Here is a 234,514-nt window from a genome sequence, read left to right as displayed (position 1 = left end):
TCCTTTCTAGCACGAGGAGCCCCAGCAACGTTTCAGAACCGAAGGGGTCACACGGTGTTCCTGTGTCTGAAGTCCTTCCTGCTGCTATACCTCCAAGCTACAACTAAGGAGTTAACGTAATTTCACGGGCTCTCTAGCTTCCCAGGTTTGTTTAGAAACTGCTTTTAATTGAACTCCGCTAGAAATAATGTAAATACATTTAAAAAAATTTTTTTTAGTTCAAAAGAAGATAAGCCTTTCCGTTTACTCTGATACTGCACTTCAGAGATGGTCATTTATGCCACGGTGGTATGGTGAAGAACAAAATCGTTCTTTACCCACAAACGTTTAAAGTAGGTTCTGAGAATCTCAGCTTGGCACTTGTCGAACAGGGACACCTTGTTGCTTAACATGAGGTAGGCTATAACTAACTAACAAAAACATGGGGTGGGGAGGGGCAGGGGAGAATACTTTGTGTTCTCTCTTTTCAGTATACTCCCTGACTGCTTCTTCCCAAAACTGCAAAGAGCCTGAACCTTCCTAAGTCTAGTTCAAACCTCTAGTGGTCCCTGGCCCAAATCATCAAAAGGGAACTGTGTTAGCCAGTCCAGATAATACGGTTTGTTTACCAGGTCACCTCTCCCTCCTGTCTCTGAAATCAGTGTCAGATAAAGGAGCTCTGTCTGTGCCAAAAGAAAGCCTTCATATTTCTAGAGGGGGTAGTGGGAAGAGGAGGGTGAAAACAGCAACAGTATATAAAGTGACATATTTCATTTCTGAAAACAAAGGAAACAAAAAGGTTTGCCCCCCAACTACAGAATAAACTTGAGGAGCCACAGCTCAGAGACTGTAAACTGTGTCAGATGAACAAGAGGCAACTAGATGGCTGCTGAACTCCTAAGGATTTGGAGGTCAGTTGACGGCCGTGGAGCCTAGCATCTCAAAGGAGCGGATTTTCATTTTATTGGCTGTAGAGCCTAGCATCTCAAAGGAGCAGATTTTCATTTTATACCTGAGCAGCTGGCCTGGAAAAATGAATCATCCACACATTTAAAAGACTCTATACTAATCACAAAGTAGTCAAATACATGTTATTTACGCTTAGCAAGCAAGCACAGGAAGAAACCAAAGCACAACACGATCAAATGATTTGCCTAAAGGTAGAGCAAATTCAATAGCAGACCTTTTCATAGAACTTGGTATCCCAGCTCGTGATCCTTCGATCCATCTAAGAAGCTTTGCTGTCTCTCTCTTCTCAGAGAGCCTCCTGAATTACAAATGAGGAGGAAGGAAAACAGCAAGAGTAAATATACTAAGCAGAAGTTCAGATTGCCCTCAGGGACTGCCCCCTTCCTTCATCTTCTAGAATGTCACTACTGTATATTAAAACCTCAATTAAAAACCTCAGTTATCCATAATGGAGAGGGGAAGAGGCACAGATAACATGAGAAGCCAAAAACCAGCCAATATCCTTTCTAACGTGGCTTTCAAATGCAGTCAGTGATATCCCAAAGATACATAAACGACACCGTCTGTACTGACCTGCTCACTGCCTTCCTGACCAGGAGGAGTTCAGGTGTCTCTCTTATGTCATAGCTCTGTGCACAGGCCCAAAATCTTGACTGAATCACTTTCCTCTCTAGAACTCTAAGCAAAGGTACCTTTTTTTGTAATTGTTCTTATCAGCTACAGATTACAACATTTCATGTTCTCTTTTCAATGACAAAATATAATGTGAAAGGAACCCATAGAAAGAGGGACTGGATCTGTAGAGGACACAAAATGTGTTCATCGCTGTTGGTCACTGTCATCTCCGTGAAGAAATCATAGTCTAAAAAGAATTCATAAATCACATGTTTTCATCGACTTCATTTTATGGATTTGTTTTTTTTTTTTAATACTTCTTCGTGTTTTGTGGTGTCAGAGAATGATGCAAGTATTCCCCAGTATATTCAGTAGATGTGCCCTGTGGTAATTAAGCACTAAGGACCTCTTAAAAAATCAAATTAGTAAATATTCAGCAGTTATTTTAATTAGTAAATATAGGGGATTTTTATCTGAACTTGGTTGATATAATTTCTGTCATAGGCAATGATCACTATGGTCTCTGATTGATAAATTCTAAGCTCAGGTGAAACTGCAAACAGGTTGCAAAAAAATTGGCAACATAAAGTAGCAGAATTAAACTGGGAGTCAGACCTATAGAAGCAAGTATAATTAACACAGTGTACTCTTGGAGATCTCCCAGTGTACTCATTAGCATAGTAGTTTGAGACAGACTACCTGAGTTTAAAGCCTGACTATGCTTCTGGTAATGCAATTTGAAGCAAATAATTTGATCTCTAGGTTTCAGTCTCCTCATCTGTAACATGGGAATAAAATAGTCTTGTGGGGATGTGGTAATGATTAAAGTATATAGTCTAAATATAAAGGGCTTAATGTAAGGCCTCAACACATAGTAAACTCTCCAAAAAAATGTTAATTTGCTCTTGTTTTCACTATAACCCAGATAATTCAACCTCTTCTTATCCCCCCCCCTTTCCTCATTTATAAACGAAGGCCCATGATTCTGAGCTGCCTACTTCACAATACATCTGTGAGAATGAGGTGATCTAGAAGTCTCAACCAACATTATCATAAGGATGTTCAGTCCTAATGTGACTGGTCTCTGCAGAGCTATTCGCCATAAAACATTCCCTTAGACCTCTTGATGAGAGCTCCTCCTGTGTCTATTCCTTTCAACTTCAAACTAAGGGAGGAAGGATGGCGGCAGGAAATAAAACATAAACTAGAAAACATTCAAACCTAAAAATCAGAATCAGGCAGCAAACTGAAGTCATCTACTTGTCAAGAATGTTGGTCTTCTGAGTAGGAAAGCCTTTCTCCCTCTGATATATAGAACTCCATGCCAACAGTGGCATTTCATCTGTTTAGAACCTTCTGAACCGGGATGCCTGGGTGGCTCAGTGGTTGAGCATCTGCCTTCGGCTCACGGTGTGATCCCACGGTCTCGGGATCAAGTCCCACATCAGGCTCCCTGCATGGAGCCTGCTTCTCCCTCTGCCTATGTCTCTGCTGTGTCTCCCATGAATAAATAAAATATTTTAAAAAAAAGAAGCTTCTGAACCCTGCGGCTTCCTCCCCCTGCCCCTCAGTCTTCACACCATGGTAATCTCATACCTGTCTCTGTTTATGTCAGGAATAACATCAGAAAGACAAATACCACTTTCACATAGTCAGTAAATATGTATTAAATACATGCCATTTACTGTATTATGTGGAACAGAAAACAAACATAGTGCCTCACTGTCAGACAACCTGCAGTCTGTCTAGTAGGAGGCAGACCTGTCCAAGGAATCAAAAAATGAATATATAATTACAAACTGCTGAGTACTAGAAAAGAATTGGATATTGTTAGAACTTCTAACGTACATACATACATACATACATACACACACATACATACATACATACATAAATAAGGGACACTTGAGTGGCTCAGTGGTTGAGCGTCTGCCTTTGGCTCAGGGTGTGATCCTTGGATCCAGGGATCGAGTCCCGCATCAGGCTCCCTGCAAGGAGCCTGCTTCTCCCTCTGCCTATGTCTCTGCCTCTCTCTCTGTGTTTCTCATAAATTAAAACAACAACAACAAAAATTAATAGAGGGATCTGACTTGACTGGGGTATAGGGAGTAGTGTGCAGAGAGCTGCCCAGAGGAAGTGTGGCATTGCAGCCCTCATTTTGACATCTCTCTAAGTTTGAGAGCTTCCGAAGTTGCCCAAGTTCCTCTGGATTATAGGTGCACCCAGTAATTGTAAGAAAAGAAATAGGAGTGCCCTTGCATCCCACTCGAGGCATGTGAAGACTCCTGGTGGACCACATATGTAATTTTTATGTATACATGATTGCTTTTAGGATCCTTAAAAAAAATTGCATGTAATAGTGTAACTCACTGAAAGGAATATATGTATTATTTTAAAATACATGCTTCAACTTTGCAGTCTCCTAATAGGAGGTCTGAGTCAGAGCTCTGAAAAAAGAGAGAAGGCTGTTGTTTTTCACTCACTTTCTGGGGCATTTTCAAAGGTCCAGAGATGTTCTTTGATCTTGTTTTAAGTGTATTTTCAAAACATCCCTATCCTTGGCCTCTTAATTGCTGTCTCCTGCATGTATGTGGGTTTGGTCTTATGAATGGCTACTTCCTCTCCACCCCCTGTGCCATGTCACTTCATGCCACTGTGTTTTCATATACTTATTTTAAAACTATAAAGCCTTTTTGTTTTGTTAACTACAAAACATTCAAACTTATGGTTTATTTGAAATACATGAAAAAATTGCACGGTACAATGAGAAAGCTTTAAAAACTTAAAATCTAAATATTTCATAGTAGACAAAATATGTATGTACATACATAAACATAAGTGATCATAAAGAGTTAGTGTAACAGCACAGAACCACATCTCTGCTGGCATGAAAGAAGACCATTTTATTTTTGCACAACCACGTACTAGTATGAGAATGAGGAAGAGTACATTTATGAAAGAGGATACTTGAGCAATCAAGCAACCTGAAAATCAGAAAAAAAACTATCTCCCTTCTCTGGTGAAGACAGTGATTGATCTTTTTGTTTGTTTGTTTTGTTTTGTTTTTTGTATATATATAGCCACAACTAATGTGAGTTGCTTTACAACTCAGCCTAGAATCTTCCGTAAAGGTATCGTGTGCACAAACCATTAAACCCAGAGGAAAGGCATTTGGCTCTTAAATAACCAAAACCTCAGCATTGTGAGACCATCACAGCTGTTTTCCTGTGGTTCATGGTTTTCCCTTACCAAGCATCCTTTGTTACAGACAATTTCCTAAAATCGACAGTCAATCCCGAAAACAGCTAGTAGGCTGCTCTACGATAGAAAGTTTATTTCAAATTCATTAGCTTTCCATGCTCAAGTCTTTTGAGAAAAGTTTTAGAAAGGACAGGGGCAGGTATTGGAAGCTTTGCCTTCCACCAATAGCACTCAGATTCTATCTTCTTCCTCCAGCCTCCCACACCAGCTCTGGGAGGTGAGAGTGGGAGAAGCCAGCTTTGCTCAGGGACCTCACAAAAGTATAGTTTATCTGGGGATATAGAACAGGCTGTTCTGCCTCCAGGAAAAGTCCAATTTATAACTAAAACTAAAGTGACATTGGAGCCAGAGTTGCTGTTTGTTTTTTTTTTTTTAAGATTTTATTCATGAGAGAGAGGCAGAGACCTAGGCAGAGGGAGAAGCAAGCTCTTCACAGGGAGCCCAATTCAGGACTCGATCCCAGAACCCCGGAATCACGCCCTAAGCCAAAGAGAGACGCTCAACCGCTGAGCCACTCAGGCGTCCCAAATTTGCTGCTTTCTAAACATAATTTTAAGCAAATTCCCTTAGGTTAGTTACATGCACTTTTTACATTTTTTTTTTTTAAGATTCTATTTATTTACTCCTGAGAGGCACAGAGAGAGAGAGGCAGAGACACAGGCGAGGGAGAAGCAGGCTCCATGCAGGGAACCTGATGTGGGACTCGATCGCGGGTCTCCAGGATCAGGCCCTGGGCTGAAGGCGGCGCTAAACCGCTGAGCCACCCAGGCTGCCAACTTTTTACATTTTCTAAGGAGACATATTTACAGATAATTTTCACCACATCTACAGTACTCATCATAATCAATGGGTAAGTCTTTTTTTTTTTTAAGATTTTTTATGTATTTATTCATGAGAGACAGAGAGAGAGAGGCAGAGACAGGCAGAGGGAGAAGCAGGCTCCACCCAGGGACCCTGACGTGGGACTCTATCCTGGGTCTCCAGGATCAGGCCCTGGGCTGAAGGCGGCGCTAAACCGCTGTGCCACCCAGGCTGCCCGGGATAAGTCTTCATGGGGGAAAATTAAGTTAATCCATGTAGTTATTTCATTGTACAATGAATTAATTTTTAGAGTCTCTGTTTGATACATGGACTGGAATTTCCCCATTGTCCTATACATGGGCAGATTTTCATCTTGATACATGGTAAATCCTATCATATCTGAGAACATTTAATATTTGTTAGCTCTTTTATCCCTTTTAGAATTTATATGTGTTTAGACACAAGTGTCAGGAATACATTACATTTTTAACATATGTTTAAAGATGTTTGAGGAAAAAAAATTAAGTCAGGTCTTTTTTTTTAATTTTTATTTATTTATGATAGTCACACACACAGAGAGAGAGAGAGGCAGAGACATAGGCAGAGGGAGAAGCAGGCTCCATGCACTGGGAGCCTGACATGGGATTCGATCCCGGGTCTCCAGGATCACACCCTGGGCCAAAGGCAGGCGCTAAACTGCTGCACCACCCAAGGATCCCAAGTCAGATCTTTTTAACATGGTAGACAGTACATACAATTGATCATCAAAACCGCCCTGTTAAAAATGCCCTGAAAAAAATTCTGGAAATAAACAATCGCTATATAAGAATCACACTTGGGATCCCTGGGTGGCTCAGCGGTTTGGCGCCTGCCTTTGGCCCAGGACGCGATCCTGGAGACCAGGGATCGAGTCCCACGACGGGCTCCTGGCGTGAAGCCTGCTTCTCCCTCTGCCTGTGTCTCTGCCTCTCTCTCTCTCTCTATCATAAATAAATCTTTTTTTTAAATATTTTTTTCTTTATTTATGATAGTCACACAGAGAGAGAGAGAGGCAAGGCAGAGACACAGGCAGAGGGAGAAGCAGGCTCCATGCACTGGGAGCCCGACGTGGGATTCAATCCCAGGTCTCCAGGATCGCGCCCTGGGCCAAAGGCGGGCGCCAAACTGCTGCGCCGCCCAGGGATCCCCATAAATAAATAAATCTTAAAAAAAAAAAAAAAAGAATCACACTTTGTAAAAGCAGCTCTATGATGGACTAGAGCAAAAAGATACAAAGTCGCCTTTTAGAAAGGCAGGTCCCCAAGCCAAGACTTGACTGCAGATTGACTGCAGGAAGGTCATAACATACCTACAGAAAAAAAAACATCTCATTGCATGTGGAGGGTGGGGAGGAGTGTCAGCCTTAGAAAATGGAAAGGCAGGCTGATTTGGTAGTGGATCTCCATCATCAACCCAGGAGGCAGTACCCCTCCGCTTGACTCAAGGCAGCAGATGTCTCTCTGTGGATGGAGGTAGGAGCATCCATTTTATCCAGGCTCCATGACATCATCTATTAGCATCATTCTAAATGGCCACATTCCTCACCACATGGTGGGCATGTGCTGATGGGGAACACAAGGATCTGTCTCATTTCTCAGTGTAAATTGGTAAATAGGTTTGGGGGGTTAATTTTTTTTTTTGCATTGGGCTGTGAGTTTGGCCTATGCTAATGTGCCTGTGGGAAATGATTCCATTCTCCGTGTAACCACATCAAGTTTCAACACCAGCAAAACCTTAAACAATGGTGATTTACCCACATCGTGCTCTTTATGGGGACTGAAGATGGCCAGCCAGCCTTCCTTCACCCAACAAATATCAGACCTCATTTGTCTGAGAAGTGAAATAAATAGAAATGAGAACGTTCTTAAATTCTTCAGACATGCCTCTGGTTCTCTTTCAGGGTCTTTTTTTTTTTTTTCTTACCACCATACACTCCTAGTCCCTGAACCCCGTGTCGTTTATCCAGCTCTCATCTTTGTCATCAAAAACAGGGTGAGCATTCATACCAGGAAGCAGAAAACTCATTCTGGATATGTCCCTGACATTTTCCATGTGACCTTGGAAAATCACATAATCTTAATTATTTTGTCTCTAAAAAATGATAATTAATAAAGACAACCTGTACATGTGCACCCGAATTAGAGACTACCAGTCACAGGATCTGTTTCTTCGCCTGCTTACTTCCTTATATGAATTACGAATTATATGGATTTTTCCCCCAAATGCTAACATAAACATATCTTACATAGTACACGAGAAGTGGTTTAACTTTGTTTTTCCACACACTTTAACAACAAATCTAACAAATTCAGATTTCCATAGAACTCCACAAAATAGGAAATAATTTACATAATACATACCTGTGACAGAGTTTATAAGCAGAGACATCTTTTGTTTTGACAGTTGTATGCTTGACAAATTGTGAGCTTCTTATGACCTAAAGCCCAAATCCTTGCATTTCTTCCTCCCCATATCCATCTCCCTCCCCCTTAGTGTGAGGCATGCCCAGTCCCCTGGGAGGTGCTTGGGAGGAAAAACTTTAGAAATGAAAATGGGTATATTTCTACTACACGGAATTCTGGATCTGGGCCACAGCTTCACTCTTCATAGAAAGATGATATAAACAACAACAGCTGACACATCATGCTAAGTGTCTTACGTGTGTCCTCTCTTTTAATCCTCGTTATAATCTAATAAGGTCCAAGACACAAAGCTTCCACTGCACAGCCAGTGTGAGGTTGAGGCAGGATTTTAAAATAGGCGGTCTGATTTTAGAACCAACATTCTTCACACAATGCTCTACTGCCTCCTAGTGTTTGTTAGCTGTCCTCAGCCCACGAGCATCAGAATCCCCAGTGGTATTAGTTACAGTGTAAGTTCCTGGGCCATCCCGGGTGTACTGATTCAGAATCTTGTTGTAAATAGGGAGTTTGTAACATTGCTCACAGGGAGAAAGCAGGGAAGAGGGTCTTAGCAGGAGCAATATGTGCTTTAATAAAAAGTGTGACTGGGCAGCCTGGGTGGTTCAGCGGTTTAGCGCCGCCTTCCGCCCAGGGCGTGATCCTGGAGACCCAGGATTGAGTCCTACGTGGGGCTCCCGGGATCCCTGGGTGGCGCAGCAGTTTGGCGCCTGCCTTTGGCCCAGGGCGCGATCCTGGAGACCCGAGATCGAATCCCACGTCGGGCTCCCGGTGCATGGAGCCTGCTTCTCCCTCCGCCTGTGTCTCTGCTTCTCTCTCTGTGTGACTATCATAAGTAAATAAAATTTAAAAAAAAAAAAAAAAACTTTCCTACGTGGGGCTCCCTGCATGGAGCCTGCTTCTCCCTCTGCCTGTGTCTCTGCCTCTCTCTCTCTCTCTCTCTCTCTCTCTCTCTCTCTCTCTCTCATAAATAAAATCTTTAAAAAAATAAAGTGTTACTTAAAAAAGTATTCAATAGGGGATCCCTGGGTGGCGCAGCGGTTTGGCGCCTGCCTTTGGCCCAGGGCGCGATCCTGGAGACCCGGGATCGAGTCCCACGTCGGGCTCCCGGTGCATGGAGCCTGCTTCTCCCTCTGCCTGTGTCTCTGCCTCTCTCTCTCTCTCTGTATGACTATCATAAATAAAATTTAAAAAAAAAGTATTCAATAGTCATGAAATTTTTTAACAAGGTAATAATTTTTAAAAATTTTATTTATTTATTAGAGATAGCAAGAGCAAAGTCAGGTGCAGAGAGAGAGAGAGAGAGAGAGAGAGAGAAACAGACTCTCTCCACTGAGCAGGGAGCCCAATGTGGGACTCCATCCCAGGACCCTAAGATCATGAACTGAGCTGAAGGCTGATGCTTAATTGACTGAGCCACCCAGGTGCCCTGAGGTAATGATTTTTTTTTAAGTGTTGAGATAACCTAAAAGAAGAAAAGGATATTTCCTTTTTAAAAAAGATTATTTATTTGAGAGAGAGAGAGTATGTGGCATGGGGGAGAGGGAGGGGAAGAGTAGAGGATAGAGATAGAGGGGGTAGGAGGAGGAGAGGATCCCAAGCAGACTCCATGCCTGGCCAGGAGCCAGACACGGGGCTCAGTCCTCTGACCCTGAGATCATGACCTGAGCCCAAATCAGAAGTTGGATGTTTAACTGACTGAGCCACCAAGGGGCCCCCAAAATGACCTTTTTTAAAAAAGGTTTTATTTATTCATGAGAGAGACACAGAAGCAGAGACATAGGCAGAGGAAGAAGCAGGCTCCTCAGCAGGGAGCCTGATGCAGGACTCAATCTCAGACCCCAGGATCATGCCCTGAACCAAAGGCAGACACTGCTGAGCCACCCAGGCATCCCAAAAATGACATTTCTAAACAGCAAGTCAAATGGCACTTGTGTAATCACTTCAGGACAATCTTCCAAAAATAAAATGAAAACTATTTCTGTGGTCTGTAAATATTTTTTAAGTCAAGCAATTCACCCTATGTACAGTTTCTGAGTTTTGACAAATGCATACAACTGTGTAAACCAACACCACAATCAAAATACAGAATGTTTCCATTACCTTAAAAAGTTCCCTGGATCTCTTGTCAACCTCTCTCCCCACCTTAGATCCTGGTAGCCACTAATTTGTTTGCTGCCCCAATGGTTTTACCCTTTCCAGAATATTATTTAAATGGAATTATACAGTAGATAATCTTTTGAGTCTGGCTTCTTTCATTCAACATTTTGTGGTTGGCATTCATTCACACTGATGTATCAGTAAATCTATCCCCTGTCATTCCATGATGTAGATGTACCACAATTTGTTCACTAATTACCTGGTGGACATTTGAATTGTTTCCAGTTTTTTATGTGTGTGATTGTGAATAAAGCTGCCATAAACAATTGTGTACATATGTGAATATTGTTTTTTGTTCTTTAGAGCAAATAGCTAGCAATGGGATTTCTGGATTCTATGTCAGATTCTATATCTATTTAACCTTCTAATAAGCTGTCGAACTGTTTCCCAAAGCAGCCATGCCATTTTAATTCTCCCAGGACTGTATGAGTTCTAGGTGCTCCACAACCTTGTCAGCACTTGGTATTGTCAGTTTTTATTTTAGCCATTCCAATAGTTATGTAGTAGTATTTCCCTGGTTTTGATTTGCCTTTTCCCAAAAGTCAATAATGTTAATTTTTTTTCATGTACTTATTTTCTATCTGTATATCTTTTTTGGTAGAATGTTCAAATATTTGCCCATTTTATTTTGTTGCATTCTTTTAACTGGTTGTGAAAGTTTTTTTTAAAGATTTATTTGAGAGAGAGAGAGTGCACGTGTGGGGAGGGGCAGGGCAGAGGGAAGAGAGAAACTCAAGTAGCCTCTGCAATCAGCATCAGCATGGTACCCAGTAGGAGCTCTATCTTATGACCTTGAGATCATGACCTGAGTCAAAACCAAGAGTCTAATGCTCAATCCACTGAGCTGCCAGGCGCCCCTGGTTGTAAGAGGTTTTTTTTTTTTTTTTAAATACTCTACATGCAAGTCTTTTATCAAATAGGGATTTTGCAAATATTTTCTCCCAGTCTGTGGCTTATCTTTTCATTTTCTTAACGATGTCTCTCAAAGATTAGGAGTTTTTCCATTTTTTTCCAGACTTACTGAGGTATGATTGACAAAAAGAGTATATATGGGGGTGCCTGTGTGGTTCAATTGGTTGAGCATCAGACTCTTGGTGTCAGCTGAGGTTGTGATCTCAGGATCATGGGATGGGGCCCCTTGTCAGGCTTTGTGCTCAGTGCAGAGTGTTTGTCCCTCTCTCTCTGCTCCTTCCCCCACTCACGCACTTTCTCTTTCAAATGGATAAATAAATCTCCCCCAAAAAACTGTATAGATTTTGCAATGTGATTTTTTAAAGGTGTACAATGGGATGATTCAACATATACATTGTGAAATAATTATTATAATCAAGTTAATTAACATATTCATCACCTCACATAGTTAGGGTTGTGTGTGTGCACATGCACATGTAGTGAGAATACTTAAGAGCTACTCTCTTAGCAAATTTCAAGTATATAACATAGTATTTTTTTAAAGATTGTATTTACTTATAACAGAAAGAGCATGAGCAGGGGGAGGGACAGAAGGAGAGGGAGAAGCAGACACTCTGCTGAGTACAGAGTTGGTCATGGGGCTAGATCCCAAGACCCCGAGATCACAACCAGAGCCAAAGTCCCATGCTTAACAAACTGAGCCACTCAGGTGCCCTATAGTATTAACTACAGTCATCATTCTTAAAAAAAAAAGATTTATTTATTTGAGACAGAGAGAGCACATAAGTGGAGATAATTGTGGATTCACATGCTGTAGTACGAACAAGTACAGAGTTATCCCATGTAATCTTTACCCAGTTTACCCTAATGGTAATGTCTTACAAACTATAGCACATTATCACAACCAGGATTTTGAAACTGATAATCCACTAATCTTATTCAGTTTTCCAGAGTTTTACTTAAATGTATGTGTGTTAGTTCCATACAGTTTTATCATATGTAGGTTCATGTGTCCACCACCACAGTCAAGATATAGAACAATTCCATTGCCACAATGATTGTTTGTGTTGTCCTGTTATAACCACACTCATCTCTAACCCTTCCCACTCCCATCTTAAACCTTTGGTCACCACTAATCTGTCTTCCATTTCTAAATTCTTTTCATTTCAAAAAATGTACAAAAGGAATTATATGGCATATAAACCTGTGATTGGATTTTTCATTCAGTATAATTCCCTGGAGAATCACCCAAATTGATGTGTGTATCAATACTTTGTTAATTTTTATTGCTGCATAGTATTCCATGGTTTATATGTATCACAGTTTGTTTAACCATTAATCTGTTCAAGGACATCTCAGCTGTTCTAGTTCTTAGCTGTTATGAATCAAGTTGTTATGAATATTCATTTATAGGTTATTGTGTAAATGTGAGTTTTCCTTTCTCTGGGATAAGTGCCCCAAAGTATAGTTGCTATGTTGCATGGTAATTGCATGTTTCGATTTATAAGAAGCTGCCAAAATGTATTCCAGAGTGGTGGTACCATTTTAAATTTCCACAGCAATGTACAAATGATCCTGAATCACCTTTTAAAGTGTTTAAAAATAAGAAAAAAAATAAGTCTTTTATATTTACCTTCATTTTAACCATTTCTATAGATCCTTATTCCATGATGTAGACCCAAGTTTCTTTCTGGTAACTTCCCTGAACACTTGATGTAATGCAAGTCTGCTGGTAATGAATTCTTCCAGCCTTTTGTTTGTCTGAAAGTCTTGATTTCACCCTAATTTTAAAATATATTTGCATTGTGTATAAAATTTTAAGTTGACAAGGGTTTTTATTCTTTCAACATTTTGAAGATGTCATTACATTGTCTTCTGTCTTGCATTGTTTCTGATGAAAAGTGTGATGCTAATCCAATTGTTGTTCTTCTCTACGTAATGTATGTTATTTCTCTGGCTACCATCAGTAATTTATCTTTATCTTTGTTTTTCATTAGTATGAATATGATGTGTGTAGGTGTTTTTTGTTTTTTTTTTGTGTGTGTGTGTGTTTTTGTTTTTAATGTTTGGTGGGGTTTTTAATATTTATCCTGGTATTTTCCTGGTTCTCTGAGCTACTTGGATCTTGAGCTTCTGGGTTTTATGTCTTTCATTTTTTTTAAAAATTCTTGGCTATTGAGGATCCCCAGGTGGCTCAGCAGTTTAGCATCTGCCTTTGGTCCAGGGTGTGACCCTGGAGTCCCGGGATCGGGTCCCACGTCAGGCTCCCTGCATGGAGTCTGCTTCTCCCTCTGCCTGTGTCTCTGCCTCTCTATCTCTCTCTCTCTCTCTCATGAATAAATTAAAAAATCTTTAAAAAAATAAATAAATTCTTGGCTATTGTCCCTTCAAATATTTCTTCTAACCTATTCCATTTTTTAAAAAAGATTTTATTTATTTATTCATGAAATACACAGAAAGAGAGGCAGAGACACAGGCAGAGGGAGAAGCAGGCTCCATGCAAGGAGCCCGATGTGGGACTCAAACCTGGGAATCCAGGATCATGCCCTGAGCCAAAAGCAGACACTCAGCCACTGAGCCACTCAGGAATCTCTAATCTGTTCCACTTTGGGGGGTGGGGGGTGGGAGGAATTCTATTAAAAAGTATGTTTGACTATTTAATATTGTCCCAAGTCTCTGGGGTGCCCTATCCCTTTTTTCTTACTCTATTTGTGTTTGAGCTTGAGTGATTTCTACTGACATATCTTCAAGTTCACTAATTCTTTCCTCGTGGAGCATATTAAAGTTTACACAAGTCCAAACTTCTTCACCATCTTTAACTCCCCTTTCAGGACTAAGTGTGGACTAATGATTAGTAGATCTCCCTGGAAAATAATATAGTCACCATCCCTTTTCGTAGTTTTCTCTATCTCCAGGTCCTAAAATAACTTTTCTGATTTTAGGGAAACCAAAATGAAAACAAATTCAGGAAATATACCATTTTGTATTATTTTACTGCAACATGCTGGCTTGGATCAGAGAACTCAGCATATGGATCAGGTCTACTGTACTTATACTCCTTCCACTTCTTACTGAACATACCTACCCACAGACCAAGTAGTAGCAACCCAGTGGTATGCTGGAGCCTGTTCATCCTGGCTGGTGAGAGCTATTGTTAATTTTTCAGGAATTTCTCAAGCTAATTTTTAAACATAGCAATTGCTTAAAAATTAATATATGTAAGTTTAAGTACATGATATTAAAAACAAAATGATAAGCATTCAAAACATTACTTTCTCATTACTACATTTTACTATTATTTATGCTTGTAGTGTTATCAATGTCTGCTGTATCTGTATGGTGATGCAACATGCACATCTGGTGTTATAAGATTTTAGCTTTTTAATTTTATAGTGGTATGTTACTGAGTATACTTTCCCCTAAATCCGCTTTCAGTAATATCATATTTATAGCCTGAAATTAGCCATAGTGGATGTATTTATACCATGGAAATCAATATATATTATTGTTTTGTTGATTGTCTAGACCAGGTGTTGGCAAACTTTTTCTATAAAGAGCCAGACATTTTCAGCTTGTGAGTTACATAGAGTTCCTGTCACTCAGTAATTATTTGTTTTAACAAGCCTCTAAAAAAATAATAATAACAAGCCTCCAAAAATGTAAAACTTGTTCTTTGATCCCAGACTGTACAGAAAGAGACCATAGGTTGGATTTGGCCCACAGGCTATAATTTGCCAATCTCTAGTCTAGACTTAAAGTAGTAAAGAAAATGTTAATAATGCAGGCAAAATTCAAAATGGTCATGTGTATAGCTGTTACACTGTGAAAAGCACAGGAAATTGAGGACATATTCTTTCTAATGTTCTTTTTTTAAAAAAAGATTTATTTATTTACTCATGAGAGACACAGACTGAGAGAGAGAGGCAGAGACACAGGCAGAGGGAGAAGCAGGCTCCTCACAGGGAGCCCAGTGTGGGACTTGATCCCGGATCCCAGGATCACAACCTGAGCCGAAGGCAGGCGCCCAACCACTGAGCCACCCAGGCATCCCTCTTTCTAGTATTCAAAACCTATCATTCAAAAAATCAGAGAAGTTGCTCACATCACTAATGACTGAGTAAAGTTCAGAAATATGTCTTTATTATTTCAGTTTTATCTTACTAGTTAACATAAGAATATAAAACAACATTTAGGTTGTAACTACCCTTGATCTAACATAACTGACTTCTTTGTTGAACTGAATAGTAATCAAGCTTATTCATAGTCTTGATTTCATGACTATTGTTGTGAATTATAAAGACTAACAGTGGAATTTTTCAGAAATAACAAAAAGAAATAACAAGCCATGCTGAAATTATAGGTGTATGAAATTTACAATGAAGAGTAGGTATACTGTATTATTTGCAACTCATATGCTACACATCCTTTTTATCAGTAAAATGTATAACAAAGATATATGTATATATGCAAACATTTTTTTTCAGAGAGCCAGCTGTCAAGCATCTTCAGCACACCAATATAAACAGTGTGTCATGCTGAGCAGTGACCATTCTTGGGTAGAGAATCTTTTTTTTTTTTTTTTTTTTTTGGTAGAGAATCTAACCGACAGGGGTGCCTGGCTAGCTCAGTTGGAAGAGCATGCAACTCTTGATCTTGGGCTTGTGAGTTTGAGCCCCGTGTTGGGTATAGAGATTACTTAAAAATAAACAAAACTGAGAAAGAGAGAGAGAATCCAACAGGCACACAGAGTCTGAATCAGTTAGATGAAAGTGAGCAACTGACCTGAAAGCTCTGGCGCTCAGTTGAGAGTGTGTGTGTGAGAGAAAGTGTGAGGGAACAATGAAATAAAAATGTCAGAGGCAGAGAAAGCTACCTCAGACCTTGCCTTTCCCACTCCAGTCCTTGTATCCTTCAATTCTATTTTATTTCCTATCCCCCAATATTTATGAATTTGCCTATTATATCCTTACAAGAAACTTTCCATTAAGATAGCTGAAGTTGAATTCCTTAATAACCAAAAGCTCCATGACTAAGACAGTGAGCCATATAAATCTGGGTTACATGGGTTCTCTTACACTAGTTCCTGAATCCCCCAGATCTGACCACTATCAGTCATAAGGGAATCTATAGATGATAGTGATGTAGTATTACTTAATGAAAAGGGGGGGGAGTCTTCACGGGCAACCCCATTGACTCAGCGGTTTAGCCCGCCTTCAGTCCAGGGTGTGATCCTGAAGACCCAAGATCGAGTCCCACTCAGGCTCCCTGCATGGAGCCTGCTCTTCCCTCTGCCTGTGTCTCTGCCTTTCTCTCTCTCTCTCTCTCTCTCTCTCTCTCTCTCTCTCTCTCTCTCTCATGAATAAATAAATAAAATCTTTTTTAAAAAAAGTCTTCACTAATACAATCAGCTGAAGAAACAGTATGAGGCTTAAAATAAAAGGAAGTGACACGCACAGTCAGGTGGACTCTGGGAAACCAGAACAACTCATGGAGTGATTCAAGGGTGAAGAGTAACAGGTTGTGACCAGGCACAAGACCACTTGGAAATTGCCAACAGAGAGGCCTTAAACCATATTTAATTTTCTTATTCAGTTTATTATTGTAGTCAAGAAGCCCTAAAATGTTGGATTTTTTTGTTTTATCTGTTTTGTTTTCTAAACAAATTAGAGCTTATAAAGAACATTTTGCCTTCTGGTATAATGTAAACTCTATTAGAACAGATAAACAACTGAAGTTTTGTTTGAATCCCATGATATCCAGGATTGGCCTTAAAGAGCCCCTGTGTAGTCTGTCTTGTTCCTGATTGAGAATGGGCTCCAAACCAAAATCTGAATTAGTACAATGCCCAGGGGGACCAGGCAAATCAAATTAAACATAGCATCATGAAGATCTAAAATTGTACTAGGGAAAGAAAAAAAGATTTAAGACACAATTAGTTTCCCTAATGGTTTCTTATTAATTCAAAGCTATATAACAAAAAGTTTCAGAACAATTTTGCTTTTAAAAAGTAACAGCAATTTTATCAATAATCTGGATTTTTTCAAACTACCTTCCAGTTGCCCATACCAGAGGAGGCTGACATATAAACCTGTGATCATGCCTGAAGGACCACACGCAACAGTACATGAGAGGATGGAGGGTGGAGGTGAGGCAGAGTGCATAGGTACATACATCTACATGCTCATAATACTTTCACTTTTGTAATTACAAAAAAATAAAAATTTTTACAAATTACAAAAAATTTGCTCATAATACTTTCAGTTTTGTAATTACCAGCCAAAATGTTTTAAAGATTTTTTATTTAATTAATTAATTAATTAATTAATTTATTTATTTATTTATTTATTGAGAGAGAGAGCATGTGTAAGCATGCATAAGTGGGAGGAGGGGCAGAGGGAGAGACTTTCCAAGCAGACTCCCAGCTGAGCGAGGAGCCTCACACAGGGCTCAATCCCATGTCCCATGAGATCATGACCCGAACCCAAACCAAGAATTGGACACTTAGCCACCCAGCAGCCATTTCCAACATGTTTTAAACAAAATGGTGGGAACTTGGCATTCATTTTTATTACTAAACTTATTATTATTCAACACAATTAGAGGTTATAAAAAGAAAGTATCGTTAACAGTAATATTCAGGAATAGCATGTCCTGGTTTTCTGCCAAGAACTTCCACTAAGCCCCAGATTTCCTGTGGTTATATGTTCCTGATCTTTCTTTTTTCCATTTAAATCATATACAGTAAAAGAGGGCTCCTGATTATTTGGGGGCTGACTATCCAGTCCACTGCTTCTTTTTGGTCACCTACACTACCTAAAATATCACCTCATTTATTCAGCCAAGTGAGGAAATATGAGAAAAGATCAAACTATATGACAGTTTAGGAAGAAGAAGCAGTTTGTTATATTTTTATACTAAAATCATCTATTACCAGAAACTAGGTGTCATTCATATATCTTTTTAAAAAGGCAATATGTGATTATTAATATGCTGGCACTGGGCTAAGTACTGGGTATTCAATGGTAGGCAAAACTGATAAGAATTCCCACCCTCAAGGAGCTCACCTAGTGCAGGAGCTAGATACAAATCAAGTAATCACAGATAAGAATGATTTACATGTGGCAACATAAGATCACTGCATTAAATGCTATGATGGAAAAGCACAAGGTATTAGATGGGAGCACTTAGCCAGAGGGTCTGGCCTACTCTTGGCGAGTGGAGTCCAGAAAAGGCTCCCCTGGAGAAGCAGTATTTGACCTGAGTTCTGAAGAATAAATAGGCATTAACTAGAAGGTTTCTGCCTAGAATCATGTGCAAAACCTCCAACCATCACTACCTCCTCCTCCTCTAAAATCCATAGCTGGGAATGTTCGTCCTTGGTGCTCTGGACTGGGCTGCATTTGTTAGGAATGGCCACCCCTTCCAACCAGTGGTCCAGAAGACCATGCTTCATCTCAAGTCCTACTCGGTCCAAGAAGTGATTATGACCTACTGATCCATTGTTTTTGTGCTGCTACTTTCTGGGCTCTGAGACAAACACAGAGGCTTGGGTCACAGGTGGGGCCATCCAATACACACCAACTGTAGCCTCTGGAAGTAACAGAGGCACCAAAGTTACCATTGAAATATGGTGTCACTTCGGCTCCACCCGAGCTATCTATGGAAAACCTCATTTCTGGGGCATGTAATGTTTTGTCTTCCCTGCATTCCTTCCTTGAAGAAAACTCCTCTCCCTTCTTTCCTGTCCAATGGACTGCCCAACTCCCACCCTCATGGTCAGACACATGCCCAGACCTAGTCAGAGAACTCCAGCCTCAGGCTACAACTACTGAGTCAGGGATGGGCTTGTGACTCACATATAGCTCTTCAGGGTCCATTGAAAGACTTTTGCTGTGCTACTGGGAGAAATGTATGTGTTTCCTTTAGGATCTTAGGCTATTGGGCCCATGTAAGCCTGGAGTTACCTTGCTGCTGTGTGGTAAAAAGCTCCACTCCATAGAGGGAAAGTCAGGGACAGATAAAACAGGTTCGCTATCATAATCCAAGTACCTACCCAGATCTACTTCTGCCTGACTTTTCAGTTTTAGGAGCTGGCAAGCTCCATTTTATTTAATTTAGCCTGTACTCATTGGGTGTCACAGCCAAACTGCCCTGAATAATGTACCTTTCCCATCGGCACTTATGTCCACATTACCATAAATTGGCAGCCTCTGACCATTACAGGGAAAGGATTCAGTGATTTCTAATTTGCCATTACTAACAAGGACACAGGAGGTTTGAAACAGCTGAGCACAGATTTTGATTGGAAGACAAGGTCATGGTTGTATTTTTGAATGTGATGTTGTAGGTGTGTACATGCCTGTCTCACCACCTTTGACTGTTAACTAACCAGGGCCACAAGACAGACTGGATGAGATAACTAGATTGACAACGGGTACAAGATGCCAACAAGGTAATGGAAACCCAAGTTCCAGTTTGAAGCGGCCTATATCACACATTTCTCAAACACAAAGAAGAAAGGAATTGGCCTAATCAAGACCTTTCAAGGGGAAGAGAACCACAGAGCCATGACCATAAACTGCTAGTCACAGAATTACTACAATATGTGCTCAGAAGTCCAGTGTTTTATGAAAAGACCTGTTTGTGCTTGGCTGAGGCACTTCTGTGCATTTTATCTGAGTGTTTGGTTAGCAGCAGGATCCCATTATCCTTTGGCATTTTCTAGTTATAACAGATCCCAGTTTCAAAAATATCAAGAAATTGGATTCCAGCTGCCCAGGGTTCCTTCTAGGAGATATTCGAACTCCAAGACAAAATCGTCTTTTGTCTTTTTTGCATGGTGAGAAGGCCCATGTGGAACACCTGTGGTAATCTGTGGAAGCAAAGCCTCCTGTGATCACACTAACAATACTGCAGAGAGAAAGCTTTATTAGGCTATAAGCTCAAGGAAAGGCAGAGGGATGAACATTTAAATGAGTAAGGCGATTTGATAACTATATGTGGTTTCAGACCTAGTGCTTTTCAGGGACACCTTATTACTGAAACCATTTTAATGTTTCATGCACTCCAAAGTAAAGGTCATTTCCTCACTACTTTGTTGAATCATTTGATGCTCTTCAAAAATCTCCCTGGTCTTTCTGCTTTTTTCTTAAGATTCACTCTTTCTTTTAAAATGTAATTCTACAAAAAGCAAAAATAAAAATAAAAAATAAAATGTAATTCTAATCTCGGAAGGATGCCCAGGATTTAAAGAATTTCTTTTCCTCTCTCATATTATGTTCACTCTACCTGGATATGGTTGAAACTGTTGACCAGTAGGGCTTTTATGCTTTCCAAACTTCACATTTTTTGAGTGAATATCTGGTAGAAGAATAATTCCTAAGCCCCGCTTATAATTTTGCTTGCTCAATAAATATTTACTGCACACTTAATGTTTTAGGTGCTTGCAGTATAAACAACAATGATCCTTACCATCAACAAAGTGTACATTGTAGTGGAGGCAGAGACAATCAACAAATATCTTTAATGTTATAATAATAATAGCAATTGCACCTCTTGCTTATGGAAAAAAATTTTGCACCCAATTTTCTCTTATAATGTTCTGCTTTCAAAAGAAAAAAACACCTACCTAACAGGTCATAACATTCTAAAATATTGCTGTTTGGGGTCTTTTTCTTCATTTTCTTGTTTTAGCTTATACTTGCTAAACCAGAATATTGTTTTGTGGCAATACAGATGCTTTTGAATTAGAATTGGGAAAATTTGAGTCCACATAATTTGTTGCTACCTAAAGAATAGAAAGGGAACTTCTCCTTTTTAGGGTCAGCCAGATAAAGACCCTTGTAAGAATAATAATGGTTGGGGCACCTGGGTGGCTCAGTTGGTTAAGCATCTGCCTTCAGCTCAGGTCTTAATACCAGGGCTCTGGGATGGAGCCCTATATGAGGCTCCCTATTCAGCGAGGAGTCTGCTTCTTCCTCTCCCTCTGCCTCCCTCCTCCCCACCCCACTCATGCTCTCTCACTTTCTCTCTCAAAATAAATAAATAAAATCTTATTTTTTAAAAAAAGGAATAATGATGGTGTCACATAGATTATAGGCTTACTATGTGCCTGGCCCTGTTTAACACTTTTCTGTCATTGCTACAAATTTTCACAATAACCCTAAAGAAGACACTAAGGTTTAACTAGGTTAATTAAATTGCTCAAAGTTCCACACCTAGTGAGTTTGGAGCTGAGTTTCTTATCTAGATCTGAACTAAAAATCTCTCCAAGAGAAAGTAGTATTTATAATATGAATTTATCAGAAGAGAAAAAAGCATTTTTTATTATTTATGTATTTACTGAGAGAGAGCGCATGTACAGGGGGAGGGGAAAAAGGAGAAGGAGAGAGAGAGAATCTCAAGCAGAACATGGAGCACATCACAGGACTCAATCTTACCACCTTGAGATTATGACCTGAGCCAAAATCAAGAGTTGGGTGTTTAACTGACTGAGTCACTCAGACACTCCAGAAAAAAAAACATTTTTTTTAAAGAAGAGTCATATGCTTTCTGTGAAAATTAATTCAGAAGGTATCAATGAAAATAAGTGACCTATAACAAATACCAAGAACTCTAACAGCTTGATATGATCACATTGCTGATGTGGAAATGTAAGGATCTAACTCCCTATTCACCTGTTTTTCTTTGCCAGAGGTTGGGGATATTGTTAACGTTTCCACATTAGTCTTCTAAAGACTAATTGGAAAAAAACAGCAGTATAATATTTCTCAAAAACAAAAACAATCCCCCCCCAAAAAAAAACCCTGAGGTTGATTATCTCCTTCTTTAGCCATAATCTTTTCTTTAGGTGGTCCTTTTGCAATGGAAGATTATCACCCTTACATAAAAGGAAAAGAAGTGAACAATGGGGAAGAGATCACCATCATTGGTAATTCCACGGTAAAACAAAGGATATATATTATTGCGGTCCTATGAACTTGTGGAAAGAGTTTCCTCTACATAAGCTTACATCATAATCCCATTTCTGACACACCATTAGTAAATTGATTTAGCCTCAATCATAATCTTTTGGGCCAAATGTTCTTAATTTAGAATATTACAAAGGCTCCTGCTTGGATACGTAGCAAATGGACTTAGTATAGAACATTGTTAAAGACTGATTATCCCAATATTTATTTTAGCAACCCCAACAAATGTATATGCTTATATGTACACACTTCTTTGCAGCTGTAATATTTTATATGTGTTTTTAATCCTATATTCTCAAATAAACAGTGATGGGGAGGAGGAAGTCAAATCTTAAAATTTGAGGCTCTGAATACGTGGAGTGGCCTACCTACTGACTATTTCCTGCTCTTCTAGTGATCCTATAGTACACTGCATGAGCTCTTCAGAGAAGGGGTTTTTCGTTTGTTTTCCCTATTCAAGACTCTATGCTTCAGTGGCTACATAGGTCAAGAATATGTAAAAATATTAACCAAGGAATTTACAGTAAGTATTTCAGAACTACAGCAGAATTAACAGCATGATATTGAATTGATAGCTTTTGAAATCCACCAGCACCAAGTATAATATGTAGGACTAGCTCATTTCTAGTCTAGGTAACCTAATCTTTTATACTGAATAAAACCACTGATTTAGTCATAACATGAAACAGAAATCATTAAACAAGCAAAAGAGAGTCCTTGCCTGAAGAATTTCCAGGCTGTTACTATAGTAAATCCCTATAGAAAGCACTTATTTTCAAAAAACAAGCTTTAAAATTGATTTTAATGATTAACTACATATAATTAAATATCAAGAATATGTTCATTACTTAAAAGACAAAGCATTGAGATCATTTGTTATTTGTCTGTTATACATCCGGAAGCAATTCATTTTTGATCTGCTTCCTTGCTGGAGTTTAAGACAGTATTATTTACTACATCATTAAGAGAAAAGTCATTTTCTAAATTTTTGTTGCTAGTGTAATTTTTGAAGTCTTGTGAGGCTTTTCAGACAAAAGAGAAACAAAGAGGAAGCTTCATTTACAACCCCTAAAAACACACTTGAATATATTGCAGACCTAGAAGACTATTTTTTAAGTAATGGATTTTGTTTGGGTTTCCTGCAGAGTATCCACAGATGACACTGTAATTCAACAAATAAACTGGCAGATTTTGACTACTGGGGAAATGCATCTTTCTATTCCAGAATGTCTTATCAAGCAGCAAGAATTTGGCCAGGACTAGAAGACAGTGCTACCACATGGAGTCAGTATGCATCCTGTAAGAAGCAGCCAAGTGCCCAGCATGTGTTCCTCTTACACTCTGCTTATCACAACCGTGGACCTAGCTTGTTGTACTGGACTTTCTGTTTCCCATCTGCCTCACCCACTAATACCATGTGAGTTCCAGAAAGGCAGAAAGGCATCATGCCTTACGACTCTTTTTATCTCAGCTCCCAGCTCAGTGCTAACACCTACTAGGTACTCCATAAATGTTTCCTGACAAAAGAATGCAAGCATGCTTAATTGGCCAAATAGAAGGAATAGCCTTTTTTCTATTATATACTAGAATTTGTCAGTTTTTGTGTGAAAAGTATGGACTTTGTTGCATTTTTAATCGAAACTACATGTATAAAATAATTAAGATAATCAATTTCCGGGATCCCTGGGTGGCGCAGCAGTTTAGCGCCTGCCTTTGGCCCAGGGCGCGATCCTGGAGACCCGGGATCGAATCCCACGTCAGGCTCCCGGTGCATGGAGCCTGCTTCTCCCTCTGCCTGTGTCTCTGCCTCTCTCTCTCTCTCTCTCTGTGACTACCATAAATAAATAAAAAAAATTAAAAAAAACTTTAAAAAAAAAGATAATCAATTTCCAATATTATGACATGAAGTACCTTGTTCTCTATAATTGGAAGAGATTATACATTGCTTTTCTTGCCCAAGTTACTCATTTATGAATCTCCATTAACAATAAACTAACTGCTACATTTATAGGCTATGAAGTAGTAGTATATCCTTGGGTCAATGAGAAAAAAATAGGTTTATTAAACTCAGTAAAATAATATGCCCCTTAGAACCAAATTTCTCTAGCTGTATCAATAAATCACCAATCATCTTTCAAAAATGGCAGGGACAAGAAGAATACCCCTGAACCATACAGTCTGCATATTGTAAGAGTAAAATATTAATCAGATATTAGAAAACTTCCTAACAAGCATGAAATTTATTTCAAATAGACATTTGCTAAATTCATCATACCGTGAATCTCAAATCACTCTCTGATCACCTATTTCCTGTTAAGTGTACAGTTGGCCTCTGGACTTCAGTCAGAGGTAATCTGGCACTTTCAGATTACCATGAGCTGTGTAAGGCCACCAGATGCCAAATGTTAAGTTATCACTCAAAGATAAATGATACTTGAGTGCCCTAAATAAGTTTATACCTCTAAAAATGCTTACTGGACCAGAAGACTAGTTTGCCAACGTGTCTGGTTGTCAACGTGTCCATGCCCAAGTCAATAAGAATTAATCTCTATAGCCTCTGTTTCCAAGGAAGTAAATCTCTAGGTTCTCCATGTTAACTGTACCATAGAATAAGCTAGCAAGGCCTGGACATCATGACTTTTTCAAGTTCCAAGTGTCTCTAATGTGCAATGAGAAACATAACTTCAGGGCCTCTATTCTTAAAATTTTAGGGGCACAGGTTAAATGCACCCCTTCTTCCTGAATCCTTTCTACCCCAGATTCTGTTCCTCTCCCCTTTCAGCCATCATGGCTTTCTTCCACAACACTGCTTGAGACTTCTGTTACCTAGATTTCAAGCAAGTTCCTCAGTGCAGGTGGAAAACATTCACATCATAGATATAGTAGCTGAGATTGAGAAAGAGTTCCTTCAAATTCTACAGATGGAATGCCATCCCAAACAGTCCACATTCACTTCCTGTGTATACTGAACTCATTTCTTAACACACGATTACCCAGTTGTGAGTCATGCCTCTATAACCAAGTATCACCGACTTCTATTGATTCTAACTCCTTAATCTCTCTCATGTGAATCTCTTCCTACCCTTCCATGTTACTTTGCTTTAGTCCAGGCCCACACCAGCGTTTCTCATAGAAAAGCAGTTCATTGGCCTTCAAACTGTTCTTTCATTATAATTCAGCTAACCTCCCTTCAAATCATTCTCCACGATGCAGAGTGCTGTTTTCAAGAGGAAATCTGATATTACTACTCCTTGGTTTAATAATAATAATATTGCATTTCTTTTAGAATCAAATCCACACTTCTCAAGCCCTTCTTATACCATTTGCTGTTCCCCTAAACATGTCACATGATCTTATGCCCCTCTGTACTTGCACAGACTCCTACTACATTTTCAAGATTCATCTGAGAGATAACTTCTTTGCTACCCAGTCTGAATTACATGCTTAGCTAGGTATACAGCATCCCATGCTTACATCTAACAATAATACCTAACACATAGCATTATGATTTTTACTATAATTGACGTTGAGCTTATTCAGAGTAGGGGCTGTATCTCTTGTCTTTTTGTGCTTTAGGGCTTACATAGGACCTGGTATACAGTAAGTGTTCAGTAAATGTTTGTTGAGTGCATATCCTGTTGTTTTACATGTCCATGCTTTGCCTGTACCATTACTCTTTCCTGGCTACCTCCGATCTCCGTTCACAGTATTAACACCTCCATTGAAACCCAGCTGAAGAATCTTTTCCTTTGTAAAGCCTGGACTTGGTTTCTGAGGAGATGTTGATCATACCCACCTTGTAGCCACCATTATATCTTGTATATACTTCTAAATATAGTAGCTACCACTCCATGCTGAAGTTATCTGTCCTCATATCTATCTCCCTTTACTAAAGTAGGCTCCTTAGTGGCAACAACCTATTTCATTTACTTTTGTAGCCAAAGCACTTGTTACATAACCAACCTTTAATTTTTGTCCCCCTTTAATCCTTGTTTAATGTGACTACCAGAATGTTCTAAAACAAAATTCAGGTTGTGTCTTTCCCCAGCTTAATAACTTCCAATGATTTCCTTTATTTACAGCAGTGTTTCCTAAAGAACAGTATCTGTGCTCCTGGTAGTACACACGATGATTTTCACATGTCACACATTTTTCTTTTTATTTTCATGGTTAAATGTTTTTGTTTTTTATGTTTTTTTTTAAGATTTTACTTATTTATTCATGAGAGGCACAGAGAGAGAGAGGCAGAGACATAGGCAGAGAGAGAAGTAGGCTCCATGCAGGGAGCCCAATGTGGGACTTAATCCCAGGACCCCAGGATCATGCCTTAGGCCGAAGGCAGTGCCTAACTCTGAGCCACCCAGGCATCCCTGGTTAAGTGTTTTGGGTTAGAAAAGAGTGAAACTTATTGTGAATATTTTTGTATAATTTTTCTTATGACATGTAAGATTTTTTAAGTTCATAATTAAAGAAAAATATTCACCAAGTAATAGTACAGAAACTAATCATACAACAAAAGTTTAAAAAGTCATCATATTTGGGAAACCAAAGATTAAGAACTAAATCTAGCATACAAATCCTTTACATCAGGTCCTTTTTACCTTTCCAGTCTCACTTCCCTCCAGCTGCCATCAGCATGAAATACCATATATTACTGAACACAGGTTTCTATACCTACTCCTCTCCCTCATCCAGTCTAGTTTCAACAAAGCAGCCAGAGGAATGCTATTAAAGGGTAAGTCAAATCAGATCATTACTCTGATAAAAACTCTCCAATCAGAATGATTTTATTTCCAGGAGATGTATGCTAAAGTATAAGATGTGTATAAATTTTAAGATGTATGAACTGCCACTATATCTGCAACGTAACCTTGAAATAGTTAAGAGAACAAAACACACACATACACGTACAGATACAGATAAAGCAAATATGACAAAATGTTAATAATTGTTGAATCTAAGGAGTGGGTATATGGTTTTTCTGTATTTTCCTTTCAATTTTTTTGTGTTTGAAATTTTTCATAATAAAAAGTGAGGAAAAACAAGATGGCTTGATGCATAAATAGAAAGATGGATACACTGATCAATATATGATAAAACCAATATAGTTAAGGATGCCTAGGTGACTCAGCAGTTAAGTGCCTGCCTTCAGCTCAGGGCATGATCCTGGAGTCCCAGAATCGAGTCCCGCATTGGGCTCCCTGCATGGAACCTGCTTCTCCTCTGCCTGTGTCTCTGCCTCTCTCTGTGTCTCTCATAAATAAATAAATAAAATATTTTTAAAATAATAATTAATAAATAAAAAATAAAAAGACAATATAGTTAGATACAAATAGTTGAATCTAGCTGGTGAATATAGAAGTCTTCCCTATACATCTTTTCAACTTTTTGTATATTTGAAAATGAAAATGTTTATAATAAAATGTCAGTAGAGGTGTAAGAGAACTTAAAAAAAAATCCTTGGCTATGTAGAAAATTCAGAAGAATCAACAACAAAAACCTCCTGGAACTAATAAACAATTATAGCAAGGTTGCAGGATACAAGTTAATATACAAAAGTCAGTTGCTTATATATATCCGTTGCATACATATATCAATGATAAACAAGTAGAACTTGAAATTAAAAACATAATGCCATTAACATTAGCATCGTAAAAATTAATGACTTTTAAGTATAAATATAATAAAATATGTATAAGATCTATATGAAGAAAACTACAAAGTTCTGATGAAAGAAATAAAAAAATGAACTAAATAAATGGAAAGATAGTCCATGTTCATGGATAAGAAGATTCAATATTGTCGATGTCAGTACTTCCTCACTTGATCTATAGATGTAATACAATCTCAATCAAAATCCCAGCAGGTTATTTTGTGTATATCAACAAATTTATTCCAAATTTTATATGGAAAGGCAAAAGATTAAAAACAGGCAACACAATACTGAAGAAGAACAAAGCCAGTGGACTGACATTACCTGACATCAAAACTTACTATAGGGGCACCTGGGTGGCTCACTTGGTGGCTCCATATGACTTCAGCTCAGGTCATGAACTCAGGATCTTGGGATCAAGTCCTGTATCTGGCTCCCCACTCAGTGGGGGTCTGCTTGTCCCTCCCCCTGCTTGTGCTCTCTTTGTCTCTCTCAAATAAATAAATAACATTTTTAAAAGAAAAGACTTACTATAAAGCAACAAAATCAAGATAGAATGATATTGGCAAAGAACAAATAGATCAGTAGAATGCAATGGAGAAGCCAGAAATAGATCCACATAAATGTAATTAGCTGATCTTTGATAAAGGCACAAAAGCAATACAATGGAGAAAAAAAGTCTTTTAACACACAGTACTGGAATAACTGGACATCTACATGCAACATCTAGACACAGACCTCACACTTTTGCAAAAATTAATTCACAATAGATCACAGATGTAAATGTAAAGTGCAAAACTATAAAACTCCTAAAAGGTAACACAGGAGAAAATCTGGGTGACTTGGGTATAGTGATGATTTTTCAGATACAACAGAAAAGGCACAGTCTATGAAAGAAATAACTGATAAACTGGACTTCATTAAAATTAAAAACTTCTGCTCTGCTAGAGACACTTTCAAAAGGATGAGAAGACAAGTCACAGATTGGGAGAAAATATTTTCAAAAGGCACATCTGATAAAGGATTATATTCCTAAATATGCAAAGAAATCTTAAAACTCAACAATAAAAAAATGAACAACTTGGGGGCACCTGGGTAGCTCAGTGGTTCAGCATTTGATCCTGGGATCTTGGGATCGAGTCCCACAGCAAGCTTCCCAGAGGGAGCCTGCTTCTCCCTCTGCTTATGTCTCTGCCTGTCTCTCCATGTCTCTCATTAATAAATAAATAAAATCTTTAAAAAAAAGAAAACTAATAACTTGATTTAAAAATGGGCAAAAGACCTGGACACCTCGCCAAAGACATACAAGTGGCAAATAAGCATATGAGAAGATGTTCCACAGCATAAAGCATTAGGAAACTGCAAATTAAAATGAGATATAGAACTATTAAAATGGCTGAAGTCCAAAACATTGACAAGAGTAAATACTGATGAGGACGTGTAACAATAAGAACTCTTTCTTTCTTTGCTGATGGGAATTCAAAATGGTACAGTTGCTTTTTAAGACAGTTTGGTAGTTTCTTACACCATTAAACATACATTTATCATACAATTCAGCAATTATGCTCCTTGGTATTTACCCAAAGGAACTGAAAACATATATCCACACAAAAACCTGTGTATGGATGTTTATAACAGCTTTGTTTGTAATTGCGAAAACTTGCAAGCAACCAAGATGTCTCAGTGGGTGAATAGAAAAATAAAGTATACATCCAGACAATGGAATACTAATCAATGCTAAAAAGAAATAAGTTACAAGCCATGAAAAGACATGGAGGAAACATAAATGCATATTACTAAGTGAAAGAAACCTATCTGGAAAGGCTACATACTATATGATTCCAATTATCTGACATTCTGAGAAAGGCAAATCATGGAGACAAAAATATTATTTGTTGTTGGGGTTAGATGGAGGATGGGATGAATAGTTAAAGCACAGAGGATTTTTAGGGCAATGAAACTATTCTCTAGGATACTTTGATGGTGGATAAATGTCATTATATATTTGTCAAAACCCACAGAATGTACAACACCAAGAATAAACCCAAATGCATACCATGGTCTTTGGGTGATAGTGATATATCAGTGCAGCTTCATTGATTGTAACCAATGTACCACTCTGGGAAGGTGGATATGTTTATATGGTGGTATCTCTATCTGGTGAAGGACAGAATATACAGGAACTTTACACTTCCTGCTCAGTTTTCTTGTAACTCTAAAACTGCTCTAAGAAATAAAGTAAATAGGGGCACCTGAGTGGCTCAGTTGGTTCAGCAACCAACTCTTGGTTTTGGTTCAGGTTATGATCTCAGGGTTGTGAGAGGGGCTCTGCACTCAACGCAAGTCTGCTTGAGATTCTTTCCCCTTCCCTTTTGCTCCTCCCCCACCCTGCCTTGCATGAGCTTTCTCTCTCAAGTAAATATTTTTAAAAATAACAATAAAACAAATAAATAAAAAATAAACAAATCTTCCACTGCCTCACTACCACCATTTATCTCATAGTGAAACCAAGTAATGAAGCAGAGCTGCAGGGACCTACAAGACCTGGCCTCCCTCTTGCTTACCCTGCTCCAACCATACTGGCTCCCTTGTGAGATCTAGAAAACCAAGTATCGTATCCCTCTGTTCTTTTGCACTTGCTGTGTTTTCTGCCAGGAACACTCTTCCCCCAGAGAGCCTCCATGATGCCCTCCTAACTCCCTGCATTTATTCAAATGTCACCTTCCTTACTCTAATTACAAATGGAGCTTTCTACAACTTTCTTATTCCACTTCATATTTTTACCAAAAAACTTATTGCCAGCTAACATATTATGTATTTTATTTGATTTTTGATCTTCTTGTCTACCATTAGAACTAAGTCCATGATGGCACAGATCTCTGTTTATTCACTGCAGTTCACTACCCCATCACAGAGCAGAAGACATGGTAGGCTCTCAGTGACATTTGTTGAGTGAATAAGTGAATAGCTTATTAAGAGTTCTCTCCAGCACCTGGGTCGCTCAGTTGGTTAGGCATCTGCCTTCAACTCAGGTTATGACCCTGGGGTCCCGGGTTGGAGTCCCATGTCAGGTTCCCTGCTCAGCAGGGAGTCTGCTTCTCCCTCTCCCTCTGTCCTTCCCCTCTGCTTTAAATAAATAAATAAATAAATAAATAAATAAATAAATAAATAAATAAATAAATAAATAAATAAATAAATAAAATAAAATAAAATAAAATAAAATAAAATCTTAAAAAAAAAAAAAGTTCTCTCATGCTTCCAGACATTTGCCATGCTGTTTTCTTTGCCTGGAATGATGTTCTTCAAGGTTCAGGAGGGGAAATCCAACTCAACCTCCAAAACTCAGCTCAGCTCAGGAACCCCCTCTTCTAAAAAAAAAAAAAAAAAGGGAACCTCCTCTTCTTTACTCCTTGCTCCAAGCAGACTAAAGTAGGAATCTCTTCTCTGTATTACCACAGTGCCCTATTTTATGCTTCTGGTAGAGCCCTTATCACAGTGTTTTATAATCTGTGGGGATCCTTGGAGGCTCCTTATTCTTCTTATATCCCCAGCACCTTTAAACCTGGCAGATAATAGCATGTCCTCAGAAACATTTGTGAATGAATGATTTAGTTAAAAAATGAAAGCAATCAATATGCAGTTTACTTTGAATTATATAAGCATTTGCAGTAATATTTAAAGAACACCCTTAAAGATATTCCTATGAAAATTTCTTTGACAGTACTCTGTTATAGCTTACTCAAGATCTGAGAATCAATGACAAATAATATCCAAAGTCCAAAACAATTGCCTAGTAATCAATGTAAAAGGCTGAATTTGCTTTCATATTTCCTTTACATTATTTCAAAGGCATTTTTACTCTACCTTTTATCTGGGTTTCCATATCCATACTGTTTTAGCTTAGAGAGTATCATCATGGGAGCTAAAGACTGAGCAGGTTTTGTAAACAAAGCATTGATGCCAAAAACCATTGAGGAAAGGGGTGACCTGAAACAGACAAAGATAGCATGGGTCTGCATCACACAGAAATTACGTGTGTGTGTGTGTGTGTGTGTGTGTGTGTATTATATGTATATATGTGTATATCAAGGACCTTTTCGTCAATAAGTCCTCCTTGATCCTAATCAGACAATAATAGAAATAGTAGTTATAGAATATTAACTTCTCAGTTGTAGTGGTCATAAAGATAGAAGAATCAAAGTTTTTCTTTTTCTTTTTTTTAAACGTATTTATTTATTTACTTGAGAGAGAGCGAGAAAGAGAGCATAATTAAGAGAGAGGGACAGAGGCAGATGGAGAGGAAGAAGCAGACTCCCCACGGAGCAGGGAGCTTAATGCAGGGCTCGATCCTGGGACCCAGAGATCATGGCTGGTGCCAAAGGTAGATACTTAACTGACTGAACCACTCAGGTACCCCAACCAAACTCTTTCAATGAAGAAACAGATCAAAGAGAGACACAGCTAGATTCTTGAATAGAATCAATAAGTGAGAGCTGTATGTACCCTATTCTATGTTAAGTCATTTAAACCCCACAACAGGAGTGCCTGGGGCTGGCTCAGCTGGTAGAGGATGTGACTCTTGAGCTTAGGACCCATGAGTTCAAGCCCCACATTGGGAGGGAGACTGCTTTAAAAAAAAAAAAAATGTAAACCTCACAACAGTCCTATGAGGAAGACATTTTCACTCCTATTTTAGAGATAGGAGAATAGATGAACTTGTCCACAATCACACACCTAGTAAGTAGTAAAGCTAGGATTCACACTTAAGTTTCCCAGTCCAGATTTCATTAAGGATTACTTAAGTGTGTTCTAAGTAAGAATCCTGCCATATCACTTTTGATAATTAAGTCATGTCATATTTTTAAAAAAAAACAGTAAATACAGTGTATTGACTTACTAAACTGAAATCTTGTCATGTTCCACTAATGATGGATGCCTTGAAACCAAAGAGGAGAAAGAGAAGAAAAAGCAAGAAAAAGGGAAGGAGAAAGAAAAAAGAAAGGGAAGAAAGATTAGCCAGAGAATTGCAGGAAGTCTGATTTGATGGGAAGAATTTAGGTTTCACTCCCAGTTCTTCAATCTGCTGGTTATATTACCTTGGGAAAGTTAATATACCCTCATGAGTATTAGTTTCTTGAAAATGAGGATAACTATGGTTGTATGATGATATAATATTATAATACAACTGCTGTCTGTCTCCCCCACTAGGCTGCCAGTGCCATAGAAGTCTACCTCTGTTTTGGCTCATTGTATTAAGTTCTTATCTGACATGATAAGGATGACAGTTGGCTAGAGCAAAACAATCCTTTTTAGAAAAAGGGAAGTTAACTATTTTAAGTGAAATGTACTCATTCATCAATCTTTTCTTTGGGTTTTTTCTTCAAGTACAGGCCCACAGGTGAAAGTGATGTGCCTCTTTCTTGCAAGGACAGTATCCATATTACGTGATCTACAATTTCTACTGCCAGTTATAGAGAGAATCTAAAGTTGTTTACAAGGCATTCTGAGTACACAATAGCTTTAGGTTTATTACTTTCCCCTAAAAACATTTATAGTTCTCATCACATCAGATCTGAGAGTATTTCTTTTAGTTTTACCTTTGTTAAACCTTTATAAAGCATTCAACTTAGTTTTCATAGAAATAACTTTCATATCACCCTTATAGTTTCTAAGTTATATAATGTCATTATAATAACAGTTGCAGCTGACCTTAACAGATTTGAAACAAAAAGTACTAACTTTTGGTAAGGATGCAGCTTAATGCCAGCAAAATATACAGTATCCTTAACAGAAGCCACTTGTCAAAAGCATATAGCATGCAATGTGTATAAGAGTATGTTTTAGGAGCCCCTGGCTGGCTCAGTTGGTAGAGCATGCAACTCTTGATCTCAGGGACATGAGTTTGAGCATTGGATGCAGAGATTACTTAAAAAATTAAAAATTAAAGAAGTGTCTGGGTGGCTCAGGTGATTGGGTGTCCAACTCTTGGTTTTGGCTCAGGTCATGATCTCAGGGTTGTTAAGATCAAGCCCTGGGTTGGACTCTGTCCTCAGCATGGAGTCTGCTTGGGATTCTTTCCCCTCTCCCTCTCTGTTCCCCTCTGCTCACCATCCCCTCACTTGCACATGCTCTCTCTCTCTCTCTCTCTCTCTAAAATAAATAAATAAAATCATTTTTAAAAAATTAAAAATAAAAAAAAGGAGAGAGTATGTTTTAGAGGAAATCTGTTACAAGGCCTCCTATATTGTATCTCCAGCATTTACCACAATGCCTCACACATTAGGAGGCAATCAATACATATTTATGGAGTAAATAATATCTACCACACAAAGCTGGTGTGAGACTTGAATGAACCATATAATGCATGTACAGATTGGCATGTGGTAAATGTTGGTGCCCTTTTCTTTCCAACTGTTTAAGACATTTTATTTACTTGTTTCCAGTCTCATTCAAAAAGAGTTTGAGAACTATAAGATGTTAACTGAGGTTTCTTCTTGTTAAATTACTCGTTTAAAAAAAGTGATTTGAGTCCGTCACTTTTCTAGACACTAGAAAGTGAGGACATGGTCCTGCAATGTAAGGAGCTCACCATCTTGCTTATCCAAACATAACTTAGCAACAAAACCCGGAAACAAGGAAAGGAATTATGTAAAGAGGAACTCAAGCAGCTGGATTGGCAAAGAGTTTCTCAATATAAATTTCATTAAAAAAAAAAAAAGAGGCCATTCAGTCTAAATGTTTCTACAGAGCATTCTTTATTAGCTCTGTAGAAAAATTTAGAATGTACCGGTGTTAAAATAACACATTCCTCTCTAATCTGTAAAATAGGGCACATATCAGAAAATATTTACCAATAATGTGAATTTTATAACTGATGTAAAAAGCTTATAACCATACAAAAAAAAAAAAAAAACCCTCACCAGCATCAGCTTATAGCTTTTCAAGTAAAAAAGGATAAGATGTAGGGCACCTGGGTGGCTCAGTCAGTTAAGTATTTGCCTTCTGCTCAGGCCATGATCCCAGGTCCTGGGATTGAGCTGTGTGGCAGGCTCTCTGCTCAGCAGGGAGTCTGCTTTTCCCTCTCCCCTGCCCCTGCTCTCTCTCTCTCTCTCTCTCTCTCCCTTTCTCTTTCTCTTGCGTGCACGCGTGTGCTCTCTCTCTCTAGTAAATAAAATCTCTAAAATAAAAAAAAAGATAAGATGATCTTTTTTTGCTTTTAATTTTAACTCTTGCAATGTCACAGAGCAAAGGCCATTTTGCTTTAACAACCAGTGTAATAAGGCATACTGCAATACATAGAACATAAAGCTGAGATTTCACTTTGGTTTCTGAGATCTAATCCTGTTGTAGCATTGGCTGTGTGAACCTGAGGAATAAAAAATTATGATGCCCTTTCAAAAGCAGGGAAAAGTTGCCCAGGGCAAACAATTATGAATATCCTATTATGTTCTGCTCTCTAATTCCCAATGATGCCTCTTATGATTGTCTCTTAGATACGTGATTTGTAGTGGCAATATAACAGGCAGACTCTGATAGGTCTTACCTTGATATTCTTGTAGCTAATACTTGAATAAATGTACTTACTGCCGATTGAATTTCAGTAAATCTGCATCGACCATATCAGCTAGCGGCAGGTTAAATAAGCAAAAAGAAGCTTGCACAATCACCCTAGAAGCAATTTTAAAATAAACATATAAAATATGCATATAATGAGGAGGCACAAATATCAAAATCAAAAAACAAATATCAAATGAAAGTTGAAGCTTTGTAAGAAAGAAAAATGAAATAACATACAGTTGACTCTTGAACAACATGGGGGTCGGAGGTGCTGACCCCTCAGGCAGTGGAAAATTCACATATACCTTTTGCCCCCTCAAAACTTAATCACTAATAGCCGACTGTTTACTGGAAGCCTTATCAATAGCATAAACATGTAACACATATTTTGTATGTCATATGTATTATATATTCTTACAAAAAAGTTAGCTGGGGAAAAGAGAGTGTTCATAAGAAAATTATCATGAAAAAAAAAGAAAATTATCATGAGGAAGGGAAATACACTTATAGTACTATACTATAGTTATCAAAAAAAAAGTCCTTGTATAAGTGGACCCATGCTATTCAAACTTGTGTTGTTTGAAGGCCAACTATACTATAAAAGTAAAGATATATTAGGCACACACTTCCATCCTGCCTCCAAATATTATATATCTATGAGTATATAATTCTTTTTAAAAAGTGAAATAACTACTTTTGCTTGGGGTTTTTAAAAAGACTTGTTTGTGGAGTTTTTTTATATTATTTTATTTCTATTTTTTTAAATATTTTATTTATTTATGATAGTTTTTATTTAAATTACAGTGAGTTGACATACAGTATATTAGTTTCAGGTGTACAGTTTACTGATTCTATGCTTTCATATGATATCTGGTGCTTATTGCAACAAGTGCATTCCTTAATCTCCATCAACTGTTTAAAGTACCTGCGCCCCAAAACCATCACTTTGTTCTCTATAATTGTGTCTCTTTTTCAAAAAATAGTTTTTATGCTTTTTCCTCATTCCCAAACGACTACCTTCTCATTTAATCTGATTAATTTATAGGCAGATTCTAAAGAACAAAACAGGTCAGGGAAATTAATCAGACATTTTTCTCTTGATATCAAAAATAGGATAAATTAAGAACTATAAAAGAACATATAACATTTTAATAATGATAGAAGAATAAAAATAGGGGAGAGTTTAAGTAAAAAAAGGCAAAAAAACTTTCATTCTAAAAATCACTATAAAGATGTCATTTTAGGGGGTGCCTGGATGGCTCAGTCAGTAGAGAATGCAACTCTTGTTCTCAGGGTTGTGACTTCAACCCCCACATTGAGTGTAGAGATTACTTTAAAAATAAAACCTTTTTTAAAATGTCATTTTAGGGCTGCCTGGGTGGCTCAGTCTTTGCATCAGATCTTAAGCATCTGCCACGATCCCAGAGTCCCATTATGGAGCCCCATGTCAAGCTCCCCAATTGGCAAGGAGTCTGCTTTCCCTCTGACTGCCCCCTCTTGTACTCTCTCTCTCTCTCTCTCTCTCTCTCTCTCTCTCTCTCTCTCACACACACACACACACACACACACACACACACAATCTCTCTCTCCCACAACCTCTCTCTCTCTCAAATAAATAAATAAAATATTTTTAAAAAGTCTTTTAAATATGATATAGGCAGGGCCACCATTACAGATTTATAAAATAGTTATCTATGTGAGGTACTAATGTTATGAAATTCTGCAGAGATTTAATCATTGGAGTTAGTTACTATACTCTCCACTACCAATTTGTTCAAAATGCAAATAAATCTTGAAAATTTTCTCAAATTATTCCAGCAAGGACCTAGGGATTATTAATTTATCCACCCCAAACACATTTTTTAATGATCAACTATTTGTAGGAACTGTAGTAGATAATGGGGCCACAGTGATAAGAGACTAGACTCTACTCACAATAAGCTCAGTCCATTGGCGGCCAAAGGCAGACACACACAGGGGGATAAATGCTACAGAACAGATAAGCAGAGGGTATGGAGTCATGTAGGAAGGATACCTAATCCAGATGAAGAAATCAAAGAAGGCTTTTCAGAGAAGCCCATCCCTGAGCTGCAGCCTTAAGAAACACTAGGAGAGAGCCAGGCAGGCAATGGTGAAAAGCTATCAGGGCACAGAATGCTGCATGTTGATATGATGTATTTGAACCTAGAACTACAAAGTATTCCTGTTTGATGTGGACGACAGTGAAACTGGAGGAGTAATAAAAAATGAGGATGAAATTAAGTAAACAGGTACTATGTAACAAAAGACTTCATGTGTCATCATTTGGATTATATCTTGAAAGCAATGAGAAGCCACTTAAGATCTTTAAACAGAGGAATGACATGTTATTCTAGGAGTAGTATGGACGACGGGGTTGGAGGGTCTGGAGACTCCAGCCAAGAGGACCATCTAGAAGGCCATATACTACTCCATGTGAGAGACAATGAGGATCTGATCTAAAGGAATGGCAATGGGAGCAGGGAAGAGATGGATTTGGGACATGTGAGGAAAATAAAACTACTAATAAATTGATAGCATATTGGATGTAGGAGACAAAGAAGAAAGAGAAGACAAATTTGCTGGCTTGGACACCTAGGCACACTGTAGACCCACTTCCCGAGATGTTGACAAAGGCAAAAAAATATGTTTTGGGGGCAAGATCCTTATTTGGCAGCAGCATTTACTAGGTAATGCACTTTAATAGGGTTAAAGAGAGAAACTTTACTACAAAATCTAATGTTTGAAATAACTTCACAAAAGAAGCTGTGAGGTGCGCCTGGGTGGCTTAGGCAGTTAAGTGTCTGACTCTTGATTTCAGCTCAGGTTATGATCTCAAGGTCAGGAGATGAAGCCCTGAGTCAGGTGCTGTGCTGGGCATGGAGCCTGCTAAGATTCTCTCCCCTCTGGAAAACAGTATGGAGGTTCCTCAAAAGCTGAAAATAGAGCTACCCTAGTGGGCAGCCCTGGTGGCGCAGCGGTTTGGCGCCGCTTGCAGCCTGGGGTGTGATCCTGGAGACCCGGGATCGAGTCCCACATCGGGCTCCCTGTGTGGAGCCTGCTTCTCCCTCTGCCTGTGTCTCTGCCTCTCTCTCTGTGTCTATGAATAAATAAATAAAATCTTTAAAAAAAAATAGAGCTACCCTAGGACCCAGCAATTGCACTAGTAGGTAGTTACCCCAAAGATACAAATGTAGTGATCCGAAGGGGCACCTGAACCCCAGTGTGTAGAGCAGCAATGTCCACAATAGCCAAACTATGGATAGAGCCCAGATATCCATCAACAGATGAGCGGATAAAAATGTGGTATATACATACGCAGTGGAATACTACTCAAAAACTGAAATCTTGCCATCTGCAATGACGTGGATGAAACTAGAAGATATTATGCTAAGCAAAATAAGTCAATCAGGGAAAGGGAATTATCATATGATTTCACTCATATGTGGAATTTAAGAAACAGAATAGAGGAACATAGGGGAAGAGAGGAAAAAATAAAACAAGATGAAATCAGAGAGGGAGACAAACCATAAGAGACTCTTAATTATGGGAAACAAACTGAGGGTTGCTAGAAGGGAGGGGATTGGATTGGGGGTTGGAGTATCTGGGTGATGGACATTAAGGAAGGCATGTGATGTAATGAGCACTGGGTATTATATAAAACTGGTGAATCACTGACATCTACCTCTGAAACCAATAATATATGCTAATTAATTGAATTTAAATTAAAAGGTAAATAAAACAAAATTTTCTGGAAAAAAAAAAGATTCTCTGCCTCTGCTACTGCCTCCCCTCTAAAAAAGAAAAAAAACAACAACTGTGAACATTCAGTTTAGCAGAAAGGTATAATGATTACCTAGAAATGAATATTCAACACAGTTCAGATCAAAAATGTTTCACTGCTTGAAAGGGTGAAAATGGCAAGACCTAGTGTAATTTGGGGAGTGGCACTGGCATTTACTTACATGATAATAGTGAGATAAAGGGCCAAAAAGTAATAGTATTGCTGTCCAAGAAGCAACATGACAATAGAGGCTGTTCCTTCTAGGTAGAAAGAAATTAAGATAATTTTATAGTAACCAAACTTCTTTAGCCAGGACTGACTGATAAGTACAAGGCACTGTAATGGAAACAGAGTGACATCGTGTTAAGATGAAACACCAAGAATTCTGCTTACTCTTGCTGATGACAAAATAAGTGTTCTCAGCAAAAAATCAATTTGCTTCTGAATTGCAATATCAGTTGAAACACACAAGTAATACGGTCTATTGTGACTAGAAATGCTAGTATCCATATAATCTGTAAAAATTGACTAAGGATAGTAATATTCCATAATAACAAAGAAACAGCTATTATTTCCTATTAAATGAACAACGGTTTCCTACACTTTCATTTTTACCCTAACAAGAAGAGATTTTACTAAAACCAACCACATGAAAGAATCCATTGCTTAAAAAAAAAAAAATCCATTGCTTAGAAGCAATCAACATGGGGCACCTGGGTGGCTCAGTCTGTTAAGTGTCTGGCTCTTGATTTTGGCTCAGGTCATGATCTGGCTCAGGTCATGATCTCTGGGTCTCAGAACGGAGCCCCATGATAGGCTCTGCACTCAGTGGGGAGTCTGCTTTCTCTCTTCTTCTCTCTCTACCCCTTCCCCTGCTCCCACACACATTCTCTAAAATAAATAAATCTTAAAAAAAAAAAGAAGCAATCAACATTGCTTTTTGGTGATATGAAAGGTCCAACTAAATCTAATATAAATCCAGATTTTAAGATTTGGGGTTAAAGCCAAGACTTCACCCAGGACACAGTAGGTAATACAAATATTTATTGAATAAGTGAATATATATTTCACTACTCTTCTTACTGTAACATATCTGAAATGTACTTTTTGTCCTAAAATCAAGCACCATAAACAATAATTTTATGATTCTACCCACATTTCTTTGAATTTTGTTTCTTGCCTAATCTTACATATTTTCATAATTCTAATAGGTTCATGTTGAGAGCTCAGACTTAACTTTGTTCTGCATTTCAAGCTATTATAGAAAAAGTTCATTGTTCTAGAGTGAAAAATTTGTGCTAAATATACATATGTACATTAACAAAGATTAGAAGATATTCTTTGTTTTCAATTAAAAAGTGCATTGTTTAGCCCTGAAAAGTTTTCATTAACAAAAAGTACATACATTACAAGAGAATTTTGAATTATGTAAGTAGAATACAAATGTACTATAATAAACAAAAGGGTTTTTCCCCCCTGACTAACTTTTGGCTTACTTATCTACTTTCAAGGAACAAGAGCTCATTTTCTGGATATGAAAGACAATGGCTCAGTGACTGATGTGATACAAGGCATTTCTTAGTAAGAGAAAATACATAGAACACCCCAGCAAGTCCCATTATAGTCCTCCATATAGGAATATTGTAAAATTAAATATTGCCACTTACTGAAATGAAGCCTCTTGTTCTCAGTCTCTAATACATGAATATATAAAACACAAGAAATATGTGGCATAGTGGAAAGTGAAAGATTTTGAAATCAGATGTCCCTTGGTTTGAATTCAGCTTTGCCACTTTATCAGCTGTGTGATCATAGACAAATTACTTTACCTAAGGACATTTTCTCCAATTAACACTGTGTGTCTCCACTTTTCACTACCTCTATCTCTCTCTCCCATTAGCACACACTCAGTATGTGAGGTACTCAATTGTTAGTTGTTATTATAATGTCCAATATATAAAAAGATAACAGCCAATGATAAAAATGAGAGAGACTGCTTTTTTATTTACTAAAATAAAGCCTTCTACAAACTGAGAATTTTGGCTCTCCATTCATGTTTATTGAGTAGGAGTTTGTGAATAGTGTGTCTCAGTATAAGTATTGGCAAACCTATGCCAAAGCAGCCTAAATCAAAACAGATAAAGTCAGTGTGTTCTTGCAGTGAAAATCGAATAAAATATTTGCTGCATTAGGTGTTAATAATAAAAGCTAACATTTCTAGAGTGTTAGTTTGGCCAGGAACCATTTTAAGTACTTTGTATATTTTGAGTCATTTAATCCTCATAATGATTCTATTTGTTAGGCACTATTTTTATTCTCATGTTACAGATGAGGAAACCAAGGCACAGAACTTACCCAGGGTCACACAGCCGTAAGAGGAGAGTGGGCCCCCCCTCCCTGGCAGACTCTATGTTCTTAACCCATTTACTATCCTGTCTCTCTAAGGGGAATGTGATGTGCAAGAGTCACAGACCTCTTATAACAGTTATCAGAGAGAAGGAGCACATGTTCCTTCTTTTCTCCTTTCACTTATTCCGCTCCTCAAAAAGAAAGCCCTTAGAAGACAGCCTGAGAAAATTAAAATATGCTGTTTATCCTTTATTACTATATCCAACAGTTAAAGTGACTTAGACAAATAAATAACAAATTCCAATCAGCTGTCATTTTTTCTTTTTACCCCAATAATTTATATGTGTCACTTCTCTAGAAATTATGAATATACTTAAAGCAACATTGGTTTTCCACTTTATAATGATTTTTTTATTGAGATCAACAGAAATTCATGTTAGTGTGAGGGTTTGAGAAAAAAATTGTTGAAATCTTTTGGCCATGCTTCTCTTAACATTTAATAGTTGAGATGAGTAAGTCAAAGGGATAAAAGGTGTGGCATAGAGAACACAGTCAATAGCATTGTAATAGCATTGTATGGTGACAGATGGTAGCCACACTTGTAGTGACCATAGCATAACATACAGACTTGTGGAATCACTACGTTATACACCTGAAACTAATGTAACATTGTATGTCAACTATACTTCAATAAAAAGTTTAAAAATTTATAGCCGACAGAGATGGGGAGAAAGTACTTGCTGAACATATATCCAACAAAGGACTTGTATCTAGAATATATAAAGAACTCTTACAATGCAGTAGAAGCTGATAACAATGACAAACAATTAAAAAATAGGAGGGGCACCTGGGTGGTTCACTAGATTAAGCATCTGCTTTCGGTTCAGGTCATGATCCCTGGGTCCTTGGATTGAGCCCTGTCTTCGGCTTCCTGCTCAGTGGGGAGTCTGCTTCAAACTCTCCCTCCGACCCTCCTTCTCCCCCGCCCCGCAAAGGCGCTCCTTCTTTCTCTATCTCAAATAAATAAATAAAATCTTTTTTAAAAATAGGCAAAATATCTGAACAATCCACCAAAAGGTTATATGGATGTCAAGTAAGTGCATGAAAAGATGCACTAACATTAGTAGTCATTAGGAAAATGTAAATCAAAACCACAATAAAATACTACTACACACCTACTAGTATGGCTAAAACTAAACAGGCTGATCATAAGCATTGTTGAAGACCTGGAACACTTTTATACTACTGGTATGAGTGTAAAATAATCTGGAAAATACTTTAGCAGTGTTTTTTAAAATTTAAACACACACCTACCATGCAACCCAGCCATTCCACTCCTACGTATTTACCCAAGAGAAAGAAAAGCATGCATCCATACAAAGACATAAATGTCCATAGCAGCTTTATCTGTTATTTGGGAAATAACCCAAATGCCAGTCAAAAAATGAAGGAAGATCTTTTTTTTTTTTAAAAAAAAAAAAAAAAAAAAAAGGACGCTGGGTAGCTCAGCGGTTGAGTATCTGTCTTCAGCTCACCGCCTGTCCCAGAATCGAGTCCCACATCAGGCTCCCTGCATGGAGCCTTATTCTCCCTCTGCCTGTGTCTCTGCCTCTCTGTCTCTCATGAATAAATATTTTTTTAAAAAAAGCTGTTAAGTATAATTTGTAACAGAAAACTACTGAAAATAGCCTGAAATCCATCAATACAGCTCAATTAAAGAGCACTGATGTAATTTACCCCAACATAGCTATTTTTACTTTTTTCCCCTAGATTTTATTTATTCATGAGTCACACACACACACACACACACACAGAGAGAGAGAGAGAGAGAGAGAGAGAGAGAGAGAAGAGACATAGGCAGAGGGAGAAGCAGACTTCATGCAGGAAGCTAGATGTGGTACTCCATCTGGGGACTCCAGGATCACGCCCCGGGCAGAAGGCAGGCGCTCAACTGCTGAGCCACCCAGGCGTCCCTGGTGGATGTTTCAATAGTGTCTGAATATTTACAGCAAACATGTATTACTTTTGTAATACAAAAACAAAGAAAAAGTTGTTATGATTTGCTCAGATGCACAGCAGGCCCTCCACTTTATCAGAATTCAACCATCTGGCAATCTCTACCCAGAACATGGCTATGAACTAACAGGAAACAAAAAACATCTATAGGAATCACTTGGTAAAACTCATGTATTTTGCTCTGAAAGAGTCCCTCAGGTCTTCACTAAAAATCTATCTAAATATTTAGAAACAAGTTTAACTGAAAAAAGGCAAAATGTATCCTCTGAAAACTGCAAAACATTGTTGAAGAAATTTTAAAAGATCGAAATAGATGGAAAACACTCTTATGTTTATGAGTCAGAAGATTGAATCCTGCTAAGATAGATCCAAACTGATCTACAGATTCAGAGCAATCCCTATCAGTATCCTGGCTGTCTTCTTTGTAGAAATTGACAGACTGAATCTAAAATTCACATGGATTTGCAAAGGACCCAGAATAACCAAAACAATCTTGTAAAAGGAGAACAAAATAAGCCTCACACTTTCCAATTTCATCAAAAAAGTGAAAAGAGGGATCCCTGGGTGGCGCAGCGGTTTGGCGCCTGCCTTTGGCCCAGGGCACGATCCTGGAGACCCGGGATCGAATCCCACATCGGGCTCCTGGTGCATGGAGCCTGCTTCTCCCTCTGCCTATGTCTCTGCCTCTCTCTCTTTCTCTCTCTGTGACTATCATAAATAAATAAAAATTTTTAAAAAATTTTTTAAAAAAAGTGAAAAGATAACCCAAAGAATAGGGGAAACATTTTGCAAATAATATTTGCAAATCTGATAACAGATTGTATCAAAAATATACAAAGAGCTATTATACCTCAGCAGTAAAAAGAAACTCAATTAAAAACTGTGCAGGTGAACTGAGAATAGATATTTCTCCAAAGGATATATAAAATGGACAGTAGCATATGAAAAAAATTCTCATCATCAGCCATCAGGGAAATACAAATCAATATATCAATAAGATGCTACTCACACACACTAGGATAACCAAAGAGACAGGAGGTAGCAAGTGCTGATGAAGATTTGGAGAATGTTAGTACACTATTGATGGGAATATAAAATGGTGCAGCCACTTTGGAAAATAGTTTGACAATATCTTAAAATGTTCTTATATAACACAGCTATTCCACTCCTAGCTATACACCCAAAACAAATTAAAATGTGTGTCCATGCAAATAGTTGTTTTAATGTTCATAGCAGCATTACTTAATAATAGTCAAAATGCGGAAATAATCCAAATGTTCATCAACTCATGAATGGATAAACAAAATGGTATTATCTATACAGTGGCATATAATTTGGCCATAAAAAGGAATAAAGTATTGATACAAGCTACATCCATATAGAAGTCCAGAATAAAGAAGGAAAGCAGTAAGGATTGCTTAGGGCTGGGGGAGTAGTTCAGGGAAATATAAGGGCAATAGCTAAAGGGTATGAGATTTTTTTTTTTGAGGTAATGAAGTGTTCAAAAATCTAGTGATGGTTACATATGTAAATATACTAAAAACCATTGAATTGCACCTTATTTTTTATTTTTTTTAAGATTATTTATTTATTCATGAGAGACACAGAGAGAGAGAGAGGCAGAGACACAGGCAGAGGGAGAAGCAGGCTCCATGCAGGGAGCCTGATGTGGGACTCGATTCTGGGACTCCAGGATCACACGCTGAGCTGAAGACAGTCACTAACTCATTAAGCCACCCAGGGATCCCCACATTCCATTTTTTAAAGATTTTATTTATTCAGAGAGAGAGAATGTGAGCAGGGGAAGGGACAGAGAGAGAGGAAGAGAGAGAGAATCCCAAGCAGATTCCACACTGAGCACAGAGCCCAAGGTGGAGCTCCACCTAACGACCCTGAAATCATGATCTGAGCTGAAACCAAGAGCCAGATGCTTAACTGACTGAGCCACCCAGGCACCTCGAATTGCACGTTTTAAATGAGTGAATTGTATAGTATGTAAATTACATCTCAATGAAGCTGTGAAAAAACTACTCTTTCTAGTTTTTATTATTATTATTATTGTAGTTTTAATTTTAAGTAGGCTCCACACCCAACATGTGGCTTGAACTCACAACACTAAGATCAAGAGTCACATGCTGTACCAACTGAGCTAGCCAGGTACCTCTACTCTTTTTTTTTTAATACTTTATTTATTCATGAGAGACACAGAGAGAGAAGCAGAGACACAGGCAGAGGGAGAAGCAGGCTCCCTGCAGGGAGCCCAGTGCAGTACTTGATCCCAGGACCCTGACATCACGACCTGAGCCGAAGGCAGACACTCAATCACTGAGCCACCTAGGTGCCCCTCTTTTTATTTTTAATCTAAGAGTTTTGCAAACTTTTTTTTTTTACTTAGAGGAGATACTATAGGCAAGTACCTGATTAAAAGTTGGAAGATATATATATATATATAGATAGATAGATAGATAGATATAGATATAATTAAATGTATTTACATTAAATATATTTTAATTATACTTATAAATTTATATTTATATAGAAATATATATATTTTTTAGAATCTGATAAAGCAAATAGGAACTCAAACAGTTCCCTATTCTGGGTCATTGAACATAGGAGCAAAACAGCTTGGCAAACCTCAAAGTGCCGTGAACGAATAGTATCATTTCAATATGTGTACACCCAGTACCTGGGACAGTGATAAGCCCACAGTGATACTCTGTTTGGTATACTCTGCCAAATACAGTACATTTTAAAGACAGAATCTAAAAGTGCACAGCTCTAAAGGCAGATGCCTCTGAACCTCTCTCCTCTCATCTATAAGGATAAGAAGAGTCTTTCCCTTAAAGGTGGTTGTGAGGATTAGGTGAGATTAATTTATATGATATGCTTGGCAAGGTTCATGGCACAGGGTAAGCACCCAATGTGACTTACTATTATTATGGTATATACGGTAACCAAACTATGATAAAGGCCTTGAACTAATCTTCAAAAAGACAAATCGTATCCTGTATACTTTGCATAAGAAAATGTGGCAACACTTAAAATATCTTAGAACTATTTCTATCTCACATAGTTTAAATGTTTTTGGAACCATGTAAATAGTAAAAACTCATCTGTCTAGAGTGACTTACTCTCTGAAGAGGATAATGAATTTTACTTGTCACTTAATTATGAAAATAGGAAATACCCATATCATAGGCTAGGTTAAGTCATATTTGGGGGTGATATATTTATAGGTGAAGAAAGCAATATGATTCATCAACACTCCAAGTGGTGTAAAAAACAACCCATCAGGCTGGTATACTTTTGGAAGGAGGATACACCCTTTCCAGTAACAGTCATGGGCATGGAATTTTAATAATGTTCTAGAATTCCAGGACTCATTCTTTAAACCAAATGTTTTGAAACCTGGCTTCAAGAATTCTTGATCAAGTAACCCTCATCCTTATAATGGTTACAGGAACATTAAATGCCTGGATAAAGCAAAATTGCCATTTATTTCCCTCATATATATATATATATATATATATATATATATCAGCTAAGGTTTAAGTGAGAATGCTCAGAAGAACAAAATTCAAAAGCTAAAATGTTTCAAATATCATCTTATCTACTCTCATTAGGTTCTCTTTTCTTTTTTCCTTTCATTTCTTTTTCCCATTATGTTTCTATTAAATATTATATAACACCTGGGGCTGTGAATCTTTGGATCTCTCTCTAAGTTATAGTAAGTACAGTTCACATACAACGTTATATTAGTGTCAGGTATACAATATAGTGATTCCACAAGTCTATATGTTATGCTATGCTCACTGCAAGTGTAGCTATCCTCTATCACCATACAACATTTTTGCAACATCGTTAACTCTACTGTCTTTGAGTCTCTTATGTGAGTCATTTTGTCAAAGTACTGATATAATCAGCTTTTTAATTTCCAAGCTAGGTAGGAGTTAAACCTTTCATTCCTGTGGGAAGATACAGGAAGAATCATCACATACCTGTGGGCAAATAAAGCCTGCCCCATACATGATGCTCCTTATGGAAGAAGAAAGAACATCCTTAGGAATGAGACTATCTGCAAAGATCATCATGAAGTTATTGAAGAAGGTTAAATGGAAGACTTGGAAGAAATTCATTACCAGGAAAAGGCAAAAGTTTTTCTGCGTCAAGACCTGTCTCATCAATGAGACCACAGAGGTCCAGGGGAGATCCTGTTCACTTTCTGAGAAAAGGTTTTCCTCAAGGCTTCTTTTAGGTTCAAAGCGATTCATGTGGTACATGCCAGTGTAAAGGCTGGCTGCAGCAAGAATGGCAATGACTACAGCAACAGCCTGAAAATTGAGTAAAATTTCCATGTTATCAGAGATAAGGCCACAGAAAAGGATACTGGTGGATCCTACCAGTGATGCCATTTGGTTAATTTTAATAAGCTGAAGCCGACTTTCGTGTCTGGTGAAAATCTCTGCAAACAGTGTACACTGAGCTTGCTGAACAAAGGTAAGCGTGCTATCAAAAGCACATAATGATACTACCAGGTGAAGTCCACTAAGCCAGTCACCTTCTTGATAGTATTTCCAAGGGAACCAAGGAAGCAGGAAGGCTATTGAATATAAAGGGGCACCGTACAAAACAGAACTACGACGGCTAGAACAGCAGTCAGCCTGAGAGTTGTTGTGAAAGTACCCAGTCAGGTCATTAAGAGCATTCCAGATCATTAAAATCATCTAGGAGGAAAAAAACCAACATATTATTATTTTAGAATGTTTGATGAACATTGATGAAAATGACTCCTAAATTTCTTAAGTGAAGTAACTAAAACTATGCGGTGGGGGGAGCTCACTGCTTTCAAAACCAGCATATATCCCATAATATTAATAATCATATCAGTTAACGCCACTCAAAAAGCCAATGTGCATTCACTTTGTGTTTAGGCATTGTACAAATACTTCAATTAATTCATTAAATCCCTAAACCAATCCTATGAACTGGGTACTACAATTATTCCTACTTTACAAATGAAGAAACCGAGGGCTGCAGAAAGTTATCAATTTGCCTAGCTAATAAACGACAGAGCCAGGGTCTGAGCCAAGGCAGATGACCCCAGCATCTGTGCTTTCAATCATATGTTAGATTGCTTCCCCATAAGGCACACAAGGCCAAGCCTGTATATATACCATGGCATACTTTTACATAATTCCATTAGGAAAGGTTAAAATATCAATGTTTGCCACTGCAAAATGTCAAAAAATACTGATTAAGTCAAGTGTGTTGTTGGTAATAAATCACATTATAAAATATAAGGGCTTTTAAGACCATTAACTCTATCCACCTTGACCACATTAATTGGTAATGAGTTACAATGCAATTTGTGATTACCACAGAACTTTTCTAGATATAGACTATCTTAATATTTCTAATTGTAAAAATAAAAAAAAATATTCCATATAAGTGAATTTTCCAGGTAACAAAAGCATTCCCTTTAAACTCTAAAGCTTTTATGTTTGAAGTGGCAATATTTAAAAAATTTCTTTGTCCTCAAACAGAGGATCTTGGACATAGAAAACCTTTTCTTGAAAAGTCAGCTGTTCGCGTGAAGAGTCAGCCCTTTGGAAAATCATAATACTGTACAACTGTGGGGAAAGAGAAACTCTGTCCTAGGTGATAAGATAATGAAGGTTCCATCTCACCTGGGCTTGGTAAAAGGCCACTTCTGAAATCTTGTACAAATGTAAAAACAGCTTCACATAGTAGAAACTGAAGACAGAATTTAGCATTTCAGTCCCTAATGTTATCATAGAATATCCCCAAGCAATCGGTTTGATACTTAAAAGTGTCATTTTCCACACTAAGGAATTCTTCTTCCTTTTTTTTTTTTAAAGAAAAAGGAAAGTAGTTAAAATTCATACAATAGCTGTTTGCATACAATAGCTGATGGGTGGCAAAATTCCACTGGACACTAATTTTAGGTAAGGAAAAGTCTAAAACCACTAGCTATGCATATGTCACCAGTTTCAACACTTAACTTTCTTATTCTCTTAACATTTTTTGAGAAGTTGCCAGGGACCCTAATTTGCATAGAATTTAACTCACTTGCACATATATATTTTAAAAAAATACACCTAACGGGGCTCAAACTCATGACCCCAAGATCAAGAATCACATGCTCCTCTAACTGAGCCAGGTGCCCCTACTTGAATATATTTTTAATAACTCTTTCAAGTTCTAAAAGTAAGATTTATTCATGAGTTTGGATATGCTTAACTAAGGACCAAGGAGATGTGTTTACTGTATTTTCCTCCCTACTGGGGAGGGTGCAACAGAAAAGGAACAAGGAGGTAACATCCTTTAGTTAAAGTCAGGCAGAAGAAATAGTATAAAGTTAACCACTCAGTAGTGACAAACTTGCATTGGAATATTTATTCTTGGTCTTCTCCTGACAGACTGTATAACTTTAGCCCAAAGGATGTATCAAAGATGGATATTAAAAATAACACATTTGGGGGGCACCTGGGTGGCTCAGTTGGTTGAGTGTCCAACTCTTTCATTGCAGTTGAGGTCAAGATCTCACAGTCCTGAGTTGTTGAGTTTCTCTCTGCCTTTCCCTCTACTCACATGCACTTGCTTGCTGTCTCTCAAAATAAAATATTTAAAAAAATAAATAATAATACATTTGCTCTGATCTAGATGTCCCTCTTAAGTCTGACCTATTGTCTTACCCATTCAATGACTTAATTCATGCAAATAAAAAATAGGAAAAGGTTAACTAAGCAAAAGGTAGGTACTGATTCATCTTCCTTTTAACCTTGACTATAAGATAATACCATGATTTTTCTGCTTTATCCCTAACTTCCTGGAATATTTAGCCAGCTTTCCACAATCATTCTGAATCACAAAGACACAAGTATTCAGATAACTCAAGAGATGTTACTTGCTTGAATAATCCTTGGGAATTAGGCAGGCACTGCAGTCTATACTGCCCAATTTCTTAGGGAAGGGGAGGGCAAGCTAGAAGCAGGGAGTGAGCAACTGGTTCAAGTGACCAAATTATCTAAGTCCCTGAGCTTCACTTTGCATTGGGTAGATCCAAAAATGGTGCCAAATCTATAGGAAATAGGGCCCTATAATTAAGAGGGGTTATTAAACCCACATGCAGACCAAACATAGTCTGTAGACTAAATAAAGAATATTTTACTCATATGTACATTAGTATTCTTAAAATATTTGTAGGTTCTGCTGTAATGATAAGATACCATCTGAATTTTTTTGTTATCATTACATGGTGCACAAACACCTGAAAAGCACAAGTGCCATTATGTGGAGGCCAGCCAACATTTTTGGCTTTAAAGGTATTCTCAGGTTTGAAAAAGCTGGGAACTACTGGTGAAGATCCCATTCTAGGGAGTTACTTTTGGCCTAAGGGAGAATGAAAAGACTGGGTTTTCATCCAAGAAGGCCAAAACAAAGGAGTCAGTTGAACCAAAAGCCATGATACAAATTTAGCTCACCAAAACGTAGGCACTCTCCTTTTTCTTAGTTTTATTTCAGGCATGCTGAAACAAGAAGCATGCCACATCTTCTGAGCTGATCTATCATTACATCAGGAAGTGGGTATTTATAAACTCAGAATTTTGCAGAGGTTCACTGAGTTAAATTTTTTTAAAAAGAATTTGAGTTAAGCACCTATCCTGTCTGAAACATGTGACTATAAGGTTTTAATAACATTCTGAAAAACTCTTGTAGCCTGAATTTCTCTTTGTTTATATATACTGAGAAGAGGAAGTAAAATTCCCTTTATCTTCATTTGCAACAGGAACTATCAATATTTTGGTTTATATTATTTTCATCATGGTAAGTACTTATTTCAGTAAGTATTAAACTGAAAATCACCACTTACAATTTTTTTAAAGCCACCACTACAATCTAAAAACTCTCCTTACCTGATTTTCCTATAGCAACAAAACACAAATTATATCTTTACGAGCAGGGATAAAAGATTTCTGAAACTGGTTCTTCTTTACCACAAAAGGTTTTATACAGTAGAATTTAAGTAGCAAAATGGTATAATGATTAGGCTGGACAGGTGTATTATGTACTCATGAATTATTCAATGAAAACCCAAAACCCTCCTTTTAGAATCAACTTGGTTTGTTATTCACTAACCTACTACTACACTAAATAATATTAATGTCACTGAGAAGGCTGTTCCTGACTGCTTCTAAGTTTCGACTAAGTAGACTGTAAAAGAATGATGGGGACTTCTCCAAAGCATGACTTTAAGCAGCGAAAGCTAACATCTGTTTTTCAATGTGATTTTTGTACAAACTTTCCAAGGGAAAATAGTTTCCCCAAAAGGTGTCCTTAAAACGAACCCACTAATACCAAAGACTAAACTATCAGTAACTTTAACTCTCTATATCTTTCTCTCTCTCTCTCTCTCTCTTTTTTTTTTTTTTTTGCTTTTGAAGGAGAATGTGAAAAAACGTTTCAATACACTGACCAATTTGATTTGGAATCTAAGTTATTTGCCATGGAGAAAAAAGCTAGCACTTTCAATCTTGTGGATCAGTGACTATGAAGATGAGTCTCTTGAAGGTCAAATGCCTGATTCTAGCCCTTCAGCTTCCACAAATCACCGTCAGCAAATCCTAAATCCAATCATCTCTCTTTCCAAAGAGCTCTATGTGTAGTGACTTACTTTTATTTTTTTTTAATTTTTTAATTTTTTTTTAGCGACTTACTTTTAAATTAAGATAGTTGGCTTTAAATTATTTTCTTTTGGCTCTGGACTGTATCTCTACCTGAATTTTGACAATTAGGGCTAAGTAAAGGCTGTAACATAACCCAGTTTTCTTCTTTTTTTTTAACCTAGCAATAAAAACTAATCAGTAACATTTTGCCTTTTAGTATAACCGAATTCAGAAGAAAAGGATTTGAGTTTACTGTTCCTCTTTTATTACTAATACTATTATTGCTTCTACGTTTATTGGTTGGCATTCTACTACTATAGGAGAGAGCACGGCTGTCTTCTATGAGCTGTATCTTGACCTTTCCGTCAAGGTCGAGAACATTTACCTTCCAATCACCCCATTTAGGAGTTTCTGAGTTTTGTCTGCGCGATGATGGTAAAAGCCGCTCCCTACGAGTAGCAATTAACTTTAACCCCATGGAAAGCGAAGTTCACTGCCCTGCTGGCCATCAAGTGCTGCATTCAGCTCCAGCTCCCTCCAGGTGCAACGTCACGACCCTGGGTACTACACCTGGCGGTCTATGAACCTTATAAAAATCGCGTACAAAAGTGCTTGCAATTTTTCCCCCTAAGGAAATACCTTTAACTGCACCCTATTCCCTCCCCCCCCCCACACTCGAATGGGGGCCCTTCATTTCAGGGGAAGTGAGTACAACTCTCAAGGGTTTGGAGGTGAGCGCTCAATCAAGGAGAAGACAGCTAACAGCCCTAAACTACCGACCGATCCGTAATTTCCCCAGCTCGAGGAGCGCACAGCCGGGGGTCCAAAGACCAGAAGGGGCCAGCCGGGCAGCGGACCTCGGGCTCCCGGCACCCTTCGCGCCTCCGCTCGCACGAAGGGCGCCCACGACAGCTGCCCACGGCTCGGACGCGGGCCCCCGCCCCTGCAGCCCATGTAGCCTGCCCACTGGCTAACTGGCTGGCCGGACACCCACCACTGGCGCCGCGGAGGCCGCCAGCTCCACCGCCAGCACCCCAATCGCTGGCCCAGGAGCGACCCAACGCAGAGGCGAGGGCGGGGCCCTCGGCCGCACCCCTTCGCCTTTCCCCCGCCTTCTTTGTTTCTTCCGGAGTCGCCATTGGCTGCTTGCCCGCGAGACCGGGCGACCCGCGGGCCTGCGGTGAGACGGGATTGGACGACGTCGCCGCCGCTCGACCGGCGGCCCGCTCGCGATTGGCCGAGGCGCCGCCGGGGGTTTGAATCGCGGCCCCGGCCGGGGAGGGTTCTGCCAAAGTGCCACGTTGGGCCCGGCTGCGGCGTGAGGAGCCGGTTCAGGGCGCGGGCCCGGCCGCTCGCGCCGGGGCTCCGGTCGTTGGGGCCGTTGGGCGGCTCGAGGCGGGCCGGGGAGCCGGTGCGCGGCGTGCGGGGCGGGCCGCCCCGCGGCGGCGGCGGCGGCGGCGGCGGCCGGGAGCGGCTCTGGTCAGGAGGCGCGGCGGAGCCTGGGCGGCGGCGCGTCCCGCCCGAGGGCGGCTCTGGCTGAGGGCGGAGGAGCCGGTGGAGCGCCCGGGGCAGCGGCTGAGGCGGGACGGCGGCGGCGGGGGCCGCTGCCCCCGGAAGAGCCGGCCGAGATGCTGGCGGAAAACCTAGTGGAGGAGTTTGAGATGAAGGAGGACGAGCCGTGGTACGACCACCAGGACCTCCAGCAAGGTGAGGGCGCGGTCACCCCCCCACACACACACACTCCTCGGGAGGGCGGCCTGGCCGGGGAGCCGCCCGGGCGCGAGACCGTTACGAAGTCGCTCCTGCCCGCGGCCGGGGGCCGCCAGGTGCGGGAAGGTCTGGCGCTCACCTGGCGTGGGGACCGGCCGCGCGCCCAGCCCGCCGGAGGCCGCTTCTGCGCAGTGATCCTCGCCACCCCTGCGTGTGGGCCGCGCTCGGTGGGGGGCGCTTCCCCGGGGGGACCCCGCGTAGCCCGCGTGGACCGGGAGCCGCCGCAGGTGGTCGGGGTCGCGGGTGGGGGGCGGGGTGTGTGGCAGGAACCGTGCCGGGCCCGCCCACGTCAGCCGCCCCATCCGTTCCCGGGAGAGGAGCTTCTCTTCTCCTGCTCCCATTTCCCAGATGAGGAAAGCGAAGTTAAAAGGGCCAAATGACTTCGCTCGAGTCAAGTATGGGGGCGAGCATTTTTTGAACTCACATCCTCAGAACGAGGAGTCATGGCCACTGCCCAGACCCTGTGTCTTCTTTATCACCGGTTTACAGCTTCTTCAGTTGGGTGTCAGAAAGTTGAAAAAAAAATTTTTTTTTTGTTGCTTATGCATAGTTCAGATGCCAAGTGAAAGTGACTTGAGGCACTTTGCAGTTTGCGCTCTAGCTTTTATTTTATTATTATTATTTTTTTAAGTTAAAAACAGGCATTGGGATCTTGGCCTGCCTTGGATTTCTTGCCAAAAGTGTCTCCAGAGAAATATTGGAGCAGCCTTCAGTTTGGAGCCAGTGCCCTCCCTTTTTTGTTTTTTTCTTTTGGTATTAATAGCGGGAATGTGCAACTGGGGACACTTTTTGAGTGTGTGGGTTCTTAACCCTGGTGTTCATTTGATCCTCTCATCAAGCTATATGAATCTACTAGATTCTATTATTGGGGGGTCTAGGGTTCCACTCCAAACTTCAGAGCAAACTTTCTTAGCCACTATACTGAACACTCCTTAGGAATTTTTTTCAGGCACCTTCGATGTCTGCAGTTCTGGGTAAATCAACTTTTTTAGCTTTAAACGTGCACTGAAAATTAACATCTAATTGAGGTGACTATTAAATGACCATGATGTTGGTTCATGCTAATCATTGAACATGGGGTGGCAGGGAAGGATGTAGGCTTGAATGACTTGTACTTAAAAACAAAACAACTCTTTTGGGGAAAGGTGGCTTTTGATATGTCGTGGACAGTCACTTAAACCAAAGTAGTTCACCATTTCACTTAAATAGCCCAAGCTGTTCAGTGGCTGCAGTGCAGTATTTCCCATCATGTTCTGAATGTCCGTAGGTAAATTTGCCTTACATTTTAACGAAGCTGTTTTCAAAACTGCCGCCCCCCCCCCATAAGGGGGATGCCTGGGTAGCTCAGCAGTTTAGTGCCTACCTTTGGCCTAGAACGTTATCCTGGAGACCCAGAATCAAGTTCTATGTCGGACTCCCTGCGTGGAGTCTGCTTCTTCCTCTGCCTGTGTCTCTGCCTCAGTCTCTCTGTGTCTCTCATGAATAAATTAATAAAAAAAATTTTTTAATTCCCTATAAGGATTGATGGCCTAGTTTGATACATTCTCCAGGTTTAATGAGGCAACCACTGCACAACTGGAGCATTTCCCTACAATAAATTATGTAGTTTGTATAATCACAGCTAAATATTTTTCTTTAGCAAGCATAGATCTGTGCAGGCCTTCTCCTCTTTTTAAAAATCTAGCATACTTAGCACATAATAGAGGCTCAGTTTTAATACTTATTGAACTGAGTCGCTCACATAGGATTAGTGTTTTCATGGCTCCCTTCCATCAGGTGCTTTAGTCCACACTGCCCTTCCACCCTGTGGGAAGTTTTAGGAACAACCAGTCATAAGATTTCAGTCTATGGGAAACAAATGCAACATGTTGGCACTACATGTGGAATTCTTTAACCTCTGATCAAAACAAAGCCATTGGATGTTCAAGTTTAACGAAACTTTAATGAGCACAGGTCTAAATCAACTTAATGTCACTTTGCATTTGGAATTTGTTCTCTACTTTTTGGAAGACTTTTACATCTGTTACCACAATTTGACTTTGACATAACCCTGTATGTCATAACCAAGTGTGTGGGTTAGGAATAGATGTGAAATTCCAACAATCATAACTTGTGGAATATAGCCTGTAGAAGAATGAAGTCTGCACTGTGAATAAAAGGATATCTTTGTCCCAGTTTTTAAAAATTATATGTTAAAAAATACCTAAACTTTTAATGAATTTTTAAGTGCATTAATTTCCCCCCCAAAAAATATTTTTGAGTCTGTGCCAGGTATTCATCTAGGCACTGAGGCTAAAGTGCCTATCCACAGATAGGATAGATAGGATCCTACTGCTGGAGTTGACAGTCTAAGAATCTGTTTACTAGTGAAACCTGGAGATATTGCCTCCTAGGACATGCCCAACTACAGTGCCTGGTACATGGTAGGCCCTCAGTAGATATTTGGTGCTGAATACAGTTTGGGAGCAAGTCTGTCCTTTTAACGAGATTGATAAACACATCTAATGGGATTTTATCAAGCGCAGACATCTGTTTTGTAAACATCCTCACTGTTTACTGAGCAAGGCTTGTTTGGAGAGAGCTGCTGAAACAACTTTTTAAGATCCTGTTCTTAAAGTCATTAAATTACAAACCTGTTTCCTTTAGCAACAGAAGAATGATTTAAGTAAATTGACCATATCAAAGTTTGCTGGGGAATTTTTTTTTTAATTTGCTGAAAAATTCTAACTTTGGAAGGCTCTGGTCCACCATATTTATACCTTGTTAGAAATACGTAAAGCTTATCCAGGCAGAAGGAGAAAACCCTTTGCTTTTACAGAACACTTTGATAAAGAGACTGTCTTTTGTCATTGAGCTGAGTTGGCTCAGTAAGAATACTGACAATGATCTCTGTGGGTAAGATCCTTTCTGGGACAGCAGGAGCCTTCTGTGCAGGTAATGATGGTGCTTGCTTTGAAATGTGCCCCTGAGAACAAGGTGGAAAGACTTCAGAGACTGAGTTTTCTTTTGGTCCAGCTGCTGTTATAATTGTCATTGGTGAGCTGTGCAAGCTTAGAATAAGGTTTCAAATTCCTACTCTATGGATCAGCAAATGAAGTCTTAGTTTAAAGGAATCTTCATATTTCTACTTCTTTTTGTGATGAGTACATTTTCCATGTGTACAACTAATTTGCTGAATCATTGTTGAAGGGTCATTAAAACTGGCACCATCATTTTTCTTGATGTTTATATTCAGGTTTTTTGCTTTCCCAATTATAGTAACGTTGGCAACAGGAGTTACACAGAAGCATCACCAAATGACGCATTTGATTTTGTAATAGGAAAAGCTTTCAGCTCTAATGTTGTTGAATTACTGCTGCAGACCACAGCTTAACATGGGAATTTGTTGTCCTCATAGTTTGTGAAAAACTGAAGTAAAATAAAAATATGATAGCAGTGGAATTTAAAGGTTTCAGAATTCTGGAAGAGAGATTCTTTGAAAAAATTACTCAGCTGCCAGAGCTAATCTTTTGCTTTGGCATAGCGCTGAATAGAGTGCCTGTTTAAAGCTTACAGTTTATGCTGTTAAAATAGATTATTATCACTTGCAAAGATTAATTAGTGAAAGTATTAAACATATGAGGGTATTAATAGGTTTTTAATTCTTAAGCCTGAAGTAAAAATACCACACAAGTGTATTTTTAGTGGCTACCTAGTTCAGTTCAAAAGGATGTAGAAAAGACAACCTCTTAATGAAAATTTTTATTGTAAAATGGAGATGATCAGGTACATAAGACTTCAAAACTATATTGTTTCCTTTCCTTTTGTGCCTTAATTAAAAATAAAAAGGACATTGAACATTCTCTCATTCCCCCCCACTAATTATTTAGAAACCCTTCTTGGGCTTACTGCCAGCTTTTGGCTCCTTTTGGTTATGGAAACCAGATGCTACACAACAGGAAATAAAAATTTTTTTAAGACCAAAAAAAGACCCTTGTCTTTAAACTAACAGATGAAGTAATATCCTATTATGCAGTGTGACTTCACAGACACTTACTTGTAGTTGAGACTTGTTTTGCCAGAATTCTATCCTGAACATCTATGAAATATTTAGGAGATCGAGACTTCAGGTTACTGAACCAGGTTGGGGCTTTGTTTCACTGGAAATAAGGATTGAGATAAGGACAAGTCTCAAATTTTTTTCTGCATGCTATTTACTAGAAGAGTACTGTGCTTGGCATCTCTTTCTGCAGCAGCGGGAGCAGGAAAGCTGCTCCTGGCTGTGTGTTAAGTAGTAGGCAGTTTCATAACTAAATGAAAGTAGTTGAAGATGGTCTCAAGTTAGTCTTGATTCTGGGAGAGGTTTTGCCTCAGGTTTTGATCACTGATTAAGAACACCTTTGGTGAGTCTCTGGCCCTTCCCAGTGAGGAATTACTACCTTAAAACAGACCAGGAGAGACTTAAGTAATGTCTAGGTAATGTTTATATGCTTTGCCTTAAATAAGCGTGGTGCCCCTTGTGTAGGGCTATATATACACATTACATGTCCTAGGAGTACAAAATAATTATTTTTGGAACATCTGCAAGCTGTACATAGCGCCTTTTGCATTTAGTGAAAACAAGATATTAACCTGCCTGGAATTGTGTGTGTTTTCACTGGCAGAGCAGGCAATAAAAGCCAAGTAGCTCAACTCTGATTTCTCACTGCCATCTATAAAAAACAAGTGATAAGATTAAGTATCTCAAAGAAGGAAATTGACTGTCTACCTGAAACAAAGAGGTGTGTGGGTCTCCCAGTGTAAAGACATGGGATATGAAGACTCTGCGATTGGAACCTGTTGACGGTAGTTTCTGTTTTGCTGTGACTCACCATGTAGATGTGGTCAGGTCAGTTAGCATCTTTGTGCTTCACATTGTCTCATTTGAAAATCCAGGCTAAATACCTTTGAAAGATAGATTAGTATCTCTCTCTCTCTCTCTCTCTCTCTCTCTCTCTCTCTCTTTTTAGATTAGTATCTCTTAAAAGCTTTGAGCTGTTTATAAAGGTTCTATGCCTCATGAATAGAAGATGTTATTTCATAGACTTGTTATCTGAATTCTTCTGCCCATTAATGGATATTGGTTTTTTTTTTTTTGGATATTGTTAATATTTAAATCATGAGAGAAGGTATTTTAACACCTATCTACCAACATATATACTGTTTTTAAAAAAAAAAAATTATTCATGAGAGACAGAGAGAGGCAGAGACATAGGCAGAGGAAGAAGCAGGCTCCCCGCAGGGAGCCTGATGCAGGCTCCATCCTGGAACTCCAGGAGCATGCCCTAGCTGAAGGCAGATGCTCAACCACTGAGCCACCCAGGCATCCCTATACTGGTTTTTTGTTTGTTTGTTTTTAATAAATAGGTGTAAAATGTTTTAAAATGAGCTGGAGTGGTGTGTGGTAGGTTTTGATTTTTTTCATAATGAGGGAAAACTAACCAAGTAGAATACTAATTATGTACTCTAATGGACAGTACCAGGTAACAAAAGTTGTGGCTTTTCTTTTACCACTTTCTCTAGGTTAAGTTTTAATGTCAGTAATAATGAATAAACCTAAAACTATTTGTCAACCTCTAAAACTTAATTTTAAAAAGCGTATGTAGTAAGATTCCCAGTTTTCATAATATTTTTACATAATAAATGCTTTTTTATGACATTTTATGACGTAAATACTTTTTATGACATTAAGTGAAATGACTTTCCATCATACTTAAAACGTAAACATTCTTTACCATGGACTATAAAATTTTGTGTACTCTGATTTCTGTCTGCCCTCCAGCTTCATCTCTTTACTCTCCCCCTCATGCTTCTATCACACTGGCTTTTTGTCAGGTCTTAGATTATACCAAGTTCTTTCCTGTTGCAGTGCCTCTGGCTTTTTTACATGGTGAGATCCTCACTCCTCAATCAAGCCTCAGCTAAAATGTCCCTTCCGACTTTCCTTGTGACCTCTCTCTCTAGAATAGATCCTTTATTCATTATCACTAAATCTATTTTTTTTTTCTTTTTCACACATCACATTCAATTGGTTGACAGATCTTTTAGCTCTACTTTAACTGTATCTGGATTCCTACCCCTTCTCTCCATCTCTTTAGGCCAGGATCTATAACACAAACCTTGCTTTGACACTTGCATTCACAGCAGCCAGATTTCATGGGAACTTTAGAGACTATTAAAGATCTACCTGTACTTTGGCTCAAAGGTCTCCTGGAAAAAAGTAGACGATAAAGATATGAATAAGTCCAGTCCATGAACAAATAATATGGTGTTAGGCATCACCATGATGAATGATCATTTCTGAACTTAAGAATACATCTCCATAAAGTAGATCACTATTCTTTAGTCTTACAAATATGGGTACATAAGAGCATGCATTACCTGGTAGAGGGACCCAGTTCAACTGAATTTTGAAAAGAACTCTCTGGTTTCTTTCTGTGCCATGCTACCTTCCATTGAAATTTGACTTAAATTTTATGTGTTGGGTTAAGTCTTGATTCATTCTTATTTTAAGGACAGGATTATATAAAATGAGTGAGATCATTTGCATTAGTTTAATATTCATTTGTTGTGCTAGATCTCCAACTTGCTGCTGAACTTGGGAAGACATTACTGGATCGGAACACAGAGTTAGAAGATTCTCTTCAGCAGATGTACACAACCAATCAGGAGCAGTTACAGGAAATTGAGGTAATTTATTGATTAAGAGAGTTACACTTTAAGTTGTGGCATGTTGCTGCTATTGACCAGTCATGTTCTGCTAAAATAGCACTTTCAAAGAACCATTGGAGAGACTTGGGAGGTTGATTTCTATTTTTTTGTGCTTTCCCAACATATGTCTGATGAAAGAAATTTCTCTCTTTACCTTGGTGAAGTGTACTAGAAGCAAATGGTCCAGTGTTTACCATTATGTGAAACACAATAAAATTGTGAATATTATGCTTTGTTTTTAACTTTTTTTAATAGATTTTATTTATTTATTTGAGAGAGAGTGTGAGCCAGAGAGAGAGAGAGAGAGAGAAAGTGAGCACAAGCAAGTAAGAGCAGGGGTGAGAGAGAGGGAGAAGCAGGCTCTCTACTGAGCAGGAAGCCCGACTCGGGGCTCAATCCCAGGACCCTGGCGTTGTGACCCGCTGAAGGCAGACACTTAACCGACTGAACCACCCAGGCACCCCTACTTTTTTCTTTTAAAAAATGAATTATGTAATATTTCAGATATGCCCAGAGGTGTAAGAGAATACAATGAATAGCTCTGTACCCACCACCCAGCTTAAGAAAAAACTACCCATACTGTTGAGGCTCCCTCTTTGGTTATACCCCCTTCCCCAACCACTGCCAAATACCATCCTAAGTTTGGGTTTAGATGGAAAAAATTTTAAATTGTAGTACTGATTTCATGATGTGTTTAAATTTCTTGTGCCATTCAAAGAATTAATCAGGACAACCCAGGTGGCTCAGCAGTTTAGCTCTGCCTTCAGCCCAGGGTGTGATCCTGGAGACCCAGGATCAAGTCCCTCTCGGGCTCCCTGCATGGAGCCTGCTTCTCCCTCTGCCTGTGTCTCTGCCTCTCTCTCTCTCTCTGTCTCTCTCATGAATAAATAAATAAAATCTTAAAAAAAAAAAAAAAGAATCAGGGATGCCTGGCAGGTCAGTGGGTAGTGTATGCAACTCTTGATCTTAAGTTCGAGCCCTATGTTGTGGGTAGTGTATACTTAAGAAAATCATAAAATGGATATTTCTTTCTCTTTGCTTGATATTAATTTATTTACATTTTTGGTAGATTTTTAAATTTTATTTATTTTTTTAAAGATTCTATTTTATTCATGAGAGACGCAGAGACAAAGGCAGAGGGAGAAGCAGGCTCCCCATGGGGAGGCCAATATGGGACTCGATCCTGGGACTTCTGGATCACGCCGTGAGCCAAAGGCAGACACTCAACCACTGAGCCACCCAGGCAACCCTTTAGTAGATATTTTTTAAATTAAAAGAGTACTTTTCCCCTAATTGTAACAAACTAAAATGAGAGTTACTAGATTAAGTTACTAGATTAAGGTTACTAGATTAAGAGTTACTAGATTAAGGTGCTGGGGTACCTGGGTGGCTCGGTTGTTGAGCGTTGGAACCTCAATTTCAGCTCAGGCCATGATATAAGGATTGTGAGATTGAGCCCCTAGTAGGCTCCTTGGTCAACATGGAGCCTACTTCAGATTCTCTCTTTCCCTCTTCCTCTACCCCTCCCCACCCCCACCTTACATATGTACATGCACACTTGTGTGTTCTCAATCTCTCTCTTTCAAATAAAAAAATAAAATCTTTTTAAATATTCAAAATGAAAAATAAAATGCAGGGTGCTATCTTGTAAATGGTCCCATTCAAGTAGTCCAGTTATGGGTTGGCCATGTGACTATAAAGATGATAATTTTGGGGGTGCCTCGCTGGTGCAATCAGTGGAGCTTCTAATTTTTGACTTGGGATTGTGGGTTTAAGCCCCTTGTTGGGTGTACAGATTACTTAAAAATAAAATCTGTAATAAAATATAAAGATGATAATTTTGAATATTAACCTGACAGTTGTCTCATTAGAATACTTTTCTCTATGTTCCACCTCCCCACATACCTCCCCTGCCCAAAAAAAAGCTTTGCACTTAAATGACAACTCCTTCATCTCAAATTGGTACATTAGAGACAGGATTCTTGTGTTTATGTGCACGAAAAATGTAAAAGACCTTTGAACAGTGATCAGAACTTACTGAGTGGGGTACTTGGGTGGCTCAGTTGTGACTCTTGATATTGGCTCAAGTTATGATCTCAGGGTTGTGAGATTGAATCATGCATTGGGCTCCACAGTGGGCATTGTGTGTACCTAAGAGTCTCTCTCTTCCTTGCCCTGTGCCCCTCCCTGGACCCCCCCCCACAAGAATACTAAAAAAGGCAAATTCATAATCTAAATATCCTTAATTTTACATAGTAGCCATAATTAACGTGTATACAGCAGATCCTTCCCTTCATTAGGATTTATGAATACAGCTAATCAGGTGACTAGCTCTGTGAGAAATACGCTTTTATAATCTAGAAGGGTATATCTTGTAATGATATTGAAGTTATTAGCTACCACTTTTAGCATGTTCTATATCAAAAGAGCATAGAACATGCCATACCCAGATTGAATATACAGTTTCCAAGAAACCTAAAAATGCAGAAAAACAAGCATTTTAAAAGCTGTTATTAGGGGAGCCTAGACAACTCAGTCCATTGGGCATCTGCCTTTGGCTCAGGTCATGATCCCAGGATGCTGGGATTGAGCCCTATGTCAGGCCCCTTGCTCAGTGGGGAGCCACCTTCTCTCTCTCCCTCTGCCTGCTGCTCCCCCTGCTTACTCTCTCTGTCAAATAAATATGTACAATCTTAAAAAAAAAAAATGTTAAAACTAGCCAAGTGTCATACACAAAGAATTCATACCTGCTTTGTGTCGTAGACTTTGCTTTACAACTCAGAAGATTTCATAGAGCAGTCCTAGGGCCATATCATATGCTGTGAGACACATCTATTTCTACTTGGGTAGAAACATAGTCTTAATACACTGTATTGATGTTTTCTTTCAAAGCACTTTATAAATCACTGTAACTGAATACTCTGATATTTTTTTAGAATATCTCCCAAGTATAGATGAAAAAAGGACAAATATTTGCATGTTTAAGAGAATGATACCTATTTGTTACCACAGGAGACTATGAACACAATTGCTTTATGATCTAAATGACTTATTTTCTTCTTTCTTCTGCCCTGTGGTATTGAGGATGATTAAACAATTAAGACAGATTGTTGGCATTATGAAAAAAAAATCCACAGATTTTTGAAATTCTCTCAATCTTCAAATAACACTATACCATCTATTGTCTTTTATAAGGTGTTGCAAAGTGTAATGGAAATGAAGTGTCCAGTTCAGATCTTAATGATTAAATAAATATAAATTTAAATACGTGTATAACCTATTCAAATAAATTTAGCCTAGAATATTCCGGAAACATTTTCATGACTCTTCTTTCCATAATAGAGCATGTAGTTCCCTGGTTCATAGATCCAAGCATTGTTGCATTCAACATTTTACTCTTTATCCAAAGCTGTGTTTTGGCTGAGAACAACACTTTCATAGATGTTTTTTCTCTACCATTGCAGTTGGCTGTCTTCTTTCTTTTTATAAATCACTTTATGAAAGCCAGTGGGGAGGGACAAAATGAGATGAAAGAAATGGCAGTTCTGGTTAAGCTCACTTAGTAGCCAGAGCACCCTCCCCGCAAAGTGGCCTTATTGCCTGATCAGGTCACATCTTTTTCTGTGCAGACTTACAAGTCACAATATTAACTCCCAATAGTCTAAAACAAGGAAAGCTTGATGCTTTTATAAAAGGAAGCAGGCAGCCAAAGATCCTAATTCCATACTAAAAGGTGACCGTTTTTTATATGCTTATCATTGCAACCTTCAGGAACCACCTAAGCTTTATGAAGGCCCTTTCCTTAATTCAAACCTTATATTCTTTTTGTCTTTTAAAAAGTAAACTTTTTATTGAAATACACATACAGAGGAACGCCTGGGTGGCTCAGCAGTTGAACGTCTGCCTTTGGCTCAGGTCATGGTCCCACAGTCCTGGGATCGGGTCCTGCGCGGGCTCCCTGCATGGAGCCTGCATCTCCCTCTGTCTCTGCATCTCTCTCTGTGTCTCTCATGAATAAATAAATAAAATCTTAAAGAAATATATATATATACAGAAAAAAGCACAAATCCTAAATATATAGTTCAATGAGTGTTCATTAACATACTCATGAAACCAACACCTAGGTAAGAAATGAGAACAGTATCAGCTCTGCTAGTCGTCACCCACACTAACCAGTATTCTAATACCTAGATTAATTTAGCCTGTTTGAACTTTACCACTTTTACAGGTTTTAAACTAACTTTTTAGAATGTTTATTGGGACTTTTCCTGACTAGAAAAGTAATATATGATCATTTTGAAAGACAGAAAAACATGTAGTTGAAAACCAGAAAGTTAGCCCTACCACCTGGAAGAATTTGAAATGAGACCATCCAGAAGAATGGTACTGAAACTTGGAAAATACTAGTATAAAATCTCCCAAACTGTGACACATTATAGACATTATAGAAAAAGACAAATAGGAAACTCTCAAGGGTGTTTTATAAGAACTACAAGTGTGCTTTCAAAGACTCACAGTGGATTTCAAATAATCCTCGTAAAAATTGATCAGTATTTTTTAGTGATCGTTTTAGGTTTCTTTTTGTTAAAGAAAAGAGTCCAAGCATGAGTAGGTCAAGGGGCAGAGAGAGAGAACCAGACTCCCCTCTGAGCAGAGAGCCCTACACAGGGTTCCACCTCAGGACCCTGAGATCATGACCTGAGTAAGCCAAAGGCAGACGCTTAACAGACTGAGCCACCAGGTGTCCCTCAGTGATTGTTTTTTATGTAAAAAAAAATTAAACTATTGAAAGTAAAGATTGGCTTCAGAGATACCTATAGTCTGTGTGACTTTTATTCAGTGTTGATTTGAACATATAATTTTTCAAGACTGCCAAGCAAGTTTTTCTCTCCTGGATGAGGGGGGAGGAGAGAAGCCATGGAGGGTAATGAGATCTGGCACCATCAGACATAATCGGATTCTCTTAAAGATTCCTATAATCATGTAAGCAAGTCTACAGCCTTATGTTTTTGTTGCATCTCCGCTTGGAAACTTGCATTATTCCCATAAGCCTTGTCACTACCACTCAAAGTAGTCTGGCCTTCAAGATATCCTTTCTTTCAAGAACTTATGTCTTCCTTGGAAATTTTAAGGCATTTTATGATTTCTCTGCTACATTTATCAATATTCTGTATATTTATGATTTGTTCTAGTCTACCACCCATTTCCCAGTGCAACATTGAAGGCTGTTGCTATGTTTATTCATGGTCTTTCACAGAGTGAACATGAATAAATACTTGTTGAAACCTATATCCTTTTTTTTTTTTTTTAAGTAGGCTCTGTGCCCAACATGGGGCTTGAACTCATGACCCTGAGATTGAGAGTCACATGCTCTACCAACTGAGCCAGCCAGGCACCCCTTGAAATCAGTATTTTAAGAAAGGGACAGATTAACAATTTGCAAAGCACTTCTGATTCCTAAACTGTGGGTTTCCACCTCGAGATTTTTTTAAGGCAATAGGAGGGGCACTGGCTTTAGCATTAGAAGATTCAGGTTTAAGCCCTCCATCCTATAGCAAATAGATGGAGACTTTAGGCATGTGAATTACCTCTCAGATCCTGTTTTCTCTGCTGTATAATGGTGATAAGAATGCTTGCACTACACTGGCACAGGGTTGTCCTGAAGGGATGAGGTTATGTAAGTGTATTTTGGACAGTATAAATTGTACAATTTATCCATGTTATAAGAATTTTGGTAATGAATCTTAATTCAGAAAAAAATCCTTTTCAATTACTGGAAAATTGATTTTAAAAACAAGCCAGGCTTTTAATAGTCAGATTATATTATAGGTGGTTTTTATTTTTATATTCATGCCTCTTCTCCCCCCCGCCCCTTTAAATTTCCTACAGGGGAAATAAAGTATTTTAATCAGGGAAAAGGTTTTTCAAAGGTAAAAGGAAATATTTCTTCAGAATTGTAGAAGTCATTTTGATACTAAATTCAGAGGATTTGGGCAATAATCCTTAATAGAAGGATAATCCCAACACTGCATAAAAGCCAAATTTCCATTGCATTCCTTATGTGTTTTTAGTTGGGGTTTTTTGTCTTTTTTCCTTTACTCCAGGTCACGGTTCTGCAATTGCAAATAGATAGTAATATAATCTTGCTGGCCTTTCTTTTTGAAAGATTTGCCTCAGTTGTTAAGTTGAACTATTTATAGCTTTTGCTTATAACCTGAACCTTGTACTCCTAGTCAAGGTGGCATTCTACGCAAATTCCAAGAAACATGTGTAATAACTCATAGAACTAAACTTTGATACTCTTGGCTATAAAATCGACATTTTTGCCTGTGTTTTTGCTACTGTCGTGTTTGCCTCCCCATGTTTTGCTTAAATGTCTCCCTTTCCGTTGATATGTTTAATATGACAGATGCTTTTGTACTTGAGTTTTGGCACTTGAATTTTGGATCTTGGCAGTCCTGTCGAATTCATTTGAGGTTGTGTGTCAAAGATTCTGAATGGAGAAAACCAGAACATTAGAAGCCTATCTTTGCCTTTAAATGAAGGGTAGAAAATGAGCTAACTCAGTCCCTTCTAGATTCAGAAAAAAATTGATAAATACTAATTTGAAACTTTGGAGGTCAAGTGTTAAAGCAATGTCTGACCACATACAGTTCTGATTCTCTGGTCTGATACCACTACTTGCTGGGAGATCTAATAATTTTTCTTTTAAGTTGCCGGCCAAGTTAGTCAGACTTCTTTGTTAGGTAACCTATTACAGATTCTTGTAGAAGTAAAGGGCTTTTCTGATTACTTTTGATTTAATAATAATAAGATTAAACTCCTACCACGTGAAAACAAGCTCCCTGACATTCTTTAGATTGCCATTAAAGCCAGGTCCTCTAAGACCAAAATATTACAAGCTCTTCATAAATGGTTTCATTGTGTTTTTATCACAAATTTATATATCAAATGAGAAGGACTTACTATAGTTTTTCTTGATACATAGGTCCTCACCACCCTCCCAGTCTGTGGTTGCACTTTTTGCGGTTTCAGTTACGTGGTCAGCCCCCATCTAGAAACAGACAATTCTCCTTCCGTTGTATGGTCAGAAGGTGCCTGGTAGCTTCACACTGTGTCACAATGCCTGCGTCACTCACCTGGCTTATCTCATCACGTGGGTGTTTTATCAGCTCATGTCATCAGAAGTGTAGGTACAGCAAAGGAGATATTTTGAGAGAGACCACATCCACATAACTTTTTTAACAGCATATTGCTATAACTCTATTATTCTCACTGTGTCAGATTTATAAATTAGACTTTATCATAGGTGTATGTATAGGGAAAAAACATAGTCATATATTTAGGGTACGGTGCTATCCACTTTTTCAGGCACCTACTGGGGAGTCTTGGAATGTATCCCCAGTGGAAAAGAGGGGGACTGCTATCGCCTCTTTGTACTTCATTTACATATTTGTTTCCCTTATATTTGAACTTTATATCTTTAAAAGAGGACAACAATTAGGGGCCCACATAATAGCTGGTAGGAATTATAATGTTTTTCAGATTACTGGGAATAAGTAATGTTTTTCAGATTGTGCCATGGGAATAAGTACAGAGAAGTCTATAAATGAGGCAAAAGGGAGGGAATTAGTGGCTATTAGGACTTTTTCCCAAAAGGGCTATAACCAAAGCCCTTCTCAGAATCTTTTAGTTAAGTCTCCACATTTCAGCAGTCTTAGTTGTGGTAAAGAGCACGATAAGCTGTTGTGAATAGAGGTCTAGAAATTGCCATTTTGGGGCGCCTAGCTGGCTCAGTTGGTAGAGCATGTGACTCTTGTTCTCAGGGTCATGATAGAAAGAAATTGCCATTTGGCGAATATTTTTTGAGTCCCTACTATGTATCAGGAATTGTACGAAATGGACTAGAAAGAGAAGAGGCTTCCCTTTTCAAGGAGGGTCAGAAAGACTGGACACTGGGATGCCAGGGTGGCTCAGCAGTTGAGCGCCTGCCTTTGGCCCAAGGCATGATCCTGGAGTCCTGGGATCGAGTCCCACATCGGGCTGCCTGCATGGAGCCTGCTTCTGTCTCTGCCTATATCTCTGCCTCTCTCTCTGTCATGAATAAATAAAAATCTTTAAAAAAAAAAAAAGACTGGACACTAACAAGTAAGCACTTGGTCATTTGTTATTATGCTAATTGTTTTAAAGGAAACTAATAAGATACCTTGGGAAAGGTGCTGCTTGAGGCAGGGTGGTCTGGAAAGGCTTCTGAAGAGATTATGTTTGAGCAGAGGCCTTAGGACAATCAGAGTTCTTAACCATTCTTGTGCCATAGATCCCTTTGGCTGTCTGGTGAGGTCTGTGATGATCCTCTTAAAATATATAGAATAAAAGGGAATCTGTTATATTGAAATGCCTTATCAAAATATTGAAAAAATAAATATGTGATATGGTAATGTTTGTCAACCTAAAAAGTATAATTTCAAATAGTGATGAGTGTAGTCAATAAATCAAGATTTCTGCAATCACTATCATGTGATATGAAAATATCTGTGATTTCTATTGGTGATGAAGTCCTAGCAACCCCATCATACTACTATGGCTTGATGGCTTGTTGCCTCCATTCAGAATCAAAGCAAGTGGTAAATATTGGAAGTTAGAGAAAATAAAGATATAACTTCTCCCTCATTCAAGTTCACAGATCCTGTCAGTTCTGTCTGTGGACCCCAGATTAAGAACTGCTGGGTTAGATGGAGCCAGTTAGGAAAAACACATCCCCTAACGGAAGGGGGAGCTTGCTTAGAGTAAGGCAACTCCATAGTTTTAAGGTAAAGATAATTTGGTTGTGAAATAAGGATGAACCAATAGCTCCCTGGTGAAACTGGAAGAGCCACTTAAGAGACAGTTGGGAAAATCTTAATTAAGACTGAAAAATAAATGATAGTAAGGGGATTATTGGGAGGTTTTAGGTGTGATTAAAATTGTAGTTAAAACAAAAAGTCTTTTAGAAATATATGAATATGGATATTTAAGATGTCTTGGATTTGCTTTAAAATGATTGGAGATGAGAATAGGAAAGTAGAAATGTCACAAGACTGATGATAATTGTTGAAACTGGATGATGGATAGATGGGGGCTTATTAAACCATTTTTTTCTCTTTTATATGTTTGACATTATCCATAATGTTTTAAAAACATAGTAGAGGGCACCCCGGGTGGCTCAGCTGTTTAGCGCTGCCTTCGGGCCGGGGCCTGATCCTGGGGACTGGGGATCGAGTCCCACGTTGGGCTCCCTGTGTGGAGCCTGCTTCTCCCTCTGCCTGTGTCTCTGTCTCTCTGTCTCTCTCTCTCTCTCTCTCTGTCTCTCCTGAATAAATAAATATTAAAAAAAAAATGAAATCTCTAAAAACATAGTAGAGGGGCAGCCCTGGTGGCTCGGCGGTTTAGCGCCGCCTTAAGCCCAGGGCCCAATCCTGGAGACGCGGGATCGAATCCCACGTCAGGCTCCCTGCATGGAGCCTGCTTCTCCCTCTGCCTGTGTCTGCCCCCCCCCCCCCGCATCTCTCATGAAGAAATAAATAAAATCTTAAATTAAAAAAAACACACAGATAAAATTAGCCATGTATAAAGAGTCTGTACTTGGGTGGATGAAAGAAGCAGCACACAAGGTCAGGACCACTAATGTATTATTTCGGGGGATGTGACTAAAAGAACATATTGAAGCATAACTGGTAAAGAACGCTGCTGGGGTGGTTAGAATTCCACTTCATCTTAATGAAGAGCTGCAAGTACTAGTCCTATGGAGGGAAATGGTAAACATGAAGCTTAAGAATCATTGTTTTTTTTTTTTTTAATTTTTATTTATTTATGATAGTCACAGAGAGAGAGAGGCAGAGACACAGGCAGAGGGAGAAGCAGGCTCCATGCACCAGAAGCCCGATGTGGGATTCGATCCCGGGTCTCCAGGATCGCGCCCTGGGCCAAAGGCAGGCGCCAAACCGCTGCGCCACCCAGGGATCCCTTAAGAATCATTGTTGATCCAAGTGAATGCTGATGCCTCCTGGACCTAAGAGAAAAAGACATTAGTTTGGGAGGAGGGGAGACTTCCAGGGTTTTCCATGTCCAAGATCAACATTTCTCTAATAAGTGTGATCCATGGACCTCTTGTACTAACCTCACCTTGAGTTTTTGCTGAAAATGCAGAATACTGATTCTACCCTAGTCTCACCGACTCAAAATTTTAGGAGAAAGGGGTATAGGTTCCTGTAGTTTGTTTAATAAAGCTCTCAGATAGATGAATCTTAGCACATGCAAAGTTTGCAAACTAACTGTAGCTGCCTCTTCCTGAGCAGTTTTACCATATGCTGACGCTGTGCTGAACCCTTCACACACTTAAACCTTACGGCAGCCTTTGTGAGATGGGTGATGAGGAAATATCGCCTGAGAATTAAGGTTACTTGCCAAAGGTCACCCGGTTAGAGGTGGTGAAGCAGAACTTCAGATTCTAACCTATGCTCTAAGATACTGCTGCCTCCCACCAGGCTCTTTTCTCTGATCCTATACCCACCAAAAGATTTCTGTGGGAATTGACCTCTCACTTGCCCTTTACAGAGGATGTTGGTATTCCAGTAACTGGGCAGAGACAATTCCTGTGGTAAATTAGTAATTAGTGTCTGGTCTATGTGTTAGCCTTTTTCAGTCGTTGTAAATCAGTGCCAAAGAATACTTGACACCTATACTTGATATAAAAGTAGCTTGTGAAGTTTCTGTACCCTTTGTATGTATACCTGTATCCTAAACTTTGTCCCTAAGAGATTGAACACATTCCCATCAGTCACAGGAACCTACTATGACATCGCTAGCCAGAGGGCAGGATTAGGGGCCTCCTCCCAGGAGAAGCTGGTAGGTACTGAGGCAGTGAAGGCTAAACATAGGCTTTGAGAGGGACCGTGATCAGTGTGTGCTCACCTACCTTATTTAATATTTTTAAATCCTACAAAATAGGTTAGTCATCAATTCATAACCCCTTATTTTCAATTCTGAACCCAAAGGCTCTATAAAACAAGATTTTTTTTCCTTTAAGTTTGCAGCAGATTCATTTGGCAGAAAACCCTGACCTGAACTGTTGTGAAGCTGTTTATAATCCTTATTCACACTTATCATTGCAGAAATATTAATGCTCAGGACACCTGAGCGGCTCAGCAGTTGAGCGTCTGCCTTTGGCCCAGGGCGTGATCCTGGCATCTCAGAATTGAGTCCTGCATCGGGCTCCCTGCATGGAGCCTGCTTCTCTCTCCGCCTAGGTCTCTCTGCCTCTCACTCTCTGTGTCTCATGAATAAATAAAATCTTAAAAAAAAAAAAAAAAGAAATGATCGATTACAGGATGCTGCTCATACCACACTGAGGATGTTTAAAGTTTTTAGTGTGTTTGCCACGTTGTATTTCTACAATTGAGAGAATTTACCAAAAACATTTTTGGCCCCTGGAGTTTCAGATGAGAAAGTTGAAGTTATGAGACTTAAGTGTTTTCTCAACATATTACCAAGTTATATCACTAGATTTTGAAAAAGATCATTTATTCTTTTTTTTTCAACTGTCACATTGTCATTTATAGTCCACTGAAAATCATTTAGCACATTCTTTGAAAGAAGTCTTTTAGCTTTGCAAATATAGTTGTACAGATTTACGGTTGTAAAGGTGACCTTTGACTCTTGACAACATGGATTTGAACTGTCTGGGTCCACTTACACAAGGATTTTTTTTTCTGAAAATACAGAACCGTAGTGTAAATATATTTTCTCTTCCTCATGATTTTCTTAACATTTTCTTTTCTTTAGCTTACTATATTGTGAGAATAAGTATGTAATTCATATAAACATACAAAATGTGTGAATCAACTGTTCATGTCATTAGTAAGGCTTCCAGTCAATAGTAGGCTATTAAAGTCTTAGAGGAATAAAAAGTTACAAGTGGATTTTTGACTATGCGGAAGTTTGTGCCCCTAACCCCATGTTGATCAAGGATCAACTGTATAGTTGTACAAAAAGCCCCAAGAAGTGTTGTGGGGTTTTGTTTTGTTTTTTTTTTTTAAGATTTTATTTATGAGAGGAGAGAGAGAGAGAGAGAGAGAGAGAGAGAGAGAGGCAGGCAGACAAGACACAGGCAGAGGGAGAAGCAGGCTCCATGCAGGGAGCCTGACATGGGACTTGATCCGGGTCTCCAGGATCAGGCCTTGGGCCGAAGGCAGCGCTAAACCGCTGAGCCACCTGGGCTGCCCGGTTTTGTTTTTTCTTTTTAAGATTTATTTATTTATTTGAGGGAGAGCAAGCAAGCAAGAGGAGCAGATAAGAGAGAATCCCAAGCCGACTCCACCCTCAGTGTGGAGCCCAGTGCAGAGCCTGATCTCATGTGCCTGAGATCACAACCTAAGCTGAAACCAAGAGACCAATGCTTAACTGACTGGGCCACCAGGCACCCAAGACATGACTTTAAAAACATTTTCCTTGGGGCGCCTAGGTGACTTAGTTAATAAGCATCTGCCTTTGGCTCCAGGTCATGATCCTGGGCTCCTGGAATCAAGCCCTGAATTGGGCACTCTGCTCAGTGGGGGGGCCTGCTTCTCCCTCTCCTGTTTCAGCTTGGCCAATTTATGCTTGTTTTTTCTGTGTCAAATAAGTAAATAAAATTTAAAAAAAATAAAAGAGCCACTAAAAAATAAGTAAATAAAAACACTATTCTTGGGGCTCCTGGGTGGCTCAGTCAGTTAAGCATCTGACTCTTGGTTTTGGTTCAGGTTGTGATCCCAGGGTCATGAGATTAGGCCCCACATCAGGTTTCATATTCAGCAGAGTCTGCTTAAGACCTTCTCTCTCTCTCTGCTCCTACTATGTGTACATGTGTGTTCTCTCTCTCAGAAAAATTTTTAAAAAGTCATGTCTTGGGCACCTGGATGGCTCAGTCAAGTGTCCAACTCTTGATTGCAGCTCAGATCTTAATCTCAGGGTTGTGAGTTCAGAGCCCACATTGGGCTCTGTGCTATAGGCTAGGTAGGCATGTAGAATTTAAAATAATGTCTTTGTTCTTTTACCATTTGATCATTGGTGATGCTTTGAACCTACCTTTTTTTCCTCTTTCTAGTTGTGCTCCAGAGAAATGTTAGGAATATTTCATTTGGAATATATACTGTGTTTCATTGTCTTCTGGTGGAGTTGCTGTAGGAGAGGCAGTCAGTGTAATTTAACACTGAGGCATGAAGACTGTGATTTGTGATTATTCCCCTTTATCCTTGGACATTTAGAAAGTGATTTTAGCATTTACCAGAATAAATAATCTGGCAAATTTCTCATGAATAAGGAGGATTATGGTGGGGCACCCAGGTGGCTCAGTGGTTGAGCATCTGCCTTTGGCTCAGGTTGTGATCCCAGGGTTCTGGGATCGAGTCCCGCATCAGGCTATCCGCAGGGAGCTCTCTGTCTCTGCCTCTCTCTGTCTCTCAGGAATAAATAAAATCTTTAAAAAGGATTATGGTGATAACATTCTCACAATATTAAAAATAACAAGAGTCTTTGAATTATAGTAAGCTAAATATCTCTTTCTGGATAAGTCAGTTATTTCCCCTGTATTTTTGTCCAGAGTAGCTCATTTGGAGAAAAAAATTTCATTTTTCTTCCAAGCAAAAAATCATCTAAAATTCTCTACTTCAGGCTTTCTTATTTCTGTAAAACATGGTATTTTTGCTTAAACATTGATCATGTATTCCATTGCTTTTACTCTTGTGGGATTGTCAGTTTCAGATATTCTTGTTGAATATTAATTTTATGCATGCATTATGCTTTAGAAGAGTAGACCAGCCTCATGATACATAGGATGTTGGTAAGCATTAAGGAAAGTAAACATATAAAGGATGGCCTGTATTTATTTCCTATTAGACAAGTACTTTAATTGGGATTTAAAGATTTTATTTATTTATTCATGAAAGACAGGCAGAGACATAGAGGGAGAAGCAGGCTCCTCACAGGGAGTCTGATGTAGGACGTGATCCCTGGACCCTGTATCACGCCCTGAAGTCAACCACTGAGCCACTTAGGTGTCCCTTAAAGTTTTTCTTTACATAAAATAGACCTGTGGTATTATGGTATAATAAAAACCATGTATTTGATCTTTCTATTTCGTGGCACAGAGCTTCTAAAACCATTGGAATCTCCTGAGGGATAGAATGGGAACTGGTTGCCAGAAGGAGCACAACCATAATATTAGAGAGTTAGAACCATTAGTCCAACCCCCAACCTCTGGGGAGGGAATGGGGGTTGGAGATGGAGTTCAGTCACCAATGGCCAATGATTTCATCAGTCGTGCCTATAGAATGAAGCTTCAATGAAACCCTGAAACAAGGAACACTTTGAGGTGCTAATAGGCTAGTGCATCTTGAGAGGGTGTAGAAGCCCTGCACTCCTCTTCACCCCCATACTTTGCTCTGTGCATGTCTTCCATGTGACTCTTCCTGAGTTGTCTTTTTTTTTTTTTTTTTTTTGAGTTGTTATCCTTTTTTATAAAGTCAGTATAGGGCAGCTCAGGTGGCTCAGTGGTTTAGCGCCACTGTCGGCCCAGGGCGTGATCCTGAAGACCTGGGATCAAGTCCCGCATCGGGCTCCCTGCGTTGGGCCTGCTTCTCCCTCTGCCTGTGCCTCTGCCTCTCTCTCTCTGTGTTTCTCATGAATAAATAAATAAAATCTTAAAAAAAAAAAAAGTCAGTATAAGTAAAGTGATCTCCTGAGCAGGTCTGTGAGTTACTGGAGTAAATTATTAAACCTGAGGGGAGGTTGTGGAAACCTTCCGATTTACAGCTGGTTGGTCAGAAGTACAGGTGGTCTCTGGATCTTTCAACTGGTGTCTGAAGTGGAGCAATTTTATAGGACCAAGCCCTTCTGACCTGGAGTCCCTACAGGTAGGCAGTGTCAGAATTGAATTGTAAGATACCCATTTGGTGTTGGAGAATCAAGAGTGGGTGTTCAAATGCTGCGGGTATTTTGTCTGTTTAATGTATAACGTGGTCACAATCATTTTCTCTTACAGTATCTGACCAAGCAGGTGGAGCTTCTACGGCAGATGAATGAACAGCATGCAAAGGTTTATGAGCAATTAGATGTCACAGCAAGGGAACTGGAAGAAACAAATCAAAAGCTAGTTGCTGACAGCAAGGCCTCACAGCAAAAGATTGTGAGGTAAATTTTCTAGACTCCATTGAGGAAGCCCTAGAGGGAAGTTACTTAGTGTAAACTAGAATAGAATGTGGCTTTAGTGGATTTGGGTCAATATGGGGTACAGTTTAATTTAATTCTTTATGGAGAATAGAGATTAAATTAGAAGTCCTTTCCAATTAAGAGTGCCCAGTTTGAGTGGCTGGCAACTAATCTCTCCTCACTGCTGATGCCCTTAATTTAATATGACAAGCAGCAAACGGCTTGCTTCTGTTCCTCACAGTCTGACTGAAACAATCGAATGTCTACAAACCAACATTGATCACCTCCAGAGCCAGGTGGAGGAGTTGAAGTCATCTGGCCAAAGAAGGAGGAGCCAGGGAAAATGTGACCAGGAGAAACCGGCACCCAGCTTCTCATGTCTGAAGGAACTGTATGATCTCCGCCAGTAAGAGCCTGCTGTTCTGTGGTATTAATGAGCGGGAAAGCATCTCCTGTCAGCGACACATTCCTGATTCAAGTAGATTAAAAGTACCCTTTTATGAATTGCTACTTGGTGATTAGACTACCAGTGGTTTGAGCAAAACCACTTAACTTAAATATACAACTGATCGAGTTCTTGGGCATTAGTAATTCTGCAAAAACTTATTTTTAGAAATCTTGAGAGTATTCATTTCAGTGCTTTGCATGTGTTAAGTCTTCGTTTAAATTAAGTTGTACTTCTGATAGACTACAGGTTTGGGGGTTGTATTTTGCATTAGAGTGGAAAAAATCGAAATTTCAAAAAAAGGTTTTTTGCCTCAGAAATGCCTTTATAGGGATTCCTGGGTGGCTCAGCGGTTGAGCATCTGCCTTTGGCTCAGGGTGTGATCCCAGGGTCTAGGATCGAGTCCCACATCATACTCCTCGCAGGAAGCCTGCTTCTCCCTCTGCCTGTTTCTGCCTCTCTCTGTGTGTCTCATGAATAAATAAATCTTTTAAGAAAAAGAAAAAGAAATGCCTTTATAATTTAGAGTTAAGAGACTGAATATTTAAGAACTACTTCTTGAGGGGATCCCTGGGTGGCGCAGCGGTTTGGCGCCTGCCTTTGGCCCAGGGCGCGATCCTGGGGACCCGGGATCGAGTCCCACGTCGGCTCCCAGTGCATGGAGCCTGCTTCTCCCTCTGCCTGTGTCTCTGCCTCTCTGCCTCTCTCTCTCTCTCTCTCTCTCTCTCTCTCTCTGTGTGTGTGTGTGACTATCATAAATAACTAAATTAAAAAAAAAAAAAGAACTTCTTGAGCACATATGTGGCAGGTGCTATGCCAGACATGAGGAGTGGTGAGCAAAATAGACCCAGTTCCTGCCCTCCCACTTCAGTCTCGGGGAGAGGCAGATACAAATCATCACACAAACACGGTTACAAGTTACCTAGGACTTTGCACAGGAGAGCTAGGCTTCTGCATTTGGTGGCTCTCAACCTTAACTCTTGATCAAGTCACTTTGGAATTTTTCAAACAGCAATACCAGTGAGTCCCTCAGGCCTAAATCAGGATCTCTGGGTACTGGGAAAAACCTGCCCAGGTGATTCTGATATGCAGCCAGGCTTGAGAACCCCTGGGCCATTCTAATTTCCTTCACAGGAGTCAGTCATATCACTGGACTTAGAAAATGGGTGTCCTGTTAATGGTTAAAAAAAATAGTCACAAAAATTATCTTTTCTTACATGTGCTTATTTGCTAACCTTAACAGAATTTCATTTTAACCACTGCTCTAGTGTAGAATAGGCAAAAAATTAATCACTGTCACATTCCTCAAAAATATTAAATTGCAAAAAAAATCTTTTCATTCCCGATTGACCTATGTAACGTGTGTGTGTGTGTGTGTGTGTGTGTGTGTATGTATTTTTTTCTTTTTGGTAATATGTTCTTTCAACATTTTTGTCCTAGACACTTTGTGTATGATCATGTGTTTGCTGAGAAGATCACTTCCTTGCAAAGTCAGCAAAGCCCTGATGAAGAAGAAAATGAGCATTTGAAGAAAACAGTGACGATGTTACAGGCCCAGCTGAGCCTGGAGCGGCAAAAGCGGGTGACCATGGAGGAGGAATATGGGCTTGTGCTCAAGGAGAACAGTGAGCTGGAACAGCAGCTGGGAGCCACTGACGCCTACCGAGCGCGGGCGCTGGAATTGGAGGCTGAGGTGGCAGAGATGCGGCAGATGCTGCAGTCAGAGCATCCTTTTGTGAATGGGGTTGAGAAGCTTGTGCCAGACTCTCTGTTCATCCCTTTCAAAGAACACAGCCAGAGCCTGCTGGAGGAGATGTTCCTGCCTGTGTCGGAAGCACACAGAAAGCCTCTCAAGCGCAGCAGCAGTGAGACAGTGCTAAGCAGCTTGGCAGGGGGGGACATCGTGAGGGGTCACGAGGAGACCTGCATTCGGAGGGCCAAGGCTGTGAAGCAGAGAGGCATCTCCCTTCTGCATGAAGTGGACACTCAGTATAGCGCCCTGAAGGTAAAGTATGAGGAGCTGCTGAGGAAGTGCCAGCAGGAAGAGGACTCCCTGTCCCACAAGGCCGTGCAGACCTCCAGGGCACTGGCCAAAGAGACCCAGCCTGAGCCCGACACCAGCAGCTGGGAGCCAGCCTCTGCTACCCCAGAGCCTGTCAGTTCCCCCACCACCACCACACCTCCAGAATATAAAGCGCTTTTTAAGGAGATCTTTAGTTGCATCAAGAAAACTAAGCAAGAAATAGATGAACAGAGAACAAAATACCGATCTCTTTCCTCTCATTCCTAATTCAACCTCCAGCTCTACTACTAATTTGCCGATTTCTTTTCACCTCTCTCTCCAACTCCGACAAGTGTTTGTAAACCCCGCAGCCTAATATTACTCATGATGTTTGCCTCGTAGCTTTGCTTATTTAGCAGCTGCGAACAGCAGCAGGGAAAGAAGGTGGCTGCTGGTGTCTGTTCTGTAATCCAGATCTGTTTAAACTCCTCAGGAAATCCCATGACAACTGGCCTCTGGCTGGCGCGCTTAGGTTGTGATTCCTTGAAAAGCCCCAGAACCAGTGGAGGGATAGATCCATGCTCCTAGGGAAGTAGGCCTGGAGTTACTATAGTGTATAGTATATAGAGGTTGTATAATGCAGAGGAGCAAAAGGGCAGAGTTGAAACAAAATTAAGGCAACTTTTGCTCCTCCTTCTCAAAACCATAGAAGTCAGATGGCTGCCAAACTGAAGTAGCTTTCACAAACACTGTTGGATACTGTGAATTCATTAAGAAAGAATGTCCAGGAGAAAGCAGGGGTCTAATCCAGAATAAATGGCATTGACAAATACTTCAGGCCTTGTGTTTTGTTCCATCCACTAGTAGTTGAGCTGTGACTGACAAGTCATAATGTGTCTAAATCCAACCAATGCCGAACTGAAAAGGCAAGCTCCGGTTTGACCACAGTTAGCTTATTAGCAGAGGCCCTAGAGGGCCTTCCCCACCCCCAACCCCCCACCTCCAGATGGTTTTCCTCAAAGCTGTAGTGGTTAGCAGAGGCAGATGTGTAAATCTTTCATTCCTAAAGTCAAAATAAAGCAGCAAGATCCAAGCCCTCACTCCTACCATGTTGTTCAAGCTGGCTCAGCTGACAGCCACAAGCTACCCTTGTTCAGTTCCTGTCGTTCCTGGAAATGTTTGTGACTTGTGCAGAATTCGTGTCTGCTACCTTAATTACTAAACAGTATTATTCTGTGGGAATCTACTCATCCTCTCACTTGCATACTTTTAATTTAAAACTATTTAAGAGAATTGAAATTCCAGTTATTGTATATATTTTTCTAAAAACCAAATAAAACTACCTATGAAAATGAACAAATGGATCACTTATTTTAAGCTGAAGCCATCTTACTGTTATAACCAACTTTCCATTTTTTTTATTCCAACAGATAACTCAGATTTGACCATGATTTTTTGGAGCTATTTTTTCCCCCTTTCTTTGGGATCGTGTTAATGTATTCAGTAGAATAACTATATGATTGAAAAATATGTTCTTAAAGATTTTGTTTGAGAGAAGGAGAGAGCATGAGTGGTGGGGAGAGGGAGGGGAAGAACAGGGAGAGGAAGAAGCAGACTCCCCACAGAGCAGGGAGCCCAACACGGGGCTCAGCCCCAGTACCATGACCTGAGCACTAGGCATACGCTCAACTGAGCCATACAGGTGCCCCTATATCACCCCATATTTTTAAACAAAAGAGTATACTTTAAGCCTTCTTCACTATATCTTTCATTTTCACTGAACCATGATCTTTGAAACATTTATCTGACCATCTACATTTTTTTTTTTTAAGATTTATTTGAGGGATCCCTGGGTGGCGCAGTGGTTTGGCGCCTGCCTTTGGCCCAGGGCGCGATCCTGGAGACCCGGATCGAATCCCACGTTGGGCTCCCGATGCATGGAGCCTGCTTCTCCCTCTGCCTGTGTCTCTGCCTCTCTCTCTCTCTCTCTCTGTGACTATCATAAATAAATAAAAATTTAAAAAAAAATTTATTTGAGACAGAGAAGGAACAGGAGGGCCAGAGGGAGAGGAAAAAGTAGACTCCTGCTGAGCAGGGAGCCCAACATGGGGCTGGATTCTGGGCCTCCAGGATCATGACCTGAGCTGAATGCAGATGTTTAACCCACTGAGCTACCTAGGTGCCCCAGACCATCTGCATTCTTTTTTTTCTTTTTTTTTTTTTTTTAAGATTTTATTTATTCATGAGAGATGCAGAGAAAGAAGCAAGCTCCGTGCAGGGAGCCCAATGCAGGACTCAATCCCTGGTCTCCAGGATCACAACCTGGGCCGAAGGCGGTGCTAAACCACTGAGCCACCCGGGCTGCCCTGCATTCTTTATGGCAGTACTAAAGTATTACACCTATGGATATAAACTCCATATGTATATTTGCCAATGGGTACAGTTGAGGAAAGAAGGTGGCTGCTGCTGTCAGTTCTATAATCCAGTTCCATTTAAGCTCCAAAGGAAATCCCATGACAAACTGGCCTCTGTCTGGTGTGCTGATGTGTGTATGTAAATACATATATTGTATATATAGCCATATATAAGAATCCATTTAAGTAGTCTCTGTATTTTTGGACAGTTATGAATCTAGAAAATCATTAGAAGTCAAGTAAAAAAGAGCATTTTGCCATCATAGTCTTTCAGAAGTTTTCTGATCCCCCCAGCTCCCAGGGCTTGCCAATACAGGAGGATGCCTAGTTGCTCACACCTGTGAGCAACTTTTTGACCCTTGCCAAACTTATGGAAGAAAAGTGGAGTTTACTTGTAGTTTAGAATTTGTTTATTAAGGTTGAATATTTTATAGTCCATTAAACCATTCGTATTGTATTTCGCCTATTTTTCTTATTTAAGAGCTCAAGCATTGAGGAAATTCATTTTGTAACTAGAAGTTACAAATACTCTATCTTAATTTTACCTTGTTACTGGCGTTTTGTGAAGCAAAATTTTTTTGTGGTTATATTAGTTTTTCAATACTTTTTTGTGCTGGACAGGTGTTTGATCTACCTAAAGTTCATTTTTTTTTCTTTTATTGTAAAAATACACATGACAATTATCATCTTAACCATTTTTTTAAGTATAAAGTGTTATTAAGTAAATTCACATTCTTGTGCAACTATCTCAGCCATTCATCCCCATGACTCTCTTCATTTGTAACCATGAAACTTGGCCCCTTTAACTCCCCATTCTCCCTTCCCCCCAGTTTGTGGCAACTACCTTTAAACTTTTCTGTCTTTATGATTTTGACTAAGTACCTCACAGAAGTGGAATCTGTCTTTTTGTGATTGGCTTATTTCACTGAGCATAATTACCTCAAATTTCATCCATGTTGTAGCATATTGGGTTTCCTTTTTAAGGCTGAATATTATTCTATGTGTATTTGCCACTTTTTGTTTATCCACCCATCAGTGGACATTTGGGTTGTTTACATGTTTTACCTATTGTGACTAACACTGCTATGAATGTGTGTACAAATATGCCTTTGAGATCCTGCTTTCAGTTCTTTGAATATATACTCAGAAGAGGAATTACTAGATCATATGGTAATTCTGTTTTTATATTTTGAGGAAACTTCATCATACGGTTTTCCACAGTGACTGTACCGTTTTACATTCCTACCACAGTATACATTGGTTCTAGTTTCTCCACATCCTTGCCAAAATGTACTTTGTGATTTTTTGATAGTAGCCACTCTAAAGGAAGTGGTGTCTTAACAGTTTTGATTTGCACTTCTCTGATCAGTGACACAACTTTCGATGTGCTTGGCCATTTGTATATCTTTTTTGGATAAATGTTCAAATCCTTTGCCAATGTTTGTTTCTTCTCTTGAGTTACATGTATATTCATTCTGGGTATTAATCCATTATCAGATAATTTACAAAAATTTTACATTTAAATGTTCTAGGGGTTTGCCTTTTTACCTTTTTTTTTTTTTAATGATTTTTATGTATTTGACACAGAGGGAGAGGGAGGGAAAGAGCAAGCACCGGCAGGGGGAGTGGCAGAGGGAGAGAAATTTCCCCACTGAGCAGGAAACCCAATGCAGGACTCGATCCCAAGACACTGGGACCATGACCTGAACTGACTGAAGGCAAATGCCTAACTGACTGAACCACCCAGGTGCCTCGCCTTTTTACTCTGTTGAGAGTGTCTTTTGATACATAAGGCTTTTAAATTGTCATGAAGTCCAGTTTACCTGTTTTTTCTTTTGTTACCTGTGCCTTTGGTGTCATGCCAAGAGATCATTGCTGAACCCAGTATTATGAAGCAAAATAGTGTTGCTGAAGGGTCCAACTTCATTCTTTAGCATGTACATACCGTTTTCCTAGCACCATTTGCTGAATAGGTTGTTCTTTCTCCATTAATGGTCTTGGAACCCTTATCAAAAATCATTTGACCATGGGATCCCTGGGTGGCGCAGCGGTTTGGCGCCTGCCTTTGGCCCAGGGCGCGATCCTGGAGACCCGGGATCGAATCCCACATCGGGCTCCCGGTGAATGGAGCCTGCTTCTCCCTCTGCCTATGTCTCTGCCTCTCTCTCTCTCTATCATAAATAAATAAAAATTTAAAAAAAAATCATTTGACCATATATGTGCGGTTTGTTTCTGGGTTCTCTGTATTCCCTTGGTCTGTGTGTCTCTTGTTATGCCAGTACCACACTGTTTTGATTACAGTAGCTTTGTAGTAAGTATTGAAATCGGGAAGTATGATTCCTCCAGTTATTTTTTTTTTCTCCAAGATTGTTTTGGCTATTTGGTGTCCCTTGAGTTTCCATATGAATTTTGGGATAATTTTATCATGTATGCTAAAACTGTCATTGGGATTTAGATAGAGATTGCATCAAATTTGTAGATCACTTTGTAATATTGACATTTTAACAATATTAACCCTTCTAATCCATGAACATAAAATGTATTTCCACTTTGTCTTAATTTCTTTAAGCAATGTTTTATTTTCATTGTATGAATCTTTCACCTCTTTGATTGAATTAATTACAAGGTATTTCAAGGTGCCTGGCTGGCTCAGTCAGAGGAGTATGACTTGATCTCAGAGTTGTGAGTTCAAGCCCTATGTTGGGTGTAGAGCCTACTTAATAAACTAAAAAAAAAATTTATTTCATTCTTTTGGTGCCATTTTAAAAGGAATTGGTTTTTAATTTCCTTTTTGGGCTGTTCATTGTTAGTAGTGTATAGAAATGCAACTAATTGTGGAGTGTTGACTTTGTATTCAACTACTCTGCTGAATTCATTTATTCTGACAGGTTTTTTGGTGGAATCTATAGAATTTTATACATATATCATCTGCAAATAAAATTTTTTATAAGATTTATTTTGGAGAGACAAAACAAGAGAAGAAAAGGATGGGGTGAGGAGAGAGAGAGAAGGAAGCAGACTCCCTGCTGAGCACACAGGGAGCCTGATGCACCTCGATCTCATGACCCTGAGATCATGACCTGCGCAGAAATTAAGAGTCATTTTAACTGACTGAGCCACCTAGGTGCCTCTGCAAGTAGAAAATTTTACTTCTTCCTTCCCAATCTGAGTAACTATTTTTCTTGCCTAATTGTTTTGGCTAGAACTCTTTTTTTTTTTTTTTAAGATTTATTTATTTTTTCATGAGAGAGAGAGAGGCAGAGACACAGAAGGAGGGAGAAGCAGGCTCCATGCAGAGAGCCCGTCGCCGGACTCGATCCAGGGTCTCCAGGATCATACCCTGGGCTGCAGGCAGTGATAAACCGCTGCGCCACCGGGGCTGCCCCTGTTTGTTTTTTTTTTAACCATGAAAAAATGTAGTATTTTGCCATATGCTTTCTCTGCATCATTTGAGATGATCATGTGTTTTTTTCTTCATTCTGTTGATGTGGCATAGTGTGTTGATAAATTTTTTTTAAACAGATGTTGCTATTTATTCATTTTTTAAAAATTTTTATTTATGATAGTCACACACAGAGAGAGAGAGAGAGGCAGAGACACAGGCAGAGAGAGAAGCAGGCTCCATGCACCAGGAGCTCAATGTGGGACTTGATCCGGGTCTCCAGGATCACGCCCTGGGCCAAAGGCAGGCGCCAAACTGCTGCGCCACCCAGGGATCCCCTAAAGTTTCTTTAATTGTAAAATCAGGTTGTAGATTTAATATCTTTCTTGTTTTTTTAAAGATTTTTTTTAAAAGTAATCTCGATACCCAACATAGGGTTCAAGCACACAACCCCAAGATCAAGAGTCACATGCTCTACCAACTGAGCCAGACACATATCCTTCTTTTTTGTATAAGGTAAGCATTTATAACACTAAGTTTCCCCATTAGCACTACTTTTGCTGTGTTCCATAAGTTTTGGGATGTTGTATTTCCATTTTCATTCATCTCTAAGTATTTTCTAAGTTGATCCATTGGTAGTTTAAAACTATATTGTTTGCAATTTGGTGAATTTTCCTATTTTTTGTTATGATTTCTAAATATATCCTATTGTGGTCAAGGAAGATATTTTGTATGATATCTTAAGATCTGTTGAAAATTTGTGGCCTATGGTGTCTCCTTAAAAGCGTCCCATACAGGGCAGCCTGGGTGGCTCAGCGGTTTGGTGCTGCCTTCAGCCCAGGGCATAATCCTGGAGACCCAGGATCAAGTCCCATGTCGGGCTCCCTACAGGGAGCCTGCTTCTCCCTCCACCTGTGTCTCTGCCTTTCTTCTCTCTCAAGAATAAATAAATCTTTTTAAAAAATGGCCTATACACACTTGAAAAGAATGTGTATTGTGTTGTGTAAAGTGTTCTTTATATGTCTGCTAGATTTAGTTGGCTTACTGTGTTAAATCCTTTTTCCTTAGTCATCTTCTGTCTGGTTCTATTATTGTGAATGGGGTATTAAAATCTCCTAATTTCCCTGGAATATCTTTTTTCCTTCCTTTCAATTTCAACTTGTTTGTGTCATTGGATCTCAACTGAGTCTCTTGTAGACAGCATCTAGTTGGATTTTGTGTGTTTTACAATTTTATTTATTCATGAGAGACACACAGAGAGGCAGAGACACAGGCAGAGGGAAAAGCAGGCTCCCTGCAGGGAGCCTGAAGCAGGACTCAATCCCAGGACCCTGGGACCATACCCTGAGCTGAAGGCAGATGCTCAACCACTGAGCCACCCAACTGCCTCATTTGTGTGAATTTTATTTTTTTATTTTATTTTATTTTTAAAAATATTTAATATAATATTTAAATATTATAAATATTTTTTATTTATTCATGAGAGACAGAGAGAGAGGCAGAGACACAGGCAGAGGGAGAAGCAGGCTCCATGCAGGGAGCCTGACATAGGACTCGATCCCGGGACTCCAGGATCACACCCTGGGCCAAAGGCAGGCACTAAACCTCTGAGCCATCCAGGGATCCCCTTGTGTGTGTTTTAAATTGAAGTATAATTAACATAGTGTTAGTTTCCAATGTACAATATAATGATTCAGCAGTTCTATACATCGCTTAGTGCTCAAGGTAAGTGTACTCTTAATCCCTGTTACCTATTTCACCATTCCTGCCCCCCTCCCCTCTGGCAATCACCAATTTGTTTTCTGTATTTTAGTCTGATTTGTTTGTTTCTTAAATTCTAAATATGAGTGAAATCATGATATTTGTCTTTCTCTAGCTTATTTCACTTAGCATAACACCCTCTTAGTCCATCCATGTTGGATCATGTGTTTTATTTCGTTTGTCAATCTCTGTCTTTTGATTGTAGAGTTTAAGCCATTTACATTTAAAGTAATTTTAATAAGGAAATTCTCTCATTGTGCTATTCTCTGTATGCCTCATAGCTTTTTTGTCCTCCATTTCCTGTATTCCTGCCATCTTTTATGTTTATTGATTTTTTTTTTTTGTAATGAGATGTTTAAAACTCCTTTCTCATTTTCTTTTGTGTATATCCTACAGCTATTTTCTTCATGGTTAGCATGGGGATTACATTTAACATCCTAGAGTTAAAACTGTAATTTGAATTTATACTTAACTTTAGCTTAACTTCAATAACAAGAAACAAAACAAAAACCTGTTCCATCCCCACCCCTTTTGGTTATTATTATCACAAAGCTACCTCTTTATGGGTACATAACTGTACCCCAAAACATAAACTTATATATTTTTTTTAATGCACTGGTCTTTTAAGTTCTATAGAAGATCGGATTTGAAGTTACAAATCAAAGTTGCAGGAGGCACCTGCGTAGCTCAGTCAGTTCAGCAACAGACTCTTGATTTTAGCTGGGTTCATGATCTCAGGGTCATGAGACTGAGCCCAGTGCTGGGTTCTGTTCTCATCTTGAAGAATTCTCTCTCCCCTCTCCCTTTGCCCCTCTCCCCCCAACACTGGTGCTCTCACTCGCTCATTCTCTAAAGTAAATAAATAAAATATTTAAAAAACAAAACAAATCAAAGTTGCAGTAATACTACTTTTACACTGATAAGTTTTCTTTAAATGTATGTGTTTGTTTCTTTTTAAAGTAAGCTCTATGCCCAATGTGGGGCCTGAACTCACAACCCCAAGATCAAGAGTCACATGCTCTATTGACTGAGGCAGCCAGGCAGTCCCAGATGAATTAGTCTCTTAAATCAGGTAGAAAACAAAAAGTACTATTACAAACCATTGTTATAATTATACTGGCTTTTATAATTGTCCATACATTTATTTGCCTTTATTGAAATTTTTGTTTCTCAATAGGGCTTCTGGTTAATATCTAGTGCCCTTTCGTTTCCTGTTGCAGGACACGTCTAATGGTCATGAACTCCCTCAGTTTTTGTTACCTGGGAATCTCCTAACTTCTTCACTTTTGAAGGTCAGTTTTACTGGATAATAAGGTTCTTGGTTGACAGTTTTTGTTGTTACCGTTTTCAAAGCAGTTTGTATCGGCCCACTGTGTTCTGGCCTGTAACATTTCAAATGAGAAATCTTTGGATTATCTTATTGAGGATGCCCTGTGTATGAGGATTTGCTCTTCTGTGGCTTTTCAGGATTCTCTTTGGCTTTTGAAAGTTTAATTATAATGTGTCTCAGTGGGTCTGAGATTATCTTGGAGTTACAGAGCTGCTTGAATGTTTATCTTCATGCCTTTTCATCAAGTTTGAGCAGTTTTCAGCCATTATTCATGTATACTCTGCCCCTTTCTCTCTCCTGCTGGGACTCCCACGTGTGTATATTGGTCTTCTTAATGGCATCACACAGGTCCCTTAGGTTTTGCTCACTTTCGTGTTGTGTTTCTTTGTTTCTCTAGAATTTCCATCATCTTACCTTCAAGTTTGCTCATTCTTTCTTCTGCTTGCTCAAATCTGCCTTTGAATCCCTCTAGCGTATTTTTCACTTCCATTGCTGTGCTTTTCAGCTCCAGAATTATTTTGGTTTGCTCTTTAAGTCTGTCATTTCCATTTTACTCACACATCATTTTCTTTATCTACATCCTCTAGTTCTTTTCATTCATGTCTTTAAAACACATTTGTCTTAAAGTCTTGGTCTACTATAGCTGCCAGTAGGTCTTTCAGGGACAGTTTCTGTTGATTTATTTTTTTCTTTGCCATGCCCCATATTTTCCTGGTTTTGTATGCCTTGTGATTTTTTGAACACCAGACATTTTAGTCTGATCATATAGTAACTCTGGGAGTCAGTCTGATCCTTTCCCAGGTTTTGCTGGTTTTGGTTATTGGTTTTGTTCCTTAGATTGTTGCAGGCTGTCTATGCTGAAGATCAGCCTGAGGCATAAGGTTAAGGTTTTCTCAGGTCTTTTTGAGACTTTCTCTGGGCATGCCTGGTCACTTTCTAGTCTTCTCTGTATATGTGATCATATTTTGAATATCCTAGTTTTTAATGTCTGGCTCCCCAAAGGGAGAAAAGTGAAAAATGAAGGGGAGGTTGTGGGGAGGATGCCAGTCCTTTGAATCCCCTGGCAGTCACTTGAGCCTTAGCTGGAGAGACTTGCAGCGAAGGGGGCAGGTGTGTGCGACAGTGGCTGCCCACTTCTGCATCTCTGGCCAGAAGCAGTAATCCGTGCAGATTCCTGATATTTGAACAGAATCTTTTTGGCCACCCAGGTTCCTGCAAGCTGTTGCAAACTGCTCTGTGAATATGGCTAGTGGTGGGGTCGTTGCTACTCTGCTAGGAGCCAAAGTTAACCAAAATTGCCGGCAACTGACGGTCGTGTTCTTCCTGGAAGTTATAAGCCTTTAGGTTCTGTACAGTTCTAAAATGGTTACATCAGACAAATTCTGCTTGTGCAATTAGTGTCCTAGAGCAGGAGAGATTTCTGGTATTCTCACACCACCATCTTTCTAGAATCTTCCTAAACTTCATCTATTCCCCATCACTTGAAATCACCTGAATCAGGGATCCCTGGGTGGCTCAGCGGTTTAGCGCCTGCCTTCAGCCCTGGGACTCCAGGATTGAGTCCCACATCAGGCTCCCTGCATTGGAGCCTGCTTCTCCCTCTGCCTGGGTCTCTGCCTCTCTCTCATGAATAAATAAATAAAATCTTTAAAAAATCACCTGAATCAGTACTAAATTTCTACATGAATTTGAACCTGTTTCCAAGATCTGGTTTTCATGCACCTGTGGCAATTAATTACTGTTTAGCTTGAAATTTTCCTATTAAGGGAATATTGCTCCCATTATTGCTCCTTCAGAATTTCCCCCGTTTTTTTGGCGTGTTTTTTCCCCCGATATGAACTTTAAAGTTAGCTTGTCTGGTTCTTGGTGGGAAATGGTTATTGAGATCAAATTTAAAAATTGATTAAACTGGGGATCCCTGGGTGACTCAGCAGTTTAGTGCCTGCCTTTGGCCCAGTGCATGATCCTGGAGTCCCAGGATCGAGTCCCACATCGGGCTCCCTGCATGGAGCCTGCTTCTCCTTCTGTCTGTGTCTCTGCCTCTCTCTCTCTCTCTCTGTCTCTCATGAATGAATAATCTTTTTAAAAAAATGGTTAAATTAAATATAGACTATGACAAACTTTGGTCCAAAAACATGGGTTTATGCCTTCCCATTTATTCTAGTGGTCTGTGTCTCAGTTTCCAAACTTTTATCACTTAGGTCTACAGATTTTAGAAGGTTCACCTCCTGGATGTTATAAGGTCTTTTCTTCTATTAAAACATATAAACGTGTGTGCATGTATGTATATATGTTTTATTTAAGTAATCTCTATACCCACCATAGGGCTTGAACTCATGACCCCGAGATCAAGAGTTGAATGCTCTTCCAGCTGAGCCAGCCAGGCACCTCTCTTATGTGTGTATGTGTGTGTGCATTTAAAGATTTTATTTATTTGAGAGTGCACACACAAGCAGGGAGGAGGGTCAGAGAGGGAGAAGCAGACTCCCCACTGAGCAGGGAGCTTGATGTGGGGCTCTGTCCCAGGACCCTGAGATCATGACCTGAGCCTAATGAAGGCAGATGCTTAACCAACTGAGCCACCCAGGCACCCATTATTTTGTAACTATAGTTACTTATAGGAAAGATACTGACTCCAGCTGTTTTGTTGAATGGTTATTGAGTTGCTTTTAGTTGACATACTGGAGAAAAAAAAAATCTCCACACTCAACATGAAGCTTGAACTCACAACCCTGATTGAGTCACATGCTCCAAGCCAGCCCGCCCCAGGAACAAGTTTTAACACCTTTTTGTCTAACTTGTTAGAAGAAAACTAATTTGTGGGCAGCCCAGGTGGCTCAACGGTTTAGCGCCGCCTTTAGCCCAGGGCATGATCCTGGAGACCCCAGATCGAGTCCCACGTCAGGCTCCCAGCATGGAGCCTGTTTCTCCCTCTGCCCCTGTCTCTGCCTCTCTCTCTGTCTCTCATGAATAAATAAATAAAATCTTAAAAAAAATCTAATTTGTGTATATTTTTTATTTTGATTTAATCCTTTGTCTAATTTATCTAAGTAGTATACGCAGGATATTATGCTGAGCAAACATATCTCAATCCTAAGGAATATGTGGAGGGTTTGGTTCAGCAGGTTAAATTTTTACCGTTTTAACGAGGTTAGTGAGACTCCATCTATTCCACTTATATTTGGAATGAATTGTAGGTCTTGATCCCTGAGAGGAGATCTTTTCCCTTCTCATTTCTTATTCATGTTATAAGCTGCATAGTAGAAGCCCTGATACCACCCTTGCATTTCTGTGATGGATCCTCACTTTGTAAGACATTTTAGGATGCTTTATTTTTTTTTCAATGTGCTGTTTCAATCTACTACTTACGATTTTAATTCCTATCATGCTTTGTCAGGTCTTAAATCAATTCTTCAGAAGTATCTGGAGGCTCGTTACATGCTCAAGTTTAACCCTTGTTTGTCATGTGATCATCATTCATCCGTGAAAATACGTGGGCTTCTTCTTATTTAGTAACTGATCTATTGTAATCTTATTTCCAACCAGTTTTAAGGCTTACGCCATTTCCCTTCATAGGCTGGTTTATATTAATATTAATTTTTATACCTCATTTTTAACAATTTCCTATATTCCTGATTTACTTTCTTTTCTTGAATTCCTCATCTGTTTCAGGCTGTGACTCCCCACTGAGCCCCATAACCTCTCTGTGGTCCACTGCCTCTGCTGTACAACGTGAGGGGTCTCCCCTTTGTAAGGGGGTCACACAATAGCTGGACATACACTCCAACTTTGGAATTTTTTTTCCTCTTTTCAGGCTCATGTTTACTAACAATTAGTACCAAGAACATAATATACCACCACACTATACTATACCACCAAATATTAGATGTTTTTCTTTTTGTTGGTGGGGCCACCACCGAAACCTTCCGGTAGTAGTGGCTCTGGTGTCCCAACCAGATCCTGGAAGATCAGGTAGCAGAATTTCACATCTTGCCCACCCCAGCTTACTCTGACTTTTGTCCTAATCCTCTAGGGCTGCACTGTCCACTAAGGTCACCATTAGCTACATGTCCCAACTGAGTGTTTAAATTGTGGCTGGTCCCCACTGCAAGTGTCGGAAGTATCAAGTGCCGCATCTTGAAAACGGTATCTTACATTTCTTTGTACTGACATTTTTTACTAGTTTCTTTTTACTATTTCAATGTGTCTACTAGTAAACTTAAAAATTACATATGCGACTGCACCGTACTGCCTTCTCCCCTCCTCCCTCAGCTCCCTTCCCGGACTACATGCGAGGCTCTGGGAGCACAGACACCACTATCTTCCTGGAACCCTCAGACGACAATAGCACCATGATGCCAGGTCAGTGTTAGTATTTATTTTAAAAATACACAAAATATAAATTTTTTACATCAAAGTGTAATGATCTCACTTATACATTGTTCCATACTTACCTGGTTTTGTTTGCATCCTTATGCAAACATTAATAGATGGATTTGATTCTGATTTTTTGCTAGGGTTCATGTAAACAGCTGAGACTTCTACATAAAGTGGTTTTAAAAGGTAAGGTGGCCACAGAAACCCAATGGTGAAAGAAGAATTCGATTTGGTTTGTTTAACGAAACTGGCAGAAGACTTAGCACACAGGTAATCAAAGACTAAATTACTAGCTTCTAGGCATTTTAAATATTTAAAACCTTGAGGTTTTCTTCATCTTGTAAACATAACTTAGACCTTGTTGGCATTAAGTTTGAAAAGTAAAATATTAAACCATGATTTTCATCAGCCTGCCTGTGGTCAGTATACACTCTCTTTATTATGAGAATGAAACCAAGTAATAAGCAAAATACATCAGGAATTTCAAATTATACTGTAAAGAAGGTCCCGGCTGCCCTCTCTCCTGGGAGCGATCTAACTTATGCTGACCCTGCCACTGGCTGAGGATGATCCCCGCTGTCCACCAGACAGCACAATGCCCCAGCCGCGCCACGGTCAGTTCCTCTTGCTCCGTGTCTTCTGAAGCAGTAAGACTGCCTCCACCTCTGCTGGCTCCGCCGTCCTTCATTGGGCTTGGATTCACTGGGTCAGTGGTTTGTGACTCCTGTCAAGACTGTACTGTCCCTTTAAGGTACCACATGCCCCCATAGCTTACACAGCAGTCCTACGGAGAGAGAAATGTGTTAGGGGCAGAACTTACATCCTGGACAGAACACCATTACTCAATTTAGGATTAATGGCTAGAAGACAGATGGCGACTCAAGACCTGCCTGACCACAGGCTGTGGGCCTCAGAATCTCTCCCTCCCAGGGGTGTCCAAAAAGTGGGGAACCATAAGTGAATGTGCTTTGTAAGCATAAGATTAAAGAAAACACAGGTCAAGAAGCTGACCCAGAACAAAGGTGCCTCGTTAACAGCACTATATCATGGGCTCCCTCAGATCATCACGATGTTTTCTGAAAATACGGTATTTGTGCCACAGTCACTTCATAGAAGCATTACACGTAGTATACTTACTTTCATATACTAGATAAATTATATATTCCTTTTTAAACTAAATTTTAGAAATCGGGTCTACTGAAAGCAAGTGCTACGAGATTCAGAAGGGGAGGGGAGACTCTCACAGAGGCCCGGTGAACCTCAAAGGATGACCCACTAGACTATTTTTTGAAGGCGGTGTCCACATCTTAGTCCACTCCTGCCCGCACCCACCGTACCAGCACCCAGCCTCAGTGGTTGTAGAGACCCACCTGGCTGGGGAGGGGCTGGGAGAAGCCAGATTTAACAAAGATCCTGCCGACCTCCTCCTGAGCGCCCCCCACACGGGGGCCCAAACCCTCTGGGCCTGGTTACACAAAGTGGGTGTACCTTTAGCACTTTATCCACCTCCTGTTTACTCAGATCTTCTCCACACTCTTGAGTCAACCTCGACTGGATCATGTTCCGGCGTACCCGGTAATTTTTGGAAAAGATTTCAAGCAAAACCTGTCGGTGCTTTAGTAGCAAAAATATGTTATTTTGGAAAACAATCACCTAAAAGAGAAACATCCCCAAACAAGAAATGCAAAGCTATGGACCTAACTCCACATTGCAGTCTGTGTGCCCAGGACTTCCTTTATGATAAATACATCTGACCAACCTGTCCTGTTGAGATGCCAAGAAGAAAAAAGCCAGGGAAGTGCCAGCAGAGGAAAAGCAGGTTAGACATGGTGTTTCATGATAAACAGGAGTGGTAACTGCTTTAGGAGGTGGGAAAGGCACCATCTAAGCTGCACGAAGACAGGGCCAGGTCCGGAGAATCCAGACAGGCCAGGGCCAAAAGCTTTGTTTTGCATATCTTTAAAAATACACACTTTTTTTCTCTTAATTGTCAAATTCTTTGAACTTCCTATTCCTTCAGGACTAGAAAACTCAGATGCCACCTATCCTGGCCAAGAGCACAGAAGCTGGCCCGGGAAGAGTTGCCGCACTGCTCTCACTCCAGGGCCCATCACAGGCCCAGGGCACCGGCCTTCCCCTCCATCCTGGCCTCCCCGTCGTCAGCCCCACTAAAGCAAGAGGGGGAATGCTCCCCCTCCCCTCCACACCTTAGGGACAGGACCTGGATGAGGGCAGACTGGTGTTTTAAACTGCTAAAACAGTTCAGCAGTTTAATCTTAACCCTTAAAGTTTAGGTAAGTTCATGACTTAAGGAAAATTTCTGGACCTCGGAGTCCCTGACTATATAGACACGGCTGCTGGTTTAACTCCTATTTTGTCTGCTGGACCCTCATGCCCCTTCCTGCTGGGGTGACAAGAGGCAAAATGGACCAATTCCTCTTAGAAGCCAGCACCTAAGATCTGATAAGAGATTCTTACTGCCAGAGGCCACCTGAGAAATGTGGGGCCGTCCCTGCTTCACGAGTCCAGCTGGAAGAGAGAATCCTCAGGGAAGGTCTATAAACCTCTAAGTACCTAGGACCCTATCCTGTTCATAGGGAGCTGAATTAAATCTCTAGGGTCAATCCTGAGTCTATAGCTTTTAAAAAAGGACTCTGGCACCGGGGTGGCTCAGCCGGTTAAGTGGCTGCCTTCGGCTCAGGTGATGATCCCGGGGTCCTGGGATCGAGCCCCACACTGGGCCCCCTGCTCAGTGGGGAGAGCGTGCTTCTCCCTCTTTCCATTCCTGTTCTCTCTTTCAAATAAATAAAATCTTTAAAAAATAAAAAGAGGGTTCTAATGTAGCTGGTCCAGACTGGCAAATCAGGAACCACTGGCTTTGGCTCACATCACTGGCACATCCAGCCTGTTTTAACAATACACAGAGACATGGAGCCAGAATATTTAAAACTGGGAGTGGATGGATAATCTGAGGTGTAAATTACTATACTCTGGGGCTCCCCAGAGGCCCGGCCCCACCTCTCTGCTCTTGAGATGGCAGGAGAGGTCACCTTACCTGATCGCTCATGTCTCCAGACTCCCAGAGGGCGAACACCTTCTGCTCATCTGGGGACGCAGCAGTCTGGGGGGGAAACTAACCAAGGCCCAGGCGTGAGTTGTCTTTACCACAGGGGTCCACCTGCCCTGCCCCTCACCCCTCCCAGTCTGCATGAGCCCCATTCAGGGAATGAATCGATGGGCGACGGTGGGTTCCAATTCCAGCTCCTCCCACTCACTAGGGCTTCAGTGGGACAGAGTGGGGCACCCACAGCCCGAAGTCCCCAGGTGCACGAGACAAGGAGGGGATCAGGCTTGTTTCTCCTGCTAGCTTGGCATTAGCTCACCTCCAACATCCAGCATCACCCTACCCTAAACGTAAACCCTCAGAGGTGTCCTAAGAAATACTCCCCCATACCTCCACCTCCCTAGGAAGTTCCGTTCCGGGGGATTCCTTTCCACCCCTTCCCTCCAGGGCTGTGTCAGTACGGGCCCAGCACACCAGTGGGTTTGGCAGCGTCCGAAGGTGGACCAAGAAAAGGGTGACCAGGCTCAGGGCACCCGGTAGAGTGGTTTCCAGCCGTGACACAATCCAAGCAACAGCAGCGGCGACTACCAGCCACAGGAAGCCGCAGGGGGACTAAATGTACAATATCATTCGATCACAGAAAACCGGAGGTAGGAGCAGGGTGTGGCAGCCCCGACTCTCCAGGGGAGAATCCAGCTCAGAGTTTACTCAGGTCCAGGTCACACCTCTAATAAGGAGCAGAACTAGGGTCAAACCCACATCTGCGTCTCACTCTCCCTGGACCTCAGCACCCTTGTGTGAAAAACGAGGCTAAGCATATTGGGGGGAATTGGGGCTTATCTTCCTTTGGGGGAGGCGGGTGGGGGGGGGGCTATCCTAGATAGTCCCTACATCAGGATCACAGGGAGGGAGGTCGATGGGAGAAGCAAAAAGGTCGGTGATCCCCCGGGGACACCAGCCCCACCAAGAGGAAGGAGCAGGGCCAGTGGGGCCTGAGAGTGGCCACTTCACATCCCTCAGCAGCCCGAGGCGGCTTTGCTAACCCTGGGCAGGTGCCCTCCCCTGCCTGGCCCAGCTCAGAAACGTGACCCTGGAGCTAACCAGACCCATTTGCTGGGTAGGCCAGGGTGACTCCACATTGGGCAGGGCCCCTAACCCTAGTACCTTGTACAGGAAACCGCACCAAGGAGGCTCCCTGCCACAAGGGCCAGATCTCCTGGGGCAGCCCGGGCAGCAAAGCTCTGAGGGCCTCTCGTCCTAGTTTCTGCGTCTCACGCACACAAAGATGGCCGTCGCCTCAGATCACCCGAAACTGCAGGTGCTTCTGACCTGGGATTGACAATGTCAATAGCCCCACACCACACAGATCTGCTGCCAGGCCTTGGCAGAGCCTTCAGGGAGAGAATGACCAGCACCACCTCCTGGAGCCACGGCCGGGCCCTCTTTACCCTCAGCTGAGGGAAATGTCCAACAGCCTCCCCGCTCCTGTGTTTCTTCCACTCCGGGCCCCTCCTGCTGCCGGGACAAGCGGCCCCTTCCGCGGGCCTGGCCGTGCTGGTCAGCTAAGCCCTACTAGGGCGGGAGGCCTGCCAGAAGCCAGGCACGAGTCTTGGGCTCTGGTGACAGGCTCAGTGCATCTCTGTTAAAGCAGAAGATTTCAGCTCAGCAGCCACTACAGGCTCCAATTCAGCTCAGCACTTCCTGGACGTATGACCTTTATACAAGCTCATTTCACTTCTCTCAAAGTTGGTTTCTACGCAGGCAAACTGCAAAGAGCAAGTGATGACAGAAGTGCACTCAGCCTGAAACATGACCAGGCCGACAGGAACAAGAGGTGCCGGCAGGATAGGATCCTGCGTGGACCAAGGCCCTGCTGTAGCTCAAGCAACGGGCCAGCACTGCTGGGGGGGAGGGGGGCCTGGGCCCCATCCTTGGACACCGAAGCCAACATCTGCCCACGTGACATGAGGGTGTGGAGCCTAAGAGGCCCAAGGTCACACAAAGCCACCACAAGATGCAAACCCAGGTCACTGGTCCTCCCAAGTTCCCATGCGGCCTCTAAACAACAGGTTCCCCCAAAGCAAGCAGGGCAAGGCCACTCCAAAGTAACTCAACTCATTTCCTTTCTGCCAGGAAAGCTGCTGCCTGCCCAGGAGCCCTCCTGAGGGGTGGCCTTGTGTGTATGCCCATCTGGGGGCGCAGGCTCTACTTACAGGCACCAGTATTTGCTTGCACCCGGCGGCCAGCACCGTGTCCTGCAGCATGCGGTCCGAGATGCCACTGAACAGTGTGTGACCAGGTGGCAGGCTGGCCAAATGCAGGTTGAAGAGGCGCTTGAGTTCACTCAGCGTGAGCACAAACTGTCTCTGAAAGGTGGCCTCCACGAAGGCCCTCAGTTCCTGGGCCACGGGGGTGCTGGCACAGCCAGGGGGCGGGTGCCCATTGAAGCTGTCCCCACCTGCCGCCCGCCCACTAGGCAGCCCATTGGCCAGCCTGCTGTGGAGGCCGCCACCAAGAGAGGTGTCCATGGGCTCCTCGTCTTCCTCTGCGTCTCGTTCTTCCTCTTCCTCTCCCTCCTCACTCATGGGCTCCTCCTTGATCCGCACACCAGGCAGGACCTCGGACACCCGCATCTGCTCCTTCCTCCGCTGTAGCTCCCGTTCCAGCAGCGCGTGGTTCTGCTGGGCCTTACTTTTGGCCACTTGGACCCGCTGGTCCCCAGAGATCAGCCCAGCAGGCCCTGCGGGGAGAGGCAGCGCTGCTCAGCAACGGCACAAAGAAGGGCCCTCCGTCCACGGACAGCCCCTCCCAGCCCAACAAGAGGAGCAAGGCACCTAACAATGCAGGCTGGCCAGGGCTGAAGCCAGCGGTATAGTCCTGCCTCTCACCCCCACATGACCCAGGAGGGATTTAGCTACCCCAGCGATGGGAGAAATAGAACTGGGGAAAAAACAGAATCCCGCGTTGGGGGATTTAAACCAGAAGGGGTTACTACTGAGTTAGTCCCTGCCAGTTCCTCCCGTCCCACCGCCACCTTCTGCCGACTGAGGAAGGCCTGCAACCCAGCACAGCACAGCCCCAGAGCTGAGAAGCCCCCAGTACCCGAGGCCAGGGATTTGGCCACTGGACAAGCCTTAAGGTGAGGTCTGTGGGGAAGAGGGAGGAAGGCACAGAAAGCACAACTAGTGGGGAGAGTCACACATCCCTCTGTGGCCCCGAGCCCCGACAAGCCCCAGTGAGGCAGGCCTCCCAGAGCCAGAGTTGGGTTAGGGGCCTGCCTAGTCCAAAACCTCTCGCACACCTGATTGTCCATCTGGCTTCTTTGGCAAGGTTTCCTTCACAAGATTATAGACTTTTTCTAATCTGAAAAGAAGAATAAACTCTTTTAACTTTATGCCACGTCCCCTGTCACCTGCCTCACTAGAGCAATAGCTGCCACCAAGGCCAGGGACATCCTGCTGCCTGAGGATGCCATGTGCCCAGAGCCCTGTCCGCCCTCCCCCACAGCGCACAGGCCCCGCACCCACTGGGAGCCCCTGGGGCTCCTGCTCCTTCACAACCCCTCAGCTCTGTGGGATGGCTGTGCCAGGCCTGTGCTGCGGGGGGGAGGGGGTTCTAGGATCAATCCACAGTGTCCACTGGAGCAGAGGAAGGGGTGCACGCGGCCCCAGCCCAGACATGACCCAGGGGGCGAGGTGGCTGTGGACAGCCCAGCAAGCCCTTACTTGGCCTGGATGCCCGTCCACAGCATATGCTGCCGCTGGACCACATCTGGATGTTTCTTGATGAACTCCCCATCGTAAGGCAGTATGAACTCCCAGCCTTTGTTGATCCTCACTACGGCCATGTGCTCCAGAAAGTCCTTCACATCCTCTGTGCAGAGCTGGGGGCAACAACAGAGGTGAGGCCCGCAGGCCTGACAGGCCACCAGCCCCCATTCCCTGCAGTGGCAGGGCCCGGGCCTCCCAGCATCACTTACTTTGGTCACTGCTGCCACCTCTTTCCTTACCACCCACCGGCTCTGCGTGAACTTCCACATCTGTGGGAGAAAAACAAGCATGTTTCCAGGGGGCAAAGACGGATCACTGGTAAGACCCTCCCCCAGGCCCCTGTAATTGTCCTGGAAGCCTGGGATTTCCCCACTAAGAACTCAGGTTTGACTAGACCCTCTCCCAGGCCCTGCTTTGGCAGTGTCCACACGAACAGAGAACAGCTGGCAGGCAGTGGCAGATGGCACTTGTGCTTCGGCCAACAAGCCGAGGATAAAGGATCCACTGCACTTTGACTCCGAGACAAAAATAAACTGCATCTGCATCTAGATACTATCTGTCCAGAGAAGCTGGGACATCCAATTGGGAAAAGATGCTCGCACTCTTTTTGAACAGCTCAAGGGCTGCATGAACACGTCATGGTCACTGTGGACAGCCTAGGAGACCGAGGTCCCCAAGTTCAAAGCACAAAGCTGAACTTTGTGAACTCCCTCATGGGAGGCAGTGCAAATCCAGCAGCCGGGGTTCAAACCTATGAGAGGGATACCCTGGCCAGGACTCAGGTTCTGGATAAGGGCAGGGCATGGGGCAGGGCAATGGACTGGAGGAATGAGCTAACTGAGGAGTCGCAAAAACCCACAGCAATAATGCAGGGAACAGGTAGGAGAGAAGCAGGCCTCCCGGGACTATGGAGAACACGACTGTCAGCCCCACCCAAAGCCAGAACTATTCAGGGATTTGGGCCCATGGTACCAGACTGTCCACAAGCATTCATAATGAGCCAGAAATCTGGTTTGTACCAGAGTCCACCTATGGCCTCTGGTTTGTAATCCCCAGGCCAGAGGAACTCCCGTGTTCTTACAAAGCCCAAGACTCCAGGATTCTGAGTTGAAGGACAAAGAAAACAGGGTCCAGAGCTCTGCCCCCAGCCTGGCCACACATACCTGCCCTTCTCCCACTGCCCAAGCCAAGATTCCAAAAGCCCTGCACTGGCCCCAACCCGCTCCCATGACCCTGCCCAACCAAGCAAAGGGCAGAGCACTGAGCACTTACAACAAAGTCTCGACCCCGGCAGAGCACCTCGGCAGGCACGCCGCTGTGAGGGCTGGAAGAGTCCTTGGGATACAGGATGTCACTGCCAACGAGAGCAGGAGCAGCAGGTCAGTCCCATTCCTCAGCCCTTCTGCCTCCCGCAGTGCCCGTGCCCCAGCCCAGTCCAGGCCTCTCCAACACCGGCCAGTGCAGCTTCTATTGGGGCTTCCTGGAGCCTGGCTCTGTGAACATGTCTGTAGAAAAGCAGCACTCTTAAAACACCCCCCTCCCCCAAGAGTTCCTTCTGTCAACCCTTCTTGACTTTGCATGCACACATTAGCCCAGCCTGAGAGCCACCGCAGTCAGGGAGGACAGGGGCTCAGAAACAGGCCAGCCTGAGACAGTGAGTCCCACAGGCAAGGCAGCTGTGAGGCCTGGAGAGACTGGCTGGAAAGCAGGACACGAGGCCTTCACCACCTGCTGGAAGGGATGGGAGCAGTGTGAGTAGGAGCAAGAGGGGTCAGGGGCTGGGACCTGGATGGGACTTGGATGGGCCCTGAGGCATGAGTGGGGCGGAAGCCTCTGGAGAGAAGGGAAACACCAGGCAAGCCTAGAGAACTTCAGGGCCTGGGGGCACAGGGTGCTGAGGCTTACGAGTATAACCTTGACCAACTTCAGCCACAGACGCTGTCACACTCACACCACCCCATACCATCCTATGCCTGGGGTGCCTCTGCTCTCCTGCCCCCTCCTTCTGCTAGGAGACTTCACTCCTGCCTCCTCAATCCTACCTGGCAACCAACTAATACCCTTCCTTTAAGGTTGAGCTCTGTGTCCACTCCCATCCCAGAAACACTCTTTGGGGACAGGGACCTGGCTTATGTTGCTCATCACTGCCACACAGAGAAGGGAGCTGCTAGGTAGGTACTGAACGAATGGATAAACGTGGTGCGTGCCCTGCCCTGGGCTCATCTGCAATGGTGCCCAGCTTTGCCCCACACAATTCCCAAGGGCAGGGACAGTGTAGGAATGACAGCGGAGCACAGGACACAGAACAAGCAATCACGACATAGTTCATGAACAATGTGTAAATTTTGCATCACCTCCACACAGAAACAGAAGGGACACGGCAAGAAAGGAGCGCCACCCACAGGCCACGGCGTGGCAGTGAGGGCTTGCAGCAGGAGCGGAAGAACCGGGGAGCCAGTAAACACATGGCCCCAGAGGCCCCATGTCCAGGTTACAAGGATGGACCCCAGGCTGAAAGTGCAGAAGCACCAGGGCCACAGGCACTGCTGGGCCAAGAGCTCAAACCTCAGCTCCGGGACCGCCTTGCTGCCAGATGTTTGGCAAGTGTCTGCCTCTCTGGGTCAGTGTCCTTGAGTGAGGGGACGGCCCCTCCTGGCTCTCACCCATTCGTGACATAAATATACCTGGGTGGTCCCACTTAATGAGGGATGTGACATCCAACATCCAAAGACCTTCCATAATCAAACACGTGTGTGGCACAACAGCTGGAACTACTGACAGACACTGGACAAGTTTCCCAGTGCAAGGGCGCCATCAGGTGGCAGTAACGTGAACAGACTCTACAATTCAACCAGCTTGGCCAACCAGCTGAAATGACAGGAGCTTCTGCAAGGAGTTAAAAAATTTGGAACAAATTTTTAAAGAGATTGTTCACCTTACACCATATCTTCTAAAAAGTGAGCCCTTACTAGTATACCTTATGTCACACTATTTAAAATAAATATAATTCGGGGCAGCCCCAGTGACTCAGCGGTTTAGCGCCGCCTTCGGCCTGGGGTGTCATCCTGGAGACCTGGGATTGAGTCTCATGTTGGGTTCCCTGCATAAAGCCTCCTTCTCCCTCTACCTGTGTCTCTGCCTTTCTTTCTCTTTCTCTCTCTCTCTCTGTCTGTCAAGAATACATAAATCTTTTTAAAAAAATAAAAATAAACATAATTCATACAAACATGAAATGCACCCACACTTACTACCAAGGGTCTGAGATATGCTAAGCATTATACCGAGTGTCAGGGACACAAGGTAGGGTCAGAATAGAAGTCCCTACTACCCTCATCCCTCTTGAAAATAATGGTCTGGTGGAAGGGTCACAGAAGAGAAACTACTGGAAGGCATCAAGCCACATGCTCCAAACCCCACGGGACACATGAAACAAAACTCACACCCAGATGCATCTTAATGAACTGTGGAAAGCCACAATAAGAGAAAATCTCAGAGAGAGCCAGAGGGGACCAAGGGACTCATCACTAGAAACAATGGGAATGAGAACGCAATGAAACTATGTCAGTGTGTGGAAGGGAAACAATCAACCTCGAATCCTACACTCAAGAAAAATATCCTTTAACAATAAAGGTGGAGGGCAGCCACAGTGGCTCAGCGGTTTAGCACCAGGGCGTGATCCTGGAGACCTGGGATCGAGTCCCATATTGGGCTCCCTGCATGGAGCCTGTTCTCCCTCTGCCTGTGTCTCTGCCTCTCTCTCGGTCTCTCATGAATAAATAAAATCTTAAATCAATCTTAAAACAATCAATAAAGGTGGAATAGATATTTGCAACCATACAATACCCAAGGAACTCCTCCCCCCTGCAGATCTTCTTTAAGGGAACACCCCAGCAATTTTTGGCAGGAGATAATTATCCCAGATAAAAACTCAGATGCAGAAAGGGATGATGAGCAAAATCAAAAAGAAAATATGTGAGATCTGAAGAACACTGACTGGATAAAATAACATCTTGTGGATTTTAAACTACAATTAAAAATATAGAAATAAAATAGAAATATAATGGCACATGAGTTGAGAGGAAGATAAACAGAAAGCATTCTAAGGTCTCTGAATTGTACTGGATTAAGAGTAAAATACAGCCATTAATATAACTATGATCAGTTATGAATGCACTCTGAATCTGTAGGCTACTCACTAAAAGAGCCCAGAAAGGGTAACTTCTAAATTAGCAGGGAGATATGGAGTAACAAAAAAAGGATCAAGCAGCAGGTAAGAATGGATTTAAAATGCAGGACAACCAGTGCTATGGTAGACTTAAACCCAAAACATCAGTAATCACGAACTGAAATGCATCAGATGGTCCCATGCAGAGGAACTCACCTCTTCACCACCCAGTTTCCCTGGACCAGCATCGCCACCTTCTGGATGCCACGCAGAACAGCCACAGAATCGATGGAGGGGCCTAGGAGGCTCATCAAGTTGGCAAAAGGCATGACCTTCACTGAGGAGGACACAGATGTCAGACAAGCGAAGGGGCCCTTCCCTCTCCCTCACCAAGTCTATACAGCTTCAGGCTCATGTAACCACTCCAGCGTGTGAATAACACTGACACATGGGTAATAATAAGAGCTGACTTCACTGGCTGCTTGTGCGGGCACCCCACCTTACTGAATTCTGGAGGAAACACCCCAAGGTGTGCTCCTTAAAGGTAAGACTACTATGGGGTGTCTGGTTCAGCTGGTAAAGTAGTGACTCTTGATCTCAGGGTCATGAGTTCAAGTCGCATGTTTGGTGTGGAGTGTACTCAGAAAAAAAAAAAAAAGGTAAGACCATGACTCCTGGGGCCCAACAAGGGCCCAGGGAAGGCCTGTTGGCAGCGAGGGCAGTGGCCTGGCACCCCAGCAGCCCCAGGCAGAGCTGGGAGCTCACCTCTGCTCAGGCACCTGGAGATCCTAGAAGTGGTATCTCAGGAAAGGAGCCCAGGGCCTGGGATTAAGCTCTGAGGTTCAGGACTCACCCTACCCTACAGGTTCTGGCCCCCAAGTCCTCTGAAAGATACCAGTCCCTACTGGGTGCAGCCTGGTGCAGGTACCACAAGACAGTGCAAGGCTCTGTATAAGCCATGAAAAAGCCTCATCTCCGCCCTCAGGAGCTATCCTAGTTCCCTAGGCTCGGGAACATCAGTGGCCTGCCCAGGCTCACAGCAGGGCAGTGGCCCAGCCGGAATGAGAACAGGAATCAGAGCCTGCTGAGGGAGCCCAACAGGCCACTGTGGTGCATTCCTTCTAGGCAAGGTCAGAGCCGTCAAGCCAGGCCCGTGCTGAGTCCTTAGTCTGTCCTAGAGTCCATTTCCCCAGGAGGTCGTAGGCCTGGGTTCCCCCTGGAGGAAGTGGGTGTCCACCCACCATTCTTCATCAAGATCTTGATCTGATCAGCCAGGGGCAAGGTGCGCAGCTGGGCCATGGACAGGACGTTGCTGGGGGCCACGGGTTTGTCTCTGGTGAAAACAGAGACAGCGGGTTAGAGGAGAGGGTGAGAGGAAAGATTTGGGGTGGGGAGGGTGGCATCTGGCCCAACTCTACTCACTTCTCCTCTTCTGGGCTGGGTGGCATCAGCATCATGAGGTACTCACTGCAGTGGGGGAGAGGGCAGGGTCAGCCGCTCCTGGGCTCTGCCTGCTCCACCCTTGCCCACAAACCCAGACCCCACCCAGGCTGAGGCCTCCCAAAGGAGGGCTGGGGGGTAGGTGGCAGACCCACACCCACCAAGACCTAGCTCCCCCCCCAACTTGCAGAGAAAGGACGACCACCTCTTTCCACACCCACCCCCCAGCCCTCTCCAGAGGGAGGGCCCCCTCCCATGTCCATCTCCCCTGCTACAGTAGGGGCCACAATCCCTAGGAAGGCCCCCACACTGAAGGGACCGCCCCCCGGGGCCAGTGGTAGGCTCAGTAGCTTAAGACCCTGGCCCAGCCAGTCCCACCTGGGTGACTTGACGAGCTCTGTGTTCTCAACCCCACTGGAACCCTGGCACAGCAGGTACTGGCGCTCATGCTCAGAGCGGCTGTCCTGTGGGGGAAGGGGCAGGGTGGGAAGACCCTCAGCTACCACTCCAGGCCTGCACCACCCCCCTGAGATCCTTTGCACTCCAGTTCTTACCCCTGCATCACCTTCCACTCCAGTCGCCTACTGTCTTGCCCCACGGCCAGCCAGAGGATCATATTCAACCACCTGAGCATGGCATTCAAGGCCTCTGTGGTGTGGCCTCAACCAACCATTTCCAGCTTTACAACTGAGCGGCCCCAGCAGCCATGCCCTAGGTGCCCTGCCTGTGACCATTACCATAGGACCATTAACAGCAATGACAAAGTAACAGCTAACAGCCACTGAGCACCTACTACGTGCCAGGCTAAGTCCAATGGCTTCATATACACATCAACTTACCTCATGAGGTAATTTGCCTAAAGCCACACACTAGGAAATGGCAGAGCTTCTGATGTCGGATTCTAAGGCTCTGCCAACACCAATCTCTTTCAGGAGGTTTCAGAGATCAGGAGTTGCTGTTCCCTGCCCCCCACTAGAAAAATGTTGGGGAGGCCTAGTGCATCTTTGGCTTCAACTCAATTGCTTCCCTTACTTGATACAGCTTCAAGGATTAGGTTCTAAGCCAGCACACAAGATGGAAACCTAGTAAAAAGCATGCCTGGCAGATACACGGTGAACTCAGCCAGTGGCCGAGGGCCGGTTCTCCACAGAGCACCTTCATTCAGGATCCGCGATGCATAAAGCTAAGTAAGCCCCACCCGGTGGCTGGCTAGATGCTCACACTTGAGAGCCTAAGGGATATCAAAATCCCTGACCCAGGAAACAGCCGACTCGTTTCCCAATCTCCTGCTCCCCCCGGGACACATGCTAAGTGGACCAGCTGTCCACCAGACTTTATCCCCTCTTGCTGGGCTACCACCACGTGGCCCTCACTGAACACGAAACCAGTTCAAGATGAGCCACTGAGGCCACGCAGAGCCCCGGGCTTCTCTCCCAGGCCCGCACCTCAGGGACCCTGGCTCACCCTCAGGCCATAGTAGTGCAGGTGCACCCAGGGCTCTTCAGCATGCTTCTTCTGCAGGAACTCGTAGGACTGCACACGGCGCTGGCGGGCCTGCTCGGACTCCGGACGCGAGAACCGCACCTGGGAGGGGGGCGTGGCCTCAGGCCCAGGACCCATCCTGGGCTGCTGTCCCAAGTCCCCAGGGACACTGGAGAGCCCCGCACCACTCCCACCTCCCCGTTTCCCGATACAGATCTCTTAAATTCAGTTCCAACCACATCCCTCTCTGTGACTTGCCGACACAGGCCAGGGAGCAGCTTTCTTTTGCTCCTGCCTGCCCGGAGCCCAATCCATTTCCACTGCCCCTGGTAACAGGACCCCCATTTTCTTTGGGGGAAATGCCCAGGTTCCCCTCAGTTCGGGGGAGCAGATATCCCTCCCCTGCCCCCACCCCCACACACATTCCCAGCCACAGGAGTGGGCACGTGACTCAGACCTGGACAATCCGAGCACCAAGTCCTCTTAGCCACAGGGGCTGGTTCAGGGTTGGCCAAGCCAATGAGTCCAGTCTGGGACTTTAGTTAGAAGTAATGAGAAAGAAGTTTCTTTTCCCCTGGGGTCTTGGAAGCTGGGAGGATGTGAGCCTGGAGCTGGGACAACTCTGTACCACTGGGGACAGACACCCTGCCTGAGAAAGAGGCCAAAAGAGGAAGGCAGAACCTGGAGATGGAGATGGAGAAACCAGGTCTCGATGACAGAGTCTGAGCACCTGAATCCAGCTATACCTGAAGCTATCCCTCAACTTTTCAGTAACAGAAACCAATACAATCCATTTTGGGCTCATGCCAGGTAGATTGGGGTTTCTGTTGCTTAGAGTCCAGATGGAACCAAGCCCTGGCACCTCTCTTATGAAGGGTACCTGCATAGGGGCATTGGCTGGATTATAGAACCCTGGGATTTTTTTTTTTTAAGTAGGCTCCATGCCCAACAGGGCCTTGAACTCAGGACCCTGAGAGCAAGAGCTGCACCTTCTACCGACTGAGCCAGTCAGGTGCCCCAGAATCATGGGATTCTATATGCGTCCTTTAAAGTTCACAGGCCAGTTGAGTCCCTGAGAAGGGAAGGAGGGCTCTAAGATCATTCAATAAGCTACTGAGAGAACAGGGTGAGCACCCACCCCCCCCCACACACACTGGTTAGGTCGGGATCCGCTCGACCTAAGGATATGCAAAGGCTCACAACTTAAGCCATGTCTATATGCCATCTGTGTCACTATTTGAGCATTCTTTCTTAAATACTCATTTTAACCTACATAATCGTACACAGTGGAAACTCTATAAACCATAAAAGGTCAATATTCTTCTAACAATGTCTGAAATATAGAAATAAGTATTAAGATAGAAACATTCCATCTGCGCACCACTGGAAAGACAGAATTATGTGGTTCATGAACATGGGGTTTGGCCCCACTAGAACATGGGCTTCATGGCACAGACTGTGTGGGTTCACTGGACCTCCTAGGCCCTGGTTCCTCCTCCCAGGCAATTCCAATTCCAGCCAAGCCCCAGGGTCCCAACTCTACAGAAACCCCAGGCTGCTGTCCTGTGTACAGCTAGGGTAGCTCAGCATGGGCAGAGGACAGGTTATCCCTCCAGGCTGCCCAGCAAGCAGGCTCTGAAGGATTGGACACTGTTGTATTATCTGTTCCACCCCCAGACCTGGGGTCTGCATAGATCTTCCCACCCCTTGCAGCCTGCAGGCAGCTGACCTATATATAAAGCTGGCCCCACTGTCCCCCTAAGCTGCACCCTCCCTCTTCTCGGGGCCAGAGCTCACTCACCGTGATCTGCTTCACATCTTCTTCTGCCTCATCCTGTGAAGAGTCTCCTGCTGTAAGAGAAAGCAGACTCTTCTTACAGCCTCTAATGGAGCCCCCAACTCCCCAGAAAGCCTCATGCAGGGGGATCTGCAAATTCTCCTTCTAGACAAAGGTGGTTGCACAAGTCCGCCGTTCTCAGTTAGGGGCAAGTTTGTCCACCAGGGGAAGAAAATCATTTTTGGTTGCCAAAACTATGGATGTGAGTGCTCCTGGTATCCAGTGGGTAGAGCCAGGGATGCTGCTAAGCATCCTGGAATCCATCCCTCTGCAGTTAATTTTTTTTTTTAAGATTTTACTTATTTATTCATGACAGACACACAGAGAGAGGCAGAGACACAGGCAGAGGGAGAAGCAGGCTCCATGCAGGGACCCCAATGAGGGACTTGATTCCTGGACTCTGGGATCACACCCTGAGCCAAAGGAAACGCTCAACAGCTGAGCCACCCAGGCATCCCCCTCTCAGTGATTTTTTCCATGACCAACCCATCCCGCCAAAAAGCAGACAGACAGAAGGGCCCCAGAGCTCACCCTCATTGGCAGCCTCCCTCTCTCGGTGCTTGGCGTCTGCCTTATCCAGGTAGGAGAAGCTCGGCCGAAGCTGCAGGATGCCATGTAAAGGCGTCAGGTGAAGCTCACCTGGCAGAGGAAGAAGGGCTTGGACCTGACTCTAGGAACTAGGGCTAGCCCACCCATCCTGGCCTTGGCCTGCTGCCAAAACAACCTCACCTCTGCTCTAGCCCCCAGTCCCAGAGCCTTGGGACCACCGGGAATGTGGCCATTCCCAATCCCACCTGGCCCTGAGGATGCAGTAAGCACACAACGGCATATACCTAGAGCATTCTGCTCAAAGCTGCTTCTTTAAGCCTTTAAGGCCTTCCCAACCCTGGTCACCACCACCTCCCCGCCAGTAGCTCACTCTGGCACACACAGGGCAACCCTTCCAAACACAGCCTGCTCTTCCTACCAGGCCCTTGTCAGACAAATACCAAATGATTTCACTCATATGTGGAATTTAAGAAACAAAAGAATGGGGGAAAAAAAGCACAAACACAAAAAACCAGACTCGGGGCTCCTGGCTGGCTCAGTCCACAGAACATGCGACTCTCCACCTCTAGGTTAGGAGTTTAAGCCCCACATTGGGTGGGTGTGGAGCCTACTTAACAAAACAAAACAATCACAGAACCCACAGACTCTTAACTACAGAGAACAAACTGACGGTCACCAGAGGGGAGGTGGGTGGGGGATGAGTAAAATAGGCGATGGGGAGTCAGAGCACATGTATCACAATGAGCCCTGAGTCAGGTACAGAATCATTGAATCACTTCATTGTACGACTGACACGAATATAACACTTTGTTAATTAAAACGGAGTAAAAAAATTAAAAAAAAATCGTCTCATTCTCCATATAATAATAATTTCCAGAAATGTTAAACAGTTTTGTATAAAATTAAACTTTATTTTTTTTTTAATTTTTTTTTTTATTTATTTATGATAGGTACACAGTGTGAGAGAGAGAGGCAGAGACACAGGCAGAGGGAGAAGCAGGCTCCATGCACCGGGAGCCCGATGTGGGATTCGATCCCGGGTCTCCAGGATCGCGCCCTGGGCCAAAGGCAGGCGCCAAACCGCTGCGCCACCCAGGGATCCCCTAAAATTAAACTTTAAATACTAGAAAAAAAAATTTAGAGGAGAACCTTTGTATGAACCTAGGATAGGAGAAAGAATCCTAAAGAACAAGACAGGACAGGCAACTTGGCTACAGAAAAATACAATCACGTTGGGAAGATGGGAAAAGTCCTGCAGATGGATGGTGGTGATGGTGGCACACCAACTTGAATGCCCTCAATGTCACTGAACTATATATACACTTAAAAATGGTTAAAATGAGGGATGCCTGGGTGGCGCAGTCAGGTAGGTGTCTGACTGGGTTTCAGTTCAGGTCGTGATCTCAAGGTTGTGAGGTCAAGCCCCTTGTCAGGCTCTGTGCTCAGCACAGAGTCTAAGATTCTCCTCTTCCTCTGCCTACCCTTACCCACCCTCCTGGGAGTTTGCACTCTCTAAAATAAAGAAATCTTTTTTAAAAAGTATATTTAACAATAAAAATTAGTTAAGAAAAATGAATGGTCCTAGTTTCAAGATGTGAGACACAGATGCAAAAAAGAAAGATATTTATCTGATAATACTTTTGAGTCTATTCTAGTTTGTTTCCTAAGTGTTCAGATTAGCTTCACTTACTGTTTTATGAACTCTACACTTACTTTTAATGCTTTTACGAAGATATAACTCACATGCCATGCAAAACCCACCCAATTAAAGCATACTAGTCCATGTATTTTAATATGTTCTTGGATTGTACAACCAGCACTATAATCAATTTAAGAACATTTCAGGGGCACTGGGGTGGCTCGGCTGTGTTCCACTCTTGATTTCGGCTCAGGTCATGATCTCAGGCTCCTGAGATTGAGGCCCTGTGCTGGGCTCTGCACTGGGCATAGAGCCTGTTTGGGATTCTCACTCCCTCCACCGCCCAAAGAACACTTTTGTCTCCCTAGATAGAAACTCTGAACCCATCCTCAGTCATTCCCCATTCCACATTCCTCCCAGCCACAGGCAACTACGACCTGCTTTCTCTACAAACTTGCCTCTTTAGGACACTTCATATAAATGGACTCAGAATATGCGGCCTTCTGTGAGTGGCTTTTCTCACTGAACATCATATTTTCAAGGTTCATGCATGCTAGAGGATGTAGGAGTACTTCATTCCTTCACGTGGCCAAGTAACTTTCAATGGCATGGCACTGTGCAATCCAGGCATCAGCTGACAGAACTGTTTCTACTTTTCACTATTATGAATAATGCTTCTATGAACACCCATGTACAAGTTTTTGTGTGGACAGACATTTTAATTCTCTAGGGTAGATGCTAAGAGTAAAACTGCTCATGCACAAGCACCTTGTTTTGTTTTTTTGGGGGCAGGGGGGGTTTGAGAAGGAGGAAGAGGGAGAGAGAGCGCACGATCAAGTGAGTAGGGGTAGTTAGGCTGTGCGTATGCCTATGTCCCAGGAGGACAATGACCTTGGAAGCAGTATCTCTATCAGGTCAAGATCCAAAGCCAGAAATCCTCAGAAGTGGCCTATTCCAGCGCCCTGACAACGTCACTTCCACAACCAGCCTGGCCCCTATGAGTGTCTGGTATTCGGAGAATAGCAAGCTGAGTACCCGGCTAGAGATAGCCCACCCCATCCCAGGCCCCATCCTGCTTCCTTCCAAGCGGCCTCCAGGAGCCACCGCAGCCTGGCTGCCCAGTGTAGGTACCTTGCCGGTAGAGCGCAGCAGCGTAACGGGCTGTGTTACTAGTGCTCTGGGAGGAACAGAACGTCTGCTTGTCCATCAGCTTCCTGGGAGCATGGGGAGAACAGAAGTCAAGGGGAAGGAAGCTCCAATCTCAAAGAACAGCAGGGATAGCCCTCCCTACCCCTGACACCTTCCAAAGTTCAACACCCAGGGACAGGGCGCAAGGCCCCACCTCAGCATGTGCGAGCCTCAGGAGGGAAGCTGGGGAAGAGAAAACTCAAGACCTGGTTTGTGGCCCAGGGACAAGTAGTAGGTCAAGCCCCCGCCCCCATCAAAGGAGACATTTGCCACGGGGCAGCATTGCACCAGACCCAAGCATGTGAAATTGGGACGCTGGGAGGGAGCCTGGCAATGAGGGACAAGGGCCTTGGTGTCTTACAGGCCTTTGGAAGGCTCGGATTGGGGCCCATCAGAGCTTGGATGCTGGACCCAGGGAACTCACGAGGAGTAAGTGCTGCTGTCGTCCGCACAGGCGCCGTCCACGTTGAGTGCAATCTGCTCCCCTTTGCTGCGGCAGTAGTTGGGGTTTAGGGTATCAATGGCCATCTCGAGTTCTACCTGCAGGCAACAAGCACCCCCCAGCATGAGCGACTCAGGACCCCAGAGTCCTGCCCAGAAGCAGGCCCGACACATGTCCCACAAGGGCCCCTGGGTTCAGTCTACATCAAAGGCCACAAATCCCAATCCCAACAGAAAGGCTAGGGTGCTATTTGGGGGGCAGGGAGGTCATGCAGTTCTGTTTGTCCTCCCTATTCTATCCTCCAAAATCTACATTAGGTGCCAACATTTAAAATTCAAGGGAGTTTCTCATAAATATTTTCATTTCTAACTTTTCTTGAGAAGTCAGTGCAATGGGAACTGGCAATGGGAGGCTGGAGCTGCAGCCACTCCCCTGCCCCTCCCCACCCCTGGACAAGGCACAGCTCCAGTTCTCCCCGCCAGTGTCACCCCATCCCTCCGAGGCACTAGATTTTCCACCGTACCAGAACTGCTGGGAGCACAAGCCCCCATTTCCTCTAACTCATCTTCAGCCTTATTCTCTCCTGGCCTCTCTGGAGTTGCTTACCCCCTTTCTTTCTGGAAACTTTCCTTTTTGAGCTTTCCAGGCTCTGCAAACAACTCGTTCTCCAACTGCTCCTTCTCTGGGCTTCTAGTCCCCAAGGGCCTGTCTCTTCACTTCCATCAGCCCCCACCTGTGCCACCCCTCCCCTCCTCTACCTCCATCAGAGGGCAGCCCCACCTTCTGCTGCTTGGGCTTGATCTTGGCGGAGAGGTGTGGAATGTCATCGTAGGTCATCGAGGCTGGACGCACAGGGTACTGGGAAGGAAGAGAGCCGTTATTCTACCCACCCAGCCTACCCCAGTGTTGGGCTCAAAGGCTCCACCAAGAATCAATGCCAAGCAGAGACCAGAGTCCTTGCTGGTCCCTATCTGTGTCCCCTTCATGCTGGCTCCATCCGGCTTCCTTCTGAAAGGCAATCTTCGAAGGTCTCGGACCTCCGAGGGACAAACCCAAGTTTAGGAACCCAAACAGGCCTCAGCACACAGTGCCCTGCCCTGGAGGCAAGAGGAAGGATCTTGCTGCTAGTTAGACCACCCATCCAGGTGGAGATGGAGGGGACACAAGACCATGCACGGGAAGCACAGACCGATGACCTGCCGGGTGATGTGCTGTGGCTGAAGGTGGGTGATGGGTATGTGCGAATGTATCATCCCAGTCTTTCTCTGCTGCCCTGTAAACTTTGCCGTAATAAAAAACTGCCACTGATCCACTCAGAGTCCCTTCTGGGCCTCAGTATCACCATGTGTGAAGTTGTTTTCATGTCACACTTGCTCTGATGTCACTTCTTCGCTCTGAACACACTGGAGATATTTTCCCCCATCAGCCCTTACCGGGCACCTTTCTTTTCTTCTGCACCAAACTATGGGGTGGATGGATGAGTCATGGTTTGGACCTGCCCTTGACAAGCTGTGGCAACTGTACCATGACAGCCTCTGGAGCCTCTGGAGTGCACAGAGTAAACCCTCTGTGTGAGGGCCCTTTCTGGCCAGCTCCATTCCAGCCCAAGGCAATGGAGATTTCCCAAAAGCTCACTCAACTAGCAACACAGTGACTCCCCCTTGCTTCCTGGGCTGGAGCTTAGGGCAGCGGTTGGAGAAATAGTCTGGGCCTGAAAAGGGCCTGGGCGGGGATAGGCTTGCACACAACAGTCAGGAAGCCCCTGGTCTGCCAAGATCTGGGGCAGCCCTGTAATCTCCTGATCTTGGGATGGGACGGGTGGTGGTAGAGGGCAGAGGTTCTGGAATCAGGCCTGGGTTCTGATCCCAGCTCTGCCTCTTGCAACTTGTGTACTTGGGCTGGCTCCTTGCTCACAGGGCTGCTGGGACAGGGAAGAAGGCAAAGAGAGTGGACACCGACCCAGGGCCTGGCTCACAGAGAACACATATTGGGTGTGTGTGTGTGTGTGTGTGTGTGTGTGTGTGTGAAACCATCACCATGACCACCAATCAGTTCCCCATCATTTTGCAGCCAGATAAGGAAGCAGGTTGGGAAGGCCTGAAGGACAGACCTCCAGCCCCACAGCCCATAAAGGCAGACCTCAGGGACGGGGGCAGGAGGAGGATGCTGGGTCTCTTCCCAGCTCACATATGGAGCACCACCACTGCTGCCCTGTCCCAGGCCCTGTGCACAAGTTACCAGATTCCCTGTGCCGCCTCACCTCATAGGCAACATGAAGACAAAATACTTAAAATTATAACCTCATTATTGGAAGCATAAACTAGGGCAAAAGAGTTTGTCCATTCCTCTAAACGTTAAGTACTAGATCCAGCAATTCCGCTCCTAAGGATATGCCCAAGAGAAATGAAAACACCTGTGCACACAGAAACCTGTACAGGATGTTCACAGCAGCACCGCTCATGAAAGCCCAAAGTGGAAACACCCAGACACCCACCAATGCGTGGATAATCAAAATGTGGTGTATGTATCCAGGCAGTGGGATACTACTTGCCCACAGAAAGGAATGAGGTGCTGATACATGTTACAACATGAGTGAGCTAAGAAGCCACCTATGCCATGATTCCATGTACATGAAATGTCCCGAACAGGCTGATCCATAGAGCGAGAAAACAGGCTAACAGTTGCCTCAGGATGCAGGTAGGAAGGGGGACAAAACTCCCCTAAAATAGACTGTGGAGCTGAGCTCCAGGCTGGGCCGTGTTCTGAGCACTTTAGCACAGATTCACCCACCCCCACAGGGACTCTACAGGGCAGGCAGCATTACCACCACCATTTTGCAAATGAGGAAATGGAGGTATGGAGAGCTTCAGGACCTTGCCGAGGCTCACAGCTAAGTCACAATGGAGGTGGAACTGGGCCTCCACGCGTCTACCCATCCCCAGAGCCCAAGCTTTAACCACAACATTGCTCTGCCTCTCATAGCTGCCCTGGTTTTCCCATCTTCGAAGTGAGACTATGGACCTGCCCACCCACAAAAGCCAAGAGAACCACCTCGTCCCACACTTTGGGCCTCAAACTCTAAGCAAGGCTGAGGTTTCCCAGGCCCCCTCACCCACCACCCCAACGCTCAAGGGGCGCCCTTTGTCCTCTGCTCTCATCATTACCTGAAACAGATAGAGCTTCTCTGCCAGACTTTTGGCCAAGTACACGTCGATCTGGGAAAAAGGGAAGAAGACTTAAACAGGAGACAGAACCCGGTGCCTGCCCTGGCATGTCCCTGCTCCTTGGATGTCAGTCAGGGGTCGTGGCTCCTAGAGGCAGTGTGGGGGAGGAGGCAAGAGCTCAGCTACTGCTAGAAACGGAAGGAGTCTCCAGCCTCCCTCTCTACAGCTCCCAGGGCGACCAGGTAAGAGCTCCTGGTCTCTTCCTAGGCCCACTATCACCCAATAAAAATGTACCTTCCCTGAGGCCGCTCAGATCAGGATATATCCTAGAGCCAGATTAAATGCTTTTCCAACGAGGCCAGGGTAGAGGAGAGCTTACCCACTTGCCTGCGCTTCCTCCCTGTGCCCTCTGCCACCTACCCTGGATTGACCTGTCACATCATCTTAAGGTGGTCTGCAAGCCCCTCTAAGAATGATCTGGCCCAACTCTCCTTCTCAACACTAACCACCGCTGCTTGCCCCACCATGCAGCAGTTTACCTCCCTGCTTCCCTGCTCTTCAGATGAACCATGTTCTCTCCCCCAACCAGGCCTTAAGGAGGAGTAAAGGGCATCAGCACAGGTGAAGGGCATTCTAGGTGGTGGGAGCAGTATGTGCAAAGGCCCAGTGGCTCTAGGATATGTCTGGATCTGGGCCAACTCTGCAACTACCTCCCCACCATCTGCATCTTGAGACCCCATCTTTGTCAGTCTTGCCCACAGATCTTAAGTTTTCCAAAGGCAGGATGCTGCCTTGCTCACTGTTGTCACAGCCCCCAGCACATAGTGGATCCAGTGAACAACTACTGAATGACTTCTGGGCAGGCCCAGGAAGAAGGGAGAGCTGTCAAACCCATTCATTCAATGAACAGTCACTGAGTATCTACTAAGTGACAGGCACTGAACTTGGCTTTGTAGGCACAATGGTAAAAAACAAAATCTCTCCCTCATGAAGCTTACGTTCCAATGGAAGGAGATTATGTCTAGGGGATGGGGAGTACTGTGAGCAAGCACAGAACATGGCCAAGGTAAGGGGCTTGAAGGGGCCAAGGAGGATGTACAGGAGAGCACCACATGAGGCGGGAGGGGGGGAAGTGAGAAATGCTGGATCAAGGATTGGGGGAAAGGGAAGGGTTATCTGCAGGCAGTTATCTAGAAGAAGAGGGTTCCATGCAGAGGGAACAGCTTGTGTTAGGGGTCCCTGGGATGCCAAAAGATGCCAGGCCGGCCTGAAGATGAAGGAAGGGCCACAGTCCCACTGCCTAAAGCCCTGGGCCGGGGCACTCCTCCCTGGTAGCCCCAGCAGAGGGTGGGAAGCAGCAGTTACCTCCTGTACGACTGGGTCATCCTCTTCATTGGCCATACTAGGGGGAGCCAGCCGCACGATCCTCAGACTCAATCTGCAAGGGAGAGCAAGAGGCCTGAAATAAATGTCAGTCAGCCACGCCGCCAACACCCCTGGGTGCCACCTATGCTGCAACAGGCCCTGCTCTGGGAGAGGAGAGCCTGAGATAAACAGAACCTGACCTTCTTTCTATGCCTTTCCTGGAGTCAACACAGACAGCCAATTCTATACCTCCACTGGCCAGAATCTAACAAGGAGAAACCACCAGAGGGTGCAAAGAGGTGGACCCACGGCAGCATGTATCGGCTACACCTGTGAGGAAATACATGACCAGCTTTAAGGGTCTTTTGACCACTCACAAAAAAGAGGTCACTGCCAGGCAGGAGGATGGAGACTGGCTGGTCTACAGCCATGATGAAAACCTTGAGCACCAACTGGGGGCCATAAAGGGCAAGTGTTAAGAAACTTGCCCAACAGGAAGAGCAGGGAGTCCCAAGGCTTTCCAGGGGGACTGACTCTGGTATCTGACTTTTAAGCAAACTTGAAGCTCAACTCTGTATGAGAGGATTCTCCTGTTTTGTGTGTGACACAAAATGACCCTCTTCCCAGATTTTACTCAACACAACTCTGCAAGGAGGCTTGGGTGTACCCACTTTCTAAGGGGAGCTGCAGGGATGGTGTGCATGGCTAGCCAGAGAGCAAGCCAGCCGACGGCCCGGGATTCCAAGCCAGGCCAGGTAACAGCTACAGGTAGGGGAGCTAAGAGGGAAGCAAGAGCCTTCCTGCTGGGGAAGACAAGGGGGCATCTGGGCTGAGCCCTGAAGGACAGAAGGATCTGGACAGGCCATGACTCCTGAGAGCAAGAGGGACCCCAGGTGACTGGCAATACCTCAAGCACCTTGAGGGGAGAAGGCTGCAGGTCTCCTCGGCAGAGGGGAACTAACTCACCCAGGGTGACTCTTATTCCCGCAGGGAGAGGATGTTCATGTGGGTACCTCCGGAAGCAGCCCCCAGACCCCTAGTTTCTGGTAAGACCATCATGATTTGTCTTATCTACTTAACACCTGAGTTATTCAATATTTAAAAGGACCTAATACCTTCACCATGGGTGGGGCTCAAGGTTATCTAAGCCCTCTGCCTGTGGTATACCACCTGGAATCACTTGGCGCATTCCATGTACGTATTCCAAACTCAGACGGCTCAGCCCCAACACCAGCCTCTTCCCCGATGCCTCTGTTCCCCTCACCCCACACCAGCAACTCCTGTCAGTTCCACCCTTAAAGGAGGTCTGAAGTCCAGCCACCCCCACTGTCACCGCCCCAGCCCCCATCCAGCCGGCTCCACTGCCTGCCTGTACCACAGCAATTACCAGAATGGTCTCCCTGCCTCACCTGAGACCCTGCGATCTTTGCCCAACCCCACAGCCAGTGCCAGTGATCCCCTGAAAGTCACATCAGAGCTCACCATGCCTCTGCCTTTGAGGAACTCCCGTCCCGCCCAGGACAGAAGCTCAAGTCTTTATGACTCACCTGCTGCCACCACCACCCCTTTACCTCTCAGACCTCCTCTCCCACAGGCATCCTTCCTCTCCCCCAACCTCGGGCCTTGGCAACCGCTCTACCCTGAGAGCCTCATGGCTCCCTCCCTCACCTCTTCCAAGGTTTTGCTCAAATGTCACCTTGTCACAAGACCTTCCCTATCTACCGTATCCAAAACTGCAATACCCTTCTTCAATTCCCTTCCCGGGTCTGGTTTTCCCCAAAGCACACATTACCACCCGACAGTTATTATTTTGTCTCCACCCTCACTGCCAGTAAGTTACACAAAGGCAGAGATTCTGGTCTATTTTGTCCCTTGCTGTACCCTCCTTACCCCACAGCAGGCACTCCCTACACACCTGTTGTCTGAATAAATAAGCCACAGGAAGGCTATTTATTAGGGAGCTACCAAAGATTTTTGAGTGGAGGAAGATGTGGAGGGCCCAAGAAGGTAAAACTAGAGGGAAGATGCTACCTCAACAGTGACGGCTTGAAGACTGGATGAAAATCAGAAGCCTGAGACTGACAGTTTTAGGTTCCTGCTCTGGCCCAGACAGAGGGTGATGGATGACAGAGCCCCAGACCCCACCCCATCTGCACTGGCCACCAAGCACCACAGATGGAGGTCAAGCACCTAGATCCTCTGTGCCTGGCTCTGTGGACAACTAAGAGACCAGGGACTTACACACGAGTCAGGGAACAGGTCATATATGAAGAGGTGTGCCCTGGGAGGTTCCCCAGACACGATCATTCCTGAGCAACTGGCTTTCTCAGCTACTGTTGGGCTCTGCTAACCTCTCCCCAGTCACTGAGGAGCTCAGGGAGGATGAGATCCCTGGGGCCCCTGCTCCTCCTCCAGCTGGCACATGTGATGAGGGTAACAGGGCTCTGGCTTCCCTTCATCCTCCCAGCCGACATCAACCAACCAGGTAGCTTTCCAACTTTTCGGCCCAAGGCCTATACTAAGAAATCCACTCCATATAAATGACTCAGAACATAGACACAATTAAGTAACTAAGCTAAGGTTTCAAACAACCATAACAGTCCCTACTATCCATGATACAGTGTTGTTTTCGACCTTCACTCATTAAAATTAAACATGCTGGTTACAATCCCTCAAAGTGATTTCACATCCCACCAGCAAAACTTTTTTTAAAGTAATCTCTATGCAGAACATGGGGCTCAAACTAACCACCCCGAGATCAAGAGCTACATGCTCTACTGACTGAGCCAGCCAGGCACCACTCACTAATAAATCTTGATCCATGATTAAAAAGTACTGCTCCAACAAGTCTCTCTGGCATTCCTCTTTTCTACCTCCAACCCTCCCAGAAACAGCCAGAGCTGTCCTTGCGAAAGAGTAAATCATATCATTCTCCTGCTCAAAACCCTTCACCTGCCACATAGGATAAAACCCAAACTTCTCTCTATGGCCTCAAGGCCCTGTAAGACCTTGTCCCTGCCTTTCCCCTCACCATCTACATAGCCAGGTAGCCACCTGCTGGACCTCCAAGAGGCTAGGCCCCAGTCTGTCTCAGAACCTTTGCAAGTCATCTACTTCTCCCTAGTCTTTTCAAAGCTGGCTCCTTTTCCTTAGATATCACCACCACCACCCCCTCCAGGAGAGAGGTTCCCTTGATGCCCATCTTCAAGAGCTCCCCCAGTCAACCGGCTCCCAGTCACTACCACCTCTCCCTGTTTTCTTTCTTTCGTGGTTCTTACCATAATCTGCAACTAGCTAGTCTATGTGTGTTTGTGTTGTCTGCCTTCTGCACTAGAATGTAAGCTCCACAGGGGCCTCTCAGTTACTTCAACCATAAAGTGGAGATGATTACGCTTTACTTCATCAAGTTGTTATAAGGATTATTATCTCTTTTTAAAATCCATGCTGCTCTCCCAATACCTAGAACAGTGCCTGGCATGAAGCAGACACTCAATATAGGACACAAAGAATAATGAAGTAAATGAACGTGTGGAATCAGGCAGTTACAGACCATTTACCCAGTGAGCCTAACTCAGCCCCATCCAGACACTGGTGGACTCATGGTTTGGGCCTTATGGACACTTGAGGAACAGACAGGGGCTGTGGCCAAGGCAGCAGCAGACCTCCTGGCCATAATGTACTCTGTGGCAGTGACCATGGCCTTGAGCTCATGAAATTTCCCCCAGCGGGGAGCTGTCAACAAATGGAAAGGAGACAAGGACGCCAGGTAGAGCTAAGAAGGGGTACAGAGCAAAGGAAATACCTGAATGCCCCACCTGGGTGCATCCCTGTGCACCTAGGGATCTAACCTGTCAGCCAATCAGAAATTCGGAGGCAACTCCAGAGGCTCTTTAGCTACTGGAGAGTGGACAAAGTACAGCAGGGTCAAGTCAAGAGGGTCTCAAGGCAAACAGTCTCAAGGCCTGGATTCTAGCTGCCTGTGAGCCTCTTGGGCAAGGCATCTCCCCACTCTGGGTCACCTCGGCTTTTACCTCCGTTAAAGACTTAGCCTGGAGAAACAGAACCAATTAACCCTTAACTGAGCATCAGACCCTACTCCAAGGACTTCACACTACCGTCACATTTCTCAACAGTCCTCTAAGTCAACATGCATCAGTCCCAATTAAGAAATGAGGGAACTAAGATTAAGGGAGTAGGTAATTTCACCCAAGGTCACAGCACTGGAGAAGAGCAGAGCCAGGGGGGAAACCGGGGTCTGGCTGATGTCAACGATCCGGATTCTTAACCACTGTGCTGCACACCTCTCGCATAAAAGGCAGTATGGGATAGTGGTTAAGAGCCTGGACTCTCAAAACACAACTACACCGGTTCAAATCCCACCTCAACTACTTACCATCTGAGGCCCACCTGGGATGCTTCCCTCTTAAAGGGTCTCACTATTTTCATCCCTAAAATGGGGATAATAAAAGTACCAACCTCCCGCGAGGGCTGCGGTGGGAATTAGACAAGGTGGTAGATGTAACCTGTGGGGGGGAGCTTTGCTATTTACTCGGCAACGTGTGTTTTCTTCCCAGGTCGGAGGGAGCAAGCACAACGCTGCCGAGCTGGGACGTGTCGCGTCTTACCTGAAGCCCTCACCACAAGCCTACGGGGTAGGTTAATTTTATTATCCCCATTTCACAGATGAAGCAGCTCTGTTGACTGCGAAGACCTCCTCTACGGCCCAACGACTGTAAAGCTAACACAAGTCAACGACCTTGCTGATGTGCTGGCTTACTCGACGTGCTTCCGGACACCTCCTCCAAGCCGGCGTCGGGGCCCGATCCGCCGCCCGGCGCGGGCTCTCGGGGGCCTGAAGCGATGAATGGGCAGCGCCGGGCCCAGCCGGCGTCAGGGGCAGCGGCGAGGAGGGCGCCCGGGCAGGCTTGGGGACGCCCCCCCGCCGGCCCCGCAGGCCGGCCCGCGCCGTCCGGCGGGTGTCAGGCCCCCTTCTCACGCGCCCCCCGCGGCCATCGCCACCGGCCGCCGCGCTGGCGGGACCCGGCTGCCCTCGGACAGGTGCTCCCGCAGGAGGCCCGCCTGCGCCGGGCGGAGCAAGGCAGCTGGACCCTGAGTCAGCGCCGGCAGCCCTGCTGCGGCACCCCCGACTCCAGGGCCGGGCCGAGCTCGCAGAGCTGGGCCGGGTCTCCGGGGGGAAGGGGGGCCCCGGCTGCTCACCCTTCCCGCCCGAGCCCCGGGAGGCCCCCCAGCCCCCGGGCTCGGCGCGGCGCGGGCCTCCCGGCCTACCGGGCAGCCCAGCCCAGGCCCACCTCGCGAGGGCGGCCCGGCTCCAACCGACGCGTGCGCTGCCTTCTCGGCACTCACCTCTCCGCGGGGGCCGCGCGCGGGGGGCGGCAACGGCCCAGGTACCCGCGGGCTGCAGAGGCGGCGGCGGCCCGGCTCTCCTCAGGCAGCGGCCATGTTGCTGGTGGAGAAACTCCAGCGGACACGTGGGGGGAGCGGGGCCGGGCCTCGCGCTTCCTTTTACCCACAATGCCCCGCCCCGGCGCGCGCAGACCCGCCCCCTCCGCCGCTCCATTCATGCGGGCCGCCCGCCCGGCCTGGCAGCAGGGGGCGCTGGTGACCCGGCAAAAGGGCAGAGAACGGCCCGCTGCCAAAGCGGTAGGGCCAAAAGAACAAAAGCGTCCTGGCAGCGGTGGGATTCGAACCCACGCCCCCGAAGAGACTGGAGCCTTAATCCAGCGCCTTAGACCGCTCGGCCACGCTACCGTGCTGCTGAGTGGGCCTTCCGGGAAACTATTTAATACTTCCCGAGCAAATTTCATTAATGTTTCTCGCGTTTCGCTTGTTTTTGATAGATTTTGAATGTGTCATGCGTTTAAAGGAAAATATTTCCTCTGATATCTACACCCACATTTTTTTTTCCCCCACCCCGAACAGGTTTCAGAGCGATAAGCTGTTTAAGAATCCGTGTTCGGAGTCGGCCTTTGAGCCCGGAGACCTCGGAGCGGCCACGTATCCCCGGAGGAATCCTGGATTCCGGTAGTAACTCGCCCCGGGGGCTCGGAAGGCCAAACCCGGAGAGCTCGCCTGAGCAGCTTTCTCTGGAAAGTTAGGTGTTTTAATTTTTAGGTACTCAAATAATAAATGAAGTATTACAAAAATATTAAAACGTTGCAGATAAGGCCCAAATATGCACTTTTACCTTTGACCCTAAGTCCCATCCACAGAGGTGACCATTATTATCAGCTTACTGTCTGTCTTTCTGGGTTTTTTACTGTGAATTTATGTGGCTGTCTTCATATGGATACACAGATACTCAGAGAAAAATGGATATTTTGTTTTTATTGTGAATGGGTTTTTACATAAATATTATACTATTACTCTTGGTCGGCAACTGTTTTGTTTTTTGTTTCACCCAAATATACTTTTAAAATATCAATCCATGTTGATGGAAATAGATATTTAAAAATACAGAAGATTGAACACCAATAAAAAATAAATTTATTATTAAAAAAATTTAAAAAATAAATAAATAAATAAATAAAATAAAAAACATAAAAATACAGAAGAAAAAATAAATAAATAAAAATAAAAATACAGAAGAAGTACAAAGAAAAAATAATCACCCACATTCCCACCATCTAATATGGTAACATTTCACTTCCAATTCTTTTCCTATGTACATTCTTTTTTCTTAAAAGCTACTCAGGAAACGATATGAATATGCTGTCCTTTAAAAAATCCATTTAAAAATATACTAGATCATTAAAAAAAATTTTTTAAATAAAAATGTCTTAGACCATTATAAATTAAAGATAAAACCTCCTTCCCAAACATCCTCCCTCAGCTATGACTATTATGATTTGATGTGTATTCAGTTTCTTATACTTTCATATCTATAATATTTATACCTATAGATACAGATATTTCTGTGTGTACATATATATATACATATATTCTCATGAACAATATATAAAATGATCTTCCATATGTTTTCCATGTTCATAAATATTACAGTACCAAGATCATTCTGAATCATGTTCTTCTACTCCAACATTATGAAGTCTAACCAACACACAATGTGAATGTAAGTTGTTTATAATGTTATATTTAAGTTTCTGGTTAATATCCAGTTGGCACACACCCTAACATTTGGGCATTCCATATTTCTCTTCATCTTTAATTCCTCCTAAACTCAGTTTTTTCCCCCAACTACCTTTTTAACATAAATACTGATATGCGAAGATTTCATTGCACAGGGAGAGTTTGTTGCTTTTAAAAGAATTTTTTGAAAATATGGAAGCAGCCATCTATTGAGGACACAGGCTAGCTATTGTGGGGGATTCAAAGCTAAATGGGGAATAGTCCTTAAGATCAATAGAAGCATTAATCTAGTCACAGTGTTTTAGTACTAGGAGGGACTTTGTGAATTTGTGCTGGGTTTTCCAAAAGGAAATTTCCCCACAGTGAAGGAAAATTGCTAGAATATCTGCCTAATCTCACTTTTCTAAGAATTGCCCGACCAGCGCAGAGAGCGGATCCCTGGCAATCACCTTTTGTGCCCTGCCCTGCCCTTGCCACACCATGGCCAGTGGGCTCTATGGTAGATACAGGACTCAAGTCAGGCCAATCAGATTCTCTTTTGAGAATGTAAACTGAGACATGGTGATTTCCTGATTTATTAATTTGATTAGATTTGACACAGAGTGTTAAGTGTTAGTGACTAAGACTGACTGGAACAAGGGATGTAGGGAGATTTGAGGTGGCCCTATTTTGTGAAATAGATTGGAGAAGTAGAGAAAGCCAGTACATGGGGGAGAAAGAATGATACGATAAGAGTGGAGTCGTAGAGAAATCCTCAGGGGTTTTCCAGCTCCCAGCAGAAGATCCTTCCTAGGACCCAGTGGGATTCACAGTCTCAGAGACATCCTTTTATCATTGCAATGAATGCCCCCTTTCTGCTAAAGCTAGTGCTACCTGGTAGCTGCCTATTGTAAGAAATAAACCCCCGTTGTATGGTAGGGGCTCAAATAAAGCTAGAGATATTTCTGACAGAACATTTTGGAGCAATTCAGGTCTGTCCCTGGAGTTTCTTGCACTCTTGCAGCCCCATTACACAACTGTCTGTAACAATCAGGTGTGAAACTAATAAGCAGGAGACCCAGAATATTTCATCAGAACTCCCGGACCCTCAGGGTCCCAGCAGCTTTAAGGAGGGGGGCGGGTGGAGGGAAGGGCTGAAATCCTGACTCTCCTTTGGTGTACCTCCTTCTGTGCCTCTGGTTAATGGGGCACAGGTGGAAGGGGGGAAGCACCACAGACCAAACACCACCCATCTGTACCCTGACCCCAGTCTAGGGACTGTCAGGTGAAAGCTGACTGTCTCTGTATCCTAACTCCTCAGCTTCGGGCAGTGGGGATCCACGTGGGGACTCAGTCCTGGATCTCCTCTATTCTTCACTCCCTTGCTCCTATAAAAGAGAAGTTATCCCAAATCTGGATGGAGACCAAACTTTTCTCCACAAATCTCTTTCTGGAAAGAAATGAACATTCCTGATAAAAACGCTTAAGCTTCTTCTTATGAAATTTAATAGCATTGAGATTTGTACTGTGAAGCTAGTTTTCTACCCACCCTGTTGACAATCATCTATCAGGAGCGTAGTGAACTTTCACAGAATATTCTTTTCTGCTTAATTTAATCATTCTTTCCTATATACTGGATCTACCAGAATAAAGGCCAAAACAGTGTTTACTTTGTGCAGGGCGGGGTAGGGTGGGTGAAGGATATATTGCCTGGGAAGGCCCAATGGAGCTTTCTGGGGTGCCGAAAATGTTCAAAAGTTCACCAAGTTGTACACTAAAAATTGTGCAATTTCCTCTATATAGGTTGTACTGTATTAAAAAGTAAACTTTTTGAAATCTCTTCTCCTAAATATGAATCTTTGAATTAGCCTCCCAGAGGATCCATGCCTACAGCAAGATTATAATACAATTTTGAGATAGGCTTGCAACAAAACCATACGAAAAGTTTAACACTCGCCTCTAAAACTTCAGGGCCCTTTTTCCTCTTCCTCCCCAAAGGGAATACTCTGGATGAGAACCTGTTATTTTTGCCTTCCCAGAATCCTTTCCCCCATTTTCTGGTTCCAACACGGATATTTTCCTTTGGGAAACACTACTGCCTGTGGTCTATGAGGGACAATCAAACTGCTAAGGGGGTAGGCCAATCAGAGGCTTTAGCCTTGGGAATCTGAATCTGAATCTGAATCCAGTAGCCATCAATAGCAGGAGGGCAGTAAACTGAACTTCCAGACCATCTGTTACTTTCTGCTTCTTAGATCTACATACTTGACCTAGCACCATTCTTTCTGAGGCTTGATTCTTTCAATTTTACCTTCCATTCTGTAAGCTGCATACACCCCCCCCCAAAATGGCTTCTTTGCTAAAGTTACCCAGCATTGAGTTACCCACAACCAAGGCAGCCACAGGATCATGTAGGCTTCCCAAAAAGGAACTTGGTTCTTGCAGGAGACACATTGGCATTGCATGCAGAGCATATACCCTTAGGATGATGCCCAGAGCCCCCCTTTTTTAAACAGATGCTTAATTGGAAATAAAACTAGGGCATAGGAGTGAAGTAGGGCTCTCCCTGGTAAAAGAGGACATATGGTCACCTTATACCTTGACTACTCAAAGATCCACAGGCCTGAGTGAGATGTCCTGTGTTGAGCCACATCCAGCAGCAGGCCCTGCTGCTGGTGGCACCCTTCCTCTATTCCTCTAAAACTCTTTCAGTTTTGCAAACATGCTCCCTGGTGTCCTGGAAAGGTACTGGTGGGAAATAACACAACAGCCTCAGTTGGCATTTTTTATGTTGGAACGATGATGATATCTGCTCTTAGAAGCTTCTTTCTTAACGACTGAAAGCATTCTTGGCAAATGCTTTTGCCATGGAACCCCATGAAGCTTCCTTTTTCTCATCTGTGAAATGATTACAATACTACTGTCGTTGGTCACCAGGTTAGAGATAACTGTATGTGCCTAGCCCAATGTCTGACACACCATATATCGTGGTTGAGACTTGTGTTTCACATTTCACTATCTCTACTATTGGCCTGTATCTTGTGATCAATGGCAGGCAGTTTACTTTCACTGATTTTTTTTTTTTACTTACTGATTCATAAAATAATGGTTGTTAAGATTGGTTGTTAACCAATAATGGTTGTTAACATCTTAAGATGTTAAGATTGATGGTGTCTTAGATTCAGTAAAACAGTAGATGCTCACTACATTAATTACTATCACGAATTTTTAACTTAGCGACTTTAGTATTTTTAACTTAGTGGCTATTTTAAATTCTTTTTTTAAAGACTGAGAACGAGAGAGAGGGAGAGAGAGAGAGAGAGAGAGAGAGAGAAAGCACAAAAGGAGAGAGAGAAGCAGACTCCCCCCTGAGCAGAGAGCCCAGTGTGATATGGGGCTGGATCCCAGGACCCTGAGATCCTGACCTGAGCCAAAGGCAGACACTCAACCAACTGAGCCACCCAGGTGTCCCTAAATTCTTACTTTAAGTTGATAATTTTATCAAAGCTGTACATGCATGTATCAGGGCCATAAGTCTTGTTATCAAAATCAGCAGTATGCCTGCCCCTTCTGCCCCAGGCAACCATTTTCAACTTTCATCTGATTCTTCTGATATTTATCACCATATGTGTAAACAACACGCATATATATATATTTTTTTTCAGTTTTAGACAATCTTAATTGGCTTCCAACTAAGGAAGGTAAGAATTGAACTCTAGCCATTCCTACTTCCACCATTGAAAACACTCCCTGACCTCAGTCCTCCAAATATTCATATTGTGTTTTCATTTGTGTGGTAATTAGTAAATGGCACTCACTAAGCCCGAGCTTAGCTATACATTCAGCTATTATTTTTCCTTTTCTGGAAAATGTTTAAACAATCACCTTAGAAAAAAAACGTATCAAGTTTCTATGAATCCATACCTAACTTAAATTCAGATTTTCCATCCTTGCCACACGACATATAAGGTATTCTACTGCTTTAGTTTCTAAAAGACATTTCTCCCATAGCCCCTTATCAGGCCATAAACTTTTTTTTAATGTAAACTCTACCCCAACAAAGGGCTCAAATTCAGGACCCCGAGTCAAGAGTTGCATGCTCCACCAATTGAGCCAACCAGGCACCCCCACAGGACTGTAAACTCTAAGTTCAGGGCAAGGCCACCATGCTGGATCTTCCTACACTCTTGGAGATCTGATATCACCTCAATCTGGTGCTGGATCCCATGCATTTCTTGTTAATCCCACACACTCCTTCTTCTTCTTCTTCTTCTTTTTTTTTTTTTAATTTTTTTTTTATTTATTTATGATAGTCACAGAGAGAGAAAGAGAGAGAGGCAGAGACATAGGCAGATGGAGAAGCAGGCTCCATGCAGCGGGAGCCCGATATGGGATTCGATCCCGGGTCTCCAGGATCGCGCCCTGGGCCAAAGGCAGGCACCAAACCGCTGCGCCACCCAGGGATCCCTCTTCCTCTTCCTCTTCCTCTTCCTCTTCCTCTTCCTCTTCCTCTTCTTCTTCTTCTTCTTCTCTTCTTCTTCTTCTTCTTCTTCTTCTTCTTTTCTTCTTCTTCTTTCTTTCTTCTTCTTTCTTCTTCTTCTTCTTCTTCTTCTTCTTCTTCTTCTTCTTCTTCTTCTTCTTCTTCTTCTTCTTCCTTCTTCTTCTTCCTTCTTCTTCTTCCTTCTTCTTCTTCCTTCTTCTTCTTCTTCTTCTTCTTCTTCTTCTTCTTCTTCTTATTCTTCTTTCTTTCTTTCTTCTTCTTCTTTCTTCTTCTTCTTTCTTTTTTAAGATTTTTATTTATTTAAGTTAGAGTGAGAGAGAGAGAAAGCACACACCCGGGCAGGGGTAGGGGATGGAGGAGCAGAGGGAGAGAGAGAAGTAGGCTCTCTTCTGAGCAGGGAGCTTCATGGGGTGCTCCATCCCAGGACCCCAGGAACATGACCTGAGCCAAAGGCAGCCGCTAACTGACTGAGCCACCCAGGCGCCCCTAGCCATTGTTTGATAGAGCAAATCTTCCAGTGTCTTCTGGAGAAAGAATACATGAAAGATTAATTTTTTGAGAATTTATAGGTATGAAAATGTCTTTATTCTATCCTTATACTTGATGAATACTCATAACATAACATATGAGTGTTATGTTAAAAGCATTTCCCTCAGAATTTAGAAGGCATCATCTTCCAACTTCCAATGTTACTGTTGAGATGATGTTTGATGTTATTTTGATTCTCGATCTTTTGTATAAAACTGGTTCTTTCCCTCTGGAAGCTTTCAGGATCCCTTGTTCTCATTGTTCTGAAATTACATGAAGATGAATCTTGGCATAGGTCTACTTTTATTCATTGTGTTAGGTAGTGCGGCCTGTTATTCTGGGAAACATACATCCTTCAGTTCTGAGAAATATTCTTTTTTTTTTAATTTTTTTTGTTTTATTTATTTATGATAGGCACACAGTGAGAGAGAGAGAGAGGCAGAGACACAGGCAGAGGGAGAAGCAGGCTCCATACACCGGGAGCCCGACGTGGGATTCAATCCCTGGTCTCCAGGATCGCGCCCTGGGCCAAAGGCAGGCGCCAAACCGCTGCACCACCCAGGGACCCCTCTGAGAAATATTCTTGAATTTTTTTTAAAAGATTCTCTCCCCTCTAACTGCCTCAAACTCGTAAGTTAGGCTCTTAGACTAAAAAAAAAAAAAAAAAACAAAACTATTTTGTCTTAATTAAGACTATTACACTTGTTTTTCCCCAATAAATACTACTTAATATTAAGAACTCCAACTCTCAATAATTTAGTTTATAATTGGGAAAACTAAATATATGTATTAAGTCAGAAAGAAATGTGTAGGAAGAAAAACAAGTAGCTGTTTCAAATGGCTCATAAAAGGAAAATACCAAACCCTGTCCTAACCAGGGTTTCTTTTGGTGATCTGAAATACTTGTAAGTATGTCAAGGTGGAAGGAAAGAAACCAAATCTTTCTGGAACCCTCACTGTATTACAGTAAAAATATTTGCTTACTGATAAATGATTTGTATACTGGTAGGACTGAGTTCACTTCTTTAAATTTTAATCAACACATGGCAAATATAGTTTAGTAAAAATGACACTATATCTACATGCAAGTTCAATTTCTATTCAAAGCCCGTATGAAAATCTTATCTATGAAATTAAGATCTTAGAACTCTGATCCCAAATATTAAATGGCCAAGGGAAAGATCATTAAAAAACACACATACAGGGGCGGCTGGCTGGCTCAGTTGGAAGAGTGGAAGAGCAGGTAACTGTTGGTCTTGGGGTTGTGAATTCAAGCCTTGTGTTGGATATAGAGATTATGCAAAGATAAAATGTTAAAACAACAAAACCACCCCAAACAACAACAAAAAACACACATATATAATCTTGGGATGTTCTTAGCTAATTTCTTCACAAAAGTGGTGGTGATTTTAAGTGTTCCATTGTAGAACAGTGTACAGCTGTTTGCCGGTTCCTCTGACTTCTAGAATTTTCTTTCACATTTTTCATCTATTTTTTTTTTGGCTGATTATGTGGGGAAAAAAGGCAGGAGGAAATACAGATAAAATTAAATGCCCTTATAACCTGCAGCCTATTGATAAATACTTGAGGCAGTTAGAGCATATATAATGTTCATCCTGGAAGCTCCCAACTGCAATGTTCACACCTTGCTAGATGGAAAAACCATCTTGATTTGAGATAACAAGGCTTCCAATATCCTGAGTCATCTTTAGCATATGAAAATCCTTTTGAAACTTATCTTTACTTCCCCCAACCCCAAAGTATATAATCTGGTTGCTTCTCACAATTCTGGGGCGACAGCAGCTCTGTCCCTGGGGCTTTAATAAAATCACCTTTTTTTGCACCAAAGACATCTCAAGGATCCTTTCTTGACAGTGGGCTCGGGACCCCAACAGCAGTACCCCAAAAATTGATGTTGTTGTTCCACTTCCTGGGAGATCTCTTCCATTATTTTCCAACCCTGTAATTTAATTTACTCATTTCTGTAAGAACATACTCAATTTACAAGAGCTCTTTTGTTGTGTGCATTTTTAGAACTGCATCTGTTCTTTTGTGGGTGCAATTTTTTTGAAAGGATTCTTATTTTTAAGTCATCTCTACACTCAATACAGGGCTTGTACCCACAGCCCTGGGATGAAGCGTCACTCTCTCCACTGACTGAGCCAGCCAAGCGCCCCTGCAATATCTTAGCTGAGGAAATTAAGGATAGTTTTTTGTCTAAGGTTTCCTTCTTCCCGCATTTTGTTTCCTCCAGGATGGTTTCTTCTGTTGGTTTGTTCTGGTGTTTTTTGTATGAAATGGTTATGGATGCTTACATAGGGACATGGGGATCTTTGGCTGGCTATTCAAGAATGAGGCTTTAAAGGGTTTAAAGATTTTATTTGAGAGACAGAGTGAACAAGAGAGAGCTCACATGAGCAGGGGCAGAGAGAAGTAGACTTCCCCACTGAGCTGGGAGCCCAATGCAGTGCTTGATCCCAGGACCCTGGGACCATGACCTGAGCCAAAGGCAGACGCTCAATCAGTTGAGCCACCCAGACACCCCTTAGCCCTATTTTCTGTAGAGTAGTTGGACTCTCTACTGTGCTTGGCCTCCCAGGGTTCTTCAGGGTGATGGACACGTTGGCTGTTGCTGCAGGGGAGGTGAGCTAGTGTAGCTGTCCCATACTTTTAAGTCGTCTTCAATTGACCTTGTATTTTTCACCCATTTCATTTTCCCTTCCAGAGGTTCCTGGTGCCAATGCCTCAGTCCTTGGGGGGGCTCTCAGTGCTAATTCAATTATAATCCCTCTGCTTTCCAGCCTCATGGGCTTATGCCATTAAGAAAATCTCCTTTCTGTCATTTTGGTGGGGACTCAGGAGGAAATGGACCAAAGTATGTGACTTCAATGTACTAGGCTTAAGTTCAAATTTCTTGAAGTTAAAAAAAGCATTAATCTGAAACCAAATGCTCATACCAGCAACCACGATTTTCTTAAGTTCTGGATCACAAAGCATCTTTAACATGCATTACCTTTTTTGAGGCTATGACAACTCGAAATGTAAAGATTTTTTTATAAGATTTTTTATTTATTCATGATAGACATAGAGTGAGAGAGAGGCAGAGACACAGGCAGAGGGGGAGAAGCAGGCTCCATGCAGGGAGCCCCTACGCGGGACTTGATGTCGGGACTCCAGGATCACGCCCCCTGCCGAAGGCAGGCGCTAAACCTCTGAGTCACCCAGGGATCCCCTTTATTTATAAGATTTATTTATTTATTTATTATGATATATATATATATATATATATATATATGATATATAGAGAGAGAGAGAGAGAGAGAGAGAGAGAGAGAGAGAGACAGGAGGAGGAAGAAGCAGGCTCCATGCCGGGAGCCCAACGTGGGACTCGATCCCGGGACTACAGGACCGCGCCCTGGGCCAAAGGCAGGCGCTAAACCGCTGAGCCACCCAGGGATCCCCTGAAATGTAAAGATTATTCTGTTTTACGGATGAGAAAAATCAGGAAAAAAAGTTCATATACTTGAAAGCAAAGGACAATGTAGGGCCAAATCTAGACAAAATTTTTTTAAAAACTAGAATTTATTAAAAATATTAAAAATCAGGAGAACTTGCATTAACAAATCCAATTTCAGCAGCTCTTGAAAGACTGGAAAATGGGGTGACACTGTGCCCACACACTTCCCATGGTGACAATCACTTGGAGCTGAATCCCACCTGCTCCTTTCAGATGAACCCTGGGCCCTCCAGACAGCTACTTCATCCAGGCAGTCACTTTGTCCCTTATTACTAGGAATCATTTGTATTTGAGACCGGAAAGAAAGAAACCACTTTATTTGAAAAGATGATATGGAACTTGGTACATATGCAAAAATAAATTTATAACACAGGCCATTCCTCTGGGCCCCACCCAAGGTCCACCACATCTTGGTTAAATGGTTACCTTGAGACAAGAAACAGGAGTAAAAGGCATAAATCCATGCAGAGAAAATGCATATTGTCCCCTTTCCCCCACATAAGCTGCATATACCTTTGTAAACGTGTTGATTTGTAAATCATGTCCAGTACTGCAGACAAATGTGTTGGGATGAAAGGAAGTCACTAAGATAGCAACCAGGGTGATTTACCTGGCTTGGTTCCCCAAGTTTGCATTTGATGATGAATTCCCACAATGCCCCAGGGGAGGGGACGGGAAGGGATATTCAGATGCACTGGGGTTGGGGATGTTTTTTCCCTCCTTACATCCAAAAAGTCTGCTTTAAAAAAAAGAAACAAAACCTATAGCAAAACTGAAAGGGACATTATACTCTAGATTAATTTTAACTTTTATTCCCAGGATCCTCTAAATAACAGCAGCTTTCAAATCTTAGCTGCAGCTAGCTGCTAACCACCAGGGTCACAGCGAGAGTCTGATCTTTCAAAACCTTGGTTTCTCCATCTATGATGGAAGATATGGGACTATATCCCAGACTCTGCTGATCTCCTTCACCTGCCCCTTGCACTTGAAGATGGTCTCTGATGTCTTCCCAATTGGGCTGGAATGTCCTGGGGTTCTCTGTCTTTTGCATGCCCAGAATCTGAAACAAAAAAGATGCCCTAACCACCTTTAGCAGACACAAAACTAGGTTTCGAAGGTGGGGTAAGTTCTCCTACTGGCTCAGGATCTTGGTATCTTGCATATCATTGTACTCTCACTGCTCCTCAATAAGCATTTGCTTAGCTATCTATCCAGGCCATCCCAGCCTCCTGGAAGAGAAGCTAGCTGAGTTAAGGCCATAGAGGTGGGTGGATGGAACTGGAGGAGTGACACTGAAAGCCAATTCAGACAACAAGTCATTAACTGGTTGAAAGAAATCAGAGCCACGGATTAGGTGCTGACTAGGGTTGGCTCTCCATTTGCTCACACATTTATTGAGTGACTACTTTGCCAAAGCACTGTGTTTTTGAGCACTGAAAGCTGAAAAACTGAGATAGCTTTTGCCTTCAGAGCATACTATAGTAACCCTTTGTCAAGGATTAGAGTGGGAGTCAGCAAACTACTGCCTGGGCAGGCTATTTTTGTAAATAAAGTTTCATTGGAACTTCAGCCAAACTCATTCATTTAGGTACTGTTCCTGGGTGTTTCTTCACTATAACACCAGGACTGAGTCGTTACAACAGAGACCATATGGACCTACAAAGCCTACAATATTTACTATCGGGCCCTTTACCAGAGGTAAGAGATAAGTAACAAGCAAGCCGCTTCTCATGTACATTTACCATATGCAATTTAACTATATGCACTGGTTTAAAACACACAAACAAAAAAACCTAATGCAAGCCAACTTCTTGATTGAGTACAAATGAAAACGGTGATTAGTCCCAACTCATAAATGAAGCCAGTTGTGGGGATCCCTGGGTGGGGCAGCGATTTGGCACCTGCCTTTGGCCCAGGGCGTGATCCTGGAGACCCGGGATCGAATCCCACGTCGGGTTCCCGGTGCATGGAGCCTGCTTCTCCCTCTGCCTGTGTCTCTGCCTCTCTCTCTCTTTCTGTGTGACTATCATAAATAAAAATAAAAATTAAAAAAAAAAGCCAGTTGTGGTGAACCCACACAAAAATGAGGGATACTGTAATTTACAGGTGGTTTAAAGGATATTTTTCAAGGGTAATTCTGAGTATGTTTGATTTTTTTCCCCTACGGCACAGTCTGCAGTTCCGAACACAATGCATACACAGGTTCACTGACTCCACAGCACTTAACAGTAATGTGTTGAAAGAGCTGTTTTAATAGATAAGAACGGTCTGTATGTCATATTCTGCTTTTTTATGTTTTCATTTTTAAACACAGAGAGCTGCTTTGGCACTTGGGCTCGATCAAAGCAGTGTGTTTGCTTTGACACACCAGCTGAGTCATATTAAGTCTTATTCCTTTTAAAGGGAAAGCTCATTAAGTACAGAGAGACGCAGCCTGGCCCTGGGGAAACTACTGGAATTAATGAGTGTTTAGAGTTCTTGCCCTCTCATCCTCAAACATCTTGGATAAATCTCAAGGGGCTGCTGCTGAACTCTTACTGCTGCAATTTACAAGAAAATCAGCCCAGCTTCAAGCAGAAAATGGCAAGGACAGGGGCTGGGGAACAGAGCCTACATACCAACGTGAGATGCTAAGAAAACACAGAGAAACACCGTACAAAGACACTTCAGTTACACCGTGGATGCTGCCGCTGAGATGCAGAGTATGTCTGTTTGGAGGAAAGGCTCCAATTCCAAATTGCTGTTCTTACATATAAAAGGTTTGAGGCGCACCCAATTCCACACTAGCCGATGGATAAATTAGAGGTAGTAAACGTGTGCATACAAAAATCAAACCTGTTTTATAAAGCCCACTGTAGAAGTCATGCTACAAAACGTAATTTGGCTGTATTCCAGAAAATCAGTTGCACTCGGGAAGGAAATTAAACTAAAAGATTAGCAAAGGGTCAGTGGGCGGGCCTTTGCCACCAGCGGAAGGGGGCCGGGTACCGTGCAATCTCATATCCACAGAACAATGCCATGCATGCTTCCAAATGCTCTGAGAATTAAGGCTTGGCACTCTGTCATGAAAACACACACCCCATGGAAAGTTGATGTGCAGCTCTACCTTCCCCATCACAACTCAGGACACAAATTCTGTGGACCTGAGATTTCATTTCAGTACAGCCTGAAACAGCCGGTGAGCAAAGCCCTAATTTTTTATCCATGGTGGTAAAGCATTTTCTTAGATCACATGACCAACTCCCCCCAAAAAACCCCCAAAACAAAAAACCCCTTAAAACCATATGTTGGTTCATTAGGCTGCTTTTTCAATTCCTGCTCCCCAAGATGCTGCCCCAAAGGACAACTAAGTGTCTCCGCTCGTAGAAAAGACATTTTCAAGAGTCAAAAAACAAAATACAAAAGTTAATTTACAACACACTAAAAATACTTGCCCTTTCCCGCCAAAAAAAAACCCAGATAAGTCAATAAGTCGCCCCCCCCCCCCCCCCCCGCCGCGTCTTAGCCCTCTTGCTCGGGGCTGGCCGGCAGCGATTTCCCGGGCAAGCTACTCCTCCATCTGCGCCCAGGCCTCCTCCGCCTTCTGGTAGTACTGGTTGGCCAGCCGGCCCTTCATGGCTTCCATCGCCGCTTCGGCTGCCTGTGTGTACAAATCGCCTGAAGAAGAGCAAAACGGGGCACCAAGAGGTGAATCACCTGTCGTTTTTGCCAGCGCCCCTTCCCCGACCCCTCCCTGAGATTTCTTTAAGGAGCCAAACGACTCCCTATCCCCTCAACCTCCCTGGAACTCGGGTGGACACGTGGTTCCTGCCTGGCCAATCAGAGCACTCCCTCCATTCCCACCAGGCCCGGAGGAATTACACAGAGCCAATCAGACAACCAGACTGCGGCGCAGCCAATCAGAGTAAGCCATCTCAATGAGCTCAGTGATTGGCTTAGGAGGTGGGTGGGTGATTGCATTTCAGCCAATGAGAATCAGGCAGAGGATTTTTATAAGACCCAATTGTGGGAATGCGTGAAAAAGTGGAAGAAATAAACTAGAAGAAATAACGATTATTAACAACCTCATGTCAGCTCTGGAGGGGTTTTGCTTCCAAGAAAATCTGTGCAATGGATACAGAAACACTTGGTTTTCAGAGTTTTTTTGGATTTAGAAATTTTAAATAAGGGACTATAGAATTCCACTATTATTTGCTTAGTTTGTTTTTTTTTAATACCACCTTAAAAAAACTTAAATTTAGGCTCATCCTATGAAATCAGGAGTTCAGTATGTTTATTATATAATAGAAAAAATATACAGATCAGGCATATCAACTAATGAATTGATAAACAAAATGGGGGGGCACCTGGGGGCTAAAAGCCACTGAACCATACATACACTTAAAAATGGTGAATTTGGGGCAGCCCAGGTGGCTCAGCGGTTTACCACTGCCTTCAGCCCAGGGCGTGATCCTGGAGTCCCAGGATGGAGTCCCACATCGGGCTCCCTGCAGGGAGCCTGCTTCTCCCTCTGCCTATGTCTTTGCCTCTCTCTCTCTCTGTGTGTGTGTGTGTCTCTCATGAATAAATAAATATTTAAAAATAAATAAACAAATGAAAATAAAAATGGTGAATTTTATGAAAATGTCAGTTCAATCTTTAAAATTGCAAAACTACCAAACTCCTAATATGTAACTACTGAAATAAGAATGTTCATCTGTATACCAGCTCCATAAAGCCCCCACCTGAACCAGCACCACATGGGCATCCAGGAGGCATACAGGGCCAGTAGGAATCCTTCTTCTCTCCAATGAAAGAAGAGACTCAGCCTTGCATTTTGCTATAATTTCCACTGAGACAGGAATTATGTCCCTTCCAGCCCAGCCCTGCTCCCCATCCCCCACCAGGGGCAGGTCCGCCAGACCTTACCTGATCTCTGTGGGTCCTTCGCTAGCCTGCAGCCACCGGTGAACAGCATCTCAGCCTCCCGGGCCAGCAGCATGTACCGAGGCTCATCTTGCATCCCATCATACTCGCCGCCCTCATCACAGTCTGTCATCTCCAGGGCAGTGTTGTACCAGTGCAGAGCCTCTGGCCAGTCCTGGGACCTTCCAGGAGATAGAGATAGAGAGATAAAGTTAGAGGTTACCATGGCAACAGACAGGAGGGAGGAGGCCCATCAGCAGGAGGGGCAAATCAGGGATCCCAGTGGGGCCACCACCTATGATTCACGACCCACAGTACCCAATGCTATATCTACGGGGTGTCATTCACATTGCAGGTTTAGATATTAAGACAGCAGTCAAGTAGCTTTCCTTAGCAAGATTGGTGTATTACAGAATTTTCCAACAGATGATGTAGAGTATCTTAAGGAAGAGGGCAATATTCCTAGTTTGTATAAAATCACACTGTGGGCTAGCATTTGCAGTGGTTAGAACACCAGCCAATCTGCCCTATGACTCAAGTAGGAGAAAAGGTGGGTGGGGGACCCTCTGCCAAGGCCTCCAGAACCATCCAAGCTAACAGTAACCACTCAGCCCCATCCTATGCCCTCCCAGTGCTAGCCAACTCTGGCTTTCCTCCAGCACAACACAGGGCTCCCCCCAGAAGAGTGGGCTTCTCTCTCTTCAGAGAGAGTGGCTCCACCCCTCAGCTCTCAACTCTTTTTCCCTACTATAGCACATAGAAGGCCAAGCCACCAAGGGCATACACAGGTTCCAATCAAATCTGAACAATGTGAAATACAGAGCAAACAGGGCAGCGGGCTCTTTTTCTTAGATTGTACTAAGCATGTGAGTAACTATTTATAGCACATCAGGAAAGAACAAAGAGAGATGCAGATAAGAAAGTCTATAGGTCTCGTGAAATGTTCCAGGAGCAAACAGCTCCAGTGACTTGCTGGCCTCTCCTCTGAGGTCCTACCTGACCTGGATCTACCCCTGCCTTGGCTCCCATTAACCCATTAAAGCTCCCTCCATGCCAGACTGGCTGGGCCCCTTTCTCTTCCCTGAACATGCCTGACCCTGTCTGCTCCTTGGCCCTTGCACCTGCTGTTTCCTCCACTTGGAGCATTCATTCTTTGTCTTTCCATACCTGATTCTACATTTCCCCAACCTCAGCTCATATGTCACCTCATCAGAGGCACACCCAAACAGCCTACTTCCTACAATTAACTCAATCTCTAATTCTCCTGTTTCCTTATTCACTTGTGTATCATGGTTTCCCCTGGCTAGAACATAAGCTCCAAGAAGGCAGGAACTTTGTGTTATCCAGTGTTGCATTTCCAGGGCCTGGCAAATAGATTAGCCTCTCTAAATGTCTGCTGAATGTATAAATGTAAACAAGTAGCTGGCTGGGATGGGGTTCAGGAGATAACATTGATTCCATTTTATTTCATACAAAGGGCAACTCATTTGAAAATTACCAGTGATATATCCAACAAACTAGGATTTTAATAGTGGACTAGGAGCCACTAAATGATGTGATCTCACTCTTTTCAGCTTTGACCCTCCCCAGTCTAGAAGGGCAAAGGAGAATTGCCCCAAAAACATTATACAGGAAAGAGGAGAAAGGGCCTAATCTCTCCCTGCCCACCCCCACCCGACTCTACACCCAGTGGTCAGGGTGCCCACCCTGCCTCATAATTTCCAATGACTGTTCCTTCCCTGTATCAAACGGTCACTTCTGAGAATGTTGAAACCACATAAATGCAAATTTGGGCCTACATGGGGCCCTGCCTTACCCAGAGCTGGCCCTTAATTAACGCTCCCTGAATGGAAGAGGCTGGAACTGCTTGGAATGAGGAAGAAGAATAAGAAAATGACTATAGCAGAAGCTATAAAAGAAAATTGTGATAGATTTAACTACATGAATATTAAAAACCAGTTGTCCCAAACCCAGTAACAATGGTCATCCAGAGGTACATGTGCCACCCTCCACCCCCCATTGATGATACTCATCTCTGAAAAACATTTTTTAAAAAAGAGAAGCCTATGGGGGTGCCTGGGTGGTTCAGTCCATTAAGCGTCTGCCTTCTGTTCAGGTCATGATCCAAGGATCTTGGGATTGAGCCCAGCATAGGGCTCCCTGATCAGCAGGAACCCACTTCTCCCTCTCCCTTTGCCACTCCTCCCACTTGTGCTCTCTGGCTCTGTCAAAAAAATTTTTTAAATCTTAAAAAAAATAAGAGAGAGAGAGAGAGAGAGACAGAAGCCTATGCCTAAGAGTTGACAGCCTTAATACTAAAAAATTCTTAAAAACAACCCCCCCCATCATCTTGAATAAAAAGCAAACAAAGGCATGAAGAGAAAACACACAGAGCAAAGACTTCTTAAGGACCTCAGAAACAAATACTCAACGCCCACCTCCAGGCCCTCCCACCCAAGCCCTGCTTCCCCACTGCAATCAATGGGCGCCGGACAGGTCGGCATTTGACCTGACATAAGCAAGTCATGTCTTTTTTGTTCACCGCCTCTCCATGCCAGTATGGCTCTGAGTCCACGGAGAAGCAGGCCAGTACATAGCGGACTGGAGGAGAGAGGAGAGGGGAGAGGGCCCCAGATTTGGCCCTGTCACTTACTAGCTATCTCACCATGGGCAAGTCCCTTCGCTTCTCAGAACTAGTTGAGTCACCCATACAATGAAGCTAAAATATACTTGTTCTATGTCAGAGAGAAGTGTCGGTTCATGCATTCAACCACTAACCCAGGCCCTGCAATAAGTGCTGGGATTCAAGAGATGCAGGACACCCGATTCTTGCTCTCAGTGAAATAAAATCACACATATATAGATGTGGTCCAAATAGAAGAGGCATTATTGTTACATAGTAGAATTTGATAAATCCTTGGACTGCATATGTAATACAGGCAGGATGTCACATAACAAGACATTTTAGACACTGAGAGCTGGATATGACCCAGCCACAGTCCTGACTTTCCTTAAACCCAGGGAGGGGAGATAAGACCTTGACCCAAAGAGGAGGGAAGTTCCAGGCTGTTCCAACCTTGTAGGTATAGACAATGAAAGTGCCCACCCTGCTTCCATCCAGAAAGCCAGGGCTCCAGAGGACAGCAGGGGTATTTGAGATCCAAGGGGTGCCACAGGGCTGAGCAATGGGTCCCATGACCAGTTCAATCCCCCAAATGATCTTTACTGTTGGGACCACTGGGACTTCCCACTGGCTAAGCCTAGGAGATGAGGTGAAGCTGGGCTACCCTCTCTTCCTCCCACTACAGAAACCAGTCCTGGCATCTCAGCCTGAGGGACAGCTGGAAAAGTGCTGGCACTTGCAGAGCCATAGTCTCCAGGAGACTCAGAATCACCCTGAAAACTCATACCAAGACTGAACCACTCCTTGAGCTTGCTTCCTTCCCTCCTCCCTCTCAGAAGTGAAAAATAATACAAATAAAAGTAGAGGGGCACCTGGGTGGCTCAGTGGGTTAAGCAACCAACTCTTGATTTCTGCTCAGGTCATGATCTCAGGGTTGTGAGACTGAGCCCTGCAGGCTCTGTGCTCAGTGGGGACACAGATCCTCTCTCTTCCTCCCCACCGGTCCCTCCTCCTACACTCTCTGTCTCTTAAAAATAATAAATAAATACATACATACATAAAAAGTATTCTTTGGGGCGCCTGGGTGGCTCAGTTGGTTAAGCATCTGCCTTTGGCTCAGGTCATGATCCCAAGGTCCTGGGATCGAGCCCCGCATCAGGCTCCCTCCTCAGTAGGAATTCTGCTTCTCCCTCTCCCTCCCCGTCCCCCCCACTCATGTTCTCTCTCTCTAATAAATAAATAAAATCTTTAAAGATATTTTTAAAAATAAAAGTGTTCTTTAAAAAAATAAATGAAGGGGATCCCTGGGTGGCTCAGTGGTTTAGCGCCTGCCTTTGGCCCAGGGCCTGATCCTGGAGTCCCGGGATCGAGTCCCGCGTCGGGCTCCCGGCATGAAGCCTGTTTCTCCCTCTGCCTGTGTCTCTGCCTCTCTCTCTCTCTTCTCTCTCTCTATCATGAATAAATAAATAAAATCTTTAAAATAAAATAAAATAAAATAAATAAATGAAAATAATCACCCTTAAACCTTTTATCTAGGGATAAACACTCTGGATCAAAAGAAATCTTTTCACATAATGGCTAAGATGTCTGTCATTTATCTCACGCTGTATCTCCCAACACCGTGAGTACTATAGGCATCATCTCAATTAACCCTTACACAACCACCCTGGGATACAGGTTCTTTAATTATTCCTACTTCACACAATGAAGAGACTGACTTCAGGGAGGTGAAGTTAACTTGTCCCCAGTAGGCGGGTCTAGGGGAGCTGAGCCCAGAACCCGGGTCTGTGCTGATACTGATGGGAGGTCCCCACCTGCAGCCCAAGATCCCACCAGCAATCCCTGAGTGACAGCCACAGTACCTGTCTGGGCTGAGATTCTGGCCGGTGTCAAAAGCCCGAGCCACCAGGATCATGGACTGTCTGTCGCCAGCTTCAGCTGCCTTCAGTAAGTATTCGAATCCTTTGGTTTTATTCTCTTCTGTCTCCTGTCAGTACAAACCAAAGAGGGGGAGAGAGACAGAGATGAGGCAAGGAGGAATGCAAGCTCAGCCTACTCTGGCTCACTGTACTCCATCTGCTCCGATTCCTCCAGAGAGCTACATCATTTCTTGCCTCCAGTGGGGCTCCCTGCTTCAAGGGGGTGGTGCTTGAGTGATTCAGTCAGTTAAGCCTTTGGCTCAGGTCATGGTCGTTGGGGACCCAGGATTGAGCCCCATGTCAGGGTTTCTGCTCAGCAGAGGAATCTGCTTCTCCCTCTCCCTCTGCCCCTGCTTGTGTGCTCTCTCTCTCTCACTCACTCTCTCTCAAATAAATAAAATCTTTAAAAAAATAAAAGTTTTTATTTATTGTTTAAAGTTTTTAACAGCTTTATTGAGATGTAATTCACATACCATATAATTTATCCACTTAAAGCACATAATTCAGTGGTTTTAGTATATTCACAGAATGTGCAACTATCACCATTATCAATTTCAGAATATTTTCATTAGACCAAGAAGAAACAAAAAGATCATACCGTCCCACTATCATCTCCCAAATGCCCCTATCCCACCCAGCTTTAAGTAACCACTGGCCTAGAAATTGCTCTATTCTGGACACTTTATATAAATGCAATCATACATTATGTGGCCTGCAGTGACTCGTTTCTTTAACTTAGCATAAAAGGTGGCAGCCCCAGTGGCACAGTGGTTTAGTGCCGACTGCAGCCCAGGGTGTGATCCTGGAGACCCAGGATCAAGTCCCAAGTCAGCCTCCTTGTGTGGAGCCTGCTTCTCCTTCTGCCTGTGTCTCTGCCTCTCTCTCTCTCTCTCTCTCTGTGTGTATCTCTCATGTATAAATGAATAAAATCTTAAAAAAAAAAAAACTCAGCATAAAGGTTTTATTTTATCAGTGCCTTGTTCTTTTTCTGGCCAAATAACATTCCATTGTATGAATACACCACATTTTATTTATCAGTTGGTAGATCGTATCCACCTTTTGGCTATTATGAATAATGCTGCTATGAATATCTGTTACAAGTTTTCAAGCAGATGTGTGTTTTTATTCTCTTGGGTAGATACCTAGGAGTGCAATTGCTGGATCACATGTATCACTATGCTTAGCCTTTGGAGGAATAGTCCAATTGTTTCCCACTGTGGCCACACCATTTTACATTCCCACCAACACTGCACATTCCTACCTGCTTCCATTCTGCTCTTTCAAGATCCTTCCAATAGCAGCAGCCACAGAGATGCCTGACCAAGTCAGGTCACAGTACTCTCTCAAAAGCTGCTCCATGGCTTCTTATCTCACTCAGAGAAATCCCAAACCCTCATATCAGCCCACAAGGCCCTTCCCAATCTTCGGGCTTCAAGAAGCATGGCAGGAACCACCTGTTGTCCTCAAATCCATCCTCCTCTGCCACATTTTTGCCGGCACTTGGCTGACCACCTGAAGACCACATTTCTTAGCCTCCCCTGCAGCTAGAACCTGTGTCCTAATACAAGAGGCCTATCTAGCTACTTTCAGTTACATTCCCTGTCATATTTTTCCCCAGCATATTAGAATAATGCCTGGCACAGGAAGTGCTCAATAGAGGCTATTTTTAATTCTGTTGTAAGATTCTTATTTGTTAATTACAGTCTGTTACTATGACCTTTTCCACCTGAAGTCTGGTCCTTGAGAGCAGGAACTTAGGACAGAGCCAAGTGTAGGAGAGTCTCAAAAAGAATGTGCTGAGTGAATAAATGTCTTAGCAAGAAAACAACTACAAAAGTTGCAAAGAAAGCAGCATTGAACGGGATGTCTAGGTGGCTCGGTCGGTTAAGCATCTGCCTTCAGCTCTAGTCATGATCTCAGGGTCCTAGGATTGAGCTCCACATTAGGCTCCCTTCTCCCTATACCTGCCATTCCCTCTGCTTGTGCTTTCCTTCTCTCTGACAAATAAATAAAATCGTTTAAAAAAAACAAGGGTGGCATTGTAGAAAATGGGTGATGGGCTTTGTAGAGCACACAGCGGCTTCTCCGGGCACATGCCCACCATTTTACTTGCTAAGCCAGAAGCCTGCTGGGACACAGCTCACTTCCTTCCTGCCTGCCCTATCCTAACCGCGAAGCTCTGTCCAACCACACTCCTGCTAGGGGAAGCTGCCAGAGTCCATCCCCCAGAGAAAGGCCTTTGGAAAGCCTACAGATGGGGAAACTGAAATGGCTTATAAATCCCTTTACAGAGTTGCCAGGGTGTGGTTTATGTAAACAGCTTGAGGTCACAAGGAGATTTCCCCCAGTCCTGGCCCCTCACCACTCATTCTGGGCTCTGAGATTACTTTATTCAGCCCTCAGATCCCTCTGAGTGTCCTCTCTGTGCCAGGCTCTGCGGCAGATACTGGGGCAACAGGCCAAAGGCAGCAGTATGCTGCAGCCAGCTCTACAGTCTCGTGACAACCAACTGTGAGATTATCAACAATTTTTTTTTCTTAAAGATTTTATTTTTTTTAAGAGAGGGAGAGTGGGGGATGGCTTAGTGGTGGAGCATCTGCCTTCGGCTCAGGGCATGATCCTGGAGTCCCAGGATCGAGTCCCACAATGGGCTCCTTGCATGGAGCCTGCTTCTCTTCCCTCTGCTTATGTCTCTGGCCTCTGGCTCTCATGAATAAACAAAATACTAAAGAAAGAGAGAGAGAGAGAGAGAGAGAGAAGGAGGGGCAGAGGGAGAGGAAAGTAGAGAATCTTATGCAGGCTCCACAACTTGTGCAGAGCTAGCACGGGGTTCCATCCCACAACCTGAGATCATGACCTAAGCTAAAATCAATGCTAACTGCTTAATCAGATGCATAGTCAACTGAGCCACCCAGGTGCACCTTAAAGATTTTAATTTTAAGTAATCTCTCCAACCAATATGGGGCTCAAACTCACAACTCGGAGATCATGGCTGGGTCCCTTCCACCCCTCACCTTCAAAGAGACATCAGCCAGGATGTGGTGGGGCAGCTGTGAGCACATGAGCCCCAGGCCCACGATGGCCTCCAGTTCGCCCAGGTCGGCTGCGTGCTCCAAGTGGAAGACGGCTGACTCGCGGTCCCAGTCCTCGCCCTTCTCACAGAAGCGTCCACCCTCATGGTAGCGCACCATGGCTAGATGCACCTGCCACACAGACTTAGGTGTTGGCTCAGCTGCCTGAGCACCTGCACCCCAGGGCCACCCAGCCAGCCTGCAGGAGGAACCGTTAGCGGAGTAGAAGCGTGGGCCAAGCTCTGGGTCAGTGGCAAGAGGGCTCTGAAATGGGCATCACTGGTACCTTCCCCAGAATGGACTTCCCGATTTTCTTTTCAAGGTTCAGAGTATTAAGCCTTTGCACTTCCAGGGCCACAGCAGAAGGTCTTGACAGGTGGAGGCGGGAGGGGTTGAGGAGATTCCACTTGTCCACGCAGACCTGAAGGAGAGAACCAAGCACAGTGGTTTACAGGCCAGGGAACAAGGGACGGGGATGCAGGTGCCACCACCAGCCGTCGGCTGCTCCTACTGCACAAGCCTGGCTGGCAAGATGCAGAGGGCAAGCCCTTAAAGGTGTCAAATTTTCTTGGACAAACACAACTCCATTTCTAATCCCTCAAATCCTGCCAATTTATGGGCACAGAGAGCATATTAGAGCACCAGGACACAAAGGCTAGCAGAATGCACTGCAGCAGTTCAAAGTGCTTCCCCTTCATTTATCAGGCAGGGTTTGCTTGAGGAAGCTGGACACTAAGCTGCCCCCTTGGCCTGCGACCCATACATCAGAAAAGTCTGACTTTAGGCCCTATAGCACACCCACTCCGCTTTTCTCTGGGAATCAACAGGATGCTTTGGGGAATGGGTTTTGAAAATGTGTCATGTTCCCAGTTAAAGACGCTCTTCCAAAGGTCCTTACAGGACAGAGCCAGGCAGCTGTGTGTACATGCACACTAAACATCCTGCAATGTACAGGACACCCCTCATGACAAAGAAGGGCCCAGCCCAGAATGTCAGTAGTACCATGGTTGAACAACTCTGCTCCACATCATGCGGAGACCTTGTACCATGTGGTAAATAAATACCGCGGGGTAAATGATCTACGTCCGGACAGAGCAAAAGCCAAGCCTGCTGGGGCTATCGGGGAAGGTTCTGTAGGAGGTGCCAAAGGGGACCAGTCTGGGGGAACAGGTAGGCTTTGAAGAGATGTGACCACAGTGGGGAAAAGGAGCTGGCAGGTGGGACACTCGCCTTAGCAAAGGCTGGAAGGTGAGAGGTTCAAAGCATGTTTCAGAGTCAGCAAGAGAAGGGCTCCTGAGGGCTGGTCTTCCTACATCTGCCCGATAACAAACTCCTGAGATGCTTGTTGGAAATATTTGCCGGCTAAGCTGGGGAAAGCTGCTAGAGATCTCCATTTTCTCATATGTAAAATGGGGATGAATAATGTTAGCCTGTCTCATTGGGTGGTTGCAAGAAGTAAATTAACTAATGCTATGAGGTTATACGGGCATTACTTTGACATGTGAGCTGTGGCCCTTATAAGCCCCATCCAGGACAGGCTACCCTGTTCTCTATTCCTCTCCACAGATCCCTACTAGATCAGGGCCTCAAAAAGTATTTGCCAAAGGGACTGGCTCCTTTGCAAAAATCTTCCATTAGCTGGTGGTATGTGAAGTGCCTGGGCAGACAGCAGTGACACAAGGGAGGAGAAGCAGAGGTTAGAAAATGCAAGCATGCAGCCATGACAAGGATGCCTTGGGGCGCATTACCCGTCCAGAGCTGCCCAGGCTGTCTTCGTCTGACTCGTACTTCCGGTTACCGTTTGAGTGGCCCTGAGGGAGGAGAAGGGCAGAATGAGTCACAGAGCAGCCCTGGCTCCCAAGAACTGGTCCCCACCTTCCCTCCATGCAGGGGACTCCAGGGCACTCTCTTTCCAGGGGCCCTTCTCTTAAGGGACAAGCCTGCCTCCTAGGAAGGGCAGCTGGAACTCTTGGGTGCCAAGCAGAGAGGATGCTGAGTAACAACGCAGGACTAATAAGCTGGTGTGCCCACAGCCTTCCTCTCACCCTCTCTGTATGCACAGGTGGAAATGACTCAAAGGCACAGGATCGTGGCAGACAAGCACCAAGAAAACGTCCTTCCTCTTACCAAAGCTCCCATAACAGTCTTATTTGTAGTAACAAAGCTGAGACCAAGGGATTTCCAGCAAGACTGGCGTGGATGTTCACACTCAACTCTGGGACACGTCAAAACCTCTAAGTGGAAGCCATTGCCTGAGCCACCCTCACCAGGATGCTGATGGGTTGCCTTGGAGACCTTTGGAGTAGTCCCCAGGAATGCTGGAATACCATGTGTGGAATTGGGCCCTTCCACCTATTCTAGCACTTTTCCAACCTACTACCCAGCATCCTCTTTGCCCAGCAACCAGAGTTTCCAGCTTTGCCATAAGAGTTGTCCAACATTTTCAACCCTGTCTAATCTCTCACACTTGCCTTCTAATTTTTTTTTGTTCACATTACCCTGTTTTATCTTCTGTCCTGCATTTATTTTTATCTGAAATTATCTCATGTATCAATTTACCTATTAGGTTCTCAAGATCCACTCCTGCCCTCCCCTCCCTCCACCTTTCCATCCTCCTGGACAATGAGGCAACAAAACAGTCTGGTCTCATTTCCTGGGGGTTCCTTACCTGTTCTCGGGGCTCTGGGTCATCCAGCTCACCCCGCTTCTCACTGGGGTATCCACTGTCTCCACTGTTCTCAGAGTCCTGTAGAGAAAAGATGATCCTAGGGTCTCAGTGGTCCCTTGAGTGGTGGTGACTTCTGGACAGCAAAGCCAGATTTGCTCTCTCTCCTTTGTCTTATCACCTCAGTTAACATTCTCTTTCCTCTGTCCTTGCTGGTTGGGTGACAAGAGACCAGTACAAAGTAATGGCAAAGAGCTCGGGCTCTGGAGCCAGACTGCCTAGGCTCAAGTCTGAACTTTGTGACTCACCCGCTAGGCCCTGGGCAGCAGTTTCCTTGGCCATGGGATTCATTAGAGCACCTACACTGAAGGATGAAGATGAAGTGAGGTATTACCCACTGAGTGTGGATCAGAGGAAGTGCTACTGTTAACAGCAGCTCACCCATTTCACAGGCAGAAAAACAAAGGCTGGTTTCTGAGATATGATCTATGGACACAAATGTAGCACTGAGAGTAAGATTTACTACAATGAAGCCCTCTGCCAAAACTGTGACATATTTTTTGTTCTTCTAGATACTTCAGCAGTTCTAAAATTTCAATCATTTGTCCACCAGCATCCAATTCTGGCCATATCCACATGTCACCTGCAACACTATTTAGCTCATACTTTTATGTTTTCTTTTTTGTTCTCCTAAGAAGTATTTCAAACATGCCACTAAGAACAGAGAATACTAAATGAACTCACATGCACTTATCACTTAACTTTGTCAGCTCCTAACATTAGGCCCTAGTTCTTCAGATCTTTTAAAGATTGATTGATTATTTATTTATTTATTTACCTAATTATTTATTTGAAAGACAGAGAGAGAGAAGAGTGGAAGGGACAGAGGGAGAGGAAGAGAGGCCTAGGCAGACTCCATGCTGAGTGCAGGGCTCAATCTCACAACCCTGAGATCATAACCGGAGCTGAAATCAAGAGTGGCTCAACCAACTAAGCCACCCAGGTGCCCCACCCCCCAGCCTAGATCTTTTATTTTTATTTTTACATTTTTATTTATTCATAAGAAACACAGAGAGAGAGCAGAGACATGGGCAGAAAGAGAAGCAGGCTCCCTGCAGGGAGCCTGATGTGGGACTCGATCCCAGGATCCTGGGATCACGACCTGAGCCAAAGCAGATGTTCAATCACTGAGCCACTCAGGTGCCCCTAGATCTCGTATTTTATTTTAAGATTTTATTTATTTATTCATTCATGAGAGAGAGAGAGAGAGAGAAGAGAGAGAGAGAGAGAGAGAGGCAGAGACACAGACAGAGGGAGAAGCAGGCTCTATGCAGGGAGCCGGATGTGGGTCTCAATCCCAAGTCTCCAGGATCATGCCCTGGGCTGACAGCGGCACTAAACCACTGAGCCACCTGGGCTGCCCTAGGTCTTTTATTTTTAAAATAAATCAAAACATTACTGTTAAAATCCAGACCTCTTATGCACTCCTCCCTACCCCAGCCTGCTCCTGCTCCAGGTAAAAACCACTTTTGTGAATTTATACTTATCATTTCTCTATAGATAAGCCATTTTTCCTTTACTTTAATAAATATATATTTAAAAGAAGGTTGGTGGGGCACCTGGGTGGCTCAGTAGTTAAGTGTCTGCCTTTGGCTCAGGTCATGATCCCGGTGCCCTGGGATCAAGCCCTGTATCAGGCTCCCTACTCAGTAGGGAGTCTACTTCTCCCTCTCCTCCTGCTCCTTCCCCAGCTCATGTTCTCCGTGTGCGCTCTCTCTCTCTCTCTCTCAAATAAATAAAATAAATAAATAAATAAATAAATAAATAAATAAATAAATAAATAAATAAATAAATAAATAAAAGAGGGGCAGCCCTGGTGGCCCAGTGGTTTAGTGGCGCCTTCAGCCCAGGGCCTGATCCTGGAGACCAGTGATCAAGACGACGTCAGGCTCCCTGCATGGAGCCTGCTTCTCCCTCTGCCTGTGTTTCTGCCTCTCTCTCTCTCTCTCTCTCTTTCTGTCTCTCATGAATAAATAAAATCTTTAAAAATTTTTAAAAAAATAAAAGAATCTTGATGTCACCAGCGTAAATGGATCAGTCTTAGTTGTGGGGGGGGGGCGCAGCATGCAAACATTTACAATGGAATCCTTGGTCTCTGGTCTGGCCAGGGATCCTCCCACCCCAAGGAGCTGTGTATCCTGAAAAGGCCCTGACCTACAGACTTCTCTTCCACTTCCCCCAAGACTTTTGTTCTGTGTGAACTGAAAAAATATTCTGGTTTCTTTTTTTTTTTTTTAAAGATTTTATTTATTTATTCATGAGAGACACAGAGAGAGGCAGAGACACAGGCAGAGGGAGAAGGAGGCTCTCTGCTGAGCAGGGAGCACAATGTAATGCGGGGCTCAATCCCAGGACTCCAGGATCATGCCCCAAGCAGAAGGCAGACATTTAACTAAGCCATCCAGGTGCCCCCCTAAGTTTTTATTTTGACCTGTAATATAGGTTTTCATGAATGCAAATGCGATGCTTTAGCTTCCTACCACGGAGCCGCCGGGAGGCCGCTGGAAACCTGTCCTGTTTTTCCAGCCTGAGAGCATCATATTGGACTATGCTATAAAGTTCCTTGTCTGAAACCCAGGATAGCTCCCTTCCCCAGGACAGCAACCCACACATACTTGTAACCAGACCACCCCAGGGCTGAGCTTGCTTGACATTTACCAGAAGGTTGCATTATTGGTAATTTGGATTCCTTCATCTCTAACCATCTTTGGGAACTACAATGGATCCAGCTCTTCTCAGATGACACCACTGCCCTGGGCAGGAGGCTGTGTGTTACTTGCAATCCCCTGTGCCCTCTGAGCAGTGCCTGGAGTAGACCTGGGCTGCCTGCCTCCGGATCTGAGGATTCAGTGAGTCCATTCCTCCTAGATTTGCTCCCTCAGTCCTTCTCCACCTTACCCGGTGGTTGTCCAGATGGTCGTGCTCTCGGGATGCCATGCTGTCAAGGTCGCTGAACACAGGCCAATCTGGGCAAGAGAAAACAGAGATAATGCACTGGCTCTAACACTAGAACTGTTTAAAAGAGCAACTACATACAGCTGAGAGCTGAGTGCACCTGTCAACAGGCCTTTTTGCATTAAAGTTTTTTTTCAAATATTTTATTTATTTGAGAGACAGCAAGAAAGCATACGCAGCGGGGAGCAGCAGAGGAAGAGGGAGAAACAGACTCCCCATTGAGCAGGGAGCCATTTCAGGACTTGATCCCAGGACCCCAGGATCACAACCCAAGCTGAAGGCAGATGCCCAACAAACTGAGCCACCCAGATGCCCCCATTTTAAATTTAAGAAGGTGCAAAAATAGGAGAAGAATGTTGTCAGCACCAGGGGGGCTATAAGTCTTCCTTAAGAGCTTATTCAGAGTTGGGGTGCCTGGATGGATCTGTCGGTTAAGCAACCAACTCTTGGGTTTCAGCTCTGGGCGTGATCATAGGGTCATGAGATCGAGCCCTGCATCGAGCTCTGCGCCTAGCACAGAGTCTGCTTGGGACTCTCTCCCTCTGCCCCTCCCCTACTCTTGCTCTGTGAAATAATAAGCCTAAAAAAAAATAAGAAACAAACTTATTCAGAGTCTGCCACTTGCCAGCTCTGGGGTCCTGAGCAGGGAGTTAACCTCTGTGCCTCCGCAAAACTGTAATACAAATATACTTGCACAATATGCATAGAAGCACACACACATGGGCCACAGTTGGCCTTCACTGAGGTGCAGGTATGAAGGAACCACAGCCATGCGTATATTTGGGGCCCAATGAGTAGCTACAAGTCGGGGAAGCCTCAGATGGCTTAGCAGCCAACCACCTCCTTCCTGGTGGTTTCCAGTTTCTATCTCCCACCCTGAGCTTCCACAGCTAAACCTCATTAGTTTTCTTTCTTACGTGGTTTTTAAGAATGGTTTTTCCATTTTAAAATGGTTGAAAAAATTAAAAGAACAGTAACCTGAGATATGTGAAAATTACCTGGAACATAAAACTCAAATGTATTTATTGGAACAAGGCCACACCTATTCATTTGAGTACCGCCTATGGCCACATTCATGCTGCTAATGTGGAAACCATATGTTCTACAGAGTCTAAAAGATGGACTCTCTGACCTTCTAAGAAAAGGCTGTCAAATCCTGCTTTAAACTATACCCAAAGTCTTCTCAGGGTAAGGGCTAAAAGGCTTCTTTGACATTTGACACTAAAATCTTCATCCTGTGCTCCTCCGTGGCCTTCCCCAGCTGCATAAATGGCCATACTACCCTTGAAGTTCTTCAGATCAAAACCCTAGAGGCAGCCTTGCCTCCCCTCTTTCCTGCAGATCCCACGTCCACATCAGCAAACTCTCACTCCAACTTTGGGAATAATGATTCTGCTTTTCTCCTCTGACCTACTCATGATGCTCATTGATTTCCTAACATTGAATAACTCTCAGAAGCCTGTAAAAACTCTATTTGATTATGACAGACTATTCTTTTAGGATACTAATGGTTCTGTTCAGACCTTACTTAGAATTCCTATATTGTGTATTTATAAGTGAGGCTGGAATGTAGGTTTTCTTCTTTTGCTGTTTTGTTAAATTTTGGTATAAAGGTTTTGCAAGTTTCACAGAACACACTGAAAAATATTATGCTGTTTTCTAAAATAGGGGTTGTTTTTATAGCATTTGGATGACTTGCGTCTTAAAAATGTATTCAGTGAACTCACTCATAAAACCATCTGGGCTGTGACCCTTTTTGGTTAGCATGTCTGATTTCCTAACATAAGCGAAAGCCAGTTTAGCGTGTTCTTTCTGCTGCCTGTCCCCTCCAAGCACGATGACCAAGGACCAAAATGTCACTCACGGAGGTGGTCCAGTTTCTGGCTTTGTGGTGTGGCCGAAGATGGGGAGGAAGGGAGAGAGTCAAAGGTCACATCACTCATGTTCTCATCTCCAGAGTTCTCTGAAAGGCGAAGGAGCAAGGGAGGGCGACTCCCAGAGAGGGTCCTGACTCGGGGGCTCCCACACTTTTCCTCTGTCCCCCTCAAGATGGTCTTGGCAGACTGCTGGAGAATTAATAGGTACACCCGTGTCACACAGAACCTTCTGGGGAGTGAAGGGTTCTTCCAATAGCATGTTATTCACCTGAACCCTGAGGCCCTTTCAGTTGATAGCTCCCATACATGCCTGCTTAGGGACTGGTAGAAAATCTAAAAATAACCAGTGGGAAATTAACCCAAAGGCCTCTAAAAAGGGGCATCTGGCATAAGAGCTCAAAGCCGGCCAGCACTCCCAAAGTGCTGATCACAACTCTAAGCCTTAAGCTGGGGAATGCCTGCTGACATGCATCCAGAATCCCAAGTTGGTCTTTGCCAACAATTTCTTGCATCTGATCAAGGTAATAGGAGAGGGAGTGGGTACATTCTGGACACAGCAAGGTGCCCAAAGAGCCAGGTCCAAGTCTAGTTCAGCCATTTGTCAACACGTCATGTGAATACACATACCACACACCTCTCACTATCTGTACACTCTTGGTCTCCTCACTCTGGTCAAAATAGGTCCAATCAAGCAGACCCCAGTTATTGTGTTAATAGGGACACTTGGAAGGGTTTTGTGCACTGATCTGGGAGGGATGAGGGGCACACAGGGGGTTGAGGTCCTTCTGTCCCTGGAACTCTTCAAGTAAGTATCACAGGGCTTGGGCTACCATCACAGAGAGGCATAGCTTACTGGCTTGACAGCAGAAGGGCTACGCAGGTTCCCCCTGGGCACTCACCAGCAGCTTGGTGTTCTGATTCACCGCGTCCCTCTCTCTGGGTGAGAGGTCAAAGGGAGCGAGGCCCATGCTCTTGCAAATCCGGTTGCAAGCATGAGAGTAGAAGAAAAGTGCCATCCCCCGGACACCTGTAGACAGAGCAAGGGAGTCTAGAGCACCACTTTGCTTTGTGACAGAAGCAGGGCAGTGAGGGACACCATAAATGTGGCAAGAGCAGGCGTCGAATCCGCTGAAGTGTTGGGCGTCAGGTGTCCTAAGCTTCCATCCCCACCATCTTGGAAAGGCCAACCTGCCACCTCAGCTGGTTTCCCTGGGTGTCCAAAGAGCTGGGAGATTTTGGGGGGGGGGGGGGCAGAAGGACTGCGGTCTCCACGGAAATGAGCTGGCTTTCCCCACCTACCTAGGTTGCCATCTCCGAAGTCAGTGCCCCTTTCGGTGTGGATCTGTGGGTCAGTGTAGAGGTCGCCCACACCCTGGATGTCTACCACAATCAGCTGATGCCCAGAACGCTCAAATGTGAAGTGGCTGAAGGCCTAGGGGTTGGGGCGGAGTGGGGGAGACAGGAAGAGTAAGGTGACTGACGGCAAGAGACCAGGGTGTGGCCTACATGGACACAGGTCATCCACCACCAAGGAAGGGGCTGTAACACCCCAGCTCTGCCCGTAGTGGGGCCTTTCTTGCCACGAAAGGTTGTACAGAGGAAAAGACAAAGGAAGGGGGCCTGTTTAATCCTGCAGGTACCTTAGGTCTGCTCACAGAAGCTGGCTGGGTTGTCTCATGAGACTTGAGGACACTTGGAGGGGAGACCTCATACCCACAGGGACCCTCCCGTCTAGGGGCCTCACCTGTGGTGTCAGACGCAGGTTGTCATCGCGAACAAAGCCTGAGTTGGAGTTGTACTTGATGTATTTGCCCTCGATGTAGTGCTCCAGGTGGAAGAGCGGCTTGCCTGGTCTGTCCTTCAGCTCTACCACGCACATCTGCATGATGTCCACCTGGTCGGTGGGGAGCAGGTCAGGCAAGAGACAGGCGGCACTCCCCTCCAATGGCAGGCCAGAGCAGAGGGCTTGGGAGAAGCCGGCCTGCCTGGGCTCCCACCCTGGCTCCATTAGTTATCAGTTCTCTGCAGCTGAAATTTCCAGTTGTCCCCAGAATCCACTCTCCCCTTTCCTTCTAAGAATGAAAACCCCTGTGATGGCCTAAATGTGCCCCCCCCCAAATTCATATGTTGAAATCCTAACCCTCAAAGGTGACAGTATTCAATGGGGCCTTTGGGAGGGGATTAGGTCATGAGCAAGAAGCCCTCATGAATGGGACTGGTGCCCCAATAAAAGTGACCACACAGAGCTTCCTTGCACTTTCGCTAAGTGAGGACACAGAGGAAGGCACTGGCTGTAGACCAGGAGAGGGACCTCACCAGAATGTGACCATGCTGGCACCTTGATTTTGGACTTCTCAGCCTCTAAAATTGTAAGCAATACATTGCTGTTATTTATAAGTTGCTGGGTCTGGCAGGGGGGAGGGGCAAGATGGCGGAAGAGCAGGGTCCCCAAATCACCTGTCCCCACCAAATTACCTAACCTTCAAATCATCCTGAAAATCTACGAATTCGGCCTGAGATGTAAAGAGAGACCAGCTGGAATGCTACAGTGAGAAGAGTTCGCGCTTCTATCAAGGTAGGAAGACGGGGGAAAAAGAAATAAAGAAACAAAAGGCCTCCGAGGGGGAGGGGCCCCGCGAGGAGCCGGGCTGAGGCTGGGGCGAGTGTCCCCAGGACAGGAGAGCCCCGTCCCGGAGGAGCAGGAGCTGCACCAACCTTCCCGGGTGGGCGGAAAGGGGCTCGCAGGGAGTTAGAGCAGGACCCAGGAGAGCGGGGATGCCCTCGGGCTCCGGGGACACTAACAGACACCTGCGAGCGCAGGAGAGTGCTCCGAGCTCCCTAAGGGCTGCAGCGCGCACAACGGACCCGGAGCAGCTCGGAGGGGCTCGGGAGCGGCTCCAGGGAGGGGGCTGCGGGGCGGGAGCGCGAATCCAACAGCGAAGGCCCCGGAGCACAGGACGCCAGGACACAGCCCAGGATCCGGCCTCCCCCTGGGACAGGCAGAGGCCGGGAGGGCCCAGGACAGCGAGGACGCTCCTGCCCCGAGCTGAGCAGATCAGCGGCACCGCCCCGGAGCCTCCAGGCCCTGCAGACAGAGAGCACCGTAGTTCCTGCGGAGGCTGAATCCAGGCTTCCAGAGTTGCCATAGCAACTGCGGCTGTTCCTCCTGGGGCCCCACGGGGTAAACAACCCCCGCTGAGCCCGGCAGCAGGCAGGGGCAGAGCAGCTCCCCCAAGTGCTAACACCTGAAAATCAGCACAGCACGCCCCTCCCCCAGAAGACCAGCTGGACGGACCAGTGATACTCCCCCGTGTTCCAATACAACTTGTTTTTGGCCACTCTGCACTGAGCAAAATGACTAGAAGGAAAACCTCACCTCAAAAGAAAGAATCAGAAACAGCCCTCTCTCCCACAGAGTTACAAAATCTGGATTACACTTCAATGTCAGAAAGCCAATTCAGAAGCACTATTCTACAGCTACTGGTGGCTCTAGAAAAAAGCATTAAGGACTCACGAGACTTCATGACTGCAGAATATAAGTTGCTGGGTCTGTGGTATTTTGTTAGAGCAGCCCAGAGGGACTCAGACAAGTCCATGTGAATTCCAACAGGATGTACGGCCATCCAGTGGGAATGATGGGGCTCGGCTTCCCTTGCAGCTAGGGGTGGCCATGTGATCAAGCCCAGTCAATGGGGAGTGAGCAGCAGTGATGATGGAACTCTAGCCTGCACCCTCCTCCTCTGGCCTTCCCGAGGCTGTAGAGCGGACATCTGCCAGTGAGGCCAACCAGGTCACATGGTCCAGGGCCACACCCCACAGGAAGGCAGAGTAACAAGACAGGAGGAACCAGGCTTCTGGATGACTTAAGGAGGTGAGGCACCAGCGCACCCTGAGCACCCCACCAAAGTGGGACTGTCAGGTGAGAAAGAAGGAAACCATTTTGCGCTAGCACTCATTTACAGGTCTGTACACTAAGCAGCTTAGCCTGTATTAGCCTTCATTCACTAATACTGTGAATGTAGACCACCTGCACCCCAGTTTCCTCAACTATGGAATGGGGATCTCACACTTAGTGTGAGGATGAAATCTGGTGATACATGAAAGAGTCCATCAACACTTGCTGACATTAATATTACTAGTAGGGGCCCCTGGGTGGCTCAGTTGTTGAGCGTCTGCCTTCAGCTCAGGCTGTGATCCTGGGGTCCTGGGATCAAGTCCCATATCAGGCTCCCCACAGGGAGCCTGCTTCTCCTGCCTACATCTCTGCCTCTCTTTCTGTGTCTCTCATGAATAAATAAATAAAATCTTAAAAAAAAATAATGATATTACTAGTAGATACAACTCTAGAGCAATATACAGTAAACTATAAAGAGTCTCTCTTTGCAATGGGGAATTATGGGGAACTTAGACATTCCTTGCTGAATTTTTTTTTTTTACCAAGTACAGGTTTAATCTATATGTAGAAGGAAATGTGTAAATCCCATGAATGGTTTGTAAAATGGGGTTGGTAAAACCTGAAACACAACCCATGGCACCCCATCCCCCCCTTAACAACACTTAGTATAGAAGGCTCTGGGTTTCCCAGGGAAACAGCCATCTAAGGAACTGTCTGGCTGGATCATTAGACAGGCAGACAACAGCTGCAAAGGTTGAAGACATCCTGAGCTGAGAGCGTCCCCAAACTTGGCCTCAGTTCCAAGAACCAGCCTAAGGGGAAGGAGCAGCTGGTTCTCAGAGGTTCCTACCCCTAATACTGGCTCTATCCCTACAAGGAAATCTATGGCTGGGCCACCTGCTTGGCCAGTGGGCTCACTGGGGGAGGGGGAGCTGGAGGTGTGCAGCCATGGAGGGATGGCCGGTTCTCCCTCGGACAACTACATTCCTTTCCCTTCCTCAATTCAGCCAATCACATTATTTACTGAGCACCTAGGCACTGTGATAGAGTGAACAAGACAGATAAAATCCCTGCCCCTGGGGGAGAGAGGCAACCAAAATATTAACTATAGGAACAAGTCTCCTTTAGACAGCGCTAACTGCTCCAAACAAAAGAAACTAGAATAGACAGATGGCCGTGACAGAGGACAGTAGTAGAAGGGCTACTCCATTTAGGATGGCCTGAGGTGGCCTTGCTGAGAAGGTGACATATGAGCTGAGACCTGAACTATGAGAAGGAGCAAATCATGCAAGGTTGGGGCAGTGGAGAGAGGCAATGACAATGATACAGGCCAGGGGCACAGGGCAAAGGTCCTGAGGCAGGAACAAGCTGAGGGAGGAAGAGATAGGAGGCCCAACGGGATGTAGCAAATTACTGAGGAGGTCACAGACCCCATGGGTGGGGACTGTGGGTTCTTGTGTCTACCCCAAGTGTACCTAACCAAAAGCCGTGCAAACAGCAGGTACTCAATAAATTCTGCTGGATTCTTGGAAATGTGGCTCTCCCAAGGTGCCCAGGAGACAGTGTCATATTATCTAGTAGGTATTCAAACAATGGGAGAGCTAAGCTATGAATTTGGCCAGGGCAGAGACAAGGAGTGCTGTTTCTCAAATGCCTACAAGCAACAGGAAATTCTGCTTGCCCCAGGGTCACTAAACAACCTGGGGACTCAAGTGAAGGAGCCAACTGGGCAGGGGCCTGGAATGCCTGGATTTGAGCCCTGGCTCCCAAACAGGCAGGTCACTTAACCCCTTTGAACCTGGGGCTCCCAGAGGGCAGACATGTTATCCATCCTTCCCTCCTTCTGCTTTTTCTTGGGAGCCACCAATTTCAGGCTACATAGTCTGGGGGAAGGATCCACACTGCTGCCTCTAAGGGTGAGCACATGGCTCAGGCCTACCCAATCTGCATATTCCCTCCCCTGGCTATAGTGATTGGCTCAGCAACAGGCACCTGACCTAGTCAGAGCCAATGAAACCCAGTTCTGAGACTTTCATTGGAACTTCTGGGAAAACAGGTATTGTCATGCCACCAAGGTTTCTGAGAAGACAGAAAGTGAGCCTGCAGGTGCCAGTGGTCGACACACCACTACAAGTGGAGAAACTGCCTGAGTGATGCCACACAGAGGAACACCTCAGCTAGAGATGGGGGAAGATTCTCAACATCCTGTTGGGTTCTGGATCTGTCCATACCTGTGGCCAGCCCTATTTATCAGTTACATGAGGCAATAAATTCCTTTTTAGTATTGAGCCCACTTGAGTGGGTTTTTAACATCTGCAAACAAAAATCCTGACTAACAGATCCCATCTGTAAATGGGATAAAAACACCCTAACCTCAAACAGCCTCAGAGCTCTGTTTTTAGGAAGAAAGGACTCTTTGCACAGAGTGTGTTTGGCCCATCATGCTCAATAGAGGATGGTTGTTACTAGGTACTGTTAAGACTGTGAAGGGAAACTGTGACTGGAACCACTGTTGCCCTTATCTCCAGTCCCTGGCTCTGAGTGGGAAGGTGGCAGGAAGGGGCACCACACACCTGCTTGGGGGGCTTGTGTCGATTATACTCCTCTCCCCAGAGCTTGGCCTCCATCTGTAGACGCACATCCTCAAAGTACACATCCCTGTCCACAGACTCAATGTAGCGCTTTGCCACGTAGTTGGAGGCTCCTTTCCACTGCTGAGTGTGCAGAAAGTTGGAGAGCTTCTTTCTGGGGTTTGGGGGAAGCAGCAGAGGATCTTCAGCAGCCTGGGCACTTGGGTCCATCAGGGACCCAGCCTGACCCACTGTATCCTTCAAAGAGCTGGGAAGAGGCTTAAGGGACATAGCTAAAGGTCTCTTTTCCCACATCTTTTGGCCTCCAAACACCAGAGCAGAGGTCAATGGGATACTCCCATGTTCTCCCCGAGCCCATCCCCACAGCCAGGGTAAATGTGTGGTCCAAAGGAGACCAGATAGAAGCTTGGCCTACAAAAAGTAGAGGCTGCTGTCTCAGCTTCTTAGCCAGAAATGTTGCAATGCCCCTACTCTTGGGAGCCTGAGAGAGTCTGGGCAGGGCCCTGTGAGCCAGGCTGAGTCACTTACGTCCTGAAGCACTCCCTCATCGCTCCACGGCCGAAGGGCTGAAAGACACCACACAGATGGTTATCAGTCTCCGTGTCCTACCCAGAAGCAGTCCTGAGGTAGGAAGACTCCCCTACTTGGACATCACCCACCAAATCGGTGCCTGGACCTCATCTCAATCCTAAAATTCCTGGGCCCTCCCTCCTTCACCTCAGCTCTAAAGCCTAGGCGAACTTCTAGCCTGGAGGCTTCAGGGATGACAAGACTACCCTCCCCGCACTGTGGCTGAGGGGAAGAGGCCTCAGGGGGTGAAGGTGTTATAGGGGTAACAGTGAATGTCAAAGAATGTCAGAAAAGCTCTGCTTTTCTGTTTTCTATAACAGAAAAAGAGCAGAGGGGCACCTGGGTGGCTCAGTCAGTTAAGCATCCAACTCTTGATTTTAGCTCAGGTCATGGTGTCAGGGTTGTGGAATCGAGCCCCATGTCCAGCTCCAGGCTCATTGCAGAGTCTGCTTGTCCCTCTCCCTCTGCCCCTCCCCTGGTTCTCTCTCTCTCTCTCTCCAATAAATAAATAAAATCTTAAAAAAAAAGAAAAAGAAAAAGTAGAAACAACTTAAATGTCCTCCAACAGTAGTATAATGGATAAATCAATTAGGTCTACTCACTTGATGGAATACTATACACCAACGAGAATGAATATATTCTGTTGTTCTCTTCTATTATTCTTTATTATTCTATCAACTATAGGGCTAGCAAAAACAAGTATGAACGTGACAGATGAAATGCTGAGGAGAAGCAGCCATACTCAAAAGTATACATACGGCATGGCTCCATTTATAGGAAGTACACAAATAGGCAAAACTAATCCAGGGCAATAGATTCCGGGTTGGTGCTTCCCCCAGGGGTAAGGGAGTAGTGACCATAGTGGAGGGGGACTTTTGGGGGCCACTGGTTACACAGAGTGTTCACTTTATGAAGTTCATCAAGCCGCACCCTTTTTGGAGTGTATGATACATGAGAAAAAAGTTTTGCAAAACCATCTGCCTCGGGATCCCTGGGTGGCGCAGCGGTTTAGTGCCTGCCTTTGGCCCAGGGCGGGTCCTGGAGACCCGGGATCGAATCCCACATCGGGCTCCCGGTGCATGGAGCCTGCTTCTCCCTCTGCCTGTGTCTCTGCCTCTCTCTCTCTCTGTGACTATCATAAATAAAAAATAAAAATAAATAAAAAATAAATAAAAAACCATCTGCCTCTGACAATGCAGGAGGTGCTCCATTTTCTAGTCTATTTCTTTCTTTCTTTTTTTTTTTTTTTCCCAAAAGGATGGCTACAAGCCACTGAATCCTTTTATGACTCAGGTTTAAGTGATGACCCGCAATTTTTGAAAACTGATATATATGCATTTATAGCCAACTGGTATATTTTTAAAGATTTTATTTATTTTGAGAGAGAGAGAGACAGCGAGCAGGAGCAGAGGGAGCAGCAAGGGAAAGGGAAAAGCAGACTCCCCGCTAAGCATGGAGCTGGATATGGCATCATGACCTAAGCCAAAGGCAGATGCTTAACCAAGTGAGCTACCGGATGCCTAAGTCAATGGATTTTTGACAAGAGTGCCAAGGTATGTTCAACTTGTGATGTATGATAAATACATAAAATGTCCAGAATAGGTAAACCTACAGAGATGGGTTAGATTAGAGGTTGTCTAGGGCTGCGGGAGATCTGGGGATTGGTAGCTGGCTACTGGTGGATAAGTATGAGATTTCTTTTAGAAACGGTGAAATGTTCTATATTGATCATGGTGATGGTTGTACAACTCTAAACCCAAAAACCACTGAACCCATATAGTGTAGATAGGTATGTTGTATGGTACATGAATTATATCTCAATAAAATTATTATAACAAATAAAACAGGGGTGCCTGGGTGGCTTAGTGGTTAAAGCATCTGCCTTCGGCTCAGGTCATAGTCCCAGGGTCCTGGGATTGAGCCTTGCATTGGGCTCCCTGCTCTGTGGGGAGGCTGCTTCTCCCTCTCCTCCCAATTCCTGCTGTCTCTTACTATCTTTCATTATCTCTGTCTCTTTCTCAAATAAATAAATAAAATCTTAAAAAATAAATACACAATAATATAAAGAATGCCCTTTAGTTAAAACAATTAAGTGAGTGTGAAGGGGAGGGAACAGGAATAGAAGTCTATTCAGGAAGAATGCCCACTCAGCTCTGTGCCCACTGGGCTGGGGACGGCTCACCTGAGATGCCATCTTGATCAGAACTTCATCTTCCAGCCATTCCCCAGTGACAGCATTGTACCTGCAGAGAAAAGCCACCCTAAGGGCACAGCATCTATAACATGATCCTGTCACCCACTGGCTAAACATGAAGGGTCTGTGGACATCTCCCTCCCCTCTCGGGTCCGCACACACTGGCCTCTTGCCCCTTCCTCTCCAACATGTCCTCTGGCACTTGTAGGCTTGTTCCCCATCTGCCCCCCTGCACTGGACTATAACGCCGCAAAGGCAGGCCCCTGTCTGTCATCTTCACTGCGGGGCCTGGTACGTGTGGAAGCTTAAAAAATGCACGTTGGATGAACAGCTGAATAAATAAATATCCTTATTTTAACCAATCAACACAACAAATGGTGCATGTCCCAGGACAGGAGGCAGCAGTGCCCTGATCTTGCTGGGGCACCTATGTGAGGCCCAGCATAGGTAGCTGGGCATGTGTGTTGGTGCAGGAAGGGGTAGGGGGCACCCTGCCTCTGAGTCCAGCTGAGAAAGGGGCTGCTGGATGACACCCAAAGCAGAGAGACAGAGAAGGTTCCAGAACATTTTCATCTTTCCTTTCTCAGGAATCCTCCCAGAGCAAATCTGCCCCTAGGCCTGGCTGGGCCTCAAACACACCTGCTTGGTGGAGAGCTTCTCACTTCAGTAAATCCCTAAATTCTAAAACCTTCCCTAGGGCTGAGGTGTTCTCAGCTCTAGCAGAGGCCTCCCCGGCCCACCCTTTAGCGGGATGGACTCCAGACCGCTCCCAGATCCGTGAGAACAGGTTTCTCAGAGCCTGATACCTCTACGGGTAAAGACAAGCAGAAGCCTGGCAGGTAACCTCCCCCAGGCTGGGGTGGAGGGTGGGGGATGCCCACCAGAGCTGCTACTTGCCTGCAACAGCCCACAGCAAGTACTGTGTTCAATAAATAACAGCAATGATTATTATTATTACTATGTATTATTACTATTATTACCTTTACCAAGGTAAAGGAAAACTGTCTACCCTCACTTCCAAACAAGACTAAAGGTTAAGAGACACCCAGAAGTTGAGGGATGGGAGAGATATGGGATGTCAGACAGATCTCATTTGTCCTTCCCAGCCACTGACACCATGAATGTCAGAATTGCTCAAAGTTCACTAAGCATTCATTATCTGCGGGGCATTTAAACAGATCTCTTCAATTAACCTTTGCAGTAGCTCTGTGAGATTGGCACAATTACTGTGCCAACTTTCCAGGTGGGGAAACTGAGGCTCAAGAGGCGAGTAACTTGCCTGAGAGCCAGGATTCAGACCCAGGTCAGGTTCAACCAGAGCCTTGCTCTTAGCCAGCCTGTGTACAATCCATGTGAACAGGAAATCTGTCTCAACACAGGGGACGGCCTACACCAGCATTCTTTAAAAACCAGGAATAGAGGGCAGCCTGGGTGGCTCAGCGGTTTAGCGCCGCCTTTGGCCTGGGGTATGATCCTGGAGACCCAGGATCCAGTCCCACATCGGGCTCCCTGCATGGAGTCTGCTTCTCCCTCTGCCTGTGTCTCTCATGAATAAATAAATAAAATCTTAAAAAAAAAAAACAGGAATAGAGGAGGAAGCCTTCCAGTTTAGAAATTTTCTGGAGATTCTAAGCACTTTAGTTAGGAAACAAACAGCTCTGCTTGGTCCCTGGACCCCAGAGTTCCAGGACACACAGAGCCAGCTCAGCATGTGGGAGCCTGCTTTCCCAGGGGCCTGCCTGGGTCACCTGGTATCCTCAACCAGTCACCATGTTGGCCTTATAGGCAGGGATGAACAGAGTCCATATCGTGCCCTACTGGGGCCCCCACAATGCTGACCTCAGCTGCCAGCATGACCCCCAGTGCCTGATAGGAGGTTGGCCTTCTGCGATCAGAAAGGGGTGCATGCCAGGCTCTGTGCATGCCATCTCCTCACAAGACAGAAGCAGGGACACGTTGCAGAAAGACATAGAAGGGTACACCATTTCTGTCTGCCTAGCATTCTTTCTCCAATAGCACCCCAACTTCCCTTTGGGGAACCACCATCCTCCATTCTCAGAATATGTGGGCTGGGTAGAACTGACCCCTAGGACCCTCTGGCTTGTGGGTTGTGATTTAGACATGGTGAATCAGAACAAAGCTTCCTGGCACATGACTGGTTCAGAGAGGGGCATATAACCAAAGCCAGAACAATGACATTTCATTATGGAACTTTTGTTTAAAAAATTTTGAGAAAGAAAACATCCTCTTCTGTTGGATGAAATGAAATATGGGGCTCTCAAGGAACATCTGTGCCACTGATACAAGAGAGTCTATCTGAGTTAAAAGCCCAAAGTGTCCTTAGAGCATCTGGAACTAGCCGTACCCGAAGTCCACAAGTGTGAGCCAAACATTTCCTTCTATGCTTAACACTGTGAATTGGGTTTCTGTCATCAGCATTTGAAATGGAGTTCTGACTAATTCAAAGACAGTGAACTGAGAGTCAGGAGATTGGCTTATTAACCATCCAAGTAACCCTGGGCAAACCTCCATCTCCCCTGGATCATTTCTGGGCCTCGGGCTATTGGCTTAGAGGATTCAGCCCAGAGGGGTCTACAGAGGTCACAGGACAAGGGGGTGGACTCCAGGATAGGTCCAACACAAAATTAGACATAAGTGTGCAACTTTCTAGAATGGCCCTCATCAGATTCTCAAGAGTGCTCCCAAATACTTCACATGATTCCTACTTCAGGCTTTTTTATGAATACACACACAAAGAGGGCTTCAAACAGTGCCTGTCACATGTATTCAATAGATGAGAGCCATTGTCATCACAGTTATTCTTGGTGGTGGTATTCTGTGGTATTCTCTGTTTTCTTCCTTGACACCCCCTGAGATAACTCCTCTTTTCTGCCTTTTCAAATAGGAAATCTAGATGCTCATAGTTCCATTTTGCTAATCTTCCTAGGGCCAAGGCATCAAAAAGCCCACATGGATCTCCATGCATTCACTTTCCCTTTGATGGCAACTGTAGGAGCCATGTGGTGAGACAGTAGAACCACAAGATGGGAAAAACCTGGATCCCAGAGCAGCCCCCAAGGGTCCCTGCGCTCTCACCCAACTTCACTTAAGTGAGAAGCACACTGCTGCTGCATTGAGCCACTGGACTATTTGTTAACTACAGCATGGCTCAGGCCTGCTTGACACATATGTTAGAGGACCATCCTGAGGAGTAAATGAGATGATGCAAAGCGCCTTAAGCATGCATAAATGCTCAAATATTGGCAGATACTATTATTATTCCATTCTTGACCTCCAAAGGTACTTAGGCCTCACTGATTATGAGCAGAAGCAGTACCCACACCCCCAAGGAGTCCTTGAACCTGGGGCCATGTAGCACCCCCAGACAAGCTGCTGACCTGTGACGTGTGGCACATTCCGTGGCAATATCTTCCAGGTGGAACTCAGCCCAGGGGTCAGGCATGTGTTTGGCCTTCTCAATCGCATGCTTCCAAGCTTCCTGCAAAAGGCAAAGAGAAATGTGAGACCAGGGGCTTCTGGGGCAATGCTGTCCAGCCTCCTCCCATCCTGTGACTTCCCAAGCCTCTCCCAGCTCTGGGGAGACAGACGACATCAGAGAGAGAAATATTCCCATCTATTATCCTTTCAAGAACAAAGTTCGCCAAAGGCTATTTGTTCTCATGTGGGCACAGCCGTCCCATGGGCAGAAGTGACAAATCTTAATTAACTATGAAACCAAAGAAACATAATTCACACAGGAAAGCACACACCATTTCACCTGTAAACAAAAAGTTGAAAATAAAAATAAGAGACCAACCCCCTATCCCACCTTGTTTGGACTGGCAAACATTTTAAAGATTTTTTTTTATTATTATGGGGAGAGAGAGAGAGAGAGAGCATGAATGTACAAGCGTGAGCAAGAGTGGGGGTTGGGGCAGGGAGAGGGAGAGAATCGCAAGCAGATGCCCCAACTAGCAGGGAGCTCAACTCTAGCCTCCATCCCAGGACCCTGAGATCATGACCTGAGCTGAAATCAAAAGTTGAATGCATAACTGACTGAGCCACCCAGGTACTCCTAGACTAGCAAACAATTTAATGACTGTTAATAACTAGTGCTGGTCAGGACACCGGGAAATGGGTGCCCTCGCATAGGGTCAATGGGTCTAAAACTCCTCCAAAGGCAACCTGGCAATGTACTGAGATGAAAAATGTGAATTCCTTTATTCGGACCCAGCCATCTGACATCTAGAAAAGTGTCCTAGAGAAATACAAACACAAATCTGCAAACATATATATATAAAAGGTGTTGTTGTGTGCAAAACTGAATTCAACCCAAATGTCCATCTGTGGGGACTGGTTAAATATATTTTGATTATATCCACTTAAAATGCTCAAGAGCCCTTCCAAACAACTGTGCTTATTATCCTATTAGTAGGAATTCTGGACCCTATCAGAGCCAACATCACCTGTAAATATTGTATAAACCATAAATATGCCCAATTTTATCACCCTAAATGAAAATCGTAGACAACACAACCCTCCTAAACTCAGAATATTTCCAACCACGCTGAAGATGTGTTGCCTTTACATTAACATAATGCTAAGTTCTAGGCTCAGATGATTAGGAACAGATTTCCATGAGACATTCCAAGATCCTGGGGATGCAGGAAAATTCTTTGTGCAGAACTGCCCTGCCCATTTCAGGCTTTTAGCATCCATGTCCTCTACCTTCTCAATGCCTTAGTGGCCTTGCATCATTGTGGTGATCAAAAATAACCCTCCCACCTTTGAAAACCTATTGAGAACCAGGGCTTCTGGGTACTCAGTGGGAAAGATGACCAAGGTATATTATGGAGATAAGGCTGATTCTCAACACTATCATGACATAAGCCCATTTTTTATTTTAAAAAGCTCATTTTAGGGCAGCCCGGGTGGCTCAACGGTTTAGCGCCACCTTCAGCCCAGGGCATGGTCCTGGAGTCCCGGGATCAAGTCCCACATTGGGCTCCCCACATGGAGCCTGCTTGTCACTCTGCTTATGTCTCTGCCTTTCTTTCTTTCTGTAGGTCTCTCATGAATAAGTAAATAAAATATTTTAAAAATAAATTTAAAAAATAAAATAAAAAGCTCATTTTAGGGGCACCTGGGTGGCTCAGTCGGTTGAATGGCTATCTTTGACTCAGGTCATGATCATGGTCCTGGGTTTGAGTCCTGCGTCCAGCTCCTGCTCAGTGAGGGCTCTGCTTCTCCCTCTGTCTCTGCCTCTCCCCCTGCTTGTTCTGTCTCTCTCTCTCTCTCCAATAAATAAAAATTTTTAAAAATAATAAAAAGCTCATTTTATTGATTATAAAATCCCAAGTGGAATCTTTCCCTGTCCCCTCCAAACACTCCTCCACTCATATTCGGTAGCAATCTCTTCCTGACCTTTCCCTAAAGAATCAGAACCTCTGCCCTGCAGCCACTTGCAGAATCTGTGAGGCCCCAATTCCTTTCCAGGCCAGAGGCCTGAACCACAGGGAGGGGGCTGGATGGTGGGATGAACACTGTGGATGGCAGACCCAGCAATTACAGACCTTCTCACCCTCCATCAGTGTCTCTCAGCCACGAGGACTAGCTCTGCAGGCTTCCCACGGACTCAGGCCCAGACAGGACAGCACCCCAAGCATGCCCCCGGCCTGAGCCTCAGCCTCATGGCTGGGATCCTACCCAGAAAAGGCAGAGCAACTGAGTTTTCTGAGAAACACACATGCACATGGTACATGGACAAGTATGGTTCACATGGGCTAGGGCTTCCTCACTGAGGCTTTCCAATCTCTGCAAAATCTAAAACTAAAGCCCAGGATTTCTTTCTTCCAATTTGTAAGCTAATTCATGCTTCATGAAAACACTCAAAAAATAGAGAAGACAAATTTCAAATCCACCACACAGAGCAACGATCGTCAATGCTTTGGACTTGTTCTTTTCCAGATCCTTCCTACGCATTTTTTGAAAGACTGGAATCACATTGTACAGCCCTTCGGGAGAGTAGGCCATGGGATCACTTTATATAGTGATCTTGATTATTTTCCTGATTCCAAATACATGATCTGCTTACTGTAGAAAAGCCACAGGCACTACAGAATGTGAAGTAGAAAGTGGAAGTACTTTCTGACCCATTGCTTTGAAAACCACAGTTGACAGCTGATGTGACTACCCTGGAAATCTGTTCTTTTGCTTTTTTTTTTTTTTTTTAAGATTTTATTTATTTATTCATGAGAGACACGGAGAGAGGCAGATACACAGGCAGAGGGAGAAGCAGGCTCCCTGCAGGGACCCTGATGGGGGACTCGATTCCAGGACCCCAGGGTCACACCCTGACCCGAAGGCGGCGCTAAACCACTGAATCACCCGGGCTGCCCCTCTGCCTTTGTTAACACACGGGAATATAGCACCGGGCCAGAGCCTCCCATTCTGTTCTGCACCTTCCTTTTTCCCACTGAACACTGGGCCTTGGAGGTCTTTCTATGTCATATGTACAGGCAGGCTATACAATTGGCCCAATTTTCCTTCTGCAGTTGTAAGCAATACAATATTATAAATGTGCCTTATGGTATTTCTCTAACCTTGGGCTGATGGCTATTTGGATTCTCTCCGATAATTACTAGTACAGGCAGTCAGTCCCAAAGTGAACACCCTCGTACCCAAATCCTTATGCAATTGTGCAAGATCTTGGTAGGACATATTTCTTGGAAGTGTAGTTGCTGGATCACATTTAAAACGTACAAATTTGGAGTTCTCCAAAAAATTTCTCCTAAATGACACTCCAACAGGCAGAGAACACATCACTTAATTTTTATTTTTTTTTTAAGATTTCTTTATTTGGGGATCCCTGGGTGGCGCAGCGGTTTGGCGCCTGCCTTTGGCCCAGGGCGCGATCCTGGAGACCCAGGATCGAGTCCCACATCGGGCTCCCGGTGCATGGAGCCTGCTTCTCCCTCTGCCTATGTCTCTGCGCCTCTCTCTCTCTGTGACTATCATAAATAAATAAAAATTAAAAAAAATTAAAGATTTCTTTATTTGGAAGAGAGAGAGAGAGCATGTGCACAAGTGTGGGGAGGGGCAGAGGGAGAGAATCTTCAAGCAGACACCCCACTGACCAGGGTCCCAACACAGGGCTGAATCCTAGGACTCCAAGGATCATGACCTGAGCCAAAACCAAGAGACAGGTGCTCAACCGACTGTGCCACCCAGGCGCCCCCAACACTTAAATTTTTATTTTATTTTTATTTTATTTTATTAAAGATTTTATTTATTTATTCATGAGAGACACACACACAGAGAGAGAGAGAGGTAGAAACACAGGCAGAGGGAGAAGCAGGCTCCATGCAGGGTGCCCAATGTGGGACTCAATCCCAGGTCTCCAGGATCACGCCCTGGGCCGAAGGCAGGTGCTAAACTGCTGAGCCACCCAGGGATCCCCAACTCTTAAATTTTTAAACACAAACATGACATCATGAATTTACAAGTTAGCTGGAATAGCTAGGTCATTACTGACGTCATCATTCACCTATGGTTCTCCACTGTTAGACTTTAAGCTTGTCACTGATTTTTCCCTGTTATTCCCTGCCACAGACATGTTTATAACTAAAACAGTTCCTGAACTCTCTGTGCTTAAAAAAAATGAAAAAGTACCAGTCTCCTCTCATATTCTGGCAGCTGTGAACAGCAGAGACAGACTCTGACCCCAGCCTGTCAAGGAACCTGCAGTGTTCTGAGCCTGCCCAAATGGGTGCTCTGTGCAGGACACATGGCTCTCCAGCTGCACTCTCTTAACCAGTGACTCAAACGCTCCCTGACTCCCCCATTCAGTGAGGAGTACCAAGAGAAATTACCTCCTGGCTGGAGGCTGTGGCTCCAACTGAAAACAATCAAGGAAAAAAGTATTTAAGAATTTGAGGGTGTGGCGTTTCACAGATCAAAATTACTTTTCCCAAACCCAGAAAAGAAACATGCTACTCCTTGTTGGCAACTGATGGGTTTAATGCAACTAACTTTTAAAGCACAATATGAAAGGTCCTAGACGAAGATTTGTTCCCTGGACTTTGGTTTCCACCCACGGCTGTGTGAATCTCCATTTCCTTGTTTACAAAAGACAATGAAGAATGTTTTGACTACTAGTGGCCAAGTTTATTCCTGCCCCCATACCTGGGGTAGACCTGTTTCCCCCTCCCAGAAATAGTGGCTCGTTGAGGTTGCAATGCTCATTACAGTTCAACAGGTCTGTAATGAGCTGCAAATCATTGGTGTTCTATTTTACCCAACAGGTTAATAAAAACAGGTGTTTATGGAAGGCTGAGAAGTAGGTACTTCCAGACATGGAGGGGCGTGGAAGCTGGTACTGTCACCTTTGACAGCCATCTGGCAGTGCTTTCACTGACTTGTGACGCAGTCATCCTGATCACCAACCCAGGTGTGCACAGGTGAGCAGCCCAAGGATGGGTCTGTGCTTACAATGCCAGACGAAACTCAGGCATTGCCAAAAACCTGCCTGTCCACAGAGGATGATTCCATACACTTGGTATAGAAGTATCAGCCATTAAAAAGATCAAGGTGTGGGGCACCTGGGTGGCTCAGCTGGTTAAGGATCCAACTCTTGGTTTCAGCTCAAGTCATGATCTCAGGGTCCTGCAATCAAGCCCGCATCAGGCTCCACGCTCAGTGAGGAGTCTGCTTCTCCCTCTCCTTCTGCCCCTACCCCTTTACCGCCACTCATGCTCTCTCTCTCAAATAAATAAATAAAATCTTTAAAAATAATAAAGATCCAAACTCAGCTGTAGGTGTGCTATCTTAAACAGAATGGGAGACCCAGGGGAGGCTCTCAAAAAGAAAATCATAACCCTGCCTAGAAAACAGAAAAACCCTTGGTTCTTCAAAGCCTGAGAGTACAAAATAAAAATAAATCCATAAATAGTAATAATAGTAACACAAATTTCCTGTAATACGCCAGAAGTGAGGCCAGATGTTCGGGTCATGTCTTTGCCATTTCTTTGCAACATAGGATGTTACTGCTATTGGCGCTGTATTTATATCACTACTCTTACTACCAGCAACACAGCAATCAAGACCTCCGATCTTCTGTGGGGAAGAATCAGGAGGCTGCCTCCAATCTCCCTGAAACATCAGCTGTTGTTCTCCCAGGGGATGTTATAAAATGTTTTCTCCCATCATCCTTTCTGTAGACTCTAAGAAACTCGTAGCTCTATGTCAGCCTGGCTTGCCCCTCCTGGCTCACAGTATAAGGGTTAATCTATATGCAAAGACACATAAAAGAAGCAGGAAGAACTGGGGAAGTTCCCCTGTTCACTAGGGAAGAGACCACAGTGCTGTGCGGCTGCCCCACTCTGGACCACGTGCAACTAGAGGTTTTAGGCAATTTCCATGAAACTCAGCATTGACTACTGCAGCAAAAAAAACTAGAAAGTGCCTAAGTATCCCCCACAAGAAGCAAACCTTACAGTGACTGTGCTATGGCCATACAATGGGCTGAAGGGGAGCCATTAAGAAAAAAGATAAACTAGATCCACATTTACTAATATGGAAAGATATGCACCATTTCTTGTTTGCCAAGAAAAACTGTGCTTACCAAGAGCATATAATACACATGATCTTATTATTGTCATAAAAATCCCTATTTAGTCAAGTCTATATTTATAGTGAAATACAGAAAAGACTGAAATAGGGATGCCTGGGTGGCTCAGCAGTTAAGAGTCTGCCTTCAGCCCAGGGTATGATCCTGGGGTCCCAGGATAAGTCCCACATCAGGCTTCCTGCATGGACCTGCTTCTCCCTCTGCCTAGTCTCTTCCTCTCTCTGTCTCTGTCTCTCATGAATAAACAAATAAAATCTTAAAAAAAAAAGACTGAAATTAAATACACACTAGCACCTGAATAGCAATTATAGCTACACTCTCATCGTTTTCTGCAAGGAACACGGATTACTTCTATAAGCAGCTGAACAAATTATTGCCAAGGAAACATAACTAAAAGTCCTAAATAAGTCTCTCTGTCAAAAAGAGTAGTTGTTTCTGGTGTCCTCCACCCAGTCGGGTTCAGAGCCACAGCTGGAGAGGGAAGGATGGGAAGGTTGGAAATAATAACCAGCAAAGGTGGTGGCACCTGGGTGGCTCAGTCGGTTAAGCATCTGCCTTCGGTTCAGGTCACAATCCTGGGATCGAGCCCCACATTGGGCTCCCTGCTCAGTGGGAGTCTGCTTCTCCCTCTCTCTCCACCCCTCTCCCCACATGTGCATGTGCACAGGAACTCTCTCTCTCCCTCTAATAAGCAAATAAAATCTTAAAAAAATAAGCAGTAACACTCCCCAGGGTGGCATAATGCTCTTGCCCCTGGGGAGCCCCTCCTGAGACAGAATCCTAGCTTGCACCTCTGAGGCTCACAGAGCAAGGTGGAAACTTGCCTATAGACCTACAGCAACCAGGAACTGCAGACCCAGAACTCAGACCAAGGCCATCAAGCCCCACTTCCCTGCTCTTTTGCAAAAGGAGAACCCAGCAGAAAGTATGACCACAGGACCCAGCAATGCATTCCCAAGTATCTACCCAAGAGAAATGAACACGTGTCCACATGACTCGTATATCATTATTTGCAAAAGCCAAAAGGGAGAAACAAACCAAATGCAGTGGAACTGATGAATAAAATGTGGTCCATCCATACAATGGGGTAGTATTCAGCAATGAAACACACTTGCTTCTGTGTGGATGAACCTCGAAAACACTGTACTAAGTGAAAGAAGCCAGACATAAAAGACCCCACGTTATATAATCCTATTTATATGAAATGTCCACAACAGGCAAATCCATAGAGATTGAAAGTAGATTAGTGGTTGCCATGAGCTGGGTGAAATGGATCCATATATGGGGGGTGCTGTGGCTAAGAGGTGTGGGGTTTCCTTTTAGGGCTAATGAAAATGGGCTAAAATTGATTGTGGTGATATGGATGTATAATTGTGTAAATATACTTAAAGTTGCTACACTGGATATTTTATTTATTTTTAAAGATTTTATCTGAGAAAGAGAGAGGGAGAGAGAGCACAGGTGGGAGGCAGGGAAGAGAAGCAGGCTCCCCACTGAGCAGGGAGCCTGACACGTGGGCTCGATCCCAGGACCTTGGAATCACAACCCAATCTGAAAGCAGATGCTTAACTGACTGAGCTACACAGGTAGCTCACTGGACATTTTAAATGGGTAAATTGTATGTTAGACGAATTATATTGCAATGAAGCGGCTAAAAAACATTTGCAAAGTAATATGTAAAAAGGGGGCCCCTGTATCCTAGCATATTTCCACACAGGATTTGAGCATTTTATTTTTAATATTTTATTTATGAAAGAGAGCGAGTGAGCGAGCATGAGGTAGGGGAGGGGCAGGTGGAGAGGGAGAAGCCGACTCCCTGCTGTTCAAGCTCCATCCCAGAACCCAGAAATCATAACCTGAGCCAAAGGTTAACCATCTGAGCTACCCAGGCACTTTGGAATTGAGCATTTTAGCACATGCACAGGCTTCAGACAGAGGAGTCCCTGCAGTCGGGCTTGTGTCCCCTCTTGTTTTTTAGATACCAGGTCACCAGGTGGCCTCCTGCCCACTGCCAGTGTCACCCTCTTTTTCCTTCATCTGCCCAGCAGGCCCTCAACTTCTGGAGGTCCAAAGCTTTCTGGATGCTAGATGCCTAAGCTTCCCTGTCAGAATCTGCATTCCCAAAGCAGTGGGCAGAGCCCCAAGTCATAGAGCTTCCTGTGGCCACTGGGCAGGGACAGAAGCCCAGTGTCGCCAGGGTGGGGCTTCCTGGGGCTCTGATGGACAGGGATGTCTCTCTTCCCAGTGAGTCATCAGACTGGGGTAATTGCTGTCCTTTGAGCAAGCTGTTAGAGTCACCCTTGGTGGACTGAAAATCTAAGTATAATCACCAAAATCTTCTGACAAGGGACAAGGGCATGGGAAGTAGTAGCAACCTCTTTGAAGAGTAGTTGGCACTGCCCAGCCAAGTTCTAAATGTCTGGCTCCAGCCATTCCACCTCTGGGGATTTATCTGGCAGGTGTACTCCTGCATGGGCACAGGGACATATGGACAGAAATGTTTATGGAAGAGCTGTCTGTGGTAGCAAAGGACTGGAAACGACCTTCATACCCATCCATGAGGGATGGGCTCAACACAAAATGGGGCTTGCAGACGATATTTAGCCCTCAAGATATAACAAAATAAGCTGCAGCACGCTGCAGTCACAAGAAGGGTCAAGCGATTAAGATCTCAGAGCATCAGGTTTACTCTCTACAGCCTTCCTCACAGGACTGCTATATAGCTCAAACGAGCAAAGTGTGCAGAGCAGTGCCCGTCCTTCCCATGATGGCTGTTACGTAAGTGCTAGCTGATGGCAGCTCGTCTGTGCCAATATGGGAAGACAGCCACCAGAGTGCAAAACAGGTTTAATAGTCAACTAACATTTCCGTAAAAGAAGAAAAAGGGAGGGTCGTATACGTGTACATGCTTATATATGCAAGGAACATTTCTGGAAGGACATACCCCAGGGAAACAGGGATCAGAGGAGTAAGGCTTACTTATCACTATTCCTTGGATATAACTCAAATTATTTTTACCCTGTATAGATATTTAAGTATTATGAAATATATATGCATTTTAAAGTCTGCTTAGATATACATATACGGAGATTTATTACAGCACTGTCTATAAAGAAAGGAGGAAACAATCAAAGTGTCTCCCAAGAGGGGAGCTGGCTAAAAAAATTCATGTACATCATGTGCCAGAACATAGTTCACTCTAAAAATACAAGAGAAAATACAAGAGGCGAGAGGTGTCTGAGTGGCTCAGCCGGTTAAGTATCTGACTCTTGATTGTGGCTCAGGTCATGACCTCAGGATGGTGAGATGGAGCCTTGTGTCCGGCTCTGCACTCAGTGAGGAGTCTGCTTGGGATTCTCTCCCTCTCCCTTTACTCCTCTCCTCTCTCTAAATAAACCTTAAAAAAAAGAAATAAAAATAAAAATGGTGAGAGGGGCGCCTGGGGGGCTCAGTCAGTTAAGCATCTGCCTTTGGTTCAGGTCATGATCCCAGGGTTCTGGGATCAAGCCCCACATCGGGTTCCCTGCTCAGTGGGGAACCTACCTCTCCCTCTCCCTCTGTTGCTCCCCATGCTTGTGCACGCTCTGACAATAAATAAAATCTTTTTAAAAAATTAAAAAAATAAATAAAAGAGGAAGGAAGGAAAGGAGAGGTGATCTATATATGCTGATACGGAATGATCCCCGAGATACACCCAGACCAGGAAAACAGTTTTTAAAAATAAAATTTCCGGGCATCCCGGGTGGCTCAGAGGTTTAGCGCTCGCTACCTTCAGCCCAGAGCCTGATCCTGGAGACCGTGGATGGAGTCCCATGTCAGGCTCCCTGCATGGAGCCTGCTTCTCCCTTTGCCGGTGTCTCTACCTCTCTCTCTCTCTCTCTCTGTGTCTCTCATGAATAAATAAATAAAATCTTTAAAAAAAAATAAAATAAAAATAAAATTTCCCGTTTTATTAAAAAATTTTAAAAAATTAAAAACATATATATGCTCATTCTAGGCAATGAAAAAATGACAGAGCAGTAGAAAGGGAATATGATTGTTCTAGATCCTGTCCAAAGACAATCCCTTTTGGTGCATTGATATACCTCCTTAGCGGGTTTTTGGTTGTGTGTGTATGTGTGTGCATGCACGTGTGAGTGTGTTTTACAAAGCTATAACTGTACTCTATATTCTACTATTTGAATTTAACTCCATAGCAGAAGCACTTTACAACTTTTCCACATTATTGTAAACTATAAACATCCTCGCTTGGTTGTCTGACATTCAAGACAGCAGTGAAGGACTCTGCCATATTCCCCAGGGAACTAGGAGGAAGGCCTTGACAGTGACAGAACTGGACTGTTCACAATACATGCCTGGTACCTGCCAGGGTGGTGCCTCTTTGGAGGAACTCGAGGTGGCCACTTTGGTTGAACCACCCAGGTTGCCATGTCGACAGTAAACAAAAAAACACTTGAGCTTTGTGGAGGAGCACCAGGGAGAGGGAGGTTTGGAAAACTGAGCTGCTGTCCCCCTCTGAAGCTGCCACAGGCAACAGGAACCCCACAGAGCCGCCCTTCGGTTACCTAGGACAGTGGGCAATGAAGAGAGGTATGTCTGGTCCATAACTGGGCATTCTACAAGTACAGGGGATGGGAAGAGCCATCAGTTCCCAGCCTTGCAGGCCGCCGCTGAGTCAGAGGATGACAGATGCCCCAGGGGATGCACAAGAGATAGCCAGGGCAGGGTGTCTTAAAACCACATCCTGAGGGAGCCGGGACAATCATTTTAACAGACCAGACTGAGACATCGGTTTAAAGAGGTTGCAGGCAGAGGCGTGAAAAGGGAAACCTATTCTAGGAACAAGGAGCAGTGTGGGGTGAACAGAGCCTAGAAAGGTCCCTGGGGACCACGAGTGCTCCCATCCTCGGTGAGAATTTTGAACTATGCCTTGTAGAAATTTTGAGGAGGGGCAATTTATTGATTTGTTTGGCAGAGGGGAGGTTACCTGGCTGTTTTATTTTTCTTCTTCTACAAGTCCTTTTCTGCACACAATATGTATATGTAGTTAAAAATTCCTGAATGTTCAAAAATATATATAACGTGGATAAAGTCCCCCATAATGGCACCCTCTCCCCCAGAGAGAATCACTGTTAACTCTTGGGTACAAATTCCTCCATCAGTTTTTGCTATGTAGATGCTAAGATGTGTGTATATATTTTTTTTTTTGATAAATGTGGGACTGTATTGTATTTCAACTTGTTTTTTTACTTACCAGTATATAAAAGTAAAAACAGCTAACATTGTTTATTCTAATTATGTCCATATTGCCCTATGGCTTTTCATGGATCTTCCCTCCTCCCCCGCCCAAACACACACACACACACACACACACACACACACACACACACACACACACCATGGCACTGTTTTCAAGTCAAATCACATGAAAACATCATCTTTGTTTTAATGTAAATACAGTATTCTCTTAAGACCATAGTTCATAATTTAAATAAGCACATTTGAGCTACTGCCATTTTTTATTACAAACAGTATCTTTGCATATGTAAATTTGGATGCTGATATAAATACCTCTGTACCAGTTCTAAACTGAGGTGGGTACCCCCTAGTGTGGGCTTTGCAAATACATGGCAGGGAACATTTTAGGTTGCCATAAAAACAGGGGAGAGGGGATCCCTAAGTGGCTCAGCGGTTTAGCGCCTGCCTTTGGCCCAGGGTGCGATCCTGGAGTCCCGGGATCGAGTCCCACGTCGGGCTCCCGGCATGGAGCCTGCTTCTCCCTCCTCCTGTGTCTCTGCCTCTCTCTGTCTATCATGAATGAATGAATGAATGAATGAATGAATGAATGAATAAATAAATAAATAAATCTTAAAAAAAAAAACAGGGGAGAATAGTAGTACTTATTGGGTGGGGGGCAGACATGCTGAATATCCTACAATATATGGGATAGTCCCACCCAATAAAGAACTGTCCCTCCCCAAATGCCTATAGTACTTCCAGTGGGAACACTTTGGCTGAGGACGATTCTCTGGAGATCTGCTATCTCCAGATGCCATAGGAACTGTATTTTTTATTTTAGGGATCCCTGGGTGGCGCAGCAGTTTGGCGCCTGCTTTTGGCCCAGGGCACGATCCTGGAGACCCGGGATCGAGTCCCATGTCAGGCTCCCGGTGCATGGAGCCTGCTTCTCCCTCTGCCTGTGTCTCTGCCTCTCTCTCTCTCTGTATGACTATCGCAAATAAAAAAAAAATTAAAACTTTATATATTTATGAGAGACACAGAGAGAGAGAGAGAGAGAGAGAGAGAGAGGCAGAAACAAAGGCAGAGGGAGAAGCAGGCTCCATGGAAGGAGCCTGATGTGGGACTCGATCCCAGGACCCCGGGATCACACCCTGAGCCGAAGGCAGATGCTTAACTGCTGAGCCACCCAGGTGTCCCTCCCCTCCCTGATTCTGAATAAAGCACCTACTGTGTGCAGAGCATGGCTCCAGCCCTGGCACTAGGTATGAGAGATAAAGAGGCCACAGTGTCCTGCCCTTGGGAGGCTCACATCTTCAAGCCACAGGTGCAAACAAATCTCCATTCAATGGCAGACTCAGTCTGCACTTCCTTTAAAGGCTTCACTGTGGTCACATTTTGTGGTCAGGGGCTGGCCATCCATACCTGAGACTCTTTAGCTCCTGGGCCCTCTCAATGTCTTCCAAAAAGCCCCCACCAGGCTCACGGTTTCTCTGGACAGGAAGCTATGAGGTCTGACCCCCCGACTAGGAGGCCACCAGGATCCTCCTTCCCTGGAAGCAGTCCCTCTTCTGGGACACCACCCCCCACTCCCTCAATCTCATGGCCTGGGTCAGAAATGACTGGGTCAGACAGAGAATGCCTGACCCAGGCTGGGCCAACCAGATATTCGCCCCCAGCGACTGGGTTGGAGGGGGTCAAATCTGTCTTTGCATGTGGCTCCAACTGTAATAAGGGGGCACTAGGGCAGTAGGGGTCCACTTTCCTACTAGCTAGACTGAGGCAGAGAAGAATGAAGGACAGGTAAAGAGAGACAGTCCTCCTGCCTTCCGGTTCCTAGACTCGTCCCCTGAGAGACCAGACACAGTTTCTTCCCCTGGGTCCCAAGAAACATTCCTGGACTGTTATAATAAATACCACTTCTTCCCTTGAGCTGGTGTCTGTTTCTTGAGCCCTTCAACCCTAAGCCCTCTGCTGGCACCTGGGTCCCCTCAAACCAGGTACAGGATATCTCAGGGATCTCTGTCTCCCCAAGCCTCCCTGGCCCACAGCAAACAGAGAGAAGCACTGGGCTGCTCCCCAGTCCTTCCCACACTGCCCTCCGTGGGGCTGAGTGTGAGTTTCGGAGGCTGGCTGAGGTCGGCAAAGTGGGGCAAGCCACAAGCTGACCCTGCAGGGGCCCCCAATCTCAGAGGGGACCCGCTGGGCTGTTTCTAGAGCCGCCTGCCCCACAGGGGCTTCAGTTAGAACTCCAGCCCCGACAGGAAGTAAATACCCACTGTCCAAGAACTAGAATTATTAATTTTCTAAAAATAGATTGATTCTGAAGTTAGAGAAGAATGCTCCAATTCCAAATCCCAAACTGGTGATGTACATTTTGCTTACAGCACTAATAGATACCTTCTGTTGGTGGGCATTAAATTAAATCAGGATAACATTGTTGCATTCAAAATTTTTTCAGGGTGTCTGACTGGCTCAGTTGAAAGAGCACATGACTCTGGATCTTGGGGTTATGAGTTTGAGCCCATGTTGGGCAAAGAGATTACTAAACTAAATAAATGGAATTTTTTTCATCACCAGTTATTATACAAAAGCCCAGTAATGTTCATCTTTCCTCCTCTCCTTTATACCAGCTTTATCGTGGTAGGAACACAAATCCCTAACAAAATAAGTACCCTTTCCTCAATCCAGAAGGATGTCCAACTCCAAGCAGTGTTATTTTTTAATCATGTCCCTGGACCCACACACACATACATCAGGGGGGAAATACAAATATTTACGTGATTAGAATTCAGATGTCGACAACCAACTAGGTCATCACATTTACGTATGTGAACACGTGTGAGTATATGTTCCAAAAAATAAGATCTTTACAATTTTCAGTGCTCTCCAATATTTCCTAACCTATTCTGTTCTGTTGCATTTTTTTAGAAGTCTATGTTTTCAAAACCCAGTAGTGGGTCCTGAGCAGCTATTTCAAAAACACCACTCTAGGGGCACCTGGGTGGTTCAGGCAGTTAAGCATTTGCCTTCGGTTCAGGTCATGATCTCGGGGTCTTGGGATCGAGTTCCAGGTACTGGGACTGAGTCCAGCATCGGGCTCCCTGGTCTGCAAGGAGTCTCCTCCCTTTCTGCCTGCCACTCCCCCTTGCTTGTGCTCTCTTTTTTTTTTTATAATTTTTTAAAAAAATTTTTTTGCTTTTTTTTTTTGCTTGTGCTCTCTTGCTCTCTGACAAATAAATAAAATCTTTAAAAAAACAAAACAAAATACCACTCTAAAGTAACGAAACTTGTTTAAGCCAACAAAATCCTCCCCATTTAATAGGCATATCCCCCAATCTGGGATTTAGAGTGATGTCCACTGTTGGGGGCAAGACCCCAACCATTGATCCCCCCAACTCCCCATCTCTTGCAGCAGGTGGGCTGGGGTGGGATGGGTTGGTCCACTCACCTTAAAATGGAAGGAGCTTGCTGGGGACCCACTGGAGCCATACTGCTCACTCTTTGTTAGGTTGCTGTAGTAGTTATTAACCTTGGAATTGACATCCTGGTGTGACCTGGGGTCATCAGTGATGGGGCAGATGAAGTAACCTTCCTCATCGTCGCTGTCTGCCTCGGACTCACCGTCGTGACCCGCCTGGGAGGTCTGGCCACCATCAACACCTTCCAGACGGAAAATGAGGTCTTCGTCTGCCATGTTCCCGGGAGGCCCGTGTTACCCAAGCTGTGGGCAGTACAGCCAGAATTGCAGGGCAAATGCAGCGCTGTGGGTCCTACAAGAGAAGCAAGACAATGGATGCTGAAGCCCAGGGAAAGGGGGTGGGGGGAGCTGAGCTCACTGTGCACCTCACCCTGAATGGCCCTGGTGACAAAAAGAGCTGGCATCCTCAGAGTGAAAAGTACAGCTATCTTTTGGGGAGGCACTTGGTACGCAGCATCTAGAACATTTTAAATGTACAAACCCGTCGACCCAGTAATTCCACTTTGAAGAACTCAGTGTTTGAAATAAGGCAGGGAAAATAAATGCTTCTTAAGCAACTCGGGTGATCTTTTTAGAATACGGAGTAGATCAAGTCATTCTGCTGCTTAACACCCTCCTGCAACTTCTCTCCACATTATTAATAAAATGCAAATGGCTTGTAAGGCCAAAAAGCCAGCCTTGGTCTGGTTCCTGCCCACTTCTCCTCTGGCCTTGGCAGCTCTCCAGGCCTCCTGGCTTGCTTTCTGTTTGGTGAGCAGAGGGAGCCAGCCCATTTCCACCCCAGGGTTTTGTATTTGCTATTCCCTGTGACTGGAACAATCTCCCTAACCTTCCAACAGTGGGTTCTTTCTCATCAGTTGGATCCTGGCTCAAAAGTTCCCTCTTAGAAAAATCTTCTCTGGCTCCTGAATTCAAAGAATTCCTCCCAAATGCACATCTAGGCACTCCCTAGCACATCTCTCTGTTTTATACTCTACACAGAGATGCTCCCAAGCTGAAACCTCATTTACTTTTTTATTGTCTATAACCCCAGTGCCTCAAAGAGTGCCTGGCACAGAGTGGGTGCTCAATACATACCGCTAGAATGGTTGAGTGGCCCAAAGAATGTTCTCTTTAGCATGATCAATAACAGGAAAGAAAAGAAAGAAAAGAAGAAAAGAAAGAAAAGAAAAGCTAACAGCCCACAATGTCCATCAGTGGAGGTTTGTTAATGACAGCTTTCAATACCATACACTGTTGTGTGCCTATTACAAAGACAGGGGAAGCTCTAGATATACAGATATACAAAGAGTCAAGAAAAGTTCAGCAAGATTATAGAATACTAAAGTCAGTACTATTTCTATACGGTAGCAGTAAAAAATTCAAAGATGAAATTAAGAAAATAAATCCATCTATAAAGAACATCAAAATAATAAAATACTTGGGAATAAATTTAATAAAAGAAGTCCATGACTTGTCCACTGAAAAACAAAACCTGGTGAAAGAATTAAAGATCTAAAAAAACAAAAAATAAAAAGCAGGCCAGGTGGCTCAGCGGTTTAGCACTGCCTTCAGCCCAGGGTGTGATCCTGGAAATGTGGGATTGAGTCCCACGTCAGGCTTCCTGCATGGAGCCTGCTTCTTCCTCTGCCTGTGTTTCTGCCCCTCCCGCACCGTGTGTGTGTTTGTGTGTGTGTGTGCGTCTCTCATGAATAAATAAACTCTTTAAAAAAAAAGATCTAAAAAAAATGGGATGATATTCTGTGTTCATAGATTAGAAGATTTAATACTACTAAAATGGCAATACTCCCCAAATTGATTTATAGACTCAAACCAATCACTATCAAAATTCTAACGGCTTCTTTGAAGAAATTAACAAGCCAGGTCCTAAGTTCATATGAAAATTCAAGGGACCCAAAATAGTCTTGAAAAAAGAGGAACAAAGTTGAAGGAGTCATACTTCCTGAATTCAAAACTTGCTACGAAGCTGCAATAATTAAGATAGTGGGTTTTGGCATAAGGATAGACACAGATCAATGGAATAGATTCGAGAGTCAATAAATGAACCCTGATGTTTACAGCCATTGATTATGACAAGGGCACCAAGACAATTCAATGGAGAAAGAATAATCTTTTCAACACATGGTATATGACAAGCGAATATATAAGAGGCAAAAGAATAAAGTTGAACCCCTTCCTTACCCTAGTCACAAAAAATAACTAATCAAAGACTTAAATATAAAGGCTAAAATATTACCCAACTCTTAGAAAGTAACAGGAGGGGCACCGGGATGGCTCAGTTGTTTAGGTGCCCAACTCTTGATTTCAGTTAAGGTCATGGTCTCGGGGTCCTGAGATCCAGGCCCATGTCAGACTCCATGCTTACTACAGGGTCTGCTTGTCCCTCTCCCTCCCCCTGCTTGCTCTCGCTCTCAAATAAATAAAATCTTTAAAAGAGAGAGAGAGAGAAGGAAGGAAGGAAGAAGGAAGGAAGGAAGGAAGGAAGGAAGGAAGGAAGGAAGGAAGGAAGGAAGGAAGGAAGGAAGGAAGGAAGGAAGGAGAAAAGAAAAGAAAGAAAAAAGAAAGGAAGAAAGAAAGAAAGAAAATAACATAGGAGAAAATCTTTCTAATGTGGGTCAAGCAAAGCCTTCTTAGAAATGATACCAGAGACGCCTGGGTGTCAGCACTTGACGTCTCAGCACTTGAGCGTCTGCCTTTGAATCAGGGCATGATCCCAGTCCATGGATAGAGTCCCACATTGGGCTCCCTGCGAGGACCCTGCTTCTCCCTTTGCCTATGTCTCTGCCTCCCTCTGTGTGTCTCTCATGAATAAATAAAATCTTTAAAAAATAAAAAGAGAGAGAGAGAGAGAGAGAGAGAGAGAGAGAGAGACATGCCTGGGTAGCTCAGTGATTGAGCGTCTGCCTTTGGCTCAGGGAGTGATTCCAGAGTCCCAAGATCAAGTCCCATATCGGGCTCCCCACAGGGAGGCTGCTTCTCCCTCTGCCTGTGTCTCTGCCTCTCTCTCTCTGTTTCTCATGAATAAATAAATAAAATCTTTAAAAGAAAAAAAAGATATGGGGATCCCTGGGTGGCTCAGCGGTTTAGCGCCTGCCCCTGGCCCAGGGTGTGATCCTGGAGTCCTGGGATCAAGTTCCACATCAGGCTCCCTGCATGGAGCTTGCTTCTCCCTCTGCCTGTGTCTCTGCCTCTCCCGCTGACCCCCCCCCCCATCTCTATCTCTATCTGTGTCTCTCATGAATAAAATCTTAAAGAAAAGATATGAAAAAAAAAGATACGATACCAAAAACACAAGCAACAAAAGAACAAGATAAATTAAGCACCACCAAAACTAAACACTGGTGCTTCAAAGGACACCGAGATAGCAACGAGAGAACGAGAGAACGATTAAACCTTCACAAATCATAGAGCAGATAAGAGAGGAGTTCTTTATAAGTCTATAAAGAACATAGACAACTTAACAATAAAATGACAACCTAAATAAAAAAATGGGCAAAGGGCTTGAATGGACTTGAACAGACATTTTCTAGAGAAGATATACTCATGACCAATAAACAGTTGAAAAATGCTCAACATCATTGGTCAGTAGGGAAATGCAAGTCAAAACCACACCCACTGGGATGGATATAATTTTTTTTAAAAATGAGAAAATAACAAATGTTGGCATGGTACAGAGATACTGAAACCCTCATACACTGTTGGTAGGAATGTGAAATGGTGCAACCACTTTGGAAAATAGTCTGGCACTTGTTTCCTCAGAAAGTTAACCACAGAATTACAATATAATTCCACTCCTGGGTATACAGCCAAAAGAAATGAAAACATCCACATAAAACCTTGTATACTTATGTTCACAGAAGTATTATTCATAATAGCTAAAAGGGGAAACAAGCTAAGTATCCAGCAACTAATGAATGGATAAACAAAATGTATCCACACAAGGGAATGCAATGCAGCCACAGAAAGGAGTGAAGAACCCAACACTTAAATGAACCTTAAAAGCATCAGGCTAAGTAAAAGAATAACCACAAAAGACCCCATGTTGAATGATTCCATTTATAGGAAATATCCAGAAAAGGTACATCTATATAGAGAGAAGGTATGTGAGTGATTGCCTAAGGATGGGGAAGGGGAGACATAGAGGAGGGAATGAGTATTGCTAATGGGTTTCTTTGGAGTTGGCCAAAATGTTCTCAAACTGGTGTTGGTTGTATGACTGTCAATATGCTAAAACCCACTGGACTGTACACCTTTTTAAAGATTTTATTTGAGAGAAAGAAAGAGTGAGAGAGATTACAGAAGGAGAGGAAGCAGCAGACTCCTCGCTGAGCAGAGAGACAGATGTGGGGCTTGATCCCAGGACCCCAAGATCATGACCTGAGAAGGTAGACGCTTATCTGACTGAGCCACCCAGGCACCCCAAATTGTACACTTTAAATGGATGGACTGTACAGTTTGTGAATTATATTTCAATAAAGCTTCAGTTAAAAAAAAGCTGAGAAAAACTGTGAAATTTTGTTTTTTAAGATTTTATTTTTACATAATCTGTATACCCAATGTGGGGCTCAAACTGACAGCCCCAAGATGAAGTCACTTGTTCTACTGACTGAGCCAGCTAAGCACTCTGAAAACTGTTAAATTTAAAAAGCAAGTTGCGGAGGCGCCTGGGTGGCTGAGTGGTTGAGTGTCTGCTTTCAGCTCACGTGGTGATCCTGGGGTCCTGGGATTGAGTCCTGCATCAGGCTCCCCTGCAGGGAGCCTGCTTCTCCCTCTGCTTGTTTCTCTGCCTCTGTCTCTCATGGATAAATAAAAAATCATAAATAAATAAATAAATAAATAAATAAATAAATAAATAAATAAGCAAACAAACAAACAAACAGCAAGTTGCAGAACAGGAAGTTTATTATGGTAATCCTACTTTTGTTAAAGGAAAGGGGGCCTGGCTGGCTCAGTTGGTAGAGCATGCGACTCTTGATCTCGAGATCATGAGTTGGAGCCCTACACTGGGAGTGAAGCCTACTTAAAAAAAAAGAAAAAGAAAAAGGACATTTGTAGATGCATTAAAGCTTCCCTCAGGGACCCCCGGGAGTTCTACCAACATTGGGATGAGCAGTGGCAGTGGAAGCTGGCAGCTGGGGGTGGAGGGAACTTTTAAGAACTTTGCACACTTCTATACTGTTTTCACTTTTTACAGAGCTGGACTGCTTTCAGTATAAAAGAATAAATAAGTGAAAACAATTTTAAAACATTTTTAGATCAAGGCAATAATTCCCTTTATTCTTATCAGCTCTTTCCATCTGCAGGCAGCCTTCTAGGAGGTTCTGGCTCTTTCTTAACAGTTATTACAAAAATATTAAAAAAAAAAAAAAGGGGGGACGCCTGGGTGGCTCAGTGGTTGAGCTTCTGCCTTCGGCTCAGGTCTTGATCCTGGGGTCCTGGGATCAAGTCCCGTATCGGGCTCCTTGCATGGAGCCTGCTTCTCCCTCTGCCTGTGTCTCTGCCTCTCTGTGTGTCTTTCATGAATAAATAAAATATTTTTTAAAAAACAATTATTATAGCAGTCCTAATTATCCTATTAACGATTCGATACACACAAAATGTAAATTAAAGTTTCTATCCTAACTATTTCTATCCTAACTATTCGATACACACAAAATGTAAATTAAAGTTTTGGGTATCTGTACTTAGCTTTACTTTGTACAATGCACTCTATTTTCTACTCACTTTTGTTTTGCTTTACTTTCTTTTCATTCTGTTTCTTTAATGAACCACCCACAGTGATTTCTTGAAAATCACAGCTCTAGGTGTCAACTGCAAAGTTTGTTTCTTAACCCGTGTGCAAGACACAGTCATGGGCTGGAGCCAATGCCTGAGCCACCTGACCCTGCTTGTTACCAAAAACTGCCTGGGCCCTGGGCCCACTTCTCCCTGCTTCCCGGCCGCTCCCAGCCCCAGTGCTTACTCTGCCTTGCTCAGCCCTGGGCCAGAACCTCTGCTGACCAAGGCAGGTCACTGGCCTCTGGGGGCTGGGATGGTGCTCGGCAGAGGCAGTATAGCCCAGTGGTTAGGAACCTGTACTTGGGTACAAACCCAAGCTGTGCTGCTGGTGATGTTGACTAAATTAATTCATCTCACCAACTCCCCCATTTGTGGGGGGAGCTGAGTGCGGCAGTGGCTTGAGGTGCCACAGCCAGTTCACAAGGGAAACAAAAGGAGCTTCAGACAAGCAGCTGTGAGCCTGCCTGTCACAGCGCCTTGTACTCAGCAGGCACTCAATCCAGAACTGATTGAGCAGGAGCTGTTTTATGGTTTTTCCATTGCCATAAACTTGCTCTTAAAGCAGCTGTGGCAGCGCCTGCTAACTGTCCCCCAATAGCTATTCTCTCCTTCTTAATAACAACTGCTAGTTTTTGGCTAAGCACATGGCCACTCAAAATAAGGTCTACACTTCCTAGATTGCTTTGCAGTTAAGTGTGACCACGTAACCAAATTCCGGCCAACGGGATATAAACAGAAAGACTGTTTTCAACATTAGGGAAGAGTTTTTAAAGGGAGGGAATGTGCCCTTTTGGAGTCTTCCTTTTTCCGGCTGGCTGGAACAGAGGTATGATGGCTGGAACTCAAGCAGCTATTTTTAACCAGGAAGAGGAAACCATATGCTGTGGATGGCAGAGCTATGAGACGGAAGGAGCCTGGGGCAGCATAATCTTATATCAGGGGGACTCACAATCTTCAGACTTTGCTATCTAAACTTACATAATCTACTGAAATTTTCTTTTTTTCCTTTACTACTTGCTAATTCTAACTGGTCCAGTAATATTGTCTTTCCCACAAAAAGTCACAGCACATCTCTTAATGAGAAGTCAATACCTGGGTAGGATCAGCCTGGGAAAACTGTCACCTCAAGCCAGAGCCCATACTTGGCAGCTAAGTCCCACATTTGCCCAGGAAGCCCTGGAGGATGTTGGATTCCCCTAGGCAGGCAAGGAGCCCTCACTGGCCCATAACTTTGCCCCTCGATGTGCGTTCCAACACCAGCCAAGACCCTGACCTCCCAGGAATCTCCACCTGACCTGGACTTCCTTTAGCCTACAGAGGCCTGCTCCTGTCAGTGAAAAACTTACCACCAGGAGCAGGACCCCAGCTCCCAAGACATCAGAATTCTCTAGAAGGCTTCATCTGCTCTCACTTAGAAATCCACATCTTGGGCAGCCCCGGTGGCCCAGCAGTTTAGCGCTGCCTTCAGCCTGGGGTGTGATCCTGGAGACCCAGGATCGAGTCCCACGTTGGGCTCCCTGCATGGAGCCTGCTACTCCCTCTGCCTGCCTGTCTCTCTTTCTGTCATGAATAAATAAATAAGAATTTTTAAAAAATTTAAAAAAAAAAAAGAAATCCACATCTTCCCTTCCCTATCCCTGACACACCCTGGGAAAATGTTTGTATGGAAAGGCAGCTCCATGGAGCTCTGAGTCAGACCCAAGTTCAAGTGTGACATCACCTCTCAAGTCTCAGCTTCCCTGTTGTTGTTGTTTTAAAAGATTTTATTTATTTATTCATGAGAAAGAGAGAGACAGAGACACAGGCAGAGGGAGAAGCAGGCTCCATGCAGGGAGCCCAATGCGGGACTTGATCCCAAGACTCCAGGATCACGCTCTGGGCCAAAGGCAGGTGCTAAACCACTGGGCCACTTAGGGATCCCCATTAAGTCTCAGCTTCCTGGTTATAATCAGAGTTGTACCCACCCCATTACAGCGCTAGCACAGAGCAAGCACAATGACACAAAGCTATTCTTATCACCATCATTTCTACGATCATAAATAAGGAGGGGCTGGGCCTTGGGTCCCAGCCATGCTGGTAACCTGGATACCTGGTCAGCAGCCAAGCCAAGCTTCTTCAGGGGTCCTGGGGGAACAGGCTATTTCAGGCTCTGGCCAAGGAACCACTGCTTTTACTGGGTCTTGCTATAAAAGGTTCCTCTGGCAGTGGCTGGGGCAGAAAGCATGTCCAGGTCAAGGCCTGTGGCCCAAGACACACTGAGTGCTGGTCCTCCTCGGGGATCCCCTCCCCTGCTCCGAGCTGCCTCGTCAGCTGCAGAAATGAACTACAATTTCCTGCCCGCCACTCCCAGGAGCCAGCACCCTGGATCCCATATGGTCCACGCTGCGCGGGCCAGTGCACACATTACTATGCGCCCAGCACGGCAGAACCACGTCCTCAGCTGCCCCACGTGGATCCCATATGGTCCACGCTGCGCGGGCCAGTGCACACATTACTATGCGCCCAGCACGGCAGAACCACGTCCTCAGCTGCCCCACGGCGAACAGGGTGACTTAGGTGCCACCTTGCATCTCGCACCTACTTCAGCTCCTGCTCCTGCTCCTGCTCGGGGATCTGCCTCTCCCCCGCGCCCAGCTTCCGCGGTTGGCGGGGTAACCGGGTGTGTCACATGACCCGGGCCTAAGCCAATCACGGCCGGCCACGGTGATTGGCTCAAAGGGGAACATGTGACTCCAGCTAGCCAATCGGGTTCAATCCCGGGTTAGCCCGCGCTTCGGCCTGAGACCCCAGAAGGGCAGAGCGTCCTTTCCTGTAGGATGCGAATCTGAGATGGGCTGAGGCCGCCAGAGAACAAAGGTTTGGTGGAAAGTAGAACAAGAGATGAAGAAAAAAATGAAGAGTGATGATGTCATTTGAGACCCTGAATCCAAACATGCCTGAGGCCGAAGTACCCACCTGGACTTCTGAATTACAGGGCACCACCCTTTGGGGGCGGGGCAGGGAGGACTTGTTTGGTTGTACATACTTTTTTCTCACCTGCGATATGAAGTTTATTATTATTATTTTTTAAGATTTTATTTATTTGAGAGAATGACAGAGCAAGCATGAAAAAGGTGGTGGGGGATGGGCAGAGGGAGAGGGAGAAGCAAACTCCCTTGTGAGCAGGGAGCTGATGCTGGGATCACGACCTGAGCCGAAGGCAGATGCTTAACCAGCTGAGCCACCCAGGCGCCCCGGATATGAAGCTTAAAACCCAGCCAGGACGTAGAGCAATGGCATAGTATTTCTTATAATTAAAAAAAAATTATTAAAACACACAGGGGCGCCTGGGTGGCCCAGCTGGTTGAGCATCTGGTCATGATCCACTCTGATCATGATCTCAGGGTCCTGGGATCAAGCCCCACATCAGGCTCCCTGCTCAGCAAGGAGTCTGCTTCTCCCTCTCTCTCTCTGCTCCTCCCCGCCCCCACTCATGTTATCTCTCTCTCTCTCTCTCAAATAGATGCAATCTAAAAAAATAAAATAAAAAATAAATCACACAGTTACAAAGAACACGCCTTTCCTACCAAGGCCACCATGTATGATCATACAGGTTGGATACTCCTCAACTTTAGTGAACAGCGCTTGCAACAGGACACAAGCGGCCCTGCTTCCAACCTCCAGAGGCAGCCACTTCTAATTATTCTAGATGTTAGTTTAGGTAGATATTGCCACATCTCTAAATGTGGCTTCTCTGCTATTTCTTATTTCATCTATTTGAGTCCTCATTTATTGATTCCCTGGTGTTTGATAAAAGATTTGAGCTTCCCTCGAACATCCCACTTCCTTTCTGCACCCCACCACCCCCAGACTGGCAGGTTTCTCCTGGTTCCTTTAGATCTCACGCCAAGAACCTGTCTTATTCCACCAAGCAGAAGGAGCTATGGTTTCTCACAGCTGAGTAAGAGTTCATCTCACCGTGAGAGAGAAGGAAAGATGTGGCTTTTGTGCTGCAAATGAGCGATAAGAAAGCAGAAGATACTTTTGCTCCTACTGACCTCAAAGATGAGTAATTTGTACTGAAATAAGGCAGATAAGTGACACATGTAGACAGCTTCTGGTATCCCAGGTCCCATGCTAAGCACTTGACACAGACTCCATCTGGCAATGACAGGAGCTCCTGGGTGAAGAAACTGACAGCCTGCTTTGTGATGGGGAGGAGAAGTGAGCAGGGGCAGCCTGTCCAGGGCTGTACCCGGCTTGTTTCAACAGTATCTTAGGCTCGAGCTTGAGTTTTCAGTTTTCTTCAAACTAGAAAGAAAAACCTATCTTGGAAGAGATATCTGCACTCCCATGTTCAACTGCAGCATTAATTTACAATAGTCAAGATATGGAAACAACCTAAGAGATGGATGAATGGATAATGAAAATCTGGTGTATATATACAATGGAATGTTATTCATTCTGTCATTTGCAAAAACATGAACGAACCTGGAGAACATTATGTTCAGTGAAATAAGCCAGACACAGAAAGACAAACATTTTATGATCTCACTTCTATGAAGAATTGAAAAAAAAAAAAAACCTCAAGTCATAAAAACAGAGAGTAGGATGGTGGTTGTTCACAGGGGCTTGGGAGGTGGAGGAAATAGGAAGATGTTGGTCAAAGGGTACAAAGTTTCAGTTGTGCAAGATGAGTAAGTCCTGGGATGTAAAGTACAGTACAGCATAGTGATTATAGTTAATAATACTCTATCGTATACCTGAAATGCACTAAGAGAATAGACCTTTTTTTAAAAAAAGTTCATTTAAATGTCTCTACACCCAAAGTGGGGCTGCTCAAACTCAAGACTCCAAGATCAAGAGTCCCATGCTGTTCCGAATGAGCCAGCCAGGCACCCCGAGAATAGATCTTTTTTTTCTTTACAAGATTTTATTTATTTGAGAGAGAGAGAGAATCTTAAGCAGGCTCCATGCTGGATGCCCCATATAGAGGTCGATCCCGTGACCCCAAGATCATGAGCTGAGCTGAAATCAAGAGTCAGACCCTTAACTGAGTCACTGAGGTGCCCCCTGAGAATAGATCATAATTGTTCTCACACACATAAAAAATGTTAACACGTTGAAATGACAGATATGTTAATTAGGTTAATTGTGGTAGTCATGGCACAATACATATCTATATCAAATTATCACGTTGTACACCTTAAGTATGCACAATTTTTGTCAATTACACTCAATAAAGCTGATGAAAAAAAAAACTAGCAAGTCAAAGCCCAATACAGTGACTAAGGGCCTGCGCTCTGCAACCACAGGGCCCACTTTGAATCCCAGCCTCCCCGTTAGGAGCCAAAACTCTGTTCTAAGGGTAAGCCACGCCTTGAGTCTGTCCCCCACAGTGCCTGGCACTGAGCAGGGCTCCACAGTGCTAATCAAATACCTCTCCAGACTATGTTTTATTTATTTACTGGGGGTGGGGATAGTAACAAATGTGCAGGATCAGAGGTTACCAAGTAAAGCTTATGTCAGTGTCTTAATGTCTCTATCTCTGGCGTATGGTAGGTGCTCATGAAGAAACATTTACTTAGGGGTGCCTGGGTAGCTAAGTTGGTTGGGTGTTGTACACTTGGTTTCAGCTCAGGTCATGATTTTGGGGTTGTGGAATCAAGGCATTCTCTCTCTACCCCCATCCCCCCATTTGTACTGGCATGTGTGTGTGCATGCACATTCGCACGCTTTCTAAAATAAATCTTTTATTTATTTTAAAGATTTTATTTATTTGAGAGTGAGCGAGAGCGAGCATGAGCAGGGGGAGGGACAGAGGCAGAGGGAGAAGCACTGAGCGGAGAGCTTGATTTGGGGCTCAATCCCAGGACCCCAAGATCATGACCTGAGTGGAAGGCAGACACTTAACCAAGTGAGCCATGCAGATGCCACATAAATCTTAAAAAAGGAAAGAAAAAGAAATGTTTATTTAAACCACTGTGGAAATAATAGTGTATGTCAGAATAAAAGGACTGATTTATAGATGTCCATGCCCACCTGCCACCTCCTTGCATCTTATCCCCACCTGCCCTGCCCAAGAATCAGTCACCATTCACCACCAAGCTCTTAGCTTCCTGCCCTTGCACACCACAGAGGACCCTCTTTCTGAAAAGCCTCTCTTCCCTATTGCTAAGCCCCTTGGTTCCCTTCAGAATCCAGCTCAAATTTCTGCTGCCTCCAGAAAGTCCTCCCTGGGTGGTATCCTCATCCATGAAACAGAGGACAGTACCCATATCTGGAGCCGTGTGAGGAGTCAGTGGGAGCAGGCATGTGGCACCTGACAGAGAACTGGCACTCAAAAGTACCAGCTATTATTGTGCTCTGACCAACTCCTATGCCCCACTCCCTAAATCACTTCCCTCCTGCCAGGCTCTCCATAAGCATTTCCATTACACCCAGAAGCCAAATATTGTTTTTTTTTTTTTGAAGATTTTATTTATTCATAAAGGACACACAAAGAGAGGCAGAGACATAGGCAGAGGAAGAAGCAGGCTCCCCATTGGGAACCTCATGCGGAACTCAATCCCAGGACCCCAGGATCATGACCTGAGCCGAAGGCAAATACTCAACCACTAAGCCACCCAGCTGCCCCAAGGCCAAACATTCTATGTGAGCACACTGGCCCTCCAAAAGATGTCCACATCCTAAAACCCAGGCCCTGTGAATTATGTTCCCTTACATGACAAAAGTAACTCCACAGGTGTGATTAAGTTCAGGATCTTGAGATGGGGAGATTCTCCTGGAAAATCCAGTGAGCCCTATACAATCACAAGGGTTCTTATATAAAAAGGGTGTAGGAAGGCCAGAGCTAAAGAAATGTGACAATGGAAGCAGGGGTCACAGAGAAAATTGGAAGATGCTATGCAGTTGGCTTTGAAGATGGAGCATGGGGCCACAGCCAAGGAAGGCAAGCAGCCCCTAGAAGCTGGAAAGTGCAGGGAAACAGATTTTTCCTTGAGTCCGCAGAAGGAACTCAGCCCTGCTGACGCTTTTACTTTTGAATTTCAGAAGCCAGAACCATAAGAAATTTGTGTTGTTTTAAGTCACCAAGTTTGTGGTGATTTGTTATAGTAGCGATAGGAAACAGATGTAGTCTAGAACAATGTTGCCCTTCAGGGAACACTTGGCAAATGTCTGGAGACATTTTTGGTTGTCACAACTCTCAGAGTATAGCTGGCCTCCAGTTAATAGACACCAGAGATGCTGCTAAACATCCTACCATGCAGGACAGGCCCCCAACACAGAATTAATTATTTAGCTCAGAATGTTAACGGCGCCAAGAGACTGTGCTTTAAAATGATTCTGGAGGGGGCAGCCCAGGTGGCTCAGCGGTTTAGCGCTGCCTTCAGCCCAGGGCCTGATCCTGTCCCACGTCGGGCTCCCTGCATGGAGCCTGCTTCTCCCTCTGCCTGTGTCTCTGCCTCTCTCTGTGTCTCTCATGAATAAATAAATAAAATCTTAAAAAAAAAAAAGAAAGATTCTGGAGGAAATGCTAGGAGACTTCCCTGACCTACTCTCCTTCCTCTCTTCCTTAAAAGCAATCTCCAGGCATACCATTCTTTTGATTGGAGAAATTAGCTCACCTATGAGAGACAGCAACCCCCAGCTGAACCCAAGGAGCTCAGTCAACATTTGCTCTGCTGAGGCTCATAAAAATGTCACTGCAGTACACTGTGCTTTGTGCATACAAAACTGTCATGGAGCAAAGACAATTTTACTGTTTTAAAAAAATCAGAAAAAAAAATAAAAATAAAAAATAAAAAAATCAGAAAAATACACTTTAGAAGACAAAGCACAAAATATTGTAATTATAGCTTCAATTTACAAGATGCACAAGAGAGTCTGATTTTTAATTTTTAATCATTTGCTGGGCACCCGTCTCATGTACTTCCCAGGACACTCTGTACTCCTGGCAGGTCAGGCCAGGGATACAGCATGTCTCACTTCTCAGGGGAACTCTGTTTACACAGCCTTTCAGTGGCCAGACCATGTGAGCATCTGGAACAAAAGGGGCCGTGTTTTATTCCTCTCTAGCTCCCAAAAGCACAATGCCTGGCACACACCAAGTTCTCCATAAATGCATGTTGCATGAGTGAGTAACTAGAGAAAAGTTGGCAATTCTGCTCATATCATGGGCATTGCAAGCGTGGAGTGGAGGGACTATCCCATTATAATTATAAGGCATCGAGGTGTTAGCCTGAGACACAGCTGAGATCCTGAGCGGGGAAAGCCTAGATCATGGAGTGGCCCTCAAAAAAGCACTCAGACTATATCTGCCCATCAGCCTTTTGGGACAAACAGATCTGGGTTTATTTTTTTTTTTTTTAAAGATTTATTTATTTATTCGTGATAGACATAGACAGAGAGAGAGACAGAGGGAGAGACACAGGAGGAGGGAGAAGCAGGTTCCATGCCAGGAGCCTGACGTGGGACTTGATCCCGGAACTCCAGGATTGCGCCCTGGGCCAAAGGCAGGCGCTAAACCGCTGGGCCACCCAGGGATCCCCCAGATCTGGGTTTAAGGCCTGTCTCTGCCACTAGTACCTGAGTGACATTGGGCAAATTGAACCTCAGCTTCCTTATCTGTAAAATTCACTCATCCAACAAAGCAAAGTGGAGAAGAGATAAGAGAGGTAGCCAAGGGCCAGAAAAAGCTACTGTGGCATAGACAGCTAGCTCTCCACCAAGGCTTTATGCTGCCCTGCCCTGCCACGGACTACATTTCCCAGAATCCTGTGTGCCTAGGTGGGGCCATGTGACCTCATTGGGGCCAATGGAATGTGGGCCTCCCAGCAGCCCATTTTCCACACCCTGGCCAGGTCTCCCTCAACTGCAATCCTGCCCTAAGACATGTAGCCCAGAACAGATTCACAGCATTTCAGGATCACTTTACAAAGCACTTATGCCATAGCTCCTCTCAGCTCCCTGGGCTTCACACTCCCTGTGCCCTCTGCCTGGCACACACCCTGGTCTGCCCTCCCTACCCATCCCCTGGCCAAGTCTTCTGCTCATTCTTGAGGTCTCAGTTTAGATGTCACCTCCTCCAGGAAGCCTGAATCCCCTGAATCCCAGGAGGTAGGCACTATCAGCTTCATCCTACAGAATAGGGAACCGAGGTAACAGAGAGGTTAAGTGACCTGCCCCAAATCACATGGCTGGAAAGTGGGGGAGGTGGGTGTGAAGCCAATGTGGGCTGAATCAGGGCTTTCACTCAGCCATCACTTGCTAAAACAGTTCTTCTAAAAGTGTGGTCATGGGACCACTCACAGCAGGGCCTCACCTGGGAACTTGTTAAATGCGCAAATTCTCTTGCCTCATTCCAGGCCCAGTGAATTAAGCTCTGGAAGTGGGCCCAGCAATCTGTGTTTAAACAAGCTCACCAGGTGGTTCTGATGTGCCATAAAGCTGGAGAACCAATGGCCTAGAGAAATTCTCTGCAGCTGAGCCACCTGCTTTCCAGGCACTCCCTGCGGAGTCCTTGCTAGGTCTAGAAAATGTCAGAGCTGAAGAACTGAACACTCCATGCTCTGACTTTTTAGCCATTTGAAATGCTCCTGGGACTTTGGGGACCAAGAGACGGTCATCTCCTACTTTATTACCAGCAGGTTAATGACTCGCGCCTTCCTTGGTTGGAAGCCTTCTTGCTTATGCCCATCAGCCTTGACTACAAGGGTTTAATCCAGCAACATTTAAAAATCCAAGCCTCAGGGCCCCTGGGTTGCTCAGTCAGTTAAGTGTCTGCCTTCGGCTCAGGTCATAATCCCAGGGTCCTGAGATCGAACCCCACATCAGGCTCCCTGCTTAGCAGGGAGTCTGGTTCTCCCTCTGCCCCTCCCTCCCAGCTTGTGTGCTCTTTCACAAACAAATTAATAAAATCTTTTAAAAAATCCAAGTTGCTTCCATCCATGGTGGTCACCATAATCACTTTCTAGAACATTCTCAGTTTCTCAGTTCACTAAGGCAATAGTCTGCAGCTTCTTGGTCAGCAGAACTGGTCTCTCCAACACAGAAACTTTTATTTTTTAATCAGTCCAGCCAGCCGGTATTACTTTGGATATAGTCCTGATCATTGATTTTTTTCTGCTTCAGCTTTAAGAACTGGATAAGAACGAGTAACCTCCTAGAGAAGGGGCTTAAACAAATCTAAGTTTCTGCGGTTGACATTCAGCTTTCTTCCACACTGTTCTCAGTGTCCTGGCAGCTGGCCACCAATTCTGCCCCAAACTGGACAAGATGTATTTGGAGAATCCAACCAGTGTGAGAAAAAAGGCCTAAAGACACCCTTCCACAGTGGAATGGCCCAGCCAGATCACCCGGAGGGGAAGGCCACAGCCAACAAACCCCATGCACAACCCCAGACCTTCCAAAGAGCTTACTGGAGCCCCATTCTCTTCAGCAGACATGGAACCAGGGACTTCAGGGGAGGCAGAAAGGGGGGGGGGTTTGCTCCAAGGTCACTTGGGGGCTCAGGCACCTTTGTGCTGGTAGCTCGGCCCCCTGACCCCCAGTCCCAGCCCTCCCAATCCACTGGTAAATGTAGAAAGAGGAGGGGAAGTTTGGGGTTAAACTTGAGAGGGGCACAGGCTATTTCTGCTCACGTTCCATCAGCCAAAACGCAGTCACGTAGGCCACCAAACGGTAAGGGAGCCTGGGGAACTCAGCCAGGGGATACCTCAGGAAGAGGAGAACGTGCATATAGGCGACTATAGGCGACTCACTGCCATCTCTGCCACATGGTACATTAAAAATGGGTTAAAATAAAGTCAGGGCTATATCCTTAGTCAAAAAGTAGTGTTCTGTCCCCCAAAAGCACAGAAGAGAGAAACTGTAAATCATAGAACGGACACGATTAATCCTATGTAATCTGAGACCATTTCAAGTGATCATCAGGCCCTGACTTCCTGCCTCCCCAGCACTTGCAGAAGATATGAACTTGGGGGCCCTGCACACACACCCGTCTTTGAGAAGGGAAGTCAAAAGAGACAGATGGCAATCCCAGATGGCAATCCCAACTATGTTACACCTGAATTCACATCATCAAGGAGGTTTAGCATATTTGTCAATACAGGAACAAAGGAATGCATGTGCGCATACGCTATCTCTAACCCCTACCTCCTTCCACTGGCCTTTCCAGATCAGCTCAAATATCACCTCCTCCAGGAAGCCTCCCTGGGAACCTCCCCCCTCCACACACATCCACACAGAGGGCACCACCGACTCCCATCTGCTTGCTCTACACCTGCAGGCTCCATGAGCTTTGCATATTAGCTGCTGGACAACCTTGGGCCTCGGTTTCCTCCTCTGTAAAATCAGAGGAATGGGCGATGTCACTCAACTTCCTGGCTGACGTTGTGGCCCCAAGGCAGGGCCAAGAAGCCAGAGTGTGCCCACAGCCCATCTGTCAACCTGGGGACGCAGCTAGGCTGGCTCCCCGCAATCCTCCACCGGGGCAGACAGGTCTAGGCCGGGACTTACCCGGGAGGCCTCCACCTCCGCGCCACCACTCGCCTATCAATGCCCCGCCCTCGGCGCACGTGTCCGCGGAGCCTGCCAACACCCAGACCCCCTCCCGCAGCCAACAATGCAGCAGGGGCGCGTCTACACTGTCCTCGAGGTTCCAGGAATTCGAGGGCGGGGGGTGGGGGGAGGGCAGGGGATGCGGCTCTGGGCCCGGGGGAGGCAGGAAGGCAGCGCTGCCTGCACCCTGCGCGGGTTCCGAGGAGCCCTGGGCGGAGGCCCCCAAACTGCCTCTCCCAGTCAACAGTGCGCCAAGTGCTCTCCGAGCAGACACGGCCGTTCATCTGCAGGACCCCCCACACCCCTTCACAGGGGCAAACAGCCTCCAGGAGTTGAAACCCGAGGAGCAGCGCCCCCCGCTCCATCTGCGCCGCCTCCGCTCCACTCCCACGCCCGAGCCACTGCGCGCGGAGCGCGGGTGCACAGGGGCGCGCCGGGCCTGCACGCCGTGTCCCGGCCCCCGGCTCCCGGCCCCGGCCCGGCTCCCGGCCCCCGCCCGCGCCCGCGCCCGCACCCACCTCCCTCGGGCGGACAGGCGCTGCAGCCGCTGCGCACGGCCGCGAGGATCCAGAGGAGTTGGCAGAGGCTCGCGGCCCGGTGCTCCAGGGTGCAGGGCGGGCTGGCCCCCCGAGAGTGCCGGGGAGCAGCGAGCGGGGCGCGCGCGGCGGTCGGAGAGATCCCGGGGCTCGGGGGACGCGTGCCAGGGGCGGGCCGCAGGCGACAGTCGGCGGAGCCCGGGCAGCTCAGCGTGCGGCGTCCGGCGTCGGATCCCGGCGAGAGCGGGGCTCGGCTGGGGCAGCGGCAGGGGCTCGAGCCGCGGGCAGGGGCGGGGCTCCGGGCCCGCGGGCGCACCGCGCGGCGCTCCCGTGGCCGCCCCCTGGGGGCCGTGGGCGGTCCTGCAGCCGCCAGGCGGGGCTCCGGGCTCCAGCGCAGAAGCCGCGCCTCGCTCGCACCTAATGCGAGGGGCGGGCCTAGCACCCACCTGCCAAGAGGGCGCCCTCCCCGTGGGCAAGCCCAGAAGTCCTTTCCAAAATCACTAGAAATCCAGCTCATTAAGTCTCCGTGCGTAAACTTATAATATTTTTATCAGAAACTGCTTTTTTTTTGTCCTGGTTTCTGCTTTGTAAAAACTTAGGCACTTATAACGATTGCAATCATTTGGGTAATTATTTATTATTGCCCTCTAGACGTTCCTTACCGTTCTAGTACATTGCCGTAGTCCTAACTCTCAGCACGGGGCTTGGCACATGCTCGATGCTTAATAAACAGCTGGGCAATGAATGGATAAATATGGAAAGGTATAAAGAAGGAAAGGCTATAAAGGCTAAAAGGCTATATTAATATATTATATATAATTAGTATGTATTAATATTAATATTAGCATTATTACTAATAGTATTATTACATATTAGTGTGCATTAATATTAATACATCATATATCAATACAATACATAATATGTATTAGTATTGATACATTAATATTAATACATATTAATATGCATCGATTCTATTTATTATATTAATTATATATAGTTGACATATATTAATGTTGATATTCTATCCTTCCAGATACTTTTCTAGTAAAATTTTAGAAATTTTACAACTCGTATTTCAAATATAAAAATAAGTGATACTTATTGAGTGATTTATCTCATTTATCTCATTCTGTCTTCACACCAACCCTGAAAGGTAGGTTGCATTAGCTCTATTTCACAGATCATAAAACTGAGGCTCTTAGTGATAGATTTGCCAAAAGAAAGATTTTTTTAAACGTTATTTACTTAAGTAATCTCTACACCCAACATGGGACTTTTACCCAAGACCCCAAGATCAAGAGTCACAGGCTCCTCCAACTGAGCCAGCCAGGTGCCCCTGCCCCTGCCCAAAGCGTTTCTAAGGTGGCTCCTCTTGGCAAGGGGTATCTACATTTCAGGAGCTGGAGGGCATTCTGAGTCTTTGCTCAAGCGAGGCCCAGCAAACACAGACACAGAGACAGATGATGACATCTGGGTTTGCATGTAGGCATATTTACACTTTTCCTAGGAAGAATGGACTCCTCCTATCTGTTGCTCAACGCCCCTCCCACCTCCCTCAGCACAACACTAGCTTGTGGACATGTTTTCTGTGGTCAAGAGCCACCTGTCATTTGTAATGCCTGCTTTGACATGCCTCTGAAGCGATGTAATAGGAGCTGATATTTATAGAGCACTCAGTCTACAAGGCACTGTGGTAACTGCTTTACAGGCATTAGCTCTTTTCACTCCTATCCCAACCCTCTTACCATCCCCACTTCATACACAGGGAGACTGAGACTGGTTAAAGAACTTTCCAAGGTTACACAGTATATGGCAGAGCCAGGATTTGACCCAGGTCTGGGTATGGACTGGCCCCTCAAGTGTTCTGTCCCTAAGCTTTCACTCTGTTTTTGAGGTCCCTGAAAATTCAGATTCCCCTTGAAGAGCAAAGGCCTTCAGCTTACCAGATGCTATGGTCTCTGCAGGGAGTAGGTTCACGTTTATGCAGCTTGGGGAGGGGGCTGAGGTACAGATGGCATCTCATCAGGTGGTGGGGAGAATGAAAAATATAAATGGTCTTGAAACCCATCATTGAAGGATGCCTGGATGGCTCAGCAGTTGAGCATCTGTCTTTAGCTCAGGTTGTGATCCCGTGGTCCTGGGATCAAGTCCTGCATCGGGCTTCCCCGCAGGACGCCTGCTTCTCCCACTGCCTGTGTCTCTGCCTCTCTCTCTCTCTCTTTCTCTCTCTCTCTCTCATGAATAAATAAACAAAATCTTAGAAACAAAAAAGAAGAAACCCATCATTCAGTGTTTTATCCTTGGCCTCTGTGCTACAAGTTTTGGAAAATACAAGAGCTAGTAGATATTTTGGGTTGAAGTGTTGGCTCCTTTAGTCATCTTGGGAAAACTCCACTGGCTCTTGGCAAGACAAAATTGCACCTGAAATTCTGACCATGGGAAAGTAGGACAGGAACAAAGTTTGAACTACTCTGTCCAAGTCCAAAGTCAGACAGAAAGAAAGAAAGAAAGAAAGAAAGAAAGAAAGAAAGACCAACAAGGACTGCACTACTTAACCATTTATAGCTCTGTGGCCTTGGACATGGTATTTAACTCCTCTGAGCCTCTGTAATTTGTGTCTGCCCAACAGAAGTTCCCCTTCTTTGCATGAAGATCTGGCTTTGTCTTCAGGAAACCAGACTACCCTATTCTCAGCTGCTGAGAACAGCCCTCACCACTGACCTGGGGCCAAGAGTAGACACATGACAAGACCTGGCCAATGGACATATTCCATCCCTTTAGCCCAATGAGATATTAATCTAGATCTTTTCTGCCAAGTTTTAAAAAGAGAATATGTCTTTCCCAGAGAGTTGTTGAGCTGGTAGGATTTAAGCTTAGGGTTTCTGGACATTCATTCTTAAGGCAAATATTTATTCAGTTCTTACTGTGTGTCAAGTATTGGGCTAGGGGTTGGGAAAAAGGCCTGCTTCAGAGAGAAATGGGAGAACAGAAATTTCTCACATAGTCTTTATTCCATACCATTTAAACTGCCAGGTGTGCCACGAGTGAGAAGTGTAGCAGGCAATAAGAGATGACACAGGGAAACTTGTTCAGGAAGGCTCTTCGGAAGAAATTACATTTGAGTGGAGCCCTGAAGGAAAAGTAGGCATCACTTTTAAAAGCCATAGGCAGACAAGTGCCTTGGGTGGCCTCAGCAAGGAGATGTAGATCAGATCATTCTTGGTTTTTGCTTAGTCCTTAATCTCCTCCTATTGCCATCACACAAAGCTGTTCAGACTTTATGGAAGAGTTTGGATAACAAAAAAGAATGTAGGAGGGCACTTTTTCCACCAACTTGGGGCCTGTGGAGGTGAGAAGTGCTCCTGTTCCTGAACTTTGGGTGCAAATAAGTGCAGCCTGGTGGAAACAGGACTCCTAAAACGACGAGTATGTCTGGAAGGCTTTGGTCCAAGGCCATTTTTGCAGGCTATAAATGGGGTCTCCAGAACCAGAGGGAGCGCACAGCTCCACTTAAGATCAAAGGTGTTTATGCTCCAGATGAAACTGAATTCTATCTAGGCAAGCAATGTGCTTATGTGTACAGAGCAAAGAACAACATAGTAACTCCTGGTGGCAAACCAGACAAAACCAGAGTAATCTGGGGAAAAGTAACTCATGCTCATGGAAGCAGTGGCATGGTTCATGCCAAATTCGGAAGCAACCTTCCTGGTAAAGCCATTGGCCACCGAATCCGTGTGATGCTGTACCCTTCAAGGATTTAAACTTACTGAAATAAATAAAGGTGTAGATTTGTTCTCTTGTGGAAAAAAAAAAAAGAATGTAGGAGGGAAAACATTCACCCATACCAGCAATGTTACAGTGTCCAAGAGGAAAAATAAACACTTAACTGGGACGTCCATTGGCACATTCCAGTTCTAAGCCTTGCTCCCCTGTCCTAAAACTTGCCCTTCTTCCTCTCACATGGACAAACATCTCTTCAAGTTCTAAGGGACAAAAGCCCTGCTTCTATTAGAAAATCCCTCTTCCCACTGACAGGGAGTTGGGTTTTCCCCCCACTTTCCCACCAGAGTAATCCATGGGACTCAGTAACCCACAAGACACAAAAGATACCAAGAAAGTGAAAAATCACACCTGCAACCAATGTAATATTGTGATTTTGTGTCCTCTCTCTCTCTCTATATATATATATATATATATATTTTTTTTTTTTTTGAGAGAGAGAGAAAGCGAGAAAGTGTGAATGTGCAAGCAGGGGTGGGAGGGGCAGAGGGAAAGGAAGAGAGAGAATCCCAAGACAGTTTCCACGCCCAGCAGGAGCCCAATGCAGGGCTCAATCCCATGACCTGGGCTGAAATCAAGAGTTGGAGGCTTATCCAACTGAGCCGCCGAGACACCCCTTGATTTTATGTCAAACATATATGTATATGTATGTGTGTATATATATATGTATATATTTAAGTGAAAAGACAAGAGAATGGGAGAAAATATTCACCAATCACGTATCTGATAAGGGAATCATAGCTAGAACAGAGAGCTCTTACCTCTCAGCCATAAAAAGATAAACAACCCAAATTAAAAATGGGCAAAAGAGGGGCACCTGGGTGGCTCAGTCAGTTGGGTGTCTGACTTTTCATTTTGGCTCAGGTCATGATCTCAGTGTTGTGGGATCGAGCCCTGCATCGGGCTCTGCACTCAACATGGAGTCTGCTTGTCCCTCTCCCTCTGCTCCTCCACCTACTCTCCCTCTCTCCCTCTCCCTCTCTCGAATAAATAAATAAGGGACTCCTGGGTAGCTCAGCAGTTGTGCATCTGCCTTCGGCCCTGAGTGTGATCCTGGAGTTCTGGGATTGAGTCCCGTGTCGGGCTCCCTGTATGGAGCCTGCCTCTCTCTCTGCCTGTGTCTCTGCTTCTCTCTCTCTCTCTCTCTCTCTCTCTCTCTCTCTCTCGTCTCTTATAAATAAATAAAATCTTTAAAAATGAATGAATGAGTGAATGAATGAATGAATGAATGAATAAATAAATAAATAAATAAATAAATAAAACCTTTAAAAAATTCATTTATATGAAATGTCCAGAATGAGGAAATCCATGGTGATAGAAGGTAGATTAGTGGTTGCCTGGGGCTGGGAAGGGAGTTTTAGTAGAATGAGGGGTGGCTACTAATGGGTATGGAATTTCTTTTTTGGGGTGATGAAAAGGTCCTAAAATTAATCATGTGATGGTCGCACAATTTTGAATATACTAAAAAAAACAACAACACTGACTTATTTATATATTTTAAATGGGCATATTGCATGATCTGTGGATCATATCACATTGAAGCTGCTAAGCAGCCCCCCTCCAAAATATTCATGGAGTCTTCATCTCACCCAGTGCTTCACAGTGTGGCAGCCAAGGAAAGGCCACCAGAAACAGTAGCCCAACTCTTATGTGCACTGGTCCTGTCACAGATATGTGGCAATTCCCAACTTCAAGGAGACGGGTATAGTCTTTGCACAGGCTTAGGCAAGCATGGAAAACCACACTAGCGAGGCAGCCCGGGTGGTTTAGTGGTCTAGCGTTGCCTTCAGCCCAGGGTGTGATCCTGAAGACCTGGGATTGAGTCTCACATCGGGCTCCCTGCATGGAGACTGCTTCTCCCTCTGCCTGTGTCTCTGCCTTCTCTCTCTCTCTCTCTCTCTCTCTCTGTGTGTGTGTGTGTGTGTCTCTCATGAATAAATAAATAAAATCTTGAAAAAGAAAGAAAGAAAGAAAACCACACTAGCCACACACACCACAGAAGGGAAATGGTTTTCAGGTGTTAACTGTTCAGATCCCTTTTCCATAGGAGGCTGTGCCCACAGGGGTTATAGAGCAATTTTAGGTTCACAGCAAAATTAAGCAGAAAGTATAGAGACTTCCTATACCTCCCCTGTCCCCCACACAGGCACGGCCTCCCTATTATCATTGTTCCCCACTGGAGTGATACATTTGTGAAAACTGATGAACCTACACCGACACATCATTATCACACAAAGTCCATTGTTCACATTAGGGTTCACTCTTGGTGTGGTACATTCTATGAGTCTAGGTAAGTGTATAATGACATATATCCACCATTGTAGTATCATATAGTTTCTTTGCCCTAAAAATCCTGTCTCCCAACTATTCATCACCTAACAACTCCTCCCCAACTCTTGGGAACTACAGTGAGATGCTTAAAAGCAGCAGCTTGAAAGAACTCCTTGGCTCATCTCCTTTGCTCCGAAGGTCCCAGGCCTACGAGGCATAAAACGTGGAGCGCCAGAGGCCTGGGCGGCTCAGTGGTTTAGCGCCTGCCTAAGGCCCAGGGTGTGATCCTGGAGACTCGGGATAGAGTCCCACGTTGGGCTCTTTGCATGGAGCCTGCTTCTGTCTCTGTCTCTCTCCGTGTGTCTCTCATGAATAAATAAATAAAATCTTAAAAAAAAAAAGTGAAGCACATTGTCACAGAACCATTGGAATGTCTGTGTATAGCTATAGAAAGATTCACAGAAGTTATGAAATGACCACACTTCTGTCTTTTGGGGAGGGCATACCTCCCTTTGCCATCTGCAAAGCAAACTCCAGGATTAGAGTGGGGCATTTGGCCATACATCTGCATAGGAAAAGATCCAGAAGGACAGCTCAAGATTGCTCTTTACAGGGAGTACTTCTGAGCTGGGGGGTTCAGCTGTAAAGGACAGTGGTGGTGAGGAAAAGAATTTCCCTTCAACTTTATACCTGTGATATGACATTTGGAAAAAATTTTGCAATGGGGATGTCTTCCATTACATTTCAAATTTATTTATTTTTAAAAATTTCATTTTTTTTAAATTTCATTTTTTAAAAAAAGATTTTATTTATCTGAGAGACAGCATGCACAAGTGGGGGAGGGACAGAAGCAGACTCCCCGCTGAGCAGGGAGGGGGGGGTGGGCACTGCTTGCCTGCCATGGGGTTCAATCCCAGGCAGGACTGAGATCATGTCATGACCTGAGCTGAAGGCAGACACTTAATCAACTTAGCCATTGAGGTGCCCCTAAAATTTCATTTTTAAGTAATATCTGCACCCAACATGGGCCTCAAACCCACAACCTCAAGATCAAGAATCACATGCTCTACTGACTGAGCCAGCTGGGGCCTCTACATTTCAAATTTTCACAGACAGAAAGCACCTTCCTTTATTTACTGAAGTGTTGACAGAGTTTAAATGGGTAGAGAAATTAAAGGTGATTTTTGTTTTATTTGTGCTCCTCCTTCTTTGCTCGAGTTTCAACAAGGAACACGTACTACTTTATTTGCAAAAGTTATTTTTAAATGTCACTTCAAAACCAAAACTTTTACAGAATGAAACAAAACCCCAAAATGCAACAGTCCTGTTGCTTTGGTTTCCGTGGTCGCTTGGCTAGGGCTGGCTTTGCACAGAAGCTGCCTTCTCTCAAACAGCACCCTTGAAGACATAAATCACTGGAGAAGCCAAGTCAGCACAGCTGTGGGAAGTCAGGCCAGGAGAGGAATGCTCAGTGGAGCAGATGAGCTCATGGCCTTGCCTCCACTGGATTTTTGTTCTGTTGGAGAAGCAGCTTTGGCTTGAGGGTTCTGGGCAGCTTTGGAAGCAGCTCTCCTCTCAGAAGACTTGTTCTTTGCCTGATCAGGCCTAGTAGGTGCAGGATTAATGTTCACTTGAATTAAATGATCAGAGAGAGAGTTGGGGTGGGGGAAGGTTACTCCCAGCATATGGTCTAACTATAGGAGAATGCTGAGTCATGAGGGGCATGGGGGAGGGAATTCCTAAATAACTCTCTGCCTCCTGCTTGTGGCTGCAAGTGATCTTCCAGAAGAACAGATCACAGTTTGGCCACATCCAGACAAAAGTTCTATGAGCTCTTCTGTCTGGCAGCTCCAGCCAGAGGCATTTGCCTCTGACTTTGTCTAGGTCCAGGTAGCAAGATGGAGTGGCCTTAACCAAGCAATGCAAAACCACCAGTAGGAGGAGAAGTCTCACAACCTATACTGTTTTAGGTACTAGGGATATGACTTTGGGTGAACAAGACAGGACTGCCTGACCTCCTGGACCTGACATTCTAGCAGGGTCCGGGAGAGACTCAAACACCTGCTTAAGGCAGAGGTAGGGAGATGTATGTGGAATAGTATCACCAACTGGTCACCACCCAGGTAAGAACTCTGATGATGAGCACACGTAAGTACTGGGAGGGAGCCAAGAGCTTAGATCCCTGGGGTCACCACCACCACATCCGCACTATGTGCCACGGATGTTTAAGTGCATGACACACATTACCACATTCAATCTTCCCTCTGCTTCATTCTCGAGTAGCCAAGTACCCACAACAATGCCTGACACGCTGCAGGTGCTCGGGAAATATGTGCTGAATGAATGAGTTTGATTCTCACAGCAATCCTGTGAAGTGGGTATCATGATCACCCCATTACAGGGATGAATAACACATCCAGAAAGAAGTAGTTTTCCTAAGGTCACACAGCTAGTCCAAGCTCAGCCTGTGTGATTCCCAAGCCCATGGGTTGGTTTAGCCACTGTACTGGTTTCCTATGACTACTGTAACAACTTACCACAAATTTAGTGGATTAAGACAACACAGTCATCTTCTAGTTCCAGAAGTGAGAAGTCTGAAAATCAAGGTGTCACAGGCACTTGTGTTCCGTCTTGTACCTTCTAGGGGAGAATCTGTGTCCTTACCTTTTATAGCCTCTAATGCAGTTGTTGGTTTGTAGTGGTTATCACTAGGACCTCTGTTCCTGTCTTCGCATCTCCTCCTCTAATTCCTGCGTCTCTCTTCCAAGGACCCTTCTGATTATACTGGGCCCACCTGGATAATCCAGAATAATCTCCCCGTCTTGAGATCCTTAATTACATCAACAAAGTCCCTTTTTTAAAAAAAATTAATTTTTACTTTTATTTATTTATTTTTAACAAAGTCCCTTTTGTCACATAAAGTAACATACAGGTTCTGGGGACTTGAATATGGACATCTTTGGTGGTGAGCAATACTCCGCTTACCATACTCCCCTGCCTATCTTTACTATGCTGTATCTCTGTTATTTTCCTTAAACATGCAAGGAAATGGAGAAGCCCAAGAATATGCAAAATTATTTTTTTTTTAAAGAGGACTAAAACGATCTGAGACTCCTCAGGTAGGAGGAAGGGGAACTGAACTTGAAGGATATAAAAAGACACTTGAATCTTAATAATTAATAATTATATAATAATTAATAATTAATTAATAATTAAAATTAATAATAATTTATATTTGAAGCAAATATACAAAACGTTAACAATTAATTCTGGGTGATGGGAAATAGAAATGTATCGCGTACTTATGTACCGTGTAGTTGCTCTGTATTTAGAGATTGTACTTAATGCAACTGTGTTGCATTGAAAACGGAAAACAGATCGCCTGCACGGAAGGGTCTTGGGAGGCGGGGGGAGGCTGGCTCGGCAGGTGGAGACAAGTCACTTGGCCTCTCTGCACCTCAGCTTCTAAGATGCGGACAAGGGGTACCGTGTAACAACGTTGTCATTGTAACGACATCCACCTGGACCGGTGACTCTCACCTCGCGGGAGCAGGGACCGCGCCGCGGGGCCACCCAGGCTTGCAGAGCTGACCTGGAGTGGGGCTGGGGGTTCCGCAGGTGGGGTCAGAGCAGCCGGGCCCCAGCCCGGCCGGGAGGACCGGCGGCGCGGCACCGCCCCCTCGTGGCCGTAGCCAGCATACGACGCACACGGCAAAGCTCACGTACACGCATGGGAGGACTGAATATTAATGCTTAATATTTAGGAACTCTTCTTTCCTTTGTAATGCTGGGTTCCGACCATAGTTTTTGCTGCCGATCACAAAAGTACTGTGATTCCGGGGCCCAGAAGGGAGGTGGGGGTCAAGATGCCTTTAATAGGCGCAGCAGACACTCGGCGGATATTGCGCATGCGCAAAATCCAGGGGGGCGGGCCATGGAGCGTGAGATGCCACGTCATTAGACTAATATAGTCTCAGCGGAAGACGTGGTAGCGGGCGGTAGCGTGGCCGAGTGGTCTAAGGCGCTGGATTTAGGCTCCAGTCATTTCGATGGCGTGGGTTCGAATCCCACCGCTGCCACACCCAGGATGGTCTCACTTTTCCTGAACCCTTCAATTTGTCATTCTCCTCACCCTTCAATTTGTCTGTTATCCTTTCTCTGTCCCTCTTCCTTTTTGCTCTTTTCTTACGCTCTTAAAAAAAAAAAAAAGGAATAGAGAGCGAACGGGAGAAGGAAGAAACTGCAACTCAGGCCCTTTCCTGTCCTAGCCCAGTACACAAACACACCGATCCGGCTACCTAAAAAACAAAACCAGGGGTGCCTCCTTAATTTCCAGGAGAAAAGCATCTGAGATAACTTTAATAGTTTCCAGCAGACTGCCTACATCTTTAATTTAATGCTCCAGGACTGGAGGCCACAGGGAGCAAACCTCCTTACCCTACAAGGACAAAGGTTGGCTGGGGTGATTTAATTGTGACCTGAGTTAGGGAGGGCTCCTTTCCAGCCCGCTCTGTGTCCTACGGAGAGCCCCAGCTGACTCCACAGACCTCTGTTGGTAGAAGCGTGGCAGGTGATCCTGTGGAAAGGCTCGGGCCTCAGGGGGCTTGCCCTTGAGGTCCCAGCTTCATTGATCCACCTCTCTGGTCTTCAGGCTTGGCTCAGGGGCCTCTCATCTATTTATTTAGCCAATAACTATGAAAGTTCTGCTGTGTGCCAGAAACCAAGTTCGTCCTGAGGCTACAGAGCACAGAAGGCAGGCAAGTCTTCTCACTCAGTTTTACAACTGTGATCATTTCAAGTTACAAACCAGTGAGGAGTCTTATGCAGTGCAGCATGCAAACCTGGCCCAGGTCAACCGAGGAGGTGACATTTAGCTGGGACTTGAAATGGACAGGTTAAGTATGGGAGAGAAGAGTCCCAGGAAGAGGAAACAGCATATGGAAAATCCTAGCAGCAAATGAGAGCCTGGTGAGTCTTGAGATGCTTTAAAGGCAATTCAGGGCAGCTGAGCAGAGAGCAGCTTGGATTAACCACAAGAGATGACGCTGGCATGTTAGGCAAGGAGGGTCATGAAAGCCACATGAGGCTTTGAACCTCATCCCGAGGGCAATAGGAAACCACAAAAGGTTTTAAGCTAGAGGGAGGCATGTTCCAATTTTGGGTTTAGAAAGTTCCCTCTGGCAGCAAGAACAGGAGGTTCCATTCAAAGTCTACTGCAGCTGTCTAGGGGAAGGAGTGCCTTGTACCATGGTTTGGTTGTGACAGTGTGTAGGACAGAAAGGGTGGGTCAGACAGACACTGTGGAAGGGATCTGATGAAAACTCACTGATGAAGATGTGAAGAAGAACATGTCAGAAGTGATGGCCTGGTTTGGGACTTGAACCACTGGATGGTGGCATTAGTGGTGTCTCTTCCCTTCCTGAGAGGGATCACAGGGTGCAGAGGAATTTGTGGGAAAGATGGTTTCTATTCTTTTTAATATTTTATTTGACAGAGAGAGAGAGAAAGAGAGAATGAGTAGTGGGGAGGGGCAAAAGGAGGGAGATAGAGATGAGAGAGAGAAAGAGAGAGAGAGAGAGAGAGAGAGAGAAGCAGCCTCCCCACTGAGCAGGAAGCCCAAAGTGAGGCTCAATCCTGGGACCCACCGAAGATCATGACCCAAGAGGAAGGCACACGCCCAACCAACTGAGCCACCCAGGCACCCTGGAAAACATGATTTCAATTTGATTCACATTGAGCTTGAGATGTGGTACATGAGCTTGAGTAGGAGGTTGGACTAGGAGGTTGGACACAGAAGTCTGGGGGTCAAGAGAATGCTCTGAAAAAATGACACAGATTTGGGAGGTGGTGGAGACTGAGGCCACAGGAATGGATAGACATGCTCAGGAAGAGTGCACCCGGGGAGGAGAGAGGCCAAGACAGAATCCTGAAGAACATCATCTTAAAGGGAGAACAGTGGGAGAGAGGGGACAGAGAAAGACTGGCCAGGGACAGGTGAAAAACACATGTGGTGTCATATAGGCCAAGAAGAGTATTGCAAAGGGGGAGTAGCCAGCTAGGTTGAACAAGGCTAAGAGGCTTGGCAAGATAAAGACTAAAAAATATCCACTGGACTTAACGATTTATGGACAAGGTAATGGATGACCCCCATGAAAGCCATTTTGGATGAGTTGAAGAGAAGAAATAGAAACATAAGTGTGGACAACTCACCACAATATTTGACCCTGAGAAGGAGGAGAGCCATAGGACCAGTACTGAGACAAGGAAATGGGGAATCAATGGAGAATATATATATATTTTTTTCTTTTCTTTTTTTAATTCACGAGAGACACAGAGAAAGAATGAGAGACACAGGCAGAGGGAGAAGCAGGCTCCCTGCAGGGACCCTGATGCGGGACTCAATCCTAGGGCTCCAGATTCACGCCCTGAGCCAAAGGCAGATGCTCAACTGCTGAGCCACCCAGGCATCCCAAGGGACAATATTTTTAAGATGAGAGAGATTAGAGGATACATTTTAAATTTATTTTTTAGCAATCTGTACTCTCAAAATGGGGCTTGAACCTACAACCAGCCCTGAGGTTAAGGGTCACATACACTCCTCCCACTGAGCCAGCCAGGCACCCTGAGAGTGGAGGATATCTTAGACACCCAGCCTTGGGCCTACAACAGGGAGTAGCATCAGTACCCACAAGTGGAAAACATGAATTCACCTTGATGGTCCGTTCGGATTGGCCGCCCACAGCGATAGCTCTCTTCTCTGTATTCACGTTGCTCCTACTCATGTTTCCAAGTAAGCTAGGACCTCCTACTTCTCTCAGAACCTCATGCATGGGGGGCTGGTTACCTGGGCAGCCTCTAAAGTGCTCATGGGGACTGAGTTTGTCTGTTGGGCCGAGGGACTGCCTCTTTTTCCACTGGTCAAGACACACGAAAGGAGGGAGGTTTTCTTGGCATAGTGACCCACACTGCCTGTGGGCCCAGAGTGTAAATATTCAGAGCCTCAAAGGAAAGATGACTTAAAGAGAAAATCCAGAAAACAAAGAAACTGATTTTCCTTGTGTTTTTTTGAAAGCTGTGTTTTGGCAGAAGACAAAGGATTTAGAAGATGATGTGAACAGTGAAAGCTTGTTTTCCCTGCCCCGAGAACAGATTTCCCAGGATTGATAGAGAGAGGAAAGTCAGAGAAGAAGGTGGTTCATTCAGAGGCACGTGCATTACTAAGAAAGGGAGCCCAAGGGCTGCCAGCCCCAAATGGCCTAAGGTGATGCCAGAGCTCAAAGGAAACCCTTACATGGCTGAGATGTAGAAATCACCGTGTGTAGTGTTTAGTCCAGTGGGCCTTGGGCAGCTCCTCCACATTGCTCCAGCTGCAGAGGAGTAACCCCCACCTCTTCCACTTTGAAGTTAGATATAACCCCAATTTCCTCATCTATAAAATGGGAATAAACCCTACTGTAAGGGTGGCCCTAAGAATTAAGTAAGATCATATAGATGAAAGGCCTTTCAAACTGTCAAGCATTACACAGACATGAAGGATTATTACTGAGCTTTAAAAAATTATTGGTACAGGGCAGCCCCAGTGGTGCAGTGGTTTAGCGCCGCCTGCAGCCCAGGGCGTGATCTGGAGACCCTGGATCAAGTCCCACGTTGGGCTCCCTGCTTGGAGCCTGCTTCTCCCTCTGCCTGTGTCTCTGCCTCTCTCTCTCTCTGCATCTCTATGAATAAATAAATAAAATCTTAAAAAAAATTATCGGTACATATACAGTTCAACCCAGCAAAGAGGAGCATATACTTTTTAGCTGCTTCCCAAACTTTCTTAATTGTTCAGCAAAGAGGGATACACTGGGGAGGGCCAAGTTGGCTCAAATACATACCCTCCCCTTCACCGGAGATTTTGTTAGGCTTGTAATGGTTTCTTCTGCCAGGATCCATTGTTTGGTGGGCCAGTTCCACGTGTGTTCACTATGATATATACATGGATATATTTACACACTGCTATGTTGGTACTCGTAATTAATACGGAGACAACGGGGAGGGGTGTTTCTGTGGAGAGCAAAGCCTGAGAAATGTTGTGGGTTTGAACATTAAACGGTGATCACCACTGCCCCTATTAACAATTAGAAGAAATATGAGATTATAAGATATGACCAAAACAAGTGTTAATTCTTCCCATTGTAATTATATGGGTACTTTTTCAAAAAGTTATTTTTTGAGATATAACCTACACATAGTATTATTTTCAGGTGTACAACATGATTTATGTATATTTTTTTTAATTTTTATTTATTTATGATAGTCACAGAGAGAGAAAGAGAGAGAGGCAGAGACATAGGCAGAGGGAGAAGCAGGCTCCATGCACCAGGAGCCCGACATGGGATTCGATCCCGGGTCTCCAGGATCGCGCCCTGGGCCAAAGGCAGGCCCCAAACCGCTGCGCCACCCAGGGATCCCAGATTTATGTATATATTATGAAATGATCACAACGTCTAGTTAACATCCATCGAGACATATAGCTACAATTTTTTTTCTTATAACAAGAATTTAAAGGATCTATTCTCTTAGCAACTTTCACATATATAATATAGTATTATTAGTCATAGTCATTACATCACCGTGACTTATTTATAACTGGAAGTTTACACCTTTTGACCACCTTAAAACATTTTGTTTTGGTTTAGATCCTTGCTGGTACAGAAACCTGTGCTTACTAAGTCAGCCCCAGACTAGTAAACCGGAAACCCAAAAGGCCAGATTGTGTTGGGCAGAAGCCTGGGTCTCAGATGTCCCTCCAACCCCGGCTATCAACACACAGGGAGATGTGCATGACTGAGTGACCCCAAAATATTTTGATTGCAGGTCAAAATTCTCCTAGATGAACCTATTCCAAGATCTCAAGATGATTTCTGGACAAGCACAGAGGAGCTTGACCAGCGAGGAGGGTTCAGTGTCCCTAGAGAGGCCGCAGGAAACCGGGAAAACTGCAAACGCCAGCAGGCCGGCACTTAACCGGCTAGTGATGACCCTGGCCAAGCCCCAAGAACTCACCCAGGAGGCGTGGCTGGAGGGGGGTGGAGTCAGAAAGGGAGGGGGCGTGGTTATTGCCGAATTTCAGGTAGGAGAGGGTAGGGACCAGATCCAGAGGGAAGAGTAGGGCCAATCCCGGACAGAAAAACGAAGTGGAGGGCGCAGTCATACCCGCAGAGCCAGAAAGAGGGCGGAACCAGGGCAGGGGAGAATCCGGGGCAGAGACCTCTCTGGGTGGGAGAAGGCCAGAAAGGCAGGTGAGGCTGTGCGGCTGCCTCCTCAGTAACGCGGCCTGGACAAGACCCAGAAGGCGGGGCCGGGGCTCAAGAGGCAGAGCAGAGGCGTGCCCAAGCCCCGAAGGCAGGGCAGGGGCGGAGTCAGGGCCCGGGGCGGGTCCAAACCCAGAGGGCAGGGCGTGGGGTGGGCGGGGCGTGGGCGCCGGGCCCGGAGGCGGGGCAGGGGGCGTGCCCAAGCCCAGGCCAGGGGCGGAGTCAAGACCGGGGGCGGGAGTGTGGGCGGGGCGAGCCCGGAGGCCAGGACAGGGGCGGAGTCAAGACCTGGGGGCGGGTCCAAGCCCAGAGGGTGGAATGTGGGCGGTGCAAGGCGCCGGGCCGAGCCCGGAGGTGGAGCAGGGCGTGCCCAAGCCTAGGCCAGGGGCGGAGTCAAGACCCGGGGCGGGAGTGTGGGCGGGGCGAGCCGGGAGGCCAGGACAGGGGCGGAGTCAAGACCGGGGGCGGGAGTGTGGGCGGGGCGTGGGCGCCGGGCCCGGAGGCGGGGCAGGGGGCGTGCCCAAGCCTAGGCCAGGGGCGGAGTCAAGACCCGGGGCGGGAGTGTGGGCGGGGCGAGCCGGGAGGCCAGGACAGGGGCGGAGTCAAGACCAGGGACGAGGCCAAGCCCAGAGCGCGGGGGACGGTGTAAGTGGGGAAAGGGGCGGGGCGTGCCCAGTCCTGGAGGTCGGGACAGGGGCAGGCCCAAGTCCAGAGGGCGGGGTGTGGGCGGGGAATGGGGCGGGGCAAGCCTGAAGGTCAGGATGGGGCGGAGTCAAGACCCTGGGACGGGGAAGAGGGCGGGGCAAGCCTGGAGGCGGAGCTGGGGCGAGTCCAAGCCCAGAAGTGGCGCGGAGGCGGGAACTGGCGGCGGCCGGCGCGGAGGTCAGACGCCGGACGGCTGCAGGCCCGGGAAGCGCAGGGCCAGGGCGAGCAGCCCGAGCAGCAGCAGCAGCCCGAGCAGCAGCCGTAGGAGTGCCCGTGCCGTGCAGCCGCAGGGCCGCTGGCTCGTGGACCGCACGTATTGTTCCACGACGTCCGCGAAACGGAACTTGTCTGGCGCGTAGCCAAGCTGGGCGCGGGCCTTGGCGATCTGGAAGGTGTGCGTCACGGCCACGCTGCGCACCTGCGGGAGAGGCGGGCAGCCAGATGCGGGGCTGTGCGGGTAGCCTTGTTTCACCGAAAAGGAGAGGAGGGCAGAGGTGTGTTGCCCTTCCGCCGCACAGCAGTTTCAAAGAACCCGTATGCTGGGTCTTGCTCCAGGGATGCCCACCTCAAGGAAGATTTCCTTTTTCCCTCCCATCTCCATTTTCCTCTAGGGCGCAGCCTCCAGGAGGCCTTTCCTGCTTCACCCCCAGCCTTACTGAACTCGGTCCCCCAAAACTGAAGGCCCCATCACCTCTGCACTTCCCCGTCCTTGCACGGTGCTGGGACTCAGCAAGCATTTACACATTCTTGGGGATGCTCCTGGAGAAGCTGACGTGTGTGTGGTGTGTGGTGTGTGTGTGTGTGCGTGTGTGCGCGCGCGCGCGCCGCCCCTCCCCCGCCCCCGTCTGTCGCCTGGGTGCAGCTCACCGGAAAAATCCCCCCAGGAAACGCTCTAGACTTCTCTAGAAGCCCCAGGGCGCAGCCTTCTTGCGCCCTCCCTGGTTAAGCTTCCCTAGGAGAGGAATACAATTATACAGAAGTGATTACTCTCCAGGGTCTGGGCTGCATTTCTTCAAGAGCAGTACTGGTAGTTATCATAACAACAGGCACTGTGTCTGGCCTGAGCTAAATCCTTTCTAGGCTTTATCTTATTTAATCCCCTTAGGTAGTACTACCACCGTCTCCTCTTTACATATTTGGTGTGGTTTTTTTTTCCTCTTTACATATTTGCAAGTTTAAAACATAAGAGACTTGCCCAGACTCACACAGGGGAGCCAGATTCCATCCCAGGCTCTTCCCTGCTATGCTGGGATTGGGAGGATGCCCTCCCACCTCATTTCTTCCTCTGTTGTTCCTCAGCTGGACCCTAGGAAGGGGTCAGAAAAAGCTGCTTGATTTTCCCATAGCATGAAAACGGCTCCTGTGGCCAAGCGGCTGGTCTTGGATGCTTGTGCAGGAGAGGCCAATCTGGTCCCTTTTTGCCCCAGGTAGTAAGTTCAGGGCCTTGGGGGATACAGCCGGGAACTAGATCCGCAGGGTCCTGGACACAATGCTCTCAAGTTTAGATGTCCTGAACTTTCCTTTGGGAAGTATCCTTAACTTCCTCAGAACTGGTTTAGGTGCCCCTTCTATGTGCTCTGTAGTTCCTCATAGTTTCCTCCAGTGTAGCCCTTATCCGAGTGTGTTGAGTTGCCCAGTTGCTGAGCTGTCTTCCCCTTTGGACGGTGAGCTCCTTGAGGTAAGGGCTGTCTTGTCTCCATTGGTCAGCCCAATGCCTAGCGCACAGTGGTTGCTCAAAACAGTGTTCAGTAAAGCGGACTCTAAAACTGGAGGGCTGGTTGCTATGGCACAGACGGACCAGCAGAGAGCACCCGAGCCACAGTGAACAGAACCGTCCTTAGCTAAAGTAGGGATCCTTTACCCCTTCACTGAACAGGGAAACCTAAGAGTGAAACCAGAGGGAGGGGAGCTAAGTCCCGCCCAACCACAATTCAGCAGCACTTCGGCAGCTCATTTACATGATTGTGATTCCTGACTGGTTTCACAAGTTGATGGTTAAGCTTGAAATCATTTAGGTCTGGTTTACGTTTGAATGTCAGCTCTGCTACTTAAGTGAATACTCATGGGCAAGTTATTTCACCCCTGTGTGTCTCATTTCCTCTGTAAATGGAAATAACAATCTACAATTTAGTAGTGAAAATTAAATAAGCCAAAGCACAATGCCTACCGCATCCATCACTCAACAGATGGCTGGTAATGTCATTCCCTTTCCTCTGCTAATTTGCATGGTCCAAGGAGAAGCCACAGAGAAGTGCTTCTTTCTGTGGCCCCTTCTCTATCTGAGTCAGACAGCACTGAGCCTGGAGTATGAAGCCGATGCCAAACCGTGTGACCCTGGACAAGTCACTAGCTTCTCCAGTGCTCAGTTTATCATAAAATACAATCATAATCTCTTGCCCTTCTTAATTTAGCAGGACACCAGAGAGAATCAAATGAGCCCATGAGCTAGAAGGATTTTGCAAGTAATGCCAAATACTACTATTTACAATCTGCATTAAAACATCCTCTCTTGGGGATCCCTGGGTGGCTCAGCGGTTTAGTGTCTGCTTTTGGCCCAGGGCATGATCCTGGAGTCCGGGGATTGAGTCTCACATCAAGCTCCCTGCATGGAGCCTGCTTCTCCCTCTGCCTGTGTCTCTGTCTCTCATGAATAAATAAGTGAACTCTTTAAAAAAAAAACAGAAAAAAAAATCCTCTCTTTTAGGGGTGCTTAGGTGGCTCAGTCAGTTAAGCATCTGACTTATGATTTGGGTTCAGGTCATGATCTCAGGGTCATGATCCCAGGTTCATGAGATCAAGCCCTGAGTAGGCCTCTGAGCTCAGTGCAGAGTCTGCTTGAGTCTCTCCCACTCCCTCTGCCCCTACCCCCACTTGCAATGCTCTAAGGAAATTAAGCCTTTATTAAAATCCTCTTTTAAAAATTGTATGTGCAAATAGAAAACTGAATCATCATCGTTTGAGAATAGTATTCTGTACACAGTTAGCACTCAATATATCCTTATTACTCAGTAAGCATGAATGGCCAACCGAGAACCACCAGGCTCCGTGTGCATGTGTCTTGAGAGCTGGTAGCCTTGGTGGGTGGGATTAAAAAATGTGAATGTCACAGAACCTGCCTTTGGGAGCCTCCTGTCTGGCAGCGAAGATAAGCTGCTTATGAATGAAGTGACAGGGATGAGGGACAGGCTTAGAACTAATCACATTGCAGACCAAGGAAGCACAGCCTAAGCAAAAGCCCAGAGGTTGGGATGATTATGAAGAAGCTAGCGCTTGATGTGGGCCCACATGGAAGGTTCCGAGACCTCAGACAAACATCCAGTTATAGTGTCAAAGGGGTGAGGGGTGGTGCCGATGGAGGTTGGAGCAGGGGCTCCCCCAGCAGCGGTGCACTTACCTCGCTCCGGGTGAGCAGCGGTGGGACGCTACAGATGGGCCTCAGGGCCAGGTGCAAGTACTCCATCACTGCAGCTGTGTGGGGAGAGAGGGGCCAATGACCAGGGTGCCTCACTCTGTGCAAGCTCCAGGGAGGCCCTCGGGGACAAATCAGTTGGGGGCATTATTTGCTATGCTAGGGAGAGTCTCTTCACTTTGCCAAATTCTCCCATCCTTGGATTCCTTTAAATCAGTTCTCAGCACACACCAGGGTGCCTTGTTTGGCTGTGAAATGTGTCACAAGGAACTTGTCATTCATTGTAAGGACAGACATTTGAAAATAAATCTGAGCAGATTCAAAGTTGTCTCAAATCATGCCTCCTTCTTTCGCTCACTTCTATAACAGTGTGGTCTCCTGAGTAGAAGAGAAAGATGTTGGAGCAGTGGCTCTCAATCTGGGTGGCATGCTGGACTGCTTTTAAAAATGCTCACACTCTTCCCGCCCCCTCCCTCTTGCGGATGCTGATGTAATTGGTCTGGGGTGCAGCTGAGGCATTTTTATATTTTATAAGCTCCCAGATGATTCTAATGTGCAGCCACAGTTAAGAACTGCGGGGTTATAGTTTGTGAGCTAGGAATTGGAAGTTTATAAACAATCCTGTACAACTGCCAGAATGTGTGGCCCATCTTTCCTTTCCTGGGGGGGGGTGTCAAATAGTGTCAACCATTGTGGCAACAATGGGCACAAGAAGTCACCCCACATGTGTGGCCCAGTGGGCAAAAGTTTGCAAATCCCTGTTTTCAATGGCAAGCATCCCAATGCATTGAAAACAGATTTTAGCTAAGGTCTTTCAGGGATGCAGCTGTCACTTGAGGGTCAGCTGTCCCCTGGGGCTGACTGCTCCGTGCCTGGTGCTGGCTCTGCATTCCAGCTGGAAGGAGGCTAGCAGAGGTGATGATGGGGGGTGAGACCCGAAGAGTGAGGAAACTCCAGATCCCCAGAAGCAGCCTTCACTTCAGGGTCACCTCGGGGGACAAGGCAGCCCCAGGGCTCCCTCTCCTCCTGATTGGCATGATGCCTCCCACCGCAGACCACAGGGCCAGGTGTGAGCTTTGGAGTCAGCCAGGCCCAGGTGTGATTTCTGCCTCTGCCACCTGCTCGCTGTGGCCCAATCGCACCCACCTTGCAAGTAGGACGGGGCTCATTCAGGGCGGGGACTTCGGAGAGGAGGTTGCCAGGCAAGTGCAGATCGGGCTTGGGGCACCTGCCCGTGAGAGTGGTGGTCTCCTGAGATTCTGTGCCTTTAGTGCCTCACTTGCCCCCACCTATCCTGTCCTGGGTTTGAAATGAGGGGATGCATGTGCAGCTGGCACATAACAGACACCCTCCTCTCCTTACCTGTTAGGTAAACCCAGGAAGTAGGCACCTGGATCCAAGGCTGGCTGTACCCTAGCTTCTCAAACTGCAAGGAAACAGGGTCTAAGATGAAAACAGGTCTTTCAAGGGCTGGTGTGGAAAGGCTGCATGTTCCCTTTACCCTGGAGCTGGCAGGTGTACCACCTGGCCCCCTGCTTGCCTACCCCACATGGGTAGTGAACCCCACAGCCAGCCCCAACCTTGCCCCAGTCTTGAAATGGAAAACTTTGATCTAGAAAAGTCAAGTAGGGCTTGAATGCATCCGTCAGTTTTTAACCTGGGATCGTTCATGTCACTTAGCTATTATTTACATCTGCTTATAGCCAAAGACACTCCAAGGCACAGACACAGAATGATTTTTCTAGAATTGACTTTTCTGCTATTAAAGAATTAAAAAAAAAAAAAACCCAACACCCCAGCCTGTATGTATAGGGTGGTAGGAGATGCACGAAGAGAATGGGTTGGCACAGGGTGAAATGAGGTCTTCGCTTGTATAAAAACTCTCCAGATCAAAAAGACTGACCATCACAAGGGTTGGCAAGGATGTGGAGAAAAGGAACCGTTGTCTTACACTGCTGTTGGGAATGTAAAATGGTGTAGCCACTTTGGAAAACAGTCTGGCAGTTCCTCAAAAGGTTAAACAGTGAGATACCACAAGGCCTAGCAATACTACTCCTGGGTATACACCAAGGGAAATGAAAATGTAACGTCCACAAAAAATGTATACACTAATGTTCAAAGCAGCATTATTCATATTAGCTCCAAAGTAGAAAAACTCCAATTTCTATCAACCAATGAATGGATAAACAAAATGTGGTATATTCATAGAAGGGAATTGTTTTGGCATTATTGCCAAACAGGATGAATACTAATATGATGCAGGTTACACATGGATGAACTTTGACAGTATGATGCTAAATGAAAGAAGCCTAACACAAATGTTCACGTAGCATATGATTCCATTTATATGGCATGTCCAAACAGGCAAATCTACAGAAACAGAGAGTAGATTAGGGGTGGTGTGGGGCTAGGGGTAGGGTTGGGGTAAAGGTCTAACTGAGGGGGATGGTTCTTTTTTGGAGGATGATGAAATGTTCTAAAATTGGTTATAGTGATGGATGCACCACTCAATATGCTAAAGACCACTGAGTTACGTGTTTTAAATAGGTGAATCGTAAAGTATATGAATTATATCTCAATAAAGCTCTTGACATTAATATGCCCACATGCGGTGAGGATGGATCCTCCAGTGCGGGGTTTCTGGTCGATCCCTTCCAGGCAGGCCTGGCCCCAAGAAGGAGTCTGTAGAGTACTGGATGGGAGGCCAGGGTTCCCTGAGGGGCTGCAGCATTGGGAGCCCCAGGACCAACACCTCTCTATGTGCTTCAGTCTACCCTCTACTTGTGCCTTACAGAGCTTTGTCATGTAGTATGGGGGCGTCACAAGCAAAGTAGCACAGGACGGTCAACAGAAAGGAATCAGGCTGGGAAAGACTAGGGGAGTACATGGTCCCCCAAAGGGACAGCCACACCCAGTTCTGGCCAGTTCCAATGTTGCCCAGTGGATACTATCACCAGAATTGCTTTTTAATGTGAAAGCTTCTGATTTTCTGGAAGGAGGAAAGGATGACAAGGAGAGAAGATGTGCAAAATCCCAGAATTCTCACTCGGGGTGGGGGTGGATGGACATCTGGGCACCTACCAGTGGGGCCATCCACTCGAAGAGGTTGACACTCTCCCCATCATTGATGTAGTACACCTGGCCACTCTGAGGGGACATACAGGGAGGCGGACAGTCAGGCATCTGCCCCCCCACCCTGATCCCACCCTTTTGGATAGCTCAGCAGCTGCTCCGACCTCCTCAATTCTCCTGAGCAGCCACTGAAGAGTCATGGCTGTTCCCCAGCCCTGGAGACAGACCTGGGCAATTCTTTTTGAGTTCTGGGGCTGCCACGCTGACTAGCTTTGTGACCTCAATAGAGTCACTTGACCTCTCTGTACCTTAGTTTCTTTGAGAAATGGGAAGAAAATAATGGAATCTCCCTCTTCAGGTGTTGTGAAGATTACATGTGATGGTGTATATAAAACACTTAGCATTTGGTGACCATTACACTTCAGGACCAACAATTCCTACATCACGGGGTCACTGCAAGGAGTTAGTGATGCTCTATAAAGACATCCCCACCCAAGCTTCCCTGGGCCTACAGTCCCACCAACCATCTTGAGTTGGGGAGAAATGTGCATGAGCCAGGGATCCCCTAGTGATGGGGACAGCACCACAGGAGACTCACGGCCACGTAGCCCTTGGCAGCGGTGAGGGCCTCAGCGGCCAGCACATGTGCCTGCACCAGATTGTGCACGTGCACCCAGTTCATTTGCGTCCTGCGGTCCCCAAATCGGAACATGAGTAGCCTCTTCTTGATGTGGCTCTGGAGGGGGGATAAACACAGACTCATGCCTGGAGTGGCTCTGAATACCATCTACAGGATGATGGCTCCCAAATTTCTAGCTCTAGGCCAGACCCCTCTGCCCGAGACCCCTGTCGTGATGTCTCCATGTGATGGCCATTTGTCCACGTCCTGGAGGGAGCACCTGACATTCTGGCTCTTGTTGGATTCACACACACACACACACACACACACACACACACACACCCGGTTCCATCTCAGTAGACCGCACTCAGAGGCTCAGGCTGAAACCCTGGGCCTCCGCTGGCCTCCCCTTCTCTCCACTCCACGTCAACCCACGTGCAGAGCCAGCTGGCTCAGCTGGTACGCTCTGGCCAGAATCCAGCAGCTTCTGACCACCCCGACTGCTGCCCCTCTCCTCTCCCTGGACACCCAACTAGTCTGAACTGGTCTCTGCTTCCCCGCATGGTCCCTGTGGCTCTTCCCTACACGGCCAGGGGGGATCCTCCTGGATCTTAGTCACAGCCTGTGTCTCCCAGCTCAGAACCTTCAGGATGCCCACCTTGCCCCCAAAAAAGTCCTGACAATGGTTGAGGAGGCCCTTTTGATCTGGCCCCAGCTACTCTCTGTCTCCTAACTCCCCAGGCTCCAGCCACACTGTGTCCCCTCCCCCCCCCCCAGGAATGGGCGGCAGGCTCCCATCTCAGGGCTTTGGACTCGGACTCGCTGTTCCCTCTGTCTGGAAGGCTCTTCCTCCAAATACTGGTGTGATCGCCCACCACCTTCTTTGTCATTTTGGGTGGCATTCACCTGCCACCTGCTGGACGAGGCTCCCGGGCTGCCCCCCCTTCTTTTCCATTGTACCTCATACCTTCAAAGGCTCCTTATCATTTCCCATGTTTATTTCCCATCTCCTGTGAGAACAGGAGGGCAGGAATCCTCGTCTGCTTTACTCACTGATCTGTCGCAAAGACGGGAGCCGCGACTTTTGTCATACTCAGGTTTGTGCCCCAGCTGCCTACTCCGTTTGGACCACCTTCCTTGGTTAATTCCCACCCCGTTTCCTTGGTTAATTCTTTCTTCTCTTCCTGAACAGCACAGGTGGATCCTGGACCTGCCCCAGGATGGAGCCAGGCCCTCTCCCCTCTGCGCCGGCATTGCCCTTCTTCCCTCCACGGAGCCCTTGCCACACACTGGCCCAGTGACCGTGGCGTCGGTCTCCCTGGCCAGGCCGCGAGAAATCTGAGGACAGGGCCTACAGTCCCTGAAGGGCCCTGATCCACGCACACAGCAGCCAGGCTCGTCCTGTGCCTCAGGCCCAGGGCTGGGTTGACATACCGCCACCCGGGGCAGGTGCCTTTGCTCTTCAGGGCCATAGATCCCTGGGGGCCGGAGCACACACGTCCGCAGAGTCCCTCCTCCTAGGACACAGGGAGGGTGGTCAGGGGCTTGGGGAGGGGGTGGACCAGCAAGGAGAGACACAGAAATGCTGTCCACACCTCCCGGTCCTTGCCTGGACAGGTGAGCAAGGAAGACAGGCCTTGGGGTTTCCTTATTCAATTAATTATTCTCAGTCGGTCTGTTAGTTATTTAACAAACAACATTCAGAGGTTCCCCCAACGTCTATCTCCAGCACTGGGCCCTGGGATGGGTGCTGTGGAGAATCCAAGGATGAACAAGAAATGGTTCCTGCCCTCATGATGCTCACAGTTCAGTAACGGGGTAAAACTTAGATGCAGGTATGTGTGCAGCCCATGAGACAAATGTAATCTTTGACTCCCTAGCACTCTACAGACGTAATCTCTTTTGACTCCCCTGAGAGTTAACTGCACCCATTTTACAGATGCACACAGAGACCCCCACTCCCTCACGCCAACGGCTGTAGCTCTTTCCCTTTCCTGATCATCAGCTGCCTAAGGACTATGATGGCTCTCAGGGAAGTCCTACTATGTGCCTGGTGCTCTGGTAAGCCAGAGTTTTTTTGTCCTTCAGGATGGGAGCTGTAATTATCTCTGCTTCCTGGATAAATGAACTGAGGCTCAGAGAAGGGATTTGCCTAAGGGCACACAGCTCAGCCTAGAGGAGCCGAGATGGGGGACCAGAGCTGAGGTTCCTGCCACAAACGGACCTTTTCTACTCCCTCAGCCTTGGTCTCCTCATCTGGAAGATGGGCACTTGCAAGCAGTGGTAGTAGCTGTACTTTCCAGACAATCAGTGGAGAAAGGAAAAGACAGGAGCTGTCAGCACTAGAGCCTGGGGGCTGTGCTGTCCCCCTTGCTCTCACTGCTCTGTGCCAGCAGAGTCCCCCAGACCAACTCAGAGCTTGGTCCAGGGCTTCCTAACTTTTCTGCCCAGGGTGCCCCACATTGATGGAAAGGGTGAAGTCTCCCCTGGGGAAATCTGGAGGTGCAGCCTGAAGGGCTGCCACAAACATATTTCTCTCAAGTCTTAAGAAAGCCTACAAAATTGTCAGTTTATCTCATAATCCATTTGTTGAAGATTAAAAAAATTTTTTTAAATTACTAATTTGTGGGATCCCTGGGTGGCGCAGCGGTTTGGCGCCTGCCTTTGGCCCAGGGCGCGATCCTGGAGACCCGGGATCGAATCCCACGTCGGGCTCCCGGTGCATGGAGCCTGCTTCTCCCTCTGCCTATGTCTCTGCGCCTCTCTCTCTCTCTCTCTGTGACTATCATAAATAAATAAAAATTAAAAAAAAATAAATTACTAATTTGTATATTATTTGCCTCTCAATCGCACCCCCTTAACTGAGGTGGAGTCTTGTGGGAGATGCTCCACTTTCTGGGGCTCAGGTTTCCCAAGGGGCTGCACCTCAGTTTGGGGAGCCCCTTTCCTTCCACACAAAGTCTCAGAGAACTGTCAATCTGATGCGCCAGACGCGCCACTCTCCCCTGCAGTGGTGGCCATGGGACCCAAGTCAGGCTAATGACATATTCTCAACCAGGAACGTGACACCAGGATCTAAAATCCTATGAGTGGATTCACCCTGAAGATACTGGTCACAACCAGCTCCTGCCACCCAGTCCCTGGAGCTGCCCCAAGCCTATCCTTTCCAAGCTCTGGTGGTCATTTTTCTGCAACTATATTTTCCAGAAACTATCTCACATCCTTCCGCTGTAAGTTCCTTTCACCAGAATATGAGCCAGGGCCGGTGTCTTGGGTCATAACCAACACCCAAACATCCTCACTTTACAATGAGACCAGCATAGTAGGTTGAGAGGTGGCCCCCGACAAGGTAGGTCCACATCCTGGAACCTGTGGATATGACCTTATTTGGATGAGCATCTTTCCAGATATAATTAAAGATCTCAAAATGAGATCATCTTGGATTATCCGGTGAGCCCCAAATTCTATGTGAGCCCTCATGAGGGACTAACACAGACATGTGTATCCTAAAGAATGAGTGGGGCCACCATAAGCTGGTGAGACGAGGAAAGATTTCTCCCCTAGAGCCTTTGGAGGGAAGCAGCCCAAATGGCACTTTGATCTCGGGCATCAGGCTGTGAATTGTGAGAATCATGAGAGAACACAGTTCAGTTTTAAGCCACCAAGTTTGTGGTCAGTTGCCCCATTTGCACTGAGCTGAGATCTGCAGTCTCAGGGTTCTGCTTCAGGGATGGGAGCCCCTTCATGCTGGGTTAGAGGCAGAGTCTCAGGGACCAGCCTGTGTTAGCAGACACTGGAAATCACCCAGGGTGACCATGGCTGGACTCCTGGAAGGCAGGTATCAGGTAAGCTTTTCTGTAAACAGCCTGCAGCTAATTTTAAACTCTGGGGCACCTGGGCCTGGTGGGGGGGAGGTCTGGTTGCAGCTGACATTGGCCGGCAGGGCACTGGGCAGCTACGTCACAGAGGGGTGGGGCTCAGGGTATCCATGACTCCTGACCACGGAAAGCTGGGGATGCTCGTATAAATAATTCTTGGCCAAAGGATTAAGTGTCTGGTTTGCAGGCTGCCGGTCCAGCCAGGGAAGGCCCCAGGCAGAGAAGAGAGCTTAACCACACATGGTCAAACCCTGAGAAAACACAGCTGGATGTATGTTCCCTCTGGGATCCGGAGTCAAGGCCTGACAGGTCCAGGATGCCAGGGTAGGGTGGGGAGATTTTAAGGAAAAGAAGACACCTCATGGGACACCTGGGTGGCTCATGGGACATCTGGGTGACTCAGTGGTTGAGCGTCTGCCTTTGGCTGAGGTCATGATCCTAGGGTCCTGGGACCAAGTCCCGCATCAGATTCCCCACAAAGAACCTGCTTCTCCCTCTGCCTATGTCTCTGCCTCTGTCTCTTTCTCTGTCCCTCATGAATAAATAAAATAAAATTAAAAAAAAAAAAAAGAACCATGCTTACTCACCTGCTCAGCTGTGGCTACAGGGAAGCATGATGGTTCAGCTCCAGGCTCTGGTGTCAGACCCTCTGGTGTAGGGGTTTGGGGTTCAAATCCCACCTCTGCCCCCTAATAGCTATGTGTCCTTAGCCAAGTCCATTCACCCCTCAGCCCCAGCCTCCTCCCCTGTAAATCTACAGATAATTGTGGGATCTCTCACTCTCCAGATCTACTTGGCTCCTGAGTTTGGATAGTAAGAGAAACCAGGTTTTCTGTTCTTTTTAGTTTCTGAATTTCAGAAAGCAAATAGTGATAATTTGGACAGCAAGGGATTTATCTGGATCATTCTGGCTCCTGAGTTTGGAACGCAGGGGATCCCTCAGGTACTTAGCTCACATGGATGCTATAAAGAGTTACTGAGAACTTTGCATATAAAATTAGTATGAAAAATAGGGCTGGGCATACAGTAAGCCCTTGGTAAATATAAACTGTTCATATTCTCTTTTTTCTTTTTAAATAGTGCCTGTTATTATTTTATTCTCAGCTCTTCGAGGTAGATTCCACTATCATCCCCATTTTGTTACAGGTGAAGAACCTGAGGCATGGAAAAAAAGTGTATTGGCCAAGGTCACATCACAAAGCTAAGAGATGGTAGTGGTGCTTGGATTTCAACTCACTTGAGTCTGAGCCAGTGTATGGGAGCAGCTACTGTGTCATATACCTGTCTCTCTCTATATATATCTATTAAGATCTGTTTATGAGAATGAGAAAGAGGGAGAGAGGGCATGCACAAGTTGGGGGAGAGGCAGAGAGAGGATCCTGAATCCTGAGAATCCTGTGCTGAGCACAGAACCCAGTGGGATGTTGGGGCTCAATCCCAGGACCCCAAGATCATGACCTGAGCCAAAATCAAGAGTCACTCACTTACCTGGCTGAGTCACCCAGGAGCCTGTCTATCCATATTCTATTATTATTTCTCTATAACCACAGGAGGCAATATGGTAGGGCAGCCGAGGACGTATTTTCTGGTAAGTTATTGAAGTTTGAGCATTCAAGCCCTTACTTGCATGGCCTTTCCATAGTGCTATGCCTCATTCCATATTCATCATTTTGTATTCTTTTATCTAAAGAGCATACTTAAACTAGATCCACTCCTACATGGCAGAAAAAAGGCCCACTTCTATCTGGTTTCTCCCCCACTCGAGACTGTGAGCAACATGAAGGCAGAGACTAGACCTGACTTTGCCTGGACTGTATCCCTGGTGGGGTTCGGGCACATAGCAGGTGCTCAGAATTTGTGGAATGATGAGTGATGAAGGCCCAGGGGAATTGTCCTTTAGAAGGAAAGTGAACCTCAGAAACATAGAAGCTAAAAGTTGGACTTGCCCATGCATTCTGGGGGAGGCAGCAGGGGGCACACGCATTTGCCCTGACACCCACCTGGGAGAGGTGTTCCATTGGCCATAAGGGTCAACTGGTCAGCGATGGCTTTGGTTCGTGAGTAGTGGTCCATGTGCTGCCGGAGGAGGACAAGAAGAAAAGAGCCACCAGGTAGGGGTCAGTGACACTGCTGGCAAGGCCTGGCCAGCCCTGCTTCAGACCACACACGGCTAGATTCTGGGCCCCCACTCCCTCACCAGGAAGCAGCCAAGCCCTGAGCCTCAGTGACCTTGTTTTCTCTTGGGGTGGGAGCCACGGGAGCAGAGCTCAGAGCAGTAACAACAACCAGGGCTCTTCCACTCAGGGAGGCTCTTGCCGGCCCCCAGGGCCTGCTCCGGGATGCAGGTGCTGCGTGTGAGTCGGATGACCTGTTTCCACCTAGTTCTTTAGTGTTTGTGTTTTTTTCACATACATCATCTCATTTCCTGCTCTCTGCACCCCCATGGGGTGGAGTGGTCATGCCCAGATGAAAAAATAGAGGCTCAGAGTAAAATGACTTGCGCAGGTTCCCACAGATAGAAAGTGGTCTGGCTGGCTGAAGGCTAGGACTGTGTGATTTCAAAATCCCTGCCGGCATGGTCAGCTAAAATAGGAGAAGGCTCATGCTACTCAGTTTTAGGGATCCCCTCTTCATGGGACTAACCCCGAGTTGTGAAGTTGATCCTGGTTTCCACCCATCCCTACCCTGTGGGCTGTGGGTCCGAGGCCCAGTGGCCCTGCCCACCTCTCCTGGAAGCCAGGTACCTTCTCCAGTGGGAAATATGGCACAGTGTCCTCATCACCCTGTTCTATGGGCTTCCCGCCGAATGCGACATTGACCGTGCTGGTGTAGATGAGCCTTGGAACCCGTCGACGGACACAAACTGCAGTGACAGGGGCACACAGCAACACACACACACACACACACACACACACACACACACAGGGCCAATGTGAGTAGGAGTTGGCTGAGGAGGTGCCCACTGGGACCTCCTTGAGAAAATCCTGACCTCCACCCAGTCTTTGACAAACATCCTGGCCTCTGGGGCCCTCCCAGAATATAGATATGCTCAGGAGGGGAGTGGGTCAAGTTCCTGCTCCATGGGGCCCTGGGTGCCAGGTTGGCTCACTCCTCCTTCTCAGTATGGCCCTGGCCCCTGAGCTACCTTGCCAGGGATGAGTCAGAAGAAAGTCTCACTCGATGGGGATATAGAAAAAAAGACACTCTAGGACTAGAGAGAAAAAACAGGATGCAGGACAAGGCAAGACATGCCCAGAGAACCCAGATGTAGGTCTTCTATTTTGGAGTTTCAGTGACTTTTCTAACCCTAATCCCTGAAATCCAAACCCCGCTGCCCGTGTCCCCAGACACACTATGGCCATGCTGACCCACCCCGTGCAGGGGCCTGGGCAGGTCTGCAGTACACTTAGGATGTGCTGCCCACAGGCCCTCTGCTGGGGGTGGCAGGGGTGGGGGAGGAGGGTCCCACCTCTGTCCCCCTCCCCCATCCCCAGAGGTGGGCCTGTGGCAGGAGAGGGGACAGAAGCAGGAAAGACACAGCAGGTCACACTGAGCTCTGAGCGCCTACCATTGATCACTAGTTTGGTGCCTCCAACATTTATAGACTCAATTTGCTCTTTTTGCAGCTAAAAGACAAGACGGAGGTGGGAAAGTCGTGGTGCTGCTCATGCCTCATTGCTGAGGCCATAACGCTGGGCAGAGTGGGGACGGGGCAGGGGGCTGCAGAATGTCTGGCTCGGAAGCAGGGATCTGAGAGGCCCACAGGCAGTGGCCAGCTCTGCCCACCAGCTCCCAGGATGCCTAGGGGAGGTCCCTTCCCCTGCCTGGTTCTCAGCTCCCTCATTTGTGAGGGAAGACCCCCCAGGGTGGTCAGCAGGATTGAAAACACCCCGTGGGAGGACCTGGTACAGTGTCTGACACAGAAGAGGGACTCAAAATGTGCGGGGTCGTCTCCTCACTCTGGAAGTCTGGGTTTCCTTAGGGTAATACTGTCCATGCGCTAGCGAGGTTGGGGTGTGAAAAATAAAAACATCTTGCGTACACATGAGAGCTGCTTGCGTTCCCCCCACCCCCAGGACAGGGCAAAGCCTTTATAGCTCACTTAGTCCTTACAGCTAACCACAAGATGGGTTCAATCTTGATTTCTTTTTTTTTTTCAATCTTGATTTCTAAGCTATATTTATTCATTGGCGTAGTTTTTGTTTAATAGGCAATATAATTGCAAAGTTAAAAATAAGTCAGACAGGGGCACCCAGGTCACTCAGTCAGTTAGGCATCTGACTTTTGATTTCAGCTCAGGTCATGATCTCGGGGTCGTGGGATAGTGTCTTGCATAGGGCTCCGTGGTCAGCGCTGAGTCTGCTTGAGATGCTTTCTCTCTCCGTCTCCCTTTGCCCCTCCCCATACCTTATGTGCTCGCTCTCTCTCTAAATAAATAAATTAATTAATTATTTAAAAATATATTAAATAGGGACGCCCCGGTGGCTCAGTGGTTGAGTGTCTGGATTCGGCTCAGGGCGTTGATCCCAGAGTTCCAGGATCATTCCAGGATCAAATCGCATATTGGGCTCCCTGCAGGGAGCCCGCTTCTCCCTCTGCCTATGTCTCTGCCTCTCTGTGTCTCTCATGAATAAATAAATAAATAAATCTTAAAAATATTAAATAAAAAATAAATAGAACATTAAAAAAACCCTCAAACAGTAAAAAGGGTATATAGTAAAAAGGAAATTTTTCCCCACTCCTTTTTTAAAAAATATTTTATTTTTATTTATTTATTCATGAGAGACACAGAAAGAGAGAGAGGCAGAGACATAGGCAGAGGGAGAAGCGGGCTCCCTGCAGGGAGCCCGATGTGGGACTCGATCCTGGGTCTCCAGGATCATGCCCTCAGCTGAAGGCAGGCGCTCAACCACTGAGCCACACAGGGATCCCTTTTCCCCACTCCGGATTGCCTGCTTTTCTTCCCACGCCCCCCAGAGGCAACTACCACTACTGTTACAGTCGGTGTATTTCTAGAGATGATCTATACTTATTAATATCAGCACATACACACGTGTGAGCATATAAATATTTATCCTAGCTTTTTTTTTTTTTTCCATACAAACAGGAGGATGTCAAACACTGTTTTTGCACTTTGGACATTATTCTGTTATCAGAACATATTGAGTCACTTCATTCTTTTGCATGGCCTCGTAGAATTTCAGTGTGTGTGTGTGGATACCTTATAATTTATTTAAATAGTCCTTAACTGATGGGCATTTATGTTCTTTCCCGTGCTTTGTTATTATGAACAATGCTGCGAATATACACACAATGTGATTTCGGAGTCTATGGGTATCTGTATGTTCTGACCTCGTGCCCTCACCCCGAGGAGGGGTGAGGAGGTTCTGACGTGAGTACCAGTACAGATGAGGAATCAGAGGCTCAGAGAGGTTAAGTGAATCCCCCCTAGGTCACACAGCTTGAAAGGGGCAGAACTGGCCTTTAGTCCCAAGGATGCAAAATGCAGGCTGAATAGAGTCCAAATCCTTGCTGGATTAGGTGAGGGGCCATAATGAATACACGGCATGAAGGGGTGGGATGGACAGAAGCCGGGTCTGAACCCTGCGCTGTTAGATAATGTACGTGGGGTGCTCACCTTTTCAGCACCAGACATTCCATAGGATGCCACATGGAAGACACAGTCCACCCCTTCGAAGGCACGATACAAGGCTTCCTCATCTCGGACGTCCGCCTTAAACAGAGAAGGAAGAGCTGCAGACAGGAGGTTTGGGTCCAGGGCAGAGATCCCAACTCTGCACGTTGCCAGGTTCCAGAGTTGGGCCTCTGATCCCACCCTGGCCAAGCACCTGGAGGAGAGGGGTTGGGGCAGGATTTACTATGTGATTCTACAGGGCATCATGGTCTTCACCATCATAGCCAGCTCCATTTACCAAGCTGAGTCACAGGGGCAGTACTCGGCGTTTTACACGCACTGTCTCACTGACTCCCCGTAAGATCCCTGCACAGCCTCCTTTCTCTGGGTGAGGACATTGAAGCCAGAGTTGTGGAGCCCTGTGGCCGTGGCTGCCAGCTGGGAAGTGCCAAAACTTAAAGAGTCCCAGTCCAGGAGCCCATGCTCCTCAACACCATGCTATTGCACATCAGACACTGTCCCCAGACCTCCACCCCCAGCCTGGGCCCCCCTCCCAGGACCCTTAAGATGCTCATCACTGCACCTGGATGAACTCGGTCCCTGGGGACAGCTCCCACTGTGGCCTGCGGAGGTCAAGCAGGATGACAGAAGTGCCACTCTTGGCCAGGCTGGAACCCAGACTAAAGCCCAGGTAGCCTCCTCCTCCTGTCACCAGAACCTTCTGCCAAGGGGCCTGCATGTGTGCAGTCTGAGTCTTCTGCTGCGGTGCTGGTGTCGGGGCTGTCTCTGGCTCACTGGGTTTGGGCCCAGTTCCAGACCCCCGTCTGGGCGCAGGCTCTACTGCTGGCCCAGGTAATGGTGCAACTCCAGGCCTAGGTGTGGACCCAGGTACTGACCCAGCTCCTGACCCAGGCCCCAGACCTGGCCCAGGTCCTGAGACAGCACCAGGCCCTGGCCTAGGTCTGGACCCAGATCCAGGCCCTGGTCCAGGTCTTGGAACAACACCAGACCCTGGCATACGTCCGGACATAGCACCATGTACCAGTCCAGGTTCTGAAGCAGCACCAGGCCCTGGCCTATGTCCAGACACAGCACCAGGCCCTGGTCCAGGTCCTGAAGCAGCAACAGGCCCTGGTCCAGGTTCTAGAACCACACCAGGCTCTGGCCCAGGTGTGGACACTGCACCAAGCCCCAGTCCAGGTTCTAGAACCACACCAGGCCCCAACCCAGGTCCTGACACAGCACCAGGCCCCAGCTCCAACCCCAGAAAAGTAGTTGGCCCTGGGCCAGGTCCTGAAACTGCACCAGGCATTGGCCTAGGCCCTAACTCAGATCCCAGGCCTGAGACTCCTCCCCAGGCCTGGCAGACAGGGCAGCTCTTCTCGCCCTGGCCTGCAGCTTTGCAGGCCTCTGGGGAGGAGCCTGCTGGGTTGGGCTTCATCCTCTATTGAGCCATGCAGATTGAGGATCTGTCCACCTGTAGAGAAAAACAAAAGAAAGAACATTCTAGAGTTGTCGGATCATGTGGATTATCAGACCAAGGGGAACTCCTGGTGGGGCCTAGAGATGCTCTGACTTCCCAGTGAACCTGTCCCTTTCAGAATTTTGAGAACTTTCCAGGTGGCTGCTGCCTCCCTCAGAGAGAGAGAAACAAGGCAGTTAGGCCTTGGGTTTTACAGCTGGGGAAACTGAGGCCCAAAGTCACACTGTATGGCTGAGGTTTACACCAAGCATTCCTGATTTCTCTACCAGTTCTTTAAAATCCTAATTCCCGCATAGTATCAGAGGAAGACAGATCAGATCATGCCCAGGGAACTGCTTTCTGACTGGGAAGGTGGGGAGGGCTTCCTGGAGAAAGAGGTAGACAGAAAAGAAGGGAGAGGAGGACAAGGAGGAGAGGAGACGTGGAGAGAGGAGATGGGGAGGAGGAATCCATGTGGAATTCCAAGTGCCACACCACCTCTACCCTGACACCTGCTGCCTCCGGTCCTCCCAGGTCCTCTGGCTGTGCAGGCGGCTGGCACCACAGATCTGTGCAAGCCCTCTGCTGGCTTTGGGGTCAGGTCTGTGAGCCCTGGGGTCCAGCACTGAGGATCCTGTGGTCCTCACTCCAGACTTAAAATGAGCCAGGCTGTCAGCCACTATCACTATCATCATCCCACCCTCTCTGCCCGCTGCCTCCTACTCCACCTGAGGAGAAGATGTGCTCCGGGGGCCAGACCACCATCATCATCACCATTAATAATGGCAGCAACCACGTATGGTGGGCCAACCGTCTGCCAGGCCCTGTGGATACACAGATAGGTGTCTCTGCCCTGCCTGAGGCCGGCTGGCTGTAAAAAAGAAGGGGCATGCTGAGTGGCTAAGTGATGAGCCCTGTGGTTGGTGCTGGTGGTGCCACGGGGCAGGGACCCTGACAGCTATAGGGACTGTTATCTTTTAGGCTCTGTTGTCACTGCCCTGCTCTCCAGAGTTCCAGGTTAAAGGACACAGTCACACCCCATACAGACATTGGCACTCAGGGGTTTAACAGGGAGGAGACACCCCAAATCTGAGTGATCACAGGAGATGAGTCTAATTCCCCTATAGGGAGGGGGAAAGGGTGCAGCCCCACGGTGGAGCCCTTCTTTACCCAGGATTCTGTTCAGGGGACTGGTCTCTGGGACCAAAGCCATCTTTCTATCTTATGGGGATGCTTTTTTTGTGACCCTTAGGCAAAATCCTTAAAACCTCAGGGTACCTCAGTATCCATAGCTGTAAAATGGACCCCAGTAACCCTGGCTGCTCCGTCTACCCCACCAGGCGGTCATGAAGAGATGCCAGAGCCCTTGGCAGGGCGCTGGGAAGCAGTCTCCAGGAGGGCTCCGCTCACCGTCCTGTCCCCGCGCCGGGAACAGCGCTGGCACCGAGCAGGGGATAAGGAGCTGCTGACCGCGCCGCACCGCTAAGAACTCCGCATCCGGGAGCACCGAGCACCGAGCACCGTGGCTGCGCCCCCCGTGACCCGGGCCGCGGCGGCACTCACTGCCCGGGCAGCCCTGTGCACTACAGGCTCCTGTCCCCATCACTCAGAGCTGGAAACTGAGGCTCAGGGAACATTCGCGAACTTTGATGGGGTCTCAATAAATGGGTCGGTCGGGTCACCAGGGACTCGCAGTGGGGTGTGGGTAAAGGAACTGGGGAAGGGGCGTCGGGGACCACCCCGGCCGCATCGCTTGGCAGGGGCGGGCAGGAGCGGGTGCCCCCGCCCCCCGCCCCCCCACGCCCGACTCCGAGAGCGGCTCCGGCCCCGCAGCTCGGGGACCCCCCGCCCTTAGGCTCCCCGCCCCCCCGGGGTCCCCGCTGCGCTCACCGGCCCGGCTCCCGCGGCGCTGCGAGCTCCCGGCGCTGCACCCACGGTCTCCGCGCGGCGCGGCGCGGCGCGGCGGGGCGGCCCCTCCCGGGGCGGGACGGGGCGGGGCTGAGCTCCGGGACCGCCCCCGCCCCACCCCGGCCCCGCCCATCGTCCGGCCCCGCCCCACCCCGGCCCGCCCCCGCCTCTCGCCCCGCCCCCGCCCCACCGGCTCCCCGCGCGGGAACAGCCGCCTTTTGCAGGCGGCAAACAGCCTCACAGGCTCTCACAGAGGGGAAACTGAGGCCCGTCAAACAGGGAGCGGGTGCAATGGGCCCAGATGCTGGTGCAGAAAGGACGCAAAGGCCCTGCCGCACAGTAGTCCTAGAAACCCAAGAAACAACATTTCTTTCCTCAGCCCCCCATACCCTGGGGGTCCGTCTGTCGCCCCAACTCGTTCCTCTCTAGGCAGCCTGCCTCCCGCCCACCTGCTGCTTCCTGCCTTCTCTCCCTCTTCCTCGTCCATCTACTCATCATCCTACCTGTTCTTCCATCCACCTCTTTACTCATCCATATTCCCCGTACATTTCTTTCTTTTTTGTCCATTCATCCATTCATCTATCTATCCACCTGTCATTCTATCTTTCCACCTCTCCGCCCAGCCTTACATCCATCCAGTTCATTCCATGTATCTTTCTTTCCTCCCGTCCACGGATCTGCCTTCCTTCCTTTCTTGTATTCCCCTGCCCATCTCTGGGTTCATCCATCCTCTGATACAGTCATCCCACATTTAGTGGGTGCTTCCTTGTTGCTGGGTCCCCAGCCTTTCCCTTGTGCTGGGGACCCAGCTGGATCACACCACTCCTGAAGATCCATTTGCAGGTGGCAGTAGCAGAGGGGCAGGCATGTGCCCGACAGCAGGCGCTGCTGCTATAGTGGAGCTCTGAGAACTAACTCTGAGCTGGGAACACTGAGGCCTGCTCACTTTGGTGTGAAGAAGCTACTAGAAAGGCTTCACCCGTTGGAGCCTCCTCTGTGAGCATAGGTGGCGTGGGGAAGAGAAAAAAATCTTAGCCCGTACATGCTATGTGCCAGGTGCTAAGGTATCTTGCCCAATCCTCACAACTCTGTTCTGGCATAATTTTAGAGGCAGGAAAATGGGTTCAGAGTGATAAGAAGAGCCTCAGAGTGTGGTGGATAAAGGCCATGGGGTCAGCCCTGGCTTTAAATCTTGACTTTGCCACTTTCTTGCTGTGTGTCTCTGGGCAGCTACAAGGCTCCACATCCTCATTCATAAGCTGGGAGTGGTGCGTGATTTACAGCTGTGATGTTGTTGCGCTTGTAGCAAACAAGGTATAAGCGACGAGGATGGTGCCTGCATAGTCAGTGCTCAACCAAAGGCAGGTGTTACCGTTATATGAGAGACTGGGATTCAAACCCAGGTCCTGTGCCTCACCACTTTCCAAACCTTGTCTGACATATGTCCATCATTCTATTCCCAAAGACCAGCCCCTCCTCTCCCACTAGCAGGGCCACAGGGCTGATAGCCCCAGGTCCAGCTGGCTGCTCTTGTCCTGCTGAGAGCATAGTTTACCACACAAGAGTTATACGTTGAATTGTGTACCTCTTCCA

At 45.1% G+C, this 234,514-nt stretch overlaps 5 protein-coding genes and 3 non-coding genes across 13 annotated transcripts; 3 read left to right on the top strand and 5 right to left on the bottom strand.

Moving 5' to 3' along the window:
- The first annotated feature begins 53,552 nt into the window (after positions 1-53,552).
- CDR2 (cerebellar degeneration related protein 2) lies at positions 53,553-79,942 on the top strand. The gene is made up of 5 exons (XM_055341322.1): positions 53,553-53,900; positions 60,559-60,671; positions 75,748-75,896; positions 76,156-76,320; positions 77,800-79,942. Exons 1-5 carry the CDS (start codon positions 53,822-53,824, stop codon positions 78,647-78,649), a joined length of 1,356 nt encoding a protein of 451 aa, XP_055197297.1. The 5' UTR covers positions 53,553-53,821; the 3' UTR covers positions 78,650-79,942.
- Positions 66,014-66,086, bottom strand: TRNAE-CUC (transfer RNA glutamic acid (anticodon CUC)). Its single transcript has one exon. It is a non-coding gene; the product is annotated as a tRNA-Glu (tRNA).
- Positions 79,943-91,610: 11,668 nt separating the features above from the next.
- Positions 91,611-121,228, bottom strand: POLR3E (RNA polymerase III subunit E). Of its 4 annotated transcripts, none has more exons than XM_055340326.1 (21): positions 121,095-121,228; positions 115,731-115,803; positions 114,366-114,416; positions 111,982-112,059; positions 111,184-111,299; positions 110,703-110,785; positions 107,915-108,022; positions 107,348-107,397; positions 105,529-105,648; positions 104,443-104,528; positions 104,047-104,091; positions 103,866-103,957; positions 102,841-102,961; positions 99,732-99,813; positions 98,669-98,728; positions 98,415-98,572; positions 97,991-98,052; positions 96,903-97,429; positions 94,681-94,758; positions 93,114-93,239; positions 91,611-92,409 (listed from the first exon to the last, which is right to left on the bottom strand). In XM_055340326.1, the coding sequence occupies exons 2-21, from the start codon at positions 115,764-115,766 to the stop codon at positions 92,353-92,355; spliced, it is 2,136 nt and encodes a 711-aa protein (XP_055196301.1). In that variant the 5' UTR covers positions 115,767-115,803; positions 121,095-121,228; the 3' UTR covers positions 91,611-92,352. The 4 variants fall into 4 exon arrangements, with proteins under 4 accessions (XP_055196301.1, XP_055196302.1, XP_055196303.1 ...); XM_055340327.1 differs by having other exon boundaries at positions 107,348-107,394; XM_055340328.1 differs by lacking the exon at positions 121,095-121,228 and having other exon boundaries at positions 114,366-114,512.
- A 189-nt stretch (positions 121,229-121,417) lies between these two features.
- On the bottom strand, positions 121,418-121,499 carry TRNAL-AAG (transfer RNA leucine (anticodon AAG)). Its single transcript has one exon. It is a non-coding gene; the product is annotated as a tRNA-Leu (tRNA).
- Positions 121,500-131,662: 10,163 nt separating this feature from the next.
- On the bottom strand, positions 131,663-197,164 carry EEF2K (eukaryotic elongation factor 2 kinase). Of its 2 annotated transcripts, none has more exons than XM_055340343.1 (18): positions 196,872-197,164; positions 179,005-179,326; positions 164,086-164,186; positions 160,676-160,736; positions 158,452-158,489; positions 157,906-158,077; positions 153,182-153,331; positions 152,737-152,869; positions 152,337-152,464; positions 151,425-151,623; positions 149,504-149,571; positions 146,549-146,626; positions 145,629-145,691; positions 144,167-144,301; positions 143,824-144,012; positions 140,753-140,877; positions 136,271-136,449; positions 131,663-135,019 (listed from the first exon to the last, which is right to left on the bottom strand). In XM_055340343.1, the coding sequence occupies exons 2-18, from the start codon at positions 179,248-179,250 to the stop codon at positions 134,910-134,912; spliced, it is 2,175 nt and encodes a 724-aa protein (XP_055196318.1). In that variant the 5' UTR covers positions 179,251-179,326; positions 196,872-197,164; the 3' UTR covers positions 131,663-134,909. The 2 variants fall into 2 exon arrangements, with proteins under 2 accessions (XP_055196318.1, XP_055196317.1); XM_055340342.1 differs by having other exon boundaries at positions 151,425-151,626; positions 196,872-197,163.
- A 3,153-nt stretch (positions 197,165-200,317) lies between these two features.
- LOC129520177 (60S ribosomal protein L35a-like) lies at positions 200,318-200,650 on the top strand. Its single transcript, XM_055341206.1, has one exon. It carries the CDS (start codon positions 200,318-200,320, stop codon positions 200,648-200,650), a length of 333 nt encoding a protein of 110 aa, XP_055197181.1.
- A 6,287-nt stretch (positions 200,651-206,937) lies between these two features.
- On the top strand, positions 206,938-207,019 carry TRNAL-UAG (transfer RNA leucine (anticodon UAG)). Its single transcript has one exon. It is a non-coding gene; the product is annotated as a tRNA-Leu (tRNA).
- A 4,248-nt stretch (positions 207,020-211,267) lies between these two features.
- Positions 211,268-232,936, bottom strand: SDR42E2 (short chain dehydrogenase/reductase family 42E, member 2). Of its 2 annotated transcripts, XM_055339218.1 has the most exons (12): positions 232,904-232,936; positions 230,135-231,028; positions 229,555-229,650; positions 227,485-227,542; positions 226,661-226,779; positions 225,917-225,992; positions 221,473-221,555; positions 220,018-220,155; positions 219,429-219,494; positions 217,710-217,773; positions 216,333-216,406; positions 211,268-213,356 (listed from the first exon to the last, which is right to left on the bottom strand). In XM_055339218.1, exons 2-12 carry the CDS (start codon positions 230,990-230,992, stop codon positions 213,117-213,119), a joined length of 1,872 nt encoding a protein of 623 aa, XP_055195193.1. In that variant the 5' UTR covers positions 230,993-231,028; positions 232,904-232,936; the 3' UTR covers positions 211,268-213,116. The 2 variants fall into 2 exon arrangements, with proteins under 2 accessions (XP_055195193.1, XP_055195191.1); XM_055339216.1 differs by lacking the exons at positions 211,268-213,356; positions 216,333-216,406; positions 217,710-217,773; ... (2 more) ...; positions 226,661-226,779; positions 227,485-227,542 and having other exon boundaries at positions 220,845-221,555.
- Between the last annotated feature and the right edge of the window lie 1,578 nt (positions 232,937-234,514).

The sequence above is a fragment of the Nyctereutes procyonoides genome, unplaced genomic scaffold (genome assembly GCF_905146905.1).
Source record: "Nyctereutes procyonoides isolate TBG_1078 unplaced genomic scaffold, NYPRO_anot_genome, whole genome shotgun sequence".
Taxonomy (NCBI): Eukaryota; Metazoa; Chordata; class Mammalia; order Carnivora; family Canidae; genus Nyctereutes; species Nyctereutes procyonoides.
Note: the sequence above shows the minus strand (reverse complement) of the source record. Positions and strands in the feature narration are given on the sequence as shown.

Coding starts and splice junctions, on each gene's coding strand:
- POLR3E (XM_055340326.1), bottom strand. CDS start 115,766: ATGGCCAATGAAGAGGATGACCCAGTCGTACAGGAG. Junction 108,023..110,702: donor TGCTGCGCTCTACCGGCAAG/GTACCTACACTG, acceptor TTCCTCTGCCAG/GTGAGCTTCACCTGACGCCT. Junction 104,092..104,442: donor GAGCTCGTCAAGTCACCCAG/GTGGGACTGGCT, acceptor CCCCCACTGCAG/TGAGTACCTCATGATGCTGA.
- EEF2K (XM_055340342.1), bottom strand. CDS start 179,250: ATGGCAGACGAAGACCTCATTTTCCGTCTGGAAGGTGTTGATGGTGGC. Junction 158,078..158,451: donor ATGAGGGAGTGCTTCAGGAC/GTAAGTGACTCA, acceptor CCCAAACCCCAG/AAAGAAGCTCTCCAACTTTC. Junction 152,870..153,181: donor ACCTGCGTCTGACACCACAG/GTGAGGCCCCTA, acceptor CCCAACCCCTAG/GCCTTCAGCCACTTCACATT.
- CDR2 (XM_055341322.1), top strand. CDS start 53,822: ATGCTGGCGGAAAACCTAGTGGAGGAGTTTGAGATGAAGGAGGACGAG. Junction 60,672..75,747: donor AGCAGTTACAGGAAATTGAG/GTAATTTATTGA, acceptor TTTCTCTTACAG/TATCTGACCAAGCAGGTGGA. Junction 76,321..77,799: donor GAACTGTATGATCTCCGCCA/GTAAGAGCCTGC, acceptor TTTTTGTCCTAG/ACACTTTGTGTATGATCATG.
- LOC129520177 (XM_055341206.1), top strand. CDS start 200,318: ATGTCTGGAAGGCTTTGGTCCAAGGCCATTTTTGCAGGCTATAAATGG.
- SDR42E2 (XM_055339218.1), bottom strand. CDS start 230,992: ATGAAGCCCAACCCAGCAGGCTCCTCCCCAGAGGCCTGCAAAGCTGCA. Junction 220,156..221,472: donor GGCACCTGCCCCGGGTGGCG/GTATGTCAACCC, acceptor TCCCCCCTCCAG/AGCCACATCAAGAAGAGGCT. Junction 216,407..217,709: donor TTCCTGGGTTTACCTAACAG/GTAAGGAGAGGA, acceptor CTCCCCACACAG/CTGCAGTGATGGAGTACTTG.